The sequence below is a fragment of the Tyto alba genome, unplaced genomic scaffold, assembly GCF_018691265.1.
Source record: "Tyto alba isolate M040663 unplaced genomic scaffold, T.alba_DEE_v4.0 Super-Scaffold_1, whole genome shotgun sequence".
Lineage (NCBI taxonomy): Eukaryota > Metazoa > Chordata > Aves > Strigiformes > Tytonidae > Tyto > Tyto alba.
The window spans coordinates 36909110-37138416 of record NW_024881261.1 but is presented as its reverse complement, the minus strand read 5'-3'; the positions used below and the strand labels follow the sequence as shown (position 1 = coordinate 37138416).

General features: G+C 50.0%; 4 protein-coding genes and 1 long non-coding RNA gene across 15 annotated transcripts; 3 read left to right on the top strand and 2 right to left on the bottom strand.

Moving 5' to 3' along the window:
* Nucleotides 1-4372: 4372 nt before the first annotated feature.
* Nucleotides 4373-15444, top strand: CHST3 (carbohydrate sulfotransferase 3). 3 transcript variants are annotated; one of them, XM_042792170.1, is made up of 3 exons: nt 4373-5635; nt 12571-12796; nt 12967-15444. In XM_042792170.1, the coding sequence occupies exons 2-3, from the start codon at nt 12660-12662 to the stop codon at nt 14195-14197; spliced, it is 1368 nt and encodes a 455-aa protein (XP_042648104.1). In that variant the 5' UTR covers nt 4373-5635; nt 12571-12659; the 3' UTR covers nt 14198-15444. The 3 variants fall into 3 exon arrangements, with proteins under 3 accessions (XP_042648104.1, XP_042648117.1, XP_042648111.1); XM_042792183.1 differs by lacking the exon at nt 4373-5635 and adding an exon at nt 11997-12227; XM_042792177.1 differs by lacking the exon at nt 4373-5635 and adding an exon at nt 11997-12256.
* An 8353-nt stretch (nt 15445-23797) lies between these two features.
* AIFM2 (apoptosis inducing factor mitochondria associated 2) lies at nt 23798-30130 on the top strand. Of its 3 annotated transcripts, XM_032994566.2 has the most exons (9): nt 24034-24115; nt 24944-25059; nt 26478-26597; nt 26715-26883; nt 26983-27075; nt 27383-27491; nt 27692-27844; nt 28580-28780; nt 29667-30130. In XM_032994566.2, the coding sequence occupies exons 2-9, from the start codon at nt 25052-25054 to the stop codon at nt 29819-29821; spliced, it is 1008 nt and encodes a 335-aa protein (XP_032850457.1). In that variant the 5' UTR covers nt 24034-24115; nt 24944-25051; the 3' UTR covers nt 29822-30130. The 3 variants fall into 3 exon arrangements, with proteins under 3 accessions (XP_032850455.1, XP_032850456.1, XP_032850457.1); XM_032994564.2 differs by lacking the exons at nt 24034-24115; nt 26715-26883 and adding an exon at nt 23798-24031; XM_032994565.2 differs by lacking the exons at nt 24034-24115; nt 26715-26883; nt 26983-27075 and adding an exon at nt 23798-24031.
* Nucleotides 30131-30523: 393 nt separating this feature from the next.
* Nucleotides 30524-58657, bottom strand: LOC104363435 (core histone macro-H2A.2). 4 transcript variants are annotated; one of them, XM_042788340.1, is made up of 10 exons: nt 58545-58615; nt 56239-56320; nt 51549-51780; nt 43383-43489; nt 41807-42004; nt 40074-40184; nt 38128-38227; nt 37099-37188; nt 34876-35050; nt 30524-31255 (listed from the first exon to the last, which is right to left on the bottom strand). In XM_042788340.1, the coding sequence occupies exons 3-10, from the start codon at nt 51718-51720 to the stop codon at nt 31090-31092; spliced, it is 1119 nt and encodes a 372-aa protein (XP_042644274.1). In that variant the 5' UTR covers nt 51721-51780; nt 56239-56320; nt 58545-58615; the 3' UTR covers nt 30524-31089. The 4 variants fall into 4 exon arrangements, with proteins under 4 accessions (XP_042644274.1, XP_032850458.1, XP_032850460.1 ...); XM_032994567.2 differs by lacking the exon at nt 56239-56320 and having other exon boundaries at nt 58545-58657; XM_032994569.2 differs by lacking the exon at nt 56239-56320 and having other exon boundaries at nt 58532-58627.
* LOC116961988 lies at nt 58189-69438 on the top strand. The gene is made up of 3 exons (XR_004407300.2): nt 58189-58308; nt 60853-60951; nt 68153-69438. It is a non-coding gene; the product is annotated as an uncharacterized LOC116961988 (long non-coding RNA).
* A 5410-nt stretch (nt 69439-74848) lies between these two features.
* On the bottom strand, nt 74849-166923 carry COL13A1 (collagen type XIII alpha 1 chain). 4 transcript variants are annotated; one of them, XM_042790016.1, is made up of 46 exons: nt 166528-166923; nt 166028-166342; nt 158304-158373; nt 138226-138233; nt 135536-135562; nt 132931-132966; nt 132290-132316; nt 130549-130599; nt 126704-126739; nt 124977-125003; nt 123842-123868; nt 122724-122750; nt 122590-122616; nt 122267-122293; nt 118310-118375; nt 114670-114786; nt 114128-114169; nt 113246-113272; nt 112465-112500; nt 111050-111112; nt 110384-110410; nt 106409-106453; nt 104613-104645; nt 103756-103782; nt 103086-103148; nt 101018-101071; nt 100429-100515; nt 99677-99730; nt 99429-99473; nt 98717-98785; nt 98132-98155; nt 97028-97081; nt 96437-96481; nt 95957-96109; nt 95252-95350; nt 94760-94813; nt 93898-93939; nt 93358-93384; nt 91481-91561; nt 88954-88989; nt 86385-86438; nt 86046-86099; nt 85221-85256; nt 80889-80975; nt 75905-75943; nt 74849-75256 (listed from the first exon to the last, which is right to left on the bottom strand). In XM_042790016.1, the coding sequence occupies exons 2-46, from the start codon at nt 166328-166330 to the stop codon at nt 75254-75256; spliced, it is 2436 nt and encodes an 811-aa protein (XP_042645950.1). In that variant the 5' UTR covers nt 166331-166342; nt 166528-166923; the 3' UTR covers nt 74849-75253. The 4 variants fall into 4 exon arrangements, with proteins under 4 accessions (XP_042645950.1, XP_042645953.1, XP_042645966.1 ...); XM_042790019.1 differs by lacking the exon at nt 118310-118375 and adding an exon at nt 120146-120202 and having other exon boundaries at nt 166028-166923; XM_042790032.1 differs by lacking the exon at nt 118310-118375 and having other exon boundaries at nt 166028-166923.
* Nucleotides 166924-229307: the final 62384 nt, after the last annotated feature.

Here is a 229307-nt window from a genome sequence, read left to right as displayed (position 1 = left end):
CACCCGGGTGAGCAGCAGACCGGCCTTGCTGGCTGTCCCCAGGACGGGGACACGAGAGGCATTTTCTGCTGGTGTGACTATTTATTGCCAGCCTCTTGTCTCGCCAGACATCCCCCTGCCCCGGCTGCTCTCATCATGTCAAAGTGAACCTTTGCGTTGGAGGTTTGGGAAGTGTTTGCGATGATTAAAATGGAGCTAACTTCTTTATTTCACCCTCAGCAGTTTTAGAGAAGCAGAATTGAAAAAGGAACAGAAAATGAGGAGCGGGGTCGTTTGAAGATCTTGCACACGTTGGCGGGGGGGGGGGGAGGTTGCAGGAGGCAGCGAGGGCAGCATGTGCAGAGGCCAATCAAAAGCACATCAGCTGTCAACACTGAGTTTCCCACCAAGCTCCCACCCTAATTACGTCCGCTTTTTTTTAAGCATAACAGCTTGGAGGGGTGGGGGGGGGATGCGGGGCGGCGTGGAAGAAAGATGAGCTGAAAATCTCTTGCTGTCCTCTTCTACTTCGTGGGCACTTGGCTTTTTCTTCTTCCGTGGCGACGCCGGCGGCACCTTCCCCTCAAGAGCTGACATCCCGAGGCTGTACAGCGTGGTGTCGGGTCCATCGCTCTGCTCTGAAACATCCCCCCCCCCGCCCCGCTCCCCGGGAGGGGCTCTGCCAGCAAGGAGAGGCATTAAAATTAAGAGAGAGGCTCCTGCTGGCAGCAGAGAGGAACGGGGCGGAGGGGAAGCAAGGGCTGGGCAGGGAGCAGGTGGGAGCTGGAGGCTTTTTGCTTCCTCCTCCAAAAAAAAAAAAAAAAAAAAAAAAAAAATCGGAGGGGAAGGAGAAAGTGAAAAAGCAGATGTGGGCTCTGGCCACGCTCAGTTTCCCCCCTGCCGGGCCGGGCAATGGAAGGGGGGAGGGGACACCCCCCCCCCCGCACACCCCGCACACCCCCGCACACACCAGCGCCGGCTCTGCGGCAGCGCCGCTCCCGGGAAGGGCCGGGAGGCTCGGCGGGACCGGCGGGACCGGCGGGGCGGGCGGGGCGGGCGGGGCGGGCGGGGCGCCGCCAGGGGGCGCCGCCAGGGGGCGCCAGGAGCGCGCGGCCGTCCCGGCACCGGCGGGGGCGGGGGGTGGGCAGCGCTTCAGTCGGAGTTCGGCTTGGGGGGAGCGCTTTTTTTTCCTGTTTTGGGGGGTTTTTAAGAAGGGAAGGGGAAGGGGAAGGGGAAGGGGAAGGGGAAGGGGAAGGGGAAGGGGAAGGGGAAGGGGAAGGGGAAGGGGAAGGGGAGGGGAGGGGAGGGGAGGGAAGGGAAGGGAAGGGAAGGGAAGGGAAGGGAAGGGAAGGGAAGGGAAGGGAAGGGAAGGGAAGGGAAGGGAAGGGAAGGGAAGGGAAGGGAAGGGAAGGGAAGGGAAGGGAAGGGAAGGGAAGGGAAGGGAAGGGAAGGGAAGGGAAGGGAAGGGAAGGGAAAGGAAGGGAAGGGAAGGGAAGGGAAGGGAAGGGAAGGGAAGGGAAGGGAAGGGAAGGGAAGGGAAGGGAAGGGAAGGGAAGGGAAGGGAAGGGAAGGAAGGGAAGGGAAGGGAAGGGAAGGGAAGGGAAGGGAAGGGAAGGGAAGGGAAGGGAAGGGAAGGGAAGGGAAGGGAAGGGAAGGGAAGGGAAGGGAAGGGAAGGGAAGGGAAGGGAAGGGAAGGGAAGGGAAGGGAAGAAGAGGGGAAGGGAAGGGAAGAAGAGGGGAAGGGAAGACGAAAAGAGGAAAGAAAAATGAAAAGAGGAGAAAAGAGTAAAAAGAGCTGGAAAAGTTTCAACTAATAGTTCAGCATTTTGGTAAGCAGTCCAGCCTTGGCAGAGAGGATGCAAACCCCCTTGTGAAGTTTATGTGGGAAGGTTATCCAGGAGGAAAAGTCTGAGAGGACAGGCGGATGGCTGACTGAAAATGGCATCTGGCCCTTGGAAGAACAGCAGGGTTTTCGCACTGCTGCCTTCCTCTTATCAGCCCAGAGCCAGTGAGTCGTGGGAGCGGTCGTTAAAGCGCTTGAGAGTGATCTTCTTGAGAAGATCAGGTATTGGGTCCTGCACCCAACTGGAAAACTGGGCTCTTCTTCGGCTGGAGCTGGGCATTGCCGGCTTTTCCCTCGGGGCGCAGGTGGCCGTGTAGTGCCCTGGGATGGCTGTGCATCGCCACCCAGCTCCCGGGCTGATACACCTGCACCCCGGCACTGAGACAAGCCTTCTCCCTCTTTGGAGACGGATCTTGGCTGGTCCATTCAGGCTCTGCGCTAGGACCCGTGCGGCATGTCTCAGTTCAGTGGGAGCATCCCTGTGGCTTTAGGTTCCTCATCCCTTTCTTTAGAGGAACTGCGGGGCTCGAGGAGGCAAAGACCTTCCTCAGACATGGGTCTTGGTTCCCCAGACCAGCTTCTGCAGCCACAGGAGGTCCTTGGCCCAGTCCCAACTGGGAGCAGGTCCCAGCAGCAGCTGCCCCGCTGTCCCCAGGGGAGGGGGGGAGTGGGAAATCCTGCCATTTGCAGGTGCCTATGCAGTCCTGTCCCCCGAAACCACTGCACCCAAATCCCTTCGGCCGCTGGAGGATATTGTTTCCCAGGCTGTGTTTGCAAAAGGCTCTGGTGCAACAGGAAAGCGGGGTGTTTGTGACTCTCGTTTTGTGGCTGGCAGGTCGTCCCCCTGCCACGCACCGTCGCCTCTCCGAGCAACGTGCCGAAAAGCAGCTCGCCGCGGGGCAGGCACCTGGCTACAAAAAGCATGGCTGCCAACAGGTTTCCAACCTTCTGAGGAGCAAGAAATAAATCTGAAATGAGTCCCTGCAGATTCAGCCTTGAAACGAAGCCAGGGCACCTTCTCCATCTCATAACCTCGGACAACGGGCATCCTTCTGCTGTCTCTTGTTTCCAAGCCACATCACAATCTCCTGGGAAATAAAATCCTGAAGTGCCTCCGGGGGAAGCAGCAAAGTGGAGGACAACTGGGTTTCCCTTGCACTGCAGCTTCCAGACCATTTCCAGGTGCCCCGTCACCTTGTCCTGCTGCCAGATGCCACCGGACGGCACTTGAAGGGACGTGGAGACAGAATTTGGTGACATCTAAGCCGCAGGCAGGTTTCTAAGCAGACCGTGCCCTGGTTTTAACAGCGCAAAGACCAATGGAGGCTTTTTTTTTTTTTTAAATCTGAGCCCAACCTGGTCACCACCACATCATCAGCTTGGACTGAGGGCGGAAAATGAGCATCAGATGTCTTTATTCCCCCAAAACCCAGAGCATCCTTGTTGCTATAGTGACACATCCCCCTTTCTTTGCTCCTGATGCCATTCTGGGGACTGCTCCCCTGCCTCATCAGGCCCGTGTGCGTGTGTGTGTGTGTGTGTGTGTGTACATGCACATGTGCCACGCAGGGAGCGAGGAGAACAGCCTCTGTTATCCCTGGGGGAAGGGGAGTGGGTGACGAAGGGAATGTGATCCCGCAGGGCGGAGGAAACACAACTCCCTGCCTCTCCTGTCAAGGAAACACAACTCCCTGTCTCTCCCGTCACCTCTCCCTCGGCAGTTTTTCAGGGAGGAGGAGGCACTTTGTTCCTCCCTGTGCCAGCTTTACTTATTGATGAAGCGGGAGGGCGATCTCCAGGCAGAGCTCTGCCTGGGCGTGCAGAGCACCCCAGGGCCCGGGTGGGTGGGCTTCAGACACCCCAGCACCACCCCCCCCCCCACCAGGACCACCGCAAAAGCATCCTACAAAGGCAGCGAGACCACCCTAGCGTGGGTGTCCCACTCCTCGCCAGCCCCTCTCTGCCCTCATCTCAGAATTGTTTACGTATTAGGGATGTATTTTCACCAAGATCTCCTCTGCAAAATCCAAGGCAGAATTCTCTGTTTCAATGGAAATAAACGAGGAGCTTCAAAATGCTTCCCACCATGTTTCAAAACCCCATGAAACTCCTGCGGCGTGTGGCCAGCCGGACTTACCCACTCTTTTTGATGTGATTAACCTGACAGCCTCCACAGGCCTGATCCTTCAACCGCCGGTTTTGCCTTATTTAGGCAGAGTTTGCGAGATGCTGCCCTTCACCCCGGCTCCAGAGGTGCCGCTGCGGGGGCCGGAGCCGTGGCGGGGGTGTACCGGAGTTACCGTGCCCGAATGCAGCCGCAGTTCCTGGCAGCAGGATGCCCACTAAAACTGGGAAAAGCAGGATGTACGGACGGGTGGAGGCTCTACCCTAAACATCACACCCAGGCTTTGCTGCCCTGATCGTGCAAGCAACACCGGGCAGGTTCACCACATCCCTGCGTTAATGTACATCTCCATCTATAAATACATATATATATATATATATATATGAATACACACGTGTATACATTTGCACACACCCACTGTTGCTGCAAGTTCGGCGCTGGCACTCTGGGCGCAAACCTGTACTCATTACCTTCGCTAATAGGAAGCCACTAACGAGCTATATGCTGGTCCTTGCACATGAATGCCAAGAAAACCGGCATTTTTTGCCTATGCCATACGCGTAGCAGAAAAACTATGCCAAGAATGCGAAAGAGGGCTGAAACGTTTTATGAGGACTGGTTTTTCGGATCTCCCTCTCCCTGCAAAACCAGATGTCTTTCAGCTCCTCGGTGTCTAACGTTACAGAGCTCTGTATGAATTTCTGCACATGAGCCGGAATAGCCGTTGAGATACGATTTAATACTCCAGACCCTAAGCCTGCCCTGCGGGGACAGTGACAGCCGGTGTCCCCCAGAGCTCCCCGTCTGCTCCCAGTAAGATACTCTCCCTCCCTGCCCTCCTGGGGCACACAGGATCACTGGCACGGCACACCACGGTGCGCGTCGCGTGGGGCAAACCCACCCACAGCTCCTGAACGGGGAGAAAAGGGGATTTGGTAACTGGGGGAAAAAGGTGCTGAGCCTGAGAGTCCGTTTCGGCTGGGGATAAAGAGGAATAGCCTGCGAGGTGGTCACAGAGAAGATGGAGCCAGGTTCCTGCCGGGGTGGGAGGGCAGGAGCTGGGACATGAGAGGTTCGGAGCCGGTGAAAGGAGAAATATTTTCCCCAGGAGGACGGCCCGAGCAGGCTGCCTGGGGAGGTTGCGCCGGCTCCATCCTCGGAGGTTGGCAGGATAAAGCCCTGACCACGCCGGTGTGACTCCGCTTTGGGCAGGACAGGAGCCTGCGGCCCGAATCTCCCCACCGTGCCCGGGAGGGGACTCGCCTGGGCCCTGGTGGGACACTTTCGCGGGGTGTCTACGCCCTCCCAGCCCCATCATTTCCCCCCACCTCAGCGCCCAGACGGTCCCTTCCAGCCCCGGGGCGATCCCGGGGTCGGGGTCGGCAGCTCCCGGGGCTCCCGGTTCCCAGCCCCGGCGTGGCGGGGGGGGTGGCGGGGAGGTTGGCCAGGGGACCCCGCCCGGCTCCGCCCCGGGACCCGCGTCCAGGCGCCGGGACCGCTCCCCCCCGCCGTCGCCCCGGGAGGGAGGAAGGAAGGAAGGAAGGAGGGAGGGAAGAGGGGAGGGAAGGAGGGGAAGAAGGGAGGGAGGATGACAGCGCCGTGAAGAAAAGCAGGGGGGACCCGCAGCCTTCCCTCCTCCCGCACGGCAGGACCAGGCGAGCTCGCCCCGCGGAGCGGCCGCCCCCCGGGTAGGTGCAGCGGGAACCGGGAGCGATGGGGCCGGGACCGGAGCGCAAACGGGGAACCGGGAGCGCCGGGCAAGCGGGAGCCCCGGGGCGAGGAGGTTGGGGAGGGGGGGGGGGGGGGGTGTAGGATGGCGGCGGGGGTCGGGCCTTTCCCTCCCGGCGCGGAGGGGAGTTGCGGGAAGTTGGGCGGACGAGGAGGGGCCACAGCCCCGACACCCCTCCCTCCCCCCCCCTCCCCATACCTCGACCCCCCCCCCCCCCCCGCCTCGCCCCGGGCGAGGGGAGGCCGGGGGTGTGGGGGGTGTGGGGGTGGGTGTGCTCCGAGGCCGTATCCCCCCGCGGGGGCGGCCCCGGGCTCCGCCGGCTCCTTTGTGCTCCCTCCGGCCTCGGCCGCTCCTTTGTCTCCGTGCGGGGCCCCCCGCCGCCCCCCTCCCGCAGCGGGGTAGCGCCGGATCCCGGCGCCTTGCCTTGGGAGAGAAAGTCCTTTCGGCACATGACGGCCCGAGCAGCTCGCTGCGTTGCTTTCTTTCGGGAAAAAAAAAAAAAAAACAAAAAAAACAACAAAAAAAACCAAACAAAAAAACACAAAACAAAACAAAACAAAAAAAAACAAAAACAAAACAAAAACAAAAACAAAAAAACCTCCCCCCTCAAAAAAAAAAAAAAAAAGAGGAAGAAAATAATAAATGAAAGAAAGGCGAGCTCTCCATCTGCGACGCTGAGCTTCCATCCGGAGCAAAGCGCGTCTGGGTCGAGAAAAGGAGACTTTCTCACAACCATCCCGAGTTGCATCATCCGGCCTGTCAGCCCCTACCATGGAGCACTGGAAAGTTGTCCTCACCCTTTCCCCTCCTGCCTCGGGGCCGCTGGGGCAACCCTGGCCCTCGGCCGGCTCGCAGCCAGCAGGAACCGGCGGTTTTTCTGCTGGAGCTGGGGCACGGCCACCCCGCCGGCACCCTCCGGGCCGCAGGCACCCAGATGGGACCTGGCTGGCCTGGGGTGCCTTGAGGGGTGGGAAGAGTCCCCGCTCAGCGCCTGCGAGGATTTCGGCAGCCGCTCCCAGCCAGGTTTGGGGGAGCTGCTCGTACCCCGCTGCCTTTGCACGACGGGACCTGAGCTCGGTCCCCGGGGGAAAGCGTCTCCTTTTCCCCGGTCAACCATTTATGATGCCACACCAGGACAGGTATTTAACTCTGCGATTTGCCCACATCTACTGAATTGCTTCAGTACAGGACTCGTTTTCACGCCCCCGGTCTCCCTGTGCTGCTGGGACCCGGGCACAGTCTGCATTTTCCCAAGGGCAGCCAGGAATTCATTATTCCCCCAGTGAACATCTCCCACCATCGATCCCTCCTGGAGGTCCCCGGAGGGCTACGGATGCCTGTCTCGGGGTGAAAGGGGAGCGGAGCCGGGCACTGAGCGAGGTTTTGGGGGGTTTGTTTGCCAGAGGAGTTTCCAGGCTAGCGTGGAGCGATGGGGAGAAGGAGCACGGGGCGGTGGGAGGGACCGCGGGCCCTGCACCCCAAAGAAAGGGCTCATTGAAGCAGGGACGGGCATTTGCGGTTCCCAGCGCGGCCGGGGGGGCGACGGCATGCACAGCGGCCGGCTTTGTGCCGCCCGGCGCCGAGCGAACGGAGCCGGGGGGGTGGTGGAGGGAGTCCTCTTGACCATCTTGGTGGTCTCCTCTCCGCACCCCCTTGCTGCTCAGAACCCCGCGGTCACGCACCTCTGCTGCAGGTGGTGCTGCAAAACCCAACCCCCCCCGCCCTTTCCCACCCCTCCCCGGCATCGGTGGTTTCCAGTGAGTTGGTTTCAAGGTTGTAGGCTTGTTAGCCAGCTCAGCTGGTCCCCACTGGCTCCTGGTCTGGATCAGACCAGGGCTTCGCAGCCCGGCGTGCCCTTTTACCCCCGTGCCCAACACCGACATCTCTGAAAGTCCCATCGCGTTCATCAGGGGCTCGGGCGGCGGCGGCGGGTCTCCTCTCTCCTGGGTCAGGGCAAAACCCCTCTCTTTGGACACCGTGCAAAGCGAGGGAGAGTAAAGCCCGCCCTGTCCTGGGCTGGTCCTGTCACCGGCGTTACGGTGCCCAGCGCCAGCCTCTGAATCCCCTCTGGGCAGCGCTTTTTGGCACGCGAGGAGCAAGGCCTGCTCATCTGGGTCATCCCAGAGCTCAGCGTGCCTCCTCGGGGGGATAATAAATAGTGGACAGAGGACAACCTCTTACACCGGGAGTTTGAGAGCACGTGCAGTGAGAAGCAAGTTGTTTGAGTGGTGCTTGTTTGTGCCAACGCCTGCCGCTGCTGCTCCTGAGCATGACCTCCCACCTCTGCCCTCGCCTGCGTGACCCAGTGGCTTTGCTCGGGGTGCCCAGGCTAAGAGGAGAGCAAGCCAAGGTGGGTCGAAGGATTGAGGGGCAGAGCCAGGAAGGGAAAAGGGCCCGGCGTTAACCCGAGGGGCCGAACACGTGGAGGAGCAAACCCCCGGCCGTGGCCCTGGAGGGCTGCCCAAGCCAAGGGGACAGCGTTTCTCCCCTCCCGTCCTCCCCGGGGGACACGGACCCTGCTCACACCGGGGTTTCGCTGGGCGGCAGCGGGACGGGCTGGGGCTGCTGCGGGCGCCGGCGCCCCATCCCAGGACTTTGCATTCCCAACTTTCTCCTCCGCTGGGCTTCAATTTGATGAGGCTTGGGGCTATTCTAGGCAAGTTTATAAACATCGTAGGAGGTGACTTTTTGGTTTGGTTTGTTTTTTTTGGTTTTTTTTTTTTTTTTTGCTTTTTGGGCTTGAATATACATGTCTTTAAGCAAAAAATACCTGCCTGGGCAGCCTCCTTTGCTCTGCCGGGGGGCAAACCAAAGTGGTGCGGTGCTTGTGCCATGCCTTGGAGAAGAACCAGGGGCAGGATCAAAATTGCTGGGAGATGAAAGGAAAGCGGGAAGCATCGGTGGTGCGTTTCCCAAGGCCAGCCTCTGGAGGAAGTCGGCAGCGGAAATAGTTGAGAGAGTAAATACAGAGGGGAGCTCGGGGTGGTTTTGTTGTTTTTTTTTTTTGGTTTGGTTTGGTTTTTTGTTTTTTCCCCCAGGTTGCAGACAAAGAGCAGCGGGGAGAGCAGATAAGCACCCCTGCGCCTTATCTCTTTGTTGTTCCGCCCCTGTGTTTTGCTGGCTCATGTTGCCGCTGTTAATCTGATTAAGCAAAGCATCGCCAAGGGAATTACTCCGGGGTCATCGAGCTCAGCCACAGGTCCCCCCACCAGCTCCTTTCTCCCAGGAGGCAGGCAGGGATACACGGGGACGGATGGAAGCGGGGGGACTGGATGGACAGAGGGATCTCGGGCAGGGAGGGAGCTTGCAAGTAGGTGCTTCGCCGCCGTTCCTTGTCCGGAGCTCAGTTGTTGCCTGTTGAGTCACCGGAGGAAAATGTGACTTCATCTAGTCGCACCTCCAGCTGGCTTCCCCCGCCAGCCCGCAGGCATCTTTGCTTTCCTGGATCCCACCCGGTAGGTGTTCGGGGCAGCCAGAGGAGGGGGATGAGAGCCCCAAGGCTTCGTGAAAGACCCTCCCTTTCCCAAAACCGAGCGGAAAACCCTGGCTTGGCTCTCCCAGGCAGGCAGTCCTGCGAAACACCCTGCGGAACGGCGACAAGAGCGTCCCTTCCCTCCTTCCTCTCACCACGGGGCCTTGCCATCCTCGCGCTGGGGCCGCGCTGCTCTTCTCACCCCACCTACAACACCAGTGGGAGCACCCATCCCGTGAGCCGACAGGCTGCAGCGGACTTGAATGACGGGGCAGCTCCTTTCCTGTCTTGAGTCCTTCCTTCTTGCTGTGGAAGGGTTAAGTTAACTTGCTAGTAGTGGCAGATATCCACCCGGGCAGTTTGCATGGGAACAAAACCCCCACCGCCCCCCAAAAGAAAAAGCCCCTTTTTCTGGCGTTGGCTCCGCTGGGAAATCCACGAAGCCTTTTATCGTCTCGACAGTGGGAATTGTAGCTGTCTGTGCCGAAATGAAAAGCGTTTCCAGCCCGAGGGATAAGAAAAGGCAGGGAGCAGCGCTGGGGGAGTTCCCCCCGAGCTGCACGGGCTGCCTTCCGGGGCATCTCAGCTTAATGCTCCTGGAAATTATCCCTTTGAGAGGTGCAGGGTAAGAGGAGAGCACCGGCCGGCCGCTGCCTGCCACTGCCGGAGATGACGTCCATCCGTCTGTCCATCCATCTGCCCGCTCACACCGGTGGCCACGCATCCCCTGGGGCCGGTCGCCGGCGGTGCGCCCCGGCAGCGGCGGTGGCACCCTGGCAGCTCCCCCCGCGCCCCCCCCCCCCCCGGCCCTGCCGAGCCCCCGGCGGGCGGCCGGAGGGGAGCGCGCGGGGCGCACAGAGCCCCTCTGTTCCCGCTCACACAAAGGGACGTTTGTGGCTCGCTCGCTGCCCCGGCCGGGCTGCTCCTGGCGGATCCCAGCCGAGGAAGAGCTGTAGGATGCCACGCAGCCCCAGCCAGCCTCGCCGGGTCACCCCCCTGTGTGCCCCCCCAGCCCCACGGCTCAGCCCTGCGAGGGCGCCGCTGCCCTGGCAGGATGTTTGCAGCCGGCTATTTAACGAATGATGTCCTCCCCGAGCCTGTGAACCAGGGTTTTTGCCAGGACATGGCTCTCTCTGTGTCACCCCCACGAATAATTCCCGGTCTGTGGCTCAGTTGGGGTCAGTCGGCTGGGGGCATTAGAGGGGCAAAGCCCTGGGATTTTGTCTGAGCAAGCGGTTGATGCCATCCCCTCACTGCGTGTGTGCTCCGGGCAGCGAGGGGACGCTCCCCTGCATGGGGGGAGGCAAGGGCAGGGACACAGACCCCCACCACTGTTCCCGGGGGGTGAGTAGGGGGGGTCCCACAAACCCAAAAGTCCTTTGCAGCAGCAGAGCTGGTGGCTCTGCCGGGCGCTGAGAGACACGGCCGCGCACCGAGGGCTGCTTTGTATATTTTATTTCTTCTCTCAGTTGCTCAAATGCTCCGACAAGTCCTGTCGTCGCAGGGGGATCGAGGAAGGGAGGACTCGGGGTTGGGGGGGGGGGGCGACACAGCGTGGCAAAAGGCACCTGCCCCAGCTGCTGGCCTGTCCCTGAGGAGCGGCGTGCTGACAAACTAAACTAACAGGGCTGTTAAACACACCCGCGGACGTGTGCAGGGGGATGTTGGTGCCGCTCACTGCAAGGGGAAAGGGGGGAACCGGCGGGGGGGGGGGGGGGGGGCCGCCACGGGAGGGCTCGGGAGCTGCTGGGGCTCTCCGAGGCGCCTGTGTCCCACCGGAGCCTTTCCTGGGTGCGTGGGGGGGGGGGGGGGGGTCTCTTCTGAGCAGCTTTTGCTGGGAAGGAGATGGCTCAAAGCCAGGCCCGGGGAGCTGAGCGGTTTGCTCAAGCTGGGAAACTCCTGGTCCTCCCGCAGAGAGGGCCGGGGAGCGGGCAGCGGGCTGGGATGCTGCCCTGGCCGTGGGCTGCGTCCCTCTCCTCCTGCCCGCGCTGCCCCCTTCCCCCGTGGGAGGGGCAAACAGTGAGCAACACCAAAAAATGCACATTTTGGCCGCGGCCGGCGTGGAGGAGGTTTGGGCGTGACGCAATGCCTGGCAGGGGCTTCCCTGCTCCACACCCTGCCACGGGCTGCGGGTACGGCGGCTCGGCCGGGGCATCTCCCCACCAGCAAACCCCGGGGGTCCCCCCCAAAGGACGGGGCTCTGCCGGGCTCAATCCCCCCACCCCCCCACCCCTTCACACCCCCCTTTCGCCCCGGAAAGCAGGGCTGGGACGGGCTGCCAAGGATCACGCTGGCGGGAGCCAAACCAAAGCTAAATAGACTTTTCCTGAGTCACCGAAAGTCTGGCCAAGAAAGCGGGATGAGCAAACAGCATCTCCCACGCGGCCGGGCGGGCGCTGGGCGTGCGAACCAGCGGGCAGGTAGCGGGCGCCGGCAAGCCCTGCGCGTGTAAATCGGCACGAGACACGTGCTGGGGACCTGCCCCGGGGTCCCAAACAGCGGCTTTGGCACCCCCCCCCCTCCGCCTTCCCCCTCCAAAATCTTCACGATGTCCCCATTGGGATGGAGGTTTGGTGCAACTCTGAGCAGGTCCTGCCATCCCCCCAATTTTGGCAGCGCTGGGAGGAGGAGGGCTCTGTGTGTGTGCTTGTCTGTGTCTTTTCTGCCGGGGGGGTGGTTCGGGGGGTGGGGGACGCTGAGTCTCCCGGTGGGTTTTGCATCCCGAACCAAGCGGCTGCACCACCACCATTTGTTTGGGTTTTTTTTTTTTTGTTTTTTTTTTTTTGTTTTTTTTTGACTTTTTGGAGCGAGCCCCCCAGGAGCTTTTTACACCCCGAGCGGGACTGGTGGCGGCAGCAGCGTTTTTCCAGCCCACCGTCGTTCCTGGCAAACCCTCTGGGTTTCATTTTCGTGGCTGAGCAGCCGCCGCTGCCGTGCTGCGGGAAGGCGGAAGCTGCGCGGCCCCACGCCGGGGCCCTGCCACGGTGGAGCCTGCAGCCCTCCCCAAAAGTAGCTCTTTCCAGAGGCTGGGAGCCGCGATGCCCCGTGGAGCGGGATGAGGAGCTGCTCTCCTACCCGGGTGGGGGGGCCCTCGCTTGCCGACAGCAGGTTTTTTTGGCCGGCGGGGAGCAGGCAGCTGTCGGGGCGGTGGGGATTGGGTTTCAGGGCTGGCAGGGGCGGCCGGCGGAGGCGCGGGAAGGGGGTCCCATCGGGCAGGGGTATTTTGGGAAAGAGGGGGAGCAGCCCACGGCGGGGATTCAGGCAGCTGCTCCTCGCGGGTGGGATGGGACCCCTTTTTAGTGCTCTTGTCAAGGCCTTGTTGGTCAGATCCTTGTGGGAAGGGTCAGCCTCTGGCCCCTGCCCGACCCCCCCCCCCTCCCCGCAGAAAGCCACCCCGGCGCTGACCGTCCTTCTCCCCGCAGGCAGGGCTGCCCCGGGGCAGAGGATGCCGGGGGGCTAGCCCGGGACACCTCCCCGGTGGGTGGGAGGGACGCGTGTGTCCCCCCCCGCCATGGAGATCCGACGCGCTTTGCCCCAGGATTTCCGGGAGCTGCTGCACTGCCTGAAGATGAGGAGCAAGTACGCCGTGCTGCTGGTCTTCGTCGTCGGCCTCGTCATCATCGAGAAGGAGAACAACTTCATCTCCAGGTAGGGAGCGGGTACCTAAGCCACCCCACGCTTTTCACCCTTTTCTCTTCCCCCCCCACATCCCGAGCTCCTGTGGAGAGGGAACACACCCCACCCCCGGCTCCCAAACCCCCCGCCGGGTGGCAGGGGTGGTCCCGCTCCCCTCCAGGCTGGGCTGGCTCTCCCCGCAGGGTGTCGGACAAGCTGAAGCAGTCCCCGCAGGCGCTGGCAGAAGCCAACGGCACGGAGGCCAGCCCGGCGCCGGCCGAGAACGGCTCGCTGGCCTCGCTGCGAGAGCTGGATGCCGCCTTCTCCCAGCTGAGGTCCCGCCTGCGCAACGTCACCCTGCAGCTGGAGGGTGACGGGGACCCCGGGCCGCGGCGGCACGTCCTGCTGATGGCCACCACCCGCACCGGCTCCTCCTTCGTGGGGGAGTTCTTCAACCAGCAAGGCAGCGTCTTCTACCTCTTCGAGCCCCTCTGGCACATCGAGAGGACGGTGACCTTCGAGCCGGGGGGAGCCAATGCGGTGGGCTCGGCCCTGGTCTACCGGGACGTCCTCAAACAGCTCCTCCTCTGCGACCTCTACATCTTGGAGAGCTTCATCTTGCCGGCGCCCGAGGGCCACTTGACGCCCTTCATGTTTCGGCGGGGCTCGAGCCGCTCGCTCTGCGAGGAGCCCGTCTGCACGCCCAGCGCTAAGAAGGTTTTCGAGAAGTACCACTGCAAGAACCGCCGCTGCGGCCCCCTCAACATCACCCTGGCCGCCGAGGCGTGCCGGCGCAAGCAGCACGTGGCCCTGAAGACCGTGCGCATCCGGCAGCTGGAGTTCCTGCAGCCGCTGGTGGAGGACCCCCGGCTGGACGTGCGCATCATCCAGCTGGTCCGGGACCCCCGAGCCGTCCTGGCCTCCCGCATGGTGGCTTTCTCCGGCAAGTACGAGACCTGGAAGAAGTGGGCAGCCGAAGGGGAGGCTCCCCTCCACGAGGAGGAGGTGCAGAGGCTGCGGGGCAACTGCGAGAGCATCCGTCTGTCGGCTGAGCTGGGGCTGCGGCGGCCGGGCTGGCTGCGGGGCCGCTACATGCTGGTACGCTACGAGGACGTGGCGCGGGCGCCCTTGCAGAAGGCGGAGGAGATGTACCGCTTCGCCGGGCTCCCCCTCACCCACCAAGTGGAGGAGTGGATCGGCAAAAACACCCAGGCCCCCCGCGACGGCAGCGGCGTCTACTCCACCCGCAAAAACTCTTCCGAGCAGTTCGAGAAGTGGCGGTTCAGCATCCCCTTCAAGCTGGCGCAGGTGGTGCAGGACGCCTGCGCCCCGGCCATGCGCCTCTTCGGCTACAAGCTGGCCAGCAGCCCCGCCGCGCTGGCCAACCGCTCCTTCAGCCTGCTGGAGGAGGCACAGCCCTCCTGGGTCACGTAACGGCGGCGGGGGGGGGGGGGGGCGGAGGGGGGGGGACGATGAGGGGGCTGAGGCCGTGCTCCCGGCCGGCCCGGGGGAGACCCGGGGGTCGCTGACTCCTGGAGATGCTCTTCACTGCTGCCGCGGCAGCCCCGGCAGCTGGAGCGTCCTGGCAGAGCCGACCCCCAGGGTCCTGCAGAGCCTGAATTACGCAATTCCTCCCCGCAACGGGGGAAATCCCAAAGGTGAGGGGAAGTGGAAAAAAGCTGGCGGGTCGGCGCCAGGGACACCTCTCCCCCCCCCCCCCGGTTTGGGGGCTGCGCCGAGGAGGAGGAGGGTGAGGGCGAGCAGAGGGTGACAGGATCAGGCACCTTCGCGTTGCCACCCCACCTGGCTAGGACGAGGCAAGCACAAGACCCCCGTGGTGCCAGCAAGGACCCAGACCCCAGAGGCCTTACTGGTTTAGTGCCTTCACACACCAGCATGGACTGGGAACTGCCTCAGAGGCGTGCCGGGGCGGGAGTCTCCCGCAGAGCCCCGGCCAGCACTCGGGCTGCAACGAAACGAGGTGACTTTGTGGTTTTGGTGCTCTTCAAAGTTGGTTTGGGGGGGGGTGGGGTGGGGAGGGGTGTTGTTTTTTTTTTTTTCCTTTTTTTCCTGCGTGTTTGCATACCAGGGGCGCCAGGGGATTTTATTTATTTATTACGTGAAAAAGAAGGGGGAGGCAGGTCAAGGAGCTAAGCCCAAAAAATCAGAGCAGCACAACACAGCGCAGAGAAACAGAGAGACACCCCCAGAGCCGAGGTGGCGGGGGTCAGATTTCGGCCGGCGACCACCACGTGCCCTGCCACACCATCCCGGGAGAGCCCCCGGGGACCGATGGGCTGTAACACCCCCCCACACCCCCCCCAAACCCCCGGTGGGGCACGGCCGGGGCCGGGGCTGCACCCACCCTGCGCCGTGGGAGCGACCACGAACCTCGGCGCCTGCTGGAAGATGGTCAGACTTATTTAATTAAAAGCAAAAATACAACAGCACGGAGTCCAAAGCATCTCCCGTCGCCTTGGTGTTCGCGTCCTGTCTCCTCGGTATTCCGGGGCTCCCCCCCAGAGCCCCAAATACTTGCCCGCAGCACCCGGGGGGGTGAGCGATACCTGGGGAGTTTCAGGGTGTTTGCCACATGCGGGTGTTCACCCAGCAGTAGCCTGGCACTGAGCTGCCCCTTCCAACTCACATTTAATGAATTAAAACACCTTTTTTTAGCCCGCTTTGCAGCGCGTCCTTTAACTCCCCATGTCTTTTGGGTTACGGCAGGCACCCGAGGGAGAAGCTAGGCGTTTCGGTGGGAGTTAGCGGTTGTCTCCACCTCAGTCTTGCTGGGGAGCTGGGGGAGTCCCAAGGGGTCCCCGCCGCCCGCCCCTCCGGGCACGGCCATCAGAGCCCCACATCACTTCTCCCCAGCCGGAGCTGTCAGGCAAAAGCAAAAATAAATAAGTGAAATGAGGCGGCGGCGGCGGCTGGCCACAGCTGGGCTGCCTTTCTGCTGGCGGAGGGCGGCCGGGAGGAACGCGCCGGGGCTCCGGCGACGAGCCGCGGCTGGGGCGAGCTCACAAAAGCCGCGTTTTTGACCCAAGAGGGAGAACAGAGACAGCATTGAGGAGCGCGGGGCCGGCCGGCGGGGAGCAGCCACGCCGGAGCCCTGGACGGCCGGGGAGGTTTTCCGAGCGCTGCCGCCTCGCTCGCCGGGGAGCATCGGGCCTCAAGGTGTGAATTCAGGGTGCTCGACGCCGGCTGGCTGGGGAGAGGGTGCAAAAGTGGGGGGTTCTTGGCACTGAGGGGCGTGGGCGAGACCCTCCTCGCTTGCTGGCGATGGAGAGCCGTCAACCCCCTCCCTGCCTCACAGGCAGCTCTCGGCATCGCTCAGCAGCCCCCGGGGTTTGAGGAGCGAACCGGGTTTTGTTTGGAGGCTTCCCGGTGGAGTCGCCGAGGTCGGCTGGGTGCTGGGAAAAGCCCACAGAGCTCGGCCAGCACGAGGGGGAAGGCGGCTGGATCCGGGGTAACGGTTACAGGCGAACGCCTGGACTGCCCTTCTGCAAAAGTACCCGCTAGGTCGGCTTTTGCAAAGCAAATGATGTTTAAATTAACCATCGCTTTGCACAACAGCACGAGGGGCAAATAGCCGCTCGGGTGCCAGAGCTGGGAAGGGGACGTCAGAGGGGAGCCCGGTGTTCCCTGCCCCTTCCCGCCCCACCTCGGGGCTTGGGCAAAGAAAGGGCTTGGGGGAAAGGACAGACAAATAAAGGAAAATACAAAGCAAGCGGCGAGAGAAGGGGGAACCGGGCTGAGGGGATGGGGACAACCACCCATGCTCACCTGCACGGCTTCAGCCCCGGCTGGCTCCAGCCTGCCATTTCTAGCTAAGCCCGAGCATTTCTTCCTGGACACCGTCCAGCTTCCCGTCAAAAATGTCACAGGACAGAAAGAAAACGCACCCCCCGACCCATGCAGGTTTCCGCAGGGACTAATTGCTCCCATTAAACCCGCATAGCCGTGACTCCCGCGCGGTGCCAGACACATCGGGAAGCCGAGAGGGACACGCGGCTCCTTTCCAGACTAAAGCAGCTGAATTCTCCCTGTGCCAGCTGGGGGGGGGGGAGGTTTGTCCCCCCCAGGAGGGGCACCTCCTGCTCGCCCTGCCCTGGCCGCTGCCAGGCCTTGCCTCGGCCCTTCCATATAGGAGGAAAGGCATGGATTTGGGAGAAAAAAAAACCATGCCTTGGGAAAGCCACAGCGAGAGGCAATGCTTTAGAGCAAGGATGGAACTACATTCAGACAGACCACGCAGGAAGCCCACGGCAGGGACCACACATGGATGCAGCCTCACCCTTCCTCCATCTACACCGACACCAAAACCAGCCCCCCCGCCCCATCCTCTTTTCAAGGGATTCAAGCTTTCAGAAAACAGCTCCCAGAAGGATCAGGCTTGCCTGCAAACAAATACAAGACACCCCGTCACTCCTTGCTTCCCCAACCCAAGGGGGGTCCCACCACTTCTGTAACCTGCCCTGCCCAGGTCAGGGCCCGCAGCTCTGCTGCCTCCGGGCTCACCCGCTCAGCTGTGTTTGGGGGGGAATTTGGGCGCATTGTGGTGATGCTTGTTGTCACTAGAGAGGCATTTTCTGCAAGCGGCCCAGAGCAGCGAGGGGACACGTTTTCCCATGGGACAGGGCTACCAGCCAAAGCCTGCTTCTCCTCCCTGGGGTTATTGCGGGTGACACGAGATGATGTAGCATCAGTGGGAGCTTTCATAAATTATGGATGCACTGTTCCCCTCTAAATGGGAATTTTTTCTGGTCAATCTGCCAGTCTAACCCAGACTTGACTTTGGATGGCAGGTACACCCTGCTGTTTCTCTGTCTCAGAGACACTCGGGGCTCACTGGAGCCATAGTGGTGTGGCTGGGCTTGCCACAGAGGGGAAATTCTTGCCTGAGTCAGAAGATGCTGGTGCCCACCAAGGAAGAGAGCGGTCGAGGCAGAAAGATCTCTTAAACGCCGCCTTAGACACGGCTGAGGTGGCAAACTGCTCCCAGCAGCTGGCACGGTGGATGTCTGCCGGCCCATGGAGCCGAGCTGCCAGGCTGGCCCACAGAAATGCATAAAAAGGTCTTTTTCCAGCTCGGCACAAGGCTTGTCCCAAACATCAGAAGTCGTGGCTGCTCCACCGGCTGTCCTGACCCTGCCCCCCCCCTTCTCCTCGCTTGCTCCAGCTCCATTTAATGGGATCCAACGAGCTAATCCCCCGTGTCCCCTCGCAGCGCTATCAGGTGGGATTTCTGCACCGGGGCTGGAGGGAAACCCATCGCCCAAGGCACCACGTGCCCTCAGCCAGACCCGCTGCCTTCTGCCGGAGACCAGATCCGCCCTTGCCCTTGGCTCCGTCGCGGGGCTCCGTGCGGTTCCCACAGGGAATTGCTACGGCTCCATTGCCCGAACCCCGGCTCGGTGCGGGGGGACCCGCGGGCCAGCGAGGGACCGGGGGCTGCAGCACATGTGGACATTTCAGCATTAAACGACAGCCTTGTTTTCTGTTGTGTTTTTTTTAAGAGACTGCATGCCTGACCAGACCGCATTTCTTGGTCTGCATCCCATATTTATCCTGTAATTACACCTTCGGACAAAGGCTGACTGTCTGTGAGACTGATTTTTTTAAGGACACAGTTTTATTATAGACTGTGCTTTCACTGTAACGAAATCCTGGGTAGTGGGAGACAAAACTCCCCACAATTTGGGAGTGAAAGCTGTTCTTTCTCGAAACCTGCCCCGAGAGCGAAGGGGCTTGCCCAAGCCCTCTCCCTTCCTTTTCTCAAGGAAATCCCAACCACTGACATCCTTTCTGCTTCCCTGCCACCCCATAAGGATTAATGCCACAAAACCCCTCTCCGTGTTGTCCCCATCAGAGAAAGGTGCCACCTCACCACCGAGCCACGGGCCCCTCTGCCACAGGAGTTGAGCCTTGCCAGAGAGGTCTTTGCAATCCTTAGAGCCAGCCGGCGAAGCTGGATAAAGCTGATCATGCTCCTCTCTGCACCTGCCTGCATCGCAACACAGCAAGGGACAAATTCCCACAAAACGACATTTCCGTAAAATTCCTAACGGCCGCCGCCCACTCGGCTTTGGAGGGGTAAGGAAGATTTGCACCACACAAAAACCAAAAGCGGTTGCTGGAGCTGTTTGAGCCGGGGTTTTTCTACACGGGGAAGGAGAGCCCTGGCTCTGCCTGTGCCCGCCCCGTGCCAGGGGCTGCCGCGAGCCCGGCCACACCTCAGTTCCTCAAAATCTGCATTGGGGTGAGCCTCTCGGGAGCCCTAATTTGTAGGTGCCTGATGATAGGTGAGATGAACCCTGCCACCGGAGCACGCTGAGCCTGGCAAACTCACCCCGCGTGTGGCAGCAGGTCAGGTGGGAAGTGAGATTTGTGCAGGGGAAGAGGAGCTGGGGAGCACCTCAGCACAGAGCCCACTTCGATCCCAGGAATAAGGAGAAGAGCATCATGGCATGGCCGTGGGGCAGAGAGGACCCCCAGCTGCCCACGGCTCGTCTTTCGGATACAAAGATCACCTGAATCACAGAGACCATTGCATTTCATCTTCGGAGTGTTCCTTAATGCCTTTTCCAGGTGAGATCTGAGACCAGTTTATGTGCTGGCACATACGGAGGCACTGCCTGTAAATACACGTGACTGGCTGGTCCAGCCTGGACAAAAAAAGGTGACTTTGGTGCTGTGGTTTAGGGCAAGCGGCCAGCAGCTGGTCTTCTCAAGCTGATGTCACTGAAAAACTGGAAATGAAAAATGAGGTTTGTTGGGGAGAGAATAAAAACAACGGAACCTTGTTGATTTTTGTTAAAAGGATATTTTATTTAAATGGTATAACATAGCCAGTGTTGATGTTCCAGAGCAGGCAGGAACTGGCCTGAATTGGTTTTATCCAGGCAATTCTTTGCCCTGGACTGCCCTGATCCCACCCTGCCTGTGGCAGAGATCCCCGAGGGGTGCAGGAGGGGACCAGACCACCCCGGGCTAAACCAGGGAGCCCCGGGGCAGGTGCCAAGGACGAGCAGCGCGGTCCGTCTAGAGGGGAGCAAGCGCTCACCTCACCCCTGGAAGACACGAACCCACCCTTTCCCCCTGAAGCGCGGCCGGAGGGCTGCAGCGCCGCTGGGGCTGTCACAGGGCGCTGTGCAGGCGGACGTCTGCGGGCAGAGGGAACGCGGCGCACGAGGCTGCTGGTACGGGAGAGGACGACCGTCGGGTTTTGCAGAGGCAGCCGCTAGCCAGACGCAGGGGAACAGAGTCTCCTTGGGAGTGGCTGCTCCCCAGCGAGCTTGATGACGTTTATTGCTAAGTCCTGAATCACCGGTTCATTTTGTGTTTGCGAGGGGTGGTTTTTTCCCTCCCGCGCTGAGGCCTGGAAGCGCTGCAGCTGGGACAAGCCTCCTTCGGTTTTACAGCTGAGAGGTCGTCGGTGGGGGGACAAACAGGACCCCTCCGGCAGCTCGGACGTGGCCTGAGCCTTCAGGCTGGCCCAGGAGGGCGAGCAGCTCTCGGGAGGAGACCGAAGGGAGGGATGTTAACGCTTTTGCAGCCTGTCGAGGGCTACTGCAAAGCTAACGAGGCTAACCTGCCTAACCCGATGCCCGTGGTGGGCAGGACAAGGAGGCAGAGGCTTGCAGGGAGTTTGGGCAAGCGCAGGGCACGGGCACTTGTGTCATCCTAAGGTCTTCCCGCGCCACGCCGTTCTACCCATCCTTTGATTTATCAGACGCAGAGGGACGTCCACTGCCTCTGGCTGACGTTGGATTAAACCCGGTGAGGGGAGGGCACAGAGGTGGGTATATACCCACGCTGCCTGCGTGGCGTCTCAGAACTGCAGAGGTGGGGCAGGAGCATCCCGCAGGGCCCCTTCCCGACGCCTCCTCCTTCCCACCGGCCCCCTGCCACCCCGCAGGGAGCACACGGCTCGCGGGGCAGGAGTAACGGGGAGGCCAGGGAGCCTGGAAGAAGCTGGCCCCCAGCCTCCCCCACGCACCTCTGCTGTACGGATCACCAGCAGAATTAAAAATAAATGGCTCTGAAGCCAACCAGCTTTTCCTGCAGCCGCCTGCTCACAGCCGGCCGGAGAAATATCATCAAAACAACGTATTTGCCAATGCTGAGCGCACACCTCCATGCAGAAGGCTCCCTCTGACCACAGGCTTGAGCATTTGGAGTTTCTTCACGAAGGTTTTCACAAAGGCTCCTTTTAGCCACCCTGTTTGATTTGGGCACTCTTTTTTTGCCACTGACCTTGTCTTGCCGCTTGGTGCGTCTCCAATTCACTGCCCCGTTTTTTTTACCCTTTTTTTTTTTTTTTTTTTTTTTTTTTTTTTTTTTTTTTTGAAAGGTGACCCTGATCTTCTGGTGTACAACCAGATTCACCTGATGATACCTTCACCGCCTGGGAGCAACGCTGTGGAGGGCTGTCCTCGCCAGCGACTCTGTCACAAATTGAAGGCAAGTGAAGGACAACCAAACCCACCGGTGGCGATGCTGGGAAAGGCTTTGCCTTTGTCTTGGAGGCAGGATGAAGACGTTTGCCTTGTGAGCAGCAGGGTTGGGGCAGGAACAGGATCTTTTTCTTTGTGGCAAGGTCTGGTGCCAACACACCTGAAGGCGGAAAACACTACGTGATAGGGAAAAAGAGGGGAGTACTCTTGGAGTAAACAATTTCTCCCAGCAGTGGGTATGTGCTATAAAATATATGCGAACACCTGGCATGAAAAGCCAAAAATTGCCTCTGTAAAAGCCAGAGCTGGGCACAAAGGTGCAGGGGAAGGGGGAGAGGGCAGTAGCACGTGGAAAGTGGCGATTCCTCCTCAGCATCCCTGTCTTCTAGGACAGGGCCTCCGATCCAGCTTTGCTCCAGCAGGATGAAATGCCAGGGGAGTTATGCAGGTAAGGAGAACCCTGCCAGGAAGGGGATGGGTTCACACACCGGGCGCAAGGCAAGCCTGTCTATGTCACTTGAGGGAAGTGCCTAAAGCAGGTTTTGATTGCTGAGTTCATCCCTTTAGAAACAGAGATGGGTTTGGTATTTTGTCCAGTTTTTGCACTGAATTATGCTTTCCCAAGGCTGGCCATCGCCAGGCTATTCCAGCAGCCTCCTCACAGAGCAGTGCCCGTGCAGGTGCCAGGAGAGAGGACAGGGAGCAAACCTGGAGCACTATCACCCTGGGGATACTTCCCAGCCCTCTGGACATCCATAACTCCTGGATTTCCTCGCCAGAACAGGTGCCTCTGTGTTTAGCAGCTGTGGAGGATTTATCTTCTGTGGATTAATCTTTTTTTTTTTTTTTTTTTTCCCCCGTTGAAAATTTTAGCATCCTCCACCCGAGTCCTGTGTAACAAAAAGCACAAACCTGCCCTCGACTTATTTCAGCTGAGGCCGTGGGCTTTCCTAGAGCACCTTCCTGTCGGCTGTTCCACCCCTCCTCTCCCAGCTCTCTTCCAGGCTGCAGAGTCCCCCAGCGCGGAGCAGAAATGCCCCCCCTGCTTTCAACCCTTTTGTCACCCTTCTTCCCCACTCCCCGAGCCCTCCCCGTGACGGAGGAGGGGGGTGTCCGGCGGAACACCCACGCTGGGTTTGGACACCCGTGTCCCGTGTCCCCACGGCCGAGCCGGCTGCACCCTCTGGCGGCAACCCTGAGGCCAGGCCCTGCTTTTTCTGGAAAAGATGCAAATTCCTTCATCCTCTCCCACCCAAGAGGCTGGGGGGACTTTTTGTTCGGGACCCCGCTGGGAAGGGGCTTCGGCACCGGGCCAGCGTTGGCTGGAGGAGGAATGAGGAGCAGAGGGAGCCTTTAATCACGGGCAAGAGAGCGCGGGGGCAGCTCTGCCAGCTCACAACGTCGCAGTGTGCACAGCGGCTATATTTATCCACATGGCCAGCAGCTATATTTATCTGGAATGCCACAGGAGCCAAAAGTCTTCAGGGTAATTTCCGCGCTGCAGAAGAACACGATTTGGATGTCCTTTTTACTGTAAATCTCCTTCTCTGCTCCCCTTCTTCAGGGGCCTTCGCTACCTTCTGAGCCCTTCCCCACTTTCTGAGCCCTTCCCTGCTCCTCCTTACATCCCACTGTCTCCACCATGGTGATGCTGGGCTCATTTTCCCTCTGTCCCTCTCCAGGCTCTTTTCCCCGCCACCACTCAGAGCAGATACATGTTTATTTCTCTCTCCAAGAAGAGCCGTTTCTCTCGGTGAAGGGAGCGGGCCACCCTCCCAGCCTGCGGTCTCAGCCAGTCGGTGGGTTTCCCGACGAGCCCCTCCAAACCACAGCCGCTGAGGGCTGCGAAAGGCAAACTCCCCCAGCAAGGGCAGGAGCGGGGCACCCCTCTGCCACCAGCCCCCAGCTGCCCCCCCCCCCCCCCCAAAAGGGGGCACTGAACCAACACGCATTAAACCAACACGCATCGCTGACGGAGAGCAAGCCAAGGTGGAGAGACAAAGCCCCACGTTTGTGAATTTTCCCAAACCAAACCAAACCAAACCGCCTCTTTTTTTGTTTGTTTGTTGGCTTGTTTTCTTTTTAAAAGGTGAGCTCGTGACTTTTTAATGCGGGGGTTCGGCAGGGCTGACCGCACAGCCTCAGCATTAGCAGAGCCTCCTGTGTGACACAGCGTCCCTACCCGCTGCCATCCCTGGGGCCGGCAGGCTCAGCCGGGGCAGTTCCCCTCACCTCTGGGTGTTTGCTCATCTCCCTTAAAACACAACCCTTAATTTGCAAGATCCCTACCATCCCTTTTTCCCATGGAAGATGTACCTAAGGAAGGCGAAAGGGGAAATATTTTATCTTTGGGACTCTGGTGCTCACTCGGGCGGATACTGCGCCCTCGGCAGGAAGCATCTCCCCCCGCTTCCCTCCCCGCTCAGGAGATATAAGGTCTAAAGGCTGGATTTAAACCTTAAAACCCAGCTCCTCCCCGGAGTTTTACAGCTGCAAGGAGCTTGTCGGCCGGTAAACGGGCCTCCCACGCAGCGGGGAGCGGCGGCTGCGCAGACGGGAGCACGGTGCTGCCGGGTGTCCGTCCGTCCGTCCCCCCCCCCAGCTCTCGGCTCGGCCCAGCACCGAGGCAGGGAGATGGGATCCCGCGTGTCCGTGGACGATTCCGTGCGGGTGGTGGTGGTGGGGGCCGGGTTCGGAGGCACGGCGGCCGCCAGCCTGCTCAAGTCCCGGGCCATCCCTTTCGTGCTGGTGGATGTGAGAGACGCTTTCCATCACAACGTCGCGGCCCTCCGTGCCGCCGTGGAGAGGGGTAAGGGCTTCACCCCTTTCCACCGCCCTTCCCCTGCGTGCACCCCTGCTCTCTGAGCCCCAGGCACCGAGCAGGAGCTCCCAGGTACTCGGGGTGGGGGGGATAATATGGGACAGGGTACTGAAAGCACCTCCTCCCCCCACAGCGATGGTGAAAAACCTGATGTTTTCCATCTGGAAAACAAATACTTGGCTCTGGGGGGACCCACAGACGGTCTGTGTTAAGCTAATTGCATGTCTGCTGGGAAAACTGAGTAAAAAACCTACTCAGATGGTCCTTTTTTAAAAAAAAAAAGTTTTAAGAGTTTAGAAGGTGACTAAGCAAAAGCCAGCAGCAGCTGGAAGGGGTGAATGAGTGTCTTTCTGTATCTGGCATTTGAAATGTCAGCTCAGTAGTGAGGCTGGATGATAAAATTCTGTTGGTGAGCTGTTCGGGCTTGTCTGGGATCTCACCTGGGAAGCTGGGCTCACCCCATTACTGCAGGCACTGAGGATTTAAGGGAAAATGCTCATGTTCGAGGCTGGAAACAAGCATCAAAAGGATGTCGAAAGCTTGGTCTGAGAGGCAGATAACATGACAGAAAGCCTCTGACATCCTGCCTGAAATGCCCCGGGCGCCAGTGGAGCACTTGCTGGCAAAGCAGTAGAGGGGATTCTCTATAGGGAGCAGAGACAAAGCAGTCTAGCCAAGGGTGTCACCTGGCCTCTGAGATCTTGTCACCAAATCCCAGGCAAAAGTCCTGAAGCTCATTGCTGGGCAGAGATAACACACAGCAGCGGCCCCAGGTGCATACAGTGCTTTTGTCTGAGCAAGGGTGGCCCGAGGGGAGAAGGGGAAGAGGGGAGAAAGGAAGAGGGGTCTGTCAGGCTCTGCAGAGGGAGAGCTCTCCCCTGTTGTCTCCTCTTACCACAGGATTTGCCAAGAAGACTTTCATCTCCTACTCCGTCACCTTTGGGGACAGCTTCCGACAAGGCGAGGTTGTTGGCATAGACCCCGAGAGGCAACAAGTCTTGCTCAGTGATGGTGAGGTGGGTGATGCAGGAACTTGCCGTGAGTGACTTGGCTGCCTTACGGGATCACCTGCTAACGCGGGGAGCGAGCCTTCGGCAGGGTGTGTGGTGAATCTCTCCTCCTCAGGGCTTCTCCTTCAGCTATGTGAGAATGCAGTGCTCCGAATTTAGGCTACGTTGGCTTTGACTGGTGAGGCCTGGTTGGAGCAGCGACTTGGAATTTAGGTTTCAGACTGCTGTCCATGCTTGGAATCCTCTGGGAGAGGGGGGAAAAGAGCGAGATGAGCAGGGCCACAGGGCACCTACAGAAAACGTGCCTCTGGGCTGGGAGTGTAACTCTCATCTGCCAGAGGAGGGGGTGGGTGTGTGCAGGACAGAATCAGGCTCTGGGAAAAAAAAAAAATGGACCTTTGCTCTCCTTGAATGAGAGCTGGGAATGCAGTTCTGCTGTGGCAACCCCGCCTCTGCGGTGTGGGCCAGCTGAGCACACGAACCCTGACCTGCCCAATACCCCCAGGCTCAGAGTTCACATGCACCACAGGGTTTCTGTCCAGATGTAACCCTCAGCTTGGCCCAAATGCCTGACCAAGCCCTCGGGAAAGTCACTGCCTGCTTTCCTCTAGCTTTCTGCCACCAGTGGGCAGCTACACAAACGCTCAAGCTTCATACTGGCCCTGTAACACTAGAAGGTAGAGAGGAATGAAACCAACGACTTAGTTCTGCAGAGGGCTGCCCCAGAGAGGAGCTGGCCCCCTCGGCCATCTCGTCTAAAACCAAGAGGCAGTTCGGGAAAAAACTGTAACGTTAAATCATCCTGAAGAGCTTGGTGACAGAGACCATCTTCCCCTGCATGCACTGAATGGCACCATCCCTTCTAGCCAAGCGAAGGGGCCTAGAGCTGTGATAGGATTCGGGTGTGCAGTAAATACCGCGCCCCATCTAGTGCTCAGATGAGCTTTTGTTCTTTAGAGCTGGATTTCCAGCTCAACAATTAACCCTGGAGCTCAGATCCTTATCTAACCAACTGCAGGAAGAAACAAGGGCAGTAGCTCTCTGCTAACTCTTCTCAGCCAGAGCATCTCATCTCTGTTCAGAAGAGGATGAAGGAGAGAAGTCAGTCTCTGGAGCCAGCTGTGGTGGTAGCCCCAGTATCTGCCAGAAGTATCAGGTTATTTCCTGTAAACTGATGGTAATTTCCTCAACGACTCAGCTCACCTGAAGAACGGTGCTTCTCTCAGACCCTGAGGAAGACAGTTGCTTGGTGTCACCTGGACTAAGTCTCTTCCTAAAGTCACTGACAGTGGCAATCACTTTCCTTATTATCAGCAAGGGCTGGAGGAGAGGGAGTGAGTGAATAATATCTACAAGGCAACGACTGTGTTTCAGGTTATGTTTTTCAGAGGTCTAACATCCCATTCCACCTTCTCCCCTCCCAGGAGCTTCGCTACTCCCATCTCATTCTTGCAACAGGCAGCGATGGGCCGTTCCCTGGGAAGTGCAACAAAGCCGTTGACATGGAAAGTGCCATCCAGAGCTACGAAGACATGGTTAAGGAGGTGAGGAATCAATTTATTTCACAGGAAGCTTCGCTTGCCTTTGTTCAGCTTCCCTGTCCCAGACACCCGCTATGGGTCCCTGGAGCCACCCGTGTCTCAAGACCGTGTTGCCTGCAGGTACAGACCAGGACCAGGAGCATGTGCTAGCTTGTTTAGCATTCTGCGTGCCCCAGGGGAAGATCATCTGTCCGCATGGGGAGGGAGAAAACCTGAAATGCTCAACAGTGTTACAAGTGTACACAGGAAGAGCGCACGGGGTTCTTGGTTTTGGTTTCCTCTTAATGAAGTAGGTGGTTAATTGCTGTTGGGCCAGTGCTGTATCTCAGAAAGGTCCGTCTGACTTCCTGCAGTTCTCTTGTAACCCGAGTTTCTTCTCTACTTCAAGATTGAGAAATCTGAGCGCATCCTGGTAGTGGGAGGTGGTGCCGCTGGAGTTGAGATGGCTGCAGAGATCAAAACAGAATACCCAGCCAAAGAGGTAGTAGTAGCATACTACTTACAATTAACTTAATCCTGGTTTCCGAGATTGTTCTTCAGTGACGGTCCTGCTGTGGAGGTACCCGAGATCGCTGCAGATCAGGAGTTTCTGCGCAGTGCCAGCCTTCACCGCCACTGCCTCCTCTTCTCAGAGTGCCCTATAGCCCGTCACCAGCAATGACTGGCACCAGATGCCTTTTGCTGGCTCACTCTCCTTGGGCATTAAGCAGGGTCAAAGAAAGCTGCCCCCACCCGGCAAGTCCTGTCCCGTTACCGCATCCCCCTGTTTGCTGTTTTGTCCCCAACAGGTCACCCTCATTCACTCAAAAATTGCACTAGCGGATCCCGAGCTGCTAGATAGCGTCCGTCAGGAGGTGAAAGAGATTCTCCTCAGAAAAGGAGTGCGCCTCCTCTTAAGTACGTACTTACTGTCGCCTCTGAAGAGCTGTAAGCTGCTCTTCCTTTAGCTAAAGCATCTCTTTGTCATCCTATTTCTGACTTTTTTTTTTTTGGCGCAGCATGGCTCCCTTGAATTCCTGCTTCTCTAGAAACATCTGGGCTAGCTGGAAAGGGCAGGCTAGTAACGGTTTGTCACCCAGGGCTCTCTGTTGCCACAGGTGAAAGGGTCAGCAATATAGAAAACCTCCCACCAAACCGGTTCCAGAAGGACATGGTAGTAAGGACAGCAAAGGGCACTGAGGTGGTCGTCGACATGGTGGTCCTGTGCACGGGGATAAAGATTAACTCTTCAGCATACGCTGCTGCATTTGGTAAGTGAAAAAAACACTGGGTGGGGAGAAGCAACACAGTTCTTCCATGTCTTGCACTCGAGTACTGTGAGGTTAGGAACCTTGCACAACCTGCGGTGGTTATTCCACCATAGAGCAAATGCTCTAACACCACCTTAAACGTGACCTTTGAAAACTTACAGATCATAGATCAAGTGGCCAACAGTCTTCTCCGGCTCCTTCTGCTAATACCTCCAAGGAACCTTAGTGTCCCAGTTCAGCACGAGGCAGATGACACCTAGAAGTTGATGGTAACTGCTGCTGTCAAGGCCAGGATTTCATCCCAGATCTAAGTTTACTGAGTTCTGAGCAAGAAGAAGCTGAGCACATCCAGCTCTCTTGCTGAACTATCAGTGACACAGGGCATTCAGCCAACTAGTTATCCGGTGATAAATCTTCAGTCTGAGTCTTGCAGCCCAATTTCAGTTATGGCACTGCAACTGTGGAGCTGTATTAACATGATACAGTCTCTTTCTCAGGCTGTATACGCCAGCTCTTGATGTTTCTACTGAAATATCAAAGGATGATTCATTGCATGAGACTGCAATAATTAACTACAGCAAGGCAAACAGCATCTCTTCCCTAATGTGTAGAAAAGAGGGTGAAAAACCAACTCTTCACTTTGTGTCAATGACATGCTTGATAACATCATCAGCATTTCGGGCCAGAGCAAGCAACACAAACGTCTTTCTGAAAACTTATTGTTTGGCAAAACAGGGGACAAAATGGCAAGTAACCGTGCTCTGAAAGTTAACAAGCACCTCCAGCTGGAAGGCTATGAGAACATCTATGCTGTTGGGGACTGTGCAGATCTGAAGGAACCAAAGATGGCCTACCACGCTGGGCTCCATGCCAACATCGTGGTGACAAATATCATCAACAGCCTGACACATAAGCCTCTTAAAACCTACGAACCAGGTAAGGTAGTCTCCTAGCACCCGGCCTTGGCTCTTGGGCTGTTTTTCTGCAGGGAACAGCTGTTTAACACATACACATCAGAACTTAATGGGTCACTGATTAGAAGTGATGGAGCTCACAATTGGGGTTGACTTAGATGAGCTTATAGCTCAAGCTTCACCTTAGTTCTTGCCAAAGACACTGCAGACATTAATTACCTGTGTCAGTCTACGGACACAACGTGTCCTTCCTTCACTAACATCTTCCTGATAAACCTACTGGTGGGTGTCTGCTGGTCACCAAACTTGTTTCCTTTTCTTTAAATTGCTTACTGTCCAACTGAATCCTAGGAACAAGGAGTTGACTTGACTTTCTCCCCCTTTCTCCCCTTAAACTATACAACAAACAAAAACTGACTAATCTAGTCTCGAAAATCTAGCTAGGTGATGGGTCTCATTAATAAGCAGCTGATGTAAATACTTACCATAACTATGTTGAAAGCTGTTCCACGTGGATGGAGGATATCTGGACAGCAGTTTGGGTTTTAATGGCTGCCCCATTCATTTACATTTATTTCTACTTAAATTTTGTAGTCTACCTCTTGGACTCCCTCGTGGGAGAAATCATTCTACACCATGCACACAGGCAGCCCAATCCTTCAGCAAGCCCATTACCGAAAGAGGTAGAACAGAGAGTAGAAAGGACAGAGTTGTGAGTAGTTCCCCTTGGGCCTGCTTCTTTTCTTTTCCTGCAGCACATGAGTCCTGTGCTTAGCAGTACGTGGGGGGTGTGAAGGGGGGTGGCAATGAGAGGAGGGGATTTGGAGGAAGCCCAACACCTACGTGGAGTAGGGTTTGATACTTAGCTTGGAAACTGCTTAACTTAAGCCTCTCCACCTTCTTTCCAGGGTCACTAACATTCCTGCTTTCAATGGGCAGGAATGATGGCGTAGGCCAGGTGAACGGTTACTACGTGGGACGTCTCTTGGTGACCATTGCTAAGAGCCGGGACCTCTTTGTCTCCAAGAGCTGGAAGACAATGGGACAGAAAATGCCCTCCTAAGAGGGGATGGGTAACAAACCAGCAAGGAATACAGCAACTGGGAGAGGGTGAGGGTGCACTTGTATTGCTTGGACAGACTGATACCGTCTCCTGCAGCACCGCCTAAAGCCGCCTGCCAGTGTGCCACACTAAAGGGGGGCCCTGCCTTGCTGTAAAGGGGAAGGAGGTACTTTCCAAATGAAGTGCACAGAAGTTCTCGTGATAAAAAAGCAGGGAAGGAATCTTCTGTTTACTTCCCTGTTGAGATAGCTCTGAGCAAGAAACTTGGTTTACCTTGATTTGTAACAATAAACACCGTGGTTTTCAAAATCTCTGTGGTTGGTTTGTTATGTGGTTTTTCCCTGGCTTTCTCTGCCCTTGCTCTTCTAAAAAGTACCTGCCTCTTGCAGATCTGGAATCTGCTCTGCAGCACGCAGGAAGAATGGCCCGCAGCGCTGCCTGGGGAAAGCTCACCTAAAGCCTTGAAGAAGCTATGGTAATCCTGGAACTCAACAGAATATAATGCAGCTTTGTGTCTACATCTCCACAGCAGCTTTAATTATGTCATTTATAGTACCTATATTCAGCCAAAAGAGCTGGTTAGTTGTGTGCTAAGTGTGATACAGCAAGCACTTAATTACACATGCTGCTGCTTTTTTTTGGTTGTTGAGAAATTTCCAGAGCAAAAGTAGGGTTTATAACAATAACCACACTTGACGCATCTTTTTCTTTTTTTCTTATAAAACAAACAAAATCACCATGAAATATTCTCAGTAATTACAGAGATTATTGTGAGTTAAAAGCAAAACAGAAGCTCCTCATGCATCACTTCTAAAATCCTTTTCCCCTCTCTGTGGGCTGGCGGCAGAAGTTTACCATCTACCCTCAAGGGAGGGGAAAAGGGAACCAAACATTTTTAAGAGCTTTCTTTAAAGTGTGTGTGTGTGTGTGCGTGTGTGTGTGTGTGTGTGTAAAATTTATCACTACAAATCTAAAATGAGGTTACTCTTTAAAAACTTCTAAACTAAAGTAACAAGGGACACTAAAACTCCTGAAAAGAGATGGTAACTCAATTGCTTAGGGTGATATAAATGGCTAGAGGATGCTGATAGCATGGAGAAATCAGACTAAGCCCCTTTTATCTCTAGTCACAGCTCTTCATCAAGTCACAACACATCACACTACTACCACTCCCCCTCCTCATCACATTGAAAAAATAAAACCCACCTCTAATGCTTTTAATGCTACTCAAGTTTGTTGAAAAATAAAGTTTCATTTGGCTGCCGTTGCTACTTAGTGTCTAGCTTGGCCATTTCTTGCACATAGATGCCAATACTTTCACTGTCGAAGAGCAGAAAGTAAATGTTCTTCAAGGAGGAAGAGCTGGAGCCGTCAAAATGGGTGGAAATAGCTCTTAGAGTCACCTGGGCTGCCGTCTGTTTTGGGAAGCAGTTTCTATGTGGTAGGGGAAGAAAACAGAACAAGTGAGTGTCAGCCACCTGTGCAAGCATTATGCACACGTGGTGCTGAAAGGAACAAGCCACAGCTGTACCAACTACCGGCTGCTGTTAAGACAGCACCAGTTGCAATTTTGCAATGTGTAAATCCCAGAAGCAAACCCCGAGGTTCTGATAGCAATATTTGTCTGCTGCTGTATTAGTTTCCTTGCTGGCATAGTTATGGTTTTCATTTGCTTCTGCTTTTTATAACCACAGAAAGATTTTTAATGCTTTCCCTTGGAACTAAACTTTGCTATGCCATGCTGGGCAGGCTGAAAAGTTCAAGGGATGATTATTTTTTTAGTTGAAAACCGAAAAAAACAAACCCAAAACCAAACCAAAACCCAATCAACTACTTAGTTGACTTCCTCACTCTGTCATTAAAAACACTTTACTTGAGACTTTAGTGAGAATGATTGAAATTACAACCCTGAGCCAAATTAAGGCCAAGACACATTCATTCATTCATTCATTTTGATGGTAATATTATCTAACCTACAATCTGAAAAGCTGGAAGTCTTTACAGTACTTGGACTTTTCAACTGTGTTGATATCTCTTGGGGCACCTGGCCCACATCCTTGAGATTCAGGTTTCTTGGCAGCCGCATTTTTTCCATCTTAATCATTCTCATACTCCTTTTTCAAGTCACAAAACCATTCAGCTGCAACACAGTTCCATCGCCCTCATCTCCGCGCTCCAAGGGAGCTGGCTGAGAGCACACTGCAAAGAGCACAGCTACTATGAAGGTCAGCTGCTTTGTATCTCTGCTTATATACAAATACGGCTGCTGTAATACTGGACATCATTTCAAGAACTGTTCTACAGTTTGAACCTGATGCCTATTTAATGAAATACTCTGCCTTGCAGTATGCTCATGCTCAGGCACGTCTCCGCATTGTTCTACTTAGACGCTAAACAGATTCCCTGACCTAGAAAGCAGCCCGTCCTGAAGCGATACATGTGTGTGTCTGCCACCCACGTCTGGAGGGAAGGACGCTCTCCTCTCCTGCAGTCCCTGCTGGAGTTTCTCTGCTGCTTGTCAATGCCTGTAATAGTTCTGCTGATTTTGCACAAGACTGAAGAGTATCGATGCAGTTTTGATGCGTGTCGATGAGCATGTAGGAAACCACATACCTTGGAGAGTTTGGGTGAGACTTTACTGGGACATACTGAATTGTCTGAATGTGAGTTAAGACCCAGCTGAGATTTCAGATGGGTATTTGGGCACAACTGCTGGCTGCTCGTGAGTTCAATGCCTCCTGGTTAGATTCTACTGCATGATAATGCTCCAGAGGAAGTTAGATCCATGCCAAAAAAAAAAAAAAAAAAAAAAAAAAAAAATCGGGCAGCACAGCCTAGCCCATGTCCTTCCTCCAAGGCAGGATTACAAATAACGTTTCTGCTTCTGAAAAAAGTTTGTCTAACCTATACTTAAAAGATCTTCAGTGATGGGGTTACATCAAAATACAGAGATAAGCCATCCCACTGCCTAACAATCCTCACACTTGAAAAATTACGGTATTTCTCTTAATAGCATCCAGAGCTGTCTTTGCAGTGTTTTTTCTTTTTCCCCTTCTCTGATAGCACTGCGATGTACATTTGTTTTTATTTCCCTTTCTAAGTTTAGTACTACTCACTTCTCCTTACTCAATTTCACATTAGTGATTTGAGACTACTTATCATATTTATATTAAAAAACATCCAAAAAAGAGCTTGGAAACTATGGTCATCAACAACTGCTGTATCCATATTCACTGTAATCCAAACAATTACTAGCAAACAGATTTTCCTACTTTTAGTCCCTGGACAGCATCTGCAGCAATCCAGCTAATACACCTTTCTCGCAGGAAGCTATCGATAAGGACTTTTAGAAAACGTTTTCAGTTCATTTATATCTGCATCACAGCACAAGCAATTTCATCTCAACTGCATTTCTCTACTTTTTAATGAAAAAGATCACGGAGGTGAAAAGCCCTGGCACAATTGAGATAGCCCATCTATTGCTACATTATATCAGTCACTGTAAACAGTCCCTAAAACGGGACAGAGGAAAGATGAACATTCACAGAACTGATACAGTGTAATTCCTGATCTACCCAACATACCCAGCATTTCTTGTGCAGAAATGTGGGTGGAATAAACTGAGAGCAAAACCATTAAGTCTTGTTTGAAAACCTCTTGCTTTTTTCCAGACAACGTTGAGGTCCTTTGATAAATATAAACCCGCAGCACCTGATAAGATTCCTGCTAACAGAAAATAAGAGTAAGAGCAACAAAGAGCGAAATGGAACTAAGCAGCAGAAGGATCTGCACTAAGACTAATGCTCCAAGACTGTTCTCCAATAGAGAATATTCTCCAGTGCTCCAAGATTATTCTTATATAATGCTTATAGGAGACATGAGGTCTACAGAGACTATTTCTATTGTCATTAAAAGCTACAGTTCATTTTTGAAAGCTGACCTTTATTACTAAAGAGTGGTAAAAAAATTTATCACATTTTTCTTGGACTGAACACTGTACGTGAAGAACTGTGTATAAAGGAAAAAATTAGTTAAAAATTGCACTGCCCCTCTATTTATTCTTTTGTCCTGATCCATAAAAATATTACTTTGTCTTGAAAAGTGCCTGTGTAAAAACGGCATTTTCACCTCCTGTGTATTCAGTGACATGTGATGATTTCACTGATTAAAATGCAGTTTTACTTTCATTTTATTCACTACTAGGCCAACACAACTGGACTGTACTATGTACTCTACTCTTTGGGTATTACTAACAAAATCAGTAGTTACGTGTCAAATTAAACATAAGAGTGCAAAATCCAACACAAAAGAACAATTTCTGCAGTTAGCAGGGCTTGTGTAAGGTTTCTTGTGATCAGAGGCCAAGCAAGATTAATAAACTGTTGGTTTAAAAAAAGAAAAAAAAAAAAAAAAAAGAAAAAACCTTTGGATTTCTTAGTCAAGCACTTTTTATTTGCTAGTTATTGAGAAAGAAATGTGTAGTTTCACAGTTCCCTTTTTAAAGCAGAACTATATTTGAGAAACATTGATTTTCTTTGAAAGAAAACATTTTGTGTGACTAGTCTGTTTAATATATATTCTCGAGATGACTTAAGTGAATACCCTGCATTTATCTAGCTCGGGTTGTGTCACTGTTACTCGCCTTCAGTATTATGCCGGTATAATTTTGTTAGTACAAATGTAGTTTCAATAAGACTCACCACAGCAAAATGAAGGGATATAAAAACTGAGGTGGTGCAGGCCCCTAGTAGAAGAATGAATATTACTGCCTAGCAATAGAAAACACAGCAAGCCCACTCAGCTCTCCTGTGGGTCAGCTAATTTATCAATATAAAGGCTTTCTGGTCATTCCGTGCAAGCAGGGCACTTCAGGCTCCTTTAATTTCAGATTAAATGTCAGAAGGCACCTGCCACAGCCCTCTCTGGAGGCAGGGTCAGCCCCTTTTGTGCCAGAGACCAGAGGGCACCTCTCTATCACAGCAGCAGCTCTCTGACAGCTAATTATACCATTGCTACCCGACACAGAATCCCCGTGCATGCAGAAAGAGTCATACCTGCCACTGGGAAACGGGGGGAAAGCCACGGACTTCAATTTCTTGTCTTCTGCAGCTGTTAAGCAGTTCTTTATAGTCTCTTCAAGCTGCTCTTCGCACTTGTCTGAGCCCCACTGTGGGATGTGACAGTGGATGACAAACTTTGCTGCTAGGCCGCTAGACTGAGTAAGTGCAGCTAACACAAATGAAAATATAACATTTAGTTTTGAATAGAAACCACCCTGCAATGACCTCTCAGTCCAACATACTTTTTTAATTACACTCCCTCTCCAAAGGAGTACATCAGGAATTAAAATATGCCACAGTGGCTCTCTTGCAATCATAATCTGACTGTCTCATCATTACTTTCGTGATCAATTATTATTCCTTTGGAGACCAAGGAACCCAGGGCTCATTTGGTTAACACATAGTTATTCAATAATATTTTATAGCTTTCTCATTCAGCATCGCCTCTGGAGTTGTTTTATGCAGAGTATCAAAACCCTGCACCGAACACAGATATCATTAATCTCCCATTTGATATTTCTGCAGTTCTGTCACAGTCTTATCTGAACGTTTTGGACAAATATCCTGCATCATCATTACAGCTCCAGGGTGTTAGGGAGTAATATTTAGACCCACTTCACAGCTGGGTAATTTCAGGAAATTACATGAAAAATTCAAGATGTTTGTTGAAAGTCTCCACCAGTTATGTCCAATTAGGAATCTCAGATTAATTTTTCAGAAAGTGTAATATTTCTCCAGGACCTGCAGAGTTCACAGCATGGCATCGGTTTGCTTTTGTTGCAGCTGTGACCATTAGCACTTCCAGAAATCTGGGTCTCGGGAATCTCAGGTTAAACATCCTGAAATTATCTGTGCAATTAAAACCCGAGGATGAAAAACCTGGATTTATTTACTTGTCCACCGTCACAGAGGAATTCTGTTGCAGGCATAAAGGAATTCTGTCTAATGCTTCACTGTGCTACTTAAATTTCAACCAGAAGAGAAACATCAGGCCTTTAACCACGGGGAGCAAATTGACTGAAAACACCACAGGTATCCTGTGAGCAGTACTTGAATTCAAGCCCATTAATCTGGAGCTCAAGTGTCTGCAGTAACCCTCCAGTGATTAACAACCATTTATTATCGCTTGCCTCAAAACCAGTAGAAGGAGAAATTTCAAACACAGCAACACAACACAATGCTTGAGAGCGTACATCTTCCTATCTGTTAAACTCAGATTATCTTCTTTCCTGGGACTGCCTTAATGGCACAAAAGGAATCTATTTTCTAGCTAGGTAGTGATGTTGACAGAGAAAAGTAGTTTACTTCGATGTTACGGCATATATTTCTGATTCAGTGCAAAAGGGAAGCAAAATAGCTCGGTACAAAAATTCCCCTGTCATTTGAGATTATAAAACTGGGCTATTCATTTAGGAATTTTCCAAAGCTAGACTGTTTAAAGCATTTAGTTTCTTGAGTATTGAGATACTAAGCAAAATAAGGCACTAGAAGATACATTATAACCTCTCTCCATCTGCCCTCCAGACACCTTCAACCCCTATGAATTAGTTTAATTTGTTGACAAAGGAAGACATAATCTCAAACCCCAAACTATTCACTGCTACAGATGTGCTAAACATTTGAAGCGAGCTCTTCTGTAATTTGTCTTTCTATAATGTAGCTGTAGTGCCTGAGAGAAAAGCAGAAGTTGCTCTTCCACAAAGCATGCCAGTTCTAAAGATTGTATCACATCTTTATTTGTGTTCAAAGTAAGGTAATTGTTTGGATTATACTGTTCATCAAATATGCATAAAGCAGAATAATTTAAAAACTACCACTGTTCTTCTACCTCTTAGACTCCGACTGAGAGCTGTTTCTGATTCTCACTAAGGAATGCAGTACAAACAGGACAGGGAAGATGGCACATAAGTGACAGCCCAAGTTTTCCTGTGTTCTTGGACTCCCACAGACAGAAGTCTCCTAAGATAAATTCATCAGCCTGCTGTAACTTATGGTGGCACCTAGAAGCCCAAAGACGGAACGTGCACAGCACGCAGGTATCCTATTCTTCCTTTTTTTCCTCTAAGCAGGCTGTTCACATCAGCAACAGCTTCAAAGAAGAAATATTTACATTACGTAAGCAAAGGTACATATATAATCAAGAACAGATCGGAATATCCAGAGAAAAGAACATGTGAAACGAGCGGTTTCCAAAAGAGAGGGTAGTATCCTTTTTACCTTCAGCAACTTCCAGAGGTCCTTGGGATTTGCGAAGCTCTTTCACTGTTTCTAAAAACTCTTTCCCTCCAGCCTTTTCTAATGCCTTGCCTGAAAGGACAAAGAGGAAAGGCCTTGGCTTCAAAGTATCAGTGTGGAAAAAAAGAACTCTACATTATTTAAAAGAAGAACATTGTACACATATTACCCCACTTACCTCTATTAGCAGCAGCTGGTGTTTATGTTTACTACTCTATCCAACCACAGAAAAAGTTTACTTTTTATTGGGTTTGAAAACCCCTATATTTTATTTTATTAAATATTACTTTAATATAATTACCTGTAACAATGCTATCTTACTCTTACAGCTAAAATAGTGAAGAGAGAGATTTTTAGGACTCAGACTTTCAGCCTCCAAAACCAACTCAACATACAAACACTGCTACTTGCTGAAATAAACACAGCTAAGATGCCAGCGAAGGTCTTGATGACTGACTGACTACAAAACAATGATCCAAAAGCCTGCCACTAGATTCTGTGCTGCTCTGTGCAACTAACTGCATCTCTTTTTTAGTTCCCTCTTGCTTCAATTTCCGTATTTGTACACCAGCAATAATAATATTTCCTTATTTCACATGAGCAGTACAGGGCTTTGTACATGAGTATTTCTAAAGTATGCAAAATCCTACAATGAAAAGCATAAATTAGAATTCTTATGAATATATAATTTTTGTCACAGAATTTTCAGAGGCAAATGTAAAAATAATCCAATAAAGACTGCAATAATGATTATTTACACCTTTGCTGCTCATGTGCTTCAATAAATTATCTGTGTTTTGATTGTCGTAAGGCATCATTAAAAAAAGACAAATTAGTGATTAGCCTGTTATACCTAGTCAGATCCAGCCCGATTTTCAGAAGTGCTGTAAGTGATATTTTATGGCCTGGGGAAGATTCAGATGAAACAGGATGGGATCTCAGCAGGCAGCTAGTAGAACAGCTACTGCTCCAACTCTAGATCTGTTTTTTCTGCGTGTAGGAGAGCCTCACCTATTTCCTCCTTGAGGTCTATTTCAGCAGTTGTAGGGTGAACGATGCCTTCTACTTTCATGGAGCCAATATGGCTGATGTCACTCTGTGTCAGAGAAAGCTGTAAAATAATAATGCAGGAGTAGAACAGAAAATTAGCATAGTAATCCAAGTGCAAAATCATTTTCATACCAAAAAACTAAAATGAAAGAAGGCTGGATTCAGTCTTTCAGAGATCAGTAGTTTAACTGTGTTCAATATGCGTGCTTCTGATTTTTAGCCTTTAATTAATTTGTACACCACTAAGATTATTTTGTGATATGCCTATACCTTGGGAGCTGGCTCCAGAGGAAGTCGCTGCTAGAAGAGTAATGTTCTAGCATCACACTTTGTAGAGAAAAGGCTGACTTCGGAAATGCTTTTGTTTAAAGAGAAAAACACTAAAATTAAAAAGCTTTTCTCCTGTAGAAACACTTGCCTCCAGTAAACTACTGTAGGGGCTGAGAAAGGCTGAACGCTATCTTGATCTACAAAGGCTTCACCACCCAAGTAATTAATTACCCTTTCAGTTCCTGGTATAAATAAAACATGGAATGTTTTACCCACCCATGCATCTGGATATAGGAACTGGCCAAAACTTGATGTCTTAAGGTGCTGAAAAAAGGCTGCTTCCCAGATTTCACAGCCTCATCACTTTGAGCAACAACAGAGGACAGAAACCCTAAAAATCATTAAAAAGACTTTACAGTTGCTGAACACGTGCCCAGCACTTCACACTTCTTCCAAAGTACATTGTAGTATTTAAGTCCTAAACAGAACAATAAGCACTGCCCATTGTAGAGAAGAAAGTGAACAGCTGTACAGATTCTGGGGGAACTTAGGATAGGACTGAACTCTAATAAAGGAGACCGAAGTTTCATTTACCTAGCCAGAATACAGCTTTTAGCAATCTTTCAGATCTATTACGTGTCTGGCACAATCCAGATCACTGCTTTAGCAGTAGATAGGTTCAGACAGGCTGAACTCTTAAGTGCTGCTTCATACAACAGGGTACACCATCAGTACAGGGAGTTTACAGAAACTATTTCAGGAAAAGCACTTCTTCCAGAGGACCTTACTATTTGAAATAATAATAATAATAATAATAATAATAATAATAATAATAATAATAATAATAATAATAATAATAATAATAATAATAATAATAATAATAAATTGACTGTATCTCCATAGTTAAATACGTAAGAAAAACTCCAGCTCCATTCAAAGGGTCCAAAAATTAAGGCAGGCAGAAACCCCTCCCTCTTGGTGAGTATGGTGAGTGGGGGGAAAAAAAAAAAAAAAAAAAAAAGTATGGGACCAACAGTTGGCTGGACACAAAGGATATGAAGGTATTTTGGTGGGATAGTTTTGTAATTCTGGCCAGTCAAGGTGTCATGGTCTGTGCTGAGATGGAGAAGCAGCCATGCCCTGCAGCTCTGGTGAGGATTTCAACTTGAGCAGTGAGACTGGTGCCAGACAGCCCACTTTCAGATGGAACACCCAGGCTTCTGGCACAAACCAACATGTGTAAGTTCTGGGTGATCCTGGAACCTGGCCCAGAAATACTCTTTTATAAATAATAAATAGCCTAGAAGGTTAAACCTGGTTTGGCAGTGTGCCAGGCACAACACAGCCAAATCCAGACTGAACAAAACTCTAGTACAGCTTAGGCCAAGCAATGAATCGGTATGGCTCTCTATAGAGAAAAGTAGCTGAGCAGCATTATCCTTGGAAATCTTTTATCTGCAGACATATTTTTTGAGACCTCCTACCCAGCCCATGACTTGAGTGAGTTTTGGCCTTAAATTTGGGACCACTAAGGGAGAACGCAGAGAAGATTTTGTACGGGCGTTAGATCAAAAGCATCCTTCTGTTTATGCTAGGCTCCACTGCTGTGATCCCAATCTGTCATAACTTTGTATTACCTTTTGTCCTGGCACAAGGCTCTTGGAGGACAAGATAGTGAAACCATCCCCAGGTCCATCTTCAGATGTTGAATTTGAAGCTCCTTCTTTTTCATTGTCCTTTTGTTTGTTCTGTTTGGAGGGAGAAAAAAAGAACTAACTCTCAAAGGAAAAAAAATAAATCAGCATTTACCATTATTCAGTAATGGATAGATTTAATCAGTTACTATAAATCTCATCTTCTCGGATCAATATATTACTCATAGCCTTTTAATCCTCAAAGATTATGTAACGACACAGGTCTTCACTGTTCATATAATGCTAAAACATCAGAGGTTCATTTGAGGCATTACATACGTTTGTAGTCACATTAAGAGTCAGGGCACCCACACCCATCTGTAGCTTTACTAACAATTAAGGTTGTATTTACGGGTGGGTGTGTGCTAGTTTATTTTTGCTGCTCACAGAGCAGAGCTCATCCTAAAGCAAACTTAGTAACTTAGTAACCCAGTCAAATGCTCCAATCTGAAGGAAAACACTTCTTTATAATATGAAACAAAGTCACAAGCCTCAGCTAATAAGTCATACATCTGAATCCAGATTGAACAGGAGCAAGCCATCACACCTCCGTGCAAATAGTCAGAATGACAAAATGAAATAACTAATAGATGGAGCTTGAATGAAAAATCCCCTTTGCAGGACACACTCCTTCGCACCGCCTAGCTCCACGAGCCAGAAACCTGTTCCTACCAGGGCTGCAGGAGCATGACTTCACATCTCTCAACATTTGATTTAAGGTATGTGAAGCCAACTCTTCCTAACAAGTCCAAAACTCTGCATGTGCACAATTCAAAGTAAGGTGGTAGCTGAGATCAATACTCAGAGCCATCCTATTAAGCAATTCTGTTTTCTTTTTATAAGTTGTTTCTGCATGTTCTCAGCTATGGAAACGTATTAAAGCTTAGAGGCCTCCAGAAAGATGTGCTTAACACAAGTTTAAAAAGCTTAGGTCAAACCTTAATGTTGTTTAATCCTACCCAATGAAAAAATTATCAGTGTTTTAAGATGCGTGCTCTGAAATGACAAACAAAGAGCACCGATCTGGGTTACTGAATTAACAAATTACTCCATTTTGGATGGTGATAGAGGATAGTCAAGGGAAGATGCAGTGGCCAAGTTCCAATTCATTTATTCTTCTTTCAACTCTTAAAAACCATTATCAACAGCACACCTAAGAACACATAAAACAAAGAGCTTGTCAAAATGACATTTATGTATCATGTCAGGACAAGTTCTGTGGGCAGTGAAAAATCTTCAGCAGGAACCCTGCAACTGCACAAGGCTGAGGGAGTGACATCTCTCAAGTAGAAAGTGTTTTAAAATTCAGCTTCCTTTATTTTAAAGGTTAGAGTTCACTGCCACACAGTTAATGTGGAGATAAAGAGATTCTACACAGTTATAAGATGTTTTATCACAGTTACTGCAAAGAGTGACATAGAAATCTGAAAAGTTTCCCTCAGTGTTTTAAAAGTTTTTGTTACGAAAATTTATTTTAAAAAATACTGCGTTTGCCTTTATCTCTAAAGTTTAGAGAAAAAAATAATCCTGGTGTGTCTATTTGCAACTCCTACCTCCCATTTCCAGTTGTTACAGACAATGCAGAAGTGCTAATTTATTTCTCCTAATAATCTTAGTTGATTTTGATCCACTCCCTCTCCCACACACCTGGAACCCCCTATTTGCCTCCTGCTTACCTTTTTGGGTGTCCGGGCCTTGGTAGACTTTGCTTTCTTCCCACTCTTTTTGTTAACCATGGATTTCCTTCCCTTCTTCTCAGGAGTAGGGGAAAGGATGGTCTCAGATTTGCCTTTGGCACCCCGTTTCTTGGCTAGAAGCTCTGGCTGAATTCTGGGCAGGACACCTCCGCTTGCAATAGTCACCCCTTTTAGCAACTACAAGGAGAAGCAGTGTAAAGGAGCACGTTACAGATTCTCTCAGTCTGCACTCAAGCTACTTTTTCTGACTGTATTACACATACACAAGTAGAGTCCACACCTCCTAAAGTATTGCACTCTGTCTCTTTATAATGAAAAAAAAAAAAGAATTATTAGGGAGAAAATCCACAATAACAAGAAATCTGGCAGGTGACAGTGAGGTCAGCCAGCACATCCTGGAGAACTTGTTACTGTACTCATCAATCACTCTTCTCTCTTCCAGTGCCGGTCTTTCCGCATATCTGTCCTTGGTGACTGACAAGCAGTGAATGAAGGTAAGAGAAGATGATAAGCAGGCTACTTAAAAAAATTATTGCATCACAGCCCTGCTCAAAGAAGATCTGGTTGCAGATCTCCTTGGCAGGGAAACTTATTCAGAGAAAGCAAGCATGAGCCCCAAGAACCTGTTTTGCAGAGGTGAACAACAGGAATGGGCTGTGATATTATGGGGAGGACAAAGTCCAGCTAATTCCTAACAGACAATATTAGATCTAGTCCCCAGTTCCCAGGCCAGTGACCACTGCCACAGAGCAGGGAATGGGCTGGTAGTGTTAGCATGCTTCTCCCTCTCTCCTGGCCTCTGCTTTGACTTCTCAGTCACCTCGACTGGAAACAGAACTAGATGACTTCACAGGCACCACATTTTCATTATTTAAAGCAGTCAAATTAAATGCAGGAATCTTTCAAAGTGTGAATGATGTCATACATCTTCGCACGGGGCCAACCAAGAAGAGAACCTCTGATGCTGACTGAACCTTTCCGGCACCCCTGAATGCTGCAATTCACAGCCCAGGCCATCACCTCTCTTCTCACTCAACGAATTTAGCAGCAGTGATCCCGCAGGTGATCCTCAGAGTCAGAGCACTGCAAACCACAGTCTGGGTGCTAATGGGACGTGGGCATATGGAAGAGGAAGCAGTCCTGGAGGCAGCAATAACAGAGCGAGCCAGATCCCTACCCAAGATGGGCCTCATGGCCAGTATAATAGAAAACACACACTGCTACAGCTTTTGGAAAAAGGTCTTCTATATGGCACATTTTCTTTAAGTACTGGATGTCCCTTAGGAAAAACTTAAGCATCAAATTTACCCCCTTCAACAGGTCTCTCAGGCTATAAAAGCAGCAAAATTTATATCCAGAGGATTGAAGATGAGACATCTCAAAACCTTATTTTTTGTTTGCTTTTATTCAAGCGGGCACAATCTTGTCTTCTTCTGCTCTAATAATTGTGTTCTCATTCACGTGTCAGACTAAACTCTGTCTAACCTTCCTTCCATGGTAACAGCATCATTTATGCCACAGCATGTAACTCTCCCACTGAAATGTGAACAGGTACCTGATTCAGTTCCTCATCATTTGCAACTGCCAGGAGGATGTGTCTGGGGGCAATTCTTCCTTTCTTGTTGTCTCGTGCTGCATTTCCTGCTAATTCTAGAATTTCAGCTGTAAACATATTAAGATAAAAATGAGTAACAAAAATGCATCTTCTGTACACCCTGTATACACATTTTACCTTCCTTTTTAACATCCATTTACCTTTTCGGGGGCATTTCCCGATTTCTATGGTCTTTGCTACAGAAAAGCAGAAACCAAACCACGCTCGATGTATTTCTAAATTTACGTAAAGTAATTTCTCCTTCCTAATTCCCTAAAGGATAGCTAGCAGAAAAATATGCTAAGCTTGGTTCACATAACTTCTTTGAGTCCCAGGTCAGAATTCTCGCTCAAAAAAACAAGAAACACCCTGTAAAAATGTACATCAGCAGTCCAAAATCCAGCAGTAATCCTGTAACAATAAAACAGTAAAGCATGCAATGAAACCCCAAACCTAGTACAGACAGTTCTGACAAAACAGTAAGGATTCTCAGGACCAGGTAAGACAAAGACTGAGGTGCATTTAAAGAAATACTTTGAAAGCCAACAAACTAGCCAGGCGATGCTGCAATTCTGCATTAAAGGGCATAGAAAATCTGTGAGAAGCTTCACTTCAGAACAAGGTATGAAAGGTTTGACTTAAGAGGCAAGCAGAGACAACATAAGAGCTTCAAAAGTAGTTGTTCTAAATTTGCAATAACATTTATACTGTGACTAAAGTCACTGAGGTCTTTCTCACTGTTATAGAGGAAACACAGACACATCTTTCTGAGTTTATTTAAACTGTAGCAACCGGTATAATTCATTAACTTACACAGTTTGGCTCCTACTCAGAAGTTACTTCTCATCAAAGAACTCTACTGAAGCACTGAGAAGGAAGGAGAAGGGAATGTTTTGCTCCAAAAAAACATAAAAATCATATTCACCCTTGTTTCATTTTAAAAGTGTCCCTGCTTTCTGGTTTTTGTTTTTGTATTTACATCTGTCAGTAACAGGGAGAAGAAAGTTACAGCCCATCAGTGTTCCATTAATGACATCTTACTCCTTTTAATCACCTAAATAAAGAATGGTAACTATTATAAAAAGAAGAACTTTCATGAAAAATCTAGTGGAAATCTATATAACGCTCTCTGGCTAAAATCCAAAGGATTTCAACAAGAAGTTTAGTTCATAGGAAAAATACAAACTTTCAGTTTCACTCAGAATAACAAAAGTACATACTCATCATCCAGTTTTCACTACCATATGGCATACATACTTAACTGAATGTTGGAGATATAAAAGCCATTGTTTAGAATTATGTGCCTATCACAGTGAATTGTTTAATACACAGCCAGTGTCTGTTGAAAATTCACAATTATTCATGCACCACTTTCAAGAAGCACTATCAAAGTTGCACAGACAAGCACTTAAATTTTAGGAAATATTAGAACCATGATTGTGATCACTAGGCCACTGCTATGGGGAAAAAGCAGTATGCGATCAAACAATCAGAAATTGTCACACACCACAAATACCTACTGGGCCTACATTAAAAGTTAGGCCAGCAATCTTGGCTCTGGCATTTCCTAACTTTGGAGCGTTTGATCTGGACTTCAAAAAAGGAGACTGAAAAGAGAAGCTGCGTAATCCAGCTATATTCACCCCTGCGGGGGGTGCAGGGCTGGAAGTTTCAGATCCAACTCCCAGACCTCTGCCAGTGGAGCTAATGCAGCAGCAGACAGCAGGAACAGATTGCCATCCATTGTGCAAGACCAGCGTAAAGCAAGAAAAGAGACCCAGACTTCTCCAGTGGGTTTTGCAGATGTGTGCTGATAGCAGAGGAAAATTGCATCAGGAATAATAATAATAAAAAAAAAATAAAATAAAAAAGCAACACAAACTTACCTGTGTGGTAACTGAAGTTCTCTCAGATGTGCCAACAACAGGCACATCCTGCTACCTGTGTGCTCACCCCACTCCCCCAGGTTCTGGGTCCTTTGGCCAGCAGCATCCTGATGGTGCACTCAAATGTCCTCTGCCTAATGTTAAGAGCAAAAAACGCAGAACACTCAAATGCCAGCCATCTACCACAGGACACCGGGAAGAAGAGAATCCAGGGCAGAGATGATGTATGGCAGACTGTGGAATATGCATATAACTTAAAGGATGTCAATTACTTGCATAGGGAAATAACTGCCTTACCTCCTTCTAATGATTGTTTATATGCATATTTTTCTAATGCCGGAGGCAGGGACTCATAGCCTTAAGAATATAAAATGGCACTTGCAAAATGCAACATCAAATCTGGAGGCTTCAGTTATCACATCCTCTGCTGATAACAACAGATCCCTAAAGAAACTGCTTTATATTTCAAGTAGAAACATCTTGACAGCCAAGGTTACCTAAACTCTAAGACTAGTCTGAGAATATAGGTCCTATAATAAAGTCCTATACTATAACCAGCTCTCTTGAATCAGGCATCTTGATATCCTCAGACATAAATTGGTTTTACTTTACGTGCTCTCAGTAGTGGGCATTAAGAATTAAAGTGAAATCTGAAATAATCTTGCTTCCCTCAAGATTCAAAATCCACAAAGATGCCTCCATGCTGGAAGCATAACTTCAAATTCAGACATCAATTCAGACATCTTCATCACAGATGGCTACAAGCAAACTAGCTCATTTATGCACTCCATGGTTTACCTTGGCCTTAGATAGATATCGAATGCTGGTCATCAGAGTAACGCCCAGAACTAGCCACTAACTCTACACAACACCTAGTATTTTCAAAGGAGCCTTTTCTCCCGTTTGATAAGCACTCAGGCCCAGGGAAAAACTGTCTTCCAGGAGACACAAGCAGCAGCCAAGTTATGACCTGAATGGGATTACATCTTCTCATCCTGCAACATGCAGGAAAAAGAGATTTCTTTAGCTGATGGATCAACAGATTTGGAGTGTCTGGGAACTAAAAGCATGCTAGCCAGGCCAAAACGATTTGCTCAGCTGAGCTCAGCCTGCTTTTGTGAAATGCTCAGCTGGACTGATAAGAAAGGTATACGAGAACTACTGATAGCAGAATCAGAAAGATTTCAGGCAGGTTATCTTGTTTTCCACTTCCCCTCTAGGGTAAGTTGTGACAGTTCCTGTTATGCTACCACATACACATCTACCAATAATACCTTTGCTCTGAAAAGATGTATCAGATGCTGGAGTCCTTGGTCCCCCATTCGCAAGTGGAAAAGTATCTGCTCAATTTGTCTCTTGACAGCAGACGAGCACAGACAGAAGAGTATGACAGTTGATGTCCTTTGAAGGAGGAAGTACTTGCTAGTGTTGTGTTCTGCCCTAATTTAGAGAAGATGGCTTTCCACTGACATCTTCCACGGGTTCCTCTGACCAGCACACCATTCACATGTCTTCTGCTTCCTAATCAAGAGGCATATGTATTCTTTGCCTGTACTTTGGGAAGGTACTTTATGGGACACATGCAGCTGATGTTTGAGATAGATGAGGATGACTGTAGTCAGCCCTGTGCACACTCAGAGCACAGTCTGGCATGCGTCTGTTGCAAAATCCATAAATCTAATGGGACCAAGGCCAATTTTTCATGGAGTTTCAACTCTGAAGCCAGTGGAGCCCAACACTGTTCCAGCAAACACAACCTTCTAGACAGGTGATAAGCTGCAGTTTTGCAATCTGATTTTCAAGTCTAAGATATAAAACAGCATAGAGAGATGATTAAAAAAACCCACCTTAGAACACTGATGAGATCTTCTTCACATTAGCTAATCAGTTGAGGCAAAAGTACCTCTTCTTGAGATACTTTGCAGTGATTGCTGGCATTTTAACAACAGGGTTGAGAAGCCAAAGCACAGGTTTGGCATTGATAATGGCTGTGGGGTGCAGTCACAATCAATCTTGCATATAAGGAGAAAAAAATGGGGATCTAGGAGCTCATGACACAGAACACATACCAAAGCCAAAAGGCAGTCTGAACCACGCAGCAACTGGCAATAAGGATCCTTGAGATGTATATGCACCATCTGGGTGACACTAGTCAAGAGGCTCAGTGCTTCAAGGTAACAGATTTAGGCCATCGACAGACCACGTGCGCAGCTGATCGCTCACAGGGGAATCGCTGGTCCACGCTAGGCCCTGGATGAATGCAATCACACAGCTCTGGCCCTGTTTGACCCTTCCAGCCTCATCCACCTTGCCCCTATCCCAGCCATGACTTGCTTTCCCAGCTCCACAGCCCATTGTCCTTTCCTTGGCAATCCACACCTAAGACTTCTATCTCAGTTGCCTTTCCTGGACAGTCTCCGTTTCTCCCATCTTCTCAGCTGTAGTAATACTCAGGCTCAATCTAACTTTCTAGGTTTGTCATTACCAGCACTCCCTCCATCCAATCCTTGGCCTATGCCCTAATTTTCCAACTTATTCTCCAACTTCCTGGCAGGATTTCTGGACACCCCTTGCCATTTATTTGCCCACTGGTCATCAGTTCAGCTCTCCCCACTAGCCAGATCCATTCCCACCTCTGCCTCTACCACCAATATTATTCTCCCATAACCATCGTCTCCCCAGAATGTTACGGTCTGTTCCCAGTCTCCTACTCTGACCAATGTGGAACCTCTTCCCAGACTCCCAGTCTGCTTATCCAGTTAATTCCAACCTCAAGGACAGTAAGTAGGATGAGACTCTCCTTCAGCTCCTATTCATGTACTCCCTGCCTTCAGTCCCAGACCTCTTGCCACCCACCCCTGTGCACCTTCTGCCTTCAAATCAGAAAGCTTCCTCCCCTGCGCTGCCCAGTACTGCCGAGACCACCAAAAGCCTGCTCCCTGCTCTCAGTGCTGTGTCGAGGAGCAGCTGGGGACAGCAGTGACAGGGAAAATCCTTCTGAGCACCTGTAACCATGGGCTGAAGCATGCTCATCCACTGCGTGGAGTGGCCCACGTGTAGTCCTGTCACAGGTCAGAGCTGAGAGGTTGAGGCACACTCCATCGCTCTGGGGAGATGATGCACAGGCAGTCTGGGCAGCACTGGGAGCTAAGAGAGGCTGGAGCATGCTCACTGAGGACTAAGTCTTCAGAGATTTTAGCTATTAAAATCAAACAAGTCTCTGCTGAGCATGAGTAACCTGTGATTTTACAGAGTTACACCTCAGACAAACAGAGCAGGTTTGTCTGATGGCAGAGACCACCCTTCCCCTTCAGTAAAGCATCAAGTCTCTGCTCAAACTCAGAGCAGCACCCAGGCATTTCACAGAAAAACATGGTTCAACTTGCTTCTGTGAAACAGTTTAAGAACCAGACTCCCTTACTCTCACCCTTCCAGATTTAGCCTGAAGCAGCTCCCCTGTAATGCAGGCTTTCAGCCTGAGTAGCCACCATTTCATAGCTGCAAGTCCATTGGAAAAAAAATGGAATTTGTAATAGGAAGTTCAAGAAACATTAAGAAATGTTACTTGTTTGATATATAATACCCACTTTGACCACAGCCATGGAAAACCATTTTGTTTCTAAAGGCTTCCCAAAACCAAAGACTATTCACACATGTATTGGGAATAACTAAATCAGCAGGGTTAGACGTTGCAACACTGGTTTTTAATTGACCTGTCCACCTTTGTAATCTTTTCAAACAAAACTCTGGAGGGAGCACAGAAATTTTCATTTGGAAAGACCACTATAAACAAGCAATAGGTGTTTGCTCAGAAACATTACTCCATTCTATTATAATATATAAAAGGTTGGGGCGAGAGGTGGTTTTCTCTCTGCTGAACCAAGCAGCTTAAAATAACATTCTCTTACAATTTGTGTGGGCCCCCAGCCTACACACCTAGCGATTTTCTTGCCTGGTTGACTACACGTTCTTTTTTCCTAAAACAAAGTATAGGCCCATACATAATCTGCTGTTATTAATGATTTAAATTAAACTGCACTTACTAGCCAGACGCAGAGCCAAGATATACACTGTTCTAGTTCAGATGACAGGTAAACAGTGCTGCACTGTATGATACAAAAAGATGACCATAATTCAGTCTGCACTACTGAAGTGCTGCACATACCAGAAGTGCTGTTGACAATTTACTACTACACTTTGTAGTAATTGCCACAGCTCAGAACAAGCATCTCCAAATGTTTATCCTAGAAACTCCTTTGAATGCAATGGATCCCTGTGGAGTGGGAAAAGAAAAAAAAAGTATTCCTCCCCACAATGAAGGTCAGAGTCATATGAGCATGTTATTCAGTTATAAAGGTTAGTGCAATTTCCAAACCCCCTGTACTATGGTTTTCATCTTGCAATAACCAGACACCCAGAAGTCTGTAGATGACTTCTAAGCAATTCACAGTTGATCACAAAATAAAGCAAACACATCTTGCTATAGAGAAATTTGTATTTATGACATTCCTGAACCACTCGAACCTCCACTAGAAAACACACAGGGGCCTACCAACAAAAACAAAGTTGAAAATCACTGTGGTTGAGCAGGGGACCTACAAGAGCTACGAATCCTGTCTCCATCTTTCCCCTTAACTCCCTGCAGCCTCTGAGGCATCCCTGCTGAGCAGCACTCCACACCGCAGACAGCTAAACCGGCTCCGAAAGTCATGGACATCCCCAGTGCTGCACAACTGCACCAGCTCCACTGAGCAAGAGTTTTCTGCAGGTACAAGACTTAATTTTTAATGTATGAAACTGGATTGTGCAAATATAAGTATACATATGTTCTTAATGAAGTGAAAGATCTTCTTCAAAAATCACTTTGAAAACTGATCTCTCTCTACGATTAAATTATCTTAATATAAATATGTTTCTTCTTACACAGTAAAAAAGAAATAAATAATCAAACAAGTGGGAGAGATGCTCACTATCTTGGATTTTGATTCTGCTTTTCAGTGTTGTTTTGTTTTATTTTAAAACCAGTTCCTTTTCTGGACTTATCTTGTGTCGGAGCTGGGGGTAAACACAAACGCAAACTTAAATATTTTGTTTACGTGTCTCCCACATAAGCAGTACTTTGTCACTCAAACTCTAGAAGCAGCCTCAGAAAAAAAAAATTGATTCTCATCCTGCAATTAACATAAACGCTGAAGTTTCTGTAACATGCTATTAGGCATCATCAAAAACATAATTTTAGTAGTGAAATTATCATTATTTCAGATTTCCTCCACACCTTTGAAAGAAAATAGTGCTTTTATTGTCTGGCAGTGAGAACAGGCTTTCACGTGTAAAAGACAGCAATGTTTACATAAAGGCTGGCATGCTGTTATATGGACAACCACGTTCCACGCAAGCTTCATCCATGCCACTTTGGCAATAAACTATGTTCCTGAAACACAACCCACTCAACTAATTCCATCCAGGTTTGTGACTCCTCACAGATTCTCTAATGCACCTCAGTCTTGATCTGTAACACCTAAGTAACCTGAACCAGAATCCTCTCTGCACCAGGCATTGTAGCAGTTTGCTAAGGTGCTATTTCCCACAATTAAATAAGAAACTAAGCAGATATGACCACAGAACAGTCTGAAATATTACAATACATCACAGTATATTGTATCACCATGACATCTGTCCCTTCCTCTGAAGTCAATTTCAGAAAGGAAGGGAAAAAAAAATTCAGGAAAAATTTAAACCCTAAAACAGTTTCTTTATACACTTAGGCAAGCCAAAAGGCATTTTAAAATACAAATGAACAATCTCTATATTTCATAACACTTTGACACTGTTCTGCAAGGAGAAATGCAACCAGTGAAACAGCTTAGAAAGCACAACAGATGTACAAGTGGGTTTGCTTTTTTTCTCCTGTTATTCACATCCAGGTGCATCAAAAACCTAACTCATATCGGCTTAGCCTTGGACAGAAACTACCTAGATGTGACTCCTCACTCTGCAAAGCAATAAAAAAAATAATCCTTCCAGCTAGCAAACAAGCATGGTGCTTCTGAAAGAGAAAATTTCCATCCTCAGCCTCTTCAAGAAGCAAATTCATCTCCTTAGCACTGTAAGCAAATTTCAACAAACCCTGCGCTTGCAGAGCCTGATTTTTAGAAGTGCTGAACACGTTCGTATCCCATCCCATGGATATCCCTGGCTTCTGTGTGAGCCCAGCACTTCCAGGATCAGGTTCTTGGTTTACCTGCTAGGTACTCTATGACGGCTGCCATGTAAACTGGTGCTCCAACACCTATCCGGTACTTGTATGTTCCTTTCTTTAAGTAGCGCATCATTCTCCCCACGGGGAAAATAACGCCTGCCCTGCTTGAGCGTGACAGTTTGGACATTTTTTTCTTCCCACTTCGGCCCGACATCTTGCAGCTCTGTGCTTTTCAATTTGCTGGTGATTCTTAACCCTGTGCTCCAATCCAAAACTGCAAGAGAAAAGAAACAGGATTGGTGTTCAGCATGTGAGAAACACCTTTATACACTATTCTGTTCTTTATACACTATTCTGTCCAAACCCATTCTCAATACCTGTTAAAGTTGAAGCATTGTTCATTAAAAGTTGGATAACCAGAATATTTGTTATAATTTTTCTTTTGACTACTGCGCTGCCAGTGCAGCAGCATCGCAGAAAAAGTGGTTTGGAGAATATAAGAAAAACCATTACAAAAATCAAATGCACATTAGATGAATCTTTTTTTAAAAAAAACAAACAAACAAAACAAAACACAACACAAAAAACCCAGCCAAACAAACAAATCACATCAAGGCAGACATCCGCAGCATGGAAGATTTCCATGCTGATTAAGTTTAGCAAGTTATAGAGAGCTGAGAAGCATAATGGACAGCATTAAACAAGGTGAAAACCAGATACTGGTGCCACCTGTAAGTAGAGGAAGTCTTACTGCTCGCACAGAGGATAAAACCTACCTACAAACACACTGCTTCGTCCCAGGTCTTTTATATGGGGAATTTCACATGCATGGCTGAAGAGGAGAAGCAGGCAAGCAGCTATGCCTCAAGCACCTCCCCTCACACTGCTCTGGCCTCAGGCACTGAGCCCCAGGGGTCACCTCACTGCTTTCATAATTCTCCCCAGATCATCTTCATGTCAGCTCCCAGGAGCCCCCAAAGTCTTCCTCCACAGAGCTAAGAAGAGGTCTTTAATCTCTCATCTTAAAAGGACTGGCTACCAGATTTTTCTGTCCATTAGCTCCCTGAAGCTGTGTTTTTTTCCCTGCATTAAAAGCCAATCTAGTCTATACATAGGAACAAAGAAAACAAATCTCATTTTCTCCTTGTTTTTCTGGCAACTGAGAGATTGCAGGTAAATGGATGACCAACCCTGGAATCAGCCACTCCAAAGTGTGTGCATGGTCGTAGTTACACCCCCAGTTCTCACCCTCTGTCAAATAACAGGGAAGTTTTAACTCTGTTTACAAAAATTGTTTTTAACTCCATTTTGATAACTGCCCTGGTGGCCTAATTATGATCCTGGTTACTCCTCTGAAGTAAACAAAGAGCATGTCTGCCACAGATGGTACTTCTATCACTTAATTCCCAGCATTCATTCACCTCAATGAAACAAAAGGAGGGAAAACATTACGATGACTTCAGGTGATACTGTTAAATTTTATCACAATCTGCATTCTAAATAGCCTTCAAAAAAAAAAAAATGTTTGACACCATTGCAAGCCCTTGGGATCAATCAATATTCATCCCAGGAGGGCACAGAAATCTGTGTTCCATTCTTATCCTGCTTATTACAAACCAAGTGCATGTACAGAGAGGGTCACCCATCCCATACGAAGTCAGACATTCACATAAACTAGCTCATCTGTAACAGCCAAACTCAAGGGTCAGTTTCTATGATAACCTAACTTGAACACTGCTTTCACTTACGAAATCAAGGAAATAAAATCTCCACAGAGTCTGCAGGGATCTATAAAACCCTGCCATGTCTTTGTCTATTACCCAGATATTTTTTTTCTTTCTGTGTGCAATGTATTATGTAGGCACAATAACAAAACTTGGGAAAGATTAAACCAGTAAACCTATCAGACACGGACACCTCATAATCTATTGTTGCTCATCATCTCACTCCAAGTTCCCTGCAAACTGCCAGCCTGGAATCACGAGTGGTGGTAAAACAGCTCATAAACTGCCGCTTGCAAGCACCGATTAAAGGCAATGGGCCACGTCAAACAGATACAAGCGGGGAAAAAAATTCCTAAGCGATGCATTAATTGCATTAATGCAGGAGCAACCAGTTGTGCAGGACAGGGAACAATTGCTAGGAAACAGCTCGGCTGATTAGGACCAGCAGGTTACAGTGGGGGGGTGGGGTGGAAAGAGCTGTTGTGGAAAGGCAAACCTCGCACTGAAGCATTTAAGCAAGAGGGCAGGCAGCACTGAGCTACGGCCAACCGCAGATACTGCGCCTCAGGCAGGCAGAGCAAGGAGAATCCAGAGGACGGTGGTGAGACCGATCAGACATCTGACACAAACTAAAAGTGAAGGTGAAAAGAAGCGGAGAGACATGATAGTAGTCTTCAGAGACGTACAGGGCTGCTTCGAAGGGGTCGGGAGTAAGTGTTCCCTATAAAAGTGACAGGAGGGCAAGACTCTTACAAAAGCTGCGTAACAGGGAGGGGAGCAGAGCCCTGGACACGGTCAGACGGGGAGGTGGCAGAATCATCCTGCCAGCACAACTTTAAAATGGTTAGAGAATATATGTCAGAAATGGCACAGGCAGCGCTGGATCTGCCTGGGGACAGGAGGCCAGATGAGGTGATCTCCTGAGGTCCCTTCCTCCAGCCCTCTTGCTCAACAAAATTTGCAATTTGTGACAAACCCTTTCTAAACTTCCAATTCCATATTATGCTACTGATTAATCTTTATAAAGTGTCCTTTTCAGTTCGTGATAACTGACATTCAAATTAATGAATAAACATAGGCTGAGAATTAGGTTTCTAGCCATAGGAGCGAACTTCTGGAACAGCCTTCTCTTATGAGTAATATGAGCAACAATAACTCATTTTAAGGTGGAACTTAATAAATGTACGCACTAGGCTACGATCTGATTCCTGCAATACCGGTAGGACAGTTTCATCCTGTGCTGAAATCCCTACAGGGAGCACTGTTGAAAGAGTACACTACAAACAACGATGTATCAAAATCATATTAAGCTAACCCCTCATATATTTGCTCTTATAGCACCAAATCCCAATTGCGTGTAAAGCAATGGGAAAAAAGAGAAAAAAAAAAAAAAAAAAAAAGAAGCAAACATCATGAGATTACATCCACAGAAAATACTATGGTGGCACTTGATCTCTGTAATAGAAAATCAAACCATATTTGTATAACTAAGCACACTGCTCTGGGGCATGCTGTTGCATTATATAAATTTCTGTTTAACTAATCACTTCTGGTTCATTCTTCTGTTGCCTCATTGAACTTTCCATTCCTGTCTATCCCTTTATTTTTCCCTTCTCTCTCACCACAAGTCTCAGCCACTTTTTCCCCTGCTGCCAAGGCAACCTTTGGAATCCCAAAATATTTTTCCAAATACGCTGCAGGTAACAGATCAGGTATGTTTGCGGAATTTTGTAAGAGCCTAAATACAAAAGAGGTTTCAAAACTCTGCTAACACTGTCTCTCTCTTCTTTGCAGCTTACATGGACCAGAGTATGCTGGGGAGTGACACACATAACAGCATGTTCTTGTCTCGTCTCCTGCGGGAGGCGATTTTTGGTAGGAAAAGCAAGCTATGGCATAGTCACATCTACTAGAAAACAATTCCTGTGAACTTGGATGAATAAACACAGTACGAGGGGGTTGCCAACTATCTACCCTCGGAGGGTGGACACTAAGGGAATGGTTCACAGGCTCAGGTGACTGACTGCCAGCCCTTGGGATCTGGAAGCTCTCTTCCACGGAAGAGCTACGCCCAGGGTTTGGGCGCTGAGGACTCACGCCTCCCCCAGGCAGGGGTTTGTTTTACCTTGGGGGTGGCACATCAGCTCAGCCCTGACGCAGTTACATGACGCTCTCGCCTGAGCTGCTCCAGAGCTGCAACAGCTGAAGAGCTACAAGTTGAGCACTGCTGTCCTAATTGTTCTTTTCGGGTGCTACAGCTAAGAGACAAGGGCTTACCACTTGAAAAGCACTTGAGTCTACCCACATTAGTGCCCTCACTGCCAGCTGACTCACCGTCTCCACATTTGCCCTTATAAACTCCAGTCTGCATTAAAAAATACAGCCATGCCATTTATGCGAAGTCCATCCTTGCTGAGTTAAGACAAACTGCATCTATATCTGGCTACAACGACATCATGAGGCTTGGGCAATTTAAAGCAATTAATTTTTCCAGTCCCTTAATTGGTCACGGCACACTCCTACTCTGCCATGACTCCAACATCCTTGTGTTGCTATGGGGGATTTAGTAGCTACCAGATCTCTGGAGCTCTTTACAATATGATGAAAATAGGGTAGACTTTTGCAAGCTGGGCCTTCCTCTGTGAATTGAATCTTCTTCACAGCCCAAACCAACCAGCAGTATTTTCCTTCTGCCTGCTGGAAAAAAGAACTCTAGCTCCTTGCCACTCTCAGAAGGGAGGACACTACAGACACTACCACCCCGTTTTCTTGGTTATCTGCAGAGAGTGATGACTGCTGTACAAGGAACTGGAACAACAGACCACCCTGGGACATTCCTCTCACCATTGGGCAATCTGCATCCCACACCACATCCCAACAGACAAAGTTTTATCAAAGCAACCTTAAAAATACTTTCCAGTCCTTCCTACACGGACGCTCAGAACAAAATCTCATAATCACCTTTAGGCAGTAAGGAAACATATAAATTTTTAAAAAGTAAGAACAACCTGCTGACATAGGCTGCCTTCAAGTGTGCCTGAACTTGAAAAGTTGATCTGGAAACAATTTCAGAGAATAACATGTCAAGATCTGGAAAGAACGCATGGATGCACATTAGAAAGTTCAGTGCAGCACAAAATGCCTAAGACACATCAAATCTAAATTTTTCTGTAAGAAAAATCACAGAAAGCAGTAAAAGGTTAGCACAATGTAGTACCAAAACCATTGCAACACTGATGGAGAAAAGTAAATTCTGGCTGTTCCTCTTCCCATCACGTAACATACACAAGATTGAGGCAAGCTAACAGCTACACCAAATACGAAACACACAGTAGCAACTGGTTATCAGTAAATATTTGAGCAATGATTAGGCAAATTCTTGGCCATATTACAGTAGCTGTCATTACAGTTTACAATTCTGGACTTTACAGGTGGCTGCATTGTCATCTGGCAGACTAAAATTTAGCACAGTGTGCCAAATGCTCTCCCTTGTACAACTGGAGGTTCAGAAGCGGACGCTACACCGGGAGCTACACCAGAAGCTCCCAGAGGCTAAAATGCTCAGGCACAGCTGGAGGCTGACTTCAGTGTCCCGGCTCACAGACCTAACACCCGAGTCTCTGCAAGAACTGCTTCTACCGAATTTATTCACCAAAGGCACACTGGACACCATTTCCAGATGGTTCACGTGTGCTTGGCATCTAGGAGTCTTGACTTCCAAATATTGAGAAAACTCGAACTCCACAGTCAAAGACTGAAACCAAGGACACGCCTTGCTATCAACACGCCTACACTTTCCTCATCTCCAGCTTGAGATCTATTTGGACATTTAGGAGCTGACAAGCAACCCAAAGACATTATATTGAGAGGTCAACTTAGACTGCGCATTCACAGGCAAATGCCACTTGGTGAAAATAACTCAGGAGGCCTAAAGCAAAAGCTTGTTACCTGGGTAAATCTGTAAGGCACAAGGACTGTGCAAACACAGAGCTATTCAGGGTGCAAGCAGTACATCCCCTGCCCTCAGCCTACTCCAAACTGAACGACACAGAGCACGTCCGTGCTGAAAGAAGCTTCACGGGCACACCGAGGCCAGAAAAACCCGGGGGTCCTCACAGAGACGCCCGTGGCTCGCAAGCCGAGGGGCTGGGCCTCGGTGTTGACTCCACCGGAGTCTTCTTTTGACCTTGCTGAGGGCTGCCAGGTTCTCGTGAGGCAGCCCGGTGAACCAAAGGGCCCCTGGAAACCACCCCCGGCCCCGGCGCTGACACCGCCGAACGCGGCCATTACCGGCAGCTCCCGCCCCGCGCACGCCACCCCGTTGCCTGGACAAGTCCGCCCCGCCCCCTCCCTCCCCTCAGAGCACCGTCGCGCACGCCCATTGGCCGCCCGCGGAGCCGGGAAGGCGGTCCTTAGGGGCGGCGGGCAGTTGATTGGCCAGCGCCGCCAACACCCGCGCGGGGTGGGCCCACCACAGCCCGGGCTAGGAAGGGAGCGCGCTGATTGGCCCGCAGCCGGTGAGCGACAGGAAAGGGGCTGGGGCGGGTGGGGTGCCGCTGCCGTTCCGTTGCCGGCCGCGCATGCGCTTTGAGGCGCGGCGAGGGGGGGAGTGGCCGTTGGCTTTCCCGCGCAAACGCTTCCCCCCCCCCCCCCCCCCCCCCAATTTCCCCCCCCCCCCTCCTCTCTTTCTCCCCTCCGCGGGCTCGCTCCCGCTAACTGCGAGGGTCGGCCGCGAAGAAGCGCGTCCCCGGAACGGGAGGCGCTGCGGCTTCTCCCGGCTGAGGGGCGAAAGTGGGGGGGGGGGGGGGTGTGGGGGGGAAAGGCAGCGAGCGAGAGCCGCAGGCGCGCGGGGATCCGCGAGCAGGCCTCACGCGTCCCCCCCCCCCCCCCCCCCCCGCGCGCCCCAACCGCCGTCCGCGGCGATTGCTCCCCACAGCCTCACACCGCCCTGCGTGCCCCCCACATCACACATTGCCCATTTTTCCCCTCACGGCCCCGGCCGGTGTCCGTCCCCCGACCCCCCCCCCGACCCCCGGGGCGGCTGCGGAGAAAGGCGGCAGCAGCGGCGGGAGTAGGAGGTGGGTCGGGCGGCCGGGAGAGGGAAGGAGAGAGGGAGCGGGCCTCGCCGCGGCCCCGGAGCCCCCCGCGCCGCCGCTCCCCTCACCTGCCGGCGCCCGCCGCCGCCTCCTTCTTCTCTTCCCTTCCTCTTTTTTTTTTCCTTTTTTCTCCCCTTCTTTTCCTCCTCTCCTTGCCCCCCCCCCCCTCCCCTCCTCCCCCCCTTTCCCTTTTTGCCTCCCCCACCTCCCGCCCGCACCCTTGCTCCGCCTCAGCCGCCGGCTCTCTTCCCGTATTGTATGTTTCAATGGCGATGGCGGCGGCTCCTCTTGAGGGGGGTGGAAGGGGTTTCCTCCTGCTCCGCATACCGCCTCTAGGAGGAGTCACTGCAGCCCGGGCCTGCAACAACCCCCCTATCGCTGCCGCCCTCCCAGACATCGCGCCGCTCCTCCTTGCCCGGGCCCCAGGGCTGCTGCTGCCGCCTTCTCCCAGGCACCCCCTCCCCGCCTCTTCCATCGCTCCCCACCCCACGCACGCTCAGGAGAGAAAGGGCTCCCCTGACCCCCCGGTCCCCGGGAGCTGCCGGGCTGGCATTCGTCGGGAGCATAAAGGAAGAAAGCCCGGCTTCCCATCCTTTCCCTGGTCAGGGGATGAAGGAGTTCGGAGCCGCAAAGGTTTCAAGGGAGTCCCAGCTTGGGCTCGAGGATAGCTTTTGAGGTGTCCTCCGCCCACCCTGCCCGGGTTTTGTTAGGAAGGGAGCCGCCCATCCCTAGATCCCTTAGGCAAGGTGACCCCGCACGTTTTGGTACGCTGCGTCTAATCCAAATATTCCAGCATCCCCAAACTGGTTTAAAACGGCCGTAACAAAGAGTACCGGCAGCTCTTTGTGTCTTGTTGCGTTGGAGCGTTTAAGGCGTTCACAAGCTTTTCAACTCAGCCACGAGGGCTGCAAACTTAACTCGCTTTCTAAATGAAAGCTGAGTGTTTTCTTTCCCCCACAGTTGCATGGATTCAAGAGCTTGAGATCTAAGATGCGCGATAAGCGATTGTATTACAAGTCTCGCAGTGTGTCTGCTGGCAGCGCCAAATACGTGATCGCAGACTGATGCAAACAGAAGAGTACAGGGCTACACCTCTTAAACCGATATCGGGGATATTTTTACGTGAAATTGGGTTTATATCATCATTCCTGTACGGACATCTTGCATCATTAGTCTGATTTAATCTGAAAGATATTTGGGGGCTATTGTAATGCACTAGGAGATACAGTATTAACCCAGACCACTCCAACTCCCGTGCAATGTTACTTCAGGAGGGTGGCTGGAAACAACAGAACAGAGTGATAAAGAAGCATTCGTGCTTTCAGCTTTCACTTTGTCACTGTATAAAGATTCATTGTAGTGTTTTTGGCTTTGCCAAAGTAAACTTTTGTGTCTGTATAGACTTGCATTTGGTATGGAAAAAAAGTGATTAAGTATTCCTTCAGGTTACAGTAATCATGGACCACACCATCTCCCAATGAAAGTGGGCGTGAGTTGAGAACCTAGGGTTTTCTCGTCTGCTCGGTGACCCTGGGTAAAGTATTTCAGTAACAAGGGCTATATTTTCAGTGTCATCAAAATGGAAATAAAGATACATTTCCTCTTTAAGCAAGCCATTCAATGAGTAAGAGATCTAAGGCATTTCTGTGGATTAATTCTTCAGAGTCTATTCCCTTTCCCATTTCTTCTTGAAAGCAAGGTCAAAATTCTTTGAAACCATGGAAGAAAAACTCATGTGTATGAATTTGAATTATTTTACACATAAAGGGAAATCTTACATGGATCTTCCCTGTTGAGACTTTGAACTTGGCAAACGAAAAAGATATTTGTAGAACTGTAAGTGTATTGAACCATATTGGGAGGGTAGGAGGAATACAAAGAAAATTTTCAAGTACTAAGCATGAAAATGAAAGACAATGTAAAACCCATGTGAAAAAGGAAGAAGAGCATTTACATTTTTCTGTTTCCATATACAAATAATTACATCCACTAATCCTAGCAATCATGCATGTGGTACATAGCTTTGTAATTAAAAATAATTTGAGATGACACAAAATAAGCATCACAAATTTTTGAAAACATTCCCAGTTTGTTACAGATAAACATCAAATAGTTGCTGTGTGATAACAACACAAATGTGTAGGAGGTCTTTAAAGAAAAAAAAAAATGTCTTCTATGTGAGACAAACTTTCAACCTTAGGACAACTCATTCTGTTTACAAAAACATTTTTCTGTTTATAAACAATATTGTCCTTACATTCAGGCATATTTTCAGCTTTAATTTTGTGGTTTTCACATCCACCACATTGGTATGTGCCATTCAGATGGATCAGGTGAAATAAACTAATGTAAGGGTGGGGCTCCTCTTCACAATTGCCTTTCATAGATATAACATGATTTTCAAATGTCACAGCCTTAGAAGGGGCTTACCCCATCCAGTGCATGTGGGGCTGCGGCCTCCCAGTACAGCTTTTGTGTTCCCTGAAATAAGAATCTAATTTCCTCAATTTCTTCTTTATCACCCAGACCAACTTGCTACCAGTTTTCACATCGTCAGTAAGAACAGTACATCCCAGGAGTGGTGACGTCCCTGAGCAAGTCACTATGCTACTGGCTATAGAGCAGGTACGAGAGAAGGGATCTCCTATTTTGCAGCTGGTTTTTGCTACTGCTTACATTATTTCTGTGGGGATTGCAGCCTGGGAAGAGTTTCTGTGTTCAGGAAGCAGCACCAGCATGGAGAAAAGCTGGATGCTTGGCTACCCTTGCACCAGCTAAGGAATGGCCAGCAACTCACAAACCACAGCGCAGCCTCCCCGCAGCGGGAGACTGAAGGAAGCAGGAGTGCTGGAGAAGTGTGAGAGAGGAGGTGGTCAAAGACCTGCACAGTGTACCACTTTTTTTAATTTTATTTTTTTTAAAAGTCGGTCATAGATGTCTGAATTTTAACACCATTTTTCCTGCCTTTGTGGTTTTTAATTGTCCCACTATAAGGTAAATTTCACCTCTGTTTATTTCTCCAGCTTTATCCTCAACCTAAACGTTAACAGCATTATATGTAAGTTTTTGTTGCTTCAGGTATTTCTGGAAGATTCTGAGTTGCTTTGCGACACAAGAATAAAAAAAAATTGAGTAGAACAGATCAGAGCAAGGCAACATTTGAATTGAGATTTACCACGCATGAATTGTTCTGTACTTTTGGAACTGCCTGCTTTTTCAGAGCAGCTAAGTTACAAGGGGTTCTCTCTCCTGCTCTGAGCGCAGTGGTGAACACTAAGGTTGCAATGGAAAAGTGATAAAGCAGTCTGTTACCTGAACCATGTGGTGAGTAATTGGCAGGGTAGATATCTTCACAAATTTTGTGATGCAGAAGATGACTGAAAGTCCAGCATTTTTGGTCACAGTAGCTTTATGTTCTGGCCGTGTAGATCTAGTTGCTCAGGGAAGAATTACTACTAACTAGCATTCTTCAATACAAAAATTTGCAGTGCTGGATTGAAAGAGAGCTTTCCCCAATCAGCAGGAGTGGAGTCTGCCCTCACTAGGTTTTGCAAAGCCCATCTGCCAGTTGACTTCCAAGTGCAAATACAATCTGTTACTTTGTCAAAATAAACAACATATCTATTGATGGAGCATTTATAGACTGCTGACTGCCTAACTCTCCAGCTATTGGAAAAACAGCCTGTTTATGGCACTCTCACTTTTGGACAGAAGCTGTTATATCTCAAACATTGTAATGAATATTTCATAGCTTCAGAATCAAGAAATACAGCTTTACTCTTGCTTAGGCTGGCAGGCGTCCAGGGTCATCCTGGCAGTACAGTAATGTCAAGTACTCTGAAAGCTCTGTCTTATGGGCATGTATAACCCAGGAACTTCATCAAATCAGCGTAAGCGTTGTCATGCCATTAGGATAACCTAATACAGTCAAAGCTGGTGTGCGTATATACTGTGGCAGTAGGTAAAAGATGTAGTAACTGAGTTCTACATATAATCTATATTTCAGTGGTGACTTTTTTCCCTCCCTCTTTGAGACATTTTTTAATCCCTCCTCCACCCTCCATACCCCTTATGGGGTTATTATGCTCGTAGGTTGTGTACAATGAGCTTTTTTTCTTAAAGAAACCAAAAAGTTAAATCCCAACTTTTTGGAAAACTCTCTTATAGTAGTATTTTTATAAATTAGATCATCCCGTGTACTTCAGAATTAAACATTTTTGTGCGTGTTAGGTTCTGACACGGTATTTAAGGTAGACTGATGGGTAGGAGGTCTTCAGAAGTCACAGATTAGCTAACACGTAAGCAAGAAGGAGAGAGGTCTTTCCTGCCCAAACACCAACTGATTCTAAAGGTAAAATGTTGCTTATCAGCTTAAAAAGAATTAAAAAAAATACAAGTGTTTTCATCCTTGTTATTTAAAAATGAGTGTTTTAATTCCTATTACTTAAACACATCAGTGCAGACAGCAGAGACCATTGTCTTGGCACAGTTATTTCTTGGTCATAGAAGTAAAAATACTAATTTAATACAAATATTTGAATACTCATGTTTATTCACAATAATCACAAGGGTTTTTGTCAAATTGAGATTTACAAATATATCTTTCAGAATTACAGAAAAAAAAAAGAATAAGGGAACCAAACCCAGACAATAACATTGTGTTCTGTTGAGGTATACACTGTAGGATTCCTCTCCCACAGCTCAGAAACAACAGCCAAAAATCGGTAAGGTCTAGGGAAAATTGTGGTGATCACATGTATGGAATGGCTTCTCTGAAGAATTAGAAAGGTTAAGACTTCTAGGTAAGACAAGTGAGGGGCGATATGGGAAAGGGCACAGCTGATTCTCTTGGCTTGTTGTTCTATGTCTCCAAAGGAATGCAATTTTGATATTAACTAGTAAAAAAATCTATTTCAGTTTCTGAGTTTGAGGAAAGCTGGATGGATAAAGGGATAAATTTGAGGGACACATTTGGTTACAGAGTAACATGATAACCAGGCACTGCCCATCTAAGAGTCAGAAAAGTTCCCATCTCTGTAACACCTGTGAATTTCCTGAAGCAAACTATTTGCAACAAAATGTTTGTGCTTTTACTGTAGCACAGGGTTTTAGTGCAGGAAGTGACACATCCCAGCAGGTGTCTGGGGACTTCTGATGCAATTATGTTTTGGCTTTGGCATTTGTAGAACTAAATTTCTTTGTTGGAGGGGCAAATATGTAGCACTGTGTTGTTGCACCATTTAATCATCAAGTTGTTCATCCACAGATGACTCCAGATCAGTACTGCAGGATACTGTCTTACCCAACTGGCATCTCACAGATGAAACTAGATCATATTTGTCACTTCTCACGATGCTGCAAAGGGATTTTTTGTAGTTATGTCTGATCGTTTTTTTCCTGTGCTGGCTAGGGATGTTTGTCCCTTTGCATTTACTCTCTGGTATAGTTTGGAGCTGTGTTGCACATTTCCCTTCTCCCCTGGTGACATTTACAAGCATGTTGTCTTCCTGGATGGGACAATTAAGCTCCGAGTTCTTTTCAGAGAAACATCACAGGACAGGACAGGGTTGCTTGTTTGTCTGCTTTCATAATTGTTTCTCAGTTTGATATAAACCAGTCAATTTACATCATTAAAATATCTGGGTTTTTTTCTGCTAACTACAGAGCCCTCAGGGAAAAAAAAAAAAAAATCTCTAACTGTGACCCCTAAATAAATCAAGATGCTTTGAACTAAACCCCACCTTTGGGTCTCATGTTTGCTGAGCTAATACTCAGCATATCTCCAAAACATACATTTATTGCACAAGTGCAAAATTTTACAGCTCTCCCAAGGTATAATGATATACATTCAGGAGCCATCATTTTTATGAAGCAAAAGTGACCTTAAAGCCTTGAGGAATGACAGAAATTGTGTTTCAAACACATGCTCCTTTCTAAGTTGGAGCAACCAAACATGTTCGTTTGTCTATATAACTTAATGCATCAGTCACTGTTAAACATCCAGATCCTTGAGGATTTTGCCTCGTGATCCAAGGCTAATTATATCAATACCTAGAGGAGGTCAGGAGCAAGCACACACTTTTGCTGTCTGACAAAGCAAGAGCTAAGGTTTCTACAGCAAATCACTTTAATTTCAAAGACTCACCCCTGTGTCAGTGCACGTGTGCCCTTTGGGCTAACACAGAAACAAGCCCAGGTGTGCAGGAGAGGAGGAGTAAATTGCGGTCTCTACGAGCAGGGAGGGAGAGATGGATGTCCCTAGCACTGTCAGTTTCTCCCCTTTGGCTGCAAAAGGAGCCAAGGGAAACTTGCTCCGATGTAGATGTCTACTTTTCAGATAGCTAAAGTTAGATGAGAGGAATGTATCACTGTGGGGTGTAGTACAATCATCGTAACAGCTGTTGCGGCATTCAAAGCCAAAGGCACCTTCCCCCTTATAAGCACGCCTTGCCAAAACCAAGTGAACAGGACAGATTCAGCTAGCCCCAAACCATTTGCCAAAGGCTCAGTCATTTGATTTGTTTCCCCCTCGCGGCATTAGCAGGGATTCTTAGATAGGGTCCCTTAGCAAATAGCTGCCGACTCTTGGACTTTGAGATAGATGTACGCCTTGTTATTGATTCTCTGAATTTTGAGAAAAACAAGACAGTACACAAAGCTGATGATCATTTCCGCACGGGCATAACTAGAGAGTCAGTCTCTACTCTCCTCTGGTCTTGGCTCTGTCCCCTCTGTTTGTGCTCGCTCTCTCAGTTCCACAATTCGCGTCGCTTTGTGTTTTATGGTCAATTAATTCACGTCTGAAGAGCAAGCTCCAATAAGGCTATTCATGCAGTGGGAGGGTTCAGGCTGTCTTTCTCCCATGCAGATTCCCCAGTGTCCAGTAATATAACACAGCTGATGTTGCTGCCTTTCCCTTAGCACAGGCATTAAGTAGGACTCTGTCCTCTATCCAGCTGTCTATTTTCATAGAGCTGGTGAGAACAGTATTTTTGAGACTTCTGTCCCTCTGCCAAACCAGCTGAAAAGTGCCACCTAGTTCCTAGTTACTGGGTCTGACTGGCAAACAGCAGATGGCGTCATTGCCTTAGGATATTAACCTAAAAACCATCGCCAAATGGAAAGACAACACCTAAGTGGATTTATGGTTTATTATTTGCATGAGCTGTCAGTTACAAAAGACAGAAACTATTCATAAAACAGATGTTTTTATAAAAGGTAGAAGAAAGTATGTACATCATATGTAACAAATGCAGATTGTACCGGAATATGCATGGCACACAAATTAAAATAGAAACCTCACTAAAACATTGACACAAAGGAGTAAAGCTTCAACACAAGGCATGGGGAATTCATCAGATTCCTCTGGGAAAACAGTGGGATGACACTTTAAATGTGGTTGGCCCAAGATATTTTTCCTTACCTCTTGCCTGGTTTTTGAGCCCTCCTTCGGTTTTCCAAAAGTCCATTCCCCAAACTAACTTCCTCCTGGAATCTCTCATCTTTGTTCTCATGATCATGTAGCTAAGGTATTTAAAATAGCAACATACAGCTCCTGCGTAGCAGTTTTCATCATAATATAAAACAGCACCTCCAATTAAGATAAGCACTATTTTCTTTATCTGATAAATGGCTATTTGGTGATTAAACATATAAAATTTCCATCTTTTACAAGAAGGAAGAAATGATTTAAAGACACTATAATTAAGCAGCAGCTTACTTTTACAAAACTGAACTTTATTTATTACAAAGCTGTGATTCAGTGAGTCATCAAGTGTATCCCTGGTTTCAAGGACAGGTATGGTTTCACTGAAATCACTGATTAGTTAATGGACACAGGAAATAGGTAACTGAAGCACAGTTTTTGTTCTGACAAACTTTTATAAGCTATTTTTCATTCATACGGATGGAAATAATTTAACTGAATCCCTTTCCTCGTACATGTTAAGTGTTTAAACCTTTAGTGTCTTTTCAATTTTTATCACACCAAGAAAAGACTTGCTTAAAAACTTAATAGTGGAAAAAAATATTTATAAAGAAAAACAAAGTAACTATAATATTTCAATCCTGTAATGATCAGTAACTCCTTATGGCACAGCTATCTCTGCTTTTCTAAAATACTGCTAGAAATAGTTGAAATGGCATTCAGAATTTCCAAGATTAGAAGACAAAGCAAATTGTTATCATACTACCAAGGAAAAAGTGGAAAAGAAAAAGCAAATGCTCATTTTGGCTGAAGAAGGTCCTACTGAGGTTGAAAAGATTGTGGGGAAAAAACAGCCCTTTGTTCTCTTCATTCTAGCAATTATTTAGTGTGGAATTTTCTTAAAGGCCAAAAAATTCCAAGTAACTATACTACGTCAAAAGGAGTTGAAATAATGTCTCAGAATTAGCACAATGACAGTAATAATTACTGGTAACACAAAAGTATATTACAGCACTTACATTAATGAATGTCAAATAACATCAGCTATTTAATATACAGGCTGAAAAGTTCAATATAAAAAAGAAGTGTAAAAAGTGTATTCAGAGATAAATGTCTCAATCAATCAGTGTTTATGAGAGACACACAGAAACAATGCCCTGCCAGGATCTACTCATAACTCAACACTTTACTACAGGTATATTAAATATTGTACATTCTATGCCACCAAAGGAAAAAAAAAATAAAAAAAAAAAAAAGTAAAATCTCTCTTGTAAAATTCAAGGAAACCAGATATGTAACAACAACAGATTGCTTCAGAAATCATTCTCCTGCAGGGATTAGGTCATCAATGTTTGACTCATGTTGGCTGATGAGCAGATCTTTGACGGAAAGCGTCCCAGTATCAACGAATTTGGTGTCCAGATTATATAAAGATGAAAAACTGGGGCAGTGCCAATGACACAAGCATTCCAGGTGTGGGGAAAGTACATCAGGGAGTGGGTTTTCTGTTGCTCCGAGGATTCCGAGTGCTACGGGGGTATCTACTTGACAGCACACATCTTGCTCGGTTGAGCGAACTCGCCCGGACAGGGACACTCTCCCAGCCACCCAGCCTGGGCACCGACAGCAATGTCCCCACGGCACAGCACAAACCACCGTGTCAGCTCAGAGCAGGCAAAAATTAAGCCTCCTGAAACAAGATAGTTCCTTGGCAGCACCCGTTTTGTTCTTCAGACCTACTCTTCTCGCAGTGCACTGATTGTAGGTATGGCCTGTAACTCAGGCACTGCGAGCTGCACCACTGAAGAGCCTGTGACATCTGCAGGCTCCCCCCATAAATCAGAAACTCCCTCCCATTACTGTGCTGTTCAGCATCTGGAGTCAATTTTCCATCATTAAAAACTATGGGAATGTTGTGGAGTCAGGCCATTCCACTCTGCATCAAAGATGCTCTTAGTCCTCCTTTTGTTGGGGTGGGAGGGAAACACGACAATGACAATGTTCTGCCCCAGTTTACCCCATCTTGAAATTTAAAATGGCAAGGGACAAGAAGGAATAATAGAGTAATCCTGTTTGGTTAGAGAAGTGGAAAGAATGACGGGGGCTAAGTGCGTGCTGCAGCTGAGAACCAGCCTAGGTGAGGGCATGGGGGGGGCCTCTGCTGGGATGCCTTGTTTGCCGCTTCTGCTCCACCTCCCTCCTTGGTGCTCGCGCGGGTACCTCTGCCTTCCCTGCCGCTGCCGGGCCACGTGCACTTCTGAGATAGCACACTTCCTTTGGAAGGCTCCTCGCAAGGGTCAGTCTGCTAGGTCTGTGGCACTGCCAGTGGTGTACACATCAGGGGAAAAGCAAATCTTAGTCTTTTTCTTTTTTTTTTTTTTTTTTTTTTTTTTCCCTTAGAAGGGAAGATTTACTGAAGCAATATTTTGAAATGTTACTGTGAGAAAACAATGGAATTATCACAAAATGGAATTTCACACTCCCAGCAACCCCCCACCAGAGAATGGACTGACAAACAGCGTGCAATGGAAAGCAAGAATACAAGTTCTGCTCTACAAGTTTCACAACCAGTCCTCTCATACCTACCATGAATACATCTAACCTACTAAACTTTGTGACAGCAGTTCAACAAAGTCATGTTTTGCAGCAAAAATAAAAAAAAAAGTTTAGCAGATTTTTCTTTTAAAAAAAGTCTGCAATATTCTGACTAATTCTGAGTGGGATTTTTTTTTTTTAAAAAAGAAAAAATGTATTAAATAACTTCAACAAGCAAACAAAATCATAAGCTACAAAGATAAACTGGTCTTGCTGCCTAGCATTTTAACCAGTAGAAGCTTTACAGTCAACTCCCAAAACTATCAACAAACATCTACAATCTTAATTCATGTTTTTGATCTGATGAAAACATCATGGCAAATGTTTGACAGTGAAGAAGTATGAGAAGGGAGGAAGTATAGCAGGAGGGATATGTAATAAAAGCGAACAGAAAAATGATCAAAATGTGACCAACAGATTTTCTGAAAATGCAGAAAAGAAAGTAACCATCCTGTCTGGGACAAAGACATCTGGAAGCAATAGGGACAAAAACAGGGGAAGGGGAAAAAAAACAAAAAAGTGTAAAAGAAGGGGAGACTCTCATCCAGCAAAACATTTGCACATATCTCAGTGCAAATCAAAGTCTAAAGATAAACCTGAACTTGAGTGCATTGCTGGATTTAGAGGAGGGGAAAACAATAGCAAGAGATAACAATGCTTTAGTAAGTAACTACCAACAGCTTGCTGTTTTCAAGAAAACATGTTTCTTTTAACTGCCATTTCAGAGCCTTCTAGCTAAGCCTGAGCTTTTGGGCTGTAGAATGCTACTGAAGAGGACACAGCAACTCTTGCCAGACTAATTGCTTTACAACAGACCACCTAAGATCAGAAGAGACCATTTTCAGTCAACTGGTCCCTAACATAGCCCTTGTGAATTTTGTAAATGTAAATGAAGAGTTTCGGAGAGACCATTTTGTCTGGGAGAGGTCACTGGTACCTGGTCCCTAGGCGTGGCCTGTGTGGGTTTATTTATCCCCACTAAAAACTGGTTTGCCTATGGAAAGCACCATTTTACGACTGAACTTAGGGAGAAAAACCACAATAGGAATGTCCTTAGGACATTTGGGGTGAGGAACTTTTATAAACTTATTCTAAAAGCCCAGTAAAAATATATCTAAAAGAAAACACAAGAAAACAGAAAAGAGCAAACGAATCGCCCCCTCCCCCCCCAATCATTAATAAAAAGAAACATCATCAAACTATATATATAATAGTTTTCATTAAAAAAGAAGAAAAAAAGCACACCTACCGCCTGCAGTTCTGGTCAGGTTGTCCCCTCCTCCCCCCCCCCAAAAAGTAAAAATAGAAAATACAAATAAAATAAATTAATCCTTTCATCAGCCTGGCTCCCAGCTGAAACCATTTCTTCCCCTACTACTCTATTGACTGAATAAATCTGTTAGAAATCTTAAGAAAAAAACCTGCAATTCTTCAGATGAAACTGAAAGAACTTTTTCCCCTGCTTTTTGTAATCCTGGAATTATTTTAACGGTCGACTTTCCCTGCACTGGTGAGGGGAGAGGGGTGCTGGGTACAGACCTTATCAGAAGGTCAAGATTATTTCAGCTGAGTTGGCAAATGGTGTTTGAGTGAAGGTTATTGCCTTTCTGGGACTTGGTCTGATTTAAGAAGACATCACTTTGAACTTGAAATCAGTGCTTTCTCTCTAACTATAAGATGATGTGCTTATCATTTAGTTCTGCCTAATGATTTAGATAATATCATTCATTAATAATAATGGCCCTGATTCACCAGAGTACTTATATATGCAAATAGCATCATTTAGGTTAACGGGAATCACACACTCAAAGTTAAATATGTGTTCTAGCGCTCAGCAGAATGGGATTCCCAATGCACTCAGTGAAGTAGAAATGTTACGAGTTATGTTCAGAAGATATGTACTTAATTAATTTTACGTTTTATATAATAAATTATAAGAGCTGTGGTGGAAGGGCACTATTGCTTACACATGAACAGCATTTAACCTTCAGCAATGGGAACTGAGTAAGGGCCGCCACATTTGCATGGCAGTTGGTACAAAGTACCCAGAATTGTATATTCTGCCCTTCCGACAGCTGGGAAACGTCCTCTGCACCCTTCAGCACTTTGCCAAATCTTTATTTCCCTTCAGTGAATGTATTAAAACATGTAAGAGTGGAATTTAACCCTCGTGATACTTATTTCCCCATCTGGAAGTACATCCGTTGAGTGGTACCCACAAAAAGGGCCTTAATGGGCCAGCAGAATAATATTTCTGGAGGGCTCCAGACAAAATACATCCAGTGTGCATGGCGGAGACCAAAGCAGAAGTACAGGAAGCAAAGGAATTATTCAGTGAAACCAGATTTTTTTCCACATTTTCCTCCTCTGACGAGATATTTCATGCCTTCAAAATCCAGTACGGTTTTCCATTTTTGGCAAAAAAAGCGCCATCATTTCTTTATAATTTAACAGGAGAAGAAAGTTTATGACGAAAAGGTTAAAGATGGAATCATCAATGATATAGGTGGAAGTTTGTCATCTGGTAACCAGAAACAGTAGCAAAATGTTTTATCGTGACCTCTCTGAGCAGCACTCTCAACTGAACATGGGGGGTTTCACTGATTTTTCTGAAGATAATTGTTCAAGAAGGATTTCTTTCTTGAATCAGAGGACACCCCCACACCCCCCCCCAAGAAATATTGCCTATGTCTGGCACTCATTTGTACAGCAGCTGCTGGAAAATGAGCCTAATTCTTCATCTGAAGAGTCTGACCGCAATAATAGAATGAAGTGAAAAGGACCAAAGAAAAAGACTATAAATGGTGTCGTTTTCAAACCCTGCCACTGGCCTCTGGGAGAAGACAGAAAGCAAAGCAGAAAGCATTGGCACGCCAAGCTCCTGCAGCCCCAACAGGCAGCATCTGGGCACCAGCTCCTGGTGTGCAGTTGAAGAACTCTTCCCAAGCTCCGGGGAGGGAACTTGCAAAACATCCCCAGCAAATCTTCAGGAAGATCCTCCTCCTCCTCCTCCTTTCATTCCGCTGTCATTTCTCAGGCTTCTCCACCCTCAGACTTGTCTCACTTTTTGGCTATCAGCCAAGGAGTTTGACCCTTGAAGTGGCAGATAAATGGGTTTACGTGAAAACAGCCAGGCAGAGTTAACAGTCATCAACAGTGACAACCACCCAGTTACAGCTTTTATTACGGATGGACCCTGAAACTAAACTCTCGGATTCAGGGTGGTGGAAACCCAGCTTCTACCATTTGGGGTTTTTCTTGAAATGCAAGGCATTTATGTTTGGGAAGAACAGCTAATCAAGCAAAATTTCACTGATTTGCGACCTCTGGTTTATCCCCAGTGGCTGATGAGATTGTACCAATATCGGGGGCTGCAGGAACAGCAATCTAAAGTGGCTACCTGATCTACTTCAGTTAAAAAAAAAAAACAGGCTGCGGTCTGCAGTAACCACGGGGAACGTTTGTCACCCTTTCCCCCAGTGCTAGATCAGTTATTTCTCATCTTCTAGACTTCAGTGCAACTGCTACAATTACTCTTGGGCCCTTCCCCTCTCCCTGCATTTATGCCACGTGCGGTGCTGTGTTTTCTTGGTAGTCAGGCGTGCCGGACACCCGTGACTCAATGCCCAACAGCGGCAAAACCTACAGAGTCACTGTGGGATTGCCAAAATATGCGCCCCCCTCCCCGCCCATGCTAGGCACAGGCTGAGCTCACAAAAGCCTTTAGGGGTGCCACTCCTACTTAGGTGCCCACTTCCTAGAGAAATCTGTGGGAATTAGCTCCCTCAGTGCCCCGGAGAACTAAATCTAAGAGCTGAGTTTTCCTTGCAGTTGAAGCCTATCCATCCCTTTTTCCAGGAAGCAAAGGGAGATGATGTTTTGCAAGTGAAAGTAGAAATTAAACAAATTTTCAAGTCAGTAGACTCTCAAAATACCATTCTCAGCAAGATTTTAACTACTTCTTGCTGAATTAAGTTTGGCTTTTTAAGGGTACACCAAAGAAGCATTAAACAAGTCACAGAAGGTCATGAACTCTGCTGCCCACAATAAGCACCTTTAGAGTCCAGCAGCTAATTTGAAGCCAAACGAATCCTAGAAACAGAGTGATCCAAGATAACAAAGAAGAAAACGGTAGTAAGGATGAGAGCATGGGTTGACACTGGCTCTGTGTGTGTGTGTGTGTGTGTATCAGTGTTTTGCTGACAGAAAATAACTGCCTCCTATGGAAGTTGTGGCACCAAAGTCTCTTCTGGTTTGCACTGACTTAAGGCAGGAGCAGCTCCACTGATAATGGAACAGTTATGCTGGGGCAAAGCTGGAATTAAAGAAAATCAAGCCTTTCGCTCAGACTACCCTTTCTCCCCTGCCTCTTTGCTGACACAAGTCAGGTACTTTCAAGAGTTCTGGCAATTGCATTTCAAGGTCCCCTGTGTCTCAGGGAAGGGCTTTCTCACTCACAAATGTATCAGTCAAAAACCAGCCCAAGAAATAAAACAGATACAGTATCATCTCGAGATGCCTTTACCTTTCAGTATCTGTGTCAAGACAACATAACAGATGCACACTTCACTTTGAGATCAGGCAAACCCAAGCAAAGGCAGCCCCATGTAGTGCAACCACAAACAACAGTTACAAAACAAAAATACACCATGGACACCGAAGGGAACAGGAGGCATTGGCAGGTTCTTCTAGGCATCTGTAAATTTTTGAGGATTAGAGCCAGCACTTTTAGAATGGGCTGAAGCTTTCAAACTACCTGCCTCATGGGCTGAGTTCTCCAAGACCAGAGTAGATATTCACTACTACAATCTTCCAAACCCAAGGCACCATCAGCGGACCTCGCTGGGGCTTTAGTAACTGTTTTGTGTTTAACAGGTGTGTAATTAAAACATCAGAGTTGTATGGCATTCATTTAAATAAGTGCTGTTCCAATTAGGTAAGCTTCACCGCTGCAAAGCCTTATAACAGGGAGCTGGGTTTTCTATTAATGAGATACATTAATGAGAAAACAAACGAGAATCCCTCGCTGCCCTGTGGTTCATTTTCTTTGTGTGCCATTCCAGCTCCAGTACCCCGAGCATCTCATGAAAACATCATGCATGGAAAAGTTTCATCCAAAGGACAACATTAGCATGAGAAGAAATGGTTGTAAATCCCATGAGTTAGTTTAGGTGAAAAGTTGCAAGGAGTCTCCTAACTGCAAGAGCAATCTAGGTCGGGGAGGCAAGGGACACTGGGTGGTAGAAACCTCACTGGTTTTTAGATGAAGTTCAATAAATTTCTGAAAGGGTAAGGTGGCAAATGGGGTTGCAACAGTTAGGGGCTGGGCTCGTTTCCTTGGGCAGACCCTGGCACACCCTCGCCTCTGCATGCAAGAGAAGCACATCTCTGGCTCTGATGGTGCTAAAAGGTTGTACGGAATCAGTTGGAAAAAATAACCAATTAATAACTTGTAAACAGATGGATAGCTGAGTATAGGAGGCGGCGGCGGCGACCACTTCAGCTGGCACAGCTGTAGCCAGAAGCTGTTGTGAACACAGCCTGTGATCCCTACGTACAGCACTGCAGCAGCTCCAGGGGTAAAAACTGTACCGTGATGCTGTGGGAGAGGGTGCTGAACTCCCTTTGTAGTGGCAGCATTATGAAAAGAGCAGGACTTCCGTGGATCGGCCTAACTAACGACCACTCGTGTTTCTCCACTGGAGTCTTTAAGTGCTGATAGCTTCTCTCCATCCCTCTGAAACTTCTGGGTTGCAAAAACTGCCCTCCCCCCTTACACGAAGGACCCAGGGAAGTGGATATGTTTTAGGGAATAGATTTAGGCTGCTACTCCTTCACTCATTTTCTAAGAAAAGTACATTGTGATGTTCACCTCGGTCTGATAGTATAGTTTTTCTTGACGGGTAGTTTAGACTCGAGACATTAACAAGGGTAGGTCAAGAAGGATAATTAAGATGTACGTATGTAAATTATAATGACATGCTCTGCAAATTTGCATGCGACATTTGGTTAACATTTTAAAAAGCCATGTGGATTGATTTCTCTAATAAACATTCATTAGGATGCCATCAAGGTATTCTGCCATATGCTTAATTTTAAATGAGGCTTTAATGAAGCTACTTGCAGGCCTACAAATCAGAAAGATGTTAGAATTTCTTGCCAACCAGGGCTCGTTGTCATGAGCGTTATTCCAGCTCACAGGAGGTACTCTATTTTATTTTTATTTTTTATTATTTTCAGCTCATGGGAGGAACTATATTTTAGCCAGAGGCAAGAGCCTAAGAGATTCTCTTTGTAGACACTAACCCCACAGCTCCTGGAGAAGGTGTGACCGTTCCTGCATAGCCAAGGAGCAGCCTCTGGAGGCTGCGCTTGGCTGGCTGGATCTGATTGAGAACCAGACCTTGTTTGATAATTATTAATCGTGGAATCTCTATGCTCCCGGTATACAGTGGCTACTGTGAGGTTTTTCAGCAACACCTTAATTTAGTCACAACAAAATTGTTATTATTTCACTTTAATAAAAAATACACAATGTTTTGAAATACTCTTGAATGATTCCAGCTTGAAAAATGAGAATGACCTTTAAATCTCTACAGGGCAGTTCCTTTGGGCACTTTTAATGCAATAATTTATTAAGTTCCTATATTCATCATGTGTGCACAAATATCATGTAAATATTACAGCTGTACTCCATGACAAAACAAGCATAATGCAGACACAGAATTATACAGAGAACTGACAAACAGGGAAGAAGGGAGATCTAGTATTTTCTGTACAAAAAATATGCAGCTTCTTGATAATTTGTAAAAATGCATAACTTTGGGAATTTCAGAGAAGAACACTGTATAAAAATAAATATTCTATGTACAGTAACACACACAGGCCAGTCCAGGGTTAGAATCATCACTGCAAAAGAAAACATAAACGGGTGTTAGTGACAATTCACTAACAGTTGTTAGTGACAGCTGAGCAGGGTGGGGAAGGACAGAGGGACAGCGTTAGGGAAGCTGCCTCCGGGGTCTCCAGGAGGAAAAGAAACAGTGCTGGATCTCAGCAGAGATCCCCGGGCAGCAAGGGTGGGAGGTTCAACCCGGGCTGACTCTCTACCCCCGCTTTCCTCCTATCACCGTGGCTCGGGCACTTGGCATTAACGCACTCGGCAGGCACTGGAGGCTGGTGAGACCCCGAGGAGCGGCAGAGGCATCTGAGGGGACCTCAGAAAGGGACTCCTGAGGCAGCTGAACCATCAAAACCAAAGGGAGAGCAGAGGGGAGAGGTACGTACACCCCTCTTGCAGCGCTAGCCCGGAATCGGGCGAACGAGCCCATTCCCTCAGAATAGGCCACAAATACAATTCTCTCCCTTTTAGCCTAGAAACCTAGACAGCGGGTTGCAAACAAGGGAGAGTTTTGCTTGCTGCTTTTCAGGGGTATGGTCCTGGAAGTCCCATGCGTGCCTCCTCTTTTGCTCTTAGACAGACTCACTGAAGAACATTAGCAGGACCTGTAGCACTGCCAGCTCGGCACAGTCACAACATCTCCAGGATTATTTTACCTTATTCCAGCAGCCTTGAACTGGAAGACCATCTTCCCCCTGCAAAAGAAGACGGATAAAATAGCAGTTTAGGACACAGGAAAGAGTGCAGAGATCGAGGAAAGAAGTGGGTTAACTATTAGAGCTGCAACAAACAGTCTGAAGCAGGGCTGGAGGAATATTCTGAAAGATATTCCTCACCCCTTTGGAGTGACCCAGGCTTGTGGCTGACGTTACCGGTGTAGCTTAAACCAAGGGCCGGGGCTGACGTGGGGGCTTGCCTGCAGGCCACCCAAGGAACTTATGTACATGAGGTCCTCAGCTTGTTCTCAGTTCCTCGCCAAGGAAGGTGTTTAGCCAGGCTTCCCTGACGGATGGAGGAAACACAGGATGTCCCATTCAGCCAGAAAAATACTGCAGGAAGTTGGCAGTGGAAAGCATGAGATGGCTGGTCTACGACCTCAGGCTTGACTCTGTGACACCGAGGTTATAATCAAACTCCAGAGGCAGCACTAACCTTGGGTCCTGAGGAGGGTCTGGGGAAAAACTGCATTTCCTTTCTGCCCTGTTTGTTACAGGGTTTGCTTTATCATCTGAGTGCCCAGCTGTCCCCTCTTGCCTCCAAGAAGATCCTGCTCCAGGGAAATGAGGAAGCTGGGCAGAGCCTGTGCTGGTTGAGGATGTCTCAGCTGACTCCCTGAGAGGGGTGTTTTGCCTCAATAAAGTCGGGGAGATTTCTGCAAAAATCCCCTGGCACTTCTGCAGCCCTGAACTCTTGGGCTACATACCCCAAGGTGGGCATGTGACTATTTTTTTTTAATTTATTTTTTATTTTATTTTTAATGTTGAAGAAGGTTGGATACTCTTAAGGGCTGTGCTACTAAAAGACTGACACTATACGGTCGGGAAATGCTTTACTGCCATTAATTTCATCTGAGCACAGCCCTACTCGATGTGAGAAAAGAGGAAATTATGTCACTGATCATCTCCTGCTCAAGAGCACCTTAAGTCAGATGTAAGGAGCTACACCTCTGATGTGAGAAGTCAAGTACTTCTGCTGCGAGTGCATGGCAGTTCCATGGGCTATTGCTACTCCCCAGCAAAACTCAAGAGCAGGGAGTGAAATCGTACAACATAGGATGCAGGCACATTTCTTCATTCAAATGACTCAGTTCTCATTTCTTCAAGTACTGTGTGAGAACCTGCGGTGCTTATCATCCCATTTGAGAAGGGGACAGGAAAAAAAAAAAAAAAACAAACAGAAAAGCAAATACACAGTAGTATATTGAGAAATAAACTATTTAAAGGAGATGCGCTTTCAAGGGACTGATGAAATGCATGTTGCCATGATGCTACAACCATGTTGCTTTTCAAATGCGTATTTTAGACTCTGGTCTCCTTGTGAGATTTCTCCCCTCTCCCACTGTGTGGAAATACTGAGCTACAGGTTAATTACTGGGTAAATCGTGACACTCCCATTGGTACACTGGTGGTGGTAGGAATGACTGGTGTAGTGCATTGCAGGAGGAGATGGGAAGTTAGGTGTATGAAGGAATGGGAGGGCAGAGAGTTATAGCTTAGGGATCAAAGGAAGACCAGGGTCACAAGGAAGTGTTTGTTGCAGGCGAATTTGCCAAGAACGGAAATGAGACGTGCTTATTAGTACCAAGTATCTCCTTCCACATAGCTCGCATTTGTAAAGCATTAGTTCACGGCCTTCATAAGTTACACACATGGATGTGTCAGCTGGATGCTAAGCTTTTAACCTAGTTGGATCAAAAAACATGCTTATTCACGTTCCCAAGCTAGCTTGCATGCCAGAACACTATATACACAAAAATAACGGCATCTGTATTTCACCAGATTTTCTGGCAAGTTTCCCCTCCTAACAAAAATAGGTATGAAGAGAAGTGTACCTTCCAACGTGGCCATGTGGGGTGAATCCTAACTGAGAGCAGAGACAAAAAAAGAAAGGTAGTCTTCCAGGGCACTGATAGAATCCTTGCCCCTGTGCAATTGGGTGGTTTATTCAGCCAAAGCTTACTCCATCAAAGCCTGGCTGTTTCCAGTGGGAGGCAAAGCCCATGGGTCAGTGTTTTTTTCCCCTTTGTGCACTGTTCTGGGCAGGTATGATTTCACCTGTGGGACTGGCAGAAGAGTTTCTTTCTATTACCCAGAATTTACAGAGCAGCAACTGAGAGGTTGCAAGTGGTCACCGTTACAGTCACTGCCCCAGAGAGACAACGGCAGTGCCCAGAGGAGGGAATGCTGGAAGGACGACTAATGCTAGCACTTTACAAAGGTTAAAGAACTAAGGCTTTTAATGGCAATTTCAGGGCTAGTTTCCTCAGGAAACTAATAAAACCTTCCAAACTACATGTGGCTTTTTTCTTTGGGACACGTTTTTCCAGCTAGATGAACTAACTGATATCCCATCCCTTGTAACTGGCATCAAACACCTTTAAGGGAACATAAAGCTTGGAATGACTGTCCTCTGGCAAATGTAGTCATGCCAAACAGGGGCTGGAAGGGCAGGGGAATACAGGTTTCCATGTTTCATGGAGATGTTTAGACTGCTGTAGGGAGCAAAAACCTCTCCAGAATCCTACATTTTCAGAAAATCTCAGAGTAAATTAATAGATTGGTGATGGGATACTTAAAAATCAGTTGAGGTTAAGTGTCTCTGAATACCTCTGTCCTACAATAGTTGGGTTAGATGAGGCACTAATATTATAATTATCTTTTGATACTTGAAGATGGATATTGGGAACCAGGCAATTCTAAATTCGAGTTACTTGGATGCTATGGGTACTATTTTGACTTCTGGGGAGAGTCACAAATAGGAATTGTCTACCAGGAACTGAGGGAGATATGCATCCAGTTAATGTTTTACATGGGCTTGTGTCCTTGTTTCAGCTGGAATAAAGTCAATATTCTTCCTAATAGCTGAGATAATACTGTGTTTTCGATTTAGGATGAGAATAACGTCGATAACACCAATGTTGAAACACCAATGTATGGTTGAAAAACCAAAGTTTGAGTTGTTGCTCAGCAGTGTTTATACTAAGTCAAGGACTTTTCAGCTTCTCACACTGCCCTGCCAGAGGAGGCTAGGGGTGCACAAGAAGCTGGGAGGGGACACAGCTGGGACAGCTGACCCAAACGAGCCAGGGGGGTATACTCCATATCATATGACATCATGGCCAGTATATAAACTGGGGGGAGTTGACCAGGGATTGGCTGGGCATTGGTCAAAGCGAGTGGTGAGCAATTGTATTGTGCATCACTTGTTTTGTATATTCTCTTATTTTCCTTCCCTTTTCTGTCCTATTGAACTGGCTTTATCTCAACCCAGAAGTTTTACTTTTTTTTTTTTTTTTTTTTTTTTCTCCCTCAATTCTCTCCCCATCCCACTGAGGGCGATGGGGAGGGAGCAAGCAGCTGTGTGGTGCTTAATTGCCAGCTGGGGTTAAACCACAACAGCTTGCTAACAGGATAACTGCTTTTTTCAGTCATCTTAATGTATAGGGTGACCGAGGGAATAGCGAGCAGTGTCAGGCTGTACTAGCCACATACAAGCACTTAAGAATAGTTAATGAAGGACTGCAGCTCCTTGCTAGAAAGCTAAGCCAGTGCAGAGGCAGGTCTTCATACGTTAGTCTACTGAAAGTTCTCAGAGTGAAGGCAAAGGAGGAACTGAAGCAGCTGTAAATGAATTTGCATTCCCGCTACATTTTTCCTCGTGCCACAAAGTAATGCCGACAGCAGCTGCGAATGGCAGCGTGAGGGCAAGGGCCTGTTTCTGACCACAGCAGCGTGAGGCAGGGAGGATGGAGATAGGTAAGGAAGGAATTGCGAGGTGTTTCTAGGGCATGCAGCTATTCGGAGGTATCGGAAGATAACAACCAAGACCCAAAAAGCAAACGAGCATGCAGGAAAGGGAAGGTACGCCATACCAATGGGCATGGGGCATCCAGGCCGTCCAGCCCAGGTAACCCCGGTTCACCCTTCTCGCCTTTAAAACCTCGGAGACCCTGTTTATGAAATCAACCACTATCGTTATTTCAGTTAAAGCCGGTCACCTCCATGTCACGGGAGGAGAGGCTGAGTCCCGCGGTGGGACTGCCACAGGGCACTCTGCTGCATACCCAGAACACAGGTGGCCCCTCTTTCCAGTTTTAGTTTTGTCTGCATAAGCAGTAGTCGCAGTTTCCTCTCTGTTTTTCTGTAGTCTGCGAGTCAGGAGAGACTTCTCAGAGTTAAATCTGAGAGGATGGGAATGGTGTTTCCTCTGTTCTGAAATCATCCATTCTTCCTATCCTCACTAGAAAACCCAGCAGCTGGATTTCTAGAGACATGATCCACCAGTACTCCTGGGATTTATGGCAGCACTACAGATTTTTGGCAGTGCTTGCTGCAGCATATGCGTTTAGATGAAAATGTATACATATTCTTATATTTATTCATTTGTCTAGATTTATAGACAGTATATTTTGACAGAAACATATGCCATTTAAAATAACTGAGATTTATTTTCCCTCTGGGTAACGCAGCTCGAGTGCCCTGTGTCGCTCTCAGGTGATCACATCAGCTGGCCGTTATTCCAAGACAAGAAAAACAGCAGTCAGGTTTTGTCGTACGTAGACACGATGACACTAAACATCTCCAGAGAAGAGCCATAATTAGCAGCAAAGGAGGCACAGGGCTCCGTCCACACAGGAGAAAGCCCTGGGCTCCCAGCACATGGGGCACTCCCATGTACCCCAAACCTTTGTGAGTGCTGGAAGAGGAAGGAATATAACCATGGTCACTCAACAGCCTGATTGCTCAAAGGATCAGCGGTTCCTCACTGAAGAAGGCAGCTTTGCCATGTCCTGCAGCGGGAACCAGGCGGGTCCTTATCCGAGTGCTGTACTTTAGCAAGACCATTATTTATGTTATGATTTCCTTCTTTCTTCCCCATCAACAAATCTTATAACAATACATTTGATGAAACAGAACATACCAACGGACAGGGTGCATCTAATCCAGGCGCTCCTTGGTCTCCCTTATCCCCTTTAGACCCTCTAGAGCCTTTCTTGCCCCTCTCCCCCTGTAAATAATAGTTTAGTCCAAGAGAAAAAGAATACACAAAAACTTTAGGATCATCCATTTCAAACAAATGTCAGCAATAGTTTTTTTTTTAAAAAAAAGGATAAACATTTAGGAAACATTTTAAAACAAGAAGAGAAATCTCCCTTTGAGACGTTAAGTGAAAAAACAACGTATGGACCTAACTAACCTTTACTTAGCTGCATAAACACATTGGTCACTGCTGAAATCCCACCCCGAGAGACTGTAAGGGCTCTGCATCAAAGGGATGACAAGTGCCTCTGAACTTCATGGACAGGCCTCTAGTCAGCCAGCAGAGCACTCCCCCTCCTCCTCCTCCATCAGTCCCAACGTTAGGAGACTGCTTCTCCAGGCTTCCTAGGCTTTTGGTGTAGCATCTACCTTCAGAGCGAGAGGCACCTTTGGAGAACTGGCTGACCCCAGCCACACAGGACGGAGAGCACGCCTCTGGCCGGCAGCGCGCCACAGCACCGCATCTGCGGCTGCCTGGGAGGCTCCGGCGCGGCCACGGGAGCTCCGGGGTGGCATCTCCACACCCGGTGCCCCAGAGGACAAGGGCCCCCGGCAGAGCCCCTGCGGGCTCTCCTCCTGCTGCGGTAGGAAGGCACTGCTGGCACAGGTGCCCTGTGTTGATTGGACTTTTCTTACCGCTCTGAATTGTCATTCTTAAAGAAATCCGCACTCACGGCTGTGGTTTTAGAAGCTTTTCCCTCAGCTGATTAATGAACACTGCCACCAGGGGTTGCTAGCTTTTCCTTAAAAATGGGAGTTTCTGCTGGTTGTTTTTTTGCATTTATTTTTTTTATTTTTTGGGGGGGGGGGTGGGAAGGGTGTTGGGTTGGGAGGGGTTTTTGGAGGTTTTTTTGTGTTTGTTTGTGGTTTTGTTTTGTGTTTTTTTTTTTTTTTTTAAAAAGATGCAAAATTACTTCTGTTTCCCAGAGCAGCAAAGCTTTAATTTGAATGAGTGTGCTTGCCCGAGTCTTACAGTGGTTTGTGCACAGGGGTGCATCAAGATTGCTAAATAGGAAAGAGCCAGAAAGCAAAGGCAGTACCCAGCCCCGACAGTCTGCACAGCCTGGTTGTCCTTTGGGATGCTCCGAGTAGTGCTCCCCCTGAAAAACCTGTTAGTCCTCAGCAGCGCTGCCACGGGGCAGCGACTGGCCCCGCGCCCTCTCATTTGGCAGCACAGCCATACCCCAGGAAGGTGTGATTCTTACAGTGGTTTGATATTACAATTTCTCCTCAGGCTCCAGGTTGAGTTACACCAGAGCCAGGGCAGGAGGGAAACAAATTTGAAAATCATAACTAAAGAGGAGGCTTGCTCTCTTGCAGAGGGGCAGCATTAGGTCAGTGAAAGCCAGCCGCAAAAGGGGCTGAGGGGATGCCCCTCCTCACCGAGGGAAGATACATCCCACCCATAGTAGTGGGGCTCAGCCAAGGCAGGGGATAGCATGGGTATTTGGCAGTTGCATCTGTACCAAATCTTTCTGTATAACAGAGGAAATTCTCAAAGCTGCTGAGCATAAAACAGGGGAAGGGGCTGCTGCACAGGGAATTGAATTTAGGGTCCTTGTGGGGAGGGTTAAAGGAATTAAGGGATAAAAATCAGACAGCACAGGTTGCTGTTTCTTCTTCAACAAAAAAAAATTAAAAAATGTTAAACCCAAAGCTGGCAAGAGAAATGGATGGGAGAGGAGAGGCAATGAGGAGAAGTCACCCAGAACCAAGCACTGGAACAGAGAGGATAATCCAGGAAAATGCGGCATGGGTTGCTCTGGAGGAAGGAGGAAGGAACCAGGAAGAAAGGCGGAAGAGGAGGAAGGGATAAAGGGGACAAAGGTGGACCTGTAGGAGCGAGGAAGACGCACATACACACAAGAAAAAAAACACAGGCATTAAAATAACAGTGAGGATATCAGCTCGGTAGCACAAGTTCAGGGTTTACACTTTTTCAGCTGGGTTACTCGAGAGGCCTTCTGCTCCCACAGCTACCTAGTGCCACCATACTGTCTCCGTGCTCAGCTATGCTGATCCAAACAGAGGGCAGCAGGAGTGTCTCTGGGATTGAAAAAGCACTGCTCTGCCTAAAGTAACAGGATTGGGGCAAACTATTTGGGAGCTTAACAACGTGGATCCTAATTTTTGATGTGCTCAACACTGAAAATCTTCATATTAAAGTGCCGTGCAGACTGCTGCTGTCTAAAAGAAAGAGAGGCATTTCAAATTAACACATCTCCCACTTGCAAAGAGGCGGGTGTTGTATCCCAGCCCCCCGTGGAACAGGTCACAAGTGGAGTGTTGCCTTCTCTTTTTCACTTCACGGCTTTCTTCCTGCTCGGTTTGAAGCCTCCTGGCTGAATTGCCACCACAGTTTTGCCAGCAGTTGGGAGAGACTGTCCCGCACTTTGAGGAGGTTCTGACACAGAAGCCGTAATGTCCCAGCGTAGGGGAGACCTAGCGCTCAGCTGGGGATACTGGGCTGCAGAGCAAATCCTGAGGAACCAGCACTGTGTCCAGCTCTGCTAAATGGCACTTGTCAGATGTCTCTAACGACTTCAGAGGGATGGAGGTATTCAGACATAACAGCTGTAGAAAGGGGCCTCACCAAAACTGTGCTAACTCCTGTAAGTAACCTGTTCACAATTTCTGAAGAGAGGCAGGAGTAAGGGGAAGCCCCTGTACAAAGGTTCGGTGGGAAAAGTGGCATTTGCTAGGATCCCACCCGCAAAGATAGCGCGCTCGCCCATTGACGGTCTCGAGTTTCTCGCGCTTTTTCATTTCAAAACATTGGTTGCACCGAGGCAAAGTTGATGCGTGCTTCAGGGGGCCAGAAAAACTTCCCACTCATGCTTTCTAACTCATCCTCTCCAAGAAAGTGCAAGTTTTCCCAGCTTTCATCTGCTTTCATGTGAGAGCTCAGAGCAATCCTATCTACAGCTAATGAAAGATCCTTCCTTTAAATAAAATACCCAGCTTAAAAACCAACTGAAAAAGTCTAGGAATTATGTTGAAGTTAGTTTTTGTTTAGAAGCCACACAAACGAAACAAATGGATCTTAATGGAGAGGAAGTTAAGAAGCAAAGCCAGAAATGCAATGATTAAAAAAGGGGAGAACTTTGGAGCTCCCATGAAACTTGGACCTTTCTCCCCTAGTTTAAGATGCCAGTTGGCTACTGCTTTCCAAAACGCCCATTCTGTGCAGAGTAAGGTCAGAAATACATTGCAGCTAAAGGGCAGAGAGCACTCACTATGTATCAAAAGCAAATTCATATAATGAAATCACCACACGGGCACATGCACTATAAAAACTTTACATTTTCAGATAAACTTAGGTGATACCAGAGTCTTATGAAGAGAAGGTGTATGTGTGAGTACATGCATAAAGACATACACGTGTACTATATTGAACTGCTTGACATATTTATACGATTGTAATCTTACAGAGACTCTAATGCAGAAGTCATTTATATTTCTAAATATAAATTCAACTATAGCTCTGAACTGTTTTTATCAAAAAGACTGAGAGCCTTAACAGGCAAGAAATCCCTTAGGTTGTAGAAAACCTGATGAAAAGGCAGGGAGCTGCTCAACATGAACTTTTTAGTAATGTTTATCTTTCTTTAACACAGGTGATATGAGAGAAAAGCAGCCATTCACATTATTGGTTTTGACCCAACTCTTCACCATCACATCCATTCAGGACAATGCCTGAGGAGACTTCATGTCTGATTCTTTAAGGCAGGCAAATTCAATTTATCTTTTCCAGATTTCCATCTTCCAAATTCTCTAGAGGATTGTTTACTAGAGTGCAACCTTCTTTTCATGCTTCAGGGGGAATTTAAAAGTAACGGAATAAGATCTGCTGGCTCCACCTCAGTTAATCCTCATGGGAATCCCTGTACACATCAGTAAATAGGTAAGCAGGATTTCCTAAAGCATGCCACGTTGGCCTAACTCTACTACACATGAAGTCCCGTGCTTCAGTGAGAACAGAGCTATGGCAACAATGAACATATCAGAAAATCCCTCCTACAGCTTTCAGGTAGATGAACCACAACGTCCCAGGTGACTATACAAGCTACGGGTATCACCTTCTAAAATACAAGTTTGTAAAGTTACTTATATGAAGGTCTAGCAGACAGAATTACATGCTAGCTAGTTAACCAGTCTATCACTGTGTGAAGGTGTTAGTAACTAAATACAGGAAGTTTGCCTGGTAACTTACCCGGATGCCTTTGTCACCAGGTAGACCTTGTAAACCCTGAAATACATCAACACCGAAAGAAATACTTTAAAACAAGTAGGCCCCATTGTATTCCCACTCAAAAAAGAAGAATATGTGCCCAGAAGTGTGTTTTTTCCCATTTCTATCAATTGGTCTATGTTAAAAAACCAAACCAAAACAAAACTTTTCCAGCAGACAACTTCCTCTTCACCTCCATTAGACCATCCAGGCTGTACCACTACTCTGAGGGTTCTCCATATAAAAACCAAGCTAGTTTAGAGAATGCAGTCCTAGAAAAAAGCAGCAAACTTCCCGTTTTGTGCTAAACAATGAAGCAGCTCCTTGATCACATAAAACTAGAGTTCCAACGCTGGCCCCATTTTGCAAAAAGTAACCCCAAACAGTGGAGGTCACCTCACTGAAGGCAGCTCTTGTCACTGCAATGACAAGACAGGGCGCTCTCAGACAGGTGGAAGGCAGGCACCCAAGCTGTGGAAAAGTGTACGGAGCAAATGTGCTCAAAAGCAGCATTTTGGACTAAGAGACATATCCTGGGAGTCCCATGCAGCTTCTTTTGGTAGTTCAAGGACCAAGGTGAATTAACAGATTCCCTTCAGCTTCATCCACCTCATTCTGAATCATTGCTCTGAACCTACCAAGCTCTTTCTGCTGCTCCCAGAGTGTACATGAGCTTGTAACTTTGGTCGTTTAACATCTAACCTAGCTGAAATCACAAATCCTATATTACAGCGGCATCTTAAGCTATCAGCCACAGCAAGGAAACAGGCACTGCAGATAACAAATCCCCAGTACTCCCACACTTACAGGAAGCCCTGCTGGCCCCATTGGTCCTACAACTCCAGGGTCTCCTTTACTGCCCTGAAATGGAGACAAAATAGTAGAAATCATTACATTCTTATTCAGTACAAACAGGCAGCACCACAGTGGCTACAGCAGCACTACGGAAGAGGAAAGGGTGAGTTTCAAAGCACCTAAAAACCCCAAGGGTGAGATACTTAAGAATCAGAGGCCCAGCCGAGTGTCTTATATGCACAAGGAGAAAGCAGTTCTAGCTCTAGAAAAACCCAGACCTTCTCTATCCCAGAGAATTGCGGTATCTTCAAAGAAATTACAGAGCATTGGTCAGTTCTGAAGCAAACTCACCCTTTCTCCTTTTGGTCCGGCTGGTCCCGAAACCCCAATTGGTCCTGGAGTACCCTGTAGTTGTAGGAAGGAAAATACATCAGGACATTTTTATTCTAGGGCCTCATGAAAGCCAGGAGATGCTGCTGCTCCTTTAGGAAAAAGCACAGCTGGGAAGGACAGTCTGGTGGTGGAAGGCATCTAGCACCACTACAGCTTTCAGTGTTGGTGGTGATGGATTTGAAGTAGTCGTTATAGGCAATCGGAAGAACATGGGAACTGCTACATTTGATCACAGCAGCACCATTTTGCAGAGCCTTATTTTTAATTTTGAAGTTATCTCTTGACAATCGTTACAGCAGACATTTCTACCAGGAGGGATTTTTTTCTCTCTAGTTTGCATCAGACAAAGCTGAAAGCTGTAGCAGAATAAAGGCCATTTAGATATATATGATAAGTAATTTTCTTTATTTCCTTATTTTCTTCCCCCCCACAGAGTCAGCTGAGTTGAGCAAAAATGAAAGGTTTTGGTTACTTGGTGGCAGGCAGCCAGTCAGTCATGCAGGTTGAAAGACACCATGCTGCAGAGATGAACGCAGGTGCACACGTACACAGATGCAAACCAAGAGGGGTATCATTCAGTCCCAGTCCCTCTGTTCCCCTTTTGCCTTTTATGCTGCTCCACCAGGCTCTCAATCAGCTAACAGGAAAACCCAGCCTTTTTGCTAACCCTTTGACACAAGGGCCATCTCCCCCTAGCATGCCAAACTTGCCTCCCAGGGCTGCTGAGGCTTGCTTGGGCTTTGGGAAATTACCCCAGCCAAAGCCTATCTTGAACGTGGGCAATACAGCAGTTAGGCAATAATGCTTCTGGCTAGGGAAAAGATTCAGGCATTTTCAACTCTATAGACTCCCTGAACTTGTCGTGGAGTATCCCCTGTTGGCAGGGTCTCTTGCAGATCTCCCAGACCACACTCTGCAGTCTAGATAAAGTATAGCCTTCAAATTTGCAGTGTGCAGTACACCCACCTAAATACATAATACAGAGAGGTGTTTACCTTCCTAACCCAACACCACATACTTTTAGATTGGCAAGAACTTTGCTAATCATTTGGCTATTGATCTACAACTCTACAGAGCCTCAATAAGGGGATACTTCTGAGGCCCACTACCTGCCTTCTAAGAAGGACAAAGGAAGAAGCTTCCAGAACAGGGAAGTCTTTTTTCTAACAGCCTTAAGAAATAGGGTCTTGCACTTTATAACGTGAGCTTTCAATCCTTAGTCACTACAGTAACCCCTGTGACATGAGCAGGATGACTCGTGCGTCAGGAGAGCTTTTCAGACAAGTTAAGATCTGCAGAACATAAGTGGAAAAGTAGTCCATGCAGCACACGACTTTGATGCAGTGATGGAAGTGAGAAAAAAAATCAGGCTCTCCTTATCATGCACAGGAGTTCACACCATGGAAACCTTAATTGCCTGCACATACGCATCATTTTGTGCCATGAAATACATTGACATCTCACCTGCACATTTATAAAATTAAATCTACAGTTTCTCAAAACAAGTTAGTGTATAAGCTGCCAGTCGGATTCTGTTCGGAAGTTACAGAGCAGCTAAATTATTTCCAGTTACTCCGAGGAGGAGAAATTGCTTTTTCTTTTTAAATAGCCAAATGGATTGTACTTGGACAATGTGTGATTTCTCAAGAGGGACTAAAAATATTTGGCCCTTATTTAACAGCTGTTACCCAAGAGTAGCAGAATGGTTTGCAGAACCAGGTTAGCATTTCTTGCCTCATTCTGAATTTGACAAACTAAGAAGCTTAGGCACAAGGAGTTTATTTCCTTTGCATCTCACTGAGTTAGCAACAAGCATCTTCCTGCTCCACTATTAGATGTCACTACCTCTCAGGTGTATATACTGGACAGGAACAGCCCCCACTGCTCCCACCCCCAGGTATCTGGGACTAAGGCAAGCACGTGCAGAGTTGCTGAAGTTGCATGGCATTCTGCTGCGGAGGGGCGGAGAGCTAGTCCTGCTTGCAGAAGGGCTTTTAGTTGCAACTTCTCGTGGTGAGATGCTTACCAGGCTATGGAGAGATACCCGTAAGCACACCTGCAACGCATGGCAATGCAGCCTTAAGGGCCGTGTGTGAAGACAAGGCACAAAGCTTTTTGATCACAGGAAGAAACACACTGGCATTATTATGCCCAAGACAAAACTGAAGAGCTAGTGTCATGAAAAGAGGCCAGGCAAGGCTACCATGGAGAATGACAGGATGGAGACCCCTCACAATAAAAAGGACAGGAGAACAGAGCATCATGGAACCATGCAGAGGTTTCATTCCTCTTGTTATTGAGATAAAGTGGAACAAGGAGGCTGCGATCCCAGGATCCAGACAGACTCGTAGAATCAAAAGAGACAAGCGTGTGCCATCACTTCTCAGTCTAAGTTTAACCCCCCTCCCAAGCCTGCTTTGGAGAAAAGAAGGTTATTCCTGGTGTAAACAAGACTCTGGTGGAAGAGACAAGACAAATCACGATACTGGGGAGGAGGAACGTAGGGTAATGGAGAAATGGAACTCACCGGTGGTCCAGGCCTGCCGTCTAAACCTGAAGCACCCTGAACAGACGGGGGAGGGTTAACAAAAACAAGGCAAGAGGAGAGGGGAGGAGGGTGAGGGGGAAAGGAGAGGGGAGAGGTGAGTGAAGCAGTGACTTGAGACAAACATATGCTTGCAATAAACAAAAATTAAGATCTCAAGGACAGGTGATGGTACTTACAAGCAAACCAACAAAAACATAGAAACACTGAATACATACAATGTTGACCTGCAACTTTCAGATCCCCTTAAGAATGCAAATTTCCCTCTCTCAGTGCCACCAAGAAAGTGCACCCCTGAGGAAGAAGCTGTTCTGAAAAGGACAATGTGACAGTGAAGTTGAAACCTGAACTGTCTTTGGGGCAGGCTGGGCAACTCAGATGAGACACAAGGCTCAGAGGCCTGTGGTCACGGAGGCATTTACAAGCAGTGCTGAGCCATCAGCCATTCGAGCTCCTGCCAAGAAACCCAGGTCATGTAGGTGCACACTTAGTCAGCTGCAGGCTTGCTCCACTCCACATCCAGTTGTTGGGAGGCTTATAAAACAGGTCTTCCTGTGTTACCAGTGCAGATTTACACCAGACTGAGATTAAGTGGCACTTTTCTGTCTGTTTGGCTCTTGCCCTGAATTTCCTCATCCAGAAGACCTAACAATGGCTCTGCCCAAGGCCCATCTAGCCCAGTGTCTTGTCTCTGGCTGTGGTAAGGAGAGAAAGCTTTGGTAGAATATAAGTACCAAATACAGAGTTTTCTTCCACTTGAGTATGACAAACTCCTCAGCTCGGCCATACAGAGAAGCCCAAGGCAACCGCAGACCATCAGTGCTGAAATCCTGGCATGATGCCAAGCCCCAGGTCACACATGAAAAGGCAGCAGATCCAGCTGTGGGATTTTACACACTCTGCCTTTGTAATATTTCAGTACCTGTTTGGCACTGTATTTAGTTTGACAGGCTGAAAACACACTGGACCAGGCATGGAAAATCTTACGAAGAGACTCAGGTAGCTCTGAGGAGGGATACAAGGTCCACAATATTTCTCTGATCTTATTAACAGCTCAGTAACTGTGCTCCCTAGTTGGACAGCTGATACTGTTGATCCAAACACAAAACACTTCTAAGAGGACGCTTCTGAGCCAGTCTTCCTCACTCCACAGCTCAGGAAGAGTGATGGAAAACCCAAGGGACTCCGGTTCCTCACGGGGCTCACTGCTGTAGGAGCTAGCACATTCCCTGCTACACTGATGAGCTTGCCAGGATAATTGCTGGGGCATCTTCTGCTCAGATTGTCACAGGGACCTCCTTCCCCTGTCCTGATACCACATCGCCTTGAAGGAATAAGAGTTTACACAGAAAGCTTCCATTTGCATTTCTCAGGGCAAAATGGGGAGTGGGTTTTTCCTTCTCACTGCTTCACTGAGGCACAATCCTTTGCATTGAGCCTTCCAAAAGCATCGCTTTCTCCCCGCCGGCTCTGCGTGGAGCCACAGCGAATACACTCGTGCTGAGCTCACTTGAGTGCCTCGAGTTAGATGAGATGCATCTAGGCCCTAGAAGGGAACTGCTATACAGCACAACTAAAAGAGGAAAACATTTTACAAACAAAGACACGCACATTTCAGCCAAAGTCAGGGACAAGGGGTCTGGGTGGTCAAACAGAGGCCGACAAAGTCACACAGTACACAAGATGAGCTTTGCAGTGCTTGTTTCCAGGCAGTACGTTCAGCAGAGGGAGAGGGTGTGCTCTCCCACCAGTGCTTTTTTTATGGAGAGAGAACTTGGGGCCTGGCAGCGTAAGTGGATGGGACCAAGTTACCACTAATTCATTATCAGCCGTCAGCTCAGACAGTGGGTGAAGAGGCTTTTAGCAGATGTGAGCCAAGAGCTTCACAAAGTCTTCAGGTTTGTATCTAAAGCTAAAAGAAGTTACAGACTTCTTTATAATTCTGCCACAAGTCCTCCTTGCTAAGCTAAGCAGTGCACTAACACTAGGTTAACGTGACTGAGTTCACACACAGCAGGGAACAGGGCACACTTCTACCGTGTCAGGGAAAGCACTGATTCCATTGCAGAGGTGATAGGGAAGAGTTGGCTGGTGAAGAAGCCAGATGCACTCAGAACCACTGGGCTTTTGTACAAAGCTTGGCCCCGGTGACAAACGGCTGGGAAGGTGTTTCCTTTTCCACATCTTTTTGACTTCTCTTTCTGGTCTTGCCCCATTGCCCTGAAGTGCAAAGAACGCACGGGGAAGCTACTGCTTGTTTTTTTTCCCAATCCTGCCAGAAACGGGAAGAATTAAAGTGATCACTGCTCTGTTTAACAGGTCTTAAAGACGAAGGTCCCATACAGAAATTGAGGCTTTAAGTTTAAAAAGCAAAGGCACAGTTATTTATAGGTCATCCCATTCTTTGACTTTACGTATCAAATCCCTGCGTGCGTCTGCTATTGAGAGATCCTTTTACAGCTGATGTGAGTTTGGCTCATAAAGTGCTTCTTGCTTCCTGGATACTTACGGGTAATCCCAGTGGCCCTCTGTCTCCTTTTTCACCCTGGGCACCCTTCTCTCCTTTCATTCCATCAATCCCTGCTTCCCCCTAAAGGAAGGATGGAGCAGAAAATAAACCCACCGTAACACCACTTACGTAACAAACATGCCTCCCTGCAGGGAGCGCCGAAGTCGCAGACAGAGTACAAGGGGCAGCAGAGCAATGCTTTAGCCTGATTCTCAGCCCAATCTGGAGAAAACCAGTATCAGTCAAACGACCTCTGTGTGAGCACCTGTTTTAAGTCAATTGGCAGTAAGAGGAGATTCAGGCCCAGTGGGTAAAGACAGTCAAAGGGGAACTGAGCTCACTTCTGTGCTGCTCTCCCTGCTATTGCAGGGAGCGTCAGGGGAAGGTAAGCAACAGAAGTTATCTGATAGGGAGGTCTTACATTTTAAGATGTGGGTTCACTGGAAGCGAATGACAGGTGTCTATAAGCTTTGAAGAAAAATCATACTGAAATCTTTCTTGGAAAGACTTCTGTAAATGCAAAGGCATCAGTTTCAGAATTTGGGGAAAAATAATTTCATCGTTCCTTTTCCAAAAAGCAATATTAAATAAAATACTCATTTTTTCATAAATCCAAAATGGAACCCACAGCTTTCCCCTCTGCCCCGTTCATTAGGCATTTTAAAACATTATCTTGGTTGCATTTTGAAACAGAAGTGTCAGAAGAACCAAGTTTGCACAGAATCAGTAGTCCTGCTCACTGTACTCTTCTGCACTTACAAGAGACCACATGGCTGGCTCACTCTACCAGCACTCCAGTTTCCATACAGCCCTGGGGCACTGCCCTACAGAGCTATTTGGCTTGAGCACATACCTCCAAGAGTTCCTTAGTTCTGACATGTCTACAAAGGGTATAAAATGTTCTTCTTCCTCACTGCTGAAAGCCTCATTACAAAAAGTCTTATTACAGGTTGCAGGCATGGAATAAAAACTTCCACACTTGGGACTTCTCATTGCACCTGGTAATTAAGCCTACACGGATCCTCTGTTCAAAGACAAACTGGTGTGGTACTTCCTCTGCCTATAATCCAGCCCGTGCTGGGCCAGACTTTCACCCACATTTGTTTGGCACATACCCCCAAGACAACTGCATCTTACAGAAGTTTCCAAGACACTTGATAGCAGTGGCTAGTGACTTACAGAAGAGCAAGACAGAGAACTGTATCAGTAACCAACGCTTGGAGAAAAGATGAATCAGGATAAATATACCAAATTTTTAGCACCCAGGTAGCGCTGGTAGCCAAATACTAAGCATAACCAAAAGAATTCAGACACTTTCCATGTTTTTCAATCTTTGTCAAGAATGTCAGAGGAAAAACGCAGCTCTCCTTGAACATTTCTACTCAAGTATTTTTTCATCTAGGTACTGTTTTATGGCGGGCAAACTAACCTCCATTTAGATGGAGGTTAGAAAGCTTCGCATCACCAAGAACAGTGAAGTTCTTGAGTGGCTTTATGGCAGAATTTACAGGGCATAGAACCTGGCTCATTTTAAGCTTGAGCTCGGTTCCTTTGCATTGTATGACACACTGTCCATCCCGCTGTACAGACCTTCACCCTTCAGACAAAGATTTCAGCTGTGTTCTCATGGGAAGGCTTCCAAGGGCCAGTGACTTCCCACCTCTCTGGGTGAAAACTAGAGAGAGTGACCAGTTTTCTGAGTCCTAAAGTGAGAGCTGCTAATCCATTTCCTTCAAGGAAATACGCAGAAGGATTTGTCCTGTTACCAAGGTCAAAGGAAAGTAACATTTGAAAGCTAGAAAGTTGTTACTGAAGGGAACTCTTGCACCTGAGACAACGGCAGTAAAATTTCAGGATGTAATGTTTTGCAGTCCTACCTTCGGTCCTGGGAGGCCTTGAAGACCCTGTATTCGGGATGAGAGACAAGATATGAGTAATGTTTAAGGATGTGCTTCAAAAGCCAGGTATCACAGCTCAGTGTGCAGTCTAGAGCTTTTGCTTTCTGTGACACTGAAGGCACAGATGCTTAGCTTGAAGGCTTCTTTATTTGTGTAAAGGGCACTTCATGTACTGTTCTCATCTGGCAATGAGGAGGCTCTCGCCAAGAACAACCTGGCAGTGGGCCAGGCTTGCTATTAAGACCATTTCTGCAGTTGATCCCTTTAATCCCATCCATCCCATTTTGCTACTGTCTTCCCTTTCACCTCAGACTAACGTAACCTTCTCTCTTTACCTAGCCTGCCCATTGTAGCTCTGACCTACCCTGCAGGGGTGGTTTTGGAAGTGAGACTAAGCATGTTCCTGTTTCAACACTGCAGTTTCTGGCTGTTTTCTCCACCCAGAATCCTCCCCAGCCACTTCCCGCTCTACCCTTATTCCCAGTGCTTTGCTCCTCAGGTGAATCACTCAAAACTTACTGGAGGTCCTGGTGGGCCTTGGGGTCCAGGGGGGCCAGATATCTAGAAAGCAATGCAAGAGAAGTCAGTGTCCTAATCTGCAGCCCTCAGCAGGTGAAGGGGAACTGCTCAGAGGGGAAGCAGGGCACAGGGTGCAGCAGAGCTCTATTGGGCTTGGAAACCTGGACTCCCACTAAGGACTGTGTTAGGAAGTGGCAGCAATCCAGGACAGAGTGGCTGAGAAGCAGCAGCAGGACTCTGGGGAGTGTTACGCAGCAGATGCAGATATTTAGGAGGAGGGAAAGCAGTGAGGTTTTTCCAGAAATGGGCCTGCTTCCACTACTCTAGCACCGTTCCTGCAAGGAGGCACAAGGTCAGCAGCTAGCAGCTGTTTCAAAAGGTAGGAAAGAAGGTGGCTGACTCCACACATGCAGAGGAGAGTGTTGATAGCCTGGGGGACTCCTCACTGCAGGGAGCTACAAAATCTAGGGGTGAGCTTTCAGGGGAGAATCGACAAATTCAAGAACCCAAAATCTACGGAAAAAAATATATATGTAGATACATGCAAGTATTGTTCAGGAAATCCCTCTGTTCCAAACACTGAGGAAAAAATTTGTTATGCTTTCCATGATCTTCTACTCTTCCCTAGGCGCTAATTATCGATTGCTTGTTGCGAGCTAGGCTGTTCTTATGTAAGGGAGAAGTAGGGCATCGGGAGCTAGAGGTGGCTGGCAACTCAGTCCCACAGGATGAAGTTTGCTGACCTCAATGAAGGGTGTGTCATAAGAGGGTGGGATGTGCTGGTTTTCAGCAGTGCTGCTGCCAAATCTTCCCTCCCTGACTGCTGAGATTGCAGAAGGAAAAAACGAGAAAGGTGACCTACCGATTCTCCCGGATTTCCTTTGTCTCCACGCTCCCCAGGCTCACCCTTCTCTCCCTGCACACAACAACAGACCCTGTCACCACCAGCTGGAGTCTCTCTCCATCAGAAGCCATCTGTGAACCACCCACGTGCTGGCAAGCCGCAGTTCCCCACAGGAGGAGTGGGAACATATCACGTATTTCACAAGCATCTCACCTGCGGCTCTCCTGCACCTCTGCTTCCAGAGGAGACACCCTACGAAGAGGGAGGCCTCCAGGGGTGGTATCTCATGGCTGTGCAAGGGGAGTGCCACACAGCTTTGCTTGCCTTTCCCCAACAGCGGCCTGATGGCTCTCTGGCAGACATTTGGTGACACTTAAGCTCCTAACTAAGGGGTGGGGGTCTAAGGTTCCCCAGGCACTCAGTACTTTAGGAGATGAACCCTTGTGGGTCGCTCTATGCTGTTTTCTCTTTGCCAAAAAGGAAAGAGCAGTCAATTTTTTACACTCTTACTGTCAATCCTGGAAGTCCAATGGGACCCGGCAATCCTGATGGTCCTGGCATCCCTTGGTCACCTCGTTCACCTTTCTCTCCCGTGGGGCCATCAAGACCCTATGGATCAAGAAAGATTTGTGGATTTTTTGCAAGACTATGTCAGGCAGATGTATGAGACATCATTGCAAGGGCTGAGACTGGCTCTGGTCATCTCAAGAACACACTGAGAACTCCAAACAACCATCAGGCGCCCAGGGAAATGCAGGGCTTCACTAGGATTGAAACCGGAGGTGCAAACGCCTGAACATCCTCCTGTCGTTGTGGATGTGACAGTTCCCAGAGCGGGGATGTGGTACTGCTTTCCTGCCTCCAAATTCTGGACTCCATGCTAGAAAGCACTCCCCAATAGCCAGCTGTTGTGACAGCAAGAGTTTTATCCTAGTGATCGTGTAGAGAGGCAGAAACTCGCTGCACAAAACCCTCTTGGCTAGTGCTGAGGACACAGAAGTTGTGTCAGGCTGAAGCTGGGCGACCGGGCACTCTGCCCCAGCTTGTGGCAGGTTACTCTGTGCAGTTGCCCTCCCAGGGGACACTTCATACAGTAGCAACAAGGTGCCCCCAGCACCCACCTCAGGGGGGGCTCTGAGCCACCTGAGAAGTCCCAGGGCCTTGCCCCAGAACCTGGGAAGCCAGCAGCACTCTGAGAGGCTTCGATTTACTCACCGGTGAGCCGGCTTGTCCTGGTTCTCCTTTATCACCCTTTTCTCCTGTGACCCCAATATGGCCTGGCTCTCCCTTCATTCCAGGTGGTCCATCCTTTCCTGGCAGTCCATGAGGGCCCGGGGGACCTATTTCTCCAGGCTTGCCACGTGGTCCCTAAAAGAAATCCACATGAAGTGAAACATTTACAGACAAGAGTCACTCCTGCAGAGTGACTCCCTGGCCCAGAGCCTCTTTTGCTGCTTAACCTCTCTCTCTTTTGAGGAGCCATGGGCAGGACAAAGTAGATTCACCGTGCCATCCCAGCCACTCCTTCTAAGTTAGGACTTTGAGAAGTCATTAATGCTCATTTTTGTGAAGCAAAATACATTTTTTCCCCTGTGGGAAAAGCAACTGTGCAATGTCAGTGACAGAGATGGAACATACTAACCCCAGATAAGAGCACTAAAGGAAAGAGCAATCCACAGAGGCGCCGTGTCTTACCTTTTCTCCATCATGGCCTGGAGGACCCGGCAAACCAATTTCACCCTGAAACACAGAATTGTTACTTTGGCAGTTTGAAAGCAGCTATTCTGACTTGTTCTGTGTGGTGCTACGGTGCTGAAGGGTGGGCATTACAGCAATAGTCTGCAGAGATGCTGCTAACTAATAGTCACAGAAAAAAAAACAAAAACAAAAACAAAACATGGAAACTCCTGTTGAAACAATACATTGTGTGACTGCCTAAGAATTTTACCAGCCTTGTTTATCCTGACTGACAGTTCATAGCCCCAGTGCTATAAAATAGTCCCCAACCAACACAATCCCTGTGCAGAGATCAGTTCCCACAAGCTGCTTCCTAAAGGGGGGGGCAAGTAGAAAGGATCCTTCATCTTTCAGATAAGGCATTATCACTGTGAGAAAAGAGATTTTCAGGATATTGTGTATGAGGAGGAGTAGTAGAGGCCGGCAGGATGGTCTGATAGTACTGGACAGGGAGAATAGGAGCACTGGGGAGAACTGGGGGGAGGAATTCTGCCTGGGCCACTCCTGTGTTTCCCCCTTAGCTCTGGAAGTGCAAAACTGAGCCAGTACCTTCTGTCCTGGTGGCCCTGGAGGTCCAGCCACACCTGGAAGGCCTGGGGGTCCCTAGATAAAGAAAAATTAATTATTGGATTATCAACAGAGGTGTTCTTTTCATATTTTGAAACCAAACAGATCGTCTGAGTTTAAGGGGAAGTCACAGGGGAATTTTCCCAGGGAAAATTGTAATTCCTAAAATTGTATTTGCTTGGAAAGCCAAGCAATGAAGAGTTCTGAGTGAGCAGCAGGCCAGTCCAAAGGGCGTTGTAGTTATGCAAGTATTTCTTTAGATTTTCATGCTAGAAAACAAAAATTACCACAGCTATCTGCTCCTGAAACTGAGATAAACTTAAAAAGGTTTTCCTTTCCTATCTACAAAAGTATATTTTTAGAATAGAGCTCATAGAAGACACTGTACTACAAGATCCCAAGCACAGCTTAAGCAGAGCTAAATGGCCCTAGTATTTTGAGCAGCTTTCCTCATCATTCTTGGCAGTTAGCACTTTAAGGAGACCCAGGGAGCAGTCTGGCTATTTACACCTGTACTGTCCTGTCATACTGCATTTTAAAAATCCATCTTTTTTCCTAACCAGGTTTCTTGTCCTGAGAAGCAAAATACAGAGACACTTTTTCCCTCATTTTGGCTCAAAATAACCACTTTGCCTCTCTCTGTCTTCAAAGGGTTTGTAATCACTGCTGCTTTAAATGATCAGTTTTGTACGAGACTGTTATGTCAAGTTAGACTTATCCATGGTGAAAATACATCCTCCCCCTTCCACCACAGACTGCCAGAATAAGTTTTCATGCAAGGTACCCGAAGCCTCCTTTTTCTCTGCTTCGGTCAGGCCCCCTTGCTCTTCCCTGCCCCTTCTGAGCGCTCCGGGTTCTAAGCATCACGTATTACCTCTTAAAACAGAGAAATAAAGGGCCTGATTAGAATTCAAGTGCCGCCATCGTAAGGCAAGATGAGCACTTCCTTCAGCTGTCAGCTGCTCCAACTTTAGTTCCCGACAGCAAAGGCCAAATGTTTTAGCTGCACCTAAGCTGTTCGGCCATCTGCTTAGCATAGACTTATGGCTACTTGCTTAAAACCACACAGAAAAGCAAGGAACTCACCATCAAGGCCAAAGTTCGTATTTCCTAGAAAAAAAGTAAAAAAAAAAAAAAAAAAAAATCAAAAGGGAAAATAGCCATTGAAAAACTAAGCTTTTTCCTGAAGGTGGTTTGTTCTCCACTAATATAACACTGGCCCAAATGAGCAAGGAGCCTACAAAATGAACAAAAGCAAAAAACCCTGAGTTTCGTCCCATGGAGCTGTTATTCTACAATTTCCCCTTTTTTCAAGTAGAACCCGGGCTGACCCAGAGCTGAGCACCGCTGCTCGCTCACCACAGGCCGTCAGCGCACACTTCTGAGGAAGCCCTGCAGTCCTTTTACTCACCATCTAGCACTCCTGAGGGGATTCACATGACTTCTACATCCACCAGTGTTACTATATCAACTAAACAAGGTGCACCAGTATTTACCAAAACACTATATGCAGGGAGCTGTGGGATGAAGGGGACTGTGGAACAACCAAGTACTTCCTTTTGCTGCTACTGCCAAGGAAACCCATCTACATTGTTCTCAGTTTTCGACATCCCCTGGGAAACAGTAAAGCACCCAGCCGTCACCTCATGGGACAGGAAGGCAGTTGCTCACCTGGAGAGCTTCGCTGATGTTACCGTCGTAGTCCATCATTTCATCCTTCCCAGGCTCTCCTTTGGGGCCCTGCAAAATACCAGCACTTTAGCCAGGGCTTGGGAATTGCCCTTCCCATGGGGTACTCAGAGCTGTGGCTCACCCTGAAAAAGGGGTCTCGGAGGGGCCTGTTACATGCACCTCCAGCTTTTCATTTATTGAACAAAGCTCTGGAAAGCACATTTTATAGAGGAAACACTACAGAATTGCAGGCAGACAAGCCCAGATCACCATGCCATGACCATCAAAGCTGGCAGGTCTGGGAAGTGCCGAAGCTGAGGCCAGAATCCAGGAACTGGACCATCTGACTGACTGTCAGACTTGGCACACACCAGACACCCTCCTGCTGCCCTTTGCTCATATGCCGAGGGCCTGAGTTCAGCCTGGGATGTCTAAACCCACCTCCTCCCACGAATGAGCCAAGCACTCACCCGGAGGTGGCTCAGAAGAATTTTTTTCCCCTAAGGTGGGGTGTCTTCCAATGAGGGGTACGGAGTGGCGAAATGGCCTGTCTCAAACTTAGTCATTGCCCAGCTACGAGCACTTTTAGTGATGGTGAGAACATCTGTCAAGAAAGCAGAGGCCCAATCTAGACTGTCACAGTGTGGTCCCACTATCCTTAGACTCCTTTGAAGAGCCAAAACTCTACAAGAGTTAGTGAAGGGACACCTACCCTTGGGCCCGTGGGTCCCTGGTCTCCCGGTGACCCAGGTTCCCCCTGTAACAAGAACAACATGCTGTTAGCAACGCCCACCCCTTCACTTGCTCAAACTACAGGAATTGTTCTCTGATAGGCCTCTGAAACAGTCTGGGACTAGACAGCTCAGATTTAAAATGTTCCTTTTAGTGAAGTTTTGTACATGTAGGAACAAATGTGCAGCTACTAAACCTGGAGTGGGGTTGTGCAGAAGCACTCTGTACCTTTTCCCCCTGTGACCCTGCAGCACCAGGCCGGCCAATGTCACCAGCTTCTCCCTGAGAGAGAGAAAAGGGAAAGGAATGGGCTTGTGTTGTGTGGAGGGGGCATGACTCCACCGATGGCTTCGCATGTCCAGGAGGAAGAACCACACCAGCCATGCCCCCATCTCCTCGGCTAGCCCTAATCTCCTGCCGTGACTTCACACCAGGTGCCCTTCTCTTCTACCCAGCACGGAGGGAGCATTCAGCAGGAAGGAAAGCGCCCAGTTTGGACCCAAAGGAAGTACACAGGAGGGCTGTTCCAATTACATCTGTGACGGGACCTCAGATTTAAGTGTTCTTGGTGTCCTTTGCCAAGGGGCAGGATTTTACTGCTGCTGCTCCTTGAGGAGGTAGAAGAGGGAGGGGAGAGGAGACTTGGAGGGCCTCTGTCCTGCCTCCCCGTGCCCGCCCTGCTTTGGATACCACAGGGACTAGGGGCTGTCGTTGATTCTGAGCAACCAGTTTCTCACAGAGCTTAGAGGGGAGTTATTTAAACACAAGGAGGGTATTTTCCTCCCAGAAACACAGTTTACAAATTCTCTCACCTTCAGCATTGAAAACAACAAAACTAAAACACGCTGCAGAACCTGATATGCCTTCAGCAGGTAATGAGAGGTGGGCACAGATGAATGCAACTTTTGCCCCTTCCTACACACCTCATGCTGGGCACAATCCCTCACAACACACAACTCGCTGGAGGAAAAACCACTCACCTTTGGCCCAGGGGGCCCAGGCAGACCTGGAGGGCCAGGTTCTCCTTTACCTCCCACCAGCGCATTCTCAGCATTTCCCTTCTCTCCCTGTTTGCAAGGAAGAACAAGCCACATGTCACAGTTCAGTCTCTCCATCTCCATCATTTCACTTGCAAAACTGTTGGTTTAGAGAGACAGGGCCCAAGACAAGGTCCACCAGCTGGCCTCTTGATAGCCCAGAAATGTCACAGTTTGAATGCACAACTGTTTTCTTTTGTTGAAATTGTTTTTTTTTTTGTTGAAATTGAGCTGATAAAGCCACCTGATGATGGCTTTTTTTTGGTACATCTCCCTCTGGAGCTGTAGTCATCAGCCAGATAGTCAGCCCTGCAGGTCACATCCTTTGCACAGAGCAGACACAAAGCTTTGCTTGCACCGAGCTGCCATTACACTCTCAACCTTTCCTGAAATGGCCACTGCCATTCAGTGCACTGGCCCTGTTCCCAAAGGAAAAGCACCCTGCGAAAGCCTGACTTGAAAGGTGTGCACAGGAGGGAGGAAGGCAAGTGGATGAGATTGCCTCTCCCAAAAAATCAGAGAAGATACAAACCTTTGTACCGGGGAGTCCAGGAAGCCCAGGGTCACCAGCTCGTCCCTTCTCACCCTGTTGGCAAAACAGACATGGTGGGGGCTGACTCTGCAGGCTCTGTGTCCTGGAGGAGCAGCCAAAGGATGAGCTGCTCGTGGTTTCAAACCCTCTCTCTTCCCCAGGGGATTTGACTTTAGGCATAGACAAGGCATCCTCCAGCAGTACCTGCTCAGGCCGGTGAACGTTTTCTCCTGTCTTTTTGACTATCTCTGCACATCATTGCCATTTCTCTCCAAAGGAAGGTGAACGGGAAAGGGATCCAGGATCCCCTCTGTGCACCTTCCTTATCACTCTGGTCTGCTAAACCCTTTTTCCTGTCAGTCCTTCAGCACAGGCTCTCCCCATTCCATATACCCAGAGAAGCTGTTGTCCAGGGCAAATTTATTTGGAGTGCAGGACTTTCTCTGTGCCCCGACAGAGTTCAGCTCTTTTCACAGAAACTGTCCACTGCTTGAGTCCATCCCAGTTTTCACACCTCCTCATTACACTGTGAATTACTTTGCTTTGGCAAAGATCTTGCAACCAACATTCCCGTGCCTCTCCCAAAGGGCATTTCCTGCTCTTGTTCCCTAACTCCAAATCCCAGTCTCATCATGCTCTTAAAAAAAAAAGCAGTGTCAGTTAGCAGCCAAGCTCTGTGACACATACTGGTCGTGAAAACAGGAGTGGCAAAAACGGCAAAGACAGAAGACCATGGCATAAAACAATGCCCGGAGAGCAAGGCCTGCAGGCTGAGCTGTGTGAGGCACCACGGAGGATGGAGGATGCCACAGGGCAGTGAGCAACGAAAGGCATCCAACGTTCACTTGGTGAAGTGAATTTGCTTAGTTCTCCATGACATCTGGGTTATCTTTTGACTACTGGAGCTCAATTAGTGGTCTTTATCTTGAAGTTAAGTTCTATTTAGCCCATTCCATCCAGCTGCTAAACCCATGGTTTCCAGCTACGGTGTTCTGTTCAGGAGTCTGCGTTTTGCCAGGACAGAGGGTGATATCAGAAGCTCCCATCACCATGAAGAGATGTTTCAAATGCAGCGTCAGAAAAAGCTGTGTTCTTACCTGCAATGCCCACACCTCCAAGGCTCAACAGCTTGTATAGAATACAAGGAACAATTCAAAACATCTTTGCTGCAGCAGGTGCCTGGCTCTCTCCGCAACAGCAGCGCACCGGACCCGCAAGGCTAGCAAAGAGTTCCTTTTGATGCCATGCTGTTGCCTGCAGAGGCTGGTGCTGCACACCAGCCTGGTCAGAGCTCCAGGGCACACATCTGACATGCAAGGGCTTGCATCAGTGCTCCAAGAACAGACGTGCAATGGTGGCTCCATGGAAAATAATTAACTAGCAGCAATTTTTTTTTTTTTTTTTTTTTTTTTTTGGCAATTCTAGAGTGCAGTGACCCCTTTCTCTAAGGTAATTTGGCCTCCAGCCACCTGTAAGGCTCCCACCCAGCTCTCCTCCCCTGCCAGAGCATGCACATTGCTGCCGTAAATTAATGCTTCTCTCCCTGGAAAGAAAGAAAACATCTGCAGGACCTCAAACCCAAAGGAAAGGTTTGGCCTTTGGGGTTTTTGTCAGGATATAATCTCTAATCCTGTCCCAGGCCTCTGTGAATCCCTGATTCTGCCTTTTCATCTAAGGACTAGTTTTCAATAAGGGCTAGTGAAAATATCCTGTGCTGACTGAACAATGGTGCTAAGAAGCAGATTTCTTGAGGAGGGAGGTCAGATTACTGAATCCCTGCTTAGGGTGTTATTTCTAGAGTCAAAAGATGCAGCACTGTCCTTAACTGTTCCCAGGACAAGACTACATCCCAGGCATCTCATGCTGCCCTGCCTGCCACAAGCCCCCCCACCTCCTGCAAGCAGGAACACGCAAACACACTTCACCAAGGGGGCAAGAGCCAGAAAAGGACACATAATCCCCCGCAAGCACGGCAATGCAACACAAAGCAGGCTCCCGCTAGCTCCCGCTCGCAGGGAACACAGCACAGCACTGCCAGGACACCAAGCCCAAACACGCAATGTCCTACCCGCTGCCCCCTCTTCCCTGGCAAACCTGGGGGGCCCATCCTCCCTGGGACTCCAGGATCTCCCTTCGTGGGGAAGAAAAGAGACAGAGAATGTGTCTGTTACATGCTGTAACATAACCCGGCGAGCCTCAAAGAAGAGGAGCCAGCTGTTCAGAAACCAAACCAGCTGCTCAGTGATGGAGAGTGATGGGGTATTTTTGTACCGTGCCTGCCACGGGAACTCAGACCAGGTCACGCTACACTGAGACAGGGGAGACTGTGCGGGGCAGAACAGCCCCCTGCAGTAACAGGGGAAGGCTTCTGGTGGACACAGAAGTACTCGGAGGCAGAAGGGACAAGGGAAGGGGGAGAAGGAACGTGCTAAGCGAAGTCTGCTGTGCATATTTTGTGGAGTAGGGAGGAAAGGAGGAAGGCAGCCGGAGGATATTCCCATCAACAGAGACAGGAGCAAGAGGGAGGGAATCTGTTTGCAGTGTGGTCCCTCTCTCACTTGGCATCGCTGTGTGCTACTACCATTTTGCTCACATTGGCAGGTGCCATTAGGGCCTGGATTTGGGCACTGGGAAATACAGAGCCATTCCTCAACTCCCTCTCAGCTGCTCTGGGAGGGGAAAAGAAATACACAAACACACCAGAAGTGCAGGCTCAGAGCAAAGCCTTCTGAGAGTACCTTTTCTCCTGGAGTCCCGGGCTCGCCCTGGTGAGGAAGAGACAGGAAAATAAAGTAAAAAACCAGGAGGAGAAAGGACAAATACTCCTAAAGCTATCAGAGGGGAGGAAAGAGCATTCACCTGTGGAGGCCTTGGGCTTGTAAATAAGGGCATGAGGATGCTTTAAATGCATGTTAGTATTTGTGCCTGGAGCTTGTTTTATCTTCATTAGCCAGTTCCCAGGCTGCTGTAAGGAACCAGCAAGCCTCAGAGAAGCAGCTTTTATAAAACTGAGCAACCACCTTGCAGCACTTCAAGAGAAGGTTTACCAGATCCAAGAGAGCATAATGAAACAAGACTCATCTGCTGGCATTCTGGAATTTGCCTACTCGGAGCTCCGTGTGCACAGGCTGCGGTTGCAGCTGGGGTTGGGGAGGGGGACATCGTGTTGGTAGAGGATCAATACAGCATCATGGAGGAAAACCCTCCCCACCAGCCCTGGAGAGAGCTGCTTTATTTCTTTTTCCCCAGCAGCTGGAGGGAATCAGGACAACAGCTCGTCGTCTCACTGAGCATCTTGGATCCCCAGAGTAACTTCTAGCCCCCTAAATCTCCGTCTGGCCCTTTGCTCTGTCGCCATCCCCACACTGCTGTGGTGCATCACTTGTTCACCAACCTCTCTGCCCAGAGGGGTGCGGAGGGGCAGGGGTGCTGCTGGAGACGGCTCCAGTATCTCTGTCAAAAGCAGCAGCAGTTCTGATATTCCCCTTTAGTGGGAGCTGTCCGACCACCTGCCTGGGCCTTGGGCTCTCCTAACTCCAGCCCTTGCTCTTAAGCGCACCCTACTTAAGCCATGGCAGTCTGGTCTAAAACTCACCTTCATCCCTGCGGTGGCCATCCCAGGAGAGCCCTGGTAGAGAGAGGGAAGAGAGAAACACGTTTGAAATGAATCGGGCACCAACTTTTAAAAACAAAACAGTATCAGCCACATAGAACTGAAAAGGCAAAATGCACATCTTTTCCTTTCCAAAACTCAGAAGTGATGCTGTAACACCACACAGCGCTCATCCTCCTTCCCTCTGCAGGTCGTTCACCTACGGAAGTGGCTCTGCTTTCCAGAAAGCTCCTCCAAAGGGAGACATCATAAGCACAACCCAGTCAAGACACCCAGATTTACACACACACACACACACGCACACAGTTTTAGTCCTGCAAGTGAAGCAAAGGCCAACAAGCAGTGTCAGATAACTGAGGAATGCAACGACAGACTGAGGACCAAACACCCAGTTCGGCGCTTGATCCCAAATACGTCAGCTCAGGCATCCTGAAAAAGGGCAGCTCATACCCCTGAGCCTTGGTCTTGCTATTTACCCTCATTCTGTTTTTATCACAGAAGACAAACCCTGCAGGAGAATGTTTTCAGGAGAGCTCTGAAGCCAGCCACCTTAGGGGAAAAAAAAAAAAAAAACGACTTCCAAGCACCACGATTCAGGCGTCATTCTGCAGCACAGAGCAAGCCACCACCATGAGACCGCAGAGTCCAGCCTGCCCTGAAATCCGAGATAGATGCTTCGAAACCCCAGGAGGCAGCTGCTCCCACAGGGACAGACACATTTCCCTCAACAGCACTGATGCAAAAAGCAGCTCTTCCCTATCAACCCTTTGCTCTGAAGTCTCTGTATGCCCTGTATTAGTACGAGTTAGGTCCTGGTGAAAAGGTCCGGTTACAAAAGCAAATATGAGGGATAACAAAGGTCTAAGGAGAGGGGAGGAGGTGAAGTAGTGTTAGAAGGTGAGAAATTAGAGGGGTTGGGATGTAGCACGTGAGGCAGAGAGGAGGACTGGGAGCCAAGTTCAAAGTGAAAATTGCTTGGAAAAGTTCAAACAAGGGGGAGTGGGGAGCCAGAGAGCAGCAGGATCATACCTCTCAGCTTTCTGAAACAGAAATCAGGGACAAAGCTAAAAAACACAAGGACAGAAGATGGAGATCAGGGATTCTATGCAATAAACGGGGGGAAAAAAAAGCATTCCAGATCGTCTCAGGGGTCAGTAGATTTTAGTGAATATGGACTAGAGTCATGAAAGGGATTGCGTGCAGCAAGTGGCTAGGGTTAGTCTTTCACAGTGCGTTTGGGATGCCTGCTCCTCACCCTTTGGCCTTTAAGTGGCAGTGAATGCAGATGGTGTTATTTTCTAGTATTCATCCTAAAACTGCAATGCACACGCATGCAGGCTTGCTCACACACTGACCCTGATTCTTCGCTGCAGTGGTCTGGGTTCCCACTTGTATGACCCCGCTGCCCGCAGGGGGCTAACACACACTGCTGGGGGTTGCAGCGGTCGCTTGGGACCCCCAATTTACAAAAGGCCAGTTCCCTAGAAACATCAGCAACTGGCCGCTCCCGCCAGCATAAAGCATGAAGATCCTGATGTTGCAAGACAGCATCGGACTGGGCATGCCATTTGCTTTGTAAAACGCTTTTCCCCCCACCACCTCCTTCATAAATTAGGCCCTATATTTTGCAACTTAAAAGCAGAAAGATTTCAGCTGAGGATAGTCACTGACCAACAGACACACACACACAAATCCAGGCGATGCTTGCGCATCAGGGACAGTCGAGCGGTACGGGTGAGATCAGGCAGACAAGCGTCACTCCACTGTTTACAAGGTACCTTAGTGCCATGTCTTCCTGGCAGCCCTGGCATGCCTCTCTCCCCCTGGAAGCAGAGCAAGAAACACAGAGAAAGACAGCAAGAGACACGAGGTGAGTCCTCCCGGGGCTGTGCGAGCAGCGCCCAGGGGCACGGGTGGGGGGGATGAGGAAGCCTCCCGGGCGAGGTGGGGCACAACCCCGTTCCCCCCCCCCCGACCCTCAGCAAGCCGACTGCCCCCCGTTGCGTACGGCAGGACTGGCCCTGCGGGAACGCGCTGGGAACAAAGTCAGGAGCTGCACCCTGCTACCACAGCCCGTGCCACGGCGTTCCGCGGGGCACAGGGCATCACTCAGTCTGCAGTGGCTGTAGGATGAACGCTTATCTGGAGAAACAGAGAATCCAAGGGCTGCCTTCTATCGTTAGCCAGAATTTTATCTGGTGGTAATTGGAATATAAAACATCTTCAGACAATCTGCAGGCTGCTCTTATTTTGTTCTGGCTGTTTAGTCCTTGCTTGGAAGGACTGTTCAGCAGGGATATACGTACAGGCTTTTTTTTAAAAGCACTTTCTGTAATTGTGGCATCCTGTGAACTATATTTTGTAAAATAGTGTCTAATACCATAATATACATGGTCTGGGCAGTGTGAGCCCCTCCTACCCGATGCAGTGTACTTAACTATGGTATTTTCTGTATAGAAAAAAACCCAACAATAATTATGAATGCTTTATACTGGAGAAGTGGGGACCACTCTCTCTCCTTCCTTCCCAATTGTACTTTCTGTTTGTTTTTTTTTTTTTTTCTTTCTTTTTTTTTTTTTTTTTTTTTTTTTTTTGTTTTTAATGAGACCAGAGAAGACCAATGCTTTCTGCTGGAAGGCACCCACAGTGCTTTCAGAGGCTGTCCCCATGTGAAAGTAATTCCCCATCCCAGGGACTTTCCTGGAAGAAACTGCCTGCCTGAAGAGCTGTTTAATAATTTAGCCCTGCAAAATCAAAGCCAGCTCAGTGAGGGGGAGCAAGGTAGCCCCTTGCAGGGGTGCAAGTTAGAGAGTGACCACCCCACCCTGCCTTTTCTGATGATGGCCCCAGCTCGCTTGCACACACCCCGCTAGCACGGGCAGGATCACCCAGGCACTAGAGCTAATTAGAGAGCAGGAGCAACAAACGTGACACTGCACCATTAAGGAGCAGAAAGAAACCCCAGAGCTAGAGAATAAGCAGGAAAAGCAACTCTGCAGAACATCTTTAAACTGTGATGCATTTGAAAGCTAAGCAACTCTGCAGAACATCTTTAAACTCTTATGTCTTTGAAAGCTATTGTACCCTCCGGGCTGATCCCTCTGCGGTGCCCCGGTGCCCTTGGGACCGCACAGGGTGCCATAGCCAGGCAGCTGCCACCCACTGAAACGAGCACCAGAATGGTACAGCCAAGGCAGAAGCTGGGAAAGCTCACCAAAGGCAGATAGGAAAGGCCAAATGCCCAGCACAGATCCCCAGCGGGCTCCAGAAAGGTGGTCAGCGGCATCCCCCAGCTCCCCTGAGCTCCGTTTAGGACACGACTCCCCTTTCTCCCTGGAAGAGTTAGGCTACACATCTCCCCTATAACACAGAGGAGACTCTGATACTCTTGTCCCACAGCCGGTGTAAACAGCTTCATACCCCCTGGGTGCCAATCATGACAGAGCATGCCCCCTGCTCGTTAGCAGTACTGGCCACCATCTGCCAATTAAAACAGAGACCCTTCCTTTTCTGGTCCTCGCTGTGAAAGACAGATGATGAGGGGCTTATTGAGCAAGGCTGTGGGCAGTTTCTTTATTGCTCTTTCCGCAGAGCATGAGAAAAAGCCTCATCGTAAGGACCTTTCAAAAAAAAAAAAAAAAGAAAGAAAATGTCAGTAAAGCTGAATGTGATGGCTAGGCTGGGGGGCAGTGAGTCAAATGCTTATTCAGACGACCCAGGTGATCACATTCACTGGTTGTCTAATGACCTTCATGGGACACGGGCAGAGGCCTCAGTATGATCAACGTACAAATGGTGGCTACAGAAGAAAATAGCTAAGAAAGAGTCTGTGTTGTGCTGCATCTGCCACTGGGTGGGGAGCGGTTATTACACGAACAAGGAGTCTGTGGGAAACCAGCAGGTGTTTTCGGGCCTGAAATGTTCTTCACTGCCAGCAAAAGCAGCGATATGCTATGCAAAATTGGTCACTATGGCTAAACTCATAAAAAATCATAGTGTTTGTCCGGGGCTCCTCAAAACAAACAGAAGGTAGAATCTAGCCCAGGTAACTGGATCCAAAGGCAGGAGCCTTAAAAGCCTTCCAGAATCCCAAAGAATCCTCCTAGGTGGGAGGATGACAGAAAGAAGCAATTTCCAAAGACAACAAAGGCATGTGCTGCCGGACATTGAGGAGCTGCTCCTGAGTGATGTCTGGCTGCTGATTTAAGGGTACCTCTGCACTTCCCTTTCAATCCCTCTGAGCAAAGAAGAAAGGAAATCGAGAAAAAAGTGATCCTGACAATAACAAATGGAAGTCTGTGAGTGAAAGAAGAGGCCGCTTTGGGACCGGGGAGGTGCCCCTTTGGAGCTGCAATTTAGTACCACAAAAAGCACGGCGAGTTTCATCTCCACTCTGTGAAGTGAGATGAATAAGGGCCCAAGTAGCGAGAGCATGTCTCCAGGGTCGCCCCCAGTCATTGCTCTCTAACATAGAAGAGAGAAGGCTCTCGCCTGTGGATGACCCTGAGGCATCGCTGGAAGACTTGGAGACTTCCCCTTTGCCAGAGCCCAGGTGAAGGGCTGATCAGTCCTTGCACGTGGGTGCGAGCAGAGCAGGTGTGTCTGCTAGCAGTGCAACACGGGAGCAGAAGCAGGGGTGGAGCACAGTTTCTCCTTCCAGCCTTTTCTCCCTCCCAGGCCACGCTATAACTTCAGCCCTCCAGTTCAGCTTAGTGGGAGGGCACCTGGCTGCCGGGAGAGCAGCAAACAAACTCCTAGCCCCCCAAAACACATCAGTTCTGGGTGCAATTCCGCTTTCGTTTACACTGGCACAAATCAGAAGCGATGCCTTTGTGCCTGATGGAATTACACCGATGTGAAGATGGACACAGGGGAACCTTTGGACTTTAAATGCACCACAGTATTCCTGAGGAGGTATTGTTTTCTTGTAGGAAGACAATCACTGCTCTTCTATTAATCTATTAACCCAGAGCCCGCATTCCCAAAGAACCTTCCTTTAAAGTCAGTGTAACACATCCACGTTAAGTTCTGAAGGGGCCTTTTCTCCCTTCAAACAGTAATCCACCCAGATGGAAAAAATACAGAAAGTGTATACGCTGCACGATAGATGAGGTGGATGCCACATACTAAATACTTGAAATGTATGTGTCACTGCTAATGCCTTTCAAAATATTACAGGCCCACTCTTTTCTCATGATGTTTAAGATGTATGGCATGACACAGTGTGCTCTGACTGTCAGGAACACTTGCCAATGTTGTAATGTTTTGAGCACAGTCTACATTGAGTAATATACTTTAAATATATGGGTACAGTAAATTTCAGTCAAATAGATAACATCTGGGCATAGACCGTATGAGCCTGTAAAAAGTGTCCAGGAACAGACAGAAAAGCCTGCTGCCAAACCTCAGCCTGAGTTGCAGAGTTTGAGTGGATTTGATGCGTCAGCTAACCAGATTTTATGAGGAAACCCCAACCTAGCCCATCAAATGGAGAGCTGTAACAAATCATTAGCAAGCTTCATAGTCAGAGAAATGCCTTTGGTAAGAATCGAATTCCACCAAACGGATAAAGGCTGCTTTTATTGCCTGAGCTTGCAGTGTCTGTCTGTGGTTAATCAGAGCACAGATGTGTACGCCATTAAATACCCCACAGAGCTGCCTCAGACCCAACTTCCTCTTACAACCCATCAGCCCAAGGAGCAGTATCTCACAGATGATCTACCGTGTCAGAAACCCGTATTTCTCGTGCCTACCTTTATGCCAGCGTCCCCTTTTTCACCCTGCCCAGCAAAGGAGAGAGAGGGAGGGGGAGAGGGAGGAAACAGAGAGAAGGGCAGTGAACATAAAAGAGAAAGCGAGCAAGCAGTACAATCCTAACAGCGAGGGCCAAAGTGAAAAGTAGCTGAAAGAGGGAGCGTGCGATAAATGCAAGCCCAGGCCTCCAGAGGGGTCTGGCTCCTGATAATAACATGGTAGCAGCCTGAGCTGGCTGCAGCCCACCCCTCCCTGGGAACGCAAGGCAGTTTACGTCGCTGGACTGGATGCTGGGGGTCACCCGTGCTAATGCTTTCCTACGTGGTTTGGGTCCAGACAAACCATCAAACCGTTTCATGGACCAGAGTATCCTCATCCCCCCCAGCCTTAATGCAAAAGCCTCTAAAGGCCGGGCCAGTTCTGTTCTTTCATGGAGGGCTGCGCAGGGCTGAGCCCGGCCCCGGCTCAGGACAGCGGTGAATCGCTCTGGCCAAAAATTGCCCAGGCCCTTTACAGACGAGCGAGTTTTTCTGTTTACACGGCTTAAAAACCAGGCTCTGGAGAACTGCCTCCAGTCCCTGACCTTCCGTATTCCTTTAGCAAGTCTCTAGGCTTGTGTGTCACTTATCTGCCCCTGGGAGATGGCCCCACTGACTCCGAGTTACCTTGGGGCCAGTAGCTCCAGGGAGGCCATGCGTCCCGGGCAGGCCTGACTCGCCCACCTCACCCTGAGGAAGAGAAGAAAGAAAAAGGAGGAAGAAGCAAACACAGTGAGCGGCCATGAAAAGGAGCCTGTGGGGTTGCCTGAAAGGTTGGCAAAGATGTAGAGGGACATCCCGCACAGAGGTGCCCACCACACACCAACCTACCATCTGGGTCTCCCCTGGGAGAGGAGCACCATTCTGCATCAAGATTGATTCAGGGTGCAAAACGTATGGCTTGAAGGGCATGGTCCCACCATCCTGTATCATATCAGAGCTCACATCTTTGCTATACTCTTTGCCCTCTTCTCCCTTTCCCCTGACCCACACACCAGGGAGGATTTTATCCCCCACTTTCATCCAACCCTTCCACCTTTCCCAGAGAAAGGTCACAACCTCGGGCTCGTTCCTCCAAGATCAGTGCAGGCTCTTGGCTTGGTAAGTAAATTAGCCAGACGAGTTGTTTCATGTAAGAGGAGCTCGTAGGAGGGGCCCTCACTGCGAGGTCACTGCAGGGACCCCCGCACCGCTCCCGCGTGCTGAGCCGCCCGCCCAGCGCACTCAAACAGAATGGGCCCTTAATGGAAAAACCGACGGTTCACTGGAAGAAGCGGCAATAAATTGTGTCTGTCTGCAGGAGTGGGCTGTGGTCCGCGGGGGCTATAATTTCCACTTCCTGACATAACAAAAACTTCTCAGTTTATACAGAACTAATTAAAAAGCTCTCAGGTCTTGTCATTTTGCTCGCAGGGCACCCATAAAGTAACGTGGAGATAACACGGGACGCAGGACTCCTGCCTGCCCGGAAGATTCGCCATCCCCTTCTCCAGCTGACATCTCTTCAGCAGACATCTCTTCATTCCCTCTCTCCCCTTTGATCTTCTTTTGTGTCTTTCCCCTGTCTCTCCTGCTTGTCTCTTCATTACACCCTCTGGACTGGACAACCCTGCTGTTAATCAGCTGCTGCTGAAGGCATTCGGGCATTGCCAACTTCTGCTTTTTAACCTGGGGCAGGATTGACTCTTTCCTGCTGTATTCCAAAGAGCAATACACAGCCAGGAATTCGGCCCTTCCCAGCCTCCTGCTCAGGTCTGGATGCACAAGAGGTATATTGCAGCCTGGACGAGGGTGCAGAGGTGCACGCAGACGGGGAGGCGTCTGTACCACAGCTACTGGAGAGTGAAAGAGATCTCTGGGTCCAGCCTCCGCTGACGTGGGTGACGGCAGGGGATCTGTGGGCCTGGCACAGCCCCACATCCAGCGGGAGCAGAGCTCAGCAGAGGGCTCCAGAGGAGTCCACAGACATGCAGTGGTGATCCCGCAAGGCATGAGTGCAGCTTAATTCATTTAACAATATCGGAGCTCCCCTTCCTTCTTACCTTTCTGCCAGGGTATCCCTGAATCCCAGCGTCTCCCTGAAAAAGGCAGAAAGACAAAAGAAAATGAGGCTTGGCCTGAGAAGGAGAAATCCCTGCCCTTTTCCCTGGGGTGGTGCTGGGGTGGAAGGGCATTCCGTGAGGAAAATCCACCTTTTGCTCAGAGTGACTCCACGTTGTTCCTGACCCTTCGGACGCGTGGGTCACTGCTCCCTGCACTGGCCTGAGCCGTAGCAGGAAAGGCACAACAAGGGCCCGGCAGCTGGAGAGCTCATGGCGGCTCCGTGCCCCAGCTCTGCGGTTCCCAGCTCCTCACCCCGGCTGCATATCTCCAATAAAATCAAATGGGGGTGGGTGGTTGCCGCTGAAAAACAACCACCACCACCCCCCCCCACTCGCGCTTTGGCAAGTGAATAAATGGGAAACTGTGGTGGAGTTAACAATAGCATTGCAAAATCAGTTCCTGAAGCGCTGGTAAACGCTTTGAGAATGGAAGAAGCCAATAAAGCTGTGTGTGGCAAAGAATTTTGCAAGAGGGGCTGATGAGGCGTGCCTTGCTCAGTCAAGATGCAACTTAGACGTGTTGCCTGGACAAAACCCATGAGTCAGCACACGGGCCAGGCCCCGGAGGCAATACTGAGCTGGGTTAGAAATCTTTCTCAGCCATTTGATGTAACCTCCTTTCCCCTTCTTCTACCCATCAAAAGGTACACATCTCCCCTTGCCAGGACCGTCCGCCTCTGTTTATTGCCTTGCTACCTCTAAGCGAGGCGAGATGTCTCACCTTTGGTCCAGGAGGCCCAGGTAAGCCCTGTAGATAAAATCAAAACATTAATGTAGACAACATTACACGGACTGCAGGGTGATGGGAGATGCCGACTGCTTTGGTTTGAAATGCCCCTTTGCAGAGATGATTTGCACCGGTGAGCTCAAATGTCTCCAATCTATTCTTCATGTAAATGAATATTATCTTAACCTGTACACCCAAATAAATTCATGCCTGTAGTGCTCTGTCCCCTCAGGCCTGGTCTCGCTGAATCTGAAGGCCAAAAAGCTGCTTTGCCTTATGCATTGTGCTCCAGAATGTTTTCTGTTTCTCTGTCTTTGCTTGGGAAACTTGTTCCCAGCCCACTGTGCAGCTCTGGAGTAAATCAGGCATTTGCAGCTTCCTCTGACAAGCTAAACAGAGAGAATGTATTAACAAACAAACCACTTGTGTTTTTAAATGAGAAATAACCAGCCCATTCACCTGATATGAACCATGAAGCCTACCAGATATGTGTGTATGTAAACGTAAATAAATAAAATATCCAGGCAGGAGCTGCCTTCCTGGTGTGAGCAGAGAGAAAGGACTAGCTACTCTAGATGTGCTCTGATGCCTACACCACACCCGGGGTTGTCTGCTTATGGCAATTCAAATGTTTAGTCATTGCACCCTTTGGCTCCTCAGAGCTCAAAGTGAAATGCGGATGCTGGCAGGACACCCAACCCCTCTAGCATGTGCGGAGAGGCGCTTTGCCTCCGGGGACAAGACTTGCTTGTCCTGCTAGCTGGCCTTGAAAACTCTTGGAGATGGAACCTCCTCTCACACTGCAGTCGCTGCAGGGCCAGCGTGCCACATTTCTCCCCGTAGCTCCCAGGAACGGAGCTGGTTTCTGGTACCCACCTTTCCATCTCTGCCAGGCTTCCCAGGCTCTCCCGCTCTGCCCTGTCACAAAAGAGAGAGGCACATCAGCAGGATTTTCTACCCTGTCCCCTGGCATTTAGCAATGGTATTGTTTTAAATGATTCTTCTGATTTTGCCCTCCTTGGCTGCTTGCTACAAGCCTGAGAACAGGATGGGGGCAGGACTTGAAAGAAGTCGCAGGGATTCTTATCAGTCAGGTATCTGCTGTGAGCAGGACAATTACACCCCGTGTGCTACTTCCTCCCCGTGGCCGTCTGCAGATGCCGAGGAGGAGGAAATGGACCTCAGTGTCACCCACTCACACGTGCGTGTCCAGATAGCAACAGCGCAGGGAGCACACCTCTGCCTTCCCTCCCATTCCCCCTCCTTCCGGGGAACTCCTTCCTCCCCACACACCCGCGTCCCCTGCAAATCTCCTGTCCGTGGCTATCTTGGCTTCCAAAGAGGCAACAAAGGCCAGAGGAGATGGTCTGTGCCCTAGGGAAAGAGGAAGCAGCAGGGTTTTTTGTAATCGGACTTACAGGCGGCCCAACTGGCCCGGGTTGTCCTGGGGTTCCTTCGGGTCCAGCAGGTCCAGTGGGCCCTGGTGGGCCAGGGGGCCCCGGGGGACCTTGGATTCCCGCTTGTCCTTGTTCACCCTGCGGTTTGTTAAAACAAGGGGTTATCAGCAGGCAGAGCAAACCCTTCACACCACCGCCCCAAGGGCCCAAGGCAGGTTAGCCGGGCTGAAGCAGAAGAGCTAGAAGCAAGTCCCAGGTTAGTGCCAGGAGAGGGTTTCCAAGAGTGAGGGAGAGCCCTGCTGAGGACGGCCGGGCTGCCTGGGCAGCAGGAGCCAGCACCCTACTGTTTGCAAAGACGTCCAAGGCCACCTTGTCATAGCTCTCTTTAAAGGGGATCTACGGATGACTGAGCAGTCCAAAGGGATCTTTTTCTTCATTGAGTCAGTCAAGTATAATTTACATGCCAAGGACCAACATCTCTTGAGCTTCTCAGGAGGCTTTCCAAAGCACTTGAGAGTCATATGTGAAGCAAAGCCTCCCGTGACCACGCTGGCGCTTCCAGGCAGACCCACAGTGTCTTACCTCCGCCTATTTTTTTCCCCTATGCTATATTTGTCGGACAACACTCCCTCTGTTTTGCCGAGGACCAAAAGTAGAAACGCCACAAAACCAAAAGAAAATAACACGATCATCATGGCATTTCTGGAGCCCGCCCAAAACAGGCCTATGTACGCCAGGCAGAGCCTGTTTTTGTAAGATTTAACAAGCTAGTGCGTGCAGAGCCACCTGCCATTTTAAGCTCTCTGAAACGAAGCCGTTTCAGCCGGTTCCTCCCCAGGCTCCTCAGTAGCCACTTGGTGGCTGTGGCTCATGCCTCAGCAATGTCATCTGGCCCAAAGGACCTGGACTTGGGACCAAGCGGCGCTGAGGAGACAGTGGGTTGGAAGCGCCACGTTTGAATACCAGACTGCTGATCTATAATTGATGAATCCAGCGAAGCGCTAAGGCACCCTGGCACCCACGCCAAGCTGTTAGTCTGATGGGCTCCCCTCCCATTCCCCCCCCCCCCCCCCCAGATAAAATATCATGACATCCAACTGCTAGCAACCCAAATTAAGTTTGAAAAACTCTCCTTGGTGGATCCACGGGAAGCTAGAAATCAAACATGGTTGTTTCTCAATTATAAATCGATGGGTGTGTGGTTGGGTCCCTGCTGCGTTCATCCTCTCTACAGCCCTATACGCTGCTGCGGGGTGAAACTAAGTCTGCTCTCACGCGCTTGTGTGTGCAGGAGAATGCATGAAATCTGTCCCCTGCGTGTGTTCCTACCAAGTGTGCTGTTTATCCTGGCTGCCTTTAGTAAAACATGCAGATACAGGGATGTTTGCTTTATTTAGAATGATAAATGAAAGTCTTAAGCTGCAAATTTCATCCCTTCTGCCATGAGCTCTATTTAAAAGAAAATTTCCAACACGCGGGCCAGGCTCACGGGAAGCTCAGTCATGTGAAGAGTAACAGCCTTTCTCCTCAAGAGAGCCGCCGGCTCGCCGCCCGAGGCCAGGCAGGAAAGGTGCCCCCTCTTTTCCTTATTTTGTAAGCGGATCCTGGCTCACCCTGTGGCCCATGCAAGGGAATGGGCCGAGCTTCCCTATCCTCCATACTCTAGTGCTATTCACCCATCCTGTAAACGGTCTCGTAGCTCTTAGATTTGGGAAGGGATTTGGATCCAATGAAGACAAGAAGATTGGCAGACACTGGAGTATATATATTTCCAGATTTCCCCCTGCCCTGACCTCTCAGCCCAGCTTCAGAGACTTCCCGACCGTTGCATCTTACAGCAGCCCCACCATGGGAAGGCAAAGGGGACTCTGCCTGTCTCACTTCAGCTCCCCCCTCCTCTATTCCCTCCTCAGCTGCTCTCTATCAGCCCAGTCCACGCTCCAGATTTAAGGCACTGAAATACAGCAGGGTGCTGGGAACAGGTGCTGGCCCCAGCGCCTGGAACGGCTGGAAGGAGCTCACCCAAACTCCCGCCCACACTGCCTTCGCTCTGCTGCCTTGGACAGGGCGCACTTTGTCTAAGCGAGTGCCCGTCCACGCAGATCCCTAAACACGCTAAATGTTATTACCACATCATTATGGTCTTATCCGTGCAATTCAGCACAACCAGACCCCCACGGACCTAACTGGATACACTGAGTTGGAGATCAGCCTTCATTTTCATCAGATGTCATTCTGTATTTTTAGCCGTTGACTGAAGCTATTTTTCGGCTCTTTTAAACACCAGTTAGCCACCCTGACTGTGCCCCGGCAACTCAATGCTCGTTCAGCCTCCTAACACAGATCTCTGCTCAGGCCGTGTCTCTGCTAAGCCCTTGGGCAAAGCTCTCTTGCTGATGTGCTCAGAGACAGCAGCAGGATTTTCCTCTCTCAGGCACTGGTGTTAACATTTATTTTGCAGCCTCACATTTTTTCTCAGTATTCATAAGCTGGGCTCCTGGAATTGCCTGGTGCTGGCAGATCTGTAAGAGCGGATAACACTTAGAGAATGAACACAGCAACGGCAAAACCGATCATGGCAAAATTCTCCGGTGAAGTTAGCCTCTGGGGACAGAGGGAATTTGCAGCCCTGGCTGACGACAGGACGCGGGGCAGCTATTCAAGTTTCCCACTTCATCTTGGATATGAACTTCGGCTTTCAAAGCCTCCCCAAGAGGTCAGTCCTTGGCCTGGCTCTCCAGACTGTCACTTTGAAGGGCAACCAGTGCAAGCCGCGGGGGGTTGTGTGGTGCGAATGCCGAACTGATAGAAACTGAACGGAGACCACGGGCTCAGGCGATCGGGGCAGGATTCTGCCAGTGCTGGGCAAGGACCAGGCGCCTCGTGGTAAAGGCCTGTACTGCAGAGTGCAGTTCCCTGCTAGCATCCGACCGTCTAGACAGGCAGGGAGGTGACAAAACCCAGCCACTTAACAGAGAGTGCCCAGCACACTTCAGCAGGGTAATTACAGCGGTTTGTCCACGCGGGGAAGTTAATCCCAATTGATGGAACGAGGGAGCTTAAAGTGGGCTCATTAAAAGCCACATGAACTCAGACTATGGACACTCTTATTCACTATTCATATATCCATAATTTGTTTTATGAATTCATTCCCAAAATAAACTAAACTAAACATGAATTATGGCCCTGGAAACCAAAATAAATGTGTTTACACAAAGATTTAATGCAATTTAATGAAAGCATTATAAGAGCTTATTTAAACACATTTTCCCAAGTGCCTCAGACTAGACTAGCCCTTAGAAGCAGCATTCTGCTATTCATTCATCTCGGTTGAATTTCACAGACATTAGCTGCATTTCAGCAAGAGGTTCCTAATCTCTTTTGGAGTTTGAATATGCAGGAACTGACTCCTTAAGGTGGGAGACTTCTTGCCGAGAACAGTTTCATGGCCCGTTTCTTTTAGTGTAAAAAACTGGCTTCACTGCATTTCTCTTTAGCTACATTATCACATCAAAGATTTCCTCTGCTTCAAGGAAAGTCCCTCAGCTCTGCCTGGACCTCTTGGAAACCCTTCTGTAGGGGAAGAAGGACAGGTAGCAAGCCGATTAATTGCAAGAGTCAGGGTAAACTTAGAAACAGGCAATGAGGAGGAGAAGTCTACCTGGAAAGTGCGTCTCTTTATGACCGGAGGTGGAGCCAGCCGCACTGAATTGAGGAGAGGCAACAGCTGAAGAAGATCAAACCAGAAGGTCGCGGGGCAAAGGAGGCCGTTAGGGCACCGAGAGTCAGAGAGCGGCCAGGGGAGAGAACAGAGAAGAGGGGAACAGAGAGATTGCCATGAAAATACCCCCTCCCCACCCCGTGTGAGTGCGGGTACCTGCCGGCAGACCTCGGAGCTCCCCTGCGCCGTGCGCTGCTCACGGGGGGCTTCGCCACCGCACAGAGCTTTTGCCACTTTCTCTGCTCCGAAATAGAACTCACCCAGGGCGGGGATTTTTGACTCGGCTCCGCCGATCTCCTCAGGCAGTATTTACTGCAAGACATCCCCCTCACTGGCTCTGATAAGCTCTCTGGTGACAGGACTGTTTCTCTTAATTTCTCATCATCAATCAGAGCTGAGGCAACTATCAAACCCCACCGTTTTCTCTGAGTTTTCCAAGCGCCGTTTCCTAGTGCTATCCATCTTCCCTTACAAGAAGCAGGGTGCATCTCCAGGCCTCACTGTTCCTCGGGGTGTGGAAGGGAGTGAGTGGAGAGAGGCTAGCTGGAGTCAGCAGCAGGCACTGGGGCCAGCCACCAGGTCCTGGCGTGGTTCATTTAGCCGGGCAGACACAACCAGCACAGCCAAGGGAGAGGACTAGGCCTTGGTGCCTGAGCCCCGGGCAGGGTATTGCCTTGGGAGCCTGTGCTTTGCTTTTCCTTCTTTAACAGTAACATCAGCTTCTGACTGCTTATAGCCAGGAATGCTGCCTTAGGGCACAAAGCTGACCCGGACACACAGAAATTAAATGCACTAAAGCTCAGGAGCATTTGTTCATCCTTCTGCCGTATCCAGTTTCCACTTGCATGCATGCTGCTGTCACCCTGGCATCCACCCTGCCGGCTCCAGGCCCAGGAATGCTCCTCTGGCCTGATCCACTTCCCTGTTCCTATCAGTTTTCCACTGAAGCTGCTCGTGGTTTACACAGGGAGAAGAGAAAGAGGCCTTCTGTGCTCAGGCACAAAAATGTGCAGCGTTTCCCCGTGTGAGCTGTGCACTCAGACCTGAGAGGTGTGCCCACAGGGTTCCCACCACGGTAACCGTACGCATCCAAGCGGCGCTCTTTAATCCCTCCAAACACTGTCCTTCGTGTTTGCAGTGAAAGCAAGGCTCCAGTCCTGTTGCAAAGGGAAGTAGCAACCCAATATTGCAGCATCGCCACCCTGTGATCAGGCGGTTGTGTTCGAATGTGCTCATCCAGACAGCCACAAGCTACCGCAACAGAAGTAGTGGGGATTTTTGCTGGAAAATCAGCCTAGCTGATTTCATCAGAAGGAAATCCTTCTCTTTCTAAAAGACGGTGCAGGAGCCCCCACAGCTCAGGGGAGCATTTGGGCCTGGGCTGATTTTCTCAAGGGGGCTGTTGCTGTAAATCCCCACGCCCCCCTGCTAGGCGTCTGTACGAGTGACCCGGACCCAGCTGAGCTGGCTTTGCCTGGCTGGGTGTACCCCAGTGCTGAAGTAAATCTGAAATACTACGCAGCTTACAGGGAAGCAGAAGGAGGATGCTGGAAGGGCTAACGAGGAAAACGGAGAGAAGCAGTGCCGAAAACAGAGGCGAGACAAGACAAGGGGAGAGTTTACAGAAGAAACCTGAAGCCTCGTCCACCCAGCTCCTGCCCTGCCCTCTCTGTGTCCCAGTGGCAAGTTTTTTTCAGGAGGCGGCGTGCAATATTGGATCCGCATCCTCGTGCCTTTGCATCAGAACGGAATCCCGTCAGGCCGTTACCCACAAACCTTCAGTGCAAGGATCTGGTTAGAGCGCAGGGCTGCGAGGGTGGTGCTTAGGTATTCCTAGGGGACAGTGAAGACACAGGACACAAACGGGGGTCAGTCAGACACACGGCGTTTCTGAGAGCAGATGGAGCACGGCTGGTCCCCCTTTCCCTGAGCCGAGCGCCCTTCCCCAGGGCGGCACTTTGGAGCAGCTCAAACGGCCAGCTCACACCGGAGGGGTAGCCCCTCGCCCGGGCTTGTCCCTCTCAGCAGCGCAGGCCATACAGGCTCACATGGAAAAAAATAGGAAACTACGACAAGAGCCAAGGCATACATCCTAACCTTACATTTCCTTCCTAAGAAAAAAAAAGGCGAAACAAAACTGAAACGCCGTCTCTGGTTTTTCAGGATGCTGGTTTTCATTTAGTCACCCAGAGCATCTGACAAAGGACCTTGTCAACCAGTAAAGCAAGAGCAAGTTGCAATTCAGTCAAATGTGCAGCATTTTTACAGCAAGGCTCATCCTAATTTTCGTTTTGGGAGGAAAAAAGAGAACTGCACCTCTGTTGGCCAATTTGTGTCTCTGGCTCCCTGAACTTGCAGTCTGTGACCAGACCCTTCAGGACAGCCCACCCCTCCTGAGCCGATCTGAGGACGGTCACCCTTCCCATGAGCACGTCTCTGCCTCGGCACGCCTCACGGGCTTTTTAAAATGTTGACCTTGCTGCCCCATGAGACCAGAAGTACTTCCATGAGAGCCAAGGAAACATCGCTGGGCTTTGCTGGGATGTGAGGCTTTGCACCCACCCTTTCCCCGCTGTGACAGCCCTGCAGCGTGTCACCCCAGGGGGCTACAGCCCCAGCCCACCAAATCAGCGTGCTTTTGCCCCCGGGGTCTGGGCCCGGGCTGCTCCCAGTGATGCACAATCTGCATCTCGGTTTCCCAGTGCTGCTGCGGGTCCTGCCGCTGCTTTTCACCTTGAGCACTGAGGACAGTTGGAGCCAGGGGCTGTAACAGGAACCCAGGACACCGCTCGGGGTGAACATTGTTGATAGCTTCTTTTTAACATAACAATCTAGTGAGCCGGCTCGCCTAAATAAACAGAGCTGACCGGCTATTATTGTACCAGGACTGGCACATGCCTACGGCCCCCTCCTCTCCCCTGCCTCTGCTGCTCAGAGCATCCAGGGCCCTGCTCCCTCAGGGCCAGGGACCAGGGCCCAGATAATTGTCCAGAGGCCCATCAAAAATAAACAGAAAGCCCTTAAGCCTGTCTCCCTGTACACCCAGATTACAAATTCCAGCCACTTCATATGATGTCGTTCCAATGCATTTCCAGTGGATTTTCAGCACTCCGGTTGTTTTTAGAGCTGGTTAAATTTTACCCCTGTAATCCCCTCAAGCCCCATGATGTACTCTCTCCGCTCTTGGCTGCGGCACATGCCAGCCAGGCCAGGATGAAGAGGCAAGTGGGGCAACATCCTGGCTTTCGTTAAACGGTCGCTGGCATCGACCCTCCCTCTCTGCTGCTTCTTTGCAGGCAGAAAGCCCCCCAGGCTGGGGGGCCAGCTCACCAGGGACCAGCCGGAGCACCGTGGCCAGGGGTGGTCAGGGCTACTTTTGGGCAGGGAGCACAACTCTTCCCCTTGTTGAGACCAGCGTGAGGGAAAAGAAAAAGGGAGGAATGAGGATAGAGTTTCCCCACAAACCCCACACTGCTCCTGGCCACGCGACCGCAGCAGAGGCTGTGGAAGCAGCTCAGACCTGGTGCAGCAGCACAAGGTGTGAGAGGATGATCTCTACTACTCCAGAAACCCCAAGGTTTTGGGGTGAGGACACGGACCTCCCCCCACCCCGGGGCACAGAGCATGGGAGGGTCTCCAGGAAGCAGGAGTGACAGCATTTAGCTGGGGTCAACCCCGGGTGGGCAGGAACAGACCGGAGAACCAACATCCCTCCTGGAAAACCTTATCTGCTGCTTTTCTGTGAAATACATCAATCAGCCGAGCGCTGCCCTCAGGTCCCCGATGACGCACCTTGTTAATGAAATGATCTATATTTCCAACAAAAAGCCATTCAAACGAAGGAGGATTAACATGCAGGAAGGCACGGGACAGACGATAATAACGCTAATGACTTACCCTGTGCGGGTACTCTGCACACTGACCCTGCGAAAGAAGGGGATTAAAAAGAAAGAGTTCAAACCACGAACAGAGCGGATCAAAATAGACACGCGGGGTCAGATCCAGAAGGTGTAAATCATTGTGACTATATTGAATTCAGCACAGCTATGCCAATTTGCACACGACAAGCACTCTGCCTCCTGTCCCCTACCCCCAGAGCCCTCTGTTCTCGCTGTATTTCTCAGCCACTCAAAGTCAGACCGAGCAGCACCAAGTCCACTGAGTCCCTTTCCCGCTCACTTTTTACATTTAATTTTCAACACAACTCCCATTAAAATTACCTTTTCTCCTTTTTGTCCTGGGGGTCCCTATAAAAGAAAAGTGATATAAAAGCCCTCAGTAAATGAAGGAGTTCAGCACATGCAAGGGGAAAGGGATTAGGAAGAGGTGCGACTGCAAGAGATGGGATACTTACGGGTTGTCCCCTGGGACCTGCAGCACCCTTTAAAGAAACACAGTCGTGAATGCGAGATGGATTCTCATTTACAGTGACAAGAAGACAAAAACTCTCAGCGTATGGAGTAGGTAGAAACTCAGCTTTTAAAAACAATTGTGGAGAAAATTCCCAAGAGAGATCTGGGTTCCCTTTGTTACTCTGGAGGAGTGAAAACGCACACATGTTCTGGCTGCACCGCGGGGGGGAATTATTAAAAGGAGAAGGGGAAAATCATCAGGAAAACACACCCTTATTGTTCCCAGGACCTCAGTTGACAGCGCGTCTCCTCGGTCGGCGCACTGGGATCAAACCAGCAGCAGCCAGGACTGAAGCCTGAGCTGCAACTGCCTGAGCTAGGATTGTGCAACAGGGGGATGTCAGCTCACCCCTCCGCCGAGGAGCGGGGAGGGGGGATCTTCAACATGTGCTTGCCAGAGGGTTATACTGACACTCAGGCTCAACAAACAGAATTAGCAGAAGAGAACATTCAGCGTTTCAGTCAGGAAGGTGACTACAGAGCGGCTAGCTTGGCCTACTCGTGTTTGGGGATTTCATCACCAGAGATGATGAGAGGAACAAGACTGCATTTGGGCTTCCATCAAGTGCGGCCTAAGTTTATCATCTTCAACCAAAAGCATTTTAGCACGGTGCACATATGAAACAGACCTTCAAGAGGAGGGGGGAAAAAATATTTAATATAAAAAATATGCTTTTTTGGTTGTTGTTAGATAAATTGAAAGCTGCCAGATGGGTTTACAGAAATCTTTCCATCAACTTTTACTTCTGCTATGAGGCCAGCCACGAAAAATGTAAGCTCCCAGAGTATATATAAAGAACATAATTGCTAACTGCAAGGAAAACATATCCCATACATAACTAGAGAGTTGCTGTTGTGACACGATGAATCTGATAACCATAATGTAAAAATTACAGACGTGCAACCCAACACTGCTATTATGAAGTTACAGAATTAGGGACGCAGCTAGTGCATTAGCTGAAGTAAGATTGCTACCCTGCCTATGAGCTCGCTCCCAGCTGAGAGGCAGTGTCATTTCAAACCAATGCGTCACCCGCAGACAAACATATATTTTTTTTACCATCTCCCCCTTCTGTCCAGGGTGACCCTGAAAAAGAAAGAAAACATGCATCAGCTTCGGCCACTGCAGCTCCTTGAGGAAGTTGACTTAACCTGTTTACTCCCTGCCTCGGGAGGTGCCCGCGGTAAACTGCGCCTCGTCAAGGGAGCTGCCACGCCATGCATGGGGAGCTTTGCTCCCACACCTAACAGGACACTGCTCCCCGCTGCGCAAAATGCTGAGAAGAAAGCTCTGGAGGATGAACACGGGGTGCATAAGGCTCTGCGGGGCACGGCTGGGCCAGGGCTAAGCCCCCCTGGGGCTGGCAGCGCAGCTTCAGCCGAGCGCAGTGCACTGCGCCTTGCTGGGGCTCCCGTGTCTGGCCCCAGAGCAGCGCAAGAGAGACACTGCTGGGTCTCTCTTGAGGGTGATGCTCCTCACGGCAAAAACAGGGTCCTGCTGGAGGAAATTAGGTGCCAGAGGTATGTGCTACCAGCCCCTTCTCCATTCCAGCATGGCTAGGGGAAGTGTGGTGGGGAAGTTGGCTAACTGGCTGCTTGGAGCTATGGATTTCATGTCAGCTGGGTTCATAGGGAAGTAGCTATATTTGTGCCTAGTTCTCTGAAGGATGGGAAGAACTTAGGTCTCTCTACTACAAAGCTGATTATAATGAGGCTCCAAGGAAAGCATGGAGGTCTTTAGGGTCCTTTCCTCTTCTACTGCAACTCTTTGCAGCAACAGCAGTGAAGAGAAAGAAGACGTAGGGTCGACTTCAAATGAAGCTGTCGGCTGTCTAAGGCAGAGGGCTGGTGCCTGGGGGACCTGTTCTGTCTGTCTGGTTCAGGGTGGGAGTGCCTGCTAAGGCTTTCCCTGCAGCAGCCAGGCTGTTGCACTTGTGAAGTGCTATTTTACAGATTTACCTAGAAAGGAAGCAGCCACACTCTGCCTTCTCTAATCTCCTGACTCCTGCATCTCCTCCAAGGCATCTGTGGTATCCTACCCCCTGCCAACCTCCTAATTTTCTTTTAATCCATGCGTGTGCATGACATTGCAAAATAATCCTCTTAAAAACATACTCTATAACACGCAGGCTGGCAGGACAGTGGGACCTAGCAGGAGGCAGGGCAGAAAGCCTCGAGAGAAGCTGTTTGCTTACCGGTTTGCCGTCCAAGCCAATAGGGCCCTGAAACAAAAAAGGAGAAATGATGAGAAATGCTTTCACTGGTGTGTGTGCCCATCTGCCCCAACAAGCACTATGTGTCCCAAGATTGCATGGACTGGGGAAAAGATGCAGAGGTGAGGTGACTTTCTGTCCTCCCGCCGAGTCCTGGCAGGTCCCTGGCCCACTGGGTACCAGCCCAGCTTCTCGATTGCTTCTGCAGGAACCTGCTCGCTGCCAGCCCGTTTCAGCAGCAGCACTGGGGAAGGGAAGGGAAGGGAAGGGAAGGGAAGGGAAGGGAAGGGAAGGGAAGGGAAGGGAAGGGAAGGGAAGGGAAGGGAAGGGAAGGGAAGGGAAGGGAAGGGAAGGGAAGGGAAGGGAAGGGAAGGGAAGGGAAGGGAAGGGAAGGGAAGGGAAGGGAAGGGAAGGGAAGGGAAGGGAAGGGAAGGGAAGGGAAGGGAAGGGAAGGGAAGGGAAGGGAAGGGAAGGGAAGGGGAGGAAGGATTCATGGGCAATTTGCAAAAACCCCTCAGCATTTCAAATTTTGCAGTGTCCTGTAGTTGAAAGTCAGCAGTTTTCTCGAGACTTTGATTTCAAAAGGTACCCACCTTGGGGGGGGAAGAGGAATTTTTGCAAATGACAGAACAATAAAAGTGTCCCAGGAAAGAGGTGACATACAAGCTCGGCAGCATGTTGAAGGTACTGTTTGATGAGAAACAGGCCCCGCAGAGCGCTGTCCCACCCGGCACTTTCTCATGAGCTGGGCTGATTTCTTTTCTGCTCCTCCGAAAGCCAAAGACCACAAAGGCCTGGAGAGATCTGCTTCTCCTCAGCCCAGGGGCAGCTCCCAGCCCCCCTTTTCACAACGGGCAGAGCCGCGGAGCCCGGTCAGACGGCTGGGAGGCTGCCAATTCCTCCCATTTTCCAGGCGTGAGAGTCTCCCCCGCAGACCTGCTCTGGCACATCGTGTGTCCTGGAGCAGCAGCTGAGCTGCCTGGCGGGAGCAGGGATGCAGGGGGTGTTTGTGTTTGCCTTAGGCTTCCTAGTTGTCCAGGATAAATTCATAAGAATAGCAACCGTTTGAGTTCTCCAGCAGCCTCAATGCCTCAGAGAGAGTTGCCAGCAACTATAGGACTGAAATGAAATTTGCTTTGTCCTCTCCTAGGCTTGTTTTCCATTCCCTTGCCCGTCTGTAACAGTATTGGAGAAGAATCTCCCCTTATGCTTTCTGTCCTTTCCCTTTGGCATGAGCAGGGTGTTCAGTTTAGCACGGTCCCCAGCTGACTTGCATCACACAGGGCCCTGTTTGGATCACAGGTGCTTGCTGCTATTGCAGTATCACCTAAAGGCTCAATTAAGGTTGGAATTTCACCTACCTAGGGGTTATTTTCTTTGTTTGGGGGTATTTCTTAGGATAGTTTTCTTTTACTGAACAGATCTGGCTCCAGCTATGTTATTTTAACACTTGGGGTTTTTTTAAATTAATTTCCTTTCAGTGCTGTGTGTGTGTGTGTGGGGGGGTGTTTCTCCCTAAGTATCATTAAAAAGAAAAAAAAAAAACAAACAAACCTCAAAACAAATGAAGAAAAAAAAAATTAATTTTTCCAGTGATATCAGATCAGGTCCTGGGTTTACAGACAGAAATGATGAGATACAGCAAGCACTAATGTGGCTTCCTAGTAACATCGCACATCCGTACCTCGTAAATTAGCAGATACACTTACCGGGAATCCAGGAAAACCTCTTGTTCCAGGCTGTCCCTGGGAAGGATGAAACGGAGACAGGAGTTTAGAGGCACTAAAGTGGATTTTGATGGACCCTAAGTCCTCTCTACGGAGCCTTTCCTCCAGCCTCTGCCCGTTTATCCTGCAACTCTCTGAAGAGTTACCCAAGACACAATTCCCCTCCAAAGGGAAAGCATCTTGGGAAGGAGGGGAAATCTCTCATCCCCACTCCAATTTGTATAGGGCCAAGAAAATGCTGGAGCAGATCCAGTTTGGACTGCAAGCAGTTTCCTTGAAGTTTCTACATTAATTAAATGGGTGTCCCTAGCCCATACACTAGGCTTTTGGAGCATATTCCAGAGACTGAGCTCATTTTATGGCAATTCTTGCTGCCATAAACTGGAGGCGTTTAATGCAGGGTGCTGCTCTGTGCAAGACAAACTTTGCAGGTCACTAGTGTCTAAATACAATCATCCCTCTTCTCCTCCTCCCCTAATCTCATGTCCCAGTGCATTCATTTTCCTCACAAATAATTCTGGAGAACAGATGATTTTTTTTTTTTTTCTTTTCCGTTTTTTTCCTCTGAGAGCTAAGAGAAAAAGGAGAGTTAGATAGTGTGATGAGAGGAACATGAGCACCAAGTCCTTTCCCCCGCCTCTTTCTGGCTAGCCAGCATTGGCTACCAGTTTGGGATCAGGCACAGCAAACACTGACTTGGGATGTGTCTGTCAGCTTCTTCATCACCCACTTAAAAACACTGAAAAAAAAAAAAAGTTACAGCTGTTTATTTTTCATATTTTTCAGTTTCTAAGACCTGTGACATCCCAGGTCACAGTTACCCTAGATTTGTGGGTATCCAGTAAAGATATCGCTTTACTTAAGGATTTTTAAATCTCAATTTCCCGAAAAATGCGTGTGCCAAGTCAGGAAGCAATATGGACCAAACTTCAGCAGATCTGGAAGCATACCCATGTAGATGAAAACAGCAGGATGAGGTAAATCCTGTACCACGCTCACCGAGTGACCGCTGTGGCATCTTGCCTTTGCTGAAAGCCATGCTATAATGCCAAAACGCCCAGGTTTCTCATGCTTTGTTTTGGGGAAGAAAATGCTTTCTTAGGCAATTTGAGATTCCATGACCAGACTGTTTGAGCCCCACAAGTGTTTCCTAGGACAGAGCTGGGTATAAACATGGGTGCACATGCACATGGGTGCATCTCTCCCTTAACCAGAGTGAGGAGCTGAGGGAAGTGAAGGGGAAGGAGGGGGCAGGCCTGCTGGGCTGCGAGGCTGAAGTTTGCCACAGCGAAGCAATGATAATCCCTTGGGAGAAAGCTCGGAGGCACATTGGCAGGGAATACCTTCACCTTCAGGTTACATCTCCTCCAGCTTCCCTCTCTCTGCAGAGGGACTCAGTGAAGGTTTACGGCTTCAGAGGATGGGGCCAAATAACCTCTTTCCAGAGTCTGAGGGCTGCCCCTACCACAAAATGCCTCACGTTGCACTTAACAGTTATGTTTTTATACACAATGCTAACAGGACCTAATCGCATTTGCACTGTTTTTTTAGTTATGCAAAGCTGAACTTGGTCAGCTTTGCTTTGCAAGATACATATAAAACCACCTGGTCCTGTTGGCCAGTGACCAGGAGGGAAGATAGGCTATAAATTAAAGGATCTGTCCACCGCTGGTTTCTGAAAAGGCAAGAACCAAGAAGAGCCTAGCCACAATTCATTAATTTTGGTTCCCTGTTGGACGCCTCCCTGGACGAGAAGTGCTAAAAAAAGAATTAAGGAGAAAACCTGGAAGTGGTGCAATTTGGCTTCCTCTGTAGTCTACAGACTGCGGCCTCTTTCTCCTCGGAGGACGGCAGAGTGATTTGCACGGTATCAGGCCAAAACAACAGTTCAGCAGCGAGCGATTCCAAGAGACTGTTTTTGTTGGGTGGCTGTTTTTCCTTGTCTTCTTTTAAAAATGTTCATCATATGACGTATGTAATCCAGGGAGCTGCCAAATCATGGAGACCGTCTGTTTCTGCCACTATCGGCGCACTGTCCCTCTCTGGCCAGAAGTTAAGCAGCTCTGAGCTCGAGCGAAAACTTTAACCTCAAAACAAAAATCTGGAAACTATTTGTCATCCCACGTCTTTCCGAGTGGCCCCTTGGCCAGGGTTTCCATGTTTGTCTTCAGTGCTCAGCCATCCTTTTGACCAGCTCCCCAGGAAACTGGATCATCTTCACAGTGGGCTTTGGGGGTGGAAGTGTGGAGTCGCGCCAGTCCTGGCACCTCAGGGCTTTGACTGGCGTAGGCAAAAGCCCATTTTAAATACGATTTGTCATCTAAGTTTTCTGCTGCTTTGGAGATGCAACGTGTTCTGCACTTTCCCAAACAGCAGCAAAGGCAAGGAGGCAAAGCAGCAGCACCAAAGCAGACATTAAAAATTGTCCTGCAGACCAGGCATGTGACCTTCAAGAAAACAGTGGTGCCTGTCTCTGTTTGCAGGACCTACGGTGGCAGGGACTGACAGCTTTTCTCTCCAATTACTTTAACCACATTATCCAGAACACTGAGAGCAACAGATTGTGAGAAATAGCAAAAACATCGGGGCATTTACCCTCCAAAATCTGCTGTTTGTGGAGCCGGGTGGTTTTGCTCAGAGCTTGGAATGGAGAGGCCTGACAGCCCTTCCTCCTCACCTGGCCACATGGCCAGGGACCGTCTACTTCATCTAAAACACTTGGGGAGACCCATTTGTGTCCTGGGCTTTGGTTCCGTCACTTCTCCAAGTCCAGTGTGCCGGACAGGTGGGCCTGGGAACCGACAAAGATGTTTCTTATTAGAAACACTTATCATGGGGCTTTTGGAAAGTTAATTGGAAAGCCAGATGTAGCCAAGTGTTTGTACTGCCTAGGTCTCTCTCACTTGACCTCCACTGTGAAACAAAAGTTGCCGGCGGCCCATCCTCTTTGCAGGTCAAGGACGGTGCTCTTCACAGGTTAATCAAAATCGGAAGTGCCCACTGGGAGGGAGAGAATTGAATGTTTGGGTCTTTTTTCATGGAAATCTCTGGTGGAGGCTGTGCAGGGATGAAGTAGAGAGGACTGGCTGCATCTGCACAAAAGCGGAGGCTTGACGGCTGAACCACATTGCAAGAAACATCCAGCTCTGAGGGCACGTAAATGCTCCAACCCTTCATGTTGGTCTTTTTTTATGATCCTATCCTTGCAAAAAAAAAAAAAGCTTTGTCTGGCTGACTCGTTGCACCTTGTAGGGACACTTTTGCTGGTAGAGGATGCAAAATCCTGCCTACACTTTTCTCGGCTCCCCAGCCAGCTAAGGGACTTTCCAGATAGCGGCAACTGTGCTGTCAAAGAATTTCCAAGATTACAGGTACTTGACAAAGGCCGCTGACCAACTCTGAACTACCCATTTTTGTGAGTTCCCCAGTTGCCAGCTTAGCTCTGATCCTGCTCTTCTGCAAAATCAGGGGGTTTGTCCTCTGCTGATGAAAGCAAACGCTGAGGTCAGCCAGGAGAAGGGCGTATTTTCTCCAACAGCAGTAGCAGCCCTGCTGCAAGAAGGAAATATACTTCTTCCTTTTAAATACAGGAATATGGTTTCCTTGCAAGGGAAGGCTTCCTCATTTGTTCTGGAGTATGAGCTATAATTTCATTATATATAGTACATAATAGCAGTATAAAACCAAGCCTGGCTCAGCATGGGAACCACATTATACAGGGATTTTGCTGTCTCCAGCTGATGCTGTGTCTTAACCACCCCTCCTAAGTCTTTCCCTGTAACTTGCCCACATCCTGCATCAGTCAAAAATAGAGAAAAGCCACTTACGGGTGGACCACGGGGCCCAATGATAGACATGCCCGCTTCTCCTGGAGCACCCTGCAGAGAGACAAGGGAGAGGAAAAAGGATGAGAAGAGGGGGAGAGGAAAATACAAAGACAATTATATTCCCGTAAAGACCAGGGTTAAATGAGAATGATCAAGGTGTGAGGCCTTCAGGGCTTAGGGGTCAGCTGCCATTTTGGTCGCTCCCAGCTCTTGCCCCACACTTTTGGAGAAAAGATGTCATTTGGAGCTACTCAGACGTGCCAGAAAATGGAAGCTGCACAGCAAGGAAAACTATAAACACATAAAACACTTTCTGGCAAAACCGAGGTTCTGTCCCATTACAAGTGTGAAAGATGGTTTGAAACCCTTGCTGTTTCCTTCCTGTGAGTCCAGGAGGACCATGTCCTGCAGAAGAAATATAAGAAGAAGGGATGTGCTGTGCTCCAGGGAAATGGGAGCTGTGGGCAGCTCACTGGCTGCCTCCAGAAGCTCCTCATTTGTGTCCTTCTCAAACTCAGTTGGGATGTGGATGAAAACAGTAAAGTCCTTGCTGGAAAAGAAAACAGCTGCCTCTTCAGCTCCTAGCCACCCACAACGTGTGGTGGGCAGGACACGTCCCTGTCTTTGGAAAACATGGCATATTCCTGAGATGCAGCTCCAGAAGCGCCCAGGGCTGGGGAGCTTTGGGATGGAGCATCCCATAAACCAAGCAGCCTGTGAGCAAGCAGAGCTCTCTGCAAAACAAAGCTGGGGCATGCCAATGACCTAGGACTCCCACGGAGGGCTTTGGGGAAGCATGGGCAATTAAGAGTGATTTTCCCCTTGTTTGTTTGTATCTATCTGCTGTCCCTTCATGTTGAAAGCTTTGGCCAGAGCAAAATGCAAGGACACGCAGAGGATGACAGGAAAGCAAGGAAGGAGAATCTCTGTCCCGAGTTGCCCTTCCTTGCTGTGTTTTTCTCTCTATCTCCTATGAAGAGGGGCAAATGGGCCCGGTATGGCAATGAAGGGATAACCCCCCCTATCAGGTGAATATTCATCCCGTTCCTAGTTTCTACACGCTTTTATTCAGTTATTCACACACCACAAACACCTCCATTTCACTGTTCTCACGGGTGGGAGGTACTCACAGCTCTGGGAAAATTACACTAACGCTGAAATGTCAGACACTTCAAAACGTGGGGGCCAGCAGTAGGATGCTTTGCAAACTACTACTTCTTTGCAGGTACAAAACATCAATTCTCTGCACAGCAAACAGTTTGCGAGATGGCATCCATAGACTTAAACCACACCATCAGTCTTCCTTAGAAGAGGTCCCACCACATCAGAAATAGGAGCATGACATACCATTTTCTTCCTCGTTACAGCTTGCACGAGGGATCGGGCTAACCTGGGAAGTGGAGGGGAGCTGCAGGTTGATTAGGGCAAGCGGAGCTGCCAGCGGGGAAGAAACTCAACGGTTAAAACCCAGGAAGCCTCGAGGGGAGCCCTGCGTGTGCCTGCTGGCTCTTATGCTGTTAGTAAATTGTCATAAACAAGAAACACAGCGTCTTTGGAGGCTGAGTGGCCTGGAAGGAATTTGGGAGATAAACTCACACTGATGGGGAAGAGGGGGCAGCCCAAGGAGGGGGGGGTGAAAGCCCAAAGCTGGCTGCAGCGGCCATGATTGTAACCGAGGGGCTTGGGCTGGCCCTAGAGGAGGACAGTCGGGGATGCTATGGGCTGCGAAGAGCTGACTCACCTTCTCTCCAGGTTGCCCTTTTAGTCCCTGGGTCAGTGGCACCCGTCGCAGCCACATGCAAGAGGGTGCAGGGGAGAGAGAGAGAGAGAGAAAGACACAAACACAGGCGTCAGCGGCAAGGGCACGCTCCCCCCGCCTCAAAACCCTGGCTATGGGGCTGGCATGAGTAGGGTGGCCTCAGCTCCTGCCCCGGCCCTCTTCCCCATCCTCACCCTGGGATGCCTGAGCAAAGAGCAGCTCCGAAATACAGCGCTCAGCCGGGCAGGGGATTGCCCCCTTTGTTCAGGGCAGAGTTATTTGGAAAGGGCAGCTACCGGTGGCAGGCAGGGGTGAGTGTTAGGAAGCCCGTGGTTAGCAAGGCCAGCTGGCGCACGAGTTGGCAGCAGGAGGCACCCAGCCTGGGGGGGATGCTGAACCAGAAGACGGCCTGAGCAATACGGCTCTCAATTCCCCGCATGTATGAGGTTTGCAGGGCTGGCCACCCTGCTGTGACAAGGAGAGCCCCTCAGGTGCAGGGCTCAGGGAGGGTGGCTTTGCTCACGCTGACACCCGCCAATGATCATCCTGCAAGCCCCCCCCCAAATCTTAGGGGTTGGAAGAGGATGGGGAGGACAAGGCACATGCAAAAGGGTTTGACTTACCGGCCGCCCAGGGATCCCCATCGCACCTTTGTCTCCCTGGCAATTAAGGCAAAATCAGAGGCAATTGGAAACTGGCCAAAAGCAAGGTTATAAAACAGCACAAGTGAGCTATGCCACAGATGTGGCTTCACGCTATGGTGCAAGTCTCCAAGGATTTTGAGAGAGGGAGAGAGCAAGTCAGAGAGGAAAGTGTGTTTGCGTGTGCCCGAACCTGTCTTTAAGAACATTGCATAAGCCACCAGTTCACTTATGCCTCTGACAAACCAGCACGTCTCTCAATAAAAATTACATACGATGATTTAGGCAGCAAAAGAAGGGCAAGAGCTTTCAGCCTAACAAAGTATAATCCCAATTTCTAACACTTCATAAAAACCGGGTCCTGGGAACTGGCTTCCTGCAGTAGCCAACTGTCACATTTTTCTCTTTCTTTACCAAAGTCATCTGGGTGTTAGCTATTTATTTATAGAGTTATCACTTTAAAACAGGATTCTCTTAGACTTGAAAATACAGTCCTGTCCAGAAGCAAGAGAAAAATGTGGGAAAACAAGCTGACACAGGAAAAAGCACGTCTGGAAGAAGACATATGAGCAGCTGTGTTCAGTGTCCTCTACCCCTTTGAGATACTTTCCAGTGCATTGGCAGGGTGTGAACGATCCTAACAGTGGTTCGGGGAATGACTTTGGGTCAGGCAACACTGAACAGAGCCTCGTAAACACAGGAATGCAAGACCGGTGGCAATTTTCTTCAGCTACTTACCTACAAGGCAATTTTCTGCCTCTTACAGTTAAATTTAACTATGCAATTTAGGAAAAAAAAAAAAAAAAAATCAACCTCCTCTGCATTCCTGGTCACCAAAACTGAAGGCTGTGCAGATTTGGAAGTTAGCAGCTGATTGCTAAAGGATCTTGATGATTACAGCTTCTGTGGTCACGTAGCTTTTGCTCTATATTTTGCCAAAATGATGTGATGATAATCTCTCAGTTCTGTTTCCAGCAACGTTTGGAGTTTCCTTGTGTAAAACAGTGTGTCCCTGCCTGTGAACCTGGTTTTCTGGTTTCTGCAGCTGGAGACACCAGCCCCATCGGTGCCACCTCTTTGTGCCTTCCCCCACGTTCAGTCCCAACATGTCTGAATTTAGTCTGAAATCTCTGGAAGTGGAATGCACTTCACTCCATTTGTTTTGTCGGGTGTACGCAGAGGCTCCTTCGGCCACGCATCCCAAACTGGGACATTGTTGCCTGGGATCAAACTGTTACTTGGTGAAAGTTTAGCCGCTTCCCTCTGTGGAGCCGGGCGGCATTCCTTTTCACGCAGCGCATGTTTTGATAAACTGAAAAGCAATGTATGCTTTGCAAAAGCATCCCTTTCAGGTGGATGAAACGCTAAACAGCTGCTTGGTTTTAAATTTTTTTAGATGATATATTATAGGAAACTGCTTTCTTCCAGGGTTGTAGGCAGGTTCTTAGTCCTACTGATATTTGCCTATCTCCGTGCGCCGGCAGCGAGCAAAACCCCTGGTGTCGGCATATTGCCCTGGGATTACTTTGTGGCTGCTGGAGAACATAATGCTGAGTTTTCCTATGCTTTTAGTGCCTTAAATGCTGCTTTCCTCCAGAGCTGAGCTCAGGCTGATCTCCCTCATGGTTTGAGGCAAAAGCTGACTTTGTTTCTCCTGGCTCTGCTGTGGCTGGTGCCCGAGCAGGAAGAGCCTGAGGTCGGGGCTGAGCTGTGTCAGGCCTCCAGCGAGTACCTGGTGTTGGAGTGGTACATGACGGCACCGTGTCTGGTATGTGACTGCGCAGTGTTACAGCCCTCCAAGCAATAATAGCGAAGGGGGAGCTCCCAATAGGACAGCAAATAAATGCCAGATGTTTATAAGGAAAGGTTGTCTGTGACAGGGAGCCAGGAAAGAGCACTCGCGGGTGGGTGATAACACGTAGGTTGGTTACGAAGTCATGCCAAGCCGCCTGCAGCTCCCACACCGGTGCTAGAGGAGCATGAAAGGCAACAAGCAGCCTCTGTCCTGAGCCGGGGAGAGAGCCAGCAGCACAGGTTGCATTTCGTTCATTAGGAAACTGCCTGTTACAGCTGTTGAAGTCTCCAGGTGAGCAGCAGCCCAGGGAGCAGTGAGCCATCGCCAGGAAAGCACGCGGCTGTAACCCCGAAACCCACACTCCTCCCTCATTCATCTTGACTATCTATCTCGGATGATGCAGCTACTGTTATTACAGACTTTTGCATTTGACCCAGAGTGACTTAGGCCTTTTAAATCCTACCCCAATTAGCAAGCCCCATCAGCAAGGATACTGCAGACTAAGCCTCTTCAACCAGACCTCCAAGCTGACAAAGGTATCTTCAAAAGTAACGTGTTTCCCACATGCAGGAGGGTTCGTAGGGATTATGTTACCCTTAGGTTTGGCCCTACAAAGCTCCTCTGGTCCCTACTCTGTTACAAGCCATGTCCTGTTTGTAATATGCTGCTGAACATCAGGTTTGCTATGCGAGATCACTACCTTCTCCCAGCTTACAAACCCCGGAGGCCTAGTGAGGAAAGTACTGCCAGACAGAGAGCACAAGGGAATGAAAAAATCAATGAAGTATTTACCGGGAGCCCTGGTCTTCCTGTAAGGCCCTGAAACAAAATACACAGAAACGGCCAAAGTTAGCTTCAAACTCTGAAGGGAGGGCTTGATAAAGAGATGAAATCACTTGTAAGGGTTTAGGGAACAGAATGGTTAAGAAACTCTCCACAGCTCCTTGACCATCAGCTCTGATTGCTTCGGTTTCCTAATCTCCTGTTTGTGAAGTCTTCTCTCCTTTCGGCATGGCTTTACCCACAGCTCTCCGCATGGGCTGTGAAGGTATCTGCAAGTCCATGGAGAACAAGCTAATTACAGGGCTCTGACTTTCTTCCTTAGTTCCATCTGCTAAATATTATTTTTTCATGTATGGAATTGCTGCAGTTGCCACAGAAATGTTGCATGTTCAGAAATGGGAGAGAAAACGTCCGTGAGAGGATCTTTTCCTTCGGATGTGGTCCAGACGGCGAAAGAGTCCGGGAACCTCAGGACTATTGCATGATTTCATCATTTCCTTCCTTCCTTCACCCCGTTTAGTCCCAATCTCACCAAATTTCTGGCATGACTGCGGGTTGCCCTTGCCTTCACCAAAGCCCTGATGGACTTCAAGGGTAACGGTGGGAGCATCTGTTGGGCAAGAGGAAAGCATGAAGGCCTCTTTTGCTGCTGGGGTGTTGCTCATCTGTTTTCCTGGCTTTTCTCCTCGTTGTCCTAGACTATAAGCAGGGCTCGGTGCATTTCTAAGGAGTATTTCTGCCCTTCCCCACACTCAAGCCGACACTGGCACCGGGGGCTAAGTCCTGCTGCCCGGCATGTTGTGCTTCGCAAGCTGGGGAAAAAAACGCAGGAGAGAGAAGTGGGGTCGTCAGTGCTTTGGGGTAACTCTCCAGAATGATGTGTATGACAGCCAGCCAGGCAGAAGCCCAGGTCTGTTGCTCATAAACTTGAGTTTCCATGCGGTTTTAATCACGAGAAATATGAGGGGAGGAAATATTTCCTATGGCGACATGGAGGCTTCTGCTTGACTCTTCAGCGGTAAACTTTTGCTGACGGTGCCTGAGCCAGCTTTGCTCGCCAGCCGATCAGAAACCCCAGAGGTCCTGAGCGAGACGAGGGTGCTGTTAGACCAAGACAAATTCCACTTTGGCTAACGATGCTCGGTCTGCCTGACTTCCTCTTGTTATTTCCATTGGCTGTAGCATTCCTCGCGGCCTGTCCTGAAAGTCTGCGTGCAGAGACAGGTTCAGGGGTCGCAATACGCCGGGATACGGTAGCATATATTGTCAGCACTTCTCCGGTGGTCCCATGTGTTTCTGCCAGGCTTCAATCTTTCAGTACAATATTAAGTTTCTAACCCTTATTGCTGCAGAGAAAGCCTGGAGTGTGTGTCTTCCTCGCACTGCAAAGGCGCAAGCTGCTTGCTCTCCATGAGATGTCTGCGTTGACCTATTGATTTCACTCTAATTTCTCACAGCAGTAATAGAAATGCCAACACCACTACCAGCTTTGTGCCCGCCCCATCCCTTTAGTGCCGACATACGCCGGCTCGGAGTGGAGTGGCAGGGACTCCACTTGCAGCCCCCTCCTGAGCAGTGCTTTCCTCCCAGTAACCCAAAGCTAAGGCTGAAATGCCTCCACTTCAGCGACCAGTCCTGAAAGCCCCTGGGATAAGCTATCGCTGAAGGTTTGCGTGGATCAGGGCTTCCAGCTGTAAAACGCTTTCAGACCTTTTGGCCTGGAAGGTGCAACTTTTTGGAAGATTGTTGTCATTAAATTGGGCTGTGCTCGTACATCTGTGGGAGTTCAGTCTATAGCATTTCAACTCGATGAAAGGGGAAAATAGGTTGTGCAGCAACTACTTCTCCTCAGAACGTCATCTGCAAACTGTTTAAGACATTTTTGTGTGAACAGACAAAAGATGACTACCGTATGTTTAACTTCTCATGTTCCTTTACAGACACCCAGTATAGTTACTCTATTGTACGTGAATAGAAACCATTTCCTCTGGAAGGACCGTGCTAGAGACAATATAGCATTTCTTTATAATCCTGAGAGATGTCGATACATGGCCTCATTCCTTGCATTGCTGCTTCTGGTTTGCTGTGGGTCTCTTAATAGCTGTAAGAAAACTTCTGCAATAACCTAGCTATTTTCCTGAAGCCTAAATCGTCTGCACTGAGGTTTTGCATTAGCTAACATTTGAAAAGGAAGCTGTCAACGCAATTTTTCCTCTGAAATTGATAGCTGTGCAGCTATACTCGAAGGCCCAGCAGTTCAGCAAGCCTGGGTGAGTAGCAGGGAACAAGGCCCCACGGCTCAGTGCCCGCCATACGTTTGCGAGCTATCTTTCCCCTTTTTTCACAAACAGGTCTCGCTGGGCGTGTGGCATCCAACGCAGGTGAAGCGCGCGCAGCCGATTCCCCCGGGGGTACGTGGGGCAAACTGCTAACACCCCGGTATCCGCACCCCTTGTGTCTGCCACCTCCCTGTCCCTGCGCTCCCCCTGTCTCTCCCTCGGAAGCTGCGGTGCCCCCGAGAGCAGTCCCACCCCAGTACGGGTCCTGAGCACCCCCAGTACTTGCTGTTCGGGAGATCCCAGGGTGCCAGGACTGCAAAGGCGGCTACCGCACCAGGCACCGCAGATGGGAGGCTTTGCTAGTTCACGCCCCACAAACTGTGTCAACAGCTTCTAAAACCACAGAGGTTTGGTACTTACAGGTGGACCTGAAAGAGAGAAGAAAAAGAAACAATAATTATTTTTTTTTTTTTTTAATGCAAAAAATCCTAACAAGAAGGGCTAGATAAACACGTTGTACCAGCTTTTGGGGTTGATCCTGATGCTGTTCCCATTTGCTGATGCACTTTCACCAACTCACTGACCATTAATTGCGGTATCCCCACAATCAGCAGCCCTGCTAACAGTCATCAAGAGTGCAGGGCAGCCTCTGAAAGCGCTGTGTTGGGAAGGCCACGTGAATCTTAACACTGTTACATGCATTTCTGGTCCTTTGGCACACAGGGGTCCCCTCCATGAGTGTGACACCGCTGAGCATGGGCAACTCGTTGCTTGTGTGACTCCCTCTCCCATCCTACCCACCCCCTGGGGTTGAGAAAGTTGAACTGGGGAGGCGAGAGCCCCTTTGCTGCTAAAATGCCTACGCATTTTTCACTAGCATCGGTGACCTTGCAAAGGCATGAAAAGGTTAATGAGGAAACTGCAGCTATTCAACACATCAAGTACATTTTATCTTTAGTACAGGCTAATTTTCCCCTTTGCTTCTGCCTCTATTCCCACAGGAGCCAGTCTGCTCTCTTGGAAGAAACTCCCTCAAATCCTTTGGGTTTCTTTTATTTTGGAAAGCTTTTTGGAACCTGCCAGTGTGGAGCACTGTACCTCTCTCATACAGAACCGTTGTACAGTATATATCAGGGCTTAAACAGCACATTTCTTTCATCAGTTCCCAGAAAATTCCTCAAAATCCTGACAGATATTGTGTGTGTGGAAAGAAACCCCTGGACTCACTATTTTGTGGTTTCCTCTCTGTGGGAGAAGCAAGATACACCATACAACTGTCAGGGGTTTTTACATTTTCCATACTTTATACACACTCTGTTTTCTTTTTTTTTTTTTTCTTTACATAAAGTGCCAAGAAGTAAGACTAAGCAGTATAACAGGCTAGCTGACACATAACAGGCAGCAACCTCTCCTTTGCACGGGAGGCGGATGTCACGGTGAGCACCTGCAGAATACGTCGTCATCCTGAAAATGCCCCTGGCTGAAAGTCCATAAAAGAAACTGGAGACTTTGGATGAACAAACACTTTCCACATTAGAAATCTCTCATTTAGCATGACTCTTTCATACCGGGAGCTTCAGCAAATAGTTTGGCTAGCAAGCTTTGGGGACCTAAAATTGCACTGTCAAATGCCACTCTTAGACTTTTGCTCAGCTTTCATCATGGCTGATCAAAAGAGGTTACCTCTAAAGGGTACCTTTTGGTTAAAATAAAAAAAAAATAATAAAGTCTAGCACCTTCATGGTGACTGACAAACATAGCTAAGGTAGACATTCACTGTCACCAGGCTCAACAACTCAGAACAACCCCACCCAAATTTAGGACAGGAGCTCAGGGGGGACCTGGGTTTGGTTGGTCTGGGTATCGCCCTTCACTGGTGTTGGTGCTGAGGTCGCTATCCTACTTGCAATGCCAAGTCTAAACAACAAAAGGGTTTCTGATCAGAGAGCTGATTTTCAAGGGCAAGGTCAGACTGAGATACAGGAATCTTAATTTATGCCAAACAGGGAAAAGAAAAAAAAAAAAAAGAAAAAAAAGAAAAAGGAGTTTTCTGAGTCTGGCTTGGATGACAATAAAGTTCTGTGAGAGAACTGTTTTGGAGAGATTTTGTTTCAGAGTGAGCACCCTGTCACAAGGTCAATGCTTATAGCTTGCCAATACACGGACTTTATTTCCATTAGCAACACTATAGACCCTTAATAGCCCGCCTACCCGTCTGCACAGCTTTGGGGCACTCATGGATTGCATGAACCAAACCATTTAGCTAACTTCGAAAGAAAAATTTAAAGGCAAGCAAACCCTGAGCCATCCCTGCCCTTCCAGACCAAAAGCAACCAGACAGCAGCACAGCCTGTAATGGTATTGTAATACCGCTGAGAGAAAACATAAGCTTTTGTTTGCTCCAGAAGCTATGTCCGCAGAGCAGAGTAAATCAGCAATGCCGGCAGCTCTGGGCCCATCAGGCCACGCACCCCACACAGATCAAAGGCAGGAGGCATACTGGAGGCCCATCTTTGTTATATGCCCTCTATAAAATTAATGGTTACGTGAAGGGGGGCCTGCACAGTCTTGTGTAAACACACATCAGTGAGCTGCAGGGACACGGTCTTGGCTGCAATAAGTCAATCAGTAGAGACCATCCAGGGACTGGGCTTCAAATGCCACGACTGTCCCTGTGACCCAGGAGAAAGCAAAGCCCTCGGATATAGTCACTTCTAAAAACAACATCATCTTGCATGGGCTGGAGGAGGAGAGGGGGGAAGATGTCCCAAGGACAGTGGGGAGGGAGGAGGTGCTGCTGGATAAGCTGTTGCAAAGCACCGGGGATTTTACAGAGTGAAATAATGCTCCAGCAAAGTGGATTTGTCATGTTCTGTCATGGTGATTAACGAGAAGACGGAGCAGAGCTTCTAAAGAGGCTCAGCCTTTAATATAACAAGAAGTAACTTAACACACATTAGAGGAAGGACCCGGCAAAGGAGGGAGGGGATCCTCACGCCCCTGCTCTCAACCGCTCTAGCCATCAGTGGCCAGGCTGAGCCAGGCCCTCCTGGGCAACACCAGCCATGCTGCATGCAGTGCACCCGGCTTGCTGCTGGCCAGGGCTCTTCCAGAGCTGCCCTGGCCTGTTCAGGGATGCCGGCAACCCTGTAATCCAAGGGAGCAAACCTACAATTTGACCAGGCTGCACGGGACCCTTCATGAAACCGATGTGAATTGCAACAGAGTCACCGCGACACCACTGCGTGTTGCCCCCCGTGCTCCCCGGCTCCTCCAGTACCAGGCAAGCTGGGGCAGCTGTGTAGAAAGAGGCCTGGTTGTCCCCTGGTGGGCCAAGTCTTGATGGTGGTGAACTCCAAAGAGCTCTGCAAACAACCAAGAGCCAACAACCTTGACAGCCACAAGTGCAAATCGCACCTATGGGGCTTCTTCCTCTCTCATGTTTACAGCAGGCTCATTGGGGTGAGTGATGTTTGGGAGACGAGCTAGAGCCCCTTTCCATAAGCAGCCAGCAGACAAGGGACAAGAAGACAAAAGAACAGGGATCAAAGCTACTCTGAACATTTCTAAGCCCATTTCATAGCTAAGCCCAGTCAGAAGGCAGACCCAGAACTCCCCGATCACCAAATTCCTCAGCCTTGTGCAGAAAAGGGAGCCCACATCTGTAATTAGCACCTCCAGATCCTGTGTGTTTTGAACCTGATCTTGCCAGGACCAGAGCGATGCTGGTGCTGGCATGTGGGCTCCAGCACAACCATCTGCCCACGACAAGCAGCTCAGGAAGCATTTCTCCATGCTGGCGTCTCGCTGAAAGGCACTGGAGGGCTGTAAGTGACTGCGATCGCTGTTTATCCAGCTGCGGGGCTTGTCAAGCAGCGGGGGACAGAGGATGGGATGGAGCAAACGTGTTGGGAGTGGACAAGTGGGAGGAAGCAGCGGTCTCCTGCAAAGAGGAGACCTCCAGAGCACCTTTGAAAATGAACATTGAGAAAACAAAGAATTCTTGTGGGGGTACCCAGGGTCCCTTCAAACATATGGCCTCTGGAAATGAGCACCATCTGCACTGTCCCTTCTCAGCTGCTCTGGCTTTTATGCAGATAGAGACTTTCCTTAAAGAAGCTCTGCCTTTCCTGTAGCCCAAGTGAGCAAATGAGCAGCCATGGTTTGCAGAGAGAATGAATCCACCTTATTGCAAATATAGAGGGGGCACGCCTGTGATGAACAGCAGGGACATGCCACAGAGCCCTCTGCTCACTTTTCCTTCCCCGTGGCCCGCTCAGCCAGGGACTATCTAAAACAAAACTGCAATGACCCCTTTCCCCTCACCCACACAAAAAGATAAAAAGCCACCCTCCACACTGTAGCCTCTTCGGGCTCAGAAGAGGGGATGTTTAGTTTTGTAAGTGGATCATATTTATCCTAATCTGGAAAGTCCCATCTCCCAGAATATCAGATCTTAAAAGCTGGACAGTATTAGAGCAGGTCAGTGTGGTGTGAGACCCTCTGCTGATGGCAGAGATAGCCTTCAGCTTCGGAGGCAGCAGTGCTCTCTGGACTGATAGGATCATTGAAATGATCCCGTCCATTTAAGGGCATTTCCTGACATCTGGAAAAGTGTCCGTTCTTAAAAGGCTCTCAAATGCTGTGGCTTAGTTTTTTTTTTTTTTTTTCAAACTTCTTGGATTCAGGCAGTCCAGTGTCCGCAATGTGGGTGTCTTCGAGCCTGCTCCAAATGTTCACACGTGTGGGATTTTTTTTCTGCTCTATAGCATACACAAGATGAGGAGGACAGAGAGGGAACATAAAGATGTTATTGTTGCTTCCTTGGGTCATCCTCACTACACACTCCGGCAGAAGGGGAGATGTAAACATGTAATCCACCCCTGTGAGGAAATCCAGCCATTTCACAGACTCAGAAGGCAGCTCTAGCAAGTTAGAGAGATACAGTTACTTCCTGACATTCAGGACTATGTTAATTGAAAACAAGGTAGCTGTGGCCAGGCAATTAGCTATGAAATGCTGATCAAAATGTCAGCAGCCCAAGCACGACCTTACCCGGGGTAGTAGGGATCCCCTTGTTCGCGGCTCCACGGGTGTTCAGCATATCATAACCCCATTTTGGAGCAGGCAGACCCCACTTGGGTGCATGGAGCCCAGCTGGCATGTTTGGCCTTCTTTGAAAACAGGCTGTGCTGCAGTTTTCACACAACAGATCCAGGGTACTCAGTCTTTTAGAGACACCTTCCCTACCTCCATCAGGGGACAAATGATACGAGGGGAGGTGGAGGGAGCATTAACTCAAGAGAGCTGCAAACGAAAAGGCAGAAGTGGCATGTGCCTTGCCATAATTCAATAATATTAGTTGTAGGGGAAATTAAAGACAACAGCAATCTTCAAAATAATAAGAAAAATTTTAAACAACAGTGATTACCCAAAGCACACCCTCCAGAAATTTTGCTTCTGGTATTGTCAGCAGTAGCAGGCAATCTGAGTGTATGACTCCCTCCAGAGAACAGGAGCCCCTTGCAAAGGCCAGCCCCCTCTGTCCCCAAAACATCCCCCTCCCTGCTACACCCTTGCAGAGCGGCGAGAGGATCTTCAAAGGAGCGCAGAAATGTTGGACAGTGAAAAGGCTATCGGGATTTCACTGCCAAAAAATGTGACCAACGCTAAGCTGAGGCACCAGCTTATGCCAGTCACTCAAGCTCGCCTCCGAAATCAAACCCATGACATCACCGAGACTCGGCAGTTAATATCAGCAGCTGTTGAGGATAAAAGTCACTGCTCAGGCACTCTGAGCACCCCAGTGCACCATCACCACCAGCCCCTGCCAAGGAGAAGGCCTCAAGCACTGCACCAAGAGGAGAAGTCCACGAGAAGCCATGCCGAAAGCAAACAACGAGGTAGAGACTCACAGAAAAATGGACACGATTAAGCAGCAGCCTCAAAAATAAAAGAGAGGGTCTGATAGTGGAGTTAAGCCACAGATGCCAACTGCATCTCCAAGCATCCGCTTGTTGCAAGAAGGGTCTATAAGGACGACAGGAACCAGTTGGCCTCCAGAGCCAGAAGAACCTGACGAGGAAAATCCGGGCTGTTGGTGTAACCGCAGCAAACCCATTAGGCAGATTAAAGTGCTCAAAGAGGAGGGTTTAGCAATAAACAAACAGAAATATTCTGACAAACATTTGGGAGAACCCCTTGTGAAAACAAAGGGCAGGAAAGGGCCAAGAGCAGATGGCCCACACGGCGCTGGCTGCACCCAGGACAAACACAGCACCTCCAGCACCGCCGGGGGAGAGATGCTGGGATGGCCAACACTGGGTAGAACAATGCTCATTTCGGGCAGGCATCCATGGGTCAGCAAGCCCTTTCCAAGCAGCAAACAATCGCATTTGTCCCTGCCATGCTGAAGCACTTAGCACTGCAGAAAGCAGAGAAAACAGGGCTGGGAAAGGCCCTTGGGGTCTGCTCGCCCAGTGGGTTTTAACGCTTCGGATCTGGAGGGCCCCTCGGGGTTTTTACAGTAGTGGTGCAGACCCCTGGATAGTAAATTGTAACCGGGTGGTGGCAGGCTCACTCTGCTCCGCCACCTTCTGCCAAAGAGCCGGCGTGCCCTCCGGCTCGTGCAAACTGCCAGCTGAAAACCGCTGCTCTTGACTATCCCCTTTCTCTTCCCCTTCTGCCTCCCCTGAGCAAACCAAACAGAGATTAAAGGATTCCTGGGGAATGAGAGGGACACGAAATCAAGGCGGGAACATCTTCAAAGCAACCAAAGGAAAAAAAAGTCTCTACCTAGCCCATTTGGGACATATTTCTCTAACCTGTTGCTGTCCTCTGGGGATGGAGACACTGCGCTCTTCCCTAATGATCCGGTCCAGGCAATATCCATGCCCTGACTCATAAGGCCTTATTTATTATCTTTCTTAGAGACTACCCAAAATTTCCAGTGTTATTGTTTAAGTCAGACAATGACCTCCGATACACAGCAAACTCAAAGAACAGCTTTTTTCATTTCTCTCTTTTTTGCGGTTACCTTTTATGTGTTTGAAGTCGGCTGTCCCGTTCCCCTCAGTCTTCTCTTGTCTTTAGACTAAACAAAACCTAATTCTTCCGGTCTTTCTGAAGAGACCATGTTTTCTGAACCTCTGGTCATTCTTATTGCTTCCCCTCAGCAGCCCGTTTGCCTCTTGAAGTGTAGTTCTCAAATAGCAACCTGCTCTCCAGCTCGCTGCACGAGTCAGTAGCAGACAACTTGATGAAGGCAGAAGACATGGTGCCTATTTACCTTATCCGCAGGGTCTTAATCACAGAGGGAAGCTGAGTTCCTCCCTGTCACCACTTCTGCCTTGCCCTTATCTTCTGAAATGTCTCCTGCCCTCCGTGAGACCTCAAAAGCTCAGAGACTTCTTGCAGACTTTCTCTAAGAAGCTGGTGTCCTCGCTGTCTGGTGTGACTGGCTCTCATGCCTGAGTGAGGAGGAAGGTCTCCTTCTCACTCACAATGAACTTCAGCATTTTCTTGCTGTCCTTGATAGTCCCACCTCACCCTAGGCTTTCAGATTTTCATCTTGCATCCCCATTAATTTTAAATCCCTCCAGCTTTATTCTTCTTCTGCCTTGAATTTCAGCTTGCTGAGGAGTATATGATTTTCTTTAGTTGATCCCTTCCTATAACTCCATTGTGTTGGGAGCGTTTCAGCTGATGCCTTTAACAGAGTTTTCCTGCCAGACTGCTGAGTCTCCTCAACTTCTTCCCCAGCTCTTGCTTTCCAGGGGCACTACCCCACTAATTCTTCAGCTCCTTCTGTGTTTTTGAAGTCCTTCTCAAACACCTGGACACTTCCACAAGCACCTCGCAACTCTTAGTCTGAAGACACACATGCCAATGCAACAAGCTACCACTCCAACAAAACCCAACTCTTGGCAGAGTAGATGTTTGATAGTCTTTCTGCAAGTGCCACCCTACATCCTCTAACACATCCTATTCCATGCCAGGAATACAGAAGGTGGTGTCTGAAAGCCCTGGAGATTCAAACCGTTTTGAAAAATGTGTCTGGTTATTCAGAAGTCTGACATTCCTCCATCGAGGAGCTGACCGCTTCTTCAGCACTCGGTCAGGCCCTGCACAAGTCCTATTCCTCAGAGAGCTGCAGAATTAGGAAGGAACCATAGGGAAAAATTGGCCAAAATAAATCATGGTTGGGTAAAGTGAAAAACAAAATCCACAGCATTTTTACTTCCTGCAGAAAATGACAATCTGTCTCATAACATGGTTGTGTGGGAAAGTAGAGAGTTGGAACTTACTGTAGATGATAATTTTTTAAATAAATTCTCTGATCATGCATTTAAAATGCAAATGATACTTTTTACTCACTTGTCAAATTGCATAGGTGCATTTTCTTCCCATATAATTCTTTAATTAGCAGCCGATTTTAGTATCTAGTGCACTGTTACTTTTTTTCCCCCCCTAATTCTTATTATTCTTCCCTCTTTTCCATCTGCTAACTCTTTTCTTCTTCCTTCCTCCTTCCAAAATACTTTGCAACTTTTATAACAGCAAATTCTGTCACCTACCCGGGGAGGAACAAAAGACCATTGTGTTTTATTTATCTTTTAATAGACTCCTTCCTCAAATACCTCACGGACTGCCAGTACTGTCTTCCAGACCCTGTCTCACACCCTTTTGAGTTATGAAAATGTTTGGGAGGGTCTTTCCTTTAACCGAGACATTTTTCCACCCGAGATGATTGATAGCTCCCAGTTACCACTAATTACCCTATCAGCAGTTGGACATAAGCCTAGCCACAGTGCTCTTCCTCCAGAGGCCGGCAATGCATCCCTGTCGCTCGTTATCCTCTCCTTCAAGGATGGAACAAACTGACTAATTAGAGACACCATAAATTCTTCCTTCAGGCTCTTTCCTGATGCGCTGCCTTGTTTCTAAACAGAGCATGTGGAAGAGAGCAGGGCTAATGCTAGTCCTTTTAAAAGGAAAAATGTGATGGGGTTTCTGAGCCCAAGTGGGTTTGCTCAGCATGTTTTATTGCACAGGAAGAGGAGAGTATTCATTCATTCATCCAAATCTAGCTGATGCTTTCTTAGCATGTCTCGAACTCTGAGAGATTTGCTTAGCTTGGCTACCCCCGCGCGGGGCTCTGCCCGGTAGGAGCCAGGCTGGGGCAGCATGCACATATGGAGACAACCTGTGTTGGCTAACAGGGATAAAAGGATTCATGGCTTTCCTTACCTAGAATGAACTGAGTGTGCAGATCCCTCCCCTGTCGCCTTCGGTGCCCAGACCAGATGCTTTGCACAGGACACACTATAGAGAGAGCCATCGGACTGGAAAGGCAAAAAATAACCCCAACCAACTGCTGCCTCCCTGTTGAGCGCGGTCTGGAAAGCACCTGTATTCTCTCCTCACTGTGGCAAATTTGATTCAATGAATAAGTTAGCTAAACTCTGACAAGACCTCCATCTTGTTTAAGACTGAAAGATTTTTCTTATTTAAGCATACAGGTCATTATTTTTTAAGTCAGTGAAAGATGCCATGACAATCTCAAGAAGAAAAGAGAGCACAATGAAGATGGGAAAGAGATATTTTCCTCTGCCCCCTGGAGCAGAGAAAAAATAACTTGGAAGAAAACCAATCAAGTTTAGAAACTAGTTACTCTGAAGCTCTTCCTCCCAGCCAAAAAGAAAGGCCCTGAGGGCACGAGGGGAAAAGGGCATCATATTTAGAGAAAAGCTTCTCCAAAGTACATGGGATGAGTGGCGAATATGCGCTGCAGGGACACACACCTGGCAAAAAAATTGTTGGGGCTCTTCAGCCACTGCTAAAGAGCCCCAGGTTCTACCAAAACAGCAAGCCCTTGCTGTTTTAGGAAATAAAAAAGAGCAAAGAGGAGGAACAAGGGCTGAGGTCTGCAGCCGTTTGCTGCATGGGAAAGGCACGTGGAAAAACCCATGTGGAGGAGGCAGCAATAGCTGAATGCATGCCAAACCACGCGGGGCCAGGGACAGTGCATGCCCCGCACCAGCCCTCGATCCAAGAGTCACATGTTTGTAGCTTCCCATCCTAAAGGACCTGAGAGCCACTTCCCATCACTGTCCCAAGGAACTCCAGGACCCCTGCCCATTAAGTTAATGCAAAAGCAGAGAATAGGGATCTATCCAGGATGGCTTTGAAATTCAGGGAGAGACCTATTCACAACCTCACCAAATAACTCCCATGTCCTCCTGTTTCCCTAGAAAAAAAAACACCTTTGCTGTAAGCACACAGGTAATCCAAAAGGAAGAGATCACCACATACAGGAATTAGGGGCAAACTAAGAAACACAAGGCTATGACTTTCAAAAAAATACACTTCTTTCCCCCTCTCCCTTCCTTCTGTTTTTAAGTCCATGTTAAATCATATTGCACAGGGGATATACTAAACAGCCTCACAATACCACAGCTTCTCCCTGAGTTTTGGACAGGTCAGGGCTGGGTACATTGCTCCCTGGTGAGCAGAGGGCCAAGAAGTGGCTCCCTCGCTGTGGCCAGGCAGGGCTGTGCCACAGACCCATAAGCTCTGTGGGGTGCTTTTGGGGTTTCAACCCCTCTTTCATGTGTGTTGCACTTGTATATAGTAGGGCTTAAGGGGGAGTTAATGTGCAGGCAATGGCTGCTGTTTTGGGAGACATAACTGCTCCCTCTTTGCTGCCAAAATCCCTCTAACAAGGAGCTAATATTTAAAAACTAAATAAAAAAAAAAAAAAAAAAGGAAAAAAAAAAAAATCCCAACCCATTGTGTGCTTCAGCTCTGTTAGGGAAGAGGCCAACACACAACTCCCAGCAGCTGCCATCGCCTCCAGCAACATCTCCTCCCTTGGACAGCAGCAGCTGATGATAGAGCAGGAGGACAAGCAAAGAGCAGCCACTGGGGTCTGGCCATTTCCACCCAGCACCACGTCCCGGTACCGGGTTTGGCCTCAGAGAGACCCCTTCCCAAAGGCAAAGCATGGCCCACAGCCCTGAGGTCCTCTACCTGCTGCTGGTTGAGCCACACAGCAAGGAGAGCCTGGTGTGGATGGGATCGCTGGGTGGTCCCCAGCGCAGCGCACACGCTGCCCGGAGCAATACCAAATCATAATAAACACGTCCCTCGCACAAAGCTCTGTCAGTTCAGATTCCAGTTCGGCCGATATAATCTTCATCTTCTCTTTGAAAGAAAAAAAAAAAAAAAAGAAAGAAAAAAAAGAAAAAAGAAAAAACCAGACATCCTAAGGGAAAGGAGTGAGGCAAGCGATGGATTGATACTGCCCGTGTGTGTCTCAGCCCCCCGGCGTGGGGAAAATGTGCTGTTAATCAGCTGCCCCCCTGGGGAATACGCTGATTTAATTACCTCCTGCTTGCACAGTCCGGCTGTGATGCTGCTCGTCCTCAAGACATCGCATGAGGAAGAAACAGACACCAAGCCTCGGCAGCCAGGTTGGAACAGGATGAGCGAGCAGAGCAGGAATCACCCCGGCCCTTGTTTGAGGAGCGAGGGGGTGATTTGGTCCAGGGAGGCTATGCAAGCGGGCTGCCTCCAAAACCCATAGGTACAAGAGGTAGATGGCATCAAAGGGCACATCACCACCCCACCAGAGTCATGGGCACCACAGAGGGGATGGATGCTTCAAGGAGTCGGCTTTCTCCTATCTGAAACACAACCTTATTTGGGGGGAAGCACAGCAAAGACGTGCAAAGACGGGCAACAAGAGGGTTTCCAGATAGGAAGGGGGAGAAACAGCCAGATAAAATGGAGATGCCCAGTTAGTGGGCATCACGCCACAGCCCCTTCCCCTCACCGGCTGCACGGCACAGACCCCCCACGTGAGCACATCTCTCCAACCCTCCAATTGTCATGCCGCTGGCATTTTGCAACAGTAATCTGGGATGCGTCGGAGCATTGCTCTAATGCAGGCAAATATTCTCCAGGGCTTACATTTCACAATGCTTATGAATGTCAAAGAGGCAGTGCACAGAGGGGCACAGACCCGGGCCAGCTCCTGGAAGGGGAGAGCTTCATCAAGGGCACCCACCCTCAAAGCAACCCACTGGACAGTCACACTTTGAAGCGGTTTCAGCATGAGACGTGGGTTTCTGCTCTCCCACCTGGGAGACAGCCGGGATGTTTAATAATTAATGGCTGTATACTTGCCTGCTAAGGCCAACGCAAAAAGCGTTGCTACGTCTTTAATGGCTGCCAGCGATGGGAAACGCATTGGAGTGTGTGTTCGGAGGGGAAGAAGGTTAAGATGATTAACTGGTGCTAACAAGTTTAGGATGTGGAAGAAGTATTTTCTTGGACGTCCATCAAAGAGAGGATTGAATGTTCCCTGGCGGGGGGAGGGGGGGGGGGTGTTGGGGGGAAGGGGAGGCGGGCGGTATGTGTTTAACAGATGAGGTTTCTGCCTCCCGAAGCTGCCCAGCCCCGCATGATGCAACCTCTCCTTTTTAAACCGCTGCTTCTCTCCCTGTCCCACGAGCTGTACCTGTGGCCCCAGCCTGGCACGGGGGCTGAAAGGCGATCCAGGGGGAGGAAAGCCGCCCCTCCGCTCTTCCTGTTGATCCGCGCCCTGGGACACCCTTTGGGCACCGAGGGATCAGCCTGGCCTTTGGTACCCACCAGCCGGGGCGAAGGCGCGGGCGGATGCCCGGAAGAGCCGAGAGGGAATCGGGTATCACCACATTGAAACCCAATGCTCCAGAGAGGAGCGCTCCTCCTGGGCCCCTGCAGCCCTGCTGCGAAACCCCGCTCTCTGCCCCACCGCAGGGACGCCAAACAGAGCCATCCCTGGCACCAGCCGGGCCAGCAGCCTGCTTTTTACCTCCCCATTGCCTAACAGCGCCGGAGCAAAGTCCCCTTGCAAACAGCTTCGGAGCGAGCCACTTGGCGCCTGCAACATCTCCCTTGGCCCTGTCCTGGGTATTTTTGGTGCTCTTCGTCGGCTGGCGGGCGCCCATGCTTTGCGCAAGGGGCTTGGATGCCGCCAGGCACTGTGCCCCGCCGCCGAGCCTGGCGGCCGGCACGACTCGCCCTCATTCCTCCGGCCGCCGCAAAGCTGCCAGGATGGGCAGCACACGCGAGACCCACGTCGCGAGGCCCGGACGTGCGTCAGCAGCTGACGCAAACCAGCCCGGCCATGTGCACACAGCCCAGGCCTGGGAAAAATCCTCCACCCCGGTAGCGTGCTCACGCTGAATCAAAGCCGTCGCCGTACAGTAGCAGCGCAATGTGCTCTTCGGGTTTCCCCAGCCAGCTGGGATGTTTTTGCCTTGCTTTGTCAAGGCGCTGATTTATGCCCATATGTACCATATACATTGTAAGCGCAGGCACGCAATGGTGTAAACACTTCTACCAAACATCTGTACACAAACCCGTCAAATATGCAGAAGCTCCCTGCTGCAACCCTCGACATGTGTCCCCGGCGCCCCACAAGCAACCTGTCAGGCCCCAGTCTGCGTGCGGGGTGCCGTTCACCACCGGACCTGTTATTTGGATGCGGCCTGGCAGGGACGGCAAAGGTCACCGTGGGACCGTTACCGGGTACGGATCGGCACAGCCACGATGTTTTACTCCTGCATCAATCCGTGCTTCGGGCCGGAGCCCGCCGCGGCGGGGATGTGCTCCTGTGCAGTGCTGCGCAACCATTCCTCCCTCCAAAACCTGTGTCTTTCCCACGCATTTAATCCCCGATATCTTTCTCTCCACCCCTTTTGTCTGGGGAAGAGGACAGTTTATCCCTGGTTTGGGATGGAGGGTGGCCGTACGGACCAGTCAAGGATTATCCAAGGGCTGGGATAAAACATTTGGGATATAATCTACAAGTATCATTAAAGTAAATGCTTGTGCCACCAGGACTCATACGTTCACCCCTTTGCACCTCTGGGGAGAGGTCAGCCTCCAGAGAAAAAGACCCACAGTAATTCTGTGTGTTTGGGGGAATTTCCTTCTACCTTTCAACCAGTTGAAAATAAAAGAAGCTCAAAAGTTTAAAAGAAGAAAGCACATAAGAGGACAAAGAGAAGAGCCCTGGGGCGTCTAGGAGACAGGCCTGAACATGGCAAGGGGAATTATACAAACAAGCAGAGGGTGTAAATAAACAGGCCAGAGCACTTGTGCCCATCTTTGTGCCTCAGCACCCTCCCTTTTTAACTCATTGACTGCTTCTAGCCATATTTTGGATGAAGAGTGAAAGGGAGAGGTTTTTGCCTTCCTAACTCTATCAGCATGGTGGCACCATAAGGATGTGCTAGCCCTCCAGCCATTTTGCAGCCCGGGCGGCGCTCGCAGCTGTATTAATGGCTTACACGAGCCCTCCTAGTCTGCACTGTGGCAACAACAGCAGGTTCATTAAAATCAATTAAATACTCCTTAATAAAGTCAGTCTAAATCCCAAATGCAGCCTAAGCCAGATGAGTTGATGCTTAGGCATATAAGGAGCATCCTTGCTCCTTCTTACCATCCCTCAGCCACGTATGTGGCAACTTCCAGGTGACAAAAGCCAAGGTGAAGGTGACTCCTCCAGTTGCTACAGGCAGTTGCGTAAAAGCACAGCTGCCTATGTGTTGAGAGAGAGAGAGAGTTAAGCGACCAAACAAACTGTTTGTTTGTTTTTTTTCCCCGAATTGTTCATCCCCATCTATTCATAACTGCTCACAGAATCTGTGGAATTCATTGTGTGGTTTGCATCTTCAAAACAAATGAAACAACAGTATGTCTAAACCAAACAAACCCTAACCCAAAATACAGCCATTGGGCCAGGGCGCATGAGCAACCTTCGAGGCTGAAGTGTGTGTATACTCTGGAGAGCCCAAAAATGTAGATGGGGGAACATACTTAAATTTCAGGGAATAGAATTCCCAGGGAGATTTCCTATAAAGGGGGGAAAAAAGGAGGAGAAGTATTTAAGCAATGATTATGCTGCAATTTTCCTTCCAGATGTGCCGTGCCATGGGGATGCCGTGCCAGCAAATCACATTTTCTGACACAGCAACGTGCTGCTCTGGCTGCGGTGGTGCCGGATGCCTGTCCGCGGCAGCCCCGGCCCCGCTCCCTCCGGAGCTCGGCTCTCCGGCCAGCCAGTGCATTCAAGGGAAAAAAAGCAATTCAAAAAGCTCAGAGCTTTTGGCCAGGAGTGACTGCTTGAGACAAATGTCCCTTCTTCGGATTTTTTGGCTAGAGGTTGTCAAAAAGCTGCGTTTAGACACTTTTAAAGCAGAAGACACCTTTTGCATAGTCAGCATATAAACCCATGCTGACTTATCGTCCTGAAAAGGGGTCAGACACAAAACCGTAGCATTTCAACTAGTTCAACGCACCTCCTGACAGTAGGGCCACAGTGTGGGTGTTTCGTTGTACACTCCCACCTCACGTTACTTGCGGCTCTGAGCCAGGACCACCGACACGGCTCGTGGCTGCCAGCATTTAAATAGCCAGGGTGACCTTTCCACACCCCCACGCCAGGCATCCCAAACACCTTCTCCACCTCTCAGGGCTCACCACTGTGTTCAGGCTTTTAATCCCACGGGAGCGCTCAGATCTGTCCGAGCAGTCCCAGCAAGCAAAAAAAAAGATCCTATTAAAAATGACAGCAGGAAAACATAAAAGCCGTGAAAACAACCTGAGAAGAGGCAGAGCACCCTGGCCGAGCTGGGGGGTGGGGGTGAGCGGGCAGGATTGGAGCAGTAACTCCCTTTTTGGCTCCCCTCCCCAGGGGCGTTTGGGGAGGAGATAAGAATCCCAAGGGAGAAATGGATGCATCCATTGCTTGGATGCAATATCCTGCCCAGGGCTCAGCCTGCGCTGCCCAGGGGTCTGCCCCCGCTGCAGCCAGCCCCTCCACCCCCTTGTCCGCCAGGCCGGGTCCTGCCCTTCCTGACATTTCTTCCCTCTGCCGACTGCCTGTGTGGCCAGGCAGGGGTCAGGACGTGGGAAATCCTGCCGCCTCCTGCCAGCTGGGCCTGCCGCCTCTGGGTGACACATCCTGGGTGGGAGACAAAGCCCCGCTGCAGCCCCGCGCCGCTTCTTGCTGCTGCCATGCCGAGGGGTCCAGCCGGCACAGGACGGGTGCACCCAAGGGGGGCGAGCAAGATGCCTGGATCAAATGTGCACACCATGTGGCCCACAGCCCCGGGGTGCATCTGGGGTCACCGCTGCACCTTTGCTGTCATGGGCCACCCTGCGAGAAGGGAAATGGCAGCAACATTTTTGAGTTGTCTCAGCTTCAACTGGTATTTCTGTAAGGTCAATCAGAGCTGAAGAGAGTGACCAAGCAGCTTTCCGTGCACCGCAGGCTGGGGCAGACAGGGGACGTGGGTGAGATTTTGTATAAGAAATGCCCAGGGGACATTCCCTTGGAAAGCTAAGACATACCCAAGAGGACCCCAGTTCCTGGCCACTGCTAAAATCCTTGCAGCTGCCCCACACCAGACTCAAAGCTCCTGTAAGAGCAGAAGGCACACTGGTTTGTGGTGGGGTTGTGCAACCTCCCTCTGACCGCCCATCCCGGTCCCCAGGAGCCCATGGGGCCGGAGCTGCCTCCTCCCGCAGCCCAGCTCCCTCCTCTGCCCCCGAGTGCTGCCACGGGGAGGCATGGAAAAGCCATTCAGCATCCCTCCGAGCCGATTCCCTGCTCACACGGCTGACCGCCTCCAGCGCTGAGGGTTCCCAACCGGCGCAAGGAGAAACCAGACCAAAACAAGCATCGCGGGGGCAGAGGGAAAGGAGCCAGCCTTCTTTTTTTTTTTTTTTTTTTTTTTTTTTTGTTAAGGGATATTGAAGCAGAGAGCCAGCAGAGTGAAAAACAGCCACATGGGGACTGTGAAAATAGGAGCTGAAGAGAGGAAGATGGGAAAGTTCTAATAAAGAGAGCCACAGTATATAAAATACACAAGCGCCCACCTCCATCAGGAAGGCTGTGGGAGGGGGTTTTGGTGGTAATCCCTGGCTGTTTGAGACTGTCCAGGCAGACAGGGTCTGGATCTGAAACTGGGTCTGGATTAGACCAGGAAAGTTTAGGGTTTCACCCTGTCAACCTTAAACACAGTGCTTTTCCCTTGCAACATTTTGTTATTATGTGGCAGCAATCAAGGGAGGTCAGCTGGCCCTGAGAGGATCCTTCAGCCTCAGGTTGCTCTCCCAAGCTCTCAGCCACATCCACATCCCATACAAAAAAAAAAGAAACATTTCCCTCATCTGAGCAGAAGTCACAAAGGAAGGATCGCTCCTAGAAATCAGACCAATGGTCTCACCAACATCTGCTCAGCCCCCATAAAAACTCCCCGAGTCTCATCCTAGCACGCAATGACCTCAGATCAAAACCTGTGCTGAGCCTCCTATCCACACTTGGCCTCAGCCTGGCACAGGGTCTGGAGGTGGTGAATAGCTGGGTACAGTCATTGCTGCCATTGAGGCTTCAGGACCCTTTCCCAACCTGTACAAATTTGTCCCAGATCAGTCTGGCAGATGGTGGGGACAGAAGGAATCACGCACATTCTCTGTCAGATGAAGGGAACTGAGTCATTAATTACCCAGGAAGGTTGTGCTAACCTTGGGACTTGTGTCCTCCCCACTGAGATGCTGCTGAAGAAGCCCATTGCAACCTCTGAGCTCAAAAAACACATTGCCGAGGAGCGACAGCTCACTCACAAGTAGTCACACCCAGTCCCAGCCCAAGTGATCTGAAGTAGCAGCTTCCCCGACGAAGGAAACTTATATTTTTACATATAAATACAGCCACACTGTTTTCCTGACCGTGTTATTCCTACCGTCCTTATCACGCACGCTCAGATAGCTGCAGCACAGTCACACACTTCACAGTCTTCTTGTTCCCCTATTCCCAGCTTTTCCAAACTATTTACATTCACAACCCCCTGTCGTCCTGAAGCTCTTCTATGGCAATGGGTGACCCTGACTGGCACCTCCACATCTGTACTGAACAGGTCAGCAAAGGAACTTGTCTTCCCTTTTCCCTGTTTTTTTACCATGCATGGACCTGGCTCACATCTAGGGATTAATTCAAATGTCATTTCTGATAAACATTTTTTTTTTTTTTTGTGAGGAACATGATGTGTTTATAGGCAGTGGAGTGGGCCAGTGAGAAGCAGTGGGTATGTGCCAAGTGTTGCAACATTTTGATGCTTCTCAGTGCTTCTGAATACCTTGGTCTCCCACAAGGGTCACGTTGTCTGGTCCTTAGGGCATTTTAAAAACAAGGGGAAAAAAGGCATTGGGGAAAAGGAAGAGAGACCATGTTGAAACAGCATGACAGTGCTTTCAGGTGGCCTGTGTTGCATCAGCTCGGAGACCAAAGAGAAACACCCTGGAGCAAAGGGTCTGAGATGAGACAATGGCTGGCTGAAGGTGCCTTCATTTCTGCACTGCCCAAATCCAATCAAGATTTCACCTGCCACAACACCAGCTTTGGACCATAGCTTCGTTTCTCTCAATGGATTACCTGGCAGGGTAGGGGAAATTTTTACAAATAACTTCTGTGTGTGTAGGATATTTGATGAATACAAGCAAGTTTGACAGGTAAAAACGAAGCCTGAACCCTTAATGAGACATTTGTTATTATTATTCTCCTGAATCAAAGCTGTCCTTCAGAAATATTATGAGTTTAATGGAATGAGCAGGTACCTAAGAGTTATGACAAATCCAGCACTGACTGCTGACAAGGCTTCACAAGGGATGTGAGTATCTGTAACCAAGTATTATGATCTTGATGCTGAAATACTTGGGCAATTCATCTCTCACACACGTGGTGTAAGGAGTCACATTCAGACGGCCTCAAAAATCAGTGAATCTCTTTTCTCTCTGCTCTTCACTCAAGTTCTAAGTTTCCTTCTCCAAGCTGGCTCAGAAACACCAGGAGGATATTAATTCCTGTGGGTTTATGGCATTTATATGTCAAGTCTAGGCAGGAACTTGGAAATGGAGTAGTGCTATGATTTGTGTTCCCATAGTAGGGAAAAGGTTGAGATTTAAAAACAGTTGAACTCAGTTTCGGTGAAAAAGTTGAGATTTAAAAACAGTTGAACTCAGTTTCGGTGAAAAAGTTGAAATTTAAAAACAGTTGAACTCAGTTTTGATCTGATCATTGGAGAGGAGGTACTTACAAGACATTTCATTTTGTACTGTCTTTTAAATCTAAACCAAAATAGTTCCTGCTGTTTCTTTTGGGGACTAAAAAGAAAGCCCAACAGTCCTGATCTGGACTAGTCAAACCAGGCATTTTCCAATGCTCTACAAGTCTGGATCCTGGACTTTAGTTCTTTTCCATCACAAACCTGTATAGATTTACCTCTTGCTTTTATAAGCTGATACCTTACAAATCCATTTTATTCCGACAAGAGACTGTACCTCCTATGTCTGTAGACGGGTCTAAATACATTGATTTCGAGACAACATTACCTACAGCAAAGACAGTCCCCTTCATCCACCATTATCCCACTCTTGCCCAGACTTAAATACACTTTGATATGTGTACCACCAGACACTGTCAAACACCTCACACATCGAGCACCAAAGAAAACCAAAGAATAAACCACAGAAAATGGAAATGCAGCTTTCAGATGCTCATCTGAACACAACTTCCCCTGCCTCTTTCTTTTCAAGATGAATTTCAGCTACTTAGTTTGTATATACACATTCAAACTCTTCTAAAACTTTGACTTTGTATGTGAGTGGTAGCTGGCACGTCTCGATTTTTTTCTACACAGTCAAACGCATCAAAAGACAATGAGGAAGGCTGAATGATTCATAGGAATGGAATGAAATGCCATTCACAAATGGTTTTTCCGTAGCAATTTGTCACTTATTGTATTGAAACCACTTCAGAAGATGTGTCTCAAAGAGCCTTTTGATATTAGCATGATTAAAAACATAATGCAATTAAGCAATCCCATAATATTTCTGTATGTTATATGAGCAGGACCTTGAGTGACCACTTCATTCAACTCCCTGATAAATGTCCGCTTTTAACAGAAGGCTGGTATTCTGCAAAATGCCTCAGATAGTTGTCTAATACCAAGGCATTCAAATCTTCTCACCCCAGAGGCACTTTGGCTCACCAAAATTTAGCCGTTCAGCTTTGGTGTTGGGTCTAGCCTGCATGTCTCAAACCTTCTCAAATCAGCCAAGAAAGATGCACCTCCAACTTCAAAATTAATGTCTAAACTGAATGGGAACATGTGCCCTCTAGCTGTATCTCTCTTTATTGACTATCTAGAGGTCTACCTGGATGTCTATCACTTCTCCTACTGTTTCTGTCATATGTGGAGTTAGTATTTACATATGTACCTGACTTGTTACACACATCTCCATATTGATTTCCTATACCTCAAGCACACTGTTATACAAATATGCCTAACTTTGCATTCATATACCACACGTCATTAAAAAACTTTCAACAAGATGTAGACAAAAAAGGCCCTTCAGAAGTGCTAGCCATTCCAGATCCCTACCTGCTGGGCAGTTGCATCGCTGGTGTGTCTCTCGAACTTCTCGATGTCTTGGCAAGTGGAACTTTAACTTCTGTCAAGGGAGGAAAAAGAGCAAAATTATATATACCACTGAAACCAAAGCCTCAGCTTCTTGGAAAAGTGGGACTGGGGGATGCTGCCCAAGTAGAGATGGGAGAGACAGAGCAGAACAGTTTGGGAAGAGGTGGGAGAGACAAAGCAGAAAAGTTTGGGAACGAAGAAAGGCATTAAAGTTCCTAGTCTTCAGCTAGAAATGTGGGGTTTGATTGGAAGCAGGCTGAGGGAGTTTCGTAATGGCCTCCAAATGTGGTCCTCCTGACAGGCATTACAAAACCAAGAGCCAGCAGTGGCAAATAAAGAGGTGACTGTGTCCTCATGAGAAAGCCATGTTTCTCAGAAGACCCACACAGTGGATGAAAAATGGAGATCTGAAGCAGGTACTCTTCCCCCCTGCAGCAGACTCCTTATGCTCATGGAGACACCAGGCCAGATAGAAGGGTTCCACTGAAAAATTGCAGCTGAAGGTGGCCTGAAAACAGCAACGGCATTTCCTGAAACCTTCAGAGGCCATGAAGCTTAACTTTTCTCCATGTGCAGAACAAGACAAAACCTATCAAGAGCTTCCAGAAGGTGGAATCACATCAAAATGTTAATTTCCAATGAGTTAGGATTTCTAATGGTTCCAGCACATCAGTCTCCTGCTCTCTGGCCCCAACTGTGTATCTCTTAAAGGGGCAGTAGAGTCCATCCCATCTTCCCTCACTGGAAATGTCATTAAAATTGACCCATGTCCTGACCAAATACACTTTAGGAACAGAATCCACACCACCCCTCATAGACTTTATTAAAATAACTGTGATTTAGTGAAGAAAATGCAAATCAATCCAAATAAGTTATTCATTAAAGCCTGTGAACCATACTTGGTTAATGATTTGAGATGATTTGAGAGGACTGAGTTACCAGGGTGCCTGTGCTAAGGCATCACTCCCTCTTCCCTTCTAACCCTCAAACCCAACTGTTCATCCCAGTTGCACCTTCTGACTGTCTGACCTACTTCACAACCAGGGCCAACATTTCAAAAGAAATAGCCTTATATTGGGCTCAACAGAAGCCCATACCCAGGATCATACAGAAATTACTTGATTTTCACATGTGAGCACCTTCCTGTAAGAAGACATCAATTTGGAGAAAATTTCTTTAAGAGAGGGAAAAAATAAAAGCAACATATTTCTACTTGGGATGGAGGAAGGCAGAACTGGCTGGAACCCTTCCATGTTTCACTTTGAAAGGGCTGTCTTCCTTATTGCAAGTCAAAATCAGTAAGGGTTGTTGTGACTGACTAGAAATTGAATATTTTCAGAGGGTTTTCTTTTTTTTTTTTTGCATGGTAGACTGAAATGTTTTGATAGTGAGTTGATTTGATATCAGGGTGAGGAGAGGGTTTCACAGGAGAATTGCCAGTTCCCATACAGCATGTTATCTGTGTTTACTTTCTCAGTTTAAAAGCAGAGATGTGTGAATCTTTGCATTTGGGCATGTTCCCATCTAGCTGCCACCCCCAGATGGCATGGCTCTGCTCTGCAGTGCTGCCTGGCATCGAACACTTTGTGCTAATGGTCAAACATGGGCACAAATAGGACAGTGGAGCCTCTATTTGGATACGCAGACTGGTATGTAGGCATATGCGTTCCCATTTCCATCGACACATGTGCCAACCAAAATGTCTGAACACAAGAGTGCCACATTTGGGTGGGGTTCCCATGTTTGGGAATCAGGCTTAGCACAGAGGAGGGGTGATTGTTCACACAAGCGGGAGCAGAAAGTCATCTCCTAACCAGCAAAGGTCCGAACACCCTGCCTGCAACAGGACCCTGTATAGGACAGAAATCTGCAAGGAAACATGCAACAGACCCCTGCCCCACCAAGTGCAGAGGCATCCCAGGGGCCAAGAGGGAACGGTCAGTGCAGGGAATGGCAGAATTAGGCCTTGCTGCAAGAATCCTTGGCTGGGTTGCTCTGCTGGCACACAAGGAGAGAAGCAGCATAACTGGATTTATCAGGGAAGTGATGACCCAGCAGGACTTGAGCATGACAGGGAGAGGAACAGGAGCGATAGCATTTCCCCACAACTTTATCTGCATGGTCAGGACAGTGGAAACACCTGGGGCAACTGAAATAGGATGGGAGAACCTTGGGAGGGAGATGCGGGTGCTGCTGGGCAGGGCTGGAGCACAGCTCCGAGCACGGGTACCGTGCAGCCATTGGGAACTCACTAGTATTGGGCATTTTCCCCATCCCTGGCCACCGTGGTGCCTTCCCTGGAGCCCAGGAGCTCTGCAAATCCCTGGGGAGTGCAAAGGGCAGTGGTGCCGTGGGATTGCCCCCCTTCAGTGGGAGGCAAAACCTACCAGGAATTTAGGAGCGCTGGAGTTCAGTTTCCTGCACAATCTGTTAAACAAACATTGACTGCAACAGAAAAAATCCTTGGCTTCTAGAGACCTCAGTTCAACTTTGGGTTGAGATGGCAAAAGAAAATGAATTCCTGGCCTTTTCTGCTTCCCTCATTACCACTGTGCAAAAAAACACCTGGTAAAACACAAGAAAACAGCTTTGCTCAAGAAAGCAAAAAAAAAGGGCTTTCCTCTAAAACTGGCCTTTCCAAGAGAAAACTTATTCCCAGGAAACAGAAAACCATTCCATTTTAGGGTAAGGTTGACTTGTGTAAGCAAAAATAAAAGAACACGGTCTCTGGGAATCTCGAGTTTGCGATTTCCTTTCTGGGATCTGGGGTTTGACTTTTTCACCTGCAGGACACCTAGAGCATGAAACATAAGAGCAGCAACTGGCTACCTCTTGCCCTGGCAGAAATGCTGAAAACACCTCTTACAGAGAGGATTGACTTGTCAGCATAGCCTGCTTGCTCTGGCTTCTCATGTTTTCTGGTGACATAACGGCTGCACCTTCCCCCTACACACAAGGAAGAGGCTGAAAAAGCTTTTGCCAGCACTGGGGACACAGCTGACCAGCTCCGATGTGGGGACTGTGCACCTCTGTGTATTTAGGGAGCCATCACACATCACTGAGTACAGAGGAAAGGGAAAAACCCTCTGTCTTCAAGAGGGCCAGGCCAGGAGGGCCAGGCTGAAACACTTGCTGGAAGCGGGCAATAAAGCCAGCACAGGCTTTTCCCGTGGGTTTTAACTCACCACTAGCATGACAGGACAGGGCTGGCTTGGGTGGACAGAGCAGTGAAAGCCAGACCTCTTCTGACATTAAAGGACCATGGCTGTGGCCTCCTAAACCCTGCAAGTGCCTGTTTATTTTGGATGGGCACTTGAAATTAGGTGAAAGAGAGGGCATTTCTTCAAAGGGGGCAGATTAATAGCTCATTAGCAGACGTAGTTGGTTACAGTCACCCTGGGAGGCAAAATCATTTCCCACCGCTATCTCCAACAGCTAAAAGAAACATGTCTCAAATAGATAATCTATTACAACCATCAGGAGGATTTCAAGGGCGGGTGGTTTCGTTAACTCTTATTGTTTTATCTCCAATTTCGCTGTTTTTTCTTAAAGGCCCAGCTCCTGGAATCACAGGAGCATGTGGCATAGAGCAAAGCAAGCCATGAGCCCTCCCAGCTGGAGCGAAAGGCTTGGAAATAACACCATCTAGGTTCAGGGATTGCAAGCAGTTGAAAGGAGATAGGACTTAGCTACTAGAGAAATTGGAAGGGCGAAAAAAAGAAAAAAAAATCTCATGATTTTGGGATGGAAAACACTAAGCTAGTGATCAAGTCAAGGGATCTCTAGAGCAATCTTGCTGACCCTGGGAAGCAGAATTGAGCAGTGTGCTTTGAGGCATTGAAGAAAATGATGGAAAAAAAGACATTTAAGTCAGGAGGGAAACGGAGTTTTCAGGTGTCCCTCCTTTGCTTGCATAAGTAAAAAAAGAGTCCCAGGGAAATGAGCCTATTGGGAAAGCAGTGAGGACCAATGCTCCCTCCCCATCCATGACACAGCCCCTGAATCCCTTCAGCATCACTAAAGACACCACAAATACCTTCAGCACAAGCCCCTGAAAGGCTGAGCGCACTCATCACAGTGCACAGGGGCAGCTGATCTTCCCCCAGGCTTTACAGGATACCTGCTGTTGTGTTACACACGCATACACTCTACAAGCACACAAATTCTGGGGTTTTTTTTCCTAGCAGCAGCACTGAATCCATCCTGCTCTCCACCCTGACAAACTTTTGGCAAATGAAACAGTACCAAATGTTACCCAGCATAGAAAAGGACCTTGTTTTCTTCTTTGGAAATCTTTGCCTCTCCTGCAAATGCCAGTAGTGAGTTTATTTGTGCTCTTCATATGATTTTATGATATCCCATAAATGCAGAGGAATTCCTACAGGGAGCTATAGCTCTTCCTGAACTACCTGTTTCTGGCCCACAGAAGCTTTTGTGGGAAAACTTAGTCAATTTTTGCCTTCTAGGAAACTCCTCTCTGGTATTCACTGACACCAGGCAGAGGTTTACATAGCAGTTAGTGAAGCAGCACTGGTCAAGCCGCTTCTGGGAAAGCATCTGTCACCCTCTCCTTGCTCACCCTGAATCGAGATGGAAACACCGCCACAGCCAGCCACAGGTACTCCAAAACTGGGCTCCAAGACCAGGAAATCATCCCCACCAGCTGCCTTAAAATTAACATTTTAACCAAACCATCCCAGCTCCTCTCCCTGCCAGTTTGTTTTATTTTAGCTTGTCTGGAAGAAGGGAACCTAACAGGACTTTGGCATTTTGCACTTTTCAGTGCAATCCTTATGGTGTCCCCAAGGCTGCTCGTGGACCTTCGGGAACCTCTGCAGCACACTTGGGCACAAACACGATACAGGCTGGAGGGCACCACGAGCTCCAGCTCGGAGCACAGAGCAGTATGGGTTTTGAGCATAATCTTGGAGCTCCTCTATCAGCCCTCACAGACTTTGCTTTTTCATGTCCCTCCAGCTAATCTTCACAGCCACCTGAGATAGAAATGTGCTCCTGTGCCTGTGGGTCCCCTCACCTCCCACCTCACTGCCCGGCTCAGTCCAGCTCTTTCCAAAGCCAGGGTTTCTTTAAAGCTTTGCTACTTTATTTTGTGATGGATAACACTGAGCTGGCAGCTGTGAAACCCATTAAGGTTGAAAACACCAGGAAACTGAGGATGTGGCAGTGAGAGGCAGCAAGGGTCTGTGCAGGGGGGAATGAATATCCCACTTTCAAGTCCATCACAGCAAGCCCGGCTACAGCCTGTCTACCCCCAGTCACACTCTCTTCATGCTCAGGCTCAGACCAGTCTCTTGCTTTCCTCACTTTTCTTCTCCCATCCTTTCCCAGCTCCCCTTTATCTTTCTCAGTTTTCACCATCCTCGTCCCTCACCAGCCGGTTCAGGACACCTATCCAACTTAGCCCCACTTCAGACTTAATGAAAAGGAGGACTGGAGGGATTTGGTTTTCTTTCTTAAGCAGAAGCCCCATATGCCACCCCACCATCTGTCCTTCAGCAGACACCCGCCCTGCACCTTGAGCCACTTGGCCCATGTCAGTACCTCTGGCTGAGTTGTGGAGGTCTGAAGCAGCTCTTTTCAGAGCTTAGCTGAAGCAGGTTGTGGAGTTGGGGAGGGTCTCCTCCCGGGGGGCACAAGCCTCCTCCCTGCACAGGCAGATGACCTTCCCAGGTGTAAAGGGGACAGGAGATCTGGACCAGGCATCCCTGCTCCTCCACAGGCTCTGGCATCTTTCTTCAAGCTATTTTTGAAGCTGTGGCCCAGCAGGGAACTGGTAACCCTGACGGTACCTGGGAGCAAGTGCTGGCCCCTCAGGCAATGGGGTTCCTGTTCCATGGCTGCTCCCCGTGCTGCCTGTGAGGGGGGGTAGGGCCACCCTCAGGGGGCTCAGGAGGGGCTGCTCAGAAAACAGGGATGCTGCCGGGCATGTGGACATCGTGAGAGCCCTGCTTCCTCTCTAAGCTGGGCTATAAAAAGGCGGAAAGGTGCTGCGGCCAGCAGAGACAGCAGGACACAGGGGGATCTCCGGCCCCAGGCACCGGTCCCAGGAGGCATCCTGTGGCACGTCTCAAATCACTTGGTAGAGATAAACTGTGACTTCCCAGGAGACTCATGCCAGTAGCAGAGGGGACCACTGCACGTTGTCCCCTTGCCCAGGGGCAGGGAAGGAGTCTCTGCGCAAGGGTGTGACAGCAGGGCACAGGTCCAGCCACTTGCAACACTTCTGCCTCCCCAAAAACTTTTTGCTGTGGGGTATTGCCCCATGGACCCTGTCTCTCTCTTATTCCTCATCCAAAGAGGCCACTTAAAGCCACATCCCTCAGCAAATACGGTGTTTGCTAAGTCAAGGTTCACAGCTTTTAGCTGCAAACCCCAGCTGATCCAGGGACTGCTCCCACAAGACCCATAAACGGTAGCCGAGACTGTCAGCTGTGGGTTTAAACTCCTCACCACAGACCTTCACTGCTCTTAGAAAGCCGGGGGGAGGGGGGGTGGGAGGGGATCCCCAAGTCCCCCTGGGTGCCAGGCAGCGCTGCCCTAAGGCAGGTCCCTATAGCCACCACTCTGATCATCCCATTCCTCGCCTCATTTGGCAAAAAGCAGCACAGGAGATTTTTTCAGACACAAGCAGTTTTTGGGATAGCCCCGGGGATCTCTCCAGCCTGTCTCAAGCCAAGGCTGGAGTAAACAGAAAAACAGAGGTGGGTAGAAATGGCTCCAGCCCTAAAACACAGCCCCGAGCCTCCCCTAGAGCTGTAGTAACAGGTCAGTGTGGACCTGCCTGGAGACTTCAGAGACGTGAGCCACCATCTGCTCCCTGACACATATCAAAACCACTTCAAAGCTCCGGGGAGGCAAGGAATACTGCAGGATACTCATCCTGCCCAGGGCAGAGGAGCCCAGGCAGCCCCCAGCAGCATCAGCACAGCAAAATAAAAGGTGTCAGCAACAAAAATCTGCACTTCTGGGCCCTCTTTATTGACCTGTTGAAGCTCAGGCTTCTTCAACAGCAGCTCTCCCCCTTCCTCAGAGGAAGAGCCTGCTGGCTCCACTGGAGTTTGGATGGGGCTGAAGCGGGCATAGCACAGTCATATGCTCTGTACTGATGCGCTGGCAGTACCAGAAACCATCCTGGCAGTGCCAGTGTGTCTCACTTTCCTGAGCCAGGAGCCGTGGAAGGGGTCAGGGCTGGCACTGCAGCAAAGCCAGCCCGCCACAACATTGGTGTGTTTGCAGCTACCTCCTCCCGTAGTCACACCAGCTGTGGCATGCTTTGCCTGTCCCTCTCCCGGGGCTCAAACTCACACTGAATTCCCAGGTTTAACCTCTAGCTCTAACTCTTTCAGCAGGCAATGTCACCAGCCACCAAACAGAGAGGGCTGGAGGCTCTTTTCTCCCTGACAGGACCAGGGTTGAAGTTTTCCCCTTTGCAAAGTGCCGGGCTTCAGGCACAGCATGGGCTGGGGCAGAGGGAAGCAAACGCCAGGCAGGTTTGAGAGGTGGGAGGGACCTGAAGACACGGGAAATTCAACCTAGCAGCATCACTTGTGCAGAAATACATTTTTAAGGGAGGAAAAAAAACGGATAATGGGACTATGAGCGCATGCATATGCCTAAAATCTATAGTACTGCAAACTATACATGCAAAATGAAAGGACACCGACCTCATCAAGCAGTTGGTCAACTCTTCCCAAAATAGCTGTCTCCATTTGGTCTGCTGAGAGCCAGGCAGGGAGCTGTGTGGGCCTGTCTGCTTCCAAGTGGGACACCCGGGACTGCAGATCGGAGGTCCGAAAGTACAGCAGGAGGCTCAGCACCAGAGAGAGCAGGGAGACGCCGGGCAGCCCCGAGCCCAGCAGGAGAGGGAGGCGGCAGCATCTCTCCCCATCACCGGTCCTGGGGGGAGCCACGCACCCCCTGTCAAAAGCTGCTTCGCCGACGCCTTTCCAGCTCTTCTCCTCCAACATTCCCTCCCTGTCCTGAGAAACAATAAATAAATAAATAGAATAAATAAAGCCTCACTCCTACTCCGAGAAGCACAATCCAGAAGGCATAGAAAAAGAGCGTCCAAGGGGATCCCAGTGCCAGCAAATGACAAATAACAGCAATAATGACAAAAGTGGATGGGGGGGGTCTTTAAAAAATAAAAACAAACCACACGCACATAAGAGGCGTGCAGAAAAAAGGATCCAACTGCAGCAAAGAGTGGGAGGGGGAAAAAAAAATCTGATCAGGATTTTTTTTTTTTTTCCCTCTGTGTTTCAGTCTTTTGGTTCGCTGGTAGGTTTTTTTGTTTCCTTCTAAGCTGCCAGTTTCAGTTCCTTCGCAGACCGGCCAGGAGCTCACACATGAAAGTCCCCATTAGAGAGAGGTGATTCTCAGCTGCTCCGGCAACGTTGTGCTCTGGCTGATCGTGGCTGCCCTGTAACATGACACACTCCCTCCAAACTACGGGGCTGGGATGAGCGAGCTGCGCGGCTTCCCAAAGTAACCTCCTCTGCTCGCCCTCTCTCTCCACCTCTCCCTTGCTGCATGATTTATTTATTTATGCAAAGCGCCGGGGTGGGATTGGGCAGTGGGACGCCCCTGTCCCGCTCGGTCCCCAAACCACCTCTCCGCCGCCAGCCCTTCCCTTTGAAGTGACTCTCGCTGAGGTTATTTATAGCGGCAGGAAAGAGATTGTAAAGCAGAGGCTGGGCTCACACCAGCCTACGTCTGTCTTTCCTTCCCACAGCCGAAGGGCACTTTACGAGATGGTGCAAATGGGCTGTCGTGTCACCCCATGCAGACCCTAGGGCAGTCCTGAGGCACCAGCGGTGGGGTATTTTGACCCCGATGTTTTGAGGAGAGCAGCCAGGCAGGGTGAGAACCAGAGGGAAACATCTGGAAACAAAAGCTGGCTGCTGAGGGCTCTGCAAAAAAGCAAGCAAAGGGCAGCAGGGAGCAACAACCCAGGCGGGCAAGCTGCAGTGCACGGGAGGGAACACTTTGGGCTTGATTTGGGCATACAACCTGCCAAGCCTGGGGCGCACCAAGGGCGTTGGGAGGAATTAATCTGCTGAGGCCCTCTAGTGAAGCAGAGCTTCCTGTCACCTCCTCCATGTCCTGCCAGGCACAGGGCACCGGACAGAAACCCCCCTTGGAGGGAACCAGTCTCCCCAATACGTGCCGTAAGGCAGCTCCGAGCCACGCGTCTGGGAAACAAAGCCTCTCTCTGTACTTCAGGAGCAAGGGAGGCCCACCTCTCCCAATTTTTCCAAGCATGACATACAATATTTTATCCTCCAGGGTGACACGTAGGATCTGCTGAGCCCCTGCCTGTCCGTCTGTCCATCCTTTGATCCCCTTCTTGAGCACACACAGCAGCGAAGCAGCACAGGGACCGCTCTGGTGCACAGTCACTAAAACCCAGGCAGCAAATTGGTCTCTTAAAATCTGGCTCCCTTGTGGCTCTTTTGCTGTCATTTACACGTTTTAAATGAAGATTTTGCGTGCAGTCTGTGCTGGAAATTACTGGCAGAGAAAACTCATATTCATCTTTCGCCCGGTCTCTGTTTCAGAGGGCTGGAAGAAATAGACCTTCTGGGAGAAGGTTAAAGTGAGCACGAGCTGTTTCTTCTCCACCAGACAAACCCTTGGAGGGCCCAGTAGCACACAGCCCCAGTTCTTTGAATGGCCTCATGCCTTTCACAGCCACTCGCTTCCCGAAATGGGGTTTTAGCGTCTGCAAGGCAGGAAATCCTTTCTTTATTTCTTTTAGCAGGTTTCTTGTCATCTTGCTGCTCAAATTCACGTTGCTGCTCCAGCACGTGATGGCTGCAGCCTTTCAACAGTTTCTCATATGAGCGGGACAGAGCTATGCAACCAACTGACTCAGCGCACACGGGGTGTCTATTTGTTTGGGAGGCACGGCTGCCCCACTCTCCGACCCCCTGCTCAGTCTCTTCCAGCTATGGCTGTGTTTGCAGCCTATTTCTTTGCAAAAGGAAAAGGAGTCTTTGAGGCTTTGGCTCTGACAGAGAGAAATCGTGGAATTACCCAAGATGCCATCTGCCATCACAGCAAATAAGCGGACAGTGAGAAACGAGGGGGAGATGCTTAGAGGCTCATGATACAGTGTTTGGAAAGTGGAGATCTACACGGGGAAATAACAGTCGGCAACTGGGATGCTGGGCATCCTAGAGAGCTCTGAAGTACACTACTTAAAGGCTGGGGTTGAACTACTGATTGACTGCAGCTACCTGCCTGTGTTACATATAGTTTCACTGAAGGCTATCTCACTCTCTCTCGCTCTCCTTTATACCAGCCCAAGCACTAAAATCACAAAAACGCGCCCTCTAAGCTGAAAACGGAAATCTGCTGGGTGTCTACATTTCATTTCCCCACACTGGCTGGGGAGAGCTCTCTGCTCTTTCGCTCTGATTTGTGATAGAAATCCTGCTGTCCAGACACGAGCATCGCCTGAATGACTCTATAAGTGCCTTTTCCTGCCTCCCCGCCAGCCCCTCTCCAGCTGATCCGTTCATTTAGGGGGTATGTCATAGCTGCTGCAGGCTGGGGAGCTGCACTCAGCCGGGTTTCATGCGGAAGCCTTAGCTGCAGATGCGCAGGGGGGTAATTTTTCTATCCGTGAGGCATTTAAGGAGCCCTGTCATCCCATGCCAATACAAATGGACTAATTTAGCTACGAACCTGAGCCAACTGCGCATGTCGAGTCTGCAGCGCTGCTCGTCAAACAAGCTGCCTCCAGAGACGGGCCCCGGCATGTGGAGTCATTTCATCGCTCCTTGAGTTGAGCATGACCCCAACCTTCAGCTCCCTCAGCTGCCTCAGAGGAGCTGGGTGCTGGCTTTGCTGTCCCCATGCAAGTTCATCACTCTTGAGGCTGGTCAAGTAGAAGCAGATACTCAGTGGCAATCAAAGAGAGTGATTTCACTGACCGGTGACTCTCAGAGCAGGTGAGACTGCCCTTGATAAGCCGAGCTTGAGGCTATATCTCTCTCTCCTCAGGCAGGTTGATGCAGTTCCCTACAAGGACAGTAACCACATGCTTCTACCACTTCTACCAGGTCCTCTGCTGCAATTATGGACCCCAGCACAAGCACGCAACGAAATCTGGAGCAAATACAAAGCAATATATACCTCCCAAAGCAGCTGAACCTCTCTGTACAATAAAAGAAAGTGTTTCGCATCTAGCACATGGCACTGGGTCAACTGATGTCCTGGACATGGTTATGTATGGGTATGCAAGCCTCCAGGTTTGTCATTCTGTAGCTGGTACTGGCACTTTGTCCTTCTCAGGGCATTTTTACATGGGCAAAGAAAGCGCCTTACAGAGATGTTGCCCAGTGTTGCTCTGCAACAGACATACAGCACTTCACAAAGAGGCATGATGTGTGGGGATTCCTCACAGGGCACAAGGTGGTTTCATTGCAAGAGACAATAAACCTTCTTTGACCCCAGGTAGGTGCCGTGGGTATGAACCACTCCATGCCGCAGCCCAGAAATGAAAGAGCCCAGCATGGATGAGGTTCTCACTTCTATGTGCATGGTTCAAACCAGCAAAGTATCTACAGTAGGTCTTCACTTGGCCTGGAACGGGGTAGGCACAGCAGCAGGCTTTCCTCACTTTCTTTCTCTTTAAGCGGAGCCTTTAGCAAAAAAAAAAAAAAAAAAAAAGTGCCCTTCCTGTCACTAACTGGAAGCTGAAGCCAACTGTATGGAGGTGGCCGTGCGCTTGATCCCACCAGTAATCTCCAAAACTGCCTGAAAACTTCCCCTTTTCAGGCCATTTACTAGGGAGAAAAACCCTACCCCACTTCTCTTCTTCTGTTTTTTTTTTTTTTTCTCTCAGGAAATGTGGGGGTCTTGGTGTGCTCGAACGAGCCATTAACTAGCAGCCGACATCTCCAGATATTGTAAATATATTAACTCAAGGCCTTTTGCTGCATTTATTAGACTCAAGAACAACATCTGGAAACAGATGTTTTCTGAGTGAAAAGGAGAGGAGGGAGGAGGGGAAAAAAACAAGGAAGGGGGGGGGGAAAGGACTCTTGCAAGTAGAAGTGCATGGGTCTGTACACCATCCCTTTGCAAAATGTTGCTCAGGTGGAGCATTGCAAGGGGCCAAGGCAGTCATGTCCCTGCTAGGCAAGGCAGTGAGAGCAGGACATCTCAGGGAGGGCTGTTTGAGAGAAATAGTGATGCAGAAATAGAAAAATTCACATCTGCTTTCAAGGTCCTTGTGAGGAACAGAACTCTCACAAAAATGGGATATTTGGGGGCGAGATTTGGGTTTTTTTTTCCTTTCCTGGTCATGGACCTTCCTAGTCTTCAGTTGCTCTGTGTCCCAGAGACTGCCAGGCTCACGGTGGGGCAATGTCACCTCCCCAGCAGCTTGACAGCATCTGCCACAGAGACCCACAGAGTGGGCAAGGTCTAGGGTCCCCACGGGACACCACCACAGTGTCCCATCTGTCCCAAGCAGCCCTTCCTCAAAGGGCAAGCAGGGTGGAAACCTCCCATCCCGATGACTGTGAGGTGCTGAGGGGTCCTGCTCTGACTTGGAGTCTCAATGCCGTGGCTCAAGTTTAGACAATATTTAGAGAATTACATAGTGTTACTGGGGACAAAAAGCAAGCAGGCACGTGTTCTTAAAAATCTAAGTCAGAAGGTTATTGATGAAACTCTGTTCTCAACTAGATATACCTTGGCTTCGGTATCGGATGCCTAAGGTACAACAGAAGTCTGAGATCAAAACTTCCCTTCATTTCTTCTGAGGGAAGTACAGTTGCACCCATACACATACACTTGCTTTTTATTAAAAAAAAAAAAAAAAAAAAAAAACAACAAAACCACCACCAAACCCACAACCAGTATTTTGTCATCTTTAACCCCAGGTTCACCTCTGACATCTCCAGCCCTGTCTCTCCTCTAATATGCAGCTACAAATACTGTGCTGGTCAGGTTAGGAATATTGAATATTACCTACCTAATTTGGCAGTTGTTTATAGGAAGTAATAAGTAGCCTATGGAGCAGAACAATTCCCGCCTGAGGAGCTGCTCTAACCCATTGTGGAGTTATAGAATAAAGACACATTTGATCCTTTGGGAAAAGGGTTATGAAAATACATGGAAAAAATGTACTGTCCGCGCATAGTAATATCATGGCTGTTTTCAATCACTTGGTCTCCTACAAAACAAAAGGGCTCGCTGCACAATATAAACTGCTAGCCTTGACAACAGCAAGGGCAGAAAGGAAGAAGTGAAGCTAGGGGTATCTGGTTGGGGCTTTATTTTTTTATAAACCTAAAATGCCTGAGCTCACTGTTGACCCCCTCCCATCAAAGCCAAACCAGCTTCCTACAGCTGCAGCGGTGGGAACCTGTCCCCGGAGCCGTGTGAGAACAACTGAGCAGAGCCAGGCTGAGCCAGGGGAAGGAGCAGGAGCCCAGCCACCAGCAGCTCCTGCAGAGGTTGGGTCAGAGTCTTCAAGGGAGGATGAAGCAAACCCGGGTTTTGCACTGTTTGGGGCCAACCCTCCCCTAAAGGCTGACCACCCCTCCTCCCCCCCCCCCCCCACCCCCGCAGAGAGAAAGCGTTGCAGGAGGAGAGCACCAGGCAGCAAGTGGTGGACGTGCAGTTAAGCTGCCCACACTCCTTGTGTTTCCAACTAACCACTTACCATTCCAAAGATGAAGGGAATGGCTCTGAGCAAACCAGGCTCTGCACCATTCTTCATGGGGGAAGGAATTTTTTTCCTCAACAGAAGCATTTCACGGCCAAATTTGGTGTGGAGAGAAGTTTTACTTCTTTTCAGCAGTAGTTTGTTTGTTTTTTTATCTCGTGGTCTGGAGCTGATTTTTAATGGGTTGTGCTCGGTGCTGTTGGAGTCTGTAGAGATGGTCATTTCTGCTAGTCTGATTTTCGCTGTTATCTCGGTTCTTGTAGAGCCTGGGTGGGAGAGAGATGCTAATTAAGAAAAACACTGGTGCAAGTAAGACAAGAAAAAGCCTCCACCCCTGCAGCACTATTCCCCCATAGCTTGCTAGCCTAAAAATTCACACAGCAGCGTGTGGGAGATGGGTTTTGCTCAGGACTGAGATACGACTATGCCAGGAAAGCTGCTTTGGAAACCCTTGTCGTTTTGGTGCACCTGGGAAACCTCTGGTGCAGACCACCACCATGAGTTCTCAGCACGGCTACAGCAGTGCAAAGAATTAGCCATAGCAAAAAGGCACTGACTGAATGCTCAAAATCTGCTCAAACAGGTGGAAGAATAAGGGTGAGATTTTTCAGGCATGAAACCAGAAAAGCCAGCTCTAAGGGTGAGGGGCAGCTATCCCTGAAACACAACGTTCTCCCGCACAAGGCTGGGGCTCTGAGGAAAAAGCTCTTCAGCTCCCCGCTGTAACTCCCCTTGGCCTCTTGCTGAGCAGAAAACCTCCCTTTATTAAAGCCGAGCTCAGGCATTGCATGCTCAGTTAGTTACTCATGCACTGAGCTGCTCACCATGGTGCATTGGCACGCATGGGACTGGTAAGTCAGAGCACTGATTTGCATTTGGATTTTCCATTAGATAGTTTAGTGAGAAGCTACCACTGCAAGCCTTCAGCCTCACTGCCCAGCTGGGCTATTGTATGTACCACCAAAGCCCACCCCCCTGCTGCCTCCCTCTTACCTCTGCCAGGCACAGTTCCCATTCATTCTCCACTACCTATTTCCACACACACTCATCACTAAGAAACCGCTTCTTCTTCACCTTCAGCAGGGGTAGATCAGGCTTGCAAGCAGGCTGCCAGAAACCTGGGGCAACCAGTCAACATATGTGGGGTGAGCATGTTGTAGGGTGAGCTGGAAACCCCCAAAATCCTGGGGCCAAACATACCTACCCAGAGGAGACGTGTGTGCACCCAGAGGCAGGCAGAGCTCTGTCTGAGAAACCCAACCCTTCAGCACCAGGGCAGGCGTGTGTCCCTGAGCAAGCAGCCGGGGAACTCAGCAGCTTTGTACGGGCTTGGAAGTTAGCAAATCAGAGCTGGGAGGACTGGGAAACCCAGACTGAGTGTCAACTGCACTGAGGGAAGTAAAAATAATGAAGCGAGGCTCCCCCAGAAGACTGGTTGGAGAGCAGAAGCAAAGGGGAATGGATACAGCAAGCTCAGGAAATTGAAAAAAACTTTTGGTAATACTTCCTTTCGCTCCAACACTTGGTCTTTTATCAAAGCTTGTTCAGACCCTGACAGCAGAGCACAAAACCGCTCTGCTCCCTTGTAATGCAAAAGACAGGCCCAGCAGCCAGGAGGTTAGCAGCTAATGGAGTGGAGTTTCCAGTTTTCCCTGGAAATTGCCCTCAGAGGAAAGCTGGGAGACAAGGAACTCTGCTAATGTCCCTCTGCAACACCACTGCTTCCCCGGCATGAGGCAAAGCCCTCGCTCATGCCTTCTGCCTCCCATGCCCACAGCTCATCCCTGCGCTGCAGCAGGAGGGAGAACAAAGCAAAAGCCCACATCCCTGGGAGCAGATTGATGGGATTGGAGAGCAGCGTGGCTCTCTGCGTCGGGGTTTTCCCTCCCACCTCTGTTGTTTTCGCAGCACCTGATGTAAATCCTCCTGGCAAGGTGGTTAACCTGCCTTATTAAAGACAAGTCTATCAGTAAATCCTCAGCCATCTATGAAGTCTCTTCCAACTTGTTGGGTTTTTAGCTGCCACCAGGGGCTTGTCTCCTTTTAGCAGCATCACAAGGGGAGTATGGAAAGATGCTTTTCCACCCCAAAGACACCCCTGGCAAGGCCAGTTCACATATGGGTTGCACAGGACACACCCAGGGCTGCAGTATTCCATCAAGGCACCACATCCCCATCAGGCTGGGCACCCAAGGGGCATGTCCAAAGCACAGTGCCAAGAAAACAACTTGTTTTAAGAGAAAGGGTCCAATTCCTCTCGCTTGAGACTCATTAAAGTCAATGGAAAAAAAGCCCTTTTTAGCTTCCCTAGGCTTTGCCACTTGTGTCTCACGCCAGCTTGACGTCAGTGTAGTCAATCCAGATTTATGCTGGTTCAGAAGAAGGGAACCTGCTGTAACAGGTCCTGATGAGAAGAGGGGAGGCCTGGGTCGTCTGGCCACAAAACAGTATCCACATGGAAAAGCCAAGCCCCCCATTTTTACCACAGACATCTGAAACCGCGTCTTGATGCATTATAACACTATCCCTCTTTCTCCTCAATAAATGAGTGCTATCCACTTCATATGTCTGAGAATAAAAATAATTGGAAGTTACTCTGGAGCGCTGGTACCTGCTTCAAATTTGAGAGGCCTGTTGCTGATTACAGACAGCAGGGAGTAAAGTATATATACTTACTAGATCAATATTAAGAAGTAGTAAACACAACCTTGCAATTTCCCTTTAAGGACATTAGCCTGTAATGGTGGTTCACGTCCTTCAGGCTCCAAAAAAGATTTTTTTTTTCTTTTGCCATATGCTGCTACCAGTGCAGTCAATAAAAACCACTTCTCTACTTTAAGAAGTGTAGGCAGGGAGAGAGCGTGAGAGCCCCTCTTCGCAGGCGCTGCTACCCACCACCCACCTTGCAAATGCCCATCCTGCCCATGTCAGTGGATGCTGTGATGGAGCAGGGCAAATCCACCCCATAAGCCGTGCCATCGGCAGAGGTGTGCCCTCCTCGAGGGCTCTGCTGCGTGTGGGTGCCAGGAGAGCTGCCTCCCACCAGTGCCCCTGCTTCGGCAGCGGGGAGCGGTGCTTGGCTGCGCGCACAACTGTCCCTGCTTATTTGGAGCGCAGGGGTTAACACGGAGGCTGAAATATCACGCCTATCAGTAGGGCCCTGTGAACAGAAAATAGCAGAGGATCTGGTGGCAGTTTCCTTTCAAGATGTACAGGAATAGCAGCACACATCTCTGCTGGATTGTATGGACTGAATTCCTCAGCCTGAATCCTTCGGCTTTGAATTCTTCTGCAAACCACTTTTTCCCCCCTTGGCTTGTTTGTTGTTTCAGGACCACTAAATTACCAAGAATGGTTTATATTATATAACCACCCTGTCCTTATTGCGTTTCAGGGAGGAGACTTTGACAAACAGCCAGATCTAATTTGTACTTTAAATTGGCTTCTGGGCCAGACAGTCATGCCTTCCAGATGGAAAATCCAGTTGCACTCACCAGCAGATATCCCGGTGTATTCGGCTCCCAAATCAGCTTTGTCCAAAGCATGCTCTGGCATACAATTTGCTTTTTTACAACCTAAGAGAGGCTGATGGTCATCACAGTCCCTGGTGAGGCAGCATCACTTTCCATCACCTGTACCAGTTCAGCTGTCAGCCCCGCCTCACTGTCCTGTTGTTTTTCCTAGAAGCCTATCCCGGCAGCTGTAGCAGCTTTATAACTGCCAGATCAGGGATTTGCCTCCCTGGGAAAGTTCTTTCAGGTTGCCTTTTCCAAGGGTGACTCTCTGCTACGCTTGCTCAACCTGTTTAACACTACCTCATATCAAAAATAATTTTAAGAAAGCAAATGCCCTGCTGCTTTTCATGCTTGCAACATTTGGATGGCGCAAGATCCTCTCGTCTCCTGCCAGGGCAGAATCAAGGATACGTTCAACCCTGGTTTAGGTTACAGCCAGGGCCTGGCTGGTGGCACGTTATGCATGGGACACTAACATTGCTCACAGCCACAGGGTGTTAAAATGCTGCCACTGACATCAACAAGCCTGAGCTGTCATTTGCTTTGTTGGGAGCTAGCAAGGTGAGGTGGAAACTGCCTTGAGGCAGCCCCCCAAAGATGTCTGGGAGCAGATCTCTGAACTGTCCTGTTCCACGGCTCCAGTCTGGGGACCTGGTGGGAACAGCAGTCCAGGCTGAGACACACAAACTACAACTTGCAGGCAGGTGCAACGCCTGGGGCTGGGCACTTGCTTGTGTTCATCCACAGAGAAACAGGATTGGAAGATGACCGTCATCTGCACCAGAGGCAGGTGTAAGCCTGCATATAGGATGGCCTCAGATAGAGGGTGTGTGGCTTCCCAACAGTCCTTGTGACATTTTTTTTCTCCTTTTAGCCTTTCTGTTGCAAGCCACATATAGTTTTAGGGATATATGCCTTGATGGATAGACCACTTGGTCTTTTTCCCACCTCTGCAACTCTTCTGCTTGGTGGCCTTTGGCATGGCCTTTCATTCTTTGAGTCTTCCTCCCTTTCCTCCTCAGTGAAACATGGCTAGTCTATAAGTTGTTTTAATATAAGCTGATGGCCAGGGTTATCATTCAAAGAAAAAAGCAGAATGAACAGCCACAAAGCGTTTCAAGCTGGAGTTATCAAACCCTTACCTTACAAGCCCTGAATCCCATGCTGCCCATGAACACATCTTCCTCCTGGTCTGGAGAGGCTTCTGTCACCTGGACATCATTGAGAAGCCTGCTCATGTTCATCTCACACATCCAAGAGATATACACTGTATATCATCCAGGAAAAGGCAATGATCAGTGCTGAGGGAGACCTGAGAAACCCTTAGGGACAGCGTTAAGTGAGCCTTCCTCACTCTTAATGCTTTGCTTGATGCTGACAGAAGAACAACCATCCCATTGCAACACCTCTGTGTCCTTCCCAAGTTTCTTCATGTTTTCAGTGGCTTTGTCTGCCTAGCAACATGCACAGGACCAAAATGAGCTTTTGGGGGAAAAGTTAAGAACAAGTTTCCTTGGGACCATCGTCTGTGGACAGTCAGAGCTTGCAAGGAAGGTCAGAAGATTTTTAAATGTGCTGGAGATGGGGAAGATCACTCCCAAAAGGCTTAATGAGAAGCCCACCCCTAAAAGCAAATGCTGTAGCTGAGAGCATTTGGGTAGACTTAGCCCTGATAAGCCTTGCAATGAGCACTGGGTTACACAAGAACAGGACTACAGTGGCTGGCCTGGATGGAGAGGTTCAGGCAGGCTCATTTCTTGTGTGGGAGGGCTGAGGTGTTGAGCAACACACAGCAGAGACAGGCAGATCTGCCACCAGGTTTCCACTACACAGCCTAGCAGTACCCACATATCTCCTGAGTCTCCATTTCCCGGCACCTCTTGTAGGGACACACATTTAGCAAAGAAGTGTAAACCACCATCAAATCTGAGTGGTTGCACTTTACAGCCACTTCAGCTCGGGCCCAAACAATTGCATAGAGTCCACAGAAGTGAAGACCAGGCCCGTATATTACTTTAAAGGAGTAATTTGTTTTGGTTTCACTCCCCTGCCCACATCTCTCCAAAACTGCCCTCTGTTTGTTTGGGATACTTACAGGCATGCAATGTTTTCCTGGCTGACTTCGCAAGGGACATTGCCGTCCTAACAGGCTCTGCTTTTGACTCCTGTGCTGCTGTGGCCAAGTCCTTGGACTCCTCTGCAGAGTAAATCAATTGACGTGTGCAAAAGCAGACATGAAAAAACAACATATGCAGAAGGACTGACATGTTAAGCTATGAGCAATAACTGCAGGTGTGCAAGAGAGCTCCAGGGCTGATGCTTGTTGCACCACTGGATAAAAAAATATCTTGAGGACCAGGGAGCAACAGAGCTGGATCCAAGTCAAACTCATGCAATTCTCCCTTCTCTGTAGAAACTGGCATTTTGGAAAATGGGGAAACTGCAGCACAGTGAACCCAAAACTGCTCCCAAACTCTCTCAGCTTGTAAATAGCTCCCCTCGGCCCCTGCCCCCATTTGATGCTCCCCTCACGCAGGATCGGGAGGCCCAGCAGCAGGGACTAGCAAAAACTGGTTTCTGAAAAGATGGAAAACAAGTTTCCTGAGGGAAAAGAAAAATCAGGCTTGTTTCACTTTGAAGGCTTGTTTGTTTGGTGCCTTTGGAAAAAGGCAAGAAAACAGTGATGGTTTTGATAAAAAAATGCCCAAATGCAGAAAGAAATAATGAAAAATGATATAAGACAGTTATGTCTTTCGACAAAAAATGTTGGCCGGCCACACTGCTATGTCTAAGTCAGACGTGGTTCAGCATCGCTCAGCAGCAGCAAGGGTCCTCACAGGCCATTGCTGGCAACAGCGACTGAAAAATCCTGCCCTGGCTTGGATCTCACTCCTGCCGCTATTTATATTAATTGTCTGCAATGTGTATGATTGGTATGATCGCAGCAGCATGGATATTTATCTATCTGTTAATGCCACGCTGTTGCCTGCCATACACCAGCATCACCGTGTCTCTCTTCTTGCTCTGCCTCCATAAAGACTGGGCCAGGTTTGCAGCAGCCGCCTGATACCTTTTTCTACTCAAGGTCTACTATGACAAGAAGGATCCACTGTGGATCAAAGCCTCCTTCCTCAGGAAATTTATTCTATAAATGCCTTCGTCTGGCTGATTTCTTGGGGCTGCCTTTCCAAAGAGCCACGCAAGGGTTGTGGGAGCTGTGTTTGAAAGAGCAGACAGTGAGCAGTTAAATATTGTTCTTGGTAAAAAGCTAGGGCTGTGCTAACAACAAAGCAGCCCAACAAGCTGCTTCATGTTCCCAGCCTGACTAGGACAAAACTACAATAAATGATCCAAAGAAGTAGTCTTCAATACCCTCTTTTAGCCCTAAACCAGCTAATCTGCACAGTCATAAACTATACGTGATCCTACAATAAACCAGACAGAGGGATACCTTTCTTGGCATTGGCATGTCTCAATTCACATCACAATAACAATAAATTCACATTATCGTCAGTCAACTTTGCACATATTTATCAAATGTCCTATAGTCAAAAACAGTCAAAACAGGTTGTCTCACAAAATACGTTATCAGTTACAAATGTCAAAGCGACTTTTCTTCCTCCTTACCTAGCCAAAACATGCTCTTGCCCCAGCAAATTAACACATTGCAGGGTTTCTTACACAATTAAAGAAGGCCGGGAGCTTCAGTGCCAAACCTGTACATTTGACATCAAAGCATCTAGTGCTCAGAAACTGAAAACCCACCCAAACACTTCCCTTAGCTCGCTCTCAGTGAAGAAACTAAACTAAAAGCCTTGTGTGGACCCAGCAACCTGAACTAGTGTCCACAGGGCTTGAGCCTACATCTCAAGGTCTGTCATGGCCACATAAATGAAAACCTCATTTCTGTGCTTGTTTTCCTCCTCTGCTTCACATAAATTATGTGACCCAACAGCCAGTTACGTTGGGTTGATGGTGGCCAACTGCCTGTCGCCCACCCAGCCGCTCTCACTCCTCAGCAGGACAAGGAGAAAATAGGAGAAACTCACGGGTGAGGACAGGGATGGGACATCCTTCACTAGTGAGGGGCAGAAAAGACTCTGCTTGGGCAAAATTAATACAGCTCATTGCTAATTAAAATAGATGTGGATAATGAGAAACAAAGGCAAAATTAAAACCCTTTCCCCAGTGTGCACCAGTGCACATCTGCCTCACCACAGCATCTCCACAGGCAGCGGGGGGGTCCCTGGCCCGACGCCTGCAGCACCCCCCTTTCCGCCTCACACCACCCCCCAGCACTCACGGGCCCGTTCCTCACCTTTTTCCCCTCATTCCTATCCTTTTTTTCCAGCATTCTTCCCCCTTTTTACCTCCATTTCCCCAAGGCATCACACCAGCAGGGCTGAGGGGCCGGGCTGTGCGCGGTCGCTAGAACCGGCCGGAACCGGCCGGAACCGGCATTGCCCCGGGCAGTTCCCGCCTCTCCTCACAGAGCCCCCTCAGCCCTGCTGCTGCCATGGGCGCAGGCACCGTCCCCGGGGGCAGAGGAGACCTGCCCGGCCTCCGTGGTCTGGAGATCTGGGATGAAACAGTGCCACGCTGGAGGAGGATCCCCCCATCTCCTCACAGGGTCCCCCCCAAGGGCTGCAGCGCTTCGCCTCCGGCCGCAGTCACCATCTCCGGAGGGCTCGCCACCCCGTACGCACATGCGCCCGCACGCTCGACGCACCGCTCTCCCCACCTCGACCCCAGTTTCCAGGGACAACAGTGATTAAGTTGTAAACGCTGTTGCTTTCTTTCCCCCCACCTCCATGTGTTTTCACTTCAGCCAAACAGCAGAAACATTTCCTGGCAGCTGTCTTCAATTGAGGGCAGGGAGGGAGGTAAGCTGGTGGAGAGGAGACCCATGGAAGGGACATGCTCTTTGAGCCTTTTTGGAAGAAAAAATGAAAGGGGGGAAAGGGGGAGGAAAGGTGTCGTTGCTGGTTTTCATGTCGATGATGCTAAGGACAACTGTGGTGAAGGCAGGCAGTGAGTGCCTGCCCTGTTACCTCAGGTCTTGCTGTCAAGCCCTGGACATCCAGCGTGGTGGGCACGTGGCTGCTTCTGGTCCGAGCTGCAGCCGACCATGCCATGGACGGTGCCCATGGCTGAGGTCAGAGGAGCTTCAAAAAAGGTGGAGCAACTCTGTGGAAAGATGTCTGGAATAACAACCCACTGACAAATCCCTCCAAGATGCCCAATAGCAAGAAATGGAAATGCCAGGGGAACAAAAAAAAAAAAAAAAAAAAAAAAAGCCCAAAGCCCAGACTTTCAGACCCCAATGGCTGTGGCCATGGCATTTTAATGCAGAAGTACTTCAGTTATCCCTTGCATTTTGTAAACCAGCCTCGTCCTGCTCCCTGTCTCTTCTAGCCCCTTGTATCAAGGGCTGTAAAAGCCAGGACAGCACAGTTGAGATGGCTAAGCACCAGCTCGCTGCTCTTCTGTCCAGTGCAGCAATTTGGGGACAGCCAATGAAGCTGGTGGGCAGCTGGCTTGGTGTGAAAGAAAGAAACCAGTCTGTCCCTGAGGCATAACCAAGCTGGGTGAAAATTGCCTCCACCAGCATTGCCAAAAGGGCACATTAATAAAGACAGCTTGGTGTCTTAGGGTTGATGGGTACTTTCACACACCACTTTCCAAGCCCTGGAAACCTGAAGCGTCCCCTGAAATGCCTCCTCCCAGCCCACAGCCTCCTGCATTAGGTCTGTAGGGCCCATGGCATTGCTGGCAGCAAGGGATGAAAGGTGGTGTTGTCTCAGCTTTATTCATGCTTTCTTGCAACAAGCTTGCATCTCTCCCAGGGATCTCTGTTCACTTCTGGATGCTGAGAAAAAAAAGGTGCTTATCTTCACTTGCGTGTTTCCTTGCCTGAAATCAAACAAGACTCCTAGAATTAGCACAGCAGATACCAGTGCACAAGCTAAACAATGAACAGTAACCTCAGCAAACACCGTGCTGGCCTCAGCATAACACTCCTGCCTGGGAAAGCACAGAGGCACCACGTACATCCCCACTGCTGTGCACTCACATGCAAGCTGCAGAGCCAAGGATTAACCTCCCCAGCCAAAACTGGGAGCAGAAGACAGGAGTTATAGGCTGAAGATCAGAGCTGGAAAAAACAGAGACCACAGCAAGGTGGAGATCAGGATCCAAACCTGATGCATGTTGGGGAATGCTTGAGGTTGAGCTCAGAAACTGAGCCCTGGCCAAAAACTCCTCAGCTCCTCTTCGCTGGCAAGGGCTCATGCCATCATGTTCCCAGGCAGAGGTGGCCTGTGCCACGTGAACGATTTAAGACAATGTGGTGAAATATCGCCTGTAAGCGACTCCTGCTCTTATAAGTTAATTTCATCTCACCCCCATTCTACAAACACAGAGCTTATTTTTCTCTCTTTCCATCTGCAGGACATGAGGTTTTCTCTTCATTATTATAACCCTTCCAGCAGATCCACTCGTACTTTTTTCATATCCTTGCTGGGACATATTAAAAAAAAAAATACAACGCAAAGCTGTTTTCCATGGCATATCCTCCAGGCTGCCCTGTTCCTTTCTAAAATCCCAGTTTGTCTCCCAAATCCACCTTGTACCAAAAACTAACATTTATTTACACTTGAAACACACCCATTCTGTGTCACAGCCCCTTTGTTGAAGTACAATGACATTGTGAAATGTGCCTGCCATTTCCAGAGGGAAAGCCCAGTAATTGATGCTGATCAGAGCCCCAGCTAATCATTCTGCACAAGTTACCCTTGCACAGAAGCCAAAAGAGTAATAAAATTGCCAGGGCTGGTGTGAACCACTGCATTGCCCAAAATGTAATCACCTGCTGCTATGGTTTTTCCATAAAAACCCATCCCCTCTCTTTCCAGGCCACTCCACCCCCACATTTATTTTGCTGCACCATGGGCTTGAAGAGAAAAAGTCCTCACGCAAGTTTCATCAAATCATAGAAAGTATCGGAATATCTCAACCAAGCACCTGCTTTGAAGCTTCACCTCAATAGCCTGCAGAAAACCCCAAAAATAAAGCATGCATCACAGTCAAAAACCAGGCAGATACAGCCACGTTCAATACTCAGAGCTCTGCCTTTCATGGGAATATCCAGAAAATCTTAATTTTGCAATATCCCCTTTACGTTTCAGGTTACTCTAGGTCCCCAGTCCCGTGGTGGAAGAAGCTGAGCCCCACCTTTTTACGCAAGATCTCCTCCTTAGCTCTTACAACCATGCACAACCAGGAAGGTCGCTCTCACTGCCACGCTTCCAGGTGGTCCCAATTAATCCCACGGAGTTAGAACACAGCACGTAATCGGGAGCTCGCCCGCACAGTCAGCAACTGGGAGCCCCAGACACACTGTATTTATCTGTAAATCAAAGTGAAGCTAAGCAGCTCCCTGACCCTGACAGCATTGGTGTGTCTCCCAGAACATATTACAAATTATTTTTATGACAAGCTATGTGTCTTTCCACGTTGAACAACGTGTTTACTCAAGAGTTTCTTCCGAAAAAAACGCCAGGGGCTGTCCATTGGGACCAGAATAAATTCAAGAGGATATGCCGTCCTGGTTTATTTTTTATCCATCAATAGCCATTGTGCCGTTTAAAGAACTCAGAAGAGTTTTGTTAGTGGAAAGCTTTTCAACGCTTTGATTTCTATTTTCTGCCCACCCCCTTCTTTCTCTGCAAAATACCACTTGCAATTCTCCTTTTTTTTTTTTTTTTTTTTTTTCTGGGTGGTTATGCTAAAACTTCTTCCCAAAGGCTTCTGGCCAAACTTTGCCCTCAGATATGTGTATTCAACTGCTGGTGAAATTAGTGGCTTGTTTGCGTGCAAGTTGGAGGAAGGAATTTGGCTCCACCAGCAGCATTTTCTGAGCAGCCACAGAGTGCATGCACACCGATTGTTTGGACCCAGGCTTCAGACACCATGGCCAAGGGACGACCAAATTCCCAGACCCCTGCAAGTCACATACCAAAATCTCCACACCGGTGAGCTGCGCAGGAGGCGTGCCTCAGCCCTCGGTGCTGGCGGGGGGTGTAACACACCCCCGTGGCATGCCAGCACGGGAACCAGGTGCTGACTTTGCTCTCTGAGACCTCACCACCTTCTTGACCACAACACTGCTCAGCTGCAGGTAGGATCAGCACAGAGGAACGCTGGTATTATGCATTGGAAAAAAAATAAAAAGTGCATTATCCGCACACTGAAGATCTCCCTGGAGTTCTGGTGGACCTCTGAGTGATTCAGCTCATATAGGAGCTCACTTGCTCTCCACAGGGGAAGACGAGTGTCTCCGTGAGCTGCCTGGAATTATGTCACCAGACACCCACAGGCTCAAGTGTCACATCCTATCTGCCACCCCACACAAGGGCAGATTGCTCCCTGCCAGCAGATACTGCTGAAATTCAGTCACGGGTTTAACACCTATGGGACATCCAGATGGACGTTCAAGACAGGCTGGATCCTCTGTAGCACTTGCAGGGAAATCAGCTGCTTCTTGGTGGAGGAAGGTTTGCTTTCGTCCTTCCTGGCACTTGGAGACGTACAGCAGCTCTTCCATCATCTGCTCCTGTTCAGGCTGGTACCTCCAAATGTGTGGTGGCAGAACAGAGGAGACTCAAGGGTGGCTCCTCCAGCTCCTCTAATCAACCCTGGCAGGAAGGACAGCAGGTGACAGAAAGGCTGTTTCCAGGACTGTAGCAGACCCAAATAACTCAACTGACAATGTGCCCAAAAGTCAGACAAGACCACGCTCAGGCATATGTGCACAGACATATGTGCATTTCAACGTGTGTATTTGCGTGTGCACACATTTAAATTCATACAGGAAAACATACAGACAGACAAGCATAAAATTAACATCCCTCAGCCCTTCTTGATTCTAGTAAAAATGAATTATGATGGATTTGGGATCCTGGTGTGACCAAGCTGTCTTAGAAGAAAACCTGTTTTGGGGAAGTCTGGCTCCTCCTTTCCTCTGCCCATGTGTGCGTGTGTGATTGGTCTCCATGGACAAATCTGCTGCTGTGGGCAAATTGGGACAGAAGGAGCAGCGCTATGCACGGCTGGTCCCCATGTTATTTCAGTTAGTGGCAGGGCAGTAATGAATTCTAAGATGGGTGGAGAGTGGAAGAACAAACCAGCCCAACATTAATCTCTTTTGTTTGTTCAGCTAACAGCATAATCTCCAAATGTCCACAGACTGTTCTTCAAAAAAAAAGAGGATAAAGAGCAAACGATGTAACAGGCCCACCACATTTCCAGCCCAAAGGCCTTTCTGGTATTTGTGTCTATCTCTGTTCCAGTCTTAACAATCCTGCCTCTATGCTGAGACACATAGGGAGAAAACAGCATCCCTGACCCAGGACCCAACCAACATCCATTTCAAATCTAATTATTATCTCTCTTGGGTTTTGGGAACCAACTTAAACATGCCCTGAACCAGGCTGTTCACAAAAATCTCCCAGGTTAGATGTTGAACTGAAGACAAATAAGGCATTTCCAGTCTACAGAAGTTACCTTTTTGTCAACGAGACTGCTTAACAGCTCTGGATCAGCACCTTCTTCCAGAAGTACCTAAACGTCTCCAGATGGTTAAAGGCTGGAAAATCTTTCAGCCAGTCAGTTGACTTTCTTGGCCCTTGTTCTGCAACAGTCCCACTGACATCCGTGGAGCTGATCATTGAATAAACACTCCTTTCCATCACCAAGAGCATCAGTCAGTGACTTTGTAGGAACACGTGACTTACAGACCTGTTGGCATAGTGCAAGAGTTTCAGACCTTCTGCCCAGACACTGCCCACAGGTGATGGAATTCCAACATCTTTGCTTTGATTTTTGACACTGAAATATTTCTAAACTCTCTGTACCTCAGTGAATGTGAGGTTTTTTTGGACTGAACCTGTTCTCTGGCATCCAAGTAGTCCCAGTGTAGCTGAACCAAAAAAAAAAGCCCAATAAACTGCTCCACTAAAAGAACAAAAATAATCACCCCCAAAGGAAGAACCTCTCCAGTGTCTTGGCTACACAATGCAATGATAAAACTGAGTCAAACTAGTTTCACAGTCTCTGTTGACTCCAGAGACCTGGATGGATTTTGTTGCCATCACTTTGAACTGAAGGACACAAAAGACCTCATTTATTCTTCCTTCTTCATTCCCTGACATAAAAGCCAGGAAATGCATTAATATGGCATTTCCAGTGCCATTTCGTTCACTTTGTGCCTGAACTATTTTTATTTCCCAAGGCAAATGGAGAAGTGCGAGACAAGCGTCTGTCCTTAATTCCAAATTTCCTGCCATTGGCCAATTTAAACCATAGATCTAATGTTGTTAGGACAATATTTTCTTCTATATGTCTTACTATTGATATTAACCACTTACTGTTTATTTCCTACAGCAGCTGGGAACATGGAAACATGTACTGAAGGAGCTGAGTCACCTCTCTGTTGTCTCAGTGTTAGCCTCACAGCCTGGACACAGCTCAGGAAGGACATTCTTGCCTCCAAAACCAGGACCCCTCCATCAGGGTAGAGCGCTGACCTTCAAAGAGGAGTAGCAAGGAGCACTGCCAAATCGGGGAAGGTCAGACAAACGGCGAGCAGGGACGGATAGTCAGACCTTAATCCCACTAAATGGGAAGTGGGTTGCACTAAAGGGAGGAGAACTCCTGCTACTCTGTCTGGTCATCAGAACAGCCAGGATTTCAGCTCTTTGTGGACAACCAGAGCTAGCAAGGATGGGGGAGAGCCACTGCCTTTATCTCCTCTCCAGTTTACACCACCAGCTGGAGGCAAGCCCCCAGCAGGAGCCCCTGGCACCAGCCTGGGGACCCCCCATGGACTCAGCTTGGGTTAATAACATACATCTTCCCCGGGAGCCAGGGATTTGTTGTGGAAGTGCTGCCAGAAGAGCCTAACTTTGGCTCATCTTCCCAAACATTTGTGGAAAGGCTGCAAAGCATCTGCTAGGACCTCAAGCTGAAGAAAAGCCAAAGGCAAGTGGAGAAAGATATCCCATCAGGGCTATGGTTCCTGCCAGAGATGTGGTGCAGCATCAGACCCTAGATTCCTGGCCAGGGATGGGTAGAGGGTCCTCTCCTTCCTTCCCTACTCTTTTCCAAAATCTTCCTCCAGGAAAAAGAGGAAAGGCTAGATCTAAGGGGCCCATAGGCACCAGGGGCGAGAGCTCAAGGTCACCTTGCTGCCCACTCCACCTTTGCACCTCTTCATCAGTAAGGAAGGTGCCATTTGGGAGATAAGCAAGGGTACAAGAGAAAAAATAATTACTTTCCTATTTTTTTAGGGAAATAAAAGAAAACAAAGATGGAGGATATGAGACTGCCAGCAGGAAACCAGGTCTTAGCAAAGGGAGGTGTAATGAACAGAAAACATTAGTCCATAGGGCTCTCCGCAGGGGACAGTCACAACCATAATGGAGCCATCAAAAAAATATTGTTTTCCTTGCAGTAACACCTCAAGCCCAATTTACTACAAAGAGGAAAAAGCTGTAAAAGAGTGGGAAGTCTCTTCATCCACTGCTGCTTCCCTGGGACTGCATGAGGCCAGTTCAATTTGCACCTTTTATCACCCCTGCCTGCATTTCACTTGTTTGCAGGAACCCTCTCCCCAAGGCAATAAAACCAAAATTACTGCAGAAAGCAAGCCATGGAAATGGCTCGCCTGGAATTCAAAGGGGCTTTACAGGGGCGAGAGCTGCCAAAAGACACTGTTGGGCTCCTCCACCCTGGGTGCCCAGCAGCCCCCAATCCCACTGGCACCCTTGACACAGCGCCTGGTGCCCATTCCCTGCACTGAAGCCGTACGAGCCGAGCTCCCCGGGTTCTATGGGTGCCCTCCCACCCATGCGTTTCCTTCTACCCCCACTTGAAAGCCCCAGCTTGATAAGAGCCTGGGGACTGAGCCCACTGACGGAGGAAGACTTACCAGCTCTGCTTCATTTTTCAGCTTGCAAGCTTTTCCCCAGTTTGGCTGCTTGCTCTTGTCATGGAAATACAGACTGACCCTCCAAATTACAGCCCATTTTAGGGCCCAGCTGCTAACTATGAGAGCAGTAAGCCCCTCTATTTTTTTTCCATCATTTTACTTCTCCATTTCTGAGAAATGAAGGTCCACATGGCTCCTGGCCTCTCTCCCGCTACATCACTTCTGAGGATGAGAAATGCCTTGAGGAACACAAAAACTAAGAAAACTGGTGCAGGCACTGGCCAGGACACACAGCACCTGCATGGAAAGGCTGCAAGAGGGGAAATAAAGATTTTCCCAGGGAGGATATTTAGGTGCCTAACTGTGTTCAGATCCACTGGTAGCCAGGATCCTCACTGCCACCCACCCCTGGTTCACTCCAACCTGACAAGTGTATCCTTGTCCATCATCTGCAAGGCTCTGTATAGGCAAGAAGTGTAAAATACAGGCAAGTCCTGTTTTTGTGAGCTGATAATTGCTGTGAGCTGATAAACTGCAGCTCCTTGGGCTGAGCACCCCCTCCCTGACCCAGCGCTCCTCTCCCACTCAACTTTGCTTTCAGGAGAAATTAGGCTGAGTTTCAAGCAAACCTGGGCTGAGCTTCAAGTGAGCCTGAGCCAACTCCTAATTTATGCCGTTGGTGTATTGTTTGGGGTCAAAACCATAAGAAACATGGATGCTTCGCCTCGTTTTTGCTCCAACCTGAAAGCACATCTGAGACATCCTGGCTGCAGCTCGCTGCTGGCAGTCTCCTGGATCACAGCACAGCACAGGACTCAGCTGGCAGCAAAAGGAGGCAGGTCTCAGAGGCCGGGCTGGAGCAAAGGGTTAACGCACAGGGTCCCAAGTCCAGCCCAGGCAGTTATTTCAGGGTCATGCTCCCCAGTGATAAATTCTCAAAAAACAAATCTCACTGCAGGGAAAGATGCTGTTTCTCTTAATTAGGCAGAGCTGCATCTTAGCAAGTAACCCTTTGCCGACAGGGGTGCTGCACGTGAGGTGATATGGGAAATAGGTTTCTAGAAGCTGCCAGGGCGTGAAGGGTAGGGCTCAACTAGGAAAATGCTTCTTCATTTAAGGACACTCCAGACAGTAATTGTATTTTACAGATGCTGAGGTATCAGGAGGTCATCATAGTCTGTCACTCTGCAGGCATAATACACTGATGATACTCAGCTTTGCCCCCTTCTCTCTCCTCCCAGCCCCTTTTGAAACATCTCACCCCTCTCTGGGTCACTTGTTCCAGGGCAGGAGAGAGATGGCTCGCACTAGGCACAAGGGCCAGAAAAGCCACCGTCCCATTTCCACAGTGAGGTGGGCATCACAGGCCTGGGGTGCACATCCAGATTCCCCCTGCTCCCCACATGCTGGCTGAGACGACTCACACTGCATCACCACTGCCAGAAAGGCGGTTCACAAGGCAGGAAAAGGTCTCTCACCTCGTAACAGATCTGCCAGGCAAACTGAAGAGCAGGAAGACAGACTTTCTCCTCTGGAGACCTCTGCTCCAGTCCTATAAAATTCACAGAGAAAGATTTTGACAGGTTAGGGCTTTGTCTGCGCTGCAAAAACCAAAAAACACCTTGAATTAACAAGAGGAGAGGTACATCAAACCAATACTGAGGCACTGAAATGGGAAGTCCCCCCCTATTCCCATGAGTTTTAGTAACAGCACAGGTGGAAAAGTTGGCCAAGCTTTGCCAAGAGCATCTACCCCCCATAAAAATTCCCGTATACGTGTGGTGTATAGGTATGACATACAAAGTGCATACAAGCCACCTCTTCACATCAACACAAAAGGCAAAACATGGTCTGCGGCGGCAAGTGGAGGGTCTGTATCTGCTTTGATGGCAAACACTGACAAAAGTGGAGGAGGACAGAGGAGCACAGCTCTCCTCTGAGAATTTTGCTCTCTTCTATGAGAAAGTTTAGTCTTGCTGGGAGGCTGCATTTATATTGTGGCTGAAGGAATCGCTCCAAACTGGAGACCAGTAAGTTAAACAATCTCCCCAGCTTGTCTTTGTGCTGCAAACATGTTCCACAGCGCTTCAATAGTTTGGGCAACAGTGGGGCTGTGTGTCATGTATTATTTCTGTCCATCTGGAACAAGCATTAACCACAAATAAGCAAATTTGCTTGTTCTTTACTGCAAAGAAAGAAGAGCCTTGCCAGAGCGATGCTCATTTCCACCGATGACAGATGTTTTGGGCATGCTTGGGTACTGACTGCTGCATGTAAACCAGAAGTCACCCTCCTCCATCCTGAGGAACCGCCAAGTTTTATGGGCTGAAATTCTGAAAAACTAGAAAGAAGCGGGGGGGAGGGGGGGCGGGGAGGGAATCAACCTTTTAAGTCGACTCAAGTTTACTTTTTCCCTGGGTTTTTGACCCAGTGTCCCTGTGGAGTGAACTGACCCAGTGGTTCTCTGCTCCTCTTTGCCCTGCCAATTTTTGCAACCCTGGGCAGCTTGCAGGCGAAGCAGGCCAAGCTGCCCAGGATGGCGGCATGGTTGAGGATGGAGGGGCACGTAGCAGCAGGGCCCCCTGTGGACTGTCTGTACTGGTGCTTAGAAAAAAAATCCCCAAATCTGGGGACTGCAATCTTCCCAACACACCAGCCCCACGTTCTTTGTATCCATACAGACACTTTCTCCCCCTCCCTCTCCTATACATACGAACACAGGCGACTGCTCTCTTACTTTCAACCTCCCACACGAGCCAGAGGGACAAAATGAAATCAATAAATAACCACTGTTAGCTCCTGCATTTTCAAAGTAGTGCACGGGGATTTGAGTACATGTAACTTCCATTAACCTCATTTAGAGTCAAAAACGTAACAGCCTGGCCACCGCTCTGCAAACACTGAGACTTAGCTGCAAGCCACTGGTGCTGGCAAGCCTTCGCTGTTTCTTTGCCCAGACCAAGGCTGGGGTTTTGGGGCTTCCTTTGTTGTTGTTTTTTTGGGTTTGTTTTTATTTTTGTTTTATTTTAAAGAGGAGCAGCTGCCATCCTGAAGTTTTCATTTCCCCTTGTTATTGTTTTCAATTGCTGGCATTATTCAGAGGGGGTCTGTGATCCAGGACCATCACACCCCCGTATGTCGGGACTTCAGCAGCAGGCTGCCAAAGCACTCTGCGCTTTACAGCTAACCTGCATGCGCTTGGAAGGGGCACCCAGGCAGTCCCGTTTCTTGCAGAAGTTGCCCTGAAAAACGTGTGTGCCAGGAGCTCCTGGCTCAGTGCAGGAGAGGTTTTAGGTGCAGACTCTGCTTTCTCTTTCCAGTCTTTTGCATATGCATACGTTCATTCCAGGATGGAGGAAGAAACCAACAAGAAAATAAAACCAACAGGAGGTTGAGGCTGCTCCACCGGTGCTCAGGAGCCTCTGGGACAATGCACCGTCGGTGCTGCTCTCCCACCAGCCATTAGCAAGTACACATACAGGCACATAAACCTCTCGGCACAGCTTTTGGAGTGCACATCTCCTCCATCATTCCACAAAGCCGGAGGATTTCCATGAAGAGCCATAACACCGCCGACAGCAAACGCTGCCGCCCAGAGCAGGGGGCTGTACACCACACAGCTTTGGCAATCAACACAGCACTGCTGCATCCCAGCATCACGGGCATTTGTCATTCCTTTGATAAACAGCCCTCTGCACCAGGTAAAAACCCAAGGCTCGTTTGCTACAGGAATTATTGCAGCCTGCAAGCAAGGGATTTCTTAGTTTTGTGATTTTTCCAGCCTTGATAGGCAATGGTTATAATCAGCAAATGAAAGCGATTGCAGTCTTCCTTGATTTTGCTCTGGGTCGTACCAACCAGCTCTCCAAACTGCAGCACTATAACACGCTGCTGTACATTTACGCCCTGGTCAGCCCAGACCTTTGATTGTGTATTTTTAGAGAAGCTTTAGGAGACACAGCAATTGTCTTCCTTTTTCGGAAATCCTTTTCAAGAATACTAATTTCTAATCAGGGCTGGGCACAGAGGAAAGTGTACTTCCACAGGAAAGGTCCTTCAGATGTTCAGCAGCGAGTTTGGGAGGCAGGTGAATTGTTGCAGGGCTTTCATTTATACTCATGTTCTCTTTTTAATCTACTGGGAAGAGAAGAAAAAAGAAAAGTTGTATTTTTTTTTTTTAATTACAAAACATAAACCCAAATATTTTTGTAAGGAAAATGGAGAAGAAATGAACATGTACATTTAAATTTCATGTAACTGAAAACCCCACTTCAGGCAAAGACACTTCCATAAGTGTTTGCTTCCTATGAAAAAAAAAAAAAAAATCTGTTTGCAACACTTTCGTCAAAATGTTTTTAAACAAATGCCTTTTGTTTAAAGAAATTCAGCTGCATCTCGAGCAGTTTAGCACATGTAAAGAAAGTGTACATGCTGCTGGCAGAGACGTTTCTCCATCAGACATTTGCAAGCTTTCTTATTAAAAAGAGCAGCTATGGGGTCTTTTCCTCTCTCTCAGCATCACCAGTAAGGATGATGAATCCACGAGCTGAGTCAGTGGAAAGAACATTATTATGTTATATGTTAGCTAAAAAAAAAAATATGCAAAGTCTAGTTTTGCTCAATGGATGACTTGTCTTCGGCTACATTTAAGCAAAGCTTTCAGGTCACGCCTGGAGACGAACGAACAAACCCCAAAAAGCTGTATTTGTACACATGGATGCACTTCCATACACCTGGTCATAAAAGAACAAGTCCATCTACGCAGAACAGAACCACTGGCACAGGAAGATACGTGCTGTTGTACACAGCTGTGGAGTTTATGAAACCCTATTTGCTATGTCCTCAGACATCTGGCTTGGATTCTCCAGTGTCTAATACAAACTATGCTCACACACAGTCTTCCCCTCAAGCAGAATATGGAAAGATGTTTTTTTTCTTTTCTCAAGGCCACCTATTTTCCCAATCCCGGAGAAAATTTAAAACCCTTGGGGATTTCTTCCTCCCTGCCCTTAGGCTCAGGCTGAAACCAGCCAGCGGGAAGGACACACCAGAGGCCTGTGCATAGAAGCGCTGCTATCATATCCCACTCCATTTCTGCAAGAAGCTGGCCAAACCCATCAGCAGACACAACTGTGCATAAATACCGAGTCACTGCTCAGTTTCGCACCTCCATCCAAGGCGTGGAGCAGTATAAATGACAATAGAAAACACGACCTGCAGTGCAGGAGCGCAGGTGAGGTTTGCCTAGGGGCACGCACGAGTGCCCCCGCACACCTCTCTCGCCATCAGCCTTCCCCTCGCATAGCACGGGATCCGCCACCCTAAAAATAGGCAGCTGGCTGACAGCTGATCCCCACACAAAAGACCCTCCGTATCCCAGGAATTTCACATGGCCGACAGACAGGGGAGCAGCCCTGCTTTGTGCTGCTGGCCCCGAATGCTGCTGTCAGCCTGTCTGTCCCTCTCTAGCGCTGCAGCATCCTCGCAGCCGAGCTCCCCACAAGCCTCATCAGCCCCACACATGTCCCCACAGATGCCTCTCCCCATACTGTGCCACGGAGAAAGCCAGTGTGGATTTATGCTGGCATATACAAACCCAGACTTTTCTTATTCTTGCAGGCTGGGCTGATTTTCCATAACGCAGATTTTGTGATGGGTTTTCTCATTTTCCTTCCTCAGCCTAAATCGATTCTTTTCACCCCATTTTCACCAAGTTCTTATAGAGTCTTTATGGTGGTGCTTTACAGCATCCATGCAATATACTCAGGGCAGGAGGTGCACGTCATGGGAGCTGAAACCTGCCAACCCTGGCAGCAAACTATGAAACAAACCCAGGCTCCAAAAGGCACAAAGCTGCCTGAAAGGCATCAGCAAAGTGCTGCCACAGGTAATGCTATGAAAATTATAGTGGTTTTTAAAAGAGTCAGCAAGCTCGGAGAAGACTTACTGCCTACTGATGCACCACCCTTAGTATTTTAAGAAACAGTACCCCTGTACCATTGGCGCTGGTAGGGTAAAACATTATTGCAACAATCCATCGCATCCATACCACTGTTACAATGGTGGTTTTGTTCCCACCCTGAGAGGAAGTGGGAAATGGGGTAGAAATGGAGCGTCTGGGGATGACAGCACCTCAACAGGGAAGAACAGCCCAGCCAGGAGGGGACACTGTGCAGGAAAAACCCAGGTGAGGCTGCCCAGCATGACCGGTGGGCAGGAGAACAAGCCAGCCCCCCACACAGAGCCCAGGCACCCTGCAGGAACAGCAGCTAGGGCTGGATAAGCCCAGAACCTCAGGCAGCACGTGGCAGGAGTCACCCCAAATTACCAGGGATAGAGCCTGGACAAGCAGCACGCCTTTTTAGGATGGCAACAGCCTTCTGAAGGAGAAGTCTGGACAGTCAAGGCAGGACCAGGCTCTGGCTGGGGGATTAGCAAACATTAGGCCCACCCAAGTGCCACCTGCTATGGCCAGTCAGCACCGCAGCGCAAGCCCACTGGGGATGGACAGAGGTCCATAACAGGCTGATAAATGCCTTATCTTGTCATTACGTTATCCATACACGCTTAAATCCCGGAGCAGAACTCGCCAGCTCGATGCAGCTCCCCAGCTGCGCTTCCCTGCTCGTGCCTGCCGGGCTGGGCAGCAGGAAGGTGTGAGCACTGCTCTGACACCAAATCTCTTTGTTGTCTATTTATACCCTGCCCTCTGGAAGCAGCTCACGAGCGGCTGTCATTTGGCGTCTTATCTCTCCTCGCTTTGCAAACTGTCTCCTGGCAGCCCCACTGCACCCCTACCACCACTTGGGAGGCTGCTCCCTTCCCACTTGTTTGCCTTTTTTTTTTTTTTTTTTCCTTCAAAAAAGAAACCTTGTAAGGCATCCAGATTGCACTGTTTGGTTAAAAAGGCAGGGCTTTACTCTTCTTATCAAAGACATGAGGATTTGCTGATGTTCCCAAGATCCAAACCGTTACTGTCACTTCCTGCTGCACAAGTGGGTACCTAAGGCAGAGCACAGCGTAAGATTCATCACAACGAACAGTAGCAGTCCCTGCTTATGCAGCCTTAGATCTCAATGCCCTTTAAAAGAATTACCATATCATTATCCTCGTTTTACGAAAGGGAAAACAGAGTCAGAGAAGAATTAAATGACTGCACATGCACACACAAAAGCCATGATCCCAAAGCCTTTGAGCTTATAAGACATCAAGAGCACCAGGATAACAGTGACTAACCCATGGATACACATAGCATCTACTTCCCTCAGTGTCTTGGTCAGCGTTTGAGGCTTATTCTGTTCACAACTGCAGGGACTTCCAGAAGACAAACTACGTCCACCAACCATGAGACCAGTATTCGGATTAGTCAAGAGAAAATTTCCCTTTAAACCATCTCCCCTCACATACGTAGGGCAGAGAGAATGGAAGAACCCATCTGGCCCTGGATCTTTCTAAAAACCACAATGGGAAGCACCACAAGCCCTCCTTACTCTGGTGCAAACCCAGATCTCTAGTACAAACGCAAATCCAAGGAACTCTCGACTCTCCACCTGAGAACGTGTCGGAGGGCAAGGGGCTCAGGGCCACACCTCCTCCTGGACCACCCCTGAGATGCAACAAAATCAGTAAACCAAGGCCAGAAAGGGTGGTTCAGCAGCTGCAAGAGGATACTGGTCCCTGAGCATCAGCGGGTGAAACCATGTCCCCACCCAGGAGGCCCACAGGGGTGCAGGATCCCAGCCCCACATGGCGACATGTCCCAGGGAAGGACCATGATGCATCCAGCAAGGATGCGCTGGGAACCAGCCTTCTGTTAATGCCCATTTTTCCCCCATCTGAGGGATGGAGCCGCAGACAGGCCCCCAGGCAGCAGGACTGACAAGGGGTTTTTATGAGCAGTGCGTGTCTCTACAGCCCAGGGAGCCTTCAGCTGTCTCTGGAGCTGCTTGCAAAGCCACAAGGCCACAAAGAGTCAGCTGGGGCCGGGGAGCCCTCCCTCCCCAGGGACTTGTTGCACGTTTAACCCGTGGGGACAGAGGAGGAAGAGGAGGGCAGCCATGGGAAGCAACGCAGCTGTTGACACCTGCTTGTCCCAGAAAAGCAAAAGCAAAACAGCCAAAGCAGAGAGCAGGCACGAACAAAGCAAAGCCGGGCTCTCCAGCCCAGGTGAAGGGAAAGCAATGGGGTGCCAGAGGTGCACAACCCCACTGCAGTGGCAGGGATGGACACAGGGAAAGGGGCCACCTCGCAGGAGGTTTGGGGAGAGCAATAGCCTGTGGGCACCATCACATTCAGCGGAGGAAAGTCCCACAAATGGGCTTTGTCAGCTGTGTCCCAGAAACTGCTTGTAGGGACTGACCCTTTTGCGGAAGGAACCCTTCTGTATCTGGAGACAGATGAAGTTTTCATGGATGGCGGTGACTTGGCTGCATTATACACATGGTAAATGAGCTTAAAATCAGGCTGTAGAGGCTTCAAGACTGAGTAAACCTCACCTCCACAACAGCCTGTGAAGACCACAGTGCTGTTATAAGCCATCCCAGACCACCCTCCACCCTGAAGCACAGCTGAGTTGTTGGCCATGTGTGAGAGCTCCTTATTTAGCCAAGGCCACATCCATCCCAGGGATGAGCAAATTCCTCCTGCCAGGAGGAGCCCGGTGACAGCAAACCCCAGCCGCTGTGACCAATTTACAAAGCATCTTCCACTTGCTTTCCTTAAATCCCTTTGACTTGTGCTGGAAGGTTCTGGAGGAGCCTCAGAGGCTTTCTGTGTGCCTAGGGGCTGGATGGAGCATTCACTCAATTATTTCAAATTAATTCAAAGCACTGGTGAAGCTTTGAGTGCCACATTGATTCCTAAAATGTTGCTTCTCTGGCCCAGAAGGGCTTGTAGGAATGAAGTAAGTGAGTGTTGCCATCTGCTGCAGCAAACAGTTTGCTTGACAGCACCAAAAGCTAAAAAGAAATCATTGTAAGATGCAATCGTTGTGCTATTCATGCTTTTCTCTTTTTAACATTTTTCCTGGAATTTGAGGGAAGTTCGTTTGTGCAGAAGCTTTACATTTCAGCTCTTCTCAGCAGCCCAATTTGCCCCAAAACCTGGGTTTTCTGAGCTCTCCAAATGAGGATACCCCATAACTGGGCTCCCTCTCCCATCTCTGGGCTATTTTTTGAGCAAAGCTCAAGTACCATCCTCCCAGCAGGCCTGGGGTCTTACAGCTCTCCTGCTGACGTGCTTTTTGATTTCTAGAAGAGAAACTATAGCTCTCGTCCTCCTTTAACATCCGCATGGCAGCTTGGTAAGATCAGTGCATTCATCCCTCAGCTCCTACCTACACCTTTATGAAGGTGCTTATATGCCTCGGGGGCCTATAAGGAGCTCTCAGGTGGCACTTTCCACTGCACAAAAATTCCTGCCCTGTAAAGGTTCCAGATACTTTATGTGCACAAAAATACAGAAGCAAAGTCATCTCATAAGAAGGTTCAGCTCAGGCAGAAAGCACTCCAGGCTGTAAAAAAATATAACTGCAAACTAAATGATGTCTCTTGTGAGACAGGGAAACTTTGAAAGGACGTATTACACCCCCAGGACCATCACTGGTGGCAGGCTTGCCATCAGCCCAGGTGACAACAGCCACTGTTGCAGCCCCCCAGGCACCCTTCTCTGGGTCTTCTGTCCCCATTACTCATCCTGCCTCCCAGCTGCCTTAGAAACAGGCTGGAAACACAGTCCCAGCTCCGAAAAGCTGCTGCCATCTCCTGGAAAGAGGCTCCTTCCCTGGAGAGTGGCCAGAGCGTGCAGGGGCCACCGGGACACATGCCAAAGGGGACCTGTGGCCACAGGCACCTGCTGCTTAGATGGCCTAATCCACCCCCCCACACACTCCCCCCCGTGATGTCATACCTGTCACCCTGATGACCAAGGGTGATGTCAGAAAACAGGATTGCAGGCTCATGCTGCAGAGAGCAGGTGGGGTCCATGGGGATGAGGGCTGGGGCCACTCTTGTTTTCAGCACAGGCTTCCCACGGGCAGGAGCGCCCTCCTTCCCGGAAACTTTTAACCATCACAGGCAATACTTGGGCACCAGGCCTGCTTTCTCCACCTCCCGATTGCAAAATCAGAGCCTTTGAGAGAAGGAAGTGGTGCAGGATGGCTCCCCTACACCGGGACCCCCTCACTGTCAGAAGGCTGAAGGAGGAAATCATTGCAATTCTCTGGGTCCCCTTCCATCTGCAGCGCTGCCCAAAATACAACCTGCCACTTCCATAGGTCCACACAGAGATAGCTTTCAGCCCCAGGAGCCTCTCTGCCACCGATACACATTTTCATAAATATATCTGTCAAACGGGGTTGGGGTGGATTATTTTTCCTTAAAAAAATCTATGTAAAAATAAACACTTAGCCACCTCTCCCTGAACCGAGGGGTTCAAATTGCCTTCCCTGAACGGCGGCGCCGGCCAAGGCACAGCTGATGGCCCCGCAGCGGGCTGCACGCCGCTCGTGAGCTGTGAGCTGGCCCGTGTGAGCGTCACTGCAGTATTTATATCCTTTTATTACGCTTTAAACCGTTGGGGAAAAACAGGTGCAGAGTTGTCTGCAAAAGAATGGCCAGCAGCATCCCCCCTGAGCCTCGAGCTGTTATATACACCAGCATGGACACACACGCACGCAGGAGGACAGAGCCAGAACTTTTAAATCTCCAGAGCACCAAAGTCATGGATAAAAATCGGTCCTGGAGGAGGGGACACACCAAGGCACAGTAAAGACCTGATGCGTAGATTAAACCCTCACAGGCAGTTCCCCCAATAAAGACACCCTGCTTCAGCCCACACAGCCATTCAGAGGGAGCACAGCCAGCCAGGGCCCCCCCCACGCACCCTGGGGGGCCCTTTCTGGCTACTTCAGCAAATAAATCACCACTGCCCTTCAGCTGCCACCCCAGGAGTGCAGCCTTAGCAGGGGCTGCTCTCCCAAAGGTGCCCAGAGCGGGATGTGCAGCTGTGGGACTGCAGAAAGGCCATTTGTGGTGTATGTCGGGCTTGGACTGTGCCTCTTACCTTGTTTCTCAGCTTGCAGTTGCAGAGGGGATTTCTTGGGGTGCATCTGTGGGTCCTCCGTGGCGAGGTTGGGACGTGTCCTTCACAGAAAAGTAACTCTTCTGGACACAGACCAGGCTCTGACCACTTGAGATCTTCTGAAAAGTCCCCATCTTCTTCCTTAGGAGTAGGCTGGTTGGCACCTTTCCTTGTGAGATCACCAGAGAAAACTCCTTTCACAACCTGGAGCAGAGCCACAGTATCCTACAGCAAACTGAAAGAGTAGCATGGCTGGGGATGAGTGCTTTATTGCCCTCACCCCAGGCAGGGTGTCTAACCAGAGATGAACCTGACCTAGACTTTCTAATGAGAGATGAACCTGACCCAGACTTTCCCAAGGCACAATTAAGGGAGAGCAGGAAGGCACCGGTAGCATTATAGCTTCAAGTCAGCTGGAGCAAGAATGAAGTATCCTCACCAAGCAAGTCAGGGGTGCCACTAACTCAGGCTGTGTTTGGGGACACCTCCCAGCCCTACCCAGTCACATCACACATCAGGGGAGCACCATACAATGGCTTCAGGTTCACAGCTGGCTGGTCACCCCTCGCTTTTCCTTACAACAGGTAGAAGGTGATATTAGGGCTAGCAACACAGCACCCCAGTGCCTCGAGCCCATCTGGTCTGGGGCAGCAGCGAGCAAAGCAGCAGATTTCAGTCAAAGCTCATGGATGCAGCTTGCCTTAGGATGTGCCTTGTTTCCATGGGAAGGAGACAGGAAGCCTTGGGTGAATTGATTCAGCATTGACACTTCATTGCTAGAAATCAAAGCTGAGTTTAGCTTTGAAACCCATCTTTTATGAGTAGAGGCATTACCTGGTGCTGCACCATACTGTATTACCACAGACCAGACTAAAACCAGGTTGCCACTGTGACAACTGTTATTCAGCCTTTACTGAAAATGAACTCTTTTCCTTCCCTTTCTTCCCGAGCAGGGGAGGAGCAGACGCGATTGGTGTCAGTGTCCCCTGCAGTCAAGCACCTCATAAATCTCCCCTTTGGAAAAGCAGGCCAGCCCCACTCTGCTCCTGGGGAAGAAAGCAGGTATTGTTCGGCCTCGGGCTCAGGTACACCACGGGGAGCGTCTGCGCTGAAACCCAAACGCATGGGCTGTGGAACAGGCTGCTGCGACAGCCAGGACAGCCTGGCTGATAAAAGACCACAGGTTTCCTCCCCGCCAGGCTCCAGAGAATAGCACTTACAATTTTTTACATCGTTTCAAATAATAGTGGTGCACTTTATAACGTAAGAAATGGAAATATTGAGATCAGGTTCACCTCCACCGCTCTTCCTGTGCACGTGCCAGGGGTACGTGGGCGAAGCCAGGGGGGTTCTGTTTCCACCCCCCCCCAGTACTGTCCTCAGCAGGACAGAGCAAAGATTTTGTAGCCCACTTGCCAGCACCCTTCTCCTTGACTTCAAGTCAAAGCTCTGGGCACCTTTCCCCACCGACAGCCTGGGTTTGCAGATATACATAACATCTGGCTCGGCAAGGGGAGACCCCCGTCCTCCGTGTCACTGCCATGGGGAAAATGCTTCCTCTCCCTCCACACGCCTCCCTCGGGAAACCAAAGGTCGGAGAGCCAGAGGGAAATTTATGGGCTTCCCCTCCTAAAAGACTTCTCCAGATGGGTCTTCAACACTGGATTTTTTTTCCAGGTGAAGGGAGAGGAGGGAAGGAGAGGAGGGGAGATGGGTAAGGGCAAGACTGTGGGTCACATTTTTCTGCTCACAGCAAATGCATCGGGCAGAGGGGCCGGCGGGTGGCCAGGCTGCGACGGCATCAGATGTCGGGCTCAATGGGGGGCATGAAGCTGGCTCAAACTCTGAGTTCCGGGCTTGTACCAGACCAACAGCAAAAAAACCCTTCATAGCAGCCAGCAGCTAGAGTTGCCCTCTGGAAAAGCTCCTTGTGCAAAACAGAGATAGTGTGGTGATTTGGTGCAATAGCCCACCCTGGAAATAAGCAGCATTTTAAGCAGAAGAGGCATGGCAGGTACTGTGCAACACCCTGCCATCTCATTTCGGCCAGACCCGCAAACTCCAGCCTCACCAAACCCCAGTGCCTCCTTGGCCAGCAGGACAGGGGGGTGACATTATTTCAGTGCCCCTGCTTTTCATACCAGCCACCTGCGGGCAGCCAGCACAGCAGGACCTCAGGCATCATCCAGCCTCCCCGGATCGCCTGTCAGGAAGAGGAAATGCCACGCATTTTCCAGCTGCTTGTACCCGCGCCAAGTCTAAATGCCACCCCTAAAAATACCAGTGGGAAGGAGAGGCATGTCACCAGCCGCTCACCCCCCCCCAAGCCAGGCCACCACGGCCACCCAGTTATTTTCAAATGAGGCAGCGACTTGAAGCAGCTGAGCGAGACCCAGCTTGGGCTTTCACACCTCCCCACACTGGTCAGAGGGTGACAGCCCAGTGTCACCCACCTCAAGGCAGCAGCAGAGCCACGGTAACCCACTCAAACTGCCTGTGGGCAGGGGCTGACATCCCAGAAGCTGGTCTTGGCATCCAGAGGACACTGGGGGCTTCGATGAGTTCTCCTAATGAAATTAAGCTTCTGTCTGATCAGCAGCCAGCCCCGCATTGCTTTAGCCCGAGCAGCTTTGATCTCTCCAGCAAACAACCCCAGGCACCTTTCTGGCTCCCCCAAAAGCCACAGCCTCCACTCCCTAGTAGAGAGAAGGAGCAGCAACACCTCCCATGGGAGCATGTCTCCCACGCAGAGCAAAGCTGCCTGTGGCCCCATGCCAGTTTGCATCAATGTCCAGCCACGAAAAGCATCCCTCAGCCCCAGACAAGTGCACCCAGCAAAGTGTGGGGTGCCAATCACAGCCTGGCTGGAGCAGCTCTCCTGATTTTTAATTTTTTTTTTAGATTGAACAGTGCCTTATTTCAAGGTCTGGGTTATTCTGGGTAGATCAGGATGAAACCATCCAGACACTGATAATTACCTTTGAGTTTCCAGCCCCTACCAAGCAGGAGTAGGTGTCTGGGACAGTTCAGAGAGTCATTAGACACCCCAATGCTCCGCAGCCCTGGGGGGCACATGTCATGGCTGAGCTGGGTGTCATCTGCCTTCAGGCCAAGCCATTCCTCTGAGGGATTTGCACCTCCCAAAAACTGGCAGAGCCCAAGGGCTATCGCATTGCTGGCACCAGGCGGGGAGAGCTCAGCAGTGTCTCTCACCTCCCCTCCCAAACACATCCCTGCAGCCAGTGGTACCCATGCAATCCTCCCCAGCATCCCTCAGAAACTTGGGAGTGCTGTTAGAGATCTGCCACTTCCCACCTCACTCAGCACCGCTTGCATGTCCGGGCACAATGCTTTGACAGCACCCACACAGTGCAATGGGCAAAACACCTCAGGAGTCCTTCTGAGAGGAGGAAATGCAGCAGCTTCATCTCTGCAACCCCTTTGAAGGTGTCAATCTGCAAAAGCAGCAAAGCCCACCTCTGCCCACACCCGAGATATAGAATAGGAACAACTTTCCTGGCAAATTTATATAGATAATTCGCTTATATATCAAGCTGGCTAAGGAAGATTCCACAATGCTTATTTAGAGCAAAATAACATGCTTTTTTTCTGTGCAGCACACTCCAATCACCTCTTTGAAGCTACCCCCAAGCCTTGCTGGGGCATCTGGAGCAAGCAGACCCACCTGATGCCTGTGAGCATCCCGGGACAAAAGGCTTCTGTGAGGATGAGGTGGGTGTCTGGGGTGGGAGCGCGGAGGCCACCAGCGGCACATGTGCAGCTGCCCCAGATCCAAAGGGATGCACCAGCACGGCCAGGAAAATTGATGATGATGAGGGAAGTCCATCAGGCTGCATGCTGGCCCCGCAGATTGATGGCCTCCGCAACGAGCTGCGCATAATGGCCAAGTTCAGGCTGCAGTGGCCAGGAGCTGAAAGGCAATGGCCATAAATAAACTGGGGAAAAGAAGGAAGACAGAAGGCTGGCAGGGATAAATAAATACTCACACTGTAGCGGGGTCTGGGGGGAGGCGCGGGGCGAGGGGCTGCAGCACCGGAATGGGATGAAGCCCACAGTGGGATGGAGATGCTACCACAGAGGTGGCTGCTTTGGGGTGAGAGCTCCCCATTCAATAACACCAAGTGAGCTATTTCCCACCCCCCAACCCATCTTCCCACCCAAAACCGCAGCCAGCTGCTAAAGGAGCCATGTCACACATCCTCCCCCAAAATACAGCGGCGGGGACAAGAGTAACCAAACAGTCTTGATACAAGGGATTTTAAGGTTATAATCCCACCATTGCCAAAGCCCCAGCTCTGTCTGACACTCCCCCTGCAAGACCTTTACATCTCAGGAGGTTTCTTCATGACTGACCTGGTTGGCTAGGCTTCCCTCATCACCTTCCTCAGCCAAAAGTACCAACCTTGGGCTTTTTCCCCTTTCAGTTATTGCCCACCGATGAATAGGGGGAGATGGGGGCAGCAGAGGGCACGGAGCTGAAGGCTTCCCTCATTGTCCCCCATCTGCTTCATTCGGGCTGGTTGCTCTTCTCCAGCTTAAATAAGCCCTTTGCATTTTGTTGTGGTCTCTTCTCTCTTTTTCACGCCTCTGCTGTTTTGTCAAGAAAAACCTTGCCCAAAAGAGCCGCTGTGATTTACTGCGGCGTTAACAAATGTCAGAGCTTGGGAGCCTTGTAGGAACCGCTCGCTGGCAGCCTGCCTGGACAAACATACTAAAAGTCAACTCTGGCGTGGATACTTGAGGAATTAGTGTCCATACAAAGATGCATTAAATACAGGGAGAAAAACAGAGGATTTTTACAACGGAGGCTTGAAAGCTTCCTCGGGGCTGTTTAACATATGGTGCTTCTCCTCTGCACCTGCCCCGCCGCCCGTCACGAGAGCAGCTCCCGGATTCCCGTCCTTGTCACTGGACCCAAATGCCACTCAAGTCATAGTTCCTGATGGGTGCTGCCTGTCTGGTAGGGGCTGAGCCCACCTGCAAGGTGCTGTTTTGTAGGTGTGTGTTTTAACAGTTCGTTTTTCCCCCAACCCTTTCTGCCGGATGGGTTTTGCGCGTGGTGGGCACATGGCAGAGCAAGTCCTGCTCAGCCAGGCAGGGTTTTCTGCTTGCTATCAAAAAATGTATTTTTAAATGCTGTAAGTAGTAGGGGAAAAAAAAAAATAATCCATAAATGCAGTTTTTGCTCATGAAATCCTTAGATCCAGCTCAGCCATAGGGGAACACATCAGACCCAGGGTACCTAGACAGGGGGAACCATCGGGAAGAGACACACTGGCCAATACAATGATTTTAAAAAACGCTCAGCATTTCCTCAGAGGCTGCCAGCAGCTCCCCAGCCCTGCCTGCGTTGGCTGGACCATTGCTACAGGCAGGCCAGGCCGGCCATGCATCCCACACAGCCTCACTGCTCTGCTATTGTCATTTGCCCAGATCCCAAGCGCTGCATTAGGGAGGAATATTTTGCTTGTGCGTTGTGTGTGTTTTAAAGGTTAATTCCTCCTCTGGCACCTTCTGCTCGACAGATTTGTCCAGCATCATCCACACCGTAGAAAGCAGCCCCGTGCCAGGAGAGGCATGCTCAGCCTTGTAAAGCGCGGCCAGGCGATGTTCTTTGGTCGATGCCAAATTTCTAAAAAACCAAAAACAGAATATAGGAAAATATCATGTCCTAAAATAAAAAATAAAATAAAATACAATACCCCCTGGGGCTCTCAATAGAACGAAACATTTTTCCCAAGCAAATCCATTCCCATATATGCACTGCCTGGCTCTGAGAAGGGGTAGATGGGGAAGGCTCTGGAAAGGCGGTTATATAAACTGATGCACTGTAAATCTCCTGCATTAAGTGGGATATCATAACCCACAGCAATTTAGCAACTTAAGGATCGTCATGTTGACCCAACAGCCATGTTGTTACCTTAGTTTACCTCTAAGTCCTGCCTCCAAAGCACAACTCCCTCGCCCATCAGGCAAGACCCACGGGAACGGGGGGGATTAAGCCGCTGGAAACCATTCCTGGGTATTTATGCAGATGGCAGAAAACAAAAGCAAACCTAGAAGTCACCCGTCAAGCAGTGCCTCAGCAATACTGCTTCTCGGGGGAACATCTGGGGTCCCTTACCCACTCCCCAGGAGAGTTTTCTTATCTCCACTGGCCGTGCTAGAAACCCAGCCGCACAGCAGATCAGGTTGGCAAAGGGCTGCCCAGCCCAGCCACCCGTCATTTCGCCCCACAGAAGGCTCCCCAGACACCTTCATCCATTTAGGGCTGCAAACTGCCACAGCCAAACACACAACCTACCCGTGCTCCTCCGGGTGCAAGGGGCAGGCAGGCCCTTTGCCAAGCAGAAGGGAGGGACTCAAAGCAGGGTTGGGGTGAGAATGGCGATTAATCTCCAAAACAGCTGGGGTTTAGGAGGCAGAGGGACCTCGGGGAACAGCCCTTCGGCACGGCAGCTGACCTACCTCTGTGGAGCAGGAGTGAGGGACCCACTCAGTTCTCTCCCCAAACTTGCACCCTTCCACACCAAGCCAGAGGCAAGAAATGGGCACCAACCCCAGGCTGGGCTTCAATAGAGCCTGTCCAGGGGTGAGGGGGGGCCCCGGTGAAGCTGTTCAGGGCCATTAAGGCCTACAAGTGCCCTCAAGGCTCGACAGAGTAAAGTGCAACTAATAACTACGCCAGGGGTCCTGTCCCTGATGGGGCTTGTCCTCAGAGGGCTCACGGTGCCATCTGCCCCTGCGCTGTGCATACCCATTACACTGTATTTCACCGTGCCCTGGTTAATCCTGCTCCCAGCCCCGCCAGGCAGTTAAATCCAGTGCAGGATTAGTGCACACAGCCTTCCTCTGCCCGTCCCTGAAGCAGAGACCAAAACTCATCCTCGCACCGCAGAGTGTTCGCTGGCAGGCTGAGCCAGTAGGGACAGGGACTCGGGGCAAAAAGCTTCTTTACATGCCCTGCCAGGCAAATAAAGCTCAGCTTGGATACGAGCTGAGTCCTGAAGCGCAGGGAAAGCGTCTGCTCTGGCCGCCCTTCCTGCCGCAGGAAGCCCCGGCACCGTCGCGGTGCCCCCGGCTCTCCCCTCGGCCGCCGCCGATTCAGCGGGTCTAAAGCCCGGTCCCAGCCAGGCCCAGCACATCCCACCACCCCCAGAGCCCCCCCTCCGCCCCAGCCTGGGCTGGGGCACCTCCGACAAAGCCTGGCCTGTTCCTCGCCTTTCCACCGGTGCCACGTACATCTCTGGACTCCCTTCTCGGCTTTTCCGTAGGAGATGGCCCCGCGATGAATGGGTCCCTGTTTCGCCCTCGTGGTGGGACAAGCGGGAGGCTTACAGCCTCTGTGGCACTTCGTAACTCGGGATTTTATTAGCCCCCAGCCACTCCGATTCCGAGAAGCTCTAAAAAGAGACTTTGACTTCCAGGGTTTGTGTTTTTTCTTTGAGAATTAAAATACCTTTCATCAACGCGAAGAACACAGCAGAGTTACAGAAAAAGGGTGGGGAGGGAAATTAAAGTAATTGGAGGGAAATACTGGAATGCATGGGACCTCTCTGGGTGCATCCCCCGCTCCCTCTATGGGAAAGGAGATCCCATCCTATCTCAGCAGGGCAGAAAAAGTCTCTGGCTGGCCATTAAGTGTTTCTCAGCCTTTCGGGGACACAGCGGAACCCCTCCGCACGGACTCCAGGTGGAAAGGTAGTGGGGAGCCCTTGGCAGAGAGTTGGTGCAGGCTGCCATGGGTTGCTTGGCCCTGAAACCCAGCCCACTGGCTTGTCAGAGCCTTTACAAGCCCCCTGACTCCCACAGAGCGGGAGCAGAGCCATTTAGTCCAGGTGAAAACACTTTTTTGCTGAAAAGTAAGAAAAAAAAGCTACTTAGGAATGCTGACTGGAGTTAATAAAGTCAAGAAAGCCATATAAAGAGTAATGTGTTGAGAAAGGGCTCTTTAACTTCTATTTTAATACAAATACTAGATCAAAAGTGTGTTACTGTGCATTACTGGCTGAAGTACCCCCATCTTACCAATTTCTTCTTTCCAAACCATGAAAGCTTTAAAACCCTGCCTGACGGGCTGCACTGCCGGCTGGCCTGAGGAGCACTGCCATGGTGGGAACCAATCTTACGTTGCTCTGGTAGAGGCCACACGGTTTGGCCTCAGAGAGCTGGGCTCCATGGCCAAGACCTTTTTTTTTTTTTAATCTTAATTTTTTTAAATATTTTTTTTATATGTAAAGATTTGGGAAAACAACCTGGCTTCTAGAAATCTGAAATTCCTGGGCCAGCCCCTACCTGGTAGGTGCCCCTCCAAGGTGTCCTGCAGAACAGGGCTGTGCTGGGATAACCCAAAGGAGTGCAGGGGCCCAAGGGTGGAAATTCTGCCTTATTCCAAAATGCCCTATAACAAAAATCCCTACAGATATTGCTTCCCAACCTCACTTCAGGCCTTGCCAAACCCTGTTTCCACCAGTGAGATTTTCCTGCGAGGGGTTACATCAACAGTAATCAAGAAGCCACGGGGATCCCCCATCTGTGTTTTATGGGGTTGACCTCGCCAGGGTGAAAAGTACAGGGGGAGCGGTGGGGAAGGCAGCGCAGCCCTCTCCCCTCCCACCTGCTTATATTTTTAATTTGCTTTCTGCAAATCCCTGCTTCTGTAGCAAAGCCGGGTCATTGCCACAGCCTTCCCAGCAGTCTGGGTGCGATAACAAGAGATGAGAGTTGGTGAAGAGCAGCGAGCAGGAGCGGTGCCTGCGGCAGCGGGGCCAGACGTGCTGCCCTCCCGGGGGAGTCCCTGCACCAAAGCCAGAAGGGGTGGAAGGAGAGGTGACAGCATTTTCGGGGGGCAAGCTCAGGCAAGCGACCACAGGAGGCAAATTTATCCAGTGCTATAAGAAATGCTTATTTTTTCCCCCTCAGACGCCTCCTCCAGGTTTTCTCCCCCTCACCAGTAGCAGAGCTCGTTTCTGCCTGAGCCAGGCTGCTTGGGAATAATGCACATGCAAAAATGGAGCAACTTGCCTAAATAATAACTAACTGGCAAATAAGTAACTTAAGAAGTGTGCAGGGAGCTGCGAACGGTCTCACTCGGCCCCTCCAGTGATGGGTACAGCCAGGACAGCCAGATCTTCAGGCCAGGAAACAGACTAAATCGGGCTTCGATCCTGCAGTATCCCAGGCTACTTCCTGAGATAGTATTGTTTTCCTTCACCCTCTTGATGTATTGTCCCACAGCAAATTCAGGGTTTCCCGGCATGTGCCAAGAAACCACTGGCCGTGATGCACCAGCCTTTTTTTAGGCTGCCAGCAGCAGCTCCTTCCTGCATGGAGCCGGGAAGAGAAGAGTGACCCCCCCCCCAGGGCTGCCCAGGGTTCCCCCACCTTCAGGTCCAGGGGAACCAGATGCATTCCTCTTGAACACCGTCAGGGGATGTGAAAAATAACAATCTAGGGGAAAGAGGATGATGAGCAGCATCTCTGTGGCCCTGTGAATTGCACGGAAACGTCTGCAGAACAGAGTCCATCTGCTGCTCCAAAACATAAGCCATCCCCTGCATTTTCCTGGATTCAGCCAGATAAACGATGGGTGAGGGGGAAGGAAAAAAAAAAAAAAAAGACCAGGCCACACCTTTCCTTAGCCTGGTTCCCAAGCAATAAAAATATCTTGGAGCGGGAGTTCCAGCTTCTCAGCTCAGCCACTGACGGAATCGGGTTGTGGGCCAAGGCAGTGGGGAGCTCACCTGCATCGCTTGGCTTTGCTTTCCTGTAGGGTGGATTTTGAGGACCCCAGTTCCCAGGCAGTGTTGGCAGAAGCCATGTGAGTAAGGACATTAATGATCTTCCCTTTCCGACACTCCCATGGATCCCCCCCCCTCCTCCTCCCTGCCCATCGCCTGCTTGCAGCACTGGTGAACCCCTGGAGTCTCCGAAAGCCCCCCCTCGGGATTCTACACCCAGGGCCACGGTTTTCCAAGCATCTCTCCAAATACATATGTCAACAGCAGAGAGGGGAGGAGAGCAAGAAAAAAAAAAAAAAAAAAAAAAACATTTCACGAATATCCGTCTGTTTGCAGATCATTAACTCACCCTGGGGAGTCCCAGAGCTCTTTCATCTGCTTTTTGCTAAGTTTAGGTTAGGGAGGTTTTCGGGTGCAAGTGCGGTCAGGGAAAGGCAGAGCCTGAGGAGAAATTTGGGCAGGCAACAGGAAAGCTCTTTCGCCGGCTGGGAGGCATCCAGTCAGGACAGAAACAATCCTGGCTGCTAAATGCTTTTATAAAAGTAAGAAGAATAGATGTTTACTCGCAGGAAAACGAAGAACGGAAAAAGTTATCAACACCATTGTTTGCCGCAAATAATTTCACCTTCTCTAGTCATGCGGTGTATTCAAAAAAAACCCTGTTCTTTCTTATTTAACATCACATGCTGGCAACTACGTAGCACCTACATAGCTGGGCTTGCCCCTGGCCAGCCCAGAGAGCTCAGCTGGGACCCACCCCACGGCAGAGCCCATTTCCCATCACCTCTACCTGGTTTTCTTGCTCCTGGTGCCTTGTGGCCAAGAAGACCTGACCAGAGCCCCGTTTTTACAGCTGAGCTGCCCCTCCATGGTTGCATTTACAGGGCTGACAGCTCTTTAAGTGCCATTTATGAAACACCCTGCCACAGCCCGGAGTGCAAAAGCTCAGCTAAGAAAACATCTCTAACCTGTGCTGACTGCAGCATGGTTTGCCCAGGGGTCCCCCCGCTCCAACGACAGTGGGGTTCAGGGGTTCACAGGTAGGTGTAGGTAATGTCAGAGCAGTAAGGGACTGAAAACCTCATCAAAATATTTAGGCATAAGCTGTGGTGTGTCCTTCTCTGCAACTTCCCCGACACGCAGGTCCTGGGGAAGGGTCCTTCCCAGTCTGGTCTGTGGCTCCCTGGTTTTCCACCAGGACCTTACAGAGGGCTCCTGCCACGCCAGCCGTGACGCAGCATCGCCTGCCCCCCTCCCCTCGCAGCCCCCCACAACCCATGGCTCCCCAGAAAACACAGCATGCCCGAAGCCCGGCGTCCTGGCCCGTGTCTGGCCAAGGCCAAGGGCGCGGGATCCCAGCACCACCTCCTGGCAACGCACCGCCATGCACGACCCGCACTCCGGCTGCAGCCAAAAAATAAATCCCCCAGCAAGGTATGGAGACCACCCGGGGAGAGAAACCAGGGGCTTCACAGACCCCGGCCTCCCTTGTGTCTGTCCGAGCCTGGGTATTTTCCCCTTTCTCCAGCATCACAGGCGGCCCCGGGGTGGCTGTGGGCGCAGGACCCCCAGTTGCATCCCCCGGTGAGAGGCAGCTGCCTGCTGTGGGGTGAATAGCGGCGCGACTCGCCCGAGAGGCGACCGAATTTAATTCGATCTGAATGGGCACCTCCCTGCCGCCTGTGACATTTTCATTGCGGGCTAACAAGGGGAGAAAAATCCAATTAGGTGACAAAGGGGGTCCCTAATCGGCCGTGCAGCCTGGCGCGGGGCAGCCAGGATGGTGCAGCATCCTGTGGCAGAGCAGGGACAGACCATGGGAAAACAAGAAAACCCTCCAAAAAAAATCCTCTTGTGATACTGCAAAGGCCAAGCTGCAGAATGGCAAGGCTGATGAAGCGCACCCAAAAAATATAGTTAGAAAGCCAGTTGCTGTTTGCACTCCCAGGGTCCCATCCATAAGTCTCCCAGGGTTCCATCCATAAGACTCCCAAGTCACTGAGATAATGTTAAAGTGGCCCAATGCAAGCCGGGCAGGGCAGGGGCATCTCCCAGGTACAGTCTGAAGGCAGTGGGTGTAAATAACCTGCAGTCAGGAACATGCTGCTCCTGAAAGAAAATACTAATAAAATTTGTTAGACTCCTTCCAGGGCATCCACCCCCTGCCAAGTAGTCAACAAAACCCAGTTCCAGGAGCAGGTGAGGATGAAGCACATCAGGGTTTATTACTAGAGGAGCTTTTTCAAACCACAAAAAGACTTCAGCTACCCCTGGGTTGCATTTTTTTCCAGCAGCAGGTGTCCTTTTGCAGGTTTAACATGTGTAGCCAGCAGTACAGTTTATCTCCAAGCTCTGGTGCCTAAAGCTGGGGGGGAGAGGTTTGATGGTGGGACCCCTCATACACATGCAAAAACCTTCTCCTGCCTAAACGTGGGGATGCTGGGGCATTGCGGGATGCAGCAAGGGCATGGCAGCACACTGGGAAAGGCAAGTTGGGGCGGGGGGGGGGGGGGGGGGGGACAGGCACATAAATAACAGCTGGGTTTTAAAGGAAGGGTGATAAATGGGAATGCCGCGCTCCCTTGGGAATTATTAACGGCGGGGGAGGCTGAAACCTTGGCTTTGCCCTGGGAGCCGGGCTGCGTGGTGAAAGCCGATGGGCGGGAGCGGGCAGGGGGAGCAGATGGCCGGGGGGGGGGAGGCCGGGGGTCTGGCCAGGAGCGGGGGGTCCCCACCAGCACAGCACAGGGGGCTGTGGCGGGGTACAGCAGCTGCGTCTCTCACAGGACACAGCTGGGCTGCGGGGGGCAAGGACCCCCTGTGTCCTCTCCTGCCTGGAGCCCCTCAGGTGGCTCCAGCCGCAGCTCCAGGTGGCCACCGCTGAGTATTGACCCAACGCTATCGCAGCTCCCACCTTATCAGGGCAAGGGCCAGCTCCGGGCACCAGCACCTGCCCCATTAATCTTCCCCCTGTCCCGCGGGCTCGAGGTCTCGGTGGCTGAAACAACCTGCCCGGGGAGAGAGCGGGAGGGTTTGGGCCACCGGTGCCCAGGGTCTGGGGATGACAGATTGGTACCTGGCAGGTGAGAGGGAAAGGATTTTTCTTTTTCTTTCTAGCTCCTGCCACGGCCCCTGCCCCAGGGAGGGGACCATGGGCTGGCAGGGGCCTTTATGACCAGGTATATTGGTGGCAGCATTTTCCACTGAAATTTGGGTACTGAAGAGTTGGGGTTGTGGTGCTCTGAGGAACATAGGACACAAGCTCTGCTTGCCTACACAGGGTGGGAAGGGAAGATCATTTCCCTGAAACTTCTACCGGAAATAACACGCTGAGCCTGAGCGAGGAGTCCACATTTCACCCCCAGCTTTCAGGGTGAAGGTGAAGATGTGATTCCTTGTGCCGGGGCCTGCTCCAGGCAGAGCTGCACAAAGTCCAGGCAAAGATCACATCTGAGGCCGCAGAAAAATGACTTAAAGCCTCGCAGCTCCCACTGAAATGAAAACAAAAAGCACCAATTCTTCATGGCTGCAGCTGTGCAATTCTTGGCTGCAAGGGTTAAATGCAATCAGAAATGTCTGTGGGGACCATTAAACACAAAACCTGTGTGTGTCCCTCAGGGAATGAAGTCCCATGCTTTGACCAGGACAGGAGCCCCAGTGATGATGGGGGGGGGTGGGGGGGGGGCAGCGCTGAGATGGTCCCAAATCCCCATCTCCATCCCCCTGCTCTCACCCGTGCCTCCGTGAACACCGCTATGAGGGTGCACAGAGCTGTAGAGGAACGAGCAAGCACTTGATGGAAAAACCGTCTCCTCCTACTTGCCAGGGGTTTTTCAGGGGCATCCCTGGTCAGAGGAGGCAGGATGACCTGAGCAAAGCCAACGCCAAGCTTTTTCCATAAAACCCACTTGAGGACACGGTGTGTCCAGGAATGAAGAAAGATGCCACGCGTGCTATCGTCCTCCTCCTCCTCCAGGGAGGGAGGGCATCACTAAATAGTCAAAGCTGAGAAGAACTTGCCAGCCAGGGACTTGGATTCACAAGGGGATAGGACCTGATCAGAGGTTAGTTAGCACAGTCTAACCCAGTTCCAAATACACTTTGATTTATCCTTTCCTTCTGCACTAGGGAGCCCACAGCTCCAAAGGGGCTGGTCACGTCGGAAAGCGGGGCTGCTGCATCACTTGTGTGCTGCAAAGCCTCTGAGAGGAGGAGAGGACATTGTGGGGAGAGGGTGGCTGCTCCTCGGGGACCTCACTGCTTGGCTGATGCTTTTGCCTTCTCCTTGAAAGCCCCTTAAACCCTCAGGTTATGTTTCTTTGAGGCAGAAAGGCCCAACTCTTTTGTCGAGGGCACTCTGTGAACCCCAGTCAGGGCTCGAAGGTGGGTTGGGGGCACTGGCACCCAACGCCATCCCCCCTCCCGCTCTCCCCATCTGGGATGTGCAGATGAGATGGAGTTTCCCCCTTCCTTACATAAACTTGGGATCTCCTTTCAGCTATTGCCTTTTTTTTTTTTTTTTTTTTTTTGTATTGATTTTTAAAAGGGGCCACTGCGGCTTTAAAGAGCTTCCCAGACTTGCCTTTGTGACCGGAGGAGAGGGTGGGGTGGTGGCGGAGGTGGGGACCCAGAAGAATGAAATAAAGAGAAGTACAACAAAAAGAAGTTAAAAGTGTGAGTGACAAGTTTTCGGCAACAGGCTTCAGCCCCTGTGGGGTCGTTTGGGCAAAGAATGGCAACAAATGAACAAATGAGCTGGATTTTCATGCTTGGTGGACAGTGAATGAATAAGCATCTTTTAAAACCCTATCAGGAACTCTTTGGATTGTCATTATAGCTGGGAGGAGGGGGCGAAAGGCAGACTTTTGAGTGCTGACCATATGAAAGAATCCCGATTCTTTGCCTTTTCTCTGCCGGCGAGCGCGGCTAAACCGAAACGTGCGGGCGATGCGGGAGGACGGGAGCGCAGCCGCAGCCGAGCATCCTGCCACGGCTTAGAGCAGGAGCACCTCTGGGGGGACACCGGGGCACCCCGATGCCCTTGGGAAGAGCCGAGAGGGTCTGCTCCTCTTGCAGGAGCCCCCGCTGATTCGCAGCGGCGTGGAGGGGACAGGCAGCGCTTGGCAGCCCCGGCTGCCTCCTCCGCAGGGAAACCTGACTGCAATGTCAGAGGCAGACAATGTGAGAGGGCAGGAGGCGACTCACTTAGAGCTGTGTTTAGAGCACAGAGCGGAGGCCTGGGGTCAAAGGAATTGCCCTAGGATTATGGGAATCACCTTCATTTTCTCGCCAGCCTTCAGACACGAGGGAGTCGGCCGGGAGCAAGGAGGAGGGGGGCGACTCTGTCGCTGAGGAAAGGACCCTGGTGTTTCTCCTTCTCTGGCCCTGGCAATGGGCCTGGCCTCTCTGAGCCGTGCAGTTAATTTACGGGCTCTGTTTTCAACTGCCCGTTATCCTCAGTCTCCCATTTTAACCTCGAGCACTGGGGAGGCAGCTGCAGGAGACCGCTTTGGAGGCATGGCCAGGGTTTGCTGGATACCCCTACAGCCAGAGTTCAGCCGTAAAATACAGCTATGGAGGAAAGGGAAGGTTCAGGAGGAGACAGGTCTAAAGCATCCTTATTTCTGTAATAGAGGATAATATCACATATTCAAAAATCTTCTTGTCTAAACAGAAGACCTAAAACTGAGTGTTGAGGGCATGAAAACATCTGTTTGTAGCAAGGGCATCTCCCCTGGCTGCAAAAATAAAAGTTGAGTCTGCCTCGCACGGGATTTCAGCAACCAAACCTGGCAGTGCCCGGGATAAGTTTGTTTTCAACCCGTCGCCTGCAAGTATGCAAGGGCACAAGCCTGCATCTCTGAAACGGTCGCGGTCCCAGCAGCCACCTGTTTCTTCCACATCAAAAAGTCCAGAGGCCATTACAGCAGCCGTGGTTATAAAGGCCGGGCACTGGCACTGGGACAGCCCCGTCAAGAGAAATGAGACCATCATGCACTAAACATAGAGAAAAGATAAATGGAAAAGGAGTCTTTCAGTCTTCATTATCAAGTTTCCATGGGTTTGCCAAAACCATAGCAACCAGTTCAAGCAATGATTAACCTAATAATGTGGAGGCAAAGGGAAAAAAAAAAAAAAAAAAAAAAAAAGCATTCAAGCCCCTAAAGAAGTCACTAGTTCTCCAGAGGTAGTAAATCCGCCCGCCTCCCCCCCCCCCACCCCCCCCCATAGCCCCACGGCTGGAAGACCAGAAGCATCCTAAGCCTACAGAGAAAAGAATCTGCAATGCAGTAAAACCCACTAAAGTGACCACGTTCCGAAAATACAACTGTATAGATATCTTTGGGGACTTTTGTAATACCTTCTTTTCACATGGCTCTCAGGCTCTTCTTGCCCGTCTTCTTGCTCATATAGACCCTGAGCTTCCTTTTGCTTTTTTTTTTTTTTTTTTTTTGTGGAAAAAAAAAAAATGCTCCTTTTGCAGCCTAAATGAGTGTGGTGGTATCCTCCTCAGTTGCGCGGCACACACACATAGCTAGGGCAAGGTGAAATCTCCTGTGGGGAGATATCAGCGTGGAGCTGGGCTAACAGGGAAAACATTACATGATTTTATCACCCAAATAATCACGGTGTTTTGCCTGTGGCCACACACGGAGGCCTTGGAGCACTTTGCAGACTGTTAAGAGTATGAAAACAATACGCAATTCAGGCAGAAAGGGGGGGAAGGGGGAGGAATACTATTAGGTCTTTCATTCTGCCTATCTGATCTACGACGCAGATAGATCACGTTCAGGACTATAACAGTACACACAGAGATAGGCACACACTGCCTTTTCCTAGCCCTCAACCTTGCCCCATGGCCTGCGTTTCTCCAGCAGCGTGGGTATTGCTTCTCAAAGCAATGAATAGGCAAAGTAGTGGGGCTCTGCATGGATGAGCGGCTCCCAGGAGGCAGCAGAAAGAGCAGATCTCCAATAAAGCTCAAGTAGAGAGTGAGACCTGCTCGCCTTGCTTTTCAGCACTGGTGCCTTCCGCTCCCTTCTCCCGGGTGCCCGGGGCGCCCGCAGCTCCTCTCCGTGGGACGGTTCATTGACCGAAACTGGATCAAGCGCACAAGAACGGATCACCGCTTCTCCAAAATCCGCCAAGCCCCATGCGTTTTCCGAGCTGCAAGGTGCCTGGTTAACACCAGGGCCAAGCTGGCCTCTCCTTTCCACCGCAGGACCGGGCGATGTTGCCCGCAGCCCCCCCCCACACACACGCACTTTGAACGCGCCGCCCCCCACAGTGCTTGGTCTGAGTCCAGCAAATCCGAAAGGACACGCACCGGGTTGGTGGGGGGGGGGGGGGTACACACCAGGAGGGGTCCCCTATAATCCCCCCCAGTGTCTGGGGCCAAGCCAGACCCCGAAACCTGAGCCCCGGGAGCGGGGGTGAGGGGAGGGGGGGCGGGGGAAGCAGCGGCGCACGGAGGCGCGGCCCGGGCCCGGCCGCCGCCTTCAGCACCATGGCCAGAGCCCGCGGCCCCGCGGCGGGACGGCGGCTCCGCGCCCCGCTCCGCGCCCCGCGCACCCACGCGTCTCCCCACGCCGCTGGGACTCCCCCTCCCACACACACACACCCCCACACACACACACCCCACGGCTCCCGGGGAGCGGGAGCAGCGCGGAAGGGCGGGGGGGGGGGGGGGGCGGAGGGGGATGAAGGGGGGGGGGTCCCCTTGCGGTTGCCCACTCCCCCCCCCCCTCCGCGTCTGCGGAGTTGCGGGGGGGCGGCAGGACAAGGCCTCCACGATCACGCAGCCGGGCAGGTTTCACTCTCACCTCTTTTGTTGCGGTGCGGGGAGGGGGGGTGTTAGGCGGGGGGGGGGTATTTGTTGGGGGGGGGGGGTGTTGTTGGGTGTTTGTGCGTGCGTCTTTGTTTTCAGTAACCAAATTTCTTTTGTTCTACAAATTGCCTCAATAGCGTCTCTTTGCCGCGGGCAAACGGGCTCAGCTGAGAACAATTAGCATCACAATGGGCTTTTGGCCTCGCGGGCCGCTTTGTCTAGAGACTGCCCCCCCGCTGGGGCAGCGCGGAGAGGGGAGGTGGCCCGGCCGTAAATCTACCCGCTACAAATTGAGTCCCTGGGAGGAGACGGCCGGGAAGGGCTCGCGGGATTCCTACGGCTCCTCTCCTCTCCTCGCCTCGCCGTGGCGTGGGAGGTTTTGCGTTTCCCACCTCCTGCGATTTTCACAGGCCTAATGCCCCCCACTTCCCGCTCCAGCCCCCCGCTTCAGGGCAGCGGGTTCCGACTGCCCCCGGAGCTCCGCTCCTGCCCCGGCTAAACCCTCCCTCGGGGAGGATGGGGTCGGCCTGGAGCAACGCTGCCCCGGGGACACCCCCCCGCCCCGGGAGCTGGAGAGCTGCGTACCGGGGGACATCCCCAAAACAGCCCCAGGGCCGAGCCTGACGCTGCAAATCCACCTGGGGGGGGTTGGGGGGGGGCGGGCTGCGGCCGGGCGCACCTTGCCAGGGGCGCGGCGGGCAGAGCAGGACGGCTGCCCGGCGGGACGGGGTATCATGCGTGACGGGGGTGTCCCACAGGCCGGCCACAGCCCTGCGGGGTTGCCCAGAGAGAGGCTGGCTTTAAACGCGAGCGTGTGCCCCGACGGGCGTGCGCACAGGCGCAGGACCCCGCTGCGCCGCTCTCCAACCGCCTCTCCGCCCCACGCAGGGCAACGTCCCGGCACCGGCATCACCGCCCGGGGCCCTGCGCAAGCCCCCCCGCTGCGGGACGCGCGCGGTTTTGAAAGCCCCCGAGAGCCGTCGGTGGAAAAACTACGGCGTTGCATAGGTCTGACCGCGACACACTTTATTCTCCTCTTCAAAAATAAAAAAAAAAAAAAAAAAATACAGCCGCGGCTACCCTCCCCGGTACAAACAGCCGGACCACCGTTGCCAAAAATACTCTTATATACAAAATATATATTTGTTACGAAATATAATCAATAAATACCGATAGCGACAAATTAATATAATTTACCGTTTCCGAGTACAAAACCGTGATTTGTTTTTGTCCGCCCGCTCCCGCTGCGCTTCAGCCAAGCGGGACGGGACGGGGCGGGGGGGCAGCGGGGCGCCCGCTTCCCCCCGGCGCGCAGCGCGGGGACATCCCTCCCCCCCCCCCCCCCCCCCCCGGCGCCCCACCGGTTCTCTGAAGGCCAAAAGCGGGGGGAAGGCAGCCGGGCGGAGGGCTCAGAGGAAGGCGGGGAAGGCGGCGGGGCCGCGGCGCAGGGCGGGGGGCGGCGGGGCGGCGGGGCAGGGCGAGTCCCAGGGCCCGGGGGAGGCGGCGGTGGCGGCGGCGGCGGCGGCGGGGGGGGGGGGCGGCGGCGTGGGGGGCTCGGGAAGGCCCTGCTCGGCCAGGCGGAGGCTCTGGGTGAGCGCCCAGATGTAGTTGTGAGCGAAGCGGAGCGTCTCGATCTTGGTGAGCTTGGCGTCGTCGGGGAAGGTGGGCAGGACGCTGCGGAGCGCGTCCAGGGCGGAGTTGAGGTGGTGCATGCGGTTCCTCTCCCGGTCGTTGGCCTTCATCCGCCGGCTCCTCTTCTGCTTGCTGAGCAACCCCTCGCTCCTCGCCTTGCCGCGGCCCCGCCGCGCCTTCCCCTTCCTGCGGGCCCCCGCCTCCCGGGGGGCCAGGGCGGTGCGGGCCGGCGAGGCGCCCCGGCTGCCCGCGGGGCCGCCGCCGGCCGCGGAGGGGGAGTCCTCGGCGCCGCCGAAATAAGGCTGCCCTTCGCCCGGCGAGCGGTCGCTCTGCGGGGCCATCCTGCAAAGCCGAGCCCCCCCGGTAGCCGGCGGGGAGCGGCGCTGCGGCCGGCCCGGGGGAGCCCTCTCCCCCGCGGCTGGACCTGCTGAGCCCCGGCGAGGCTGCGGGGCAGGGAGAGCGGCTCTCGCTCCGCGCCCCCCGCCGCTCCCCCCTCCCCGTTTTCCCTCGGGAGCGGGCAGGAAAGGTTGCGCGGCCGGCACACGACTGCCGTTAAGCCCCTATATATATAGGGCCGGCAGACAATGGGGATTTCCCGGCCGGGCGGCGTGTGCGCCCCCCCCGCCCGCACCCACCCCTTGGCACGCTTTTATCTTATCAGCCCGGCGGGAGCGTGCCGGGCCCGGCACCGCCCGCCGCCACGCGAGACCCCGCCGGCTCCCACGCCGCGCCGCCCCGGGACCCCCCGCCCCCTCTCCCCCCTGCCTGGCCCCCGCCCGCCTTCCCTCGGGACGGGACCCCCGGGCCGAGACGCCGACCCCGAGTGGGGCGGGGAGAGGGGTGGGGAGTTAGGGGAGGGGGGCTGCACCTCGGGTTGGGCCGGCCGCGCACGCCGGGGCTCCGCGGGGGGCAGCGGCGGGGGTCGGGGCGGGCGGCCCCGGCCCAGGGTCTCGGCGGTGACCGAGAGCTCCCGAGGACCCGGCTGCGCAAAGCGAAGCAGCGCCAGGGTGCCCGGGGACGCACCGCCGGGGCAAGCGGGGTGTCGTGTGTGTGTGTGTGTGTGTGTGTCCCAACCGGTGCCAGCCCTGGGGGATCCCCCCGGCCCCGCTCCGGCTCCGCTCCCCTCGGCAGAACCACAGCCACCTCCCACCGCCCCGGCGCTGCGGAGCGCTCCCGGGACCTCCCCCTCCGGCGGGGGGGAGCGAGGGGACCCCGCCGCCTCCCCCCGACCCCTTTCCTCGCCCCCCGCAGAGGTGGGGACAGCCCTGCCCCCCTCCCTCCCCCCCGGACACCGGGTGGCGGAGCCGCGGGCGCTGCCCTGCGGGCGGCGAGCGCCAGCACCGTGGGGGGGGAAACGGGACACGCCGTTGCCCTGCTCCCCCGCGCCGTGTCTTTGCTCCCCCCGGGGAAACGGGGGCCGGGTCCCGCGGGGGAAGGGCTGCCCCTCGTAGCCCCCGGTCCCTCTCGCCTCTCCAGCCGGGCGCTGGGCCCGGGGAGGACTGCTCCGCCGCCGGGGCTCGGTGCGCAAAACGTGCCGGGGATTTTTGCGCACCGGCTGCGGCGGGCGGCGGGGACCGGCCCTGGCCGGGGGCACCTTACCCCGGCGGAGGGTGGGGAACCGCGGGTAGTGGGGCCGGGGCCCCTCCGCACTGCCCGGCGCCCCCCGGGGGTGCGGGCAGGGCCGCCGGGGGGAAGCAGCCCCACTGGGACGGGAGCCCCCCAGCTCCTTCACCAAAGCGGCGCGGCGGCGGCTCCCGGCCGGAGATCCCGGCGCCGGGAGCGGCCGGCCCGTCCCCCTCGGGCCGCGGCGGGACGGGGGCAGGTCCCCGCCGGCCCGGCCCGGTCCCCGGCCCCGCGGGAGGGCCGCGGTGCGGTGCGAAGCGGTGCGCGCTGCCTCTCCAGGGGCGCGGAGCGGCGGGCAGACAGCCCCGCTCCCCCGCGGCGGCGGCGCTCGGAGGGCGGGGGGGGAGCGGGGCCGAGGGGGGCCGGCCCCCGCCGCGGTTCGGGCGCCCCTTCTCGAGGGGCTGCTCGGAGGGCAGGGGAGGATGAATAGGAAGGGCCCGGCGGGGTTGGCTGGGTGGGTTTTTTGTGTGTGTGTTTGTGTGTGTGTATGTGTGTGTGTGCCTGTGCAATTGGATGACAAAAAAAATCTGGCGAGCGAGTTTCCAAGCCTCAGACTGCCCACTTCAAACGTCCTTCAAACAAAAGCTGAAGAGGAAAAGAAAGCCCCACCTGGTACCGCTGTTTGCTAAAATAATAATAAATAGATTTCGTTTAATAAATAATTACAAGAGATTGTAAAGTGGAGTGGTTTGGGAAGCATTAATCACGGGGCTGGGGGCAGACATCACCTGCTGGCAAACAAGACAACTTTATTGTTGAATCACCTTCCCACTGCCACTTTCCGATAACTCCCTCCCGTCGCCACAAAGCTCGCCCGGGTATGTTTACTCATAGTTAGCATAACAAGCACCATATTACCACAAACGTGATAAAAATCTCCGGGGGCACCGCGGCGGGCTCCCGATCACACCTGGCCGAGCCTCCCCGACGCGGGGCTGGCACCCAACGGCCCTTCCAGGAGGGGCCCTGCTGCCGTTTACATTGGCCTGGTTTATGCTGCTTTATAACAGGTTTACTGCAATCCCTATCTCCTGACCCTATTTGTCTTATTTTATTGAAAACATATGGTAACCAGGCCCAGCCCCGGCGCATCTCTCGCCTGCCAGGCGTCGGGGACGTTTTGCGAGCCTGGGGCTCGGCCGCAGCCCTCCTGCCCGCCGGGGGCTGTTTGCTCGGGAGAGGGAAGGGCAGATGAGGCCGGCCCCGCTCCCGACCCCTCTCCCCCAGGGTCGGGGGGGGGGGGGGGGGAGGGGAGGCCGCCGTCCGCTCCTCTCCACCCTTCCCGGGGGGGCCCGTCGGTGCGCGCCCGCGGTTTCTCCCCGCGGAGCCGCGGGGGACGCACGGCCGGGGCACCTGCGCCGGGGACAACCTCTTCCTTTCCCCCCCGTTCTCCCCCCGGCCGGGGCTGCTCAGGAGGTACCGTGATTTGCGGTGCCATATGTCGAGCGGCTCGGCGGAGCGCAGCCCTTCAGAGCCGGAGCAGCTGCTGCCCCGGCCCTACCTACCCGACGCATAATACCTGGGAGCCGCAGCCCCTCGTCGTCCTCCCCCCCCCCCCCGACACTTTGAGAGAGCAGCGCTCCTCGGGGCCGGCTCCGCGCCTCTGTTTTGTGACTTTATTGTGGCGCCCAACAGATGCACGCCTGCCCCTCCTGCCCCTCGCCCCGGTGCGAGCGCGCTGCTCGGGACACAAGGAGCACAGATGCCAGGCGCAAGGTGCACCAGATGCCCCCCTTTGTGAAGTCAAACAATCTTTCTCCTCTTCCTACAAGAGGGAGAGGAGAAGGGGCGCAAAGAGAAAAAAAAAAAAAAAAAAAAAAGTATTAAAATAAATAAATAAATACATGGGAGGAGAAAGAAAAGCCCCGGCGAGAGGCGCGGGGAGCGCGGCCCCTGGAGCCGCCCGCCGGGCGCACGGCCGGGCGCAGCAACGCGGCCCCGGGGCGGGGGGAACCGGCCCCGGGGACACCCCGCCGCGACCCCGGGGAGGCGGCCGGCCAGGGGCCGGGGGTGCCCGCCGGGGCGCAAGGAGCCTTCCCCTGGAAACCGTGAATTATCCTGCGAGCGTGGAGCAAGCGGTTCTCCGGAGCCGGGAACGGGCAGAGTGGCATTTGGGGAAATGTAAACCTTCCCACCCGTGAACTGTGCCTTTTGTGGGTTCTTGTGGCAGCGTAACTGGTACACGCGCTGAGGGCTTGCTTGGCTTGCAGAAGCCCTCCCGGGCACGGGCCAGGGCCACTGGAAAGGGTGCCCCCCCCACTTCGGGTGTCCCTCACTGCAGAGGCAGTGAGCTCTCTGCTCAAGGCAGAAAGGACTGTTCAAGGAGGAACGTCTGCCCCAGGTTAGAGCACTGGCACAGATCCCACCACCTGCAGATACCAATCCCCTCCATAGCCATCCGGCAGCCCTCGCCCTCGCTGTGCTGCAGAAATCTGCCTCAAAGGCCTGGTCCATACCAGCGCTGACAGGTTTTCATCTAGCCCCACTGGGAGCTGGGCTCTGCACCTCACACATTCCGACCTAAAAGATCTGGGGGCTGAGGCTACTCAGGTGCAGGAACAGCCCTGGGGTGAAGGATGCTATCACTTCGCCAGAAGAGGAGAAGCCCTGAGAGTGCACAGGGGAAAGAAAGCCCAAGAACTTCCAGTGTGCAATCTTGCTCCACAAGAAACCTGTCTCTATGTTTATGTGCCCTTAAAACACAGTCTGACAGGAGAGGCTTTGTAAGGCTGCAAGAGCAGACAGCTCTTCTGACGCTGAAATGTATTTTGAGTCAGAACGCAGCAATTTCAAGCACAGCCAAAGCCTGGATTATCTCTGGGTAGGAGCGAGGAAAAGAAAAGAAGTAACATGGAAGGGAAAGGCAAGGAACAAACATCAGGTACAAAAGGCTCAGTCAGATGCTGAGCTGCGATGCCTACAGGTGGGTGCTGTGAAACCTGTTACCTTAAAGTATTTACCCAACCATCCGAGTATCTGCCCAGGTAAGGACAGAGGGCCCTCACCTCCCTGGGAGCCGGTCACCTCCAACCATTCCCAGCTCTGCCGGGCTTGCTCCCTCTCTCCCCTTCCTGGCAAGCGGCTCCTTGCCCCTGCCCATTTCCCTGCCAGAAAGGTTTCTCCTCTACCTCAGCAAAAGCCTGGGCAGACAGGGTGGGTTAAACATCCAGCACTTTCTCTCATTGAGGTTTTCCAAGTGCTTTAAGCTTCACAACAAGCTTCTGGTGAGATCCCACAGAAGCCGTCACCACCACAACATTCCTCTGATGGTTGAATGAAACAGGAGTTCAAGCACTGTTGGACAACACAGACTTCAATAGTCATTTTCATCAACCCTCCTTTGGCCATCAATTAATAGACATGGACCATGGATAAACTGATCTCAGACTCATCTTCCTGATCGGCACTTCTCTTCTGCAAGGGCAAAAATCTAACTCCTGGCATTTTGCTGCATGATGAGGTTGTAAGCGGTGCGGACTGACCATATTGGCTCGCTCTGAAACTCCTCACTCCCCCAGCTGCCTATCAAACAGAGAGACTGTGCTTCCTGACCTCCAAAAATAAACGTGCTTTCCTCTCTGATTTAGAAGCTCCACCAGTCAAGCTTTGAACATGCCAGAAGGCACCAGAGCTGGCTTTTGAGAAGTGAAAAAGTTGCTAGAAGCCAGGAGTCTGGAAGGAAATTCCCCGCCCAGCCTGCAAACAAGGGCAGAGGTGCTCTGACGGACTCATGCACTCCCTAGCCCCTCTCCAGAGCTTCATCGAAGCCTTTGACATGAGACAGAGCAATAGGTGGGGGCTTTGACCCTTCCTTTGCCAGCTGATGTTGCTGCCAGATCACTGTCACCACTGGGCAATGGACCCAGCGCAGTGCTGGGGTCACTGCTCAAGCCAAACCACTGCTGCCAGGAGGGATGTCACACGCAAAGGTGTGGCATGGATATTTGGCCCTCTGGCCCCGTGACCAGCTCACGTTCCTCCCAGCGCCCTTCCCAGCTGTGCTGTCCACATCTGGCAGCCCGCAGTGCTGTGATAACACTTCTGGTGCCAACTGTCCCAGGGCTTGCAGCCCCCACCCCAAGCCAAGCAGCACCTGATGCCGTAGCTCTGCCCGCACCCCCAGTGCACGACCCCATCCCCTCCCCAACCATCCCTGTACCAGCCCCATCTCTTCCCATCTCCTCCCACCTTCCACTCTCAGGAAGGAGCATCCCTCCTCACCCACCTTCCTCTCTCTCAGCCTCGCCATCTCCTCGCTCCCACCCCTTCATCTCCCTGCCCCTCTCATGGCATACCTCATGCCGGTGTCCCCTCGGTCCCCCATCCCAGCTTGCCCCAGTTATCCCTGCACACACCCCACCCCAGCTCCCAATGCTGGTGCCCCTCTCCCAACCCCTCATCCAGCATCGGGGTCCATCTGCTGACTCCCCAGTCTTTGGATGGGAGCCTTCTCCCGCCCTGCACAGTTTATGTCCAGAAGGGATTATTTTCTCCCGAGTTGAGGTGCATAATGAACCGGGGGAGCCCACGAGTGGCACAGCCCCTCCTATCAGGACCTCTGGGGAAGTGAGCACCCAGCCTGACTTCTGTATCTCAACGAGAAATGAGGTATTTGCAATAAAAAGGGAAAAAAAAAAAAAAAAAAAAAAAAAGAAAACAAACCTGGATATTTCCACACAAAACACTATACAATTGTAACTCATCATTTTAGCAGCAGCCCAGCTCTACAAGGCAAGTCACCACCAGCCCCTATCAGTCCTTGGCAATGGGATTCTGGTGAGCCACGAGCTAACCTCATGCCGCCGGGTTGTAAGAGTGGGACCGAGGCCGTGATCTCACGGCAGGTAACCGCGGGGAAACCTCCAAGCGCCCACCCGCCTGGGTGCATCGGAGCGTTTTAGCCATTCGCGTGGCTACGCCAGCCCCCCCCAGGCACAGGGAGGGGACCACCGGCTCCGTGCCAGCTCTGCCCACGCAGTCAAGGGAGATGCTCCAGCCCACGGGCAGAGCACAAGGACAGGGCTCTCGCCCACAAAACCCCTCGGGGAGGGAGACCGTCCCCAGCCACCCCATGAAGCGCTGCCAAGTCCTTTGAAGCCGTGCAAGGGTCTAAGCCATGTCTCGACCTTGTTGCAGGTCGGTGGCACAGCGCTGGTCCTGGAGACCTGGGGGGCCACAGGTCCCAGCAGCTCCCTGAGCTTTAGCACCTCCCCAATCAGTTTTCTTCATTACTACATTTCTTCAAACCTACTATGGATCTTTCAGGCACCTTGCCTGCTCCAGACACCCCCAGCAGCTCCCAGCTCCCAGCGCTTTTTGGGGGTCTCTGGCTCTGGCAAAGCCCTCATGCTCAGGGGACACATCGTCCGACATCCTCTCATCATCTGACGTCCCCTCACACCGGGGGCTACGCCTCCCTCCCCCAGCTCTTCACCGCAATCCCCACCATTTTCCACCATCATTTAAGTTTCTGAAGTAATTTCTTTTTTCTTTTTTGTCCTTTATTTTTTTCTTTTTTTAAAGCAAACCATCTACCATATGTTCTCCCCTGAAAGGGGTAATTGTTAACAGATCATTAAAACACCGTGGCGAGTGCTCTGAGATTCCTTCCCTCCGTCTTACGCATTATCCCGTCTCTGTCACCCTTTCAATGCAGCTTTGAGGGCTCTGCTTTTCTAACTTCCTTCTCGTGGAGAAAAAAAAAAAAAAAAAAAAAAAAAAAAAAAAGAGAGAGAAAGCGCCACTAAAGTGACCCTCTTCACAGCTCTCCTCCTTGCTTTTCAATGTCTTTTTCGACACCCAACAATAATCAGGGCGGGGGACTGGCGTGCCGCCGCTGCTGCCACCGGGCTGGGGGCAGCAGGGCCGCATCCTGCCCCGCTCACGGGGCGCTGGGGTTGGGAAGGCAGGACGAGGTGTGGCGGGGGAGCTCCAACCACCCCACGGGTGCCGACGGCCTCTCCTTCCGCTGCTGGGCGATGGGGCCGTTCGCCATGGGATGCGCAAAAGGCAGATCCCGTCCCTCCTGGTCTCTTTGTCCCCACTCCTGGGATGGGGGGGCTGCGAGATGACTCCCTGAGACACACATCCCACTGAGACAGAGAGTATCTCTTATACAGCTCATTTCCTCAGCTGGGTCGGATGCTTTCAGTGGCACAAATACATTTTATATGGAAATAAGCTAACAGCTGTCTGGGAACAGAACTAAGCCCAGAGATGGAGCTGTTTTGGGGAACTTGGACATTTCACCTCCCTTTCCTGGAGAAGGAACACAGTTTTTAGGAAATACCAAATGCCAGGAAGCTGGGGACCATCAGGACATACTGCTTTTACCTCAGCTGAGGTGAGCACGGTCGCAGCACCAGCCTCTGTCCCCTTTGCTGGCACAGGGACCTTCCCAGAGCTGTGCCTGCACATCTTCCCAGCCCCATGGGCTGGGAGAGGGACACCGGGAGGGCTGTGAGCACCAGCAGCAGTCCTGTTCAGTGCCATGTTTAACGATGCCGTTTTACTGGGAAAGCGAGCCAGCAAAGCTACATTAAGCCTGGGATGTATCTGATGCTGTGGCAAGCTCAGGGACTGAAAATCAACACCATGCCTGATGCCCTGGGGTGGGCCAGGAGGGCTTGCAGCTGCACAGCCCCTCACCACCGAGAAAAGGGTGAGGAGAAGACCTAAGAGAGACAAAGACATGTCCCAACAGCAGCGTTACCAGCCTGACGGCTGCCAAACTCACCATGAGTACCAGCAGCAAAGGTCTTGGGCTGAGGGACACCTCATCGCAGGCTCCCTACTCTTGTGACCGGAGAAGTCAAGGCTTTCAGGGCTCACACTTGTGTTCCTTACCTGCATCTTCTCACCTTCCACCATGCACTTGGCCATCCCCCCCAAAGGACCGTGTTCCTTGACTCACCGCAGCCGAGCTTTGGGCACCGTTTGCACCTCTCCTCCAGTGTAGGCACGTTTTTCCCAGCACCGGCATGAAGCCCTTTGAATTTGTACTTACCCATCCGTTGTGATTCAACCCCAGCCGGCAACTCAGCCCCACACAACCGCTCACTCGCTCACCGCCCCGGGTGGGATGGGGGAGAGAATCAGAAGGGTAAAAGTGAGAAAACTCACGGGTTGAGATAAAGACAGTGTAAAAGGCAAAGCAAAAGCCACACACACAAGCAGAGCAAAACAAGGAATTCATTTACTGCATCCCATGGGCGGGCAGGGGCCCAGCCATCCCCAGGACAGCCGGGCTCCATCACACGTAACGGTCACTTGGGAGGACAAACGCCACCGCTCCGAATGTCCCCCCCTTTCTCCTGCTTCCCCCAGCTCTATATGCTGAGCGTGACGCCGTGCGGTCTGGGACGTCCCTGGGGGCAGTTGGGGGCAGCTGTCCCGGCTGTGCCCCCTCCCAGCTCCTTGTGCCCCCCCAGCCCCTCGCTGCCGGGGTGGGGTGGGGAGCAGAAAAGGCCTCGGCTCTGTGTGAGCACCGCTCAGCAGTGACTAAAACGTCCCTCTGTTGTTAACGCTGTTTTCAGCACAAATCCAAAATGTAGTCCCATAACAGCTACTGTGAAGAAAATTAACTCTATCCTCGCCAAAACCAGCACATTCTCCACCCCCTACTCAATATCATTTACATCACACTCAGGTCCCACACTGTCCAATACAAACTCATTAACCACCCCCCCACCTTCCCATCCTTTGATATAATACACAGGTTCCATTCCCTTAGTTTAAGGACCACTCTTGTAAAATGTCCCTTGAGCTTATTTAGTCCATGACTTTGATCCAAAACCAGCACATCATCCCAGCAAAGGAGCATGTTGCATGGGACCAGAGAGCACCCAACACCTGCACCGGGGAAGATGTCAAGGGGGCAGTTGTCTCAGTCAGCAAAATCCAGCTATATTTAAAAAAACCCAGCAACCTCAAAGCCCTGCACGCAAACTTCTCTAAGAGCCCATATTCTGCAGCAGCTCAGCAGCTTTACCAGTACCTGCACATAGCTTCAGGGACCCACAGAGCTCCTTGCTCTTGCCCTTGAGCCACCAGGTTTGTCCCCAAGGGTGTTGTTACCCTTATTTTAGCCCAGCAAGCTGTAGCTTCAGGTGGGAGGAGACGGTGCCGCTCTGCTTTGCTCCAGCTGAGGGATCAGCCCCGCACGATTCCCACTGCGGGGTCACCGAGCATCCCGGGAGCGCTCAGCCGGTGCCGGCAGCTCCTTGTGCTTCCCCAGGCAGAGACTCCCCATCCCCAAAACCGGCTGAAGGCAGTAACACACCCACCCCTGGTGCTGACCCACAAGAAATCTCCAGCGAGGGCTGAGCACCGTGACAGGGGTGTGATCTACAAACCGGTACCCAACACCCAGCAGCACGAGGCAGCTTTGCCCTGCTGTGCACATCCCAAGCAGATCGGGTCTTCTCCTTTCCTCCTTTCCAAGGCAGCAGCTTTCACTTACCTCTACCTTTTCATCAAGCTAAATAACTTTCCATGGAAGAAAAAGTACGTCCTTCAAAGGAGCATGGTGGAGATGGGCAGGACACCCACTTTCCCAAGGGGATTTAACAGCTGCCTTTGCTGAGGGCTCTTATTGCTGCTGCAAGGCAAAATTTTAGCCCTTATAATTGCAGAAGCAGACTTTGGGCCAGGAACTGAATCCAAACGAAAGCAGTACTCCCATTCCGAGTGTGAAAACAGACTCCAGCTGTGTGCTGTTTAAGAAGCACGATGGGCTGAATGGCATTTTGACAAGTTTAACAGCAGCATTGCTCTCACCGCCACAGATGAAGATGCTGCCCTCTCTTCCCCTTCCCCAGAAAGGCACAGACATCAAACGAGGATGCAAACCCAAAGCAACTTCACATGCCACCAATGTGCCTGGGGTCGAGCTGATCTCCCTGGCCCAGCAGAGCCAAAGGATCCTGGACAGCAGGAGCTCCTGCACTATGCAGCTGAACACTCACCACATTATTTCTTACCAAAAAGCAATTCCTAAACCCATGCAAGCACCTTTTAATAATCAGCTTGTACAGAAAAAGTCTTGAGCACTAGGAAGTTCTAGTGAAGAAAAGAGACTTAGGAATACACATCTGCAGAACAACTTCTGGCTTTTTTTTAGATCTTAAACGCCAATTTTTTTCCCCCCATTAGTAGGAAATTAGCTCATCCCGCCCCCGAAGCTGGTTTTCCAGGTCAGGTTGTATCGAGCCGCCGTATCTGAGTGCCTTGCTCTGCCTCACAAACAGATACTAATTGCTGCAGAAATTCAGGGCTACTGAGAGACTTTCAGGTTTGGAGGGGGGACGAAGCCTGTGGGAGCTGTGCCCACATAAGGGGGCTTTCTTGAAGCAAGGCAGGGGGCAGGGCCACGGGAGAAATCCCAGTGCCATACAGACACGCCAAGCAGAGATTTGATTCACAGCGAGTGGAGAATTAATTAGCGCCTTGAGATATGGCATACCCACACCACCAGAGGGAGAGCTGCTCAGCCTTTCTCCTCCAGAACTGCGCTAATTAAAGATTTGTATCGTGTAACATCATCGTACAGCATATACTGTGCACGATGCTCCAGCCAGGCTCTCAGCTCACCAGCGTGCATCATCCAAGTGCTGTGCCAAGACTGTGCCTGGATGGCCTGTAATTATTTGAAATACAGAGGTGAATCTCTATTTCTAGCTGAACGGTGCATAATTCCCAGTGTAAAACCCCTCCCTGAAACCACAGGGGAGGGGAAGCAGTTAAATTAGGTTAAATTAAAATATTGCCCAGTAGCTCAGCGGGCAGCCGGCACTGAGGAGTTGTTGCAACCATTAGGTTTCCCAGTCGTT

What these genes read in the sequence shown, in the direction of transcription:
- CHST3 (XM_042792170.1), top strand. Translation starts at nt 12,660, where the DNA reads ATGGAGATCCGACGCGCTTTGCCCCAGGATTTCCGGGAGCTGCTGCAC. An exon ending in GAGAACAACTTCATCTCCAG is followed by an intron (nt 12,797 to 12,966) that starts GTAGGGAGCGGG and finishes CTCTCCCCGCAG; the next exon opens with GGTGTCGGACAAGCTGAAGC.
- AIFM2 (XM_032994564.2), top strand. Translation starts at nt 23,857, where the DNA reads ATGGGATCCCGCGTGTCCGTGGACGATTCCGTGCGGGTGGTGGTGGTG. An exon ending in TCTTGCTCAGTGATGGTGAG is followed by an intron (nt 25,060 to 26,477) that starts GTGGGTGATGCA and finishes CTCCCCTCCCAG; the next exon opens with GAGCTTCGCTACTCCCATCT. An exon ending in CAGAATACCCAGCCAAAGAG is followed by an intron (nt 27,076 to 27,382) that starts GTAGTAGTAGCA and finishes TGTCCCCAACAG; the next exon opens with GTCACCCTCATTCACTCAAA.
- LOC104363435 (XM_032994567.2), bottom strand. Translation starts at nt 51,720, where the DNA reads ATGTCGGGCCGAAGTGGGAAGAAAAAAATGTCCAAACTGTCACGCTCA. An exon ending in AGACCTCAAGGAGGAAATAG is followed by an intron (nt 37,189 to 38,127) that starts GTGAGGCTCTCC and finishes TTGTCCTTTCAG; the next exon opens with GCAAGGCATTAGAAAAGGCT. An exon ending in CCCCCGTTTCCCAGTGGCAG is followed by an intron (nt 31,256 to 34,875) that starts GTATGACTCTTT and finishes CCTACCACATAG; the next exon opens with AAACTGCTTCCCAAAACAGA.
- COL13A1 (XM_042790016.1), bottom strand. Translation starts at nt 166,330, where the DNA reads ATGTTGGAGGAGAAGAGCTGGAAAGGCGTCGGCGAAGCAGCTTTTGAC. An exon ending in CTGGACAGAAGGGGGAGATG is followed by an intron (nt 122,751 to 123,841) that starts GTAAAAAAAATA and finishes GTTTCTTTAAAG; the next exon opens with GGTGCTGCAGGTCCCAGGGG. An exon ending in CAGGACAAAAAGGAGAAAAG is followed by an intron (nt 122,294 to 122,589) that starts GTAATTTTAATG and finishes CTTCTTTCGCAG; the next exon opens with GGTCAGTGTGCAGAGTACCC.